At 40.4% G+C, this 259,103-nt stretch overlaps 2 protein-coding genes across 15 annotated transcripts; both read left to right on the top strand.

The window, feature by feature from the left end:
* Positions 1-7,666: 7,666 nt before the first annotated feature.
* Positions 7,667-46,682, top strand: TNFRSF1B (TNF receptor superfamily member 1B). 4 transcript variants are annotated; one of them, XM_030537758.1, is made up of 10 exons: positions 7,667-7,730; positions 27,969-28,071; positions 34,103-34,231; positions 36,891-37,043; positions 40,320-40,413; positions 40,512-40,702; positions 41,541-41,618; positions 42,480-42,490; positions 42,977-43,223; positions 45,200-46,682. In XM_030537758.1, the coding sequence occupies exons 1-10, from the start codon at positions 7,668-7,670 to the stop codon at positions 45,499-45,501; spliced, it is 1,371 nt and encodes a 456-aa protein (XP_030393618.1). In that variant the 5' UTR covers position 7,667; the 3' UTR covers positions 45,502-46,682. The 4 variants fall into 4 exon arrangements, with proteins under 4 accessions (XP_030393618.1, XP_030393617.1, XP_030393620.1 ...); XM_030537757.1 differs by having other exon boundaries at positions 42,959-43,223; XM_030537759.1 differs by lacking the exon at positions 7,667-7,730 and adding an exon at positions 27,047-27,127 and having other exon boundaries at positions 42,959-43,223.
* Positions 46,683-50,152: 3,470 nt separating this feature from the next.
* On the top strand, positions 50,153-241,168 carry VPS13D (vacuolar protein sorting 13 homolog D). Of its 11 annotated transcripts, none has more exons than XM_030537965.1 (70): positions 50,153-50,235; positions 54,660-54,822; positions 56,533-56,610; positions 56,938-57,128; positions 59,477-59,557; positions 61,613-61,729; positions 62,049-62,153; positions 63,234-63,404; positions 63,588-63,688; positions 64,325-64,493; positions 66,496-66,591; positions 67,419-67,629; positions 68,399-68,578; positions 69,299-69,429; positions 70,276-70,348; positions 71,245-71,415; positions 72,400-72,530; positions 72,995-73,127; positions 74,293-76,518; positions 77,021-77,172; positions 78,866-79,900; positions 81,761-81,851; positions 82,898-83,024; positions 84,101-84,281; positions 86,229-86,411; positions 89,360-89,591; positions 90,729-90,939; positions 92,338-92,509; positions 93,391-93,503; positions 94,304-94,513; positions 97,331-97,596; positions 97,806-97,939; positions 99,484-99,639; positions 100,371-100,599; positions 101,457-101,531; positions 103,905-104,111; positions 108,339-108,428; positions 109,463-109,603; positions 111,793-111,912; positions 113,724-113,798; positions 117,102-117,207; positions 117,722-117,874; positions 118,554-118,689; positions 119,797-119,844; positions 124,481-124,631; positions 126,155-126,365; positions 128,077-128,324; positions 130,672-130,863; positions 131,576-131,702; positions 133,652-133,794; positions 138,113-138,243; positions 138,824-138,999; positions 139,658-139,781; positions 140,782-141,017; positions 142,578-142,686; positions 144,148-144,311; positions 145,044-145,152; positions 148,278-148,457; positions 148,787-148,903; positions 149,233-149,382; positions 150,679-150,828; positions 151,950-152,046; positions 155,446-155,597; positions 162,770-162,904; positions 163,479-163,646; positions 190,064-190,196; positions 192,162-192,357; positions 229,511-229,642; positions 238,323-238,563; positions 239,757-241,168. In XM_030537965.1, exons 2-70 carry the CDS (start codon positions 54,726-54,728, stop codon positions 239,886-239,888), a joined length of 13,209 nt encoding a protein of 4,402 aa, XP_030393825.1. In that variant the 5' UTR covers positions 50,153-50,235; positions 54,660-54,725; the 3' UTR covers positions 239,889-241,168. The 11 variants fall into 11 exon arrangements, with proteins under 11 accessions (XP_030393825.1, XP_030393831.1, XP_030393830.1 ...); XM_030537971.1 differs by having other exon boundaries at positions 50,160-50,239; positions 66,499-66,591; positions 89,363-89,591; positions 155,449-155,597; XM_030537970.1 differs by having other exon boundaries at positions 50,160-50,239; positions 66,499-66,591; positions 89,363-89,591.
* Positions 241,169-259,103: the final 17,935 nt, after the last annotated feature.

Here is a 259,103-nt window from a genome sequence, read left to right as displayed (position 1 = left end):
TTGAATCACCACACCGAAAGGAGTGTTACCTTCCCCCTCACCCAGAAGCCATACAGATTCAAGCTGCGTGAATCTAACACAAAGAGAAAATTTATCCTTCCCTTCTCCCCACCAATTCCCTTGGACCTTAACTAGGAGGAAAAAATCAAACAGGTCTTAAAAAGCAATACTTTTAATAAAAAAGGAAGAAAAAAGTAAAAGGTTTATCTCTGCACTTTAGATGGTAAAAGGTTACAGGGTCTTTCAACTTATAAACAATAGAAAGAAACTTTCTCCAACAGAAACACAATTTAAGCTACTTCCAGCAAGTACGCATATGCAAATGGAAAAAAAAACAAATTAAAAGACTATAACCACCTTTTCTTACTTACAATTTTGAATAGATAAAAGACTGTAGCAGGGAGATTGGCAGAAACCTGGTTGCACCTCTAGCCCCATCCAGGACCCAGAGAGAACAAAGCCAAACCCAAACCCCACAAACAAAGGCTTCCCTCCATGAGATTTGAAAGTATCTTGTCTCCTGATTGGTCCTCTGGTCAGGTGTTTGCAGGTCACTGTTTGTTAACCCTTTATAGGTGAAAGAGACATTAACCCTTAGCTATCTGTTTATGACAGATGTCTTACAGAGCAGCTCTTGAAGACTAAAGCTACAGAGATGCCCATTGTGCTAGTGATATCCAGTGCATTGGGGAGCCCTGAATGCCTTATTGTCTCAGATGCTGGAAGGATGGTTGGGGGTCATGGGAGCACTTTGGTACAAGGTGTCAGAGAATTGATTTCATCCAGGAAACAAGAGAATCGTCAGTAGCAACAAGAAGAACTTACACTTATGGATCACATCAAATATTTCTCTCCACTCCTCCTCCCCACATCCAGTTACCGATGGGACTGAATCAAAACCCCAGGTTTGAACACTCCAAAACTCTGAGGACTTTTTGGATCCTGATCCAAACCCCACAGTTGCCTCATCTTCATAACTGAATGGAATAAATCAATTGTGAAAATTCAAGTCAGGATCCAAAGAGTGAAGTTTGGGGCCTATCTCTTAATCATCTATTTGTAGTTGTGTTCTTCCTATCATTGTTGCCAACTCTTGGGATTTTATTGCTATTCTCACAACATTTTTTTTCTGACAGTCCCAGCTCCTGGAGTCATGTGATCACATGGGAGTCTCAGCTCATTTTTTTTCCTTTTAAATAAAAGTTTCTAGACCTGACAGTAGTGAAGAAAAGCTTGGAAACATGACCTAAGTGTGTCCTCAAAGCACAGAAACTAGAGTGTAAATAAAACAAACCTAACATTTATTCATGATTTTTTTTAAGACAATCTCATGAATAGTTTGAAACTGGACTCAAGGTGGATTTCCGTGATTAACTTTTTGATTTTGATAAAGAAAACAGATAATGAAAAGTACAAAAAGGTAAATGACTTACAGTATTTTCCAGTACTGCATGCTTCACAGGATCGCCAATGCAATTACGCTGTTTCAGAACCTGTCAAAGCTGCAAGCCCGGACAATAGAGAAACAGGCATTGCTAGATAGACATAACATGCTAGAAATAAAATAGGAGAAGACATCCGTGAATACGGAGAAGAGGGAAGAGGAATGGGAAAAGAATGGAGGTCTCTCTACATCTGTTTTATCCAAATGTATCTAAAAAAGGGGTCCACGTTTCTTTCAATTCAGACTCCAGGGTTTTGACGTTTGGGATTGGCAATGCTGCTACATCATGGCCTTCTACAATACAAGCCAAAGGATTTTGAATATTTAGATGTACAGAAAGTGAACTTTGCCTCTGAGTCTGAATTAAGCAGGCCTGGTGAATACGGATATGGTCGTATAAGGAAAACAAAGGATATCCCAAAACAAATTGTGTGTGTGTGTGTGTGTGTAAAAACATTGCTGGTCTCCTAAAACCATGTCAGTTTCTGCTGCTCTTGGAAGAAGTGCAGGTGGTGATCTGGGAAGCGCTTATTTACATATTGGTTTTGTGATCAAATTACGCAAGATGCTAATCTCTCATGCTGCCAAGTCTATAACTCTAAATTTAATGCATCAGTGCTGACTCTGCTTTCACATGATCATGGAAAATGAGCTACATGACAAAGTGTTTCTTGATAGGTTTAACAAAAGAAAAAAGGAGGAACCACAGAATTACTACCAGCTCAGTAGTTTTTATATTGGACAGAATACAGTGATGGATAATTGTGCTTCTCTAGTGCATTCATAAGAACAGTCATACTGCATCATACTAATGGTCCAGCTAGCCCAGCGTCCTGTCTCAGACAGTGGCCAGTGCCAGATGCTTTAGAAGAACAGAACAGGGTAATTTCAAGTGATCCATCCCCTGTCATCCAGTCCCAGCTTCTGGAAGTTGGAAGTTTAGGGATACCCAGAGTTTGGGGTTGCATCCCTGACCATCTTGACTAATGACCATGTATGGACCTATCCTCCGTGAATGTACCCAGTTCTTTTTTGAACTCAGTTATACTTTTGGCCTTCACAACATCCCCCCGCAATGCATTCCCCAGGCTGGCTGTGCATTGCATGGAAAAGCACTTCCTTATGCAGGGCTTAATCTGTGCCAGGGCTGAGCCCCGACACCTCTGGGCTTGGCAGTTCAGAGCCCCGACACCTCTGGATTTGGCATGTCAGTTACCTCTTTCATTACAAATTAAGCACTGTCCTTATGTTAGTTTTCAGCCTGCCTTTTATCTGAGACTCAGAGCACTTTACAAACATTGGTTAAGCCTCGTGCGACCCATATGATGGAGGGAAGAACTATGTTATGGTTGGGACTGGAGGCACAAAGAGTGTGACTTTCTGTGGATGCAGTAAGGCAGAGCAAACCAGAAAATCCCAGCATCTTGACTCGCTGCCTCTAATTCATTTGCAAAACGGCGCTAGGTCCCAACATGAGCAGCTCCTTCACTCATTTCTTCTTGAATTCTCCTTTCCTCTCCATAAAGCTTCTGAGCTGTTCAGCGCCAGTTTTTGTTGCTGCTGCATGAGTCTTCGGCTCCTCTGCAGAGTTAAAGAAACCTCTGGTGCATGCCTTCTCTGTCATACTTGTTTGTTACATGCAGAAAACATGCTGCTCCTAAAACCAAAAGGCAACAGTCTGGGTCTCTCTTGTTCTCAGTACTCATCTTCCATGGAAGTTGCACGTAGTGGTGAAGATGGAAGCAAATTGAAATAACATTTCTCACTAAAACTTCTTGATATTGTGCAGCAGAAGGTCAGCTCACCAAATATTGTCGTTAAACTAAGACGCAAGAAGGAAGTGAAACCACAGAGGACAAATTTGCCCAGACTTTCTTCATTTTAACCACAGGTGCCTCATTGTTTCCCAGGGCTCAGCATGGGTTATGGAGAAATGACTCTTCTTTCAGTTAAGAACACCGACGTGGTTCTGAATAACAGTGCTCATGTGACTGTGATTGTAAGGGTTTTCCACAATAATGGAATTAGTTATAGCAGTGTATGCCCTGTGCCTATGTTAATCTTGTTAATACAACAGTTTTTTCTAGGGGGATCAAATGCATTTTCTTGGTAGATCTAGTGTAGTGGGTTAAAATGACAATTTTGCTAAACTTTTGTAATGAAAAAAATTAAATGCGGTTTCGCCGGTGGGCACGCTTTGCTTTTGATATTCTTGATGAAGTGCCCTGTATTTATGCAAGTGTTAAAGAATCAGATGGGTCCCAGGAAAATGAAAGGGTGGTTCCCCCGCCCCCTCCCCCCATTTCAAAGACCAAACAATTTTAACCTTTAAGAAAGCAGTTTGGCAGCTGCAGATTCCCTCGTCACCAGGGAATGCAATTCACAATCCAAAGGGTCGGATTCTCATTCCCATTAAGCAGGGGTGAAAGTAACTTAAAAGACTTACTGGTACTCTGGAGTCCTGAGTGGGAGGAAGGGGGGAACTTCAATTGGAAGAGGCAGGGCCTTTAAATCCCCGGGCCCTTTAAATCTTGATTTAAGGGGCCCGGGGTTCCAGCCGTGGTAGCAGCAGGGAGCCCCAGACCCTTTAAATCACCCCTGGAGCTACCAACTGCAGAGGCGGCTGGGAGCCCTGGGGCGATTTAAAGGGCCTGGGGCTCCAGCTGCTGCTACTGCAGCAGAGCCCAAGGCCCTTTAAATCACTGCCTGAGCCCCACTGCTGGAGCCCCTGGGGTAACCGCAGCGGCCCAAGGCTCCGGCAGTGATTTAAAGGCCCTTTAAATTGCTGCCTCCGACACCCAGGGCCACTGCCGGGAGCCCCAGGCCCTTTAAATCGCTGGCCTGGGGAAGCTGGTATGGTCTGGCACGGCGTATCGGCTTACTTTCACCTCTGCCATTAAGGCTTATTTACACCATTTGGGCAACGTGGAAAGAAGCCTTCATCTGAGTTTCAATAAACTTCAGTGTCAATTAAATTCAGGCTCAGAACGGAAAGTTCCCTTTTCTAATTAGAACAGAAGAGTGGATATATCCATAGAGATCGCACACGTGCTCAAATGTATTGCTTGCTCCAGAGGTGATGTGTAAAATATAGCTACAGCGTTGTGACTGGAGGGGGGAAATGTAAAGTTCAGACATCACAATCATCTTCTTCACAAGGGCTGAGATATTAGATTGAGGGAAATTACTTATTTCCTCCCCAACCCCCAAGTTCAAACCTGTGTGTACGCCTAAGAAAAAATAGAGCAAAGCTGGGCACAGAACAGAGAGAGTGAGGCTGGCCCTGGGTTAATGCTGTGGTTTATTTTAATTAGGGCAAGATGGAGAAAGGACAAAGGCCACTGCAGTCACTGGGAGTCTTTCTATTGGCTGCGCTCGGCTTTGGATAAGGCCCAAAAAATTTGCTTTAAGTCCTGTCTTAGTTGATCTTGGTAGAGGTTGGCACGCTTATTCGCTTTGGCAGGCCAAGTGTATCACATACAGCAGGGCCTCCCTCCATTCCCTTCACCAAGTTCCCTCGGCACCACTCTCCCATTCCCCTCTATTTCAGGGACTCTCTGAAACTCCCCACAATCTCCACCTGCTAGTGGCTCTTTGGGCACACCCATTCCTTCTTCCCCCTTCCCTGTGGCAGGCGTTTATATAACATCTGTTCTCTCCTTCCCCTAGAGCAGGGTCCCTCGTTCTAGCCCCATGGCAGGTGCTTCATTTTCCCCCTTGTCCACCAAGCCAGCAGTCCCCTTTCCCCCCATATGGGGATTCCCCCAATATACCTCCTTGTCAGTGGCTGTGCACCCCCCACCCCTGCCCCGAGATAGGAGTACTGGATTGAAGAGTTGCAGCCTGAAGCCCAGATGCTCAAATGAGTGCTGAAGTGTGAAACAAATTGAGCCTTCATGGAGTATGAGATTACATCATAGGTTAAGATGTTCAGTCTGCACCTTGACTGCACTGGAATGTCTGGAGGACAGGGCTGACTAATAGCTGATGTATTACTCTACATGCAAGCACTGGAGCAATTTCACAGATGTTTGTATGGTGACTGTGTGGGTTGCTTAGAGTGTGATGCCCATCCCCCCAACATCACAAGTTTAGAAAGTGTATTTGGTGGAGGATGAAGCTGTAGAAGGGATTGGAAAAAGGCTGGAGTGTTAAGAGAGGCAAAATAGCAGATCAGAGAAATAAATGAAGGGGAAACAGAAAAGGGACCAATGAGCTGGGGAAATTCCCGCTGAGACTTCACTTCCCATCCCCACTCCACCCTGCTGTATAGTTCCTGTCTTCCCCTGCTCCCCCTAATCTGAGCCCCACCTTCTCTCCCTTCCCAAGAGGTGACTTGAAGCCAGTGGGAATATTCCTATGAGTCTTTGCTACAGAGTAAACTCAGACAGGGAAACGTTTATTTATACTCATCGGCTGTGTCTACAATGGGAAAATGTATCTTGATGTTAAATATGACAGGGGCTTGTGTAGAGCAGGACAAAGCATGTGTAAAAACTAATTAGCTGGTCATGGTTTTCCCCATTCCCACCCAGGGATCGTGTTACTCAGTCACGGTTAACTCTGAAGAGGACCGGGGCATTAATCACAATCAGCTAACATGTTTTTAAATAGGCCGTGTCCCTGTCTACACTAGGTGCTAAGCCATGTTTAATATCAGGTTTTAAAGCCACTTAGCTGGTCATAGTTAACCTTGGAAAGGTACCCTAGGATTAATCACAAGTAGCAGACCTGTTCTTAAACACAATTCTCTTTGTCTGCACTAAAGACAAAATCATGCTTGGTAGCTAGGTAACGTGTTTTCTATCATGAGTCACTTCCCCAGTGTACACAAGGCCTCAGGGATTAGATTCCAATCAGACAGGTGCAGCTGATTGTACTGCAGTTCATGGGTGGAGCGCCAGAAGGGAAAAATGTGTCATCTGCCCTGGAGGAATCTGTCTAATCCATCATACGCAGGGGATCTGCCCCGCCAGGCAGTAATGACGCTAGTGACAAAGGGCTTGTCTACACTTACAGGACAGCAGCTGCACCACTGTAGTGCTTAGTGAAGATCCTATGTACTCCCACGGGGGAACGTCTCCCATTAGCATAGTTCAGGGGTTCTCAAACTGGGGGTTGGGACCCCTCAGGGGGTTGCAAGGTTATTACATGGGGGGGGTCACGAGTTGTCATCCTCCACTTCAAACCCTGCTTTGTCTCCTGCATTTATAATGGTGTTAAATATATCTAAGTGTTTTTAATTTATAAGGGAGGGTTGGGGGTCGCATTCAGAGGCTTGCTATGTGAAAGGGGTCACCAGTACAAAGTTTGAGAACCACTGGCATAGTTAATCCACCTCCCTGAGAGGTGGTAGCTATATTAATGGGAGAAGGCTTCTTGTCGACACAGCTCTGTCTACACCAGGAGCTTGGTCCACCCGGGATAACTGCGTTGCTGAGCAAACTGGAGTTATACCCACACGTCTGCAGTGTAGACAGGGTTTGTAAGCCATTTCTTAGGGGCCCAGCAGGTGGAAGGGGCCTCACTTTAGTATTGCCCCCTGAAATCCCATTCATCCCATTTAATGAGGACTTTTTACCCCCTGTATTAGTGCAGGTTGGGGCGGGATATTTTTGGTTTGTGGAAACAATGCAAGGCAAGAAGTAGCCCTTAGCGGGCAGCAAAAATATTCTTGCTTTGGCTAGTGCTGGCCCTGAGCTGGCCCAAGCCTCTGGCGAGCCCCATTTGCCCTGCCCCAAGCCGAAGGCACCTGTGATCCACCCTGTGCCATGCAGAGACGGGACTGGCTTTTGGGAGACCGGATCACCCTCCTGCAACTTGTCTTATTCCCTTGGATCCCGGAAGCCCCCTCGGATATTTGTGGACCTCCCCAAGTACTTCTCACCCTGCAGGGCCACAGCTGCCCCCACTCCAGGTGAAGCTGGGGGGTAGGATGACCAGACAGCAAGTGTGAAAAATCAGGATGGGGTGAGGGTGGGGTAATAGGCACCTATAGAAGAAAAAGCCTCAAATATCGGGTCTGTCCCTATCAAATCAGGACATCTGGTCACCCTGGGGGGCCGCTTTTCCTAGCAGCCCCCACTGCTTAGCCCGGGAAGGAGGGTCAGAGGCTTCCGCTCAGCCCTGCCGCGGGGGGCTGTCCCAGAGCCGGCACCGCCCCGCTCCACCCCTGGCTGGCTCCCGGCGGCGGCTTTCAGTCGCGGCGCGGCGGGGCTGCGGGATGGGGCCCGGCTGGCTGGTGGGCGCGCTGCTGCTGCACGTGGGGGGCTCGCTGCCCGGCAAGGTGGGTGAGCGCGGCCCGGACCCCGGCCTGGCTCTGGCCCTTTCCCGGAGAGGCGCCCATTGACCCAGAGCGGGCGGCTGCTGGGAACCCATAGGTGGGGGGGAGCGGGCTGGGCGCCCCTGCTCGGATCAGCGCAGCCCGCCGAGTCCTAAGTCCTCCCCCATGTGTGGGGCAGGCCCCTCTGCCCCGATTGCTTCTGTTACTCCTCGCCCTAGGGCGACATTCATTTCACCGCACGAGCCCAGTGTCCCGACGTGGGGAGACCTTACGAGGAAGCCCAGGTTCCGCAGTTGGGTGCCCCAATCCGTGGCGCACAAGCGCCCTCCCCCCTTTTCAGTGCACCGAGCTTTGGGTGCATCCTGCTAATTCTGCTTCTGCTGACTGTGTGCATTGCGCTGTGGCTCAAAGGGCCTCTCTGAGGTTGCGTGCTGTGCAGAGCCAGTCTGCTGCCCCCGGGAGATGATCACATCTGGGGGCTGGCGCGTCTGCTCTGAACCAAAGCGATTGCTCATTGCTTTACTGTTATGACTGCTTGCAATTCTCAAACGGCCGCTGCTTGTGCTCTTCGAGCTCTGCAGCCCCTCAAATCCCAGCCAAGTGTTAACCCTTTTTACAGCGTTGCAAATGTCACTGCTTTTTAAAAAACATTGTTACAGTCGGTGGCTTGCTTGTTTGGGGAATCCGCTTTGGCACTATATCCGCTTCCTTAGGCTGTTTGCTTATTTTGCACAGACTAAGTGTGCCCTGGCAGGTGCAGAATAAAAATCTGCACATTATTTACTGTGTGCATTAAACAGGAACCTTTGGTTGTATTTGATAAGACTTTAAAATCTGGCCTTATATACATGAAAAGTCCTTTGATTTAGATCTACAGCCTGACTTGAACCTACAGCTGGGACTCTTCCACTGTGACCTATGCTTCTGTCTGACAGAGCACATAACTTTTCAAGTAAGAAACCTTGGAAAGGCCATTTTGACTTTGAACGTTGTGTTGACACACTATATTGATTTATTCCTGGAGTGGATTTTGGCAAGGATAAATACAATGAAGGTGGTGGTGTACTCAGATACTGTGCAAAGGAGACAATATAAATACTTTAGATCTGGCATACTCAAACCGCAATGGTTCAGGAGTGAAATTAGCAATCAGCATTACCCAAAAGAGCTGTAGCGGTGTGAATTCATTGTTGCATTTACTATAGTACTATTCATAGTTAAACAGTATGATAAGGGAAATACTTGTGTTTTTATTTTTATATATATATACACACAATTCTCACAGCAAACATGTTGTTAATTTAACTTAATTGGTTAATAACATGCTAAAAGCATCCTGATCGGTTTCTGATTTAATTAAATTAATATAGGCGCTGCAAAGAGCTGCAGGAGACACATTCAAGAACCGCTTGTGGCTCTTGAGCTTCAGTCTGAGCATCGCTGCTTCAAAGAGAGAGCTTCCGTGAAGCTTTGTATGGACCTGGTCTCGCGTTCCTTGCACACCTCGATCTCCCATAGCCTGGGGTGCGCAGAAAATCCAAGATTTGGCTCTCTGATGCTTATTTATAGCAAATGTAGAAGTCTGGAGACCAGAATGGTGTTAGTGAACAGGACTAGGAATCTGGAGAAAAGAGCACCAGAAAAATTGAGATATTCAAAGAGCTGAAAATAGCTTCCAAGCAAATGTAGGTATTAGGGGAGGGACCTGGATAACAGGACCACAGTGAAGGTGAGATAGTCAGCAGTGAGCCGCAGGACCTTGACACCAATCTGCATGCACAGTACAGTAATGAGGGATCTGAGGTGTCATTTGCCTTTCTGATATTTAGGAAGAAGTGGTTTTGTAATAGTTTTAGTGACCTCTGGTTCACATATTTAAAATATCTGTACAGTCTAACAAACACTTTATATAGGCTAAGACATCTTGGCTGATGTTCTCTGAATAGGTACAGAATTGAACAGTCATAATTTCCCTCCATCATGCTGATATGTATGTTTGTCTTATTTGTTTCAAGATCTAAAATATTTCCCATGTAGGGGAAGTTTTGATAGGATGTGCAATTTATTTATGTATTTCTTTATATTAATTTGGGGTTTATAGGATGAAAAGCTTAAGTGACCAGACGATGAGGATATGTGTGTGTGTGTATATATACACACACATGGAGTTACACAACGGTATCTTATATATATTACACCTGGAGTAATACAGTAGTATTTTAGAGGGACCGGATTTTGGTGGATTGGGAACAGTTTAGCAAGCTTTTCAGCTATCGTCTTCCAGTTTTTGAATCTAGCCCAGGTAAGCAGTGACTGAAAGCTGTTAGCATTTGGTTGCCAGTTTGTCTGCTTTGTGTCTTAGTCTTGTGGTGCGTCTCATCACCAAAATCCTCACAATTAGCCCTGCTTGTACCCCTTGCTGGCAGCTTCAGCGAGGCCAAAGATTGACTGGGTAATGGACAGTGAACTCCTTTTTCACTCCTACGCATGGTCCCACATTGGTGGCAGAGAATTGGGGAAGCTTTCACCATCACTACCCATGCTGTACCCATTCTGTTGACATATAGGGTATGTGGTCTTTTTGGGGCTGTGAATCTTGCACCTTTCACCAGCAAAAAAAAAAAAAAAAAAAAAAAAAAAAAAAAATCGCATGCAGATTTGGAGGGGGAAAAAAAGGTCATTTCAGAAACATTGCAGCCACCATAATGATGTGGAAAAAGAGATCTTCTGCCCAATATTGCAAAATGTGATCAGTTCAAAGAACCGGTGCTTAGTGGGGCTAATGAAAGCTCAGCATTTTATTTGCTGGCAGGAGGGTTCAGTCAGGGGAAGCTAACAAAGCAAATAGCTCTTGAATGACACACTTTTTCTTGGTTTGTTTTTCTCATTCAGTCTGAGTTACTTGAAAGATTCTTGTCAAAGTCGGCACTTACCCACAGGAACTGAGCCTAAATCTTGCCATTTAGAACATTTCAGTCAACCAGAATATTTTGGTGTTTTTAATAGAAGTGGTTTCAGCAGCCACAAGGGCACATGTCTTTCACTCGCAAGCTGAGTGTCTTTGGTCTCTCCCCGGTGACCCATCCTGTAAGTGATAACTGGTTTCTGAGGAATTTCCATTTAGATCTTGGCAAGATGAGTGATGACCAATATGATACAAGGCCTGGGCAGCTGAGGGAGGGGAATGGGGGAGAGGTTGTTAAAAACCCAAAGCATGAGGCTCAGGATAACCATGCTGATTTCCCCATCTTGTCTCACTATTAGGTCTAAGGGCTATGTGCCAGTGCTAGCTGGTGGTTGCACACATTTTCATTTGTACTGCAACAATGAAGGAGTTCTGTGGCTAAGAGACTGTAAACAGAGCTGTGCAAAGCCATTAGGGAAAACAGGAGGATCATGCTAGAGGGCAGGACAAGAGGCAATGGGTTCAAACTGCAGCATAGCAAATTTAGATTGAATCTCAGGAAAAACCTCCTTACTGTAAGAATAGCTGGAGAATGGAACAGACACCTAGGGAGGTCGTGGAAGTTCCTTCACTGGAGGTTTTCAAAAGAAGGCTGGAGAGCCACCTGTCTTGGGTGGTTTAGCCACAACAAATCCTGCATCTTGGCAAGGGGTTAGACTGACCCTTGTGGTCTCTCTTCTAACCCTGTGATTCTGTGTTCAACATACTGGCAAAAAATGTCACTCTAATGTTTGCAGTTTGTTTGATCCATAGTCATTTTTTTCCAGTGACAGGTATGGGAATGTTGAGACTACCAGGCCTGCTGTTAGTTAGGTTCTTCTTACGGCATCATTTTCGGAATTCTTTGTATTTAGAGATGGGCCCAAGTTGCCAAGTTTGGAGCCATCTCTGAATTTTCCCAAGGGCCATGGATACAGGGTTTGGGTTTGGCTGGGAAGGTTATGTCCAGATTACAATTAAAAACCTGTGGCTGGCAGGGACCCCTCCAGGCCCTAGCACGCCAAGCGCGTGCTTGGGGTGGCAAGCTACTGGGGGCGCTCTGCCAGTCTTTGTGAGGGCGGCAGGCAGGCTGCCTGCCTTTGGCGGCTTGCCTGCGGAGGGTCCGCTGGTTGCACGGCTTCGGTGGACCATCCGCAGGCAAGCCGCGGAAGGCAGCCCGCCTGTCGTGCTTGGGGCGGCAAAATACCTAGAGCCGCCTCTGGTGGCTGGCCCATGCCATCTGACTCAGGCTTATGAGGCTTGGGCTAATCATCATGATATTCCTATTACGCCTCTGACATTTAGGGCAGTGACGAAGCTCCTCCACTCCTGTCTGTTTCTGGCAAGTCTTTCAGTGGCTCCCCAGCTGAGCCCCACGTTTTTCAGCTCGGCTTCCACAGCTTTTCGCCATGTTCTTTTCGGGCAGCCTTGTCTTCACTTGCCTTCAGGTGTCCATCTTATTGCTATTCTGGTGATAGAATCAGCTTCCATCCGAAGCACATGACCGATCCATCTTCAGTGCCTCCTGGCAATGATGGTGCTCAGATCCTCTTGGCTGCACTGTGTCAATAGATCTTGGTTTGAGATTGTGCTGGGCCAAATGATACGGAGGATTTTTCTGAGGTTGTATGGTATGAAGACAGTTTGGACATGTCATACTTTCTCATTCTCCAGCATTCTGCACTATGATGTAGTGTTAAAATTACGCAGCTCTGATAAATCTTGAGTTTGGTTTTGGTGGTGTATTTTGATGATTTCCAGACTGTATTTAAGGTCCTGAAGGTGTTCGTGGCTTTACTGATTCTGGTCCGGGTGTCCTAGCTTGTTCCACTGTCCTGGCTGATGGTGCTGTCCAAGTATGAGAATGTTTCTACATTGGTGAGAACATAATCCTCTATCCGTACTGGTGATGGTGAGGCAATATTAAAGGTCATGATACCTGTCTTATTGAGGTTGATTTTCAGTCTAATTTGCTGGCTGAATGCTTTGAGTCGAGTTGTTTTTTCTTGTATATGGTGTTGGGTATATGATAGGAGAGCGACATCATCTGTGAAGTCCAGGTCTTCAAGGGATGAGAAGAGTGTCCATTTAATGCCTCTTGGCATCTCTTCTGTTGTACTCTGCATTACCCAGTCAATGACAGTGTTGAAGAGGACTGCAGACGTGACACACCCTGATGTACTCCTGTTTTGACTTCAGAACAGCTTTCTGTGATCAACACTGCATGTAAAGTTGAAATAGAAGCTTTTGATGATGTTGCTTATACGGAAAGGAATTCCATATGCCTGCAGAATGCGCCATGGACTGGTCCTGTGAACGCTATTAAAAGCCTTCTTAAAGTCTATGAAATTCATGTAGAGTTGCCATTGCCATTCTGAGCACTGTTCTATTATGTTTCATAGAGTGACAATCTGGTCTGTGCATCCACTCCCATTCTGAAAACCAGCTTGCTCTCTTCTGAGAATGCTATCAACTGCCTCCGATATAAACTGGACTATGATCTTACACAGTACTTTGCCTGGCACAGATAAAAGTGTGATACCATGCTAGTTATTACAATCACCGAGAGTTCCTTTCTTTGGTTTCTTCACTATACCCCTCTGGTCCACTCATCTGGCACTTTTTCCTATTCCCAGACTGATGTAAATAGAGCAGCCAGGATAGATGCTGGCTGCTAATTTAGGATTTACCTTGAACATTTCTGCATTCATGTTATCCTTGCCAGGAGCTTTCCCATTTTTTAGGCGTGTTGGCTCCGTGTGGAGTCCAGGCTGTAGGATTCTGCGTGGTGGGAGGGTCCCAGAGCTCAGGCTCCAGCCTGAGCCCAAATCTCTATGTTACAATTAAACAGCCCCCTTAGTTCGAACAGCTGGCACAGGCCAGCTGAGGTTGTCTAATTGCAGTGTAGACATACCCTTGGAGAGAACCAGCTGCAAAATTCAGGTCCAGATCCCGTTTTCCCCCAAGGACGGGACTATTAAGATCTGGGTTTTACCTTTGGCCCATCTCTTCTTGTATTATTTCCTCTTTGTTTCCCTGGTTGGCGTCAGGGGTGTGGGTATTATGCAGAGAAATTGGAGTCTCAAAGAAGCACAGTGCATTATATGCAAGAGGAAGGAGACCAGAATAATGTGCTAATGCCCTTTGTATGATTCACAGTTCAAGTTATATTAAGCAAGAGTTAAGGTTGTAAGGGAGAAAATCTAAATAGGACATTGTAGTTTAAAATACACAAACACTGCAGAGCCAGGAAATTCTATATTAAAAATTCCCCAAATGCCACATTACAAGAAGCCTTTATGAATGTTTCCCCTTAATTTTATATAACCAGAACTTCTCCTTTTACGCCCTCTCTCTGGGTGATCTCGTCTCCTCACATGATTTCATCTGCTGTCTTTACGCTGGTGACTTGCCTGTTGTCTTCTCCACTCCCACTGTGCCCTTCTCCATCTAATCTTACATCTCCGCCTGTCTCAGATACCTCTTCCTGGATGTCTCACCATCAATTTATACTTAATATGGGCAAATCTGCTTCCTTCTTTTTTTCCCTCTGCAACTTTCTCCGACCCTCTTCCCTGCCAGTGTTGACACCAGCATTCTCCATGTGCTTCAGGCCTTTTGATCTGGTGGTCATCTCTGATTCCTCCCTCTTCCTTACTCTGTACAAAATGGCAACTGTGTGTAATATCTACCTTCTTTTTCTCATGACTCTTCTCATCTTACGTTGTAAGATTTTAGGATTAGGGACCATGTCTTCATATTTGTTTGTACAGCTCCTGTCATCTCGGGTTCCAGATCTTTATACACGCCTCTGGACACTTGGGACTTGTCCACACTTAGAGTGCTGCTGTTGGGCTTAGTGAAGACGCTACCTATGCCAATGAGAGAGCTTCTCCCATTGGCATAGGTACTCTGCCAACGCGAGAGGCGGTAGCTATGTCGCAGGAGAAGCCCTCCTGTTGACGCAGCGCTTCCTACACTGCGAGTTCGATTGGCATAACTGCGTCATTCAGGGGTGTGGATTTTCCATAGTTATACCAGCATGAGTTTGTAGTGTAGACCAGGGCCTAGTCAGTGAAATTGAGTGTTATATCAGCACGTACACAGATATAGGCCCATCGGAGAGTAGTGAAACTTTAAGGTGCTTGCCAGTATCAGAATTACAGGAAAAATAATACAGTTTCATAACTGTTCTTATAAAATTCTACATAGGTGTTGTTAACATTTACTGTGAGCCTGCGTGTACAAACTTTTTGTGTCTGTATGTCCCAGAGCACTATGTCTTACTTAATATACACCAATGATGGTTAGTTAGCAGAGCAAGATCATAGAAAACGAACAGGATATGTGACTAAAATCTCAGAAGTATGATTCTCACCTTCAACATATTGTTGAATGTTGGTATTAGAAGATGTTTCATCAAAAGTAAACCAAAGTTAATTATCAGCAACAAATCAGAAAGCCACTGACAGCTGTGGTCTCTTAAGCATCTGTCTCTGGATCTGATATTACAGACTAGATCAAGATACAGTATTATAGACAAAGACCAGTAAAGAAAATCAGGTGGCTTGTAGGATTTGTTAAGTATTGTTGACTGGATTCTGATTTTGTCTATGTCAGACTAGCTCTGCCCCTTGGGGTTATACCAGGTTTACATCGGTATGACAGCGATCAGATTCTGGCCCTGCATCTTCAAGCCAGACTGTGGGCCAGATATTTTTGGACACTTATGTTGTTTTTGTGGATTGTAAATGAGTTCCATGCATAATAAAGTTTTCTGCTTTCCTAGTTTATGATGGGAAAAATGTGCTCGGATACTATGGTGATAAGATAAGCTAGAAAAAGAAAATCCATAGTCGTAAGAAAGGTAATAGAGATGTTTTTGGGGTTTTGGGGGCTAATGATCAGGGAAGGAGAGTTGTACTGTCCATTGCTATCAGAATATGCCAAACTCCTAGTTTATAGGGTGAAATTCACCCTTGTGCAGAGACCCCACACTAAATAGTTCACAGGCCTTGTTCTGGCCCTCTTTACTCCTGGAGAGTACAGGATGGGTGAACTGTTCATACAATGGGCCCAAAAACTTGTCTTAGAGCAGGGGTGGGCAAACTACGGCCCTGGGCCATATCCGACCCTTTAGATGTTTTAATCTGTCCCTCGAGCTCCCGTTGGTGAGTGGGGTTGGGGGCTTGCCCTACTCCGTGTATGCTGTGGCTTTGCACAGCTCCTGGAAGCAGCATGTCCCCCCTCTGGCTCCTACAAACTGGGGGCAGCAAGGGGGCTCTGCATGCTGCCATCACCCCAAGCACTGCCCCCGGGAGCCACGGCCAATGGGAGCTGCAGCGGTGGCACCTGCATATGGGGCAGCTTGCAGAGCTGCCTGGCTTTGCCTCCACATAGGAGCCAGAGCGGGGACATGCCGCTGCTTTTGGGAGCTGCTTGAGGTAAGTGCCACCCGGAGCCTGCTCTATGACCCCCTTCCGTGCCGCAACCCCCTGCCCCACCCTTGATCCCCCTCCCACCCTCCAAGCCCCTTGGTCCCAGCCCAGAGCTCCATCCTACAGCCCCAGCCCCGCCCTAGAGCACATACCTCCAGCTGGAGCCCTCACCTCCCTTCCGCACCCCAACCCCCCTGTCCCAGCCCAGAGTCCCTCCCTCACCCTGAACTCCTGATTTCTGGTCTCACGGAGAGCCTGCACCTCCCACCCCATCCCCAATTTCATGAGGATTCATGGCCCGCCATACAATTTCCATACCCGGATGTGGCCCTTGGGCCAAAACATTTGCCCACCCCTGTCTTAGAGCAGTGATGGCACTACGTGATTTTGAAGAGCCCTAACCATTAGCCCCCAAAACCTCAAAAGTGTAAGTCTTAGGGCCTGGTTCTGATCTCAGTTACACAGGCGTAGCACCCCTTGACTTCAGTGAGAGTTGCCACCATCTGAAGGCAGGATTTGGCCCTGACAGTATTTGTCCTCCGAATTACCGGCTCAGTTATTTTAAATCAAGCTCTATATTTTCCCCTCTTGCTGCTGAACAGACTGCGTCTCTGAACCACAGTCTTTTCCATAGCAACAGGTTCTGATGTTAGAGTGTTAGATGACTTCATTGTGGTTAACCTACAGGCAGCAGTTCCTGTTTAATATCCTCCACTTGACTCCTTGAATTTGGAGACACATTTTAGTGAAGTGTTACCAATTTGTGCTGTGTAGTAACAGCCAGGGCTGAAATGGAGACGTTTCTGGCTAGCAGCAGAGCCTGAGGTCTAGAGTTTAGAGAAAGTCAGCATCATACTAATACCTAGCACCTGCGAAGTGCTTCACATTGTGTCAGCGCGGTGCGAACCTGGGAGTGGCCTGGGGGCAAATCCCCCTGAATGTTGGGGAGGACCCTTCTGTGAACTTCTGAGCTGATCAGTCCTCCCTGTTACATGGAGCCTACTCAGTGCTTCCGTCCCAAGCCCCTCACGCTTTGGGGAAGGGTGACTCCCAATCTGGATTTGAACTTTCCAACCCAGGTCCACCTCTAATACTAACGTTAGGGTCTGGATTGTGGTTGGGTGTGTGAGGAGGGTGAGCCTCCTCCCATCGGGCCCAGCAGAGAGGCCAGGCACCGTTGCAGTCCCTGGGGTGCTAATCCCCCAAAGAGGGGCAGGGAGGAGATGGCTCAGCTCCATTCTGGGAATCTTTGAGCTCAGGTGTGTTGTAAATATGTGTTTTGATGAGCTACCAGCTGTGGCCCTGGTTGTTACAGAAGCTGCTGCTAGGTCCCTCATAAGCCTATGGTAGGTTAGAGCAGGGGTGGCCAACTTGAGTCTGAGAAGGAGCCAGAACTTATCAATGTACATTGCCAAAGAGCCACAGTAATACGTCAGCAGCCTCCCATCAGCTCCCCCACCCCACTCCCAGTGCCTCCACCCACCGGCAGCCCCGCTGATCAGCACCTCCCCGCCCGCCCCGACCAGCTGAAACATGTGCAGGAGGCTCTGGTGGGGAGGGGGGAGAGCGAGGGCATGGCCAGCTCAGGGGAAGGGTTGGAGTGGGGGCAGGGCCTCAGGCAGAGCAGGGGTTGAGCAGTGAGCAGCCCCTGGCACATTGGAAAGTTGGCACCTGTAGCTCCAGCCCTGGAGTCGGTGCCTATGCAAGGAGCCGCATATTAACTTCTGAAGAGCCGCAGATTGGCCACCCGTGGGTTAGACCATCAGGTTGCTGGGAATCTATAATACACCCTGCAGAGTGGAATGCGCTGTAAGCATTTGTGTTTTTAACTCCATAGGGACAGAGTCCTGGGTCTCTGACTTTTTGCATGTAACCTCTTGTGCTCTACCTAATGTCCTGGGCATTGCCTACTGTACCGTACTTCCCCTCCCTGTGTACTCGGCTTGTCCCCGTTTGTCCTGCCGATATTCTGGCACTGTAGCAACATGCCAACTTTTGTTCAGCTCATGTACAGAGGTGGCAGTAGAAAACAGTTATGAAAGGGTGAATCAAAATCTCTGGTGTAAGTGTCTCTGCCTGCTCTTGGGAAATGAGTTTTGCTTCCATTGACGACATTCAGATGTTTCCATTCTGTTTGTACGAATCTCTAAAAAGTCTTTCCTCCTCACATGCTACTGTCTAGTCTGAGCAACTCTAAAGTTGACCCTAAGTATTCAACGCAAGGTTCTTCTCAAACTTGTTTCGTGCCAAATTGTTACTCTGGATTATGATTAACTTTAATCTGGGATCAGATTTTATTCCTGAGTGATGGTATGAGTCACATCAGCCCATGAAAGGGTTTCAGATTTACAGTATTCTTTTTCAAGTGAAGAGTTTATTTTCATAATACAAGGTAGGTGCTGTAATTAGAGGTACAAATTAGAGCAGAGGGAGAGATGACTTGCACAAAAATTGGGTGGAATTGAAAAATTTTAGGCCAGACCCTGGCCCCTTCTGCACCTGTGTTCTGTCACTATCCAGTGTAGAGCCACCATAAAGCCAGTGGATCTGAGGATTTACCTGGCATAACAGCTTCTACACTCATCCTCTTCTGGTCCCTGGCATAGTGGGCAAGGGTGGGAAAAGGGGAATCATCCTGTGGCCAAGTAACATAGCTTTAGGACAGCTAAACATCAAATGAGAGGCCTAATTTTGTCCTTGCACAGCAGATCTGACTGAGTGTTCTTGACTGTGCCCTTGCTTACGCCAGAGTAAATAAGAATTAATTCCACAGAAGTTTTAACAGTGAGATTAGAACTCAGCCCATTGTATTCTGCCAAGAAGTCAAGTCCAAAGTGATAAGATTCTTTTTAGTTTAGTTCAGGATTAATTGACAATTTCTTAACAGTTAGTCAGCAACAGCCACCACTAATCAGATAAACTTTGTGTGATCGTATCAGTCAATAGATGAACCGTGTCAAGCAAAATTTCTGAAAGGCGGATGTGAACCCATCGAGCAACAGGTTTTTCTGTCTCTCCAACGCTTCCAGGGCAGTATTGCAACATCTAAAAGACAGTGCAGAAAACGAGACAAGACCGTGTCTTGCCGGGAAGCCTCACCAGCAGGATAATTTATGATGTGGTTTGTTTTATTTCTCTCTCTCTCTCTCTCTCTCTCTCTCTGTTTTTGAAGTGAAAGTTTAAGATTTAAAAAGTTCCTTAGGTGTGTTTGACTTAATACTGTTCACCATGACCTGACCGGAGAACTGCAGCTACTGCACTCGATTGGCCTCCTCTTATTAAACAAGGAAAGAGTTTCAGCTAAAATACTGTGGCCAGCAGCGAAGCCTTCAGAAACTATTTTTTTTGCTAGCTTTTGCAGCAGAAGTGCTGTCAGCTCACATTTGCAAATGGGGTGGTTTCTCTATTACTTGTTACTCTTCCTGTGAGACTACTATAGCAAGCCCAGCATTAACAATGAGCACTGAACCGAGACGTTTTTGAAAATATTTTTTTCCTTTTTATATAAATGAGAGTAATAAGAATGAATCAAGCCTCCTGCTGGTGAAAAGGGGCTGCATTGCCTGCCTCAGAATCCCCAGCCCTTGACTGTAGCTCAGTAAAGGGAATGTTCTCACAGCTTTTGGGAGCCTATTATAGCGGGAATGTGGCTCCTTTAAAACTGGCTTTGTTCCCACACTACAAAACTTGAAAAATATTCTGTGCCCCCAGCAGCCAGGTCTGACCAAACCTATCGTCCAGGAACTATGAGAGATGAAGTGCGGGGGCAATATCCTAGTGAAAAACTCAGCTGTCAGGAAGGTAGGATACCTACCAAGGTGCCTCTCAGCAACTTCACTTTTGTATCCGTCTCTAGGGTGTAGGGATCTAATACATTTGAAGACCTTCTGTGGCTACTGAAAGGAAGAAGGGGCTTCCTGTCTGCCTTCTCCACTCCATCCTGGAACCTCATGAATGTTGAGGGGTCTGTGCTATTCTACGGTTTCCCCTAGAAGCCTGTCTGCTGTAAGCTATATTTGTGTGTGATTGGGTGCTGGTATGGAGGTGAGGACTCTGCTACTCTATTCATCCTTCAGCCTCTGGTTTGGGATCCCCCCTGCTCCCAGTGAATGTGTACATTGGTTCAAAGATGTCTCAAATAGCTGCAGATTGAAAGTGTCCTTATTCAGGTCAGTTTCTCAGCCACCCACAAGGTCTACAGTATTTTGAAGAGCTGTTGTGAAACTGACCAGAGTCCTGTCAATGTTGCTTTGCGACAGATGCAGGAAGGCAGTGTGCTAGTGCTTTACATTCACTAGATTTTCTTCATAACCACCATAAGTAAGGCTATGATTTAGTCATGGATATTTTTGTAAAAGTCTTGGACAGATCATGGGCAGTAACCAAAAATTCACGGCCCGTGACCTGTCCATGACTTGTACTATATACCTCTGACTAAATCTTAGCTGGGGGGCAGGGCAGGGGCACATACTCACGGGGAGGCCTGCAGGGTCAGCTGCCAGGAGCGCTCCCAGGGCCGTCCAGATGCTGTTGCTCCCGTCGCCCCCAGGGCTGCTGCTCATGTGGTCCCAGGGCCAGCCACACTAGCGACTGCTCTGGTGGTCCTGGAGGCCTGCTACCCGGGGCCGTCCAAGCAGCGGCCGGTGCAGCTGGTTGTGGAGCCATTCCATCAGCCCTGTGGCAGCTGCTTGGGCGGCCCTGGGGTCAGCCACACCGGCCACTGCAGAAGTCGTGGAGGTCACGGAAAGTCACAGAATCTGTGACCGACACGGAGTCCTAACCAGAAGTATTAGAAACCCTTTTTTCTTGAAGTGAAAGCTTATGTTTGACAGAAAGGGAGGGCTCAGCCTCACCTTCACTTGACAGGGAAAGTTCTTCCAGTGGCTCACATAGTCCCACTTAGGGATATTGCACTGTCTAATGGTGCTGAACTGTCTCCAAACAGCGTCTGAGGGTGGAGCTATATAAGGGGGCGCAAGTGCCCTCTACACCTCAGTTCCTTCCAACTGCTCTGCCAGATGGAAGCGAACCGCTCCAGTCTGTTCGGATCCGGGGTGTTCTCCATTCCTGGGGTTTGTTTGTGTGTGTGTGTGTGTGTGTGAATGCAAAGCTTGTTGCACTGTGTCTGGTAAAGTTCTGGAGGTGAGCTGCACCAATAGCATGCACGTGGAACTCCTGTTTCTCAGTTTGCGTCATGTGTCTGCTCAGTGGTGGCTTGTTGTGCACCAAAGGGGTTGCCTTCTCAGAGGGTGAGGTCCTTTGCTTCACTGCACAGCGCTGGCCCTCCTGGGATTGTTTTTGCTATGAATTGTAGGAAGCCAGGGGGCTTCAGATTTTTGAGAAATCCCATGTCTCCACCATCGTGTGCCGGCTTGCACCATTTTTGAATTGTTGTCAGCCAGCATGGACCCGACAATGCTCTGCTCTGCTGTGGTGGTAGCTGTGATCACACGGAGTCTGCCTGGGGTGTATTTCAGCACTCAAAGCTGGACCAATTCGACTTTGGAGACCACCTGTCACATCGCCAAACCAATGATGTGGCGGCAGCAGCGGGAGATTCAGCAGCGATGGAAGCAGGATGGGAGCGTGGAGGAAGAGAACACCAAAGAGTTAGTGCTAGAGGACTGGCACCTGGATCAGCTACACACAATGCAGTGCCATTTCTGGGCTCTGGAGACCAGTGTGGATTGGTGCGAAATAATTGTTCTGCGGACCTGGGATGACCAGCACTGGCGAGAGAATTTCAGGATGGGATTTTTTTTTTGTTTGTAAGTGATGTGTCTGCAGAGTTGAAGAGGCAGCATACCAACCTGTGCTTCCCCATACCTGGGTCATCATTGTCATCTGGAAGCTAGCCACTCCAGAGTGCCACCAGTATGTGGCCAACCAATTTGGTGTGGGGAGATCGACTGCTGAGGCAGCTGTCATAGGGATGTGTCATGCCTTGGAAAAGATACTGTTGCACCAGATTATAAAGCTGGGTAATGCCCAGAAAATTATTGAGGTTTTGCACCAGTGGGGTTCCCAAACTATATTAGGCACATGGGTGCCATCAATTGCCCCCCGTACTAGGGCACAGAAAGGGGAATTTCCGAAATGGTGTTCCAAGGGCTGGCTGACTACCGTGGCAGGTGTGCAAACATAAATGTAGGGTGGCCGGGAAGGGGCTGTGGTGATACAGCTGAGCTCTGAGAAATAGGATATTTATCCACAGAAACCCTATGGACATTAATGGTGGAGAGGTTTCTTTGGTTATACCCTGGCTTATCCTCTGCTTCCCTGGTTAAAGACACCATTCATAGGCCTCTTGGACAAAAGGAAGGAATCTGCCGAACGGAAGTGGAGAGTGCAGTTGACCTGTGGGAAGGGAGATGGCGCTGTTTGTGGAATAGGTTCAAAAGCCACTGAAAAAAAAACTGTGCTGCCCATTTATAGCAGCACATTGCATTCTGCGCGATATTTGTGGGACTAAGGGAGAAACCCTGCAAGATGAGTGGGAGTCCGAGGTGCAGACATTTGCTCGGCACTTTGAGCAGCCACCGAAAATAGAAAATGCAAACACCCAGGGGATGTTATTAGGGATGCCTGTCTTTCTTGAGTCTCATGCCTGAAAATGTGCAGCTTTGCATCCAGCTGTTAGCCCTTGGAGGGAGGTGTTTGGGTCGACGGTGAGCTGTGTGGTGCAGCTTATGCGTGCTGGAAGTCTGACCCTGCCTGCGACTTTCCCCCTTCGTGTGAAGGGGCTTTTGGCTTCAGAGCAGCGATGAGTTATAATGGATGAATTTTAAACTGGTTTCATTAAGAGCCAACCAACAGTAATGTAACAAATCAAAATGAAGTTTTTAATTGAACCAGTATTAAAACAACTGTTACTTAAAAATACATTTAACAGGCCAAGCTACCAGCTGCGAACTGTGGAAAAAACATTAAATATAGTGCAGCCAAAACTGAATGTGCAGGGTTTGGCAGAACGGCTAAGGGGGGTTAGAGTCCGAGGCAGGTATATGCCTTCGCTTTTCCTCTTCTTGTCTGCAGGGCTTCTGGGGTGGAGAGTCACCAGCCAGTTAGCAGAGCCAGGGGTCAAGCCAGAGTCAGAACCAAGAATTGAAATGAAGGGTCAGAGCTGAGGTCAGATGCCAAAGGCCAAGCCAGAGTCAGGGTTGTAAGTTGGAGGCTGGGGCCAGAGAAGGGTCTGGCCACTGAGGATTGGAGGTGAAGTGTAAGGGCAGGAGGTGGGGCAAAGATCATGGTGGGAAGAGGAACAAAGGCCGGGCTGAGGCAGGAGCCAGCGGCAGAGCAGGAATCAGGAAGCAGCCACAACAGAATACCACCTGGTTGCTTGGACAAACTTCCTGTGTCTTCTTCTGGCTTAAACAGCGTGGTTGGACCAATTGGTGGAGCTGGGCGATCCTCCAATCAGAGCTCCCGTGGGTGGCGCCTTGGCTGGGGCTATAGTCCTAGTCATTTCTCAGCCCACCAGATATCAGTAGGCTTTGGGTGATGGCCAGGATGTAGCAGCTATCTTGAGACTCCTAAGCCTGGGTTCAAGACCAGGGATGTCACATAGTGGACGTCTGCTTTGCAATGTCTACAAACAGGTCTTTAAGCTGGTGGCAGGCCACAAGAGCTTTAAAAGTTTATTAGAGAATATTTAAATAAAGATGATACAAAGAGTTTGAAGCGTCAGTTATTGGTCATTGGGGGTAACATACAGAGTATAGGGGGACGCTGGTATTTGGAAATTGGTTAGCACATAATATATACAGTTTGTAATGTCCCCAATGCGGGGTGTACGGTGGGTGGGATCAAGAAGCAGTAAGGAAGCAGTGAGGGTACATTGCTCATACAGTGGGTTACACGCAGTCATGGGTATAAGTAAGCGGGCTGGGTAATGGGGACAGGATGACCCTCGCATGGTGGAATCCAGTTCGGTGGGTTTAGGGCTCAGGGGATATGGTTCAGTAGGGGGGGGTTTATAGGCCTCCTCCCCCCCGTGGGTGCACAGAGCCACGCCGGCTCACTCCTGGTATTGGCGGTGGCCAGTGATGTGCTCTGTGTAAATGTCCCTAGACCACCGGATAGTGTCCGAGACCATCAAACGTCTCATGAGCCGTGCATAGCGACGGCCCACCCCACAGGCCCTAAGTACACGTTCATTACAGGGGTCGCAGGCACCCAGCGCCACGATGATCAGGGCGTCGGTGGAAACCTCATAGCCCTTTGCCCGCAGGGTGTCAGCCAAGGGGGCATATTTTTCATTACTTCTTCCTAGATGGCAATGAGCTCCAGAATCTTAGCACCGCTCCAAGCATCAGCACCAGGTGTGTCGTGGGGGTTGTGGAGTAGGATTGCTGTAGTGTCACAAGAATGCTGATACACTGGATTCCAGGAGCAAATGGCCAAAATCTGGCTCCGTGCCAGCTTTTAAATGGAAGAAGAGTTTGTCTTGGGAACTTGAAACCAGGGCAGGGAAGGGCAGAGGATATGACCAGGTCAGTAATGTGGGATAACTATTGGAGGCATGCAGTGATGCCAGCTCTTGCTTGCACACAAACAATAGTGCAAATTAATTCAGTTCTCCACAAACTTAGTCCACTTCGCAAGAGGAGGTCAGATTTCTGGTGAAGTGCAGAGTTAATGCGCTGTGATGCACTGCATCATTGGTAGGGCTCGTGTTTTAGAAGCGGATTAACTCTATTTGTATGGTTCAAAAGCCCCATGTAGACAAGCCCTTAGTGTCTTGATAATGGTTTAGTGTAGTTACAGTTGAGTGATCCGTACAGGTAGTTAAGTGAGGTAGTTAACTCGGTTCCACGTTGTGGTGGCGGTGAAGAAAAAGAAGAAGCCGAGAGATGTGCTTTATGTACGTTAGGTGCCTGAAGTGCTTGGGATAAGGCCACTCTTCTTCTGGATGTTCTATCTGCTGGACTTTCACGCCCAGAGCTCCTGAGGAGAGGCAGAACGGATTGCAGGTGCTTCTCCTTAAGAGAGGCCCTTGAGACTAAATCCACCCGGTTCTGGGCACAGGCTGGAATCAAGGTCCAAGAAGCCAGTCTTGCTGGTGATTGCCACGGGCTGAGTGAATTTTCTGAGCCCTGTTCTCAAACACTGCTAAAAATAAGGGCAAAGCATTTCTACTAGCTAGAAGAAAAACAGTGGAGTTCCCTTTAAATGAAAGTGGGAAGTGGATATCTCTGTCAGACCCCGAAGAGGAGACACAGTGGAATATGAACGCTGTTGTTGTTTTTTTTGTTTTTTGGTTTTTTTTTGGCAAGGAGGAAGGATATTCTTATTGCCGGTCTCCAAACAGACTTGTTCCTGCTTTGATTTCTCTTTTTATCCATGTTTTAAGGCACGTCTCCAAGTTTATCTAAATCTTACAATAACAATTGGGTTAATGAGATTTCTGAGTCTGACGGAGTGGTCTTCTTACTCTTCATTGAATTAGTGACTATTAAGTGCTTTCCGAGCTGTGCCCTTTTAATGTATCAGGAAACGCCTACACTTTTGCTGCCCAACAAAAAGCTTTCCTTGATTATTATTTTTAAAGGCACAGTGAACTTTTTGTGATTGCTTTGAGAATAAAGGGCCAGTTTTTCAGACATTTGTCCATTGAAGTAACTGACTATGCCAATTTATGCCAGCTGAAGATCTGGTCCAAAGTGTTTTATGATTGTTCTGTATTCATCTGACCTGCCGTGTGTGTGTGTATGTATGTATATATGTGTGTATATATATATAAAAATTTTATTTTGATCGGGTTTTAAACAAAGAGGTTTCTGAAGTCCGCAGTGGTATCAGAAAGTACTGACAATGATAAAACCACTTCCCGCTTTCATCTGGTGGGCTGGGTTTGATGGCACCAGTTCTTTGCTAGTAGGGACAGAGTCTCTTGCCTGCACTGGTGTTGCTTGGATGTAATTAAGGGCTGCAGAGAAGAGGAATTTAGGGTCTCATCCAATGTCTGTTGAAATCAATGGAAAGATTTTTGTCCATTTCAGTGGTGCTGGAGCAGTTCCACAGTTAATTCTGTTGATGATGTGTGGGCAAAAACATAATCCATCTCCCTCTCCCCACGCAGTGATGGCTCACAAAGCCTGGTAGGCGTAAAAAGTTGTAAAATTGTACCTTTTATTTTAAAAAAAAAATGAAATTGAGAGGTACGACTCTGAATGCGCGCAGGGAGCAGGACTGCAGAGTAAGAAGGTGCTATTGTCATGTATTCACTTTTAAACACTAGAACCATGTGTCAAGCGGTGCTTAGGGCCTGCTGCTTGGGGCTGGATTTTATTTTGATCACAGCTGATTTTGATGGACTGTAGATTTTTGACCAGGAGTGTTGATGATCAGATTGTTTTGTTTTATTTGTTCGTGCTATGAAATTACAAGGAAAAAATTGCAGAGCAGTGGTTTACAAGCTGCACAATTTATTTTTGTGTGTAGTGATTTGTCATTAGAAAGTAAACAATCCACAATCTGCAGGTCTAGTTAAATGCAAAGTCATCATGAAAATGAAGGAAGAAGGCCCAGTTCCTTCCATCTATAAATGTACTGTGGTTTTGTTGTGCGTCCTAACATTTTCATCACCAGAGTGGTGTTGAAAAAGTTAAAACTGTAACGTGATGCAAAACACATTCTCCTTCTGATTATGCAGCATTGCCAACGCTTACGATTTTTATCGCCAGTCCTGTAATATTTGGTGTTTTTTGTTGAAACCTGAGGTACTGGACTCAGGAGACTGCATGTGAATCTCAGATCTCATTTTTTTAAAGAATTATGTTTCTAGCCTTAGATACGGAGGTAGTTCAATAATACGAAGCAAGTGCAGCCTAAAGGCTTAGAAATCAGAAAGCAATTGAAAAGAACTCCCAAAATTATATTTTGTAAAAAATCTTTTGATTTGTATCTTGTGATTTTTTCGGTGCTTGACTCCTGATTTTTGAATGCTTGCAATTGGTAATACGGATTGTTAAACAGAAGAGATGGGGTCAAACTCTAAAGTCTGGACCTGGATTCAGGTTAGATCTCAAACTTTCCCAGTGTTTGTGCTAGTTTAATATTTTTGTTTCTGATTTGTGGCGGTACCGAGATAGTCCTGACTTGTGATGTTTGGATTCCCTGAATCTGAACTTTCCCGAAATCTAGGATGGGAGGTGTGGATGTTTGCAGCCTTTTGCTGTAACATGGAGGGTGAAAACATTGATGTTAATGGGGCCAGGATTTCACCAGGAAATTTCAGTGGCATTTGGAGTGTCTTTTGCAAAGGTTTTGAGGTTTATTGAGGAAAAAATCTCTCTCTCTCTCTTTTAAAAATAGCCTCTACTGTAATATTACTTTTTATCAACCCGTAAGAGAAAGCAAGTTATTAATATACGCAAGGATAAGGGATAATGAGGATATAGAGATAAGATACTTAAACATGCCTGAAATGACTGGATTTAACTTCTCTTCAAGAACTACAGCAGGCATCTGCTAGAACATAGGACAAGCTTCTGCCCTGGCTGCAACTCAGTGGGTTGTAAGTTAGGACAAAGTCTGGCCCGTGCTGCTCCACAGACAGAGCTGGCCTCAGCTTCCTCTGTCTGCTGGGTCATGTACTCAACAGCAGATTGGAAAGAAAGCTGACTGCAAATACATTGATTCTCTAGCGCTGTATCTTCAATTTCTGCTTTATTGTTTATTTGTATTGAGCTTGCAGCTAGAAGCCCCAGTTAGGGGTCTGTACAAACATACAACGAAATGACATTCCCTGTCTCAAATGGCTGTTAACCTTTTAGTTTTCCTTTATTAAAAACACACCAACAACATGAAGGGTCATAATATGCTTGCCTCTGACAACTTTTCCTTTCTTTTTCCTAGAACTATTCATTGCCTTATATGTGGCAGACCCCGGAGTGCAAAGACCCAGACTCTGAATACTTTCAAGAAAACATTAATAAATGTTGCAGCAAATGCTCTCCAGGTAATGGATTTAGGTTATTTATGACTATTACTTTGCAAGACTAAATTCATCTGATTTCTGGATAAATGTGGTGCGCCTGCATCATTGAGAGAGCCAGAGGAGCTGCTGATTTTTTGCTGCTTTAATATACTCCCAGCCATAAGACCTTGTATTGTTGATCCTGAGACCGTAAGAAACGTACTGCAGGGCCTGGAGCCAGTTGCCTGAATTACTTCTGGCCAGGGTTTACCAAAGGGTTCATCCGGTTGGCTGAACCTTTGAATGAGTCTGGCGCCAAAGTGTTATCTTGCATGATTTGGGTCCTATGCCAGCTGCAGTGTGGCAGATTCAACTGTTTCATGGTGAGGCGTGGGGTTTCTTGGGAATTTGCTAGGTTCTTAAAAGTGAACAGATGTTGTTTCCCCTGCCAATTTTTTGAGAATAATCTTTTTATTAAAATATTTGTAAAAATGTATTTTCATACAAGGAAAATAACATATAAAACTAATTAAACCACTGGCACCGAATCGTCGCTCCCAATTTAACATTATTGGCCAATGTCAGCCCGAGTACAGTAATAGCAAATACACTGTTAAACCCTGTGTGGGGTACGATTTCGTATTTGTACAATATTATTAGGTACCATCTAGCTCTGGATAGATTCAGTTATTCTATAATTGTTCATTATGGAGTTAGGTGCCTTTTTCCTGTGAAGCATCTAGTGCTGATCACTTTTGAAGACAGACCACAGGGACCACTGATCTGATTTGCCGTGGCTTTTCCTATTGTTCCCAATTACGCCTACTAAGAAATGAGGCAAGTTACTAATGTCAAGCTAGGCCTCCACCTATACTCCAATGATATTTAGTAGTGACATCATCTTGGTAAGTATTTATTCAGCATAGAAAGCTTTCTTTTGATTGCAGGTGAAGACATTTTAGTTGCTGGTTGTTGTAATTGCCCATCATGTATTTAAAGTCCAGGGAGAGCTCAGAACGTTGGTGGGTATGTTGTCGTTAAAGAGTCGAGCCATCAGAGTTATTCTTACTCCCCTGGCATTTACCTCACAACATGCTGAGCAAATGTTCTTTGTCTCTGTAAGTGCAGAGTTCCTGTCAAAGAGATTTGGATGATTAAGCAGGAAACAAGCATGTGCTGAAGCAGCCTAAGTGGCTCGAATTGACCAAAAATGTCAAGAACTAACGTCTGGGTTTCCTGTGTTAGAAATGCAATGGAGGAAAATGTCATGATTCATAATTAAACCTTCACACTCTGGCAGTAAATAGCGATCAAGCTCCGGTGGCACCCTCTCCCCTTTTTAATAATATTTTGCAATAACAAGCCCAGGATTTGGGGCAATGCATAGGAAACTGAAAGTCTCTGTAGTTGTCGATATTTGTGAAGTTGAATGGAAGGATTTTTCATGTTGATTTTTATTTAAAAAAAAAAAAAGCCCAGATTTTTAAAGGTATTTACTCATTTTTGCCGTCAGCATTGCAAAGCCTACGTGATTTAGGAGCCTAAGCCACATTTTAAAGAAGGGACTTAAGCACTTTGGAGCCTAAATCCCATGAATTGTCAATGAGATTGAGGCTCCTAAATCAGTAAGATGTTACAATGCTGAGCACAGTGCTGCCTCTAAATGCCTTTTAAAAATCGGGGCCTAAGAACCTAAATCATTAACAGGATACGTGGAGCCAAATTAGAAATTGTAGATAAAATATTTGAAAACCAAATATTTGGAAATCATTTCCTGTGTTACTGAACTGCCAGGGCCTGGCTTCATGATTCCCGGCAACTCCAGTACATCACTAATCCCTAAAATGGAGATTCTCAAAGGAAGGGCCAAAACAAGCTATGAAGGCATTCTTGGCAACGCCTCATTGCTCCTCTCATTGAGCAAGCATGTCCTCCAGCGTGTTCCTGTATGCCGTGCTCCTGTACCAGATATGGACTGGTTACAGTGCTTCCCTGTGAGCAATACACACCAAATGTGTTCAGTGTAAAATCCTTCAGGGCGCAGCCTGTATGGCTGAGTTTAGCTGAAATCAGGTACAGTAGAGCTCGAACTGACCCGTCAACCACACCCCTCATATGGAACCGGAAGTACGCAGTCAGGCAGCAGCGGAGACAACAAAGCAAATACAGCACAGTACAGTGTTAAACGTAAATTACTGAAAAAAAAAAGGGGGGGAGAGTTTAAAAGAGAAATTTGACAAGGTTAGGAAACTTTGTGCTTGTTTCATTTAAATTAAGATGGTTAAAAGCAGCATTTTTCTTCTGCATAAACAACGAGGCGTCCGTGTGGCACCTTAGAGACTAACACATTTATTTAGGCGTAAGCTTTCGTGGGCTAGAACCCACTTCATCAGAGGCATGGAGTGAAAAATCAAGTTTCAAAGCTGCTGAGTTTTACCACCTCCATTCCTGAGGTGCTGGTAAGCTGAGGTTCTACTGTATGCCACACACAGCGCCACCTAGTGGCTGGCTAATATACAATTTAGCATTTCATTGCATCTCCCTTCAAGTTTTACATTCCTACCATTTTACAAAATTTACGCTATCCCACTGTTTCTGAAGTTCAGTATGGAACAATCTGTTAAGTGTCTCTGAGTTGTTTTGGTTTTCTAATTACATGTTCTGAATGCAGAGCAACTTCGTCATCTGGCATTCATTAGCTGCAATGACTGGTTGTGGTCTGTTTCGAATCCTTGAGTCTTCTTGTTCTGCATCTGCCATCTGTAGAGTTGGCTCTGTTGATTGTTCTTTCAGAGGAACAGACTGTAGATGTCAACAGTTTCTGTTGAACTCTCCGCTGTTGGACAGTCTTGATTACATATGATCTGACCTGATTTTTTTTTCCCCTCAACAGCTGGAGTTGTCCATTTTCCCTGCCCCTCCTCCATCCCCCCAGATTGAGAGGAACGCGGTCACCAGATTCTGGACTTGGCAGTTCTCTAATGAGTGACATCTGTTGTAAAAGTGTTTGCAAGCTCTCTTAGCCTTTTGTATCCAATTTTGCCACCTCTTCACATCGGGCCACTTTGGAGATCGATTTTTTCCCAAAGTTGGAACAGTAGTTTTGAGCTGTCGTCTCATCAGGAGTTGTGCCGGACTATATCGAGTAGCAGCTCTTGGTGTTGATCTGTAGCTCAGAAAAACAAAGAGTTAATCTTCCCGCTGTAGGATTTTATTGGCTGTCTGTACAGCTCTCTCAGCCTCTCCGTTTGCTTGTGGGTAATGTGGGCTGCTAGTAATATGATCAAAATCATATTTTGTTTCGAATGACTCACATTCTGCTGCAGTGAATTGTGATCCGTTTCCCATGACAAGTTGTTCTGGAATACTGAAGTGAGCAAAAGTGCACTTTAGTTTTCTCAGCAGCACTGCAACATGTTATGTCTTTCAAGTACGTTATTTCTGTTGGAAAAATAGTCCACGACTACCAGGTAATGATGTCCTCTGAATTCGCATAAATCTGTGGCTAGTCTCTTCCAATGTCTCTCTGGTAGAGGTGTTGTTGTTAAAGGTTCTTCGTGTTGTGTTGGTGTGTTAGTTCTGCAATGTTTTCATGGACATATTTCGTACTTTGTCCTTGCTGATGCCCAGCCACTGTACCGTCTGGTTGGCCATTCACAGTATTTAGTTAATCCTTAATGACCTTCGTGGATGAGGTTTAGGATTTCTCCTTTCATTTCATTTAGAATTATGATGCAGTTGTCTTTATTCATGTGTCCATTTGACTTGCTTAATTGTCTACGCCAGGGGTAGGCAACCTATGGCATGCGTGCCGCCTTCGGCACGTGAGCTGATTTTTCAGTGGCACTCACACTGCCTGGGTCCTGGCCACCAGTCTGGGGGGGCTCTGCGTTTTAATATAATTTTAAATGAAGTTTCTTAAACATTTAAAAAACCTTATTTACCTTACATACCACAATAGTTCAGTTATATATCATAGACTTATAGAAAGAGACCTTCTAAAAAACATTAAAATGTATGACTGGCACGTGAAGCTTTAAATTAGAGTGAATAAATGAAGACTCGGCACAGCGCTTCTGAAAGGTTGCCGACCCCTGGTCTAAGCACTGCAGAGTAGACTCTTTGTCATTTCCTTAGCATCCTTTAGATACTTGGCCAAGCCAGTTCTAATGTAACTTAGAACTTCCTAAACTTGCATGTCTGCCAAGGCTGCTTTTTGTAGCTGGTGTAGTCTCTTTTCTCACATTGGATCTGTATGCGTCCACAGCTTCCATGTACGCCGTTACAGCATCTTTGAACTCATGAGTAGTTGAGTGCAAAGCTGCGCTCCATGACAAAGAGTCCTGCAACGACCAGATTTTCCCCCAGAACTTATTAGCAATTGGGTTAAATCTCCTTAACCTTATCGATAGACGTTACCGCCTTAATGATGGTCCTTGATCCAGGATTTTTCCACTGATGAGGGTTACAGCAGTTTGTGGTGTGTTGTCAGTGTAAATGAATCCAATCCACACAGATAGCTGTAAAATTTCTCCCGTGTCCATACGGTTGCCAGGCACTCCTTTTCAGTTGGTGCGTCGTCTTTTTTGCTTCTGTAAGTGTGCAAAATGCAAATGGCTTCCACTCAGAGCTGTGTTGTTGCAACAGTGCTGCATGTAGGCCATTGCTGCCTGCATTGTCACTGACCCCCATTGTGGGTTTTATACCCTCGTAGTACTTGAGAAGTGGAGCTGTTGAGATCATTTCTCTTACCCTATTGAAGGCAATGTCTTGATTTCCCTTTTCCCCCCTCGGCACCAAGATGTGTTGGACTTTAACAGTTCATTCCATAGTTTTGTCACTGTAGAAAGGTCTTGCAGGTTTCAGCTAAGGTAATTTACCGTGCCCAGTACATGTTTCTGTTCTGGTATGTTCACTGGTGCATTCAGTTCTTGAATTGTTTTTCTTTCTCAGGACTGGTTCCATCTTTGTTTATTGTCTGTCCCAGAAACTCCATTTAGGGTAGGTGGAAAACGCACTTTTCCATGTTTTGTTTGTGTCCAGAATGACTTATTAGCCCTCAGGACTTTGTTGATGGTTTTGTTATATTCCTCCATCAAAGAGCCATAGATTGAAATATCATCCGTGAAAACTACAACTCCATTTGTGTTCATTAACAGTTCTGCCATCTTTCTTTGGATATGTTCTCTCACAACTGCTTCATTAAGTCTTATAAGTTCCACACATTTGTATTCTTCCATTTTTCTTTATAACTGGTACCACTGGGGCACACCTCTTGGGCTGAGAGAGATTGGCATAATGGAGACAATCTGCTGCATTCTCATTAACTCAGTTTCCACTTTAGGAAGTAATGGGCTAGGAATCCTGTGAGGTGTATGTACGCTGTATGGTTCAGCATTGTCTTTTAAGGTTATTTGTACTGAATCTCAGAAGTCCAGTATCACCAAATATTCCATCAAGTTCTTCCACCTCTCTCAAATGGCTGCCATGCTGTGGCTGAGACGGCGGTTGCTCTGTGATCCTTTTGATCACATGCACCCTGAATGCAAAGCTTTTGTCTTGGCTCAAATTCTTTGCTAAATCAGTGCCTTCATATTTGTAAGGTGCTTTGAGATCCTTGAAAGGTACCAGATAGTTGTATTAGATGTCACAGATCATCAAACTCTGCCCTTGAGTAAATGTTTGCAACTCCTGCTTAAATCAATGGGACGTGAGTATATATATATCTGTGGTAATTCTAAGATATCTATCAGCTTGGTATCCAAGTGCCATACAAAAACAAGAAGTATCTTAGGTCAGAATTTGGTACAATATATATTGCAATATTTAGGAACAAGAGGATGATGAGTTGAGGTTGCTGTGGCATTTCTTCGCTTGTATCCTTTAATGTCTCAGTCTCACCATTATTTTAACATCTATGTTGTGGTTATCTAAACTTCTTCATGTTTCTTTTAATCAACGAGCAAACAGGATGATGATGAAGGGAAATCGGTGCCACAGCTATGAACGAAACTTACCAGTGCAATTCCTACTGAGTCATTCCAAGCAGACTTTTTCATTGTTTATTTTGCAGGTTACCGTATGCTTCACAGCTGCAGTAGCAGTGCTGACACAGAATGTACACCGTGCGATGAAAACATGTATACAGCGCTCTGGAACAGAGCTCGGCGTTGTCTTGGCTGCTCATCCTCCTGCAATACGGGTATGCTGAAGTCATTGCCTGGGATGCTTATCCCTTTTCCAGCTCTGTTTTGTTTTAGGGATGCTGAGAATGAAAAGATAGATCTAAATGATACTGTAGAGGTGAAACTCACTTTGGTGTTGAGAGCCTACACAAAGATGCCTGTGCACCATTTAAGTCTCACTTCAGCTCTGTGTTGAAGGCAGGAGTGGTGCGTAGGCTTTGCATTGGGCATCTGCTCAGAGGTGAAGTTCATTCTAGATGAATAGCACAATCCAGAAGGAATTTACTGCCTGGAAATGGTACTAGTGGTCTGCTTCTAGGTTTGGTTTGGTTTAACCTGATTTTCTATCTTCTACATAATTTGGGGGGGGGGGGGGCGTTGTCTTTCTGTCACCTGGCTATTCCAGTGCAAATTTTCATTATACAACAATTTAAATATAAATAATATCCTAGAAATCAAAGAGGGAAAAGATTTCGCCATCACTTATCCATCCCCGTCACAGGTTTGTTTATTCTGAATAATTTGGCATCAGACTGATATTCCTGGAGACTGAACTTCTCTGTTAGTCACAAAATTGGTACCACATGTTCAGTTTCTCCTTACACTCTTCAGCCAATATTGCTAGAACCCTGACTTGAAGGGGCTGCCTGAGCAATGAGGGGAAACTTCAAGGGGGAGGGATAGCTCAGTGGTTTGAGCATTGGCCTGCAAAACCCTGGGTTGTGAGTTCAATCCTTGAGGGGGCCATTTAGAGAACAGGGGTAAAAATGTGTCTGGGGATTGGTCATGCTTTGAGCAGGGGGTTGGACTAGATGACTTCTTGAGGTCCCTTCCAACCCTAATCTTGTATGTATGATATAGGTCCCGTGGTCCATTCACTTCTTGGCCTCCAATAATTAACACCAGCTGTGAGGGTGACTTGTGATGTTCTTGTATTGGTTTTGTTTTTCATTTGCTCTGCAGTTCAGGCAGCAGAAGGATATTGGCTCAGTCCATCACAGGGTGCACAATGTAATCGCTGGTGACTGTAGGTTGGAACAACAGTCTGTTCTCCCATTGTATGCAACTCCTAGTGGGGGTAGTGAGGGGGAAAGTAATGCTCTCATTCACTTCACTAGCAATTAGGAGGGAGGGGAAGCAGCATAAAGACGAAGGGGCCTGGTGCAAATCTTGTTGTGGCAATGGGAGTCATTGTTGTCCGTGAGCTTTGGGTTAGGCCTAAAGGGAGCAGGCAAATGTGACAAAACTGGCTAATTGCAGATGTCTACAGTGTGATCTGTAGTGCTCCATGTCCCAGCATTGCTCTCAGATACCGTAGTGATGGGCAGGTAGATAGAGACAGACGGGATGCTGTGCTGCTTTGCGAGCCACCTGGATGCAGATGAAGCATTGTGTTTTAGGAGCTACAGCCTGCATAGGCCTCATCTCCATAATAAAAAATGAGGGCATTTGCATTTTGCTCCATATTATGCGAATGAGGTGCAGCCCTTTGATCCCTGGCAAGTGGCCAACATGACCCTTGGGCAAAGTGTGGGCAGCCCCAGGCCTGATCCAGCGTCCATTGGACCAAAGCACCGGTGGTGCCCGCAGCCGTATGCACATTACACACAGCACATACCATTGGCAGGGGTGCCCAGGGCTTGGGCTGCTGGAAGTATGGCGAGGCCGGTCTGCTCTCCGAGGGAAAGCCCCGATGCTGCACTAGGGTCATCTGAGCGGCGTCTCGGGCTCCCTCCTGAATAGCACTGTGACCCCCCAATGCCACAGGTTGCAAGACCCCTCACTCAGTTTTCCGCCCCCCCTGCTCCCCCCTCCCACACTCGGCAGTGCTGAGGAGCAGCAGCACCGCCCATTCAGGTTTGGCTCCATGGCCCCTTCATCATGGTGGGTGAGGTCAAAACAGAGTGAGTGGCATTGCCACCTGGTGCACAGGTGTCCCAGTGCTGACAGGAGGGGATGTGGGGCCACGTGCCTCCTCCCAACCTGAGTGGGCCATGGAGCAGCTGGCACTTCTCCTCCTTGCCGCTACTGTGAGGCCAGCTCGTACACCAGCGCTCCTCCCAAGGGGTCTGCCCAGCCTCATCCCACTGCCCACAACTGCTGAGCCCTCAGGACTCGCTCAGTGACAACCTCAAGACGGCTGCAACTATAGGGAACCGTGATGATGTCCCATGCAGGGGAGCCAGCCAGGAGAGAGATGGTGGGGAGCCCTGATGAGGGTGCGGGGAGGACAAGAGGGGGCTCAGCTGTGTGTACTATGTGAAAAATGTCTGGGCGACCCCTTCAAAGCACTGTATTAAATGCTATGTTTTCCTCTCACTTTGAGGTATATTTTCAGCTGTTCTGGGCCCTGTCCTCTCTTTGTATTGAAAAGTGGGTAATGAGAGGCACAAGAGCTTAGATTTATGGCTGCCGTTCAACTGTGGGTATCCACTTCTAAGTGTAAATTTTGCAAATGCAAATTGCGCCTGTACAAGAGAGGTCACTCTTTAGAAAATGTGCACACAACGGCAAAACTCATTGCAAAATCTTCCTTTGAAGAGGAATCTAAGCTTGCTAGTACCCTGCTGCAAAATAATTGACCTTCACTTCCATTATGTACTAACAGTTAGTGAGGACTGTCACTTTAATTCTTCCTTATATCATCACAATTTGCGTTATTGTTTTTGGAATTAGGATTAATGCAGACTCAAGAATGCACAAGGACCCATGACAGAATCTGCAGCTGCCCAGCTAACACCTACTGTGCTTCAAAACAAAGTCACGGTCGCTGCCTGCTTTGTAAAGCACACAAGACGTGTAGAAAAGGCTATGGCGTTTCCAAACCAGGTAAATTAACTTTGAGTGAGCAGTTTCCATGTACAAAGAATTATTGGATGAAGCGTGAGTGTTTTTGCTACTTGTCTGCCCATAAAAATAATTGCTGATCCACCCTGAACACTATACATTACAGAAATATTTTCCTTTGATCGTCTAAATTATTTTCTTAGGTATTTCTAGCGCATCCATCATAACAGTATCTATGCACCACATACAGCATTAGGAATCACAATAGAGTTGTCTGGGCAGGGGTAGGATATATGGTTCCCTCTTCTCACAGCTGCATGTTTCAGCAAAGCTCTCCCTATCTCTCTCCACTCTTTGCTTTATTATATTGCTCTGTTTTGCGATTTGCTCCATGTGTGTGACTCGTAGAACCGTAGAACTGGAAGGGACCTTGAGAGGTCATCTAGCCCAGTCCCCTGCACTCAAGGCAGAAATATGTATTATCTAGACCATCCCTGACAGGTGTTTGTCTAACCTGCTCTTAAAAATCTCCAATGATGGAGATTCCACAACTTCCCTGGGCAATTTATTCCAGTGGTTAACCACCCTGACAGTTAGGAAGTTTTTCCTAATGTCCAACCTAAACCTCCCTTGCTGCAATTTAAGCCCATTGCTTCTTGTCCTATCCTCAGAGGTTAAGAAAAACAATTTTTCTCCCTCCTCCTTGTAACAACCTTTTATCATGTCCCCTGTGTCTTCTTTTCCATACTAAACACGCCCAATTTTTTCAATCTTCCCTCCTAGGTCATGTTTATTAGACCTTTAATCATTTTTGTTGCTCTTCTCTGGACTTTCTCCAATTTGTCCACATCCTCACCGAAATGTGGCATCCAGAACTGGACGCAATACTTCCGGAGTAAAGCGGAAGATTTACTTCTCGTGTCTTGCTTACTACACTCCTGCTAATACAGCCCAGAATGATGTTGGCTTTTTTTGCAACAGCGTCACACTGTTGACTCATATTTAGCTTGTGATCCACTCTGACCCCCAGATGCCTTTCCACATTGCTTCTTCTTGGCAGTCATTTCCCATTGTATATGTGTGCAACTAGTTGTTCCTTCCGAAATGGAGTACTTTGCATTTGTCCTTATTGAATTTCATCCTGTTTAGTTCAGACCATTTCTCCAGTTTGTCCAGATCATTTTGCATTTTAATCCTATCCTCCAAAGCATTTGCAGCCCGCCCCGGTTTAATATGATCTGCAGACTTTGTAAATGTACTCTCTATGCCATTCTCTAAGTCACTGATGAAGATATTGAACAGAACCTGACCCAGAACCGATCCCTGCAGGACACCACTCGTTATGCCCTTCCAGCATGACTGTGAATCGCTGATTATTACTCTCTGGGAATAGTTTTCCAACCAGTGCCACCTTATAGTAGCTCCATCTAGGTTGCATTTCCCTAGTTTGTTTATGAGAAGGTCATGCGAGACAATATCAGAAGTTTTACTAAAGTCAAGATTTACCATGTTTAGATTATAGAAGATCTCCTGGTTAAGCCAGGCTGGTCTCTTGCCATACTTCCGATCTTTCCTACGCAGTGGGATAGTTTGCTCTTGTGCCTTTAATAATGTCTCCTTGAAAAACTGCCAACTCGCTTCTATTGTTTTTCCCCTTAGACTTGCGTCCCATGGGACCTTATCTACCAGCTCCCTGAGTTTGCTAAAGTCTGCCTGTTAGCATTAGGCCTGTATGCTGCTCAAATCCCACTTATGATCTCAAAATAGGGCGTAGGGTTGATTTAGGTGAAGAATAAACTTTGTGGTGGCCCACTGCACAGTGTACACGAGTGAATTTCACCCTGCTGTAGATGGTTCTGCATTTTCCTAGGCTCCTATGACAGTGTAGCTGTCTCAAGATGGCTTAAGAATCTCAGAACAGGTGGATTTATTTCTGCAATCCTGTTTTCAGTAGGAGTTCTTCCTGAGTCAGGAGGGAGTAAAAATGACAATATTGTAGTTTCCACACAGGTATCATGTCACCCATCAGTAAAACGTAGCCACATCTTGGGTGGAAGACGGCAGTCACAACTGTTGTTACATTGATTTATAAAGTGCATATTGCCATGGGTATCTGCAAAGCAACACTACCCTATGATTCAGGACAAAAAGTGAAGAATATCTAACATGATAAAACATTCAGGGGAAATTTTAGATGAGTCAGCTGGATTTACTAAGAAGAAGTCATGTGGCCAGGACTCTGAGGCTAACACACTTATCTTGTCAAAGCTTCCGTGGGATGTTTAATGAACCCAACCTGAGAGATGGCACTTCCAGCAGCACAGTGCCCCTAAAACTATATTGAATATTTTAATATTCTTTTAGGACGAAAGTCATCCCTGTGCAGAGGGCCAGCCCAAGGCCCATGAATTACTTAAGCTCTGTTTTGAATGATTAAGTGATATGTGAGCCTTGTGCTGTCTCTGCACAGGGAAGAAATTTCATTCTTAACAATCGAAATGTTAATGTTTGTAGAATGGAGACAGTCATTATTTTTAATAGTGACTTGCACTATAGTGCCTTCCCTCTTTGCTGCCTATTGCTGTGAGCTGTATTGTTTTAAGTGGCACTGAAGTGTGACTGTGGGATGTAGTACATGACTCTCAAACCGTACGTTTCCCAGCAGCTTCATATTGCAGAGCTTTCGTTTCATTCTGCAATCTTCCTTCCTCATGCCAGGCAGCGGCAAGGGCTTGTTGTTATGATCCTGTCTCCACTTGCGAAATATGCGTCCTCCGTTTCGGTCGTTCCTGCTTACAGAACATTATTTGGATTGCATCAAGGCTTAGATGGTATTTTAAATTTTGTGCCTACCTTGATTGGCCCCAGAATGGTGGTGAATATACTGATGGGAAGAAAAAGCATCATACCCAGAGGCTGCTAGGGAGTGGGGGCTAATTTTTTATGGTTGCCAACCGCTGCAGTCCTTACTCAAGTAAAACTCCATTGACTGGATTAGGAGTTTTGTATGATTAAGGATTGGCAAAGACTGCAGGGTTTGGCTTTTAATGCCATGTTTTAAGTGTTCCAGTTGATTCCAAGTAACTCTTTGAAAAATATCGTAGCCCTCAAGGTCATAGAGATAACAGCCCAATTAATCTTTCCTTCTGTAACTGGGCAGCTTTTGGGATGCTTGGCTGAGAGGCTGTCAAAGCTAGCGCTTTTGTTTACTGTCTCCTTAAGATTTCCAGGATCTGTATGACCCACCTAAAACTTTGATTCACTTGGCGTTTCTCAACAAGTGACTAACTGGCAACTTTTGGAAATATTTGTTTAAAGGAACAAACATTACGAATACAGAGTGTTTCCCCTGCCCTCCCGGCACTTTTTCAGATGAAGAATCCTCAACTGCCTCCTGCAAACTGCACAGAGTGTAAGTCCCCGATTTGCCCTTTCTGATTTAGCAAGACATCAGCCTGTAATTGTGTCCAGGGGTGGTTTTGTTTTTAAACCCTCTCTTGTTTCTTGCAGCTGTCAGTCAGTGTCTGTTGCAGGAAGCAACACAAGTGACACAGTCTGCAGTGACTCCGAGGTAGATGTTGCTGTCATAGCCACATCTCCTCACACTACCACACGCAGCACTGGCCTGCCTATAGCAGCAAGCTCCATAAAAACCGAGGCCGTCCAGCAAGGCCTTTCTTCTGATGTCTCTCAGACCATTGGTGAGCTATTGATTTAAGTTCATGTTTTTTCCGTTCAGGAAGTGAGGTGATGCATAGGTGTTTCTTTGCTGATCACTTATGAAATCATTTGCAAATGCAAACTTGCAATGCCTGCGTTCCGTTGGAGGAGTTCAAAAGGGCTTGCTTAGACTGGTTTGTACATTTTTTTTCCAAAATATTTACCCAGCTGTAGTACACTGCAGCTCTCTTGTGACTTGGCAAATTTCCTCCGGGGCCCAGTGTCAGGTTATGTGCTGTGTCTCCTGAGAGATGCAGCCCAGGAGGAGCAAGTGCAAAGGTGTAATGCCTAGAGTCTGGGCTGCTATAGGGGCCGAAATCATCTCTGGCTTAACAAGCTGCCTGGGAGTCATTCTGACGTATGGCAGTCTTACCCAGATGCCTATGACCAGCTTAGACTCTCCGTAGTATTGAACACCGTGGGGATGCTCTCTCCTACTGGCATATCTTTTACGCTGAGGCCTCTGTGTGTATAAGGGCCAACGTAGGGCTGCTTATGTCAGCCCTATGCCTCTACTGCACCTGAGGAAGTCTCCTAGCCCATTGTGGCTCCCTGATGGGTGGTGTGTGGGCCAGAACCCATCCCTCACTTTTCAAGATTATGGGAAAGTCCAAATTTAATGAGCCAAGTGAGATCAAAATAAGATATTTTGTATCTATCAGCCAAAACCAGTGCTCTCGGTTAAACTTAGATGCACAACTGATGTGTGTGATATTTAACTCTTATAGTAAAGGAGAACCAAAAAAAAATTAAAAATCACCAGTTTTTACCAGTACTGCTTAGATCTGTCCGCCAAATTACTTTTCTTGTTTTCTGTAGGTATAATAGTAGGACTGACGTCTCTAGTACTCATAGTAGTTGCAGGGGTTGCCTGTTGCATTGTTTCTAGAAAAAGAGGTAAGATTAATGGAATGGAAAAAAAAAATTAAAAAATTGGAGATATACCTATCTCCTAGAACTGGAAGAGACCCCGAAAGGTCATTGAGTCCAGCCCCCTGCCTTCACTAGCAGGACCAAGTACTGATTTTTGCCCAGATCGTGCCCTCAAGGATTGGGCTCACAACCCTGGGTTTAGCTGGCCAGTGCTCAAACCACTGAGCCCTCACTTGGCAGCATCTGTAAGCTTAGATATATAAATGCTAGTCTCGTATCCACAATATTCAGTATGTATTTGGGGTGAAATTCTTCCCTGCATGGAAGGCTGGCATGAGACCTGTGCACTGCTGAAGCCTCATATAATCCCTCGTGTCTGGGATACAGGCCTGTAAGCCTCCAGTGTTCCCATGAAATCCAGCACTTGTGCAGCAAAAACACTGCCACTGCAGTTTGTGAAGTATTTTATGCTGCAAAATATAATTACACGACATTATTAATTGTTGTTTTACTTAATTATTAAGGCCATGATTTTGATTGTGATCAGCACTCTTTGTTCTTTCCGCTGGAGAGTGCTGATTATTTAATCCCACTGATTTTTTTGAGAATCCACTTTGTCTACTGCACCTGTCCCAGACTCTAGGCCCATTGCAGAGTGAATAGAAAGCAAATGTTTGATAACATTTTAAAGCAGGGTACACAATCAGGTCTGCTCCACCCACAGATGATACAAGAACAAAATAAAATGCAGACCTCTTGCAGGCACCATATCCCCGTTTAGTTGAAGTGCAGCTCTTTTGTAATTGATAGTACTTGGTGTTTTTGTTTTTAATTTTAACTTTCTTTTCTCACTTGCAACCTGATTTGGTTCTTGTCCAAATGAAGCTCCTGATTTGGTGAGTATCAGTTCATTCCTTCTTCCCTGCTGCCCCTTTTCATTAATTCATGTTTTATAAATTCATGCAAAACCAATATCTGTTAAAAATATAATACAAATGAATAGCTGAAAAATATAGCTGGAGAGGTAAGGGGAGTGGGTTGCCCCGTGAACAAGTTAGAGCCTCAGATGCACCAGTTTGCAGTGGCTTTGTGGTGGTCAATATGCCAGTGGGATCACCAAGGGGTCACTAAAGTTTTCTTCAGGCCCCTAAGAACAGACCTAGGACCTAAGGGGTCAGACCATCACCTGGTGTAAGTTGTTGTGGCACCATTGATGTCAGTGAAACTATGCCAATTGACAACAGCTAAGGATCTGACCCAACCAGTGAAATAAAGCCCTGTTCTTTATTTCAACCTACTATCTTCTTTTCTTGTTAAAAGTTTCACAAAATATGACCTTTTGCCATTTTCTGTAACCGTCCCAGCCCTTCGTGTGTCCTCAGAAGCAGCCTGACAAAAGGCCACGAGATACAGGAGCACAGAGCGCCAGTGGTCCTAAGCAGGAGGAGCAGCATCTCTTAGAAACTCCTGGGTCAAGCAGCAGCTCTTTGGACAACACAGCTTCAGGAATCAGTATAATAAGTATTAAGAACACAGAAAAGAAAGAAACCGAGAGAACGCAGCAGAGACGTACGACCTCAGAAGGTTGTAATCATCACAGTGGAGCCAGACCCAGCTCTGCAAGCTCAGGTAAGAGTCTATCGAAAGGTGAACATCAGAGCCCTCTGGTATTTTATTATCATTCTTTTTGAACATAGAGAGTGCTGCAAATGGAAATAGAATTTTAAGATACAAGACAAGAGGTGGGAGTGTATGGAGACGGTTGATGAGAAGGAGGGAGGAGTGACTGCTTGAAGAAATAGGATTGGGAGACTAGAGATGCTGGACGGGTGTGAACAGAATGTTATAGGCTGTTGCTTCTTTGGCCTGAGCAGTTAGCCAATATCTGAGGCCCTTGCAGGTTTGTTTTTGGTAGGAAGAGAAATTGATGATATGAGTCAGCGTTTTCTTGGATGCAATCCTGTTTGTTGAGGAAGAATGTACACTAAGTCCTGTCTCCCTGAACACACTAGGATCAAACGATAGGCAGTTTCCTTGTTCACCATTTTCAAGTCTGCCCCTTCAGCCATTTCCGTGGCTAACAAGTTCTGTCCCTGTTCCCTCTCAGGGCCATGCTCACAGCCGCCTCCCTCACTGTCTGCTGGCGTTCTCCTAAAAACACCCACCCCCACACCCACCTACCTTCAATCAGTATTCTAGCAGGGAACCCCTCAGATCACATGGCTTAGCTAATCAGGCTTCGCCATGTGGCCTAGTGCCTTGGGTAGTAGCCTCCTTTTGTTTCCAGCTATCATTACATAAAGGGACATTTAATCGCTCCTTCCATTTAGCCTGAAAGAAGGGGGCCTGTTAGCTTTTAACCATGTCCTTGGTTGTGTATATATCAAAGTATGGCTTGTTGGCAGCCGTTAACATCTTCCAGAAAAAACACAGACAAAGGGGGCAGCATAACTGTAGGTATTAAACTGAGAGTGGGAAAAGGAGACAAGGGGGCAATAAAGCAAGAAGACTGGGAAGAGTGTAGGGAATGAGATGGGGAGTAGGGAAAAAAATTCAACAAATATCCAGGGTGTCAAAAATGATCCAATGACTCTGAATATTTTTTGTTGCCCCAATATCTTTACGGATTATATCCAAAGAATTAGTGTTAAAAGAACAGGAGTACTTGTGGCACTTTAGAGACTAACAAATTTATTTAAGCATAAGGTTTCGTGGGCTACCGCCCACTTCATTGGATGCATGCAGTGGAAAATACAGTAGGCACACACACACACACACACACACACAATGAAACAAAGGGTGTTACCATACACATTCTAACGAGAATGATCGGTTAAGGTGCCGCAAGTACTCCTGTTCTTTTTGCGGATACAGACTAACACGGCTGCTACTCTGAAACCTGTTAAAAGAACATTAAGGTTGCAAGGGCAAGCACTTAGTAGTTAGGAAATTCCAGAATTAAGGTTGCTTGTGCAGAATTAAGGTTTCCCTAACCTAATTATTGAAAACAGCTGAAGTATTTTAGCTGAAATTTTCCCCAAAAATTCAGCCTGGGGCAGACACCTGGCATGAAAATTTTAGTCCAAACAGTTAAAGGTTGGCAAAGCTATAAGCCACTGAAAACAGGACCTTGTAATGGAAAGTGTTTTGGTAACCTTAACTCTAGGGGTGTGTCTACACAGCAAACAAACATCCACGGCTGATCTGTGTCAGCTGACTTGGGCTTGGGAACTGTTTAATTGCTATGTAGCTGTGCAGGCTGGGGCTGCAGCCCGGGCTCTAGGACCCTGCAAAATGGGAAGGTCCCAGAGCTCTGGTCAAGCCTGAACATCTACACTGCAGTTAAGCAGACTCTTCACCTGAGCCCTGCGAGTCTAATTCAACTGGCTTGGGGCAGCCTCGGGTATTTAATTGCAGTGTAGACGTACCCTAGGTGGTGCTACCAACTCTGCCTATAGTAAGAGAAGGAAAGAGATTCAATCTACGTAGTCTGTTTTAAAACTTATAACTTTTTCTTAAGTCATTAAACTGGATAAAGAATCTTCTTATCCTGCTGTAGGTTTCACTTTTCCACTTTTAATTTTTGTTTTCTGTTTGTTTCACAGAGCATTCTGCTAGTGGAGGAACGCAGGTGAACGTAACTTGTATTGTTAACTTGTGTAATTCAAACCACAGCCCACAATTTGCAGAGCCGACCACTTCAGCCACCACGGGTCATGAAAATGTTCCCTACTGCACTCCAACAGAGGAAGAAATTCCCCTTTCTAAAGAAGAAAACCCTTTGAAAAGAGAATCTGAAATTCAAATCTCAGTGGAAGCTGCAGATAGTTTACCTCCAAGCTTACCGTTTCCAGAAGTAAAGCCATTTCCTCTGAGTGTTCAAGATGCAGGGATGAAAAATAGCTAAAGAAGATGACAGATCAGATATTGATCAATAAAACTCTAAGCAGCTTCTGATCTGCTAAAATAAACAATGCGTTAAGAATAGCATTCTTACGGAGACTTAAAATCAAAAATGTATAAAGATATGGAGAGATGCTGAGCCTTTTAAAAATGTTTTAGCCTTCTGATATGTAATGGCTTTAAAAGTTGAAGGAAGATCTGTGCAGAAGTCACTGTTATTTTTAAAAGCGTTCTTTTTCTTTTCAATTTTATTAGTTTGTTTATCCATTGAATTGTCACGTGTAAGCTTCCTTCTGTCGTGCCTTTACCACGTGTCTTGATCCTGGCCTAGAGGGATCTCCTCTGCAGCTGAAAAGGAAGTATATTCAGTCTTTGTGCTTGTTCAGTCACTGACCTATCTGCTGAGTCTGCCTCCAGGATGCCATTTAGGGATAATGATGGGATTTTTCATTCACACATCCCATTGGCTAAGAACAGGACTAAGACCAGCATTCCATGAGAAATGAGTTGGTGACCAACTGTCCAATGCTGTTGATTTAGTCACATGTTTTTATGGCATCAGATTATACCATTTCCCATCTGATCTACCCACCTCTCAAAATATTCACTTTTTTTTTTTAAGGGATGTATGCTTCAGATATTTCCTTCTGTCCTTGATACTTTTTGCTGCTGTTTTTTCTTTCTCTCTCATACGGTGGAGGCATATCTGTTCTCTAAGATTTATGTGTACTGGAGGGTAAAAATCTTTTACATTAGCTTTTATATTAGACTACAACTATTCTATTCAACAATAGCAAAAATGCACTTATTTTTGTGTCAGCTGTACATATTTAATATATTTTTTTAAAAAGAAAATATGTATTAAGTAGAACTTGTAACATCAAAGTAAGTAATTGTCAATCAAAGGGCTGTCATGTTTGTGCCATGGTTGATTTCATGCTGTTAGCTGGCTGACTCTTGAGGTTTGTCAGAGAGAATGGTGTGTGCCAAATATTTTCCTCTACATTTCAATTAATAATGGTGAAGACCCAGGCAAATACATATTTCATACAACTCATCCTGGTTGACCCCAGGAAACGGTGAAAGGCTGAATGGAACCTCAGAACCACAAAATCAGCTGTTTGTGATTATGTCGTCCTCTAGCAGCTGATCTGCAAGGAGATGGTACTCCTTACTGACAACTAATGGAGACTTTTCTTTAGCGCCAGTGGCAGAAGTCTGCGCTTTTGTTTTGGGATTGTACTTCCCATAATCATGTTGCACATGTGTGGGTTAACCAGCAACTGTGATGTCTGCATTCAAACATAAATTTGTTACAAAGTGTGAGAGTCAGATTCCGGCTAAGTCAAACTGGGGTATGAATTCTGTCCTTTATATTAAAACACCTGCAAATCCTATTGGAGCTACTCAAGAGTAACAGAATGCAAAATTTATTCCAGAGGCTTTAGGCTGAAGAAGAATGTCTTTACGTAGCTTTCATTCAACAGCTGTGCTGAAGAGCAAGTGTGCTTTTACACTTCCACCTAAACTTTCAGGATTATCCTCTGTGGCTGTGGAGGTTTAGAGGTGAAACGTGCTGAACTATATTTTAACTTGCATTTGAGAGTATGCTCTGAAATGACTTAGCATATGGAAACACTGAAATTAATCCAAAACCACAGAATTTACGCTTACATAGGACTTGATTGCACAGCTGGATGTTTCCAGCAATGTGCTGAATATCTGTATCTGTTGCTCATTACTTCCAAGAATTGGGTCTGTATTGAAACAGCAGCCCAAAGGAAAAATCGGGTTCAGCCATTGCAGTTAATTTTATATTATGCAGCTGCATGGTGGCATAAAAATCCTATGTATTCATGTAAATATTATCAAAGAAATTTGTTTACTTAGTCATTAGCTATGTATAAAAAAGTAAAAATCTGTTTTTCATTTTTATAATTTATGTATAACTTGAATTCTCCTGTCCTGTTCTTTCTAGTAAACAAAGTGCCTTTATGTTTTCTTTTGTTTTTAAAAAATTAAAAAACTTACTATTTGTTGATTTCATTTGTATCCAAAACATTACTTTTGGCTCTTTTTTTTTTTATCATTATTGCCTAAGTAAAGCAGGTTTGATCAAGTTCAGTCTCATCTACCACTTTCTAAATGTTGGTACTAGTTTGAAATTAAGTAGGATGTAGTAAAAAGCCATTCATCTTGAATTTCAGAGAAGATAAGTGAAGCCGCGATCCTGCAATCTGTTCTGTGCCCTATTCCCACCCAAACTCCCATTGACTGCAGTGGTAAATGTGTGTAGCTGTGTGGAACTCATTGCAGGATGAGGGGCCTTAGTGATTATATCAGAAGACACAGTGTATGGAATGGTGCACAAAAATCCCAATGTCCTATACTGTATGTAAACAGGCCTGTATAAATATTTATTACAACCAACCCCTGATGATTGACCTACAAAGAGGCTGGAAATCGGTATGCTACTGCCACCTGGTGGAGAATCTCCTTTTATCTCCTGTTGGAGAGGTCTGTGCTTTTACAGGGTGAAGAACCAGAATTCTATTTCCGGCTTCTCACAGTGCTGATATACAGAAAGTTGTCCCTGTGTATGTGGCCACAACAAATTGTTACAAAGGGTCACTGCCCCATAAAACTGATTTTACATATAAGTTACTTAGGAGTGTCATAAAAAGTGACTGTATTTTATCTGAAATTTATTTACAGGAGTTACCAGTTGTGCTATGGGTTACTCTTTTAAGATTCAGTCCTGCAAAGTGCTGAGCAATATGGGCTGATTCCAGAAAGTACATGTTTAACTATAGGCTCCTGAGCAGTCTCACTGAAAGTAGTGGGAGTCTCTTGTCTTCAGCAGGCATTGAATAATGCCCTTAGTGTCTGTTTGGGGGATGATGGAGGGAATATCCTTTCAACATGAAGCCATGCTAGAGATGGGTTTCCGACATTATCAGATACTAACTTTTTGTTTCACTTGTTTCCTTGAGGAAACATTTATTGTGTCTAAAACATGTTCCTTATGTGGCATCTCTTGGCTCATGACCATTATCAAATCAAGTGCTATTAAGGAACATTTGATCATACTGAAAATGTTTTGAAGCAAAAAATGTAGTTTCACACACTTTTGAAATTGTATCACATTGTGTGGTGGCCTCCCTTACAAATAAAATGTACCTTGCATTTTCCATAGCTATCCTTTGTCCTTGAAATGTAGGTGGTTCCACTGGTGCACTCATTGATGAACATCTCTGTTACACACACAGTGGTATACAACTCACGTGATATGGATATATGCCTCTGGTACACACTTAGTGGTTGCACTGGGTGAGTTCCTATTGTGTGGGTGCGCACTTACTGGTGGAGTTGCTGCCTCTTGTGATTTAATCACAAGTCTTGCAATATTTATTATTTTTCTCTAATGTGCTAGCTGCTGGAGTCATAGAACTGGAAGAGACCTGGAGAGGTAATCTAATCCAGTCTCCTGCACTCAAGGCAGGACTAAGTATTATCTAGACTGTCCCTGACAGGTGTTTGTCCCACCTGCTCTTAAAAATCCCCAGTGATGGAGATTCCACAACCTCCCTAGGCAATTTATTCCAGGGTTTAACCACCCTGACAATTTGGAAGTTTTTCCTAATGTCCAGCCTAAACTACCCTTGCTGCAATTTAAGCCCATTGCTTCTTGTCTGTCCTCAGAGATTAAGAACAGTTTTTCTCTCTCCTCCTTCTAACAACCTTTTATGTACTTGAAAACTGTTATCATGTTCCCTGTCTTCTCTTCTCCAGACTAAACAAATCCAATTTTTTTCAGTCTTCCCTCCTAGGTCATGTTTTCTAGACTTTTAATCATTTTTATTCTCTGGACTTTCTCCAATTTGTCCACACCTTTCCTGAAATGTGGTGCCCAGAACTGGACACAATATTCCAGTCGAGGCCTAATCAGCATGGAGTAGAGCAGAAGAATTACTTCTTGTCTTGCTTACAATACGCCTGCTATTACATCCCCGAATGATGTTTTGCAAAAGCGTCACACTACTGACTGATAATTAGCTTGTGATTCACTGTGACCCCCAGATCCCTTTCTGCTGTACTCCTTCCTAGGCAGTCATTTCCCATTTTCATGTGATCACATCAGAATCTTGAGCTTTCAGTGAAAAATAAGAATACTGTTACCCTCATGGTTGGGAGACAAGCTTGAAAATAGGAAACAGTAGGGCTCAAAGACCAGAGAGAAAATAAGTCAACAACCCACGCTATTGTGTTTTAAAATCTCATATTTAAGCCAGTGGTGGTGATGATGGGGCTGGGGAGGTACGCTGACTCTATGATGTCTGCATGCTTGGTGGTGCTGGTGGCACTGTAGCAGGTGCACACCTGTGGGCAGCACACCCCCTTGCTGCAATGCATGGCAGTGTACGGCCAGGGTGAGGCAGGAGGCTGCAGCTGCAGGGCGATGGCTGATGCCGAGGGCACCGCAAGGGACCTCTCGCTAACTCCTAGGCCCCAGGGCTCACTGGAAAGCAGGGCTGCAGGGGGCAGGTGTTTCCTTACATGGGCCCAGCTGGCCTCAAAGTTCTACCAGGCCCGGTGGGGGGCGGGGACGAGGAGCGATTGCTCGGCACTCTACAGGCAGGCGGCCCCATCCGTTAGCTGCGGCTCGATTGGCGCAGGCTCCGGCTCACTCACTGGCAGGCCCTGCTCCGAGAGCGCCATTGAGGGGACAGGGAGCGAGGCAGGTACCTGCGGGGGGAGGCGCCGCTAACGGCTCCGGGGAGCGGGCCGCGGGGGGAGGCTGTCTGGGCTCCTGGCCCTGTGAGTGACCCCCCCACCCCGGGGCTCCGCCCTCAGAGTGATCCCCCCCGGCGCCTGGTCTTCAGAGAGTGACCCCCCCACCCCGGGGCGCCGCCCTCAGAGTGACCCCCCCCCGGCGCCTGGTCTTCAGAGAGTGACCCCCCCACCCCGGGGCTCCGCCCTCAGAGTGACCCCCCCGGCGCCTGGTCTTCAGAGAGTGACCCCCCACCCCGGGGCTCCGCCCTCAGAGTGACCCCCCCCGGCGCCTGGTCTTCAGAGAGTGACCCCCCCAGCCCGAGGTTCCGCCCTCAGAGTGACCCCCCCCGGCGCCTGGTCTTCAGAGAGTGACCCCCCCACCCCGGGGCTCCGCCCTCAGAGTGACCCCCCCCCGGCGCCTGGTCTTCAGAGAGTGACCCCCCACCTCGGGGCTCCGCCCTCAGAGTGACCCCCCCCGGCGCCTGGTCTTCAGAGAGTGACCCCCCCACCCCGGGGCTCCGCCCTCAGAGTGACCCCCCACCTCGGACCCCCCCTTAGCTCCTCGGGGGCCTAGGCCCCCCGGATAGCGACCCCCCCCCTTAGCTCCTCGGGGGCCTAGGCCCCCCGGATAGCGCCCCCCCCCTTAGCTCCTCGGGGGCCTGGCCCCCGGACAGCGCCCCCCCCCTTTAGCTCCTCGGGGGCCTGGCCCCCGGACAGCGCCCTCCCCTTAGCTCGCCGGGGCCTCCCCGGGGTCTGGCTCTGGCTGTGATTCTCTGGCTCCCTTGCTAGGGCCCTGGCACCACTGCCCCCGCCCCCCGTTACACCCTCCCTCCAGCTGCCTGGCTCCAGCAGCCCCCCCGCGCCCTCATAGGGACCCTGTCACCCCAGCCTCCTGGGGCAGCCCCTGCTGCGCTCTGAGCAAGGTGACCTTTCCCTGCCTCATGCCAGTAGCACCTACCTTTTCCTAGGAGTTTACTGCTGTCTGATCCCCAAACAGTGACCCCCCCTCGGACTGTATAGCCAGAGTCCAGCAGGGTATTCAGCCCCCAATGACCCCTTACACTGACCGGCACTAAGACCGCCCTTCCCGTGGGCCTGCCTTTACCAGGGGGCAGGCTCTGCCAGCCCACTCACCCCAGTAATCATATCCCGCAGGGCCTGTGCCACTGGTTTAAAAGTTCCCTTCCCTCCAAAGAGTCATCATGAGGTTTCTGAGATTTCTTGACGCATCATCCCATCCTTTCTTAATACAGTCCCCACTCCTCCAGCCCTTTCTGATAAATGTTTACTCACTTTTGTTTAGTATTTTCCAAATAAGATTGTATATATCCCATGGTTAATTTAAACTAAGGTCAGAATTTACTGGAGTTTAACTCAAGTGTGATGACTTGCAGAAATGTGTCATCCTTTTTTTTTAATAACATATCCAGTCTATCCTAACACTGTCTCAAGGTTTTCATCTTGATTTTGCATCTACAATTCTCTCTGAAGAGTGGAGTGGGAAGGATAGGGATATTGCTTGGAAGTTGGTTAAAACTTTTACTTTGTTAGTCATAGCTGCAATTTGAATCTCAACTAAAAGTGAAAGGTGAATGGCAGTATCGGCTGTGTGAAAGACAAGACTTTAGTTTGTGGAGTGTAGCTAGCATTGCCTATGGAAACTATTAAAGGCACTTTAAATCAAAAGATCTGATAATTTCAATTAATGAGCTCCTTGACTTTTAATATTTTTGGTTTTAATCGTTTAAGTTACTTTGCATTATTTTAAGCTGTTTTGTGTTTAACTTTTAGTTCTAGTCAATTTCACTTTTGTTTGGGTTTTTAATGCTCAAGAGAAATTGAATGTTAGAGGGTGGGGTTTAATAGAAGAAAGGTCTCACTGATATTTTAAAAAATGTGAACATTCATATTGCAGCCATCAGTCAAGTAAAACTCATATTAGCGATGGAAAAACCCTGAATTTTAATATAAAAATTAAAATATGGTCCTCAAATTAATTATTTCCCTTTAGTGTCCTGCTTTTTTATATAAAGTATCTTTTTCACTTTCCACCAGCTGCAACTCCATGTTGTAAAAAATTGGTTCATGTTGCCTTGGGGAAAATGATGTACCCCTAGACACTCAGTTAATAAAGCAGGGGTATGTATAGTATTTTTCCACCTCATACCGTGTATTCACCCTTTGTTTACCAATGCTTAGGTAAGCTCTTGGTCCTGCTCCTATTGACGTTAATGATAGTTCTGCAGTTGACTTCGATGACAGCACTGTGAGGCAGAAATTACAATGTGCCTTTTTATTTTCTCACAACAGCAGGGGTTGAAATAGAAATGTTTTGGTAAAGATTGTGAGGGTAAAAAATTGGAAGTGTGAACATTGTCAAAGTATGTGTACTTTATCTTTAGAATCTTGACAGTATCCCTTTAAAAATTGTAAGATCATGATAGCTGTCAGTATTATCTGAGTTTACTGAACCTGAGCTAAATAACTTGTTTTGCAAGTATATATAAGAGTGCCACAAAGAAATAGAATTAAAGGCCTGTACTGGAAGCTGATCTACACAGGTAGATCTCTAGTGGTTCATTGTACCCATTGACTTCACTGGGTGTGAAGATCCTCCGATATTAATCAACTTGTTGAATTGGTGCCTTTGTTAGCAAAAGTTGAGTTGAGCTTTCCATGCATACACACTACTCTTTCAGTTCACGTCCACTGAGGCAAGATTAATGGCACTAGATTCTTTTCAGCAATGGGTTCTGGCATCCCAGCATGATCAAGTGGCTTCTTTTATGAACATGATTATATGTTGGTCAGAAAGCTTAAAAGACTAACTGAATAAATACAACATAAATATTTCAGACTGAAACTACTAAAGGTGTATAATGTATCACTGAGGGTATAAATATGTAGTGTATAGAAGTGTGCTGAAAGAAGGCACATGCTTATTTGCGTCCTGTGCAGAGAGCTAAGTAAAAGTTAGGATGAAATTACCCATTTTTTTCCCGTTCTAGGGCCAGATTGCCTTCTACAAAAGTAACTGCTTTTTAGGGGACAGGAAATTCATCAATTTTCATTTATGGAGTTTCTGGTGCACTCTTCTTTCAGGGAGTTAGGGTTTCACTCTTCCTATAATGGAAAGGGCTGGAAGTTTGGCTCACTTATTTTCTCAGAAAACCTGATCTGTAGAGTCCCTGAGATCCACAGAACATGGGCATTGGCTCCTCTCAATCATTTCCAGAGCAGTGCTGCAAGGATTTCCCCCTGCTAGCTGCTGCTCCTGGGAATCTTGTTCAGGGGTTTTACACAGAATGGAGTGGGGATAGCAAATAATATTGGCCAGATCAGCATTAATGTGAACTAAAATAAGTTTTGGGGTGGGTATGTTCGTGTGTACTCAGATAGCAGTGATAGACATGGTATGAAGCCGTACATAAAAACTGGGGAGAGAACACTGTCACATTGTGTGGCTACCCTCCAGTCCAGACCATAATTTGCAAAGTTGGAGAGCCCTGACCTAATGGAGTACCAGTAGAGGGGTTTCCTGTGGGATTTGAAGGACAGGTACAAGGCTACAGAGACAGCACATTAACCTGCATCCAGAACTGCTTATTTTTGGTCTCCTTCCTGAAGACAGAGAGGGCAATGTGGTATCTGTCTTGTCTTTTATTGCTTCAAAATAGGACAGTACTGCAATATGAAAGATGCAAAGATTAATTTTTGTATGATGATTCTATGAGTAGAGGTTATATAAGATCATATTATGTAAGTATAATGCTTTGATTAGTAGATTTCAAAGTGCTTTATGAGACAGGTCAGTATCATTATCCCCATTTCACAGATGGGAAAGCTAAGGCACTGAGAAATGAAGTGGTTTGCTCAAGGTCACCCAGCAGGCTAGTGGCAGAGATCGGAATAGAACTCAGGTCTCCTGAGCTGTGGTCCAGTGCTCTATTCACTAGGTCACTCTGCTTGGTGTTTTTAATCACTAAAGCACTACAAATCTCAGTGTGGAAAAGGTTTAAAAAACTTAGCGCAGTCTACCACAATAAAGATTGCAGCAGGTGAGGTGGTGATATGGGAGTTCATACAGTCTAATATTGTATAAATAAAATGAGTACAACTAGTAACTTCATTGCACTGTGCTCTGACCTAGGATTAACAGAGTAATTAAAAGTAGCTGTACATAGCAAAATTCTTACATTTTTTTTAAAGCAGCTGCTCTAGGAAAACATCTTGCACTTAGTATTCATTTTCCAGTGCCTTTGGGATGGGATTATTAAAGTGAAAATTGTTTGCAATTGTGTCACAATTTCTCTGTGTAGGAGTGTGAGAAATGGTTTGAGAGCCCATAGTATATCTCTTAGACATGTTTCCGTTTTGCATTTAAAACAGAATACAACTGAACTATGGAACAGAGCGTGACAACAGAGTCTTAGCCACCCCTCCCAGGATACAATCATGTTGGAAGGACTGGTAGCCTGGGTCCTCAACACCTATTTGGGCAAATATGTCAATAACCTGAACACAGACCAACTCTCAGTAGCTCTTCTGAAAGGTAAGGGTTATTAGCATTGTTTGATGTATCTTTGTTTTATATTTTAAGAATTATATTGGTAGAGTGATTTTGAATTCACTGAAAGCTGGAAAACATATATTGAATATATTTTACATTTGTCTTACTGATTAACACTTACGTCCTTGTTTTTATATTGTAGTAATAAATTGACATAAATAAGAATATAAAATTAAAACAAAAATAGTGAGTAAATCTTCCTGCTTTCCCAGAGTGCCAGCTTGATTTTTTTTAGATAGACTAATGAAAAAAATGATTTTCTGATAACACACACTATTAGGGTGTACTGAGGGTTTGTTTTTGAAATCAGTAACAATCTATATGGGTTTTCTGTTCTACTCTACTCTTCATGTTTTGAAGGGTCTTCTGGGAACACTCAAGAGCAACAACTCCAAATGTGCTCAGGCATACCTTTTTCTATGTTCACACACACTTGTCTGCTGCCTCTTGTTTCATTTTCAGTTTTGCTGCTGCTGTTATTAGTAAGAAACCTCTTTCAGAGCCTTGCAAATGTTATGCACCATCCATGAACAGTGAAAGTGACTATGCACTTGACCACTGTGCGTGTGTCAAGTAAAGAAATTGACAAAATAGATTTTAAAAACATTATTTCCTTCTATTTGTTACAGTAATCATAGGGGTTGCTTGCAACAGTAGTAGATTCAACATCTTTTAATGGAAATCTGATTTTTTTAAAACTGGAATTCCTTTAAATATCAAGTGACAATAGCAAGTGTTCAGGAAATCATTGTATTTCAAGATATTTAGTATAATATTTAAAGTATTTTTGCACAACATATATCAAAGAGCACACGAGTCCAGCCGATGATATGGGTTATTCATGTAATTTTTGAAAACCAGTAAAGCAAACAGTGGCATGTCATCTATATCTGGAGTGCTCTATGGAACAGGGATTTCAGGAGAATTTTGAAGGTGAGAAATAGTGCTTAGCAAATGTTAATTGGAAAGTTGTATCAAGCAGATAGGGATGCTTTTGATAGCGTATTCAGGGTGAATGGGGAGAGATTTGGAGAGAAGTTTGTATGGAAAATAGGCAGCTTAACAGTTGCTTTAGTTTTCAATATGTAGTTGCAATGATAGTTTGTGTGTGCATGTTTTGAAATTTCTTCTCGCACTATAGAATGTACATAACAGGTAATGATGAGAACTTATTTGAATACTCACTGACTTGGGAAGGGTGGAGTAGTAATTCATGATTTTTTTAAAAAAAGTCTTGACTGAGTTACGTAATGTAGTCCCTCACCTTCACTTGTTTTAAGAAGACATTTTTTTACACTGCAAGGTGCCAGTTTTGACTGTTGGTTACTTAAAGAAATAATTCTAGGATGGAATTTTGGCTGTCAAAAACAAAAAAAATTGTTTTCCTGATGCTTTGCTGTTGATGGAGAAGTTCAGATTAAGCACCTTGAAATAATATGCGGTAACCATATCAAATAACTCTGGCAGATGGCATTTGAAAATATTACAAAATATTAAATATCACATCTAACTGCCTCATTCTTTAAAATGATAGATTTGCTTTGCTCGTTAAATCGAATTTTTATCCTACTTCATTTATTTTTATTAGTTTTAAAGAAGAAACTTCTTATTGGTATTAAATTCATAATCCTCAGCCAGGCAGTCTTTAACTGAATTTTGCTCAACAGATTGCTGTTTCTCTTCCTCCTGCAGGTGCTGTTGAATTGGAAAACCTACCATTAAAGAAAGATGCCTTGAAGGAACTGGAGTTGCCATTTGAAGTAAAAGCAGGTATGTATTTGTGCTTGTGTGTGTGACAGGTGTTCTCTACAGGAATTATTCATTTTGTTAGTTCCTGCTACAAGTATGAAGCATTTCATACACTGGTGATTCTTTTAAGAGATCTTTTAGTAATAAGTCATAGCTGGAACTGACCTTAAAATAAGAATTAGAAGCTCAGTGTCAGATTCTTGGACAAATAATGTAATCTGAATTTATGGCCATCAGATTCTGTTTTAACATTGCAACGATGACGTCTTTTTTCCTTTCTCACTTTATGTAGAGTATAACAGTGTAACTCTGTAGGATTCTAACAGTGTTTCATCTTATTGATTCTAGGTTTCATTGGCAAAATAACGCTCCAGATACCTTTTTATCGCCCACATGTGGATCCCTGGGTGATATCTATCTCAAAGCTTCACTTAATTGGTGCACCAGAAAAGCAAGGAGATTTTGATGAAGAAAGGGAGAAGTTGCTGGAAAGAGAACACAAGAAAGCTCTTCTTTTAGCACTGGAAGAAAAATGGAAAGTGAGTAACATAGGACTTATTTTTTAAAATAAAGGAGTTGATTTTGTTTTGCTGTTATGAAAGATTGATCACATGTAAACCTTCTACCAAATGTAAGTCTCTTTTTGAGTGAATTTCCAGGAAACCAAGTTATGATTTGATCTGCAAGTGATAAGGCATCTTGGTCTTTGGCTTCCTCAGTAGACTGAGGAGACCCGATCTATTTTATCATCACTTCAGATCACAGCAATTTCACTGTCACTGTACTGCTACCTGGCCAGTGTTTCTGAGTTGATTAAAGATACCGGTTAAAGCTCAACCCAGATCAGATGAAGTATTAATGGTGGGCTGGGGATATCTGGAGAATCTCCCGTGATCATTTAATGTGGTTTACCCTAGGAAGTTTGGTAAGCATAGCAACTTAGGTGTACATTTAAAAAAAAAAAAATTTTTTTTTATTTTGAGCTGTATGTGGTAGCGTATGGTTTTTGTTTTTTTTCCCCCCCCTCTCTCCAAGATACTCACAAGTTTCCTTTTCTTTTGGACCCAGACTGCTCCACAATGATCCATACTTTGACTAAGTTACAAATATGCTTTTTGTTTGGTATTTCCATGGAGAGCCACTTTTGGTAGTTGCAACCTGCATGATATAGCTGCACAACCTCAAGGGCCCTTATCTACACGTGTTGATTACTTCCATGCTTTAGGAACTGTGCTGATTACTTGTTGTTCCACAAATGTGCTTTGAGAGATGACTGCTAAGATGGAAAATCTTAAATGTAGGACCAATTTACTGGAGGAACTGACTGCTGTCCAGTTTCCTGTGATTGGCATATTCTCAAGGAGATGGGAGGCAGGCAGTGCTCCACTAAGAGCCTGCAACTCTGGAATGCTATCTTTCTAGATAAGGAAAGAATAAATGTGTAGCTCAAACCTTTGTTTCTAGTTTTATTTGGTAGGAAGATGACGTGGGTGTTATGAAATCACACTCTGATTATTACTGGCCCATGTTGTAATTTTGAGTGTGGAGATGTATTTTTTTTATAGCACTTTTGAAAATTCCACCTTTTTAATATATACTTATTTTCACACGTAATGTTAGGAACTTGGGGCCCTTTGACCATAACACGTTAATTATTGTGAATTACTGATAGAGTTCCATTAACCCATGCTTATGTTGATCTGAACTATAACCACAGATGCTGTTCTTTCTAAGAACATGTACTATGTTGGTGATTGATGCTGTCATTACAGATGCTTTGGAGTGTACTATGGGCTGCTGAATAGATTTCCCCCCCCCATTTATAAACTACAATAGATGACTCCAGTCTGAAGTAAGATACACATGTACAGCAGTAGAAAAGTCAAGAGACTAAAGGAAGACAATATGTTACGAAAAGAGAGATTTTAATAAAACAAAACAAAGGAAAGAGCTTGCTGGGGATTATGTGCTTTACGTTTCTACTAAAATCCTAGCTTCTTAGTAGTTGGCAAGTGGTCTGTGTAGGGGGATATTTCAGAATATCAAAATAGAGGTTAACCCCCTCTGCCACATTAACCCCAAAATAATAGTAAATCATATAAATAGTAGCTAACTATAAATATTTTCTAATACATTTCTTGCTAACAATATTTTAGCTTGATATCATTACTACTGATAGTTTGATATTAAGTACAGTTTCTAACCTAATACTCATAGACAATTTGTAATTGTCCTGGTACAGAAAAGCATCTGTTACCTATCCTCCTCCTTGTGTGATGTGTAAATTACATTATAATTTTGTCTTAATACACCCGTTTTATAACATTAACAAACTACCTCGTATTGAATATATTTTTGACTTGCAATAAATACTTCTTCTAATGCTCTTCCATCTTCCAAGAGATTGTCGTGTAGTTCGTGCCCCAAATTGTGGTTTTTAAAAAATATTACCAAAGCTAATAGTAATAGTTTTAAAATGTCCTGAAAATGGACTATTTCAATGAAAATAGTCTTTTATGTAGAAGTAAACATTCCCTACCAGTGTTTGCAATGCAAACATAGTGCTAATGGAACAGAACCAAAACGTGAAGCTAACTAGCTTCCTTTGTGTGCTTCATTTAACATAGCCTTTGAAAATAAAAGGCGTAAATGGTAAAAAAGTAAAGTGCCATTTAAAAATTCTTTATTATAATCTAAACTTTTAGTAAAACAAGTAAGTCATTGTTTATTAAATAGGAGTTTTAAGATGACAATCCCGTTCTAATATAGTGTCCGACTAGCAATCTCCTGCATTATTTAGATTTTTTCCTCTGGCTTTGTAAGCATTAATATTTTTATTTTCCAGACTTTAAATATAAAGAAAATAGCTGTTCTCTGTCTCTTTCAGAAAGAACGACAGCAGAAAGGAGAATCTTACTGGTATTCAGTTACTGCATCTGCAGTCACAAGAATTGTAGAGAACATTGAAGTAAGTCTAATGGGACCCACAATCTTTCATTCTATTTATTAGAGAATACTTAGTTTGTATATAATGTGCTTCTTGTTTATTTTCAGGGGACTCAATGTGTGTAAAATGGAGGTGGATACTTAGTAGTGAGAGACCCCTTTCCATGCTAGAATCTCTTTTCCTCTGAACCAAACCAGAATTGGCAAAGTGAGGGGTTTATGGGAAGGAAGGAATCTTTTTCACTCTCCTGAGCCTTCGAGAAGTGTCATTCGTCCTTGCTTTGTAGGGGTCGTTGGACAATAGATCCATATAAAAGCTGTCTAGCTTTATGGTTCTCCTTACTATAATATTGGAGTTCCTTCCAAGTTAATACTTATATTATGACTTTTAAAATTGGATTACACACAGGCTTATGTATAATGTTTTGAGTGTGACAAGTTTGGTGAGGTAATATCTTGCACTGGACCAACGTCTGTGTTTTGTTCTTCGCATCTGCTTGGGAAGTAGATGTCGCTGTTAAGTTTGACTTCCTTCTTAATGTTGTGAAGTTTCCATTTTAAATGGCAAAATTCATTATCTTCCATTGTTGCTTGCAGTGTTGGTGTTGCTATGTGTGTGAGTCCTAAGATGTGAGAGTAGCATTAAAATATATAAAGAAGAAAATGTAAATACACTTCTGAGATTCTAGTACTTTGACTTTTGCTTAATTTTGCTTATTTCTGGTGCATGAAGCTTGATGCTGTCTGATAGATTGTTTAACATACACAAATAAAATGTATATGCAGTCTTCATCTAGCAGTATTGGCTAGGCACACAGCAAAACCCTTTTCTCCTTAGTTGCAAGCTGAAAATTCTAGAGCCTGGGCTCTTTTACTTTTCACTTTTAAAGCCATAATAAAACTAATGGTATTTTCACATTCATTTATTCTTAGCTATATGTTTGCTAATTAAAATCTAGAAGAACATCTGTATTATCAAAAAACTTGTCTAAAGAAACCAAAAAAAAAAAAAGTATCAGAGGGATTGCCTTGTTAGTCTGGATTTGTAAAAAGCAGCAAAGAGTCCTGTGGCACCTTAAAGAATAACAGATGTATTGGAGCGTAAGCTTTAGTGGGTGAATACCTGCTTCATCAGATGCATGTAATGGAAATTTCCAGAGGCAGGTATAAATATGCAGGCAAGAATCAGTCTGGAGATAATGAGGTTAGTTCAGTCAGGGAGAATCAGGCCCTCTTCTAGCAGTTGAGGTGTGAACACCAAGGGAGGAGGAACTGCTTTTGTAGTTGGCTAGCCATTCACAGTCTTTGTTTAATCCTGATCTGATGCAACTCTCCCTGTAATATCTTCTAAAATCTATTTATGCTAGCTGCCGTGTAATGAATTTGTCCCCTTCCTTCACTTATATGTAGAGGATATAGTCTGTGCTAACTCTTTATTGAGGGATCACTTCCATGTACTGATGCTTATCACATAACAGAAAACTGAGGTAACAGTCAGTTGTAAACGGCTGTCATTAACAATAACTAGAAATAACTGGGGCCTTCCAGGGATAATATAGCATATAGTGATGACACAAGTCAGATATTCTGGATGTGAAAGCTTGGGCCGAGTATTGTACAGTAAAGCATGAAACAGCAAAATTGATTTAGTTCCATGACCATTATGAGATTTTGCCACTTGTAAAATTAATTCAGGTCACCACTTTTATGTTCTGCTAATGAGCACTAGTTTTTATTCTAGTCTGTATTTGAGCAACATAAATTTCTGTATGACTACAGCAACTGTGGCCTGCAAGCAAGGGTAGTAGTAAAACAGCAGAGAAAAATAGCCTGTTTTGTGAAAATGGCAAATGCTGTAGCTGTTGTTTTTTAACATCTGGGGAGATGGGTAGACCAGAGAGAACAGAGGATGAAATATGGAATGGAGCCCGTGGGAGTGCAGTCAGGAAATAGCAGAAGGGTCCCATCAAAGAATAACCATTTAAATAAATCTTGTTTGTTTCTTGGAGGTTCACTAAATCTGTTTCAAGCATAACACAATCTTTTTGTTCTGTGCCACTTCTTTCTCTCTCCTCAGTTAAAAATTCAAGATGTCCATTTGAGGTTTGAGGATGGCATCACAAATCCTTCACAGCCATTTGCCTTTGGAGTGTGCATCAAAAATGTATCAATGCAAAATGCTGTAAATGAGCCTGTGAGTATAGGTCAAAGTTAACACTGCGTGAAGAAACGATACTCGCTAAGATGTGATGTGTCATTTTTCTATGAGAATAATATAACTTTTTCCTGTTTTTAAAATGCAATGCAATGGTTGCTATTAAATTACTGCAAATATTGTTTTATAATATAACAATCTTATCCTTAAGAAATACTGTGGATACCATGATAAAGTCAAAAAACAGCTGCATGTTACACACTGAATATTTAATGGTGATCACAATACAGTTAGATTTAAAATAATTTGTCACATTTTGTTTGATGCATTGTGACCGAATTCAAATTTTTCACTTAAGGTAGAGAAGTTGATGCGGAAAAAGCAGTTGGATGTTGCTGACTTCAGTATTTATTGGGATACTTGTTGTACTTTATTGGGAGACCTGCCTCTTGGTGAGCTACAGGTATGAGATGAACATTTGGAAGGAATAGTGTTTACTTGCATGTGTAGGGAGAAATCAAGACTTTCACGTTCTTCTACTGGGTTGTAATACAATGTAAAATAAATTTTATAGTGGATTTAGGTCTAGGAATATTTGGAGCAACTGAAGCTATGTGGATTCATGAGGTCATGGAAAGACTAGTATGGGACCAAGTAAAAACTGAACTATGAACTACCTGACATTACCTGTTTAAATTATGTTCTTTAAAAGCCCTCCTTTAAAACATACTGCTTCCATGAGACCTGTCAATGGTGCTACAAATGCAGACTGTAAAATAGTAATTCAGCCTATAAATATTAAACCCTGATATTCTATATGCTATCAACATGATTACCTTCTCCTAAGAGCAGTTTTCCTCTCTTTGTATTTACTGGTCTCTTTGTTCCACCTCTTGATTTGTAATGCTGTGTTCTTGGTCTAATTTAGGCCTCAGTGTGGCTATTAGATCTTATATCTGTGTCGAGTTGCACTGAATTCAATGGGAGTCCATTCAGGATTCAAGAGTATACCTGTGTGGATCGTACTGCTTTAGATTGTGGGTGCCAAAGGACAGAGGCTGGGTTTTTCTTTTCAGTTACTATGCAAAATATGGTTTTGTGGCTAAAAATGGCACCAGCATTTCCCCCAACTTCTGTATAATCTTTTTTGGTAAATCATTTCATCTTTTTATGCCCCAGTGTATTTATCTATGCAGTAGGGATATTATTTTCTTACCTCCATAGGAGTGTTGTTATACTAAATTCATTCATTTTTATAAAGTGCCTTGAGAACCTCTGAAGACACTATAGAAATGCAAAGTATTATCCTTTGTGAAGTACCTTGCACAGCTATGGTACTCTATAAATAATTTCCCCAAATATTTAAACAAGATTACCTTCTTGATAAGAATGATTTCATGAGGAGGTAAAACCTGGTTAAAGGAGATGAAATTCCAGTAGTGTAATACACCTAGTAGAATCCTTATTAGCAAATCGTCATTTAAGTAAATTGCGTATGTGTGTTCTATGCAGTGACCGATTTGAATTTGCTTGTAACTCACAGGAAGCAATGGACAAAAGTATGGAGAGCCGTGATCATAATTACATCATGGAGCCTGTATGTACTTCAGCTCTCCTCAAGAGAAACTGTTCTAAGGAACCTTTAAGATCACGACATACACCACGGCTTGAATGTGATATCCAGCTTGAGACAATACCATTAAAACTTTCACAGGTAAAATGATTTCTCAGTGAATCACTTCTCCAGATCAGGCTTTAGATGTTGTTTATTTTCAGTTGACACACACAACATAAAATTGAGATTTAATTGTTGTGCCGATAAATTATCAGAGTGGCTTATAATTTAACAGAATACATTAACACTGACAAATTGATCTATATGCTGTTTAATTAAAAGATGCAGTATCAGCAAATCATGGGGTTCTTAAAGGAACTGGATCGAAAAGAGCGACAGCAAAAATTCAGGAAATGGAAACCAAAGGTTACGATAGCTGACAAGTAAGTGTTTTTTTTTTTTCCTATTGATATTTTTATGTAATGATGTAAAATACCCTTTTATGCAGTCTTATGTTTATTTTACACTTATCTGAACAACACTGTTTTAGTCTAAAGTTAGGGCAAAAGTCACAAAGGTGGTAGCTAGTGATTATGTGGTGCATAGAATTTAGGATATATTGAAATTGTAGTTCTAATATTCTGTGCTCTACCAGGTGAATTATTGCTTTTATATTTAATTTAATTTGCATTTATACGTAAAATAAAAGTTGCACTTGTCCAAAGTTGTTAAGTGCTTCTGTCATAAGTTTAATAAGAATGAAATGATGAAACAATGAAAATTGCATAGGAGTTTTGCCCCTCTTCCCTTCGGAATGAGTTGGCTTTTTTTTCGTTGAAGAAGATGAGGAATCCCACATGCTCAGTTCACGGATCTGTATTAAGAGTAAAGGTCACAGGAGCTGATGAAATGAAGGTAGCGCTCCTTACTGTAGTAGTAGGACATGCTGGGTTGATGTGCCTTTGAGGCTGTGGTGCCTGTTTATTTCCTGGCTAGTGACCCTCTATTTTTCTCACCCAGCCTTTCCTCTGGATTGAGAATCAAATTAACTGGAAATGTATTCATTTGACATATTTTAGCTGCCGAGAATGGTGGATCTTTGCTTTGAACGCTAATCTTTCAGAAATCAGAGAACAGAGGCAACATTCTACCTGGGACTTCGCCTTACATCGGGCCCAAGATGCAGTATCTTACACAGATATGTATTACAATCAGTTAAAAGGCATCCCGCTGTCTGTTGCGGAACAGGTATTGAAATTTGCAAGTACTCTACAGTATAGATAACATCTCAATAAGTGATCCTAGCATCTTTTTGAAATGAAACTAAATTTGTTTTGCCTATGTTCTTGTTTTAAAATTTACCTCAAATTTAACTGTAGAGTTATTTTAAATTTGCTAAGCAATATTTTGTATGGCAGCAAATTTGTTTTTAGCACGTACAGAATCTCTTTGTATTGTAAAAGATAATTTTTCCTTGAGCTGTTACTTGTTTTTTGCAATTGTCAGTGGTGCTTCTTCACTCATATTCATGCTGGTCTTTTTATAGATGAAGAAGGAAACTTCTACTTGAAGTCTTTCAAAATGAAAAACTAGATAGTGTGCCAAACCTTCCATACTGGGGGGTGGGAAGCATAGGAAAAGTAAATTTCTATGTTTTAAGGTAGTTCTTTCAAGATTTGGCTTTCAAATGAAAGACAGAATTGCTATTTAGTTTTCCTGCAATTTGCAGGGTTATTTAGCTATTTCATTCAGATTTAGCTGAGCTGTGAACTTTGGGAAATTGCCATTTGCCTTTTCAATTGCAGCATGTCAAAGTAACTGTACACAAACATTTTAAAGAGCCAGGCCCATGCTGCTGCTGAAACAGGAGCAGCACACACTGTATTGGAAACACTTCAGAGCTTCCAGAGCTGTTGAGGTGAGAGGAGCAGAGTGAGAGAGCTGACCTGGGCTCCCTTTTGACCACCACCTGGCATGAGGCCCCAGTGGCCCATCTTCCCCCATGAGGCACGCATTCCCCTAGCTTCTGGGAGATGGGGAGAGACCTGGTTGTGCTCTCTCCACCCACCTGATCAAACCCAGCACATGCCCCAGTAGTTCATCTCCACTTCATTCCCTCCTTCTCCCTTTCCGTCATCCCCAGGATTATATCCTCCTATAGCCAGCTAATGTTGTTAGGCCTTAGCTCAAGCTTTGCTGCAGGGCTGAAGGTTCAGGGCTAAAACCTTGCTGATGATGCATGATAGGTGGGTTGTTAAGTGTACATAAGAATGTCTGTCTGTCTGTCTTTTTTTTTAAAAAATTCTTTAAAAAAAACTACACACCTAGAAACTTTCATACAAAAATCCATGTTAAAGGAACATTATTTAGATTGCAAAATAAAGCACTTGAAGTTAATGAATGTCAAATATATGGTTGCCAACTGATGCAGCCTATGCAGTCTGATACTCTCTTAATTCCTTTATAACATTGTTTCTGTAGACCACTACCTCATTCAGTGCATAGAGAGGGCTTCACTTTGTAACCTAAATAACTTTTTAATTTAGTTTTTTAAAATGTATATTTCATTAGTTTTGTAAATTTTTACTTAGTATGATATCAAATTGTTTTCTTTTGAAATTGGATTTGGGCACCTATATACCCGGTCATAAATTTTGGAAACACTACTTAATAGGCAAGTCTTTTTCTGGGACTGAAAACAATCTTTGGTTTTGTATATATTTTTGCTGTTAGTAAGATCCCTCAAGCATCCAAGAAACAGTTGTTCTAGGATTGCAAGTCACCTCCCACCATCACATACACACTTGGTGTTGTAGACAATCCAAGTCCTCACTTATCATGCAAGAGTTGGAACAAGACTACCAAGTACGCTGTCGCTGATGCATCTGGCCTCAAGGAATGAATTCTCTTCACAGAAAGTAGTTTCATAGCTTTCCTTGTCCATTTTCGTTAATTCAATTCCCATTTTGGCTCTTATGTGCCTTCAGCATAGATGCACTCAGTTTAATTGTATATCAAATGAACTAATTGGCTTTGATTCTCATTATATGTCTGTGTTCCAGTATCTTCTATGGAGATTTTCAAATTCACCTGTGGGATTTAGGAGCACATGTCCCAGTGAAAATCTGTGCACTTGTGCTGCTAAATCCCTTAGATGCTTGAAAGAATCTCCCCTTCGGAGTGTGTTTTTTTTGAAGAGTATAAAACTTTAATTGCCTGTGAACCAGCACAAACATACCTTTTTGCCCAGCAGGAAGAAATGCATCGTATTGAAGAAGAGCAGACATTTGAGGAGTTGAAGATTTTACGTGAGATTGTTTATGACAAATTCCATGATGTAGCAGAGGTGAGTGACTTTCTGTACACTGGATAATATTGAGAACCTAAAGGTGCAGTATTACAGGAAATTGTATTTTCCTAATTGTAAAAGGTATTGTAGCACATACAGTATATTCATGCTGAGCAGTGTGATGCCAGTGCTAAAACCACAATCATGCTCAGATTCTTCAGTTGTGATATGCTGAGTGCTATTATTAGGGTGCTTGGGCAGCAAGCCCCCTCCCCAGCCATATGCTGACGGTCGGTGACGATAACATTGCGCTCCATACTAGCAACACTCTTGCTCTTTAATATTAAAAGAGAGAACTAAGACTTGAAACCTATAATGGAATTTTCCTGAAATAAATAGTGCAGAGTTGGTCCTTCTATAAATGTACAAACATTGACCCTTTAAGGCTCATTTCATAAGATGTAATGTTGACTACTGATTGTAAGCCTGAGTGAGAGTTCTATTAAAAGTAAATGCTTATTGATTGAGCTATGGTTAGGGTGCATTACAAATGATTCTAGCAACTGTTAAGAAAAATTAAGAAACCGATCTGGATAAGTCCAGAAATTTTAACTCATCCATATGCTTTTAAATACGCAGTAGCTAACGATGGTAATGATAAGTTTACAATGTGTAAAACAAGATTCTGATGATAGTTCACTTAGACAACACAGCAATGTATTTGACAAGTGAAAACAGCATTGTATGGTATTTATGCTTAGGAATGTTCAGTAAATAAATAGTAGATGGAATCATAGTAGGAAATAGTATTCTGTATTTTTAAGACAAAGTTTCTTTTCTTTTCTTTATCCTAATGTGTGTGTGATTTTGTTTATTTGGAACAGAGTGTTAAAGAGCCTTTGTCTGAGTCCCCTGGAGTTTCTCCTACTGCAGACTCTGAATGCAGCAGTAGCAGAGGGATGCTGCAGTATCTTCAGTCTTGGTTTCCTGGGTGGGGGGGCTGGTATGGATATGCTCAGCAAACATACGAAGGTGAACCTTTTGAGGGACTGCTACCAGAAACACAAGAACAATGGAATCCAGAAGAAATACTGGGTATAGTAATATTTTATATCCAGATTATCACCTTAGGGAATGTGTATACTGAGGGGGCGGGAAAAAAGTGTCGGTGAGTTTCAGAGCCTGAGTCAACTAACTTGGGCTTGTGCTACGGGGTTAAAAACAGTAGTATAAACTGCTTGGGTTGGATCCTGGTCTCTGAGACCCATGCCCCTCACTGGGTTTTAGAGGCTAGGTTCCAACCCAAATGGGAACATCTATATTGCTATTTTTAGCCCTGTAGTGCAAACCGCACAAGCCCAAGTCAGTTGACCCAGGCTCTGAGGCTTGCTTTTTTTTTTTCACTGTAGATGTACCCTCAGTTATATACTTGTTCAAGATGAACTGAAACGATTTTTAAAATTCATATCATTAAAAGGAGAGAGATGTAGACTTAAATTTCTAAATAAATATGTATAAAGGAGAAACATTTAAAAATATATGTTTTTCTTAATCATCGACTAACACTAAATTAAAAGTTCTGTGGGTTTTTTGTTAGTTGATGAGATGGCTAATTTCTAAAGCAGCATAAAGATTGCAGCTGTCTGCACTGTTTTAATTGTTTGTAGTGATAACTATTCCATAGGAAGTATAGACTGCTGAGCTCTGATTGAGCCAGTAATAAGCTGTTGTCTACTTGTTCATTCCTCCCACCCTTGTAGTTAGGCCATCTTTGTATTTCATCAAAAATGAAATCTCAAGTTTTACTCACTAGCTGTCATGTAACTTGTTTGTTAAACTCACCTTGTTCTCCTTTTTAAATTAGGTGCTGATGAATTTTTTGATCCAGCTGCAGATGCCTCCAGTATGAACACATTTACAAAGAGAGATCATGTGTTTGCTAAATTAAATCTCCAGTTGCACGGTGGCACTGTCACCTTGTTGCATAAAGAGAAGAGGGCTCCCTGTATAAATGAAAGTGCTTTCATGCAGCTGGAATTTTCAGGTAACATATTTCAAATTTTGATAGTTGTCGTACCTAAAATAGGACGAGAGCTTCTGCTTTATAAACAATGCAGCCACTCATGACTGAGCTAATGTCATGGAACAGTACTGAAACAATTCAAGTTCAGATCTCACTTCCCTTGGTAAGCCTGTGTTTTGTTAGTTTGTACATTTACCGTTTTAATTATTTTAGGATTGAAGCAGGTAATTGAGATTGTGAATACGAAAGTGATTTATTGAACTTTCATTTAAGTTTTATTATGTAGAAAGTGGTAATAAATCTTTTTACTTTGACATCTGATTACTGTGAAACTGTTCAAATTTTATAACTTGATTTTTTTTTCTGGTATTTAGTCCTGAGTTGAGATAATAAATTTCTGGAAATAAATATGCAACAAATGCTGTTAGTAATCTATTCCAAAATGCATTTTTCAACATTTTGATGCAAATATTTGCAGACACTTCTAATCACATTACTTGCAATAAATAAATAAATCCCCTTATGTTACAAGAGCTTTAATTCTTAAATTTGAAGAAACGCTTAGCAATGAGAAACTGATGGTTTAAAAGGCTGTCAGTGAAGCATAACTGTCCAGTCTTAGCTCTTGTCTTGTTTCTTAGCTTGCTTGTGAATATGTCAGATGACACTTGTATCTCTCATCCATAAATAAATTTATTTTCTCTAGAATGCAATATAGCCACTTATGTCTTTATTTTTCAGGTGTAAAGATCTTAGCAGAATCCCTTCCCCGCAGAAATTCTTCCCTTCTCACAGTTCAACTGGGTGGCCTTTTTCTGCGAGATTTAGCAACAGAAGGAACCATATTTCCTGTTCTTGTCTTCCCGAATCCTGTATGTAGAAGAATGCAATTACATCTTGATATAGTACTGTTGCCATTATAGGATTGGTATTTAAATAAAAAAAAGTAGCAAAACATGAATATAAAAATACTGATGTTAATCTTCATATGTATGAGGCATTAACATCATAAGCACAGAAGAAAATCTATAAACTGGAAAATGTCTGAATGATGTTTGACTTTTTTTCTCTGCAAGGATCCCCCATAGAGCTCCTTCCATTTTTTAATCTTTGGGACTGCTGTTCTGGATATTTATTATTCAGAGCCAGTTGTTGGACTGCTGCTTAGTTAGCTAGAGAGTTGTTTGGTTTTGCATTATTTACCAGCTCTCTCCCCCGCTGCCCCCTCGAAAAACCTTTGTTCCCATGGAAAACTTGCTTCAGTTGCATCTAGTTCTAGACCACAAACCTAGGATCCAGAAACTTTTCTTCTAGTATTGTCACTGAAGAATTGAAGTGTTTCTACCAGAGTTGGATGAAAGATTTGATTTTGCTTTAGCCTTGAAGACTTGACGTCTATTAACTATAATTAGTAGAAATGTGATTTCCACTTGCAATTTTTATTCAGACATCAGCTTGTTGACTAAGAAGGATAGCTTTTCCTTCTTATATGTTGCCATGCAAATTGTTTTTCCTTTCTTTCATTATTGGTTATATGAAGAAAAAATACATGGTATAATGGCATTATAATAATAATTATAAATCACATAGCATTGTAAAATTGGCAACAAATATAATAAGGAAAAACACAACTTAAATTTGGGTATGTACATTAAATGGCTTATTTTTATGTTCAGTTTGATGGTCTTCAATTTTGTTGTTGTTGTTGTTCTAATTAGCAAAAAGAGGTTGGCTGCGTCTCTTCCTTTGGTCTCCAAACTTCATCTGCGGAAACGACTAATCAGAGCACTGGTAATATTTTCATTTTGATGCCTGATCTGAGCATGCAACCAGATTATGCATTTGAAAAACGTATTAGTGAAATACTTAGGCTAAAAAATTTCAAACATTGGTGCCTAACGTTAGGCTCCTATTTCCATATTTAGGCTCTGAACATGCATAGAGAAACTTGCAGGGTATCTTCCACACTGAAGTCAATGGGGCTTTGCATGGGCTCAGAGATCCACCTTTGCAAAGCAAATTTGCAAGATTGGGTTGTTATGCTCCTAAATAAATGGCTTGATTTTGATAAATTGAACTCAGGAGGAACTGCAGATACTCAGCATCTTTGCAAATGAGGCTTCTGCTTGAGTTAGGAACCTAACTTTTAGGTACCCCGTTTTGAAAATTTTAGTTGTTTAATTGTAGACAAATACTAATTGCCATATTTGGGGTCAGGAAGGAAATTCCCCCATGTCAGATTGGCAGAGACCTTAGGGGATTTTTGCCTTCCTCTGCAGCACAGGGAATGGGTCACGTGCTGGTTTCAACTAGAGTGGATTGTCTGTAACTTGAAGTCTTTAAATCATGATTTGAGGACTTCACTAACTCAGCCAGAGGTTAGGGGTATATTACAGGAATGGGCGAGTGAGGTTCTGGGGCCTGCGGTATGCAGGAGGTCAGAAAAGATGATCACGATAGTCTCTTCTGACCTTAAAGTCTACGAATGTTTGTTTATTTTTAAATTGAGCTGCTTTTGTTGTACCAACATGGCCATATCTATTGTAATTTAAAAATTTTAAATACTAAAGTATGAGTGATCATCAGATGTTAATCACCCGCATGCAAATTAAAAATTTATTTTTATACCCTCCATAGTGCTATTTTAGACAGAATTTCTTTTAGATTCTTTTGTTATCTTGATTCAGATGCAGACCCCAATGCACCAGTATTTGAGATGCTGTATGAGAGAAACCCAGCCCACAGCAATTTTGAGAGACGCCTGGAAGTCAGTACCAGACCTCTAAATGTTATTTACAATCCACAAGCCATTAAGAAAGTAGCTGATTTCTTCTACAAGGGAAGGGTTCATACCTCAGGTTAATCTTTTTTTGTTTTATATTTTTTTCATGCCCTATTTCTTCTCTCAAATTTGATTGATTTCTCATATTTACTATGGTAAAGCAGCAATAAGAGTTTCTATTGTAAATTCAACTCAAGAAATAGTGCAGGGCTTCTCTTGATTTCTGAAGTAGAAAGGATATGCCTTCAGGATATCTCCCTACACTTCCACATTTAATTTACTACTCTTGTAGATGCCACATTATCACAATCTGTCCCTCTCTCAAGTCTATCGTTGCCACTCTTGGATTTTGTCAGAGGGAGTCTCTTCCTTTTTACAGTTGCTGTGTGTCTTCTGTAAGGATAGAGCTTCCCTGAACTAATCCTTGCTTGTCCTGGGGACTTAAGACCTGAGCTCGAACTTTGTCAGCTGCTTTAGAACTTCAGCTCTGTATGTTTGCTTCTGAGGGCTGAAAGGGTGAGAATAAGGAGCAATGAATGATTCTTTTTGAGTCCTTAGTGTTTGAATACTAATGGTTTGATAGCAGCAAGATATGGGACAGGCCTAGTATAGAAATAAGTTTTCCTTCCTTTTCACAAGATCAGAATGTTCCTCAAGGGATATGGATACAATTAGGAAGGATTTTGGCTGCCTCATAGCCTGCCCTTAAATTCCTGTGAGTATATTTAGTCAGATTTTGTTCAGGAAATTAAAATGGAAGGTGTGACCCGCAGTAATGATCAGACAAGGATTTAAAAAATCCTTTGTTTGCTTAAAAGCTCTGTTTTTGCCAAATAATCATTTGTAATACAGTTAGTGTTTAGGGCTGTTATTGGGAATGGTCACTCCAGGCTATAGATGCAATTTTTGGCTGTCTGTTATGCACTTTCCTGGAAAAAATAACAACTTAGTTTACATTTTTAACATTTTTATAAATCACAGTAAATAAATTCTCACTTCTTCCTGATTCAGCAATATGTGAACAAAATTATACATAGTTAGATTTGTATCTTTCATACAGGTTTTGGATATCAGTCTGAGCTAGAGCTGAGAGTGGCTGAAGCGGCTAGAAGACAGTATAACAAACTAAAAATGCAGACAAAAGCTGAAATCAGACAAACGATTGATCGTTTACTAGTGGGAGATTTCATTGTAAGTTTTTTCTCAGAAATGTGTTTTTATTACCTTGCCTTTTATATTAGTTCTGAAACATGGAAGGGAGCCTCAAAGTTTCCCAAATTTCAAGTTTCCATTGAAATCAATAGAAGCTGTTGGGTGTTAAGTGTTTTTGGAAAAATTCTCTCCAAGTATGTAGTAATCATCTTTCAGCTGCTCTTGGAAACTACTTTGCCCTTCCTAAAAATTGAAGGGTAACTGTATTAGTAATGTGTATGTCATAAGTAGCTATTATAACAAGAGAAAAAATTAAAAGATCTTTTCTTTGAGAAGAAAATATTTGGGCTCTGATACTTTTTCATAAAACTGTCAAATGCATGTTATGCTTATACAGGTATCTTAGTATCAGTGGAGATTTGCTATTTGAGCTTCATAATTTGGAGAGGATTGACTCTTGCATTTGTTTTGTGAATGGGGAAAAAATATTATTTTATTTTCAGGAAAACAGCAAACGTTGGACAGTGTGCCTCGATATTTCCGCCCCTCAGGTGATCTTTCCTGATGACTTCAAATTTGTGGACCCAGTGTTAGTAGTATTGGACCTGGGGAGAATATTACTTACCAATTCTCAAGGTATGACCTGAAAATAAACTGTAGCTGTTTATATGTATAAGGTAGAAACACACTTTTTTCTACTGTAGCATTCTTCTATTTGCCTGGGCACACATATAGTTTTAGTAATATTAATACCATATTTATTGGGGAAGGTTGGGAGGGGGTAAACTTTAGTCCAGGGCTGGCCTTACCTCTGCAGGACCTAGTATGAAATCTGAAGTCTGCCTGTGGCAATTTACATCTGTAACCTGAGTTCCGGAGTCGATGAGGAGGGCGTTCGGGGATCGATATGTCGCGTCTCATCGATACCCGGTATGGCGGGTAGTCTGGACGTACTTTAATGTCTCCTCAGTGGAAAATAGTATGATGCTGATAAACTCTACTGTCCAAGGTAAAATCCTGATCCCACTGAATTCAATGGGAGTTTTGCCAGGATTTCACCCTCAAGGTCCTTAGACATACCATTCTACCTCTTTCTAGCATATCGGGAAAAAACAATTTCTGCAAGGTCTTCACAGCTTTTTTTAGTAACTGCTGCATTATGGATTGAACTGGGCAAACTCTGAGTAAACTATTTTCACAACATCCATTTGGGTTCCTGAGTAAGGTTTAAAGAGGAATTAGATTCTTTTGAGTGACATGATTTTTCTCTCCTCTCGTGCTGCTTTTAAATCTCACAGAAACATAAGTGGAAATTGCAAGATTAGTCTTTTACTGATTCTCTTCTATGGACAGTAAAGTTGGTTAGACACAAGGGTTGATCCCATTGAAGTCAATTTAGTGTGAATTAGCTCACGTCAGTGGTCCTTGAATCAGGCCCAAAGTGTTGTCAAATGCATCACATCAACATAGGAAAAAATATTTTCCTGTAATTTCCTTCAGTAATACTAGTAATATATTTTAATAATAGATTAACAAATTCACAAGTGCAATTTAAAAATTTTTTTTTTAAATGTTTCTGTCACTTTTGCACCACGTGCAAGAAATATAGTGGTTACTTTTCTTTTTGCATTCTTACTGTTATCAAATCTAGCGATAAAAGATCGGGGACTACATGAGTATTGCACTTGACAATTTCTTGACCATTGTTTAAAATCAAAACATACAACAAGGTCAATATTTTAGAAGTATCCAAAGGAAAACAATGTATGATTTTGATGAGTCCCTCCTTTTTAATCTACAGATGAGTCTAAAAAGAAGAGTGCAGGTGGTTTGTCATCAGAGGTCAATGAACTGAGTGATAATGAATATAAAACACCTCTTGCAACTCCTCCCAATACCCCACCTTCTGAGGCCACCACAAGTAGTGGAATCAAAACATCTGAATTGACTGGAGTAGAAATCAGTGAAGAGCAATTACAGGCACACTTAATGAGTAAAAAAATGTATGAGAGATACACGTTGTCATTTATGGATCTTCAGATCATGGTTGGACGAGTGAAAGATAACTGGAAACATGTTCAGGATAGCGATGTGGGTCCAACTCACGTGGTAGAAAAATTCAATGTTCATTTGCAGTTGGAGCGTAGATTGATATACACATCTGATCCAAAATACCCAGGAGCTGTCCTATCTGGGAATTTACCAGACTTGAAAATACATATCAATGAGGATAAAATATCAGCTTTGAAGAATTGTTTTGCAAGGCTGAGTACATCTGAAACTAAGTCCCCAGATGCTTTACACATAGGGAAAGAGAAGATTTTCACAGACGTCGATCAACGTGGAAGTTTGCATGATTCTGTAATGAATTTAACACAGAGTGTTATGATGGTTGAACAACATACTAGGGAGGTTCTTGTAGAGTCTCAACTTCTTTTAGCTGAATTTAAAGTTAACTGTATGCAGCTAGGTGTTGAAAGCAGTGGGCGATATATCTCTGTACTCAAGGTTTTTGGCACCAATGCCCATTTTGTGAAGAGGCCTTATGATGCAGAAGTGTCACTAACTGTTCATGGCTTGTTACTGGTTGACACTATGCAAACATATGGCTCCGATTTTGATCTTTTGATGGCTTCTCACAAGAATCTTAGTTTTGATGTTCCGACAGGAAGACTTCAAGATAGTAGGGCACAGTCTCCTATTTATGGACCAAATGAAGCCTATCCAATTGATGTGGCCAGTTTGACAGAGAAATGTGCAGCAGCCTCAAATATTTCATCTGGTAATTATGCAAAGGATCAAGAATCTTTGATTAAATTGGAATATCAATTTGTGAGTGCAGAATGCCCATCAATGAATTTGGACAGCACGCTCCAAGTGATATCCGTGCAAGTGAACAACTTGGATATCATTCTTAACCCAGAGACAATTGTTGAGCTGATTGGGTTTCTCCAGAAATCCTTCCCAAAGGAAAAAGAAGATTCTAGCCCTCAACCTTTAATGATTGACTTGGAAAGAAATTTCAGGGAGCAAGAAACCTTTCAGTCTACCCATGCACGAAATATAGAAGTAGCAGTGGATATTCACTGGTTAAATATACTCCTCCTTAGGACAGTTGGAATGACAAATGGAGAAAAATATGGCAGAAAAATTGCGACAGCGAGCATTGGTGGCACCAAAGTTAATGTCTCCATGTGTAACAAGTTGGATGTAAATGGCTCTCTTGGCTGCTTGCACCTTATGGATCTGACACAAGATAACGTTAAGAACCAGTATGTTGTCAGCATAGGGAATACAGTAAGGTATGAAAATCTCATCAATGATATTGGCTACTTTGAATCTCTATTTGTCAGGCTTCATGAGGAAAGTAGCCTCCCAGATGCTTTGAGCTTCAATTTTGTAGAGCAGTCAAAAGAAGAATGCTCCCTGAACCTCAAAATGGCTTCTTTACATTACAACCACTCAGCTAAATTTTTGAAAGAACTAACTTTATCCATGGATGAATTGGAAGAGAATTTCTGCAGCATGCTGAAGACAGCAGCAACAAAAGTTACCTCTGTCCTGGCAACTAAAACTGCTGAATACAGTGAAATGGTTTCTCTGTTTGATACAACACCACGATCAAGAGACCCTTTCAATTTAGAAGATAATGAAGAAGATGGGTTTGGACCATCATCTCTCAAAACTGATACCATTAAGCTTATCTTAAACGTAAATGTTGAGTCACCAATTGTATCAATACCTCGCAAGCCAGGTAGCCCTGAACTGCTTGTAGGACATCTAGGACAAATATGTATTCAGAATTTTGTGCCAGGAGAAGATGAGTCTAGAAGTGACAGACTGCAAGTTGAAATTAAAGATATTAAAATGTATTCTTTAAATAGCAACCAGTTTATGGTCAGGAAAGAGTCTGCAAGTGAGATGACTCAGGGGTTACACCCTCCTTCAAGTACTCCCAGTGTTACTAGCCAGGAGGAAGCCAACTTTACTCGTCATGATTTTTTTGAATCATTACATAAAGGTCATGGTAAGTAACATGAAAAACTCTGGCTTCTTTCTTTTGACTAGCAAGTAGCGTTAAAACCTGAGTGTATTTAAATATCTGTTTAAAAAGAGGCTCTTCATAAAATGTGCTGCTTGGGAATTTAATTACAATGTGAACAAATTCACATTTATTTGTATCCAGATTTTGCACTCCTAATCTGAAAACTGAATAGTTGCCTCCATGCACAGCTTTGCTAAAATATAATCAGAACTACAGTTAAAAAAAAAAAGTTTTTAGAGCAACTGAAAGATTCAGAATTAGATCAGCAAAAGCAGACTTATGTTGTCCTTTCTGGGCTGTTCTTATTCAGTCCCATATCAAAAAAGAGCCACTGTCAGTCTCCAGGTAATAATAATATTCCATGGTGATGTAATTTTTGTCTTTATTTTAATTTGACAGTTACGTTTCAGTATGATGTGATTTAGTATTTAATACTGTTGATGTTGGGAATAAAAATGTAAGTATGTATATCTTTTAATAACAGCTTTCCACATTCTGAACAATACCACTATCCAGTTTAAATTGGAAAAGATCCCAATAAACAGAGATTTAGATTTGATGTTCCCTTTGAGTAATGAAGACATTGGAATATCAGGCATTATGAGAATCGAGGGGAAATTTGTCAACCCTCTTCAGGTATAATAATTTAATATTTACCAGTATTAATATAGATGTTTTACTCCACAGTTGAATATAACAATTTTTTTATTAAAGGGCCTTTTTTGGCGATCTAGAAGAATAATGTCAGGGACAGGGTTGTTTAGGGAACTGGAAAATGGAATATAGAATTCTACCTCTATATTGCCAGTTCAAATCTAACCCAGGGCAATGTCCAGAAGTTAGTACCATAAGGCATTTTGGTAGTCTGCTTGAAATGAGTTGATGGTTTTTCATTGCTAGTCATCCTCCGTCCACAGCACCAAGAACCCACCCTACCATTGTCCTAATTGGCATACTTGTTAGGAATCTCAACAAAGATCAAGGATTCAATAATGTAACAGGGTTCATGTCCTGCCCCTCTTCCCTGGGTCCGCTTTCTACCCCCAATAAGCCTCAGACAGGCTTCAGGATTGTGCAACACCTGTGTCTTTATTTACTTCAAGTTATCCCACCACCAATGTCTGTCTATCTACAAACTTTACAGGATTATCACCTCCTTTACAGGCAGAGTCAGCCTTCAGCTAGGAGACCTCCAGTTCCCTCCCTGACTGACTTCTCCCTGGCTGCCCCCCTGCCTTCTGGCTCCCTCCCAGCCTTTATAGCCGTTGGCTTGTCAGGCCAGCAGTTGTTGCCAATCCTCAGGCCAGCATCAGGCCTTTTCCATCAGCCCCAATCTGTTTCTCCTAATTGGAGCTAACTGGGCAGGGGCTAATTAGGTGCTTTTGCACCAGCACTCTGCTACAGACAACAATAGAAAGTTGGCTTTCCTCTCATCCCAGAAGTGTTTCCTCAAGGTCAAGTTGTTTGGGCTGGTGTTGGGAAGCTTATACTGTTTCTGCCCATGCTGTACTTGTTCTGTCGATTTAAGCAGAAGAATTAACTCTTCAGCGCTGTCATTCTGGTAACTTTCACCAGCATTAATTTTAAAAAATCCAATTCCTGCAAAAACTATGGCATGAAGTGGCGTTTAGAAGATCAAATTGTTTCTGTAATTGAACACAAAGTTATCATTGATCAAAAAATTATATTTTTCTCTTTGGATTGAATCCCCTGATTTTTAGTTTGGTGTTTCCAACACAAGCTTTATGCTACTGCAGATGTTGAAATGTTGAATTTGTTGAACTGTTCAATTTGTGTACCAGTTTCTGTGCTGTAGGCAGGATCTCTCTAGTCAGGCCTATGCTGGCTTCAATCTGAAACAGAATGTAGTGTATTTCAAACATTCCCCATGAATTGACCCCCGCGTTGTTTTTAAAAAGGCTAATCCTCTGCCAGTGACATTGATTAATTGTTGTGGAAATTATGATGGTGTGACACGGAGGATTATGACTTCATGTGAAGAAGCAGCTGTAGAACAGATAAAATGTTAAGCATGTAAATGCCTTTTTCATATGAATGTTCTTAAAATCAAGTAACAGTGGTGGAGGTGGTGAATGGATTGAAGCAAAGTAGATGCACCTAAGCAATATTGATTCTGAGTAGAATGTTTTTTAAGATTTGCTACATGTTGTTTTCAGAACTTTAATACAAGTTGATTGTTGGGGCCTAACATACTTGAAACAATGATATTTTAACATTAAGAAAATGTGGAGATGTTTTTTACACATTTGCTGAGCTTGGAAAATATTAATAGATACTAGACTTATGACTGTTTGTTTTTTAAATGCAGGTGGTGTTAGCAAAACATGTATATGAGCAAGTTTTGCAAACCCTTGACAATTTAATTTACAATGAAGATTTGAATAAGTTTGCATCCAGTTCTACATCTTCAACTTGTCCTAGTTCTCCTTCAGTATCGCTTCGCAGTGTAGGCTCAGAGTTCTCAAATGAACGGAAGGAGAATGGATTGTTCAGCCATTCCAGCTTTTCTGCTGCTCCAAACAAGTCAGTGCCTGTTAGGGAAACAAAATCTTTTACCCAGATTCAAGCAAACTTTTGTATTTCAGAACTCCAGGTTCAATTATGTGGAGATCTTACACTTGGAGCACAAGGTCTGGTTAGCTTGAAGTTTCAGGATTTTGATGTTGAATTTGCTAAGGATCATCCGCATACTTTATCTGTTCAGATTACCTTGCGTTCTTTGCTGATGGAAGACCTGTTGGAAAAATGTCCAGACTCTATGCATAAGAACCTCATGGTGTCCCGTGGAGCACCCAAACCATCCAGTTTAATGCACAAGGAATATCTTTCCCAGTCTTGCCCTTCAATATCCCATGTGGAGTATCCAGACATGCCACGTTCCCTCCCCTCCCACATGGAAGAAGCACCAAATGTCTTTCAGTTGTACCAAAGACCAACTTGTGCCTCCCGTAAAGCACACAAAGAAGATGCTGATTCTGAGTATCCTTTGACTCCCCCACCTTCTCCGACATTAAACAAATCCAAGGTGCCTTCTGGAAAAAATAACTTTGATGATTCATTGGTTCATATCAATATATTCCTAGTGGACAAGAAACATTGTGAATTTTCTTCTCGCTATAACAAAATTAACCGTAGTGTGGATGTTGACTTCAACTGTCTAGACGTTTTAATAACTTTGCAAACCTGGGTGGTGATATTGGATTTTTTTGGGATTGGATCCACTGCTGATAACCATGCTATGAAGCTGCAGCCTGAGGATATTCAGCAGATGGTGAAGTCGGAAGCAAGTATTCTATCAACTTCTGAAGTTCAGGATCCTGTGAACACCAAGCTGAACCTTAAGGTACTGGAAATACAGATGCTGGATGTTGACCATGTTTGTCTCCATAATACATTGCTTTATGCAAATTTTAGTTGTATTTTAATTCAAGTTAACATTTTATATTTACAGCGGAGATCATTCATATGTATCCTATGCACAATATATCTAAAACCCATGTGGTAACTCCCAATTATACAAAAGTTTTTGGAAGGAAATACAAAATCTTTGCAAAATAGGGGATTAATAATAATGAATTTGCATTTTATGTCAATTTAGGATAAGGGAACAGATTTGATTGTTAGAGAAAAGAGTTTTGGATATCCAGTGTTTGGAATACTGGAGTTTGCCTGTTCTGTGGTAATCAGAGTAAGAGAGACTGTCAACTGTTCTGTAGTAGGAGAGTAGTCAGAGCCCCAGTCCCACTCTCACCTCTGCAAGCCTTATGGGACACATCAGGAAGGCTTCCTACTCCCGGCTAACCTTATCTGGCTGACTGGACCCCCAATAACTCATCACCCCCCAGCCATCCCAGATAGCTTATTATGCTCGGCAGAATTTGATGAATACCTAAATAGGGTCATCCGCCCGTGTCACGGATGAACAAGCCTCATAAGGGGAGAGGTTGGCTTTGCTGGGTCCTCAAAGAGCATCTCAAGAGTCACTGATGGCACCATGACCCCCTTGAGGCTTGTATGTTCCACTCAAGTGGGCAGGTCTGAGGGCCCCTGCCAAGCCTTAGGACGCTTGCCCGGGTTACGAATTAAGAAGGCCTAATGAGTCTCCTTAAAAATTTGTGAAGGATGAGTGTTTGGGAGACCTCTGAAGAATCCTCCTAAGGAAGATTGGGGGTTAAGCAATGGTCCTCAAGGCTTAGTGGAGCCTACAATCCTAGAGCTAATGTGGGTGGTTGATTGAAAATCTTAAGATCCCTAAGGTGCAGCAGGTGCTCAGCCAGCTCCCTAAGACTTGCACTCAATGGGAGTTGAGAGGCTCCCAATGAATCTCATAAGACTAATCAGGTGGTTGTTGTACCCGTTTAGGTCACAAAGGCCCCAGTCAAAATTGGAGCTTCATTATGCTAGGTACTGTATAGACACATAGGAATACAGTTCTTTCTCCAAGGTTCTTGCAGTCTAATTGTGACAAGGCACAAACATTAAGAGGGAAGGGGAAGGAGGACGAAGGTAATCATAATATATCCTTGTGGTTACATAGGATAACTGAGTGTACAACTTGAGGAGTTCCAAATCATTTGAATATTTGTTTCTTTAATGTAAATAAATGTCTACTAAAAAAGATGACACCCACGTTCCAACCTACCCATTGTTAGTGCTTTGATTTCATTTAGGAGTTACAGTAGAAATGTGTCTTGAAAAGGCATATGGAGCAGGATAGGGTAGTGAACTTAGAGGCTAGTTCAGTTGGACGTTCCACGTATATTTGGTACTTGGAGGAAAGTGCAAAGGCAGCTGTGGGAGAAATGGAAAAATGGGTGGTTCAGACTGTTATTGGAAGAGTGGACAATGCAGCAAGAGACTAGCAGATGTGGAAGGATGGGCAGAGTTGTGAAGAACCTTGAGAGTAAGGACAAAAACCTTGAACTTTATGCAATGGAGAAATGAATGACGATGAGAGATTCCAAAAAGGGGGTTCAGATCGTCAGAAAGGCAGGCAAGGAAGATAGTCTCGTTGTGTGGAGGCTGTGAAGGGGACGATATGGGTGTTAAAGGCAAATGTTCTCACTCTTAAAATTGAATTTTTGTTTTCAATAACAGAGAGAAAGAGGGCTTTTGCCTCCCCTTTCTTTAGATCAGTTCAAAGTTGGTTCCAGTTATGTGATCATATTACATACTACTAATCTGTTTCTTTTTCCTTGACCAGGTTCATTCCCTATCCTTAGTGTTGAATCAGACGACCAGTGAGCTAGCTAAAGCTAATGTGTCAAAACTCGTCACATATCTGGAAATGATTGGTGAGTATAGGTGGTAGTTAACATTTTAAAAAATGCATACAATTTAGAATGAAAGAAATCATTGCATTGGAATAGTGTCTTGTACTGGTTTTCCTTTACTGGGAGCTTGTTTTTGCTTGTCAGATCAGGCAAATTTTACTGCAGACTTTCAGTGGTTAACTGGTATTGATTAAATCGCTACATCAGGTAGCTCGCAGTGTTCTTTCACAAATGACTTGTCCTGTATCACAGGGTGTTCGCTGCAAACGCTGAAATAGGAATACCCTCTTAAGAGTGAAAACTACAGGACTTAGTTTCAAATCAAGGAGTTTAGAGATTAAGTAACTCCCAGTAGTTGGAGGTTCCACAAGTGAATAGAACCAGTTCATTTCCTGTAAATGACAATTTATATCCTGCCAGTCTAGTTTTTATAAATGAAAGATGGTTGTTGTGCACAGCTGTTCTATTTAAACAGTCTTGCAGCTATTCTTTTCCAGTCTTCTAAATTAACCTCATCCAGACATGTGTATTGTCATGTTTTAAAGTTAATTTCCAGCGTGTTGTGCATAATAGGGTGCTAAGTTTGGAAGATTAATCTCACAGCAACCTCTTTTTGGAACTTTTGCATCACTTGTAGCACGCTGAACACTTAATTCTTGGTGCTGAGATCAGCTAGGATTTAAATCCATTTAGTTTTTGAAACCTCTTTTGTTCTGTTTTATAAAAAGTGACATTGATTTTTGTTTAGTTTTCAGAATGTATACATCTCAATTTTTAGGCATAGGGTTGAAATGTAATGATTACACTACATATGCAAACCTTATTTTTGGCAACATAAATTGTTTAGATTAGTACAATCTTTTTATTTTACTTGTAGGAGTGATTTGCTTTGATTTTTGGAATGTGAGATTTTGTGTTTTCCCATCTCTTTTGTTCAATAGTCTGTTAAAGGTCTAGGTTATCCTAGGTAACCCCGTTGTACAGTAACAAGGGATTTACTACAGAAAGTTATTTAATATTAATATTCCCAAAGGTAGATAATAAATAGTCTTTCTTTTGCTTTTTAGATGGAGATTTAGCCCTACAGGGAAGCATTGGAAGCCTGTCCCTAAGTGATCTTACCTCTCATGGAGAGCTTTACAGAGAACGTTTCACTACAAGTGGTGAAGAGGCACTCATTTTCCAAACTTACAGGTGTGAAATGGAACATTTTCTTGTTGCACAATGTTTAGCAGGTTCTTAAAACAAAATATCAGAAAACATTAGAATGTTCAGCTTATAAAGTGCTCTATCTTGAAAGCCTGTGATGTTAAAAATTTACTCTTGTGTTTGTTATAAACTCTTTTTAGAGGTTTGACTGGTAATTTTAATTGATGTCCTCTAAAGGATGGAATATTTTTGTAGTGGCAGGCAACAGAGCATATATAAATGAGGAAGTGAGAAAGGAAGATATGTGGTGGTGGAGAGGGGATCTCCTTCAGTGTCACAATTCCAGCAGCCCTTGACCCTTCAGGTGGATCAACTAGTGTTATGATGAAAATCTGAACTATTATAATCACATTTGGGTTTTTGTGTGTCCTCAAAACTTCCCATTCATTATAAATTATACCTCTGGTACCATTTATGAACTGCAACTGATCTCACTTACATTTTACACTTTACATTTAGACTTAGGCTCTTTCAGCATTATGTACTTCCTAAAGCTTTTTGTGCTCAGTGTAAATGCCATATTGTGCTATCTTGTCTTCATATTCTGTCATTAGAAAATAAGTAGATTTAAAAATTGTTCAGACAGCATTAAGATTAACTTAAATCAACAGTACACTGAAATTCAGAGTTGAACGTTCTTCTCTTTTTTTACCATCACGTATGACCTAAGTATTGTAATACATAGTACAGCAGTTGAGAGACAAAATATCACGGTTCTGGATATCTCGATATATGACCTACTAAGTTAAAGTTAAAGATAAAGTAGCAGTCAAAACTCAGAATTTCATTTTTTTTCTGCTAGCTTAATTTAATCACAGTGGTATTTATACATGCGTGGATTTAATTAAGAATTTATTCTTTCAAAATGTGCTCTAATTTCAGTTTTTAATTGTGCAAGTGTAAGGTATTGTTAAAGTTAAAATTGTCACTTTTCATTGAAACAGAATTTTTACAAATGTTGCTGCTCAATTGTCAGTGAATTTAAAAATGTAGGAGTTTTTAATTTTTTTATTATCTTCAATATTTTTTTATTATCTTCAATATTTTATTTTTTATCACAGATATGGGCGACCTGACCCTTTGCTACAAAGAGAATGTGATATTCGTGTCAGCTTGCGGATGGCATCAGTTCAGTATGTGCATACTCAGCGCTTTCAGGCGGAGGTGGTGTCTTTCATCCAACATTTCACTCAGCTTCAGGATGTCCTAGGGCGCCAGAGAGCAGCAATTGAAGGACAAACAGTATGTTGTTGTGGTTTTTTTTAACATTTCTTTTTACAATGTAGACATTCCTGGCTGTAGAAATACAGCATGCACTTTGTTTTACCACATCATCTCATAGTAACTTGAGAAGTATTAGGCTGTAATGAGGTTTGATTTCCCAGTATTGCAGGAGATGCATAACACTGTTAACATTTAATGTTATGAGGGATCTTATTTACTGGAAACCATTTCTGATTTTTTTCCCCAAAAAATTACATTTTAAATGGGCATGTCAGTGTATACTAATCCCTGTGATATGATGGCATATAACCTTTTGAAATCTTGACCCATGTTATATGACTGGGGCCAAGAAATGAAGATCAGTCAGTCTGCTACCAGCTATCCTGTGGGTCACACTTGAATACTTGGGGGAGGGATAGCTCAGTGGTTTGACTATTGGCCTGCTGAACCTAGGGTTGTGAGTTCAATCCTTCAGGGGGCCATTTGGGGAACTGGGGTAAAAATCTGGGAACTGGTCCTGCTTTGAGCAGGGGGTTGGACTAGATGACTTCCTGACATCCCTTCCAACCCTGATATTCTATGATTATGATAAATTAAAATCATCAATCTCATGTGGAAGTTCTAGTTGGTGAATTTATCAGGAAAATGTATCCCAGCTTTGCAGGGGAATGGATTTGATGGTCTACTTGATCTTTTCCGTTTGTAACATATGAAATCCTAAATTGTTCTCACTCTAACAATGAAAGTTAATCCTTACTCTGTCTCGGTCTTATTTATTAGGTGGCTGAATATTTTAGTAATATAAATATTTTTTCAGAAATGTAATGGACTAATACTCTGAAAATATGCAAACTTCTTGGAATTCTCTTGGAAGGAACAGCCATTTTCATAGCACATCTTCTTTTGATTATGACAAATACATGAGAATTTTGGATTTTGTATAAAGAATTTCTCATGACTTCTTATTTGGCACATTTATACATGTATTTGTGGAGCTTATTTGTGTCAGGAAATGGAGAGATTACCTATGGTTAATTTGTTTTTCACTGGCTTCTGGGAGGAAGGGAATTGATTTATATTGTGACTTTATCTGACTGTAAGGGTAAGCTCTGAAGGTGAAACAGTAAATGCTGGCTCAAATTCCCTGTTTTCTGAATTTAGATTGGTACTTCTCTGTGTTGCAAAGAATGCCTGATTCTTTCTGGAATTCTTAATCCTTGTTGGTTTAATTAGGCTGATTTGAAGTAGATGGGTAAAAACTCTTTCATTTGCTGATCAAATTTCAGCCTAATCTGTTTTCACTAATAAAGAGCTGATGAAAAGTGTTGTCAGCTGTAATGATTTACAGATGTGATTATTTACTTCCTTTCAATCTGGGACGACTGTAAATAACAATTTGTAGGTAAACTGAAGTTTAGATTTTTTTTATATAGTTCAATTTTACTTCAGTGTACCATATTAATACATACTTGAGTTTGGCTGGGACAGTAAAATGTTTAATGCTTTACTCTTCTTGTCTTCCACATGACCTCTGGCTTGTTTTCACAGTCTTTGTCGCAGCCCTTTCTTTCCAGACCAGTCATGTGTTTCTTTATAGTTTAAAAAGAATTCACAGTTGTAGGTTGGGAGAAAATTTAGAATTTCTCAGATTTCTGTCCATCTATATATAGTTATTTGGTCTTTATATTAATTTATCAGCATTTGTCAGTAAATTAGCCAATTTTTAATTGGAATGCCTCTGAATGTATTTTAATAATATAATGGTCAAGAGCCATAACAGGAGGAAGCTATTTCATATTAGATGTTAGAAGCAGTAGAAATAAATTTTACCTTTAAAAATTTATATAAGGAGAGAGTAGAAAAATGACCAGTGGTATTACAGGATTACCAGAAATGGTTACATCCTGGTAAATTATTCTGTGGCACTTCAAAGTATCTTTTAAATTGTTTTGTTTATTCCACCAGGTGAGAGATCAGGCACAGCGAACCTCCCGAGTTTTTCTTGACATTGAAGCTGGTGCTCCTGTCCTGCTTATCCCTGAAAGCTCCAAGTCTAACAATCTTATTGTGGCTAATCTTGGTAAACTAAAAGTCAAGAACAGGTTTCTCTTTGCAGGCAGCCCAGGTACCTTCTCATTAAAAGACAAGGTAAGAACAATTTTGTATATTATTTTTCTGAATTGAAAGAATATCTCCTATTGATGTTGTGTATATTGTTTTGCTGCTAATAAAATTGTGTCAGAATATTGAATGAGATGTAGAAGTCCTTCAATTCCTTTGTGCAGCAGCCAGTCCTCTTCCAATAATTAGTCATTAATGTCAGGATCTGAGCCAGCTGTCATAAGTCAGACAAAATTCCCATTGGGTCAGTAGAGACAAGTTGGGCTAGATCTCCAAGAATAACTGGAACATCCTTGATAAGCCAGGAGTTCAAGAGCAGAAGTAGTGTGATGTATTTTCTCCTTCCTCCCCATCCCCTTTAACAAAGCCAAGCATATATTCTTTGGTGGGGAGCAAAATTAAGCGAGACTGATATTAAGTGCAGCAATGTAATTTGTGTAAGGGAATGTATGTGGAACCCTCCTATTCCGTCTCCACCTCCGAAGTAGGTTGTTTGGGATCAGTTACTTATAGAAAAAAGCATTTGGCAGTAGAAATGGAAAAGGGCTGACAGACTGAGATTGCAGCTCAAAAATTAACTGGTGTCAAATGCTGTTCCCTCTTCTACTGATGTTCAGAAATGTTGTTCCACTGGTTTGGACAGTGGCCTAGTAGCAAACTGAGATCGATCCCTTGCTTTCGGGATGATCTTTTATCCTCATTTCTTCCCCAAACTGTGGCTGAGATGGCCATCAGGCAATGTGAGATGTGTCTACTACAAGGTGATAATGAAATTCTAATGGAGAATTGACAGGCTGCAATGTTGCTGCATGAACAGATTAAAATGGGATTTACATTAATATTTGGGGATTAGGGAGAAGCTGTGTGAATGTCAATCACTAACTTTTTGCATAAGCAGTTGTATTACTAAATGTTGAATAATAGAAGATAGGTGTATCATTTGGGGCCTTCAACTGAATTTTTTCCCTCCTGCCCATCATTTATTTTTGAGGATTTGATTTTGCAAAGCAGTGCATACGAGGATCCCATTTTATGTGAGGTATTAATACATCTTTGCAGAGGTATTAGGTGCTCATTTAAAGAAAAAAGATCATTGTGGAATTCAGGACTTATTCACATAATATAAAAAAATTAGTTTATATATTAAAAAAAGGTGCATTTTTTTGTTGCAGTGATTTTGTAGAATTCCACAAGGGTTGGATTTGTGTTTATTTTGCAGTGTTCTTACTTATTTCTCCTTTAAGTTTTTCACACGTCTGAAGATGACCATGTTTGGATTTTTGCATAACTTTGTGGATTCATGGGTGTTATGATATGATTTTTGGGTTGCATGTTCTTTCTTTAACTTTTTTTATTAATTAGGAATATGATGAAAGTTGCATATAAAGAATCCTGTCCAAAAATGCCTTAAACTTTACAGCTAGAAAAATTCCTAATTTAAAGCTAAAAGGAAGATTTTGAGGGAAAACTTAAAGATATGGAGATTACTCAATGGCTTATGAGAGGGGGTGGCATTCTGTAACATCTCAAATACAGCACAAAAGTGAAAGAGCAAATTTTAGTAGTACCACTGTAGGGGCAGGAAAGTGAGAAATCCAAGACTACTGAAGCAAATGGGGAAAATAGGTGGCAATTAACTCAGGCAGGTGAAATGTTAAATCTAAGAGTTGTGTTTAAAAAAAACAAAGACAAATCCCCAAGCCCACAAGGATAACTTTGAATTGGATTTGGGGTATACAGAAGGTGTGTAACCCCAGTAGTGTTCAGTGAGAAGTATACAAGCATTAAAGGGGGGAAATAGACCCTATAACATTAACATGTTTTTAGTTCATTTCCCTCTGTTCAGAAAACCCAGACAAATTAAAAAACAACCAACCAACCTTTCATGTAGGTTTGAACTAGTAGGTACCTTGCAACCCTCGGATGTTAGATGCTGTCTTTTGAAGATGGAAAGCTTTAGTGCATGAAACTTTTACAATCTGAGTGAAGAAAAGGTATAATACCAAACACAAACATAAACAAAGCTCCTCTTCGTTCTGGGGAATTGTAATTGTAAAGATGAGAAATTTAGTCTGAGGCAAAGAGATTTGGGTTTTTAAGGTGTTTACTAGTGGGGAAAAACAGCAAAAAGTCCTGTGGCACCTTATAGACTAACAGAAGTTTTGGAGCATGAGCTTTCATGGGTGAACACCCACTTTGTCATTCGCTGCTTTTACAAATCCAGACTAATACGGCTACCCCTCTGATACTAGTGGGGAGTTATCTTAAATTGTTTTGCTGCACTTAGGATGCATTTTTATGTCATGTCAAAGGTGCTTAGAGCATATAGAAAGGCACCATTTTTAACATTTCTATAAATGAATGAATACATTGTGATTTTTGTAGTAATTTGCTGTTCACAGTATTCCTCATCTGAGGAATATGATTATGAAGAGTAGTTACTATGCTTTTTAAAAAAAATTTTTTTTTAATCTATAGCAGTTGTCATTTTACCCAAGTGAGCAAAGGCCTGAAAATAATTAGCACAAAACTGATCATAAAATGTATACAGTCTGACACTTCCAGCTATATTAGAAATATCCAAAATACAACCCCCTTAAAAATAATTTTTAAATAAATATTTTTCTGAAACCTTAAATTAATATCTGTGTAGATTTTTCACTATTTTTCTAAATGTATTGTACTGTAAATCTTATTGTAGTGAAAAATTAAGAGATTTTTTTTTATGAGTAAGGGCAAAGAACTCATGTGTGATCATATGACTTCATTTTGGAACTGTTATATTGAAGGTGGGCCACAATTTTGAGTACCTTTTTTTTTCCCAAATAGATGACTTTGTTTATGGTTAGTGGTTATATCACAGCTCCTACCCTTTATACTTTTTAGAAAATTACTTCATGAATATTCTATGTATTAATCTGTTTTAAAATTAGAAGTCCAGTCTCTATTGTAAATGACTGTGTTCTTTTCCTTAGCAGGGTTCTGTTCCATTTTCTTCACCACTGGGAACCCCAAAACACAGCACAAAGAAAACAACAAGTGCAGATGAATCTAAGGGGGTTATAAGCCTGAAAGAAGGGTTATTCATGAAATCATCCTCTGGAACAAATATTACGAATCTGAAAAGTGAGTCTGGACTGAGTACATTGACTAAGCAGCAAGGACAACCACCAAAATCACCTGTTGCACAAACCTCTGACAGTCCAGGTACATGAGAGATAATAGAACAGCCTACTTAACTTTTCTTCCTTTTAATGTCAATTATTCATTTTAGACTAGGAGATACCTTATATGGCATGGTTACTTCATGGTTTTAGGGTTGACCTTTCTGTCTGTCACTGTTCATGTGAAGGGTGTAGGAATATCTGTCCTTCCTTTTTGTACAGTTTATAGTTAAATTTCATTTCACTGTACCATAATACCATTGATAACAGAAGCCTAGGAACAGAAAGGCTTTTGAGTGCCATGATGGAAAAAACCTAGATAGATTTCCCTGTCCACTGCGTGCCCACAGAGTTGTACTTCAAAATCTAAAGTTTTATTTAAGTTTTTAAGAGATATTTTAATGAAATATGAAAACTAAAAATGTTTCCAGTACATTAGGTCCTATGTTGTTGGTTTTGATAGTCAATTTATTGTAAGCTCTCCCATATTTTCAGGCCACAGGTTTTTGTATTGACAGGACATAACCGCATAATAGAGGAAAGATGAAGCTGAAGGTTTGGGGGGCAGAGTAGTGGACATTTGGGATTTTGGTTTCTGGGAATGAATTAGTTAATGGTGTTCAATCCAACTCCCATTGAAGTCAGTGGAAGTATTTCTGTTGTCTTCAGTGGGAATTAGGTTGAGCTTTAAATGATCAGCAGTGATATAATTAACAATGTTGTGATTTGTACATTTATTTTTAGGTTTCAGAATTAACAGCTCATTGAGAAGAGTGGGGAAGTTTACAAGGTGGCTCTTCCCCCCACACTTTGTCTGGAAACTCCAGAAAGATGTTACTACACGATTTGTGTTTTTAAGGTTATGTTTGCAATCACAAGGATTAGAAACATAACTTTTGCCTAAACATGAAAGTTTAATTCTGATGCACAATTTTGCTGCATGAGATGATTCCATGACACATTCTGCACCCACATAATTAAGGAATTCATGGTATAATACCTATGAGTTAATGCTTATGTGCATCAAATGCCACGGTGTTGGATGCAGCAGCATAAAAACATAAACAGAAAAGAATTATTTCAATAATAAAGTCAACTTTCTTCTGCAATGAAGTCGGTGGTTTCATTAGTTCAGAATGTTTAATCTTGCTTGATATATGGATCTTGTGTATTCTTACAGAGGATCATATCTGCCTGTTAGACTGCATTGTGGTTGATCTGCAGAACATGGACATCTTTGCTGCAGAGAGATACTCTAGGGAGTATTCTAAGGCTATGGAGGACACCAGTGCAGATCTGACCTTCCCTTCCTACTTTGTCAGGCAGACAGGAGGAAGTCTCTTAACAGAACCTTTTGGATTGAAGCTGCAAGTAGAGAGAAACTTAGACAAGTGAGTTTTAGTTATCTGGATAATTTCATACTCTATACTATGGTTTAATGTATATTGTTAACTCCACAACAGATTATACAGTTTAGATTCCCACTCTATTTTTACTGATATTTTGAAATATTGTTACCCATCTTACGCAGTCCAGCAGTTTGTAAGAAAATATAAGGAGCACTTCACACTATAGTTTTTGACATGCATTTGAAAATAAGGACAAAAAAAATCAAATTTAGGTGCCTAGGATTAAATACTTAAATCCATATTGAGGCACCTAAGTATGTACCTTGATTTTCAGAAGTGCGGAGTACCTGCATTTGGCATTGACTTCATTTGGAATGATTGAATGCTTAGCATCTCTGAAAAACAGGCCACTTATCACAAAAGCCTCCATACTCCACTGAAGAGCTCTGAGGCTGAGTATGCTGTCTTTCACTGAAGTTTCTAACTTGCCCAATAAACCCTTCTCCGAATCCTCTCCTGTTCCCCCCCCCCCCCCCCGCTTTTCTCATCAGCAGAAACCCCACTTCTCTCTTACTCTTACCCTCTCTACTAACTTTCCTTCCTACTGCAGAAGTGGTTTTAATTACCCTTTCCCTCCACTGGTTCCACTCTGACCTCCTATTTGTTTTTCCGGCCTGTTCTTCCAATGCACTCTGCTTTCCATCAACTGGTTCTAAGCCTGAGTGGAAGGAGTTAGAGGGTATTTCAAGAAAGCTCTCAGCAGTGCAGAGGCAGGGCCAATTAGGAATTATTCCAAACAAGAATCCTCGCTCAGCCCCAATCATCCGATGGTCAGAAACCCATTCATACAGGCACAAGGCCCTTAGTAAATCCCACCCCCCAAACCATGAAGGTGGGAGCAGTGTGCAAAGTACTAAACTCTTGAAGCGGGGGTGGTATTAAGCATTAGCGTTTTGGGTTTTTTAATAAGTGTTTTTTAAAAAAGCTTTAAGCATTTTCTTTAACGTCTGCAATTCTTATAATGATTTTATATTTATATAGAAAGTAGTCAAGAATTTTGGTAATTTTTAGGCTTAAAGTAAAATTTTCAAAAGCTCTTAAGTGACTTAGGTGCTTCAGTCATATCCATTGACTTTCAATGAGACTTCAGCACTTAAGTCCTTTAGGTGCTTCTGCAAATTTTACCTTAAAACACTTAAACACAATAATGCGTCTATGATTTGTCACTTAAATTGGTGATGTGTCTTGGATGGAAGAAAATCTGCCATCTTCTTAGATACCATTGAAACCCATATCTGGATGAGAGATGCTGCAGTTCAGTCAGGGAAGTGGAACTCTTTCTATGAAACTGTTTTCTGTTAGATAATTTGTTGTTTGTTTTCCCGGCCAATAGGCATTGCAATTGAAGGTTTTATGGCATAGATTCTTTCTCTTTTGTAGGGAGATGAGTCATGCAGTTCCAGACATATCAATTCATGGCAATCTGTCATCAGTCCATTGCTCTTTGGATCTGAGTAAATATAAACTGATTCGAGGACTATTGGAGAATAATCTTGGGGAACCTATGGAAGAGTTTATGCGACCTTATGATCTGCAGGATCCAAGAATTCATGTGAGAGAAACTTTGAGTTCTATTAGGTTAAAAACATGTGCAAAAAAAATCCTGTCTAGAGTTTATTAAAAGATATTGTTTCACTGGTAGGTAAAAGTTCTAGTGGAAGAACAATGGTGGTTGTGAAGTTCTCTGTCTGAATGTGTTTGGGAATTCTCTGTTGTCCCAGGAGCAATTAGAGGAATAAAGGGGAGCATGTGAGTTATTTCTGTCACAACCTGCAATTGTCACTGCTTGTTTCAGAGCTGTTTTGAAAAGAGGTTATGAACAGTAGTAATTGTCCATGGATGGTGGTAGCATTTAAACAGGCTTGCTGATTTAAAAGAAAAAAAAAAGGGTGTTCGATATTATAACAAACATGAAAACTGTGAGTTTCAGTGAAAACTCTAGTGTGGTCTTTCTTAGATGCCTTGTAGCAGAGTCCTGAATGTCCCCTACTCATTAGGCACAGCATCAAATACCATCCTTCCAGGGAAGGGGATTAATTGGAATTGAAAATGTAGTTGGGTTGCTGTTTCCTTTTGGGGCTTTGGTGAAAAGCCTGGCATGGAGAGTACTTTATTTAAAATAAATAAATAATTTTGTTGCCTGTGAAACAATTTCATTTATGTTCATTATAGAAGGAATTAAAAATGCTTTTTTATAAAACCAATAGAGCAGGTTAGTGGACATTACTGTGGAGCTGAATTGCATTTGTTCTAGTTTGTGGTTACAGTTCTAAATTTGAATTTTCCTGAAGTATGTTAATCAAGTTTAGCTGAGAAAACACTGTCTATGGCCTCATAAATATTTGCTTATTTTGCTCATTAGAAAATTCTTAAATCAAGGATCTGAAATAACCAAGGTGTTTTATAGGGAATCTTGGTGTTTTCCGTTTTCAGACTGTGTTGAGTGGAGAAGTATATACCTGTATGTCTTTCCTTATTGACATGGTTAATGTGAGTCTGGAACTGGTTGAACCTAAAGGAAAGGATGGACTCAGCTCATTAGCCAGGTATGGCTTTGATTGCTGCTTTTAGTCTGAATTAATGCTTATTAAGTATAATAATTTTCTTAACATTGTGATATGAAGGAAATAAAGTGTGCTGATTTATTATACAAATTGATACTTAAATATTTGTACAGAATGCATAAGCTAGATGGAGTCTGAATTAGATGGTTTGATGGGAAAGTACTGTATTACTCTCAACCTCTTAATTTCCTTGCCTCTCCCAAGTTCTGTTTTGGAATAAGAACAGTCACCTAATATTTGAGCTTTGCGAGAAAAACACAAGGGTTTAAATTCCAGGTGGGTTGACTCAGCCCTTTATCCTTCCAAGACAGATGGGATTCCATGCAGTTTGGGAGTTGAAGGACTTTCAGGTTAATCCTTAAAAACAAAAGTCACGTCTGCATTTCATAGGGCTGGTCCACACTACAGGGGGGAAATCGATCTTAGATACGCAACTTCAGCTACGTGAATAACGTAGCAGAAGTCGAATATCTAAGATCGGATTACTCACCCTTCCACACCGCGCGGGATCGATGTTCGCGGCTCTCCCTGTCGATTCCGGAACTCCGTTGGGGTTGATGGAGTTCCGGAATCGATATAAGCGCGCTCGGGGATCGATATATCGTGTCTAGATTAGATGCGATATATCGATCCCCGAGCAATCGATTTTAACCCGCTGATACGGCGGGTAGTCTGGATGTGGCCATAGACACTTGAGATTCCATGGCTCTTCTTTTTTGTAGGAGTATATGTAGAAAGAGTCTTAACAATTAATTATTTTTCTTTTCATTTAAATCTGCCAGATTTGACTTTAAGAAATCCAAGTTGCTTTTTGAGAGTTTTTCAAATCAAACAAAATCTATTAACTTGGTTTCACATTCTATGATGGCATTTGACACTCGTTATGCTGGGCAGAAGACCACCCTAGGCGTGCCCAATGTGTTCAACTGCATCTTTCAGTCATCAAAGAACAGTAGTAATAAAGGAGCAATACAGATTGAGTTGCATTTCAGGTAGGTGAATCCAGGAGCTCTTTTCTTTATATCCATATTGGTGTATGAATGCAGATATACAAAAAAGTATTCAGCGTTATTGTAGTGATGTCAGTCAACAAGAGAGACAAGGTGGGTGAGGTAATATCTTTTATTGGACCAACTTCTGTTGGTGAGAGAGACAAGCTTTTGAGCTTACACCAAACTCTACTTCAAGTCTAGGAAACTTACTCAGAGTGTCACAGCTAAAGACAAGATGGAACAAATTTTTTAGTGTAAGTAGTTAACACATTTCAAGGGACAATTCAAGGTGAAGTGGCTTTTATAATCGGAGAACATCAATATTTCTTCTTCATCATAAACTCTTCTTTACCCTTACATTTTTTAATTTTTTCAAAAATTACCTGCCTACAAATGAAGTCCTTATTACATATGTACATATATACATATGATATGTATTTAAATTATTGAATTTTTATTCAAAGGGATTATGTACCTGCAGTTAAAATAACTTTCCAGTAGATGTCGCTCTTTCCTCTTTTGGAGAGTTAAATAAATCCAGAAATGGCACCTCATCTACATAACATATTTCAACAATAAATACCCAGGCTCCCTCATGTAAGTGGGCATTTAGAAGTTTGAGTTTTGTCCAGTTCTAATTATATGTTGTTTGAAATGGAAGGTACCTCGTGATAATGTAACCATGTAAGAAAAATGCATGTATTTTGTACATGGCAACATTTAGAGTTCTAAATGTAACATCTTTTTATTAGCGGGTGTGTGTTGTCTCATTGGTTAAAGGAAAGGAAAGGGGAGTAAGACTGGTGATGTATTCCAAATCCTGGCACAGATTCACTGACTGAACTGAGACCGGTCATTTGACCTCTAACTCTTTCACACTTCATAAAATTAGTGTGATACCTCATAGTGGTCTTGTGCAGCTCAATTAATGTTTTTGTAAAATGCTTTGAGCTCTTCTTATGAAAGTCACTAGAGAACGCAAACTGATACCAGTTTTTGTAGTATATTGCATTAACAGTTCATGATACATAAGCTTTTTGAAGGCCTGTATCTTATAAGACTGTAACAGGTACCTGTGTAAATATCAATATTTGTTACATAGGTTCAAGGAATATATTGTACTGTAACTGTGTAGAATAAAGTGGATCAGGAACATGTGATGGCTTTGTCTATTTCATTAGCTCTCAATCTTTCCAAATGACTGTACCCCTTTCAGGAGTCTAATTTGTCTTGCGTACCCCCAAGTTTCACCTTACTTAAAAACTATTTGCTTACAAAATGAGATATAAAAATATAAAAGTGTCCCAGCACACTTGTTTACTGAAAAATTGCTTACTTTCTTGTTTTTACCATGTAATTATAAAATAAATCAATTGGAATATAAATATTGTTCATTTCAGTGTATAGTATACAGAGCATTATAAACTAGTCGTCTTATTAAATTTTAGTTTGTACTGACTTCACTAGTGCTTTTTATGTAGCTTGTTGTAAAATTAGTCAAATATCTAGATGCTTTGATGTACCCCCAGTACACCTCTGCTTCTCCCAGGGGTACACTGGTCTATTTGAACTAACTTAGAATAGCTACAGATGTTTAGCAAGAACAATTATTATGGTTATACTGGAGATTTTCAAATGTAGTGCTTCATATAATCCTATGAAATGGTTGTGGCTGACCCTAGTATTTGTCTAAAAGGGGTATTACTTTGAACATTAAAGATTTAGCTTTGTTGAGATCACATCATATGAAATATAGTGCAAATGATTCGTAACTATCTATATACTATCTATTTTATATTTTTTCATTGCTGAGTATCTTCTTGGCACTAGATAAAAGTTTTTGCAGAGTTAAATGATAGTCTTACCCTGGCTCTTGCCTTAGGAAATAACCGAAAGAACCAGTGAGGGTGAAAGGATTTTACTGTTAAAGGCTGAGAATGTATGTCACTTCTCACAAAAGAATTATGGTTCTTTAGGGACTGTACAGTTCAGTGTGTGTGTGTCAGAAAATAGATTCATGGGTATTGAAATACTTGAAATATTTTCCATTTAACATGACCAGACATAATTGACGTTCCATATAATTAAGTCAAACTTTTTGTCCCTCCAAAAGGGATATTCAAAATGTAGTGCTAAAAAGTTCAGTTAGGGTAGCATTTTTTTTTGAATGACAAAGAAGCTGCCTTTGCTACAAAAAGGAGACATATTGTATTTCTATTCTTTCTAAGAGGCATTGAGCCAGGTTTAAATTTCACACACACCACATCAGAAGTGACACTGAACAGACTTTTTAAAAATCTCTAATAGATCCCAGAAAACTACATGTAAGCAGATTACATTCACATAAAATCCACTATATTACCTGTTAGACTCATAGACTTTAAGGTCAGAAGGGACCATTACGATCATCTAGTCTGACCTCTGGACAATGCAGGCCACAGAATCTCACCCACCCACTCCTGTATCAAACCCCTAACCTATGTCTGAGTTACTGAAGTCCTCAAATCGTGGTTGGAAGACCTGCAGATACAGAGAATCCTCCAGCAAGTGACCCGTGCCCCATGCTGCAGAGGAAGGCGAAAAACCTCCAGGGCTTCTGCCAATCTGCCCTGGAGGAAATTCCTTCCCAACCCCAAATATGGTGATCAGTTAAACCCTGAGCATGTGGGCAAAAACCCTGAGCATGTGGGCACTTGATACATAGATCATTAATATCAAAATTAATTCCAAGATGGAAAGTCACATGCTAGAACTAAAGAACACATTTTACCGCATGTGAAATTATATGATACAAGCTCTTCTTATTTTTTTTATTAGATCTACGAAGGATTCCTCCTGTTTCACAGTTGTTCTGAACAACCTTCGTGTATTTTTAATATTTGACTGGTTGCTGCTTGTTCATGACTTTCTATGTACTCCCAGTGATGTTAAAAAACAAGATAATCTGACTTCTTCCCGACAACGCAGTTCTAGCTGTGAAACAACTGTCGTTCCAAAAACTGTGAAGAGTGGAGTAGTTACAAAACGTTCTTCTCTCCAGGTGACTACTGAAAAACAACTGGAAGTCAAGATTAATGTAACGGGTAAATACATATTGTTTTATGCTTACACAAATGAAAATAGACTGTTTGCCTTTAGGAGCTGTCAAATTTACATTGTTCAGAATAATGCTGAAGCAGAGTAAAGTCAGGTGCCTGGTGGATGGATAATGAAAATTTAGAGGATTCTTAAAAACGGTGTAAATGAAGTTTTCAAGTTTCACAATTAAGTGTTTTTCATTTATTTTGGTCAGGTACTGAATTTGTGGTAGTTGAAGATATGTCTTGTTTTGATACCAATGCAATTATTCTGAAAGGAACCACTGTCCTCACGTACAAGCCCAAATTGGTGGATCGTCCTTTTTCCGGTAGTTTGTTTGGCATTGAGGTAAGGTGAAACTTTTTGGATTTTCTAAGCATTTATTCTAATGTTGGATTAACGAGTAAAATGCTCTATTATTAAACCTTTGATTGAAATGCAGTGACAAATAGAATATATTAAAAACTGTCTCTGGAGTGCTTTGTTACCATAGCCTGTTAATTTCCTTATCAAACATTCTCAACCTATTGCAGTATAAAGGCCATTTCTGCTCTGTTCCTGCCACAGTGTTAGAGTACTTGGCTGGAAACTCACCAAACTGTCAGTCAGGTATATCTTCTCAATAGGCTAACCTTTAAACTTGAATTTGCAAAGAATTGTTGTCTGCAATGGTATTGCTTAGATATTTTTTTTCAGGTGTTGAGTGATTACGTATGTCTTTGATTTTTATGTAAGCTTTGTTAATACATACCTGTGGAAATCTCGCTTCTGAACATCTTTATAAAGTATGAAGTGGAGAACTCTTGGATCTTTAATTTGTATATATTTAGTTTGCATACTAGCTTTGGAGAGGTTGGGGGATGTTGCTAACCTTGCAATAGCACTGATTCCAACTGTTTACCACGGAGTAAAATATAACCTTTGGATTTGAAGCTAGTTGATCTGAGTTTTGATTCCCCAGATAGATGAGGGTTATAGATGTGTGATTCCTCTTTAAAAATATTATATATAAAATTCCTGTATATAAGACCTAGAAATGCTAGCTGATAAAATATTTGAGATTCCTTTTAGACTTGGGATTTGGAAAGTTTTGCCAATCTAATAGTTTCTTTTGTCATAATGATACTGTGATTGAAACACTTTTACTAAACTTTTGGGTGGATATAAGAGCCTTTCTCATCTAGGTCACCAGTTCAAATCCAGGTCACGTGAGGAGTGACGGTTAGTTCGGAAGAAGTGAGGCTTTTTACCTACGAAAGCTTATGCCCAAATAAATCTGTTAGTTTTTAAGGTGCCACCGGACTCCTTGTTGGTTAATTATCTGATGGCTATTGGTGGCATACTTGAAATTGTTTGGTTTCAGTCTACTCTGCAGTAAGTAAAAGTCCATGTGAAAAAAATCACCACTACGATTGACACTAATTGCCCACTTTGTTGATATTTTCAGCAGAGACCAAGAATTGAATAGGCCATGAAGACTGAGCCAGTTTCTTGCCTACTGCCCCCCCCACCCCCTTACCCGAAGTGGCTCCTATAGATCCAGCATTTTGGTGGGGGTATTGGGGGAGAAGCTTGCCTTGCCATTGTCTTTGTCATGTTTTGTGGGTGACATAGATTATTTCTGTGGCTAGAGGACCTTAATTCAGCCCCCTTTCATAAACCCTAAATTCAGACAAAAATCTTTAAAATAATAATCCTCTTGAGCTCTTACTTTTACATAGTTTCTGTATGAAATGGTGTCAACAAATTTAAAAATTAAATTAAAAGGGAAAGATTTCATTAAAAATAGATTTTATAAAATCTGTCTGCTCCCTCTCCACAGATAGCATAACTCCTAAAAAGGGGAGTTGAGAGACCTTCAGTTTGATTTGCACTCATTTCAATCATTTTAGGTTTTTTCATGCCGACTGGGAAATGAACAGGACACAGCACTGTCCATCATTGATCCTGTACATATTCAAATGGAACTTGTAGGGAATTCGTCTTACCCTAGTGGCTCAGGACTGTTGGATGCATTCAATAGTGAAGATTTCCCACCCATTCTAGAGGTAAGATCAAAGAAAGTGACTGAAACAAATTTTATGTGCATTGTCATAATATAGAATACTTTATACTGGTATGTCACATTTGGGAATTCAGAATAATGCTTTGTCATATACATAAGAAAAGAATAAGACAAAATCATTTTTCAAAAGAAAATGAGGAGGCAGACAACCCGGAAACATATTTTTAGTGGTAAGGATAGTGATTTCTGGTGGTATTTTTAGGGGTATTAGATACATTAATTTCAGAGATCAGTAGGAAAAAAATAACTTGTGACAAATAGCAAGAGATGTCCCAATGTAGCTTCTGGGTCTTGGCCATATGTTTAGTAAGAGAAGAACTTTATTTTTCTGTAGATCTTCTTTTATTAACATTTGCTTGTAGGAAATACGTGTAGAGTTCCCCTCACCCCCTTTAAATCCAAACAAAAATACCTCTCTTGATTTGGGGATTTTGATTAATCCCTTTCTGGACAGGAACATACTAATATCTAGGGTTCTTCAGCATGTTCAGATGGTTTATCTTGTAGTTGGATATTTAAAATTACTACATTATTGGTTAATGACAGAAACTTGGCATTTTTAGTATGAAGGCTTTGAAACCAGTATAAGCACCTGATTTTGATATGGTTATTCTTACCTTCATCCTGGCAGTGTGTTGCTACAATATATAACATGCAAAAGGGAAATGTCAGTTTAAAAGGTTTAATCATATTGGATTTCTAAATTTCATTTAGATTCAGTTACAAGCACTGGACATCAGACTATCCTATAATGATGTTCAGCTGTTTTTGGCCATTGCAAAGTCCATCCCTGGGCAGACCAGTGCTGCCGTGCCTGAGTCCTGTGTCTTGGATACCGACACTGCTGCTAAGAATCTTTCCAATTCATCTTCGGAAAATGAGAGCTCATCATCAACATCTGAAAACAGAGACATATCTAAACATGTATTGGATCCTGTTCTTGGTATGCGTTCAACTATTAGACTAAAGCCATTTTCCATGCCTTAAGGAGGCTTCTGCAGAGTAAAGCCAGATGTAATTTTTAACAAAACAGATGGTTGTAGCTTGATTATATAAAATTTGATATGGTGATGGATGCCATCAAGTAGAGATGAAACTTTCTTTCTGCTTATAATGTGAAAATAGAATAGTCAATGTTAGTCTTCAGTCAATTTTAATCAGTATTTGCCTTCCTACTTCAGCAGAATGCGGTAATGCTTAGGTTGCAATCACTGCAGGGGAATACTGTCTTTTTAAATTGTTTCTATTGAGAATTAAAAATAATCATAACCAGCTTCTCCTTCCCCGCTAGCAACATTTCACTATTGTTAAGCTTTGTTAAAGTTTGTTTCTAAAATTTGAGTGTAGTTAGGAGTATAACTCAACACAATCAAGGAAATACACAGGAGTGAAATAGGCTCCGTCTTCTCTGCTACAGTACTTAGGCATTATGGGGGAGATGTGGAAGTAGATAAGGAATGCCCCACAGCATAGAAGGATTGGATGTATGGACTAAAGAATCATTAGTACAGCATAAAAATTAAGTGCATACGCTAAAATTATCCTACTGGAATTGAGATCTAGCTTGTGCTCTAACATACAAACATTAAACAAAATATAATGTTTGGCCTAAAAACATCCCTGAATCCTAATGCTTTGTTGTTGTTTAAGTAGAAATCTTTGATATTTTCAGAATTGATCCACTGGTAGAGGGAAACTAATTTTTGAACAATAATGCATTTCATTTTAATTAAAAAAATAAGAAAAGCAATTAATTCATATTGGGGACAAATGTTTGGCTAGATGTTTCTTTAATTACAGAGGTACAGCTGGCTCGACTTCAGGAACTTGGATTTGGTATGGATGATTGTCGTAAAGCTCTTTTGATTTGCCAAGGTAATTCCAAATAATCTTTCTATTACTTGCAATTATAGTTTTGGTAAATTAGAGCTTGGTTCTTAATACATAAAAACAGACAAATTAGCAGTCACTTGATATATAGACAAAATAGAAAGTGGCTATCTTCCATCCTGCAGTCATCAAAAAATAGTCTTCTTAACTAGATCCTTTAAATATTCTCATTCTCTTACTGCTGGTTCTTCCCTGTCTCCTAAATATTCTTCTCTTTTGAGTTTGTCTCTGAATGACATATCTTAATTTAAATATATTACCATAGTGTCTTTTATTCAAGTTACCATTTAGCATGATTGCAATTTCCCTGAATGAATGAAGTATATTTTTTCCCACCACATCCTAAAATTGTTTTTTTTAATCTAGAAATTCTCATCAGTTTCTACATTGCACGTATTTCTCACTTGCACCTACTACTTTCCACTGATCTTCATGCTCTTCATTTCTTCTTGTTAAATGGTTTGCTTTCTTTACTTATTTTTACACACAAAACCTGGAAAAGAAATTAAAGCTTAAGGCACAAAATTCTCTTTTGGTTTGTTTCTTCAAGATTGTCATTCTCCTTCTCATTTATAATCAGTCACATTTTGTTGCTTCTCAGTATGACACCTTAAAAGATCACTTTGTATTGATAAAAAAGAATGCCATTATATTTCGTAACCTTAATCTCCCTTCAACCTCTCTAACCACTCAGTGACAGACTTGAAGGTGGCAATTTTTCCAACAAAAAAACTTCAAAAACAGCCTCCAAAGAGAGACTGCTGAACTCGAATTAATATGCAAATTAGATAAATTAACTCAGGCCTAAACTGAGGCCATGTCTACATCTAAAATTTTGCAGCGCTGGTTGTTACAGCTGTATTAGTACAGCTGTATAGGGCCAGCGCTGCAGAGTGGCCACACTTACAGCAACCAGCGCTGCAAGTGGTGTTAGATGTGGCCACACTGCAGCGCTGTTGGGCGGCTTCAAGGGGGGTTCCCGGACGAGAGAGCAAACCGGGAAAGGAAACCAGCTTCCCCGCGGTTTGCTCTCTCGGTCCCGGAGCCAGCCAGCAAACCGCAGGGAAGGAGACCTGCTTGCTCGGGGTTCCGGGACCGAGAGAGCAAACCGGGAACGCCGCGGTTTGCTCTCTCGGTCCCGGAGCCAGCCAGCAAACCGCAGGGAAGGAGACCTGCTTGCTCGGGGTTCCGGGACCGAGAGAGCAAACCGGGAACGCCGCGGTTTGCTCTCGCGTTCCCGGAGCCAGCCAGCAAACCGCAGGGAAGGAGACCTGCTTGCTCGGGGTTCCGGGACCGAGAGAGCAAACCGCGGCGTTCCCGGTTTGCTCTCTCGGTCCCGGAACCCCGAGCAAGCAGGTCTCCTTCCCTGCGGTTTGCTGGCTGGCTCCGGGACCGAGAGAGCAAACCGCGGCGTTCCCGGTTTGCTCTCTCGGTCCCGGAACCCCGAGCAAGCAGGTCTCCTTCCCTGCGGTTTGCTGGCTGGCTCCGGGACCGAGAGAGCAAACCGCGGCGTTCCCGGTTTGCTCTCTCGGTCCCGGAACCCCGAGCAAGCAGGTCTCCTTCCCTGCGGTTTGCTGGCTGGCTCCGGGACCGAGAGAGCAAACCGGGAAAGGAAACCAGCTTGATTACCAGAGGCTTCCTCCTTCCACGGAGGTCAAGAAAAGCGCTGGTAACTGTCTACATTGGATTACCAGCGCTGGATCACCAGCGCTGGATCCTCTACACCCGAGACAAAACGGGAGTACGGCCAGCGCTGCAAACAGGGAGTTGCAGCGCTGGTGGTGCCCTGCAGATGTGTACACCTTCAAAGTTGCAGCGCTGTAACTCCCTCACCAGCGCTGCAACTTTCTGATGTAGACAAGCCCTGAGACTGGTAACGGTTGGGTCATTACACTAATTGAATCTATTTCCCTATGTTAAGTTCTCCTCACACCTATGGGTCATCTTAATTATCACTTCAAAAGTTTTTTTTCTCCTGCTGATGATAGCTTATCTCAATTGATTAGACTCTTCCTGGTTGGTATGCATACTTCCACCTTTTCATGTTCTCTGTATGTATAAATATCTCCTGTCTGTGTGTTCCATTCTGTGCATCCGAAGAAGTGAGCTGTAGCTCATGAAAGCTCATGCTGAAATAAATTTGTTAGTCTCTAAGGTGCCACAAGTACTCCTGTTCTTTTTAATCTCCCTTGTTTTCCTTAAATGAAACAAAAAATATACAACTTCTACATTTTCCTATAAGTTTTTGGTTTTGTTGGGAATTCATTTGATTCCTTTTCAGAGTAATTTTGTATGAATATGTTTTATTGAAATAGTGTGCATAGCAAATGGCTTGGGTGTTTGCTTATTTCTTTTAAGGCCAGTTGAAAAAAGCAGCAAGTTGGTTGTTTAAGAATGCCGAACCTTTGAAATCCCTTTCGCTAGCCTCTGGACGTCGAGATAGCCAGGGGTCTGTGCCGATTCAATTGATCTCTGGGGTGGAGATTAAAGCAGAAAGCATGTGCATTTGTTTCATTGATGACTGCATGGACTGTGATGTTCCCCTAGCTGAGTTGACCTTTTCACGTGAGTATTTTTCTTAATTGTCCTCTAATCACTTCCCTAATTTGAAGAATTCCTCTTGCCTACCTACTACTTGTGTCCATAGCTTGGATTTCCCTTTGTTAGGGCCAGATAAGATACAGAAACAGTTTCAAATATATGATTTCCACGAAGGAATATGTGTGAGCAAATGTGTGTCAGTGCACTGCACAAAAATAAGGTGTTACTGATCAAATTATTTTAAAATTGCATAGCGGTGGTGATGCTGTTTATTTGTATTGTGGTAGTGCTTAAAAGCACTAATTTAGATCAGTGCTCTGCTTAAAGTACTGAACAAAATCATAGGAAGATGCTGCACCCATCCCCTTACTTGGAAGTAAGCAGAGAGCCCATAGGGAGTGGAAAAAAGGGTTGATCAGCAAAGAAAGCTACATCATGAAGGTGAGAAAATGTCAGAATAAAGAGACTTTTAAAAAATCAAGCTGAATTAGGTCTTGTCAAGGAAATTAAAATACAATGAGGTTTTTTAGTTCTATAAATAGAGAATAAGGAAGGATAAGGTGGAGCCACTCTGCAGTGTGGATGGAAAAGAGATTAAAGATAATCTAGGTATGACCTCAAAACTAAATGAAGACTTTGTTTCAGCTTTCACCAGGCATGATGGAACAGGTGCACGAAGGCAGTAGAGCTGATAGAAACGAGTGTCTAGAAATGGAAATAAACACATCTGAGGTGGAAGAAAAACTTAGAGTTTAGTGCCCTCAGATAGGTGGACCGGATGATTTCCATCTAAGAATACTGAAAGAACTGGCTCATGAGATTGCTAGTCTGGTAGCAAGGTAGTATCATATGATTGGAGAATAGTGAATGTTGTACCTATGTTTTAGAAAGGGGAAAAAGTGATCCTGGCAATTTCAAACTTCTCAGTCTGACCTCAGTAGTACACAAGGCTTTAGAACAAATTGTGAAGGAAAGGATAATTAAATGGTAAGGGATATTTAATGCAAAATGGGTCTACCGAAGGTAGATTGTAATCTAACCTGATTTCCTTCTTTGAGAAAATAACTGATATTTTTAGATAAGGGAAGTTTAGTGATTTAATATATTTGGACTTCAGTAAAGAATTTGAAAAGGTACCACGTGGGAAATTATTAGTTAAATTACGGATCAGTACAAAAGCTGTAAGATGGATAAGGACTTGACTAAAGGGGAGAAGGCAGTAGTTCGTGCTGAAGGATAAACTATCAAACTGGAGGGTGGTTACTAGTAAGTTTCTCAAGGATCGGTCTTGAGATCATTCTTATTCAATATCTTTATTAATGACCTTGGCACAAAAAATAGGTATGTTAATGAAATTTGCTTCTGATATAAAGTTTGGTGGCATCGTCAATACAGAGGAGGATCAGAATATTATACAGGAAGATCTGGATGACTCTGAAGACCAAGTGACATAAATTGGATGCAATTCAATTGTACAGAGTGCAAGGTCATGCATTTAGAGTCTAATAATAAGAATTTCTGTTACAAGCTGTGGACTCATAATTTGGCAGCGAGAGAAGAGGAAAACTCAGTGTGTTGGTAATTGTCCTGTGATTGATTGAGTTACCAATGTGATGTGGCTATGGAAAAAGCAAATGCAATCCTAGGATGTGTGAGACGAAGCATTATCAGTTGCAATATAGACGTGTTAATGCCTTTGTACAAGGCACCAGTAGAACCTCGTTTGGAATACTGTGTGCAGTTCTGATTGCTCATGTTCACGTAAGATGAACTTAAACAGGAACAGATGCAGAGAAGAGCTACGAGGATGGTCAGGGGAATGGAGGTCCTCTCTTATGAGAAGACACTGGAAGAGCTTGGTTCGTTTAGCCGAAAGAAGGCTGAGAAGGGATGTGATTGTTCTCTAGAAATACATGAGGGTAATTAAATACCAGCAATGATGAGGGGCTATTTAAGTTAAAGGACAATGTTGGCACAAGAACAAATGGGGATAAACTGGCTGTGAATAAATTAAGTCCAGTAGGAGTTGTGTGGGGCTAATCAACTTAATTTGTTTTAAGAAAGAGCTGGATAAATTTGAGTGGGATTGTATGACAGAGTTACTTGTGATGGATAGTTGCGGGCAGGGCCCTCAGCAGCCCTGGGGCTCACTTCCAGTTTATGTCACATGTTCCGAAAAGCTCATGCTTCAGGGTTTCAGCTAGCCAGCTGCAGATCTCAGGACGGGATTCCCCTCCCCACTATAGGTTCTGTTATTTTGTAAATCTGTATCCCTCTGAAGTATCAGGGATGGCCATGTCTGGAGATGGGATAATGGATGGGGTGGGTCAGGGCTCTGAGCTGGCACTGAACGTTTTCTCTGACAGGTTCCTGGCTGGCTGGTTCTTGCTCACATTCTCAGGGTCTAACTGATTGCCGTATGTGGGGGTTGGGAAAGAATTTTCCCCCAGGTCAGATTGCCGATGACGTTGTTTTATATATATATGCCTGCCTGCCTTTGCCGCATAGGGGCGCTGGTCACTTGCCAGGATTAACTGGATATATCTCACTTAATCATTTTCCTGCTGCTGCTGTGGCCTCAGGCACTGGTGCCCATCAGTCTGTCCTATTCTATACCAGTGCAAATAATAGTCTAGTCTCCTGTGGGCTGTGATGCTTTGGTCTAATTTCAGTGGTTGGGTTTAGTGTGCGGGTTCTTGGGGGTAGTGGTAGAGGCCTATGATATAGAGAAGATCAGACTAGATGAACCAATGTACCCGTCTGGCTTTAGTCTCTGACTTCTGATTTCAAAATGCCTTCTTTGTGATAGAATAGATTCTTTTTTCACTAAAGAGAGCCTACTTTTCTTTAATCAAAAGTAATCAGAATGGCTTAAGTATGGAGTTTTCTCTTGCATCCTTGCTATTTTTCCTTTTATTTTACTGTGTACCCTGGGCTGTAAAATCTGACTGAAGGTTGTGGGAGACTGTGTTCCATTAAGAAGTAGATAATTAAGCCTTTTATTAAGGAAGGAAGCTAAATAACTGTCTGTCTTGACCTCTGGCAAAAGTGACTCAAAGTGTTTTTTGCATAGATATCACATACAGGAAAAGAAAGGAACATTTCCTCTATTAAAGTAACCTATAATTATGTCTTTTGGCAGATTACCTTGCAGGGCTCATAATGTTTGCTTCTTTTTTTTGGATCACTAGTCCAGGACAAAGCTTGGGAAGTTTATTGGTCCTGGTAGTATTTGTACTAGTCTCTTGGAGTGTTCAGCTCTTGAAGTTTAGAGTTATTGGACCTCAAAATTCTGTCATGCTGGCTACATTTTACTGTTTTCCCCACCTCAGTAGCAACAGGATTCCAGTGCCAACTGTCTCACAGGTTGCTAAAGACCGAGATGAATGGTTTATGCTATTTTTTAAATCTTGTATTCCTAGACACTTGCAGATATTGTTTAGTAATGGCGTTTAGTTTTAATAGCTGTCAAGATACCAGCTGCTAACTTCATGTTAACTGAAATGTGAAGCAAAAAGATGGTAATCAGATGTACACTATTTTTTTAAAAACTAAGAATTTTTTTTGGGGGGGCAATTTGTGAATGCTACCAATCATTCACAGTTTACCAGTTGTATGCAGCATTTATTTCTAGTCTTGTTAGTTCTCAAGATACTAAACTTTAGGACCGTCCGTTAAGCCCTCAAAGTTAGCTGTGCTGTTTGGCATTGATTCAGAACCTGGGTTACAATACTGTAGTGGGTTTTGTTTTGGTGCCTTCTGCCATATTATATTTGGAGAAGTGACCATTGTACTTTTTTGTTTAATCTGACAAACAAATAATTGCCAATCTGTGAAAATTTGAGGAGTCTCTCAATAATATTCAGTGGAGCAGCCTACTGTGTTAGAGTAGATTAAATATATTTGAGAAACTATGACAATCATGAGGGTTTCATTCTGGTACTGGGATGGAAGGCGGTGGTATTAGAGGCAGATTACAAGCTGTAGGGCTGGGACTGTGTCCACCTCAGTTTGTACAGCACCTAGCACAGTAGGGCCCCTGTCCTGATATGGGTCCTTGGGTGTGGTAACACTATAATCCTTAATTATCTGTACATCACATTGTTTGATTAAAAGAAAATTGTCAATTGTGTTGCTTTGTTTGTACTGTTTAGTATTTTTTATAAAATTCTTCATCGCTTAAGGCAACTTTAAATTAAGGACTTAGTCATATTTTTTCTTGTATTAGTACAATGTTTACTTTCGTTACAGGTTTGAATTTTCTCCAACATGTGAGAGCCAGCCCCGAAGGCTATGCTCATTTTACACTCTCTGGAGATTACTATAACCGTGAGCTTTCGGGTAAATATAAAATGCATACATTGTTGTAGGAGTTGGAAAGCAGTCTTGCATGCTTTAGCAGTCTGGAGTTCACTCAACATAAATTTTATGGAAGGGGTGGGGTGGGCTGCTGTTTCAGCAAGTCTGCAAATGGAACAAAGGGGTTTCGTTAAATACACCATGATGGAAAAGAAATGTATAGACACAGTGTCAACATTAAAATCAAATATATTTTTAAAATCCTTACTTGTATTATTAGTCCCATTTCTTGTTATTTTATACTCGCTTTCCTTTTTGGTATTTCATTCTCTTGTTCCAGGCTACTTAACCTTGCTTATAATACAAGAACTGTAAAGACATCCAATTAAAATTTAAATCTAACGTATTCAGAGCCGATAAAAGGCAAATAGGATTAGACATTTGTATGGACAATGAGAACATCACAATTCCTTTAGATATGATTTTTGAAAAAGTGTACAACTCTCATAGCTCAGGGTTTAAATCAAACACTAAGCGAGGGAGGAACAACTACATTTTTCACAATGTTTCTACAATTTTTATATAAAAAACTCCAATGAAGACATCTTCAGGAATAATCTGTCAGTGATGAAGTAATTAGCTACACTAGCTAGACAGAATGAGTAATTTATTTCCTGGTTTTGGGATGTGTTTCATGATATCATGTAGTAGACATCGATTCACAGCCAAATTCTCTGCAATTGTGTGAAATTCTGCTTATTTATACAAGGAGAGAATTTGGTACTCAGTCATACCACTAATTAGTATTCATTTGAGGCTGTAGTTTCTTCTAAAACCTGCCATAACTAGATAAGAATATCAGGGTATATTTGGCATGGTTCCTATTTGAACAACTTCATACGATCTGGAAATTTGCTTGACCGTTGAATATAAAAGTTCATCTTGAACAGTGTTTGAAAGTAGGAGGCCTTTTCACCATAGTTTGTCTTTACTGAACATTTATGTGTGTAAACAGCTTTCCAGCATGAACTTAAGATGTTTGTCTAATGGAGGTAATATTTCCTGTGTTCTCTCAGGTTGGGAGCCATTTATTGAGCCATGGCCATGCTCGGTATCCTGGCAACAACAGGCAGCCAGCCGCCTTCACCCTTCCCGTCTGAAGCTGGAAGCAAAGGCTAAACATCGTCTGGATATCAATATTACCTCTGTGTTAACTGGTGTGTATGAGAACATGCGTAGAACATTATCTAGTCTAGCACACGATACTGACATTAAACATTGCTAACTGAGTCCCATCAGTGTCCCTTGACGTAAGCCTTGTTATAAGTTTCTTTAGATTCTTAAGGTGGTGGTTGTAGGGAAGTGCTGGTTCAGGCATTCTGTATTTTATCAGCATTGGTAAAAGTGTGAAGAATTTAACTACATCTTTTTCAGCATAGTAGGCATTCTTATTTTAGTCATCTGAATTATCTTAATTCAGATGCTAGCGGTAATTTATCTTTAATGAAAAGCAGGCTTTCATTAAAAACTTCCCACATTCAAGAATTTGAAAATATTTTAGTATGCTTTTCAGTTTTCAGCAAGCTGATATATAACGACTGCTCATTTAGTTCAGTAATGATATGCATCAATGTTTTTATGGGAAGACTGAGTCACGAAGCTCTCACTTTTGATTCCACTTTAAAATCTCACAGTGACTCTTGGCTTAAATAATAAAAAGTGCCATGTTTCACCATCAGCTGACACTTGAGATATGGGTTCTCCTAGACAAACAGAACGTTTTTGTCTTAGGGCTTGTCTACATCACAAAGTTGCAGCGCTGGTGAGGGGGTTACAGCGCTGCAACTTAGGAGGTGTACACATCTGCAGGGCATCACCAGCGCTGCAACTCCCTGTTTGCAGCGCTGGCCGTACTCCCGTTTTGTCTCGGGTGTAGAGGATCCAGCGCTGGTGATCCAGCGCTGGTAATCAAGTGTAGACACTTACCAGCGCTTTTCTTGACCTCCGTGGAATAAGCAGGTATCCCAGCATACCTGAGGAAGCCTCTGATAATCAAGCAGGTCTCCTTCCCCGGTTGGGAGGTCTCCTTCCCTGCGGTTTGCAGGTGGGTTCGGGGAACGCGAGAGCAAACCACGGCGAAGCTGGTCTCCTTCCCCGGTTTGCTCTCGCGTTCCCCGAACCCCTGTGCAAGCAGGTCTCCTTCCCTGCGGTTTGCTCTCGCGTTCCCCGAATCCCCGAGCAAGCAGGTCTCCTTCCCTGCGGTTTGCAGGGGGGTTCGGGGAACGCGAGAGCAAACCGCGGCGAAGCTGGTCTCCTTCCCCGGTTTGCTCTCACGTTCCCCGAACCCCCCTTGAAGCCGCCCAACAGCGCTGCAGTGTGGCCACATCTAACACCACATGCAGCGCTGGTTGCTGTAAGTGTGGCCACTCTGCAGCGCTGGCCCTATACAGCTGTACTAATACAGCTGTAACAACCAGCGCTGCAAAATTGTAGATGTAGACATACCCTTAGTCTTTTTCTGCATCGATAATGGAGAGGTGGCTATAATATGCATTTCCTGTTCTGATTGAAGTTCCAGGTGTCCATGGTACAGCAGTACAAGAGTAAACTACAAAGAAAAAAACCAGCAGTTTGCATTTAACTGTCCTTATTCATGAGTTTATTGAGCCAGCTAAGGATCTTTGGTTTACTCTAGGCTTGATCGCAATGAAGAAGAAGGCTTATTGTCTCCTTCAAATGCCACCTCAGGGATTAAAGTATTTCTTAAATTGTCCTGCTCCAAGTGGTGCTGGCAGAGCAGAGGGAGCCAACGTGGGAGCTGGAGTAGAGGAGTGGAATCATCTTAGTCCACACTCTCTCTTTTCCTGGGCACTCTATTAAAACTTGTGAGTGCCAGCAAACTGATTAATGTTACATTGATTATTCTTCCCTGGGCATGTTTATATAATATGAAAGAGTGGCATAATCTTGTGTGGTACTTTCAAAACCATTACAAACTGTGTCTGAAGCTGATACAGTAAATAAGACGAATTTTCCCTTTAAATTGTGATATTACCCCCTCCAAGAACATTTTTAAGAAAATAAATGGTAGGAATGTTATCAAAGTACCACAACAACAATTATAGGAAGATAATATAAATAAGCTCAGTACATGACTGTAGCTGAGGGTGGTGGTTTTGAGCAAACCGCTGAGACTTGAAATTAACCTATAAAAGTGGCCTATTGCAATTAGCAGCTAAAATAACTGAGATAAATTATTAGTCAATTAAATATGGAAGAGTAATTTTAATCCTATGACTTTAACATCCATTTCATGTAGTTGGCTGGTACTTTATTCAGCTGTCGTCTCAGCTGACATTTAGCATTTGTCCTTATTCTTATGAGCTTTTTGTTTATATCCCTCTAGAACAGTACACGAGTACCAAGCAGTCATGGATGGCAGATTACTGTAAACAGGAGAAAGTGGACACAGTCAAATCAGAAGATTGGATGGGATCTTCTGTGGACCCACCATCCTTCGGACAGAGTATGACTTTCGTTAATCATGTATTTCTTTATCTGGAAGTCCTGACGTGCAACCGTTTCACTCATAACGTTGCAAGTTTAAAGTTTGGTATTTATCAGCACACAGTGCATTTTAAGGAATTCAGGGCAAGAAGAATTTAGTTTCTGTTGTACTGCAATAATCCCTCTAAGAGCATTTTCTGTTTTAGGATGCTTGGCTTTGAATTAAGAATATGCACTGCTAATTTTACGTCCTTATATCTGTCAGTTTGCCATTCACTAAGAGCATCTATCTTATAATACTATCATATAAAAGAACAAATAAGCTGAGTATAATGGTGGTAGTACATTCAACCCTGGAGAGGTTTTGTGCCTCATGTTGCTCAGTACTCTTTTGCTTGCTATGAGATAGTGTTAATGATCTCCAAAATAAGATCACTTCAGTCTTCTTTGTACCAAGTCTTATTTCTCTGAGGCCATTGAGAACTGGCGAACTCTTTGCTGGACAGCTGACTTGCTTCTAGTTGTCACATGACTTAATGTGATTTTTTTTTTTAAAGTTCTAGAAGTCTTAGCAGTTTTTCTAGTTTCTTTGGAGAATTCAGGTATTGTCTTGAGCTTCAGAAATGTGTCCTCCATTCAGTAAACATTTCATTGCCAAATAAAAAGCTCTTTACACCTAAAATTTCTCTCCTCCTAGTGCCCAAAGTTACTCTGTTCATTTGGCATTTACAACTAAAAAAAGAGAATAAGGAAATAAGAAGAAACGACAAAAAGCATCTATTTTGTATTTTTTTTTTGGCTCCTCTTCCATAGGATTATGAGATTATTTTAGGAGTCAATTTTAAAAAGAAAAACGCTGGTCTGTCCCACTCTCACAGGGCTGCACTAATTCACCTATGAGGTATCTTTTGCCCAATAATACAGAAGATAAGTTCCCCTCCTCAATGAACAGACCATAAAGTTTCAGAAAGTTCTGAAATCCTTGGACGATGTCAGTTCTGAGTTGTAGTCCTGCAAGGCAAATGGTTAGTTTGGCAATCCAAATGCCACTTAATTGCTATACAGTCAGCTTCTGCAGAAACATGACTTTTCAGAACAATACTTCTCCTGGTCTAATAAAGGAAATACAGGCCTCTTTTGTTTTATTGACATTTTTCTTGGTATGGTAGCAAATTTAATCCTGGGACTTTTTCTGTATCAGTGTCAGCTTTCACAGTGAAACTGTAATAGCAGTGATCTTCCCAGCATGACGAGCCAATGAATTTAATATCCCAGCAGGGTTTTCAGTATTGTTACAGTAACTGTAATTTGGCCTGACTCTATTAGTTTTACTTACCAGTACGCATTGAACATGAACAATAAAATATCCCCATCAAAGAGAAAATATGATCCTCGTGATCTGTTTTTTGTTTTTTTTTTAAATCAGTTGAGAAATAAACATTGAAGCTTTCCCTAATTTAATTCCATGTTTCTCAGATCAGCCAGGAGATATTAAGGTTAACCAGTTTGACAGCTGAATTTGAATGAAACTCTATTAAATCTGGCCAAACATTTTGCTTTGAATATTCACCTTAATTCTAAGAGAGCATTGCATGTAGATGTTCTAGACTTGCCCTTCTCCCCCATGTAGCATTTGGAACTTTTTTCCAGAAGGAATAGAAATTCTCAAATTCTAGTTTAGTACTAGGAAATGGATAGTACCCATTTACTGATTGCATGATGCTGACCGTCTGTGTGATTCTCCTTATACTTGTATGCATAATACAGAAGCATCTGCCTGTATATCTGCATTTTTTCTTACCTGCTAACTTTGTCTTTCCTGTCTGCCAGGCCTTCCCCTTGTCTACCTTAGAACTAGGAGTACAGCCAGTCTGACTAACCTAGAACATCAGATCTATACTAGAGGTACTGTACTTCAGAGAGAGAGCGAATGCTTTGTTTTTTCTAAGAAATGTCTGGTTCAACAAATACTGCGCTGCATAAGTGACTTGCCTATAAATCAAACCTCTAATTCCTATATATAAAAGGTAACAAGTACCATATATATGAGTTGTTCATCCCTGTCGTGCACCCTGTCTATCCCTCTGTGTATTTTCTGGGTCTGTCGGCAGGGAGGAAGGATTCGCTGCTCAACTTATCTAGGAAAGCTATCATGAAAGCGGAATCATATCCTGCTCTGAGTCCATTTCCTAGGCAATAGGGTAGAAGTTTTGTGGAAATTCCTCAGTGTGTAGACAAGTGCTGTAAACACTTTCTTAAATGCCAAGATCTCATAATCTGTTGAATACCCCTGCTGTATTCAGTGTATTCAAAATTAGGATGATTTGAAAAGCATATTTATCTGTTTTCAGTGAGCATCAGAAAGTAAAACATTTTAAATAAATGAAATGTTAATTTATGTGCTGTGTGTTTAACTTCTACTGTCTTTGACAGTTTTTCTGTTTAAAATAACAGGTTATTTTCAGTTTGAGTCATGGAAAAGTAAATAACAAGTTTGACGTAAGTCATTTCCCATGTAAAAAGGTTAACAAATGGTTGGGGGAAAAGCCTGAAATAAAACTACATTTGAAGTCTTTTTATATCACACTTCATAAATGTTTTACTCTTGGTGCACAGATAATTCATATATTTTAAACTTGTTTTTGATTCTAAGAGCTATATGCAGATTTAATTTTTTGAGGAGTAATGTATTTTGCTTAGACCCTTTAATGAGTTTTTGTACTAAAATGATACGCACACAGATACATTCAGAATATGGTATGTAAAAGTGAAAACCTTGCGTAAGAGAGAACTTCTGTGTTCATCCAAAATTTAATTACTGGAAGGCTAAATTATAATCTTTTACACTTTTACGATCGACTTTAATGAGAGTTGAAACAAAAGAAAATAACTCGTGCAAAAAAATCACTTAGTTCTGATTTCTTATATTTTTGAATCAGCAGTTTGAGAAGCTGCAATCTGGACAGCATGTTTTATTTCGAAAATCATCATACCATAACATTATTGACACAATCCAAAAAATTTTTTTGTAATTGCTCTTGAAAATATAAATCAGCAATTGATTAAGAGCTAGATTAAAAGTATGCTTTTCTGCTCTGTAATCCTATATAACTGGAGGCAGCTATATTTTACTAAATCTAGCCCATTGTCAGAAAGATGATTGCGAATCTGTGAGTGGCAGAAGACAAAATTTTGATCTGGAAGAACTTGATCTTCCTGTTTTTGAAATTGATGGCAAAATTTCTAGCAATTTCAGTGGAATCACTATTAAGTCGTAACTAACCTTATTTAGAATATAGACATCCTTTTTCATTCACTGTTGAATTTGATGTTCAGTAACATATTAAAGGATGGACTGTTTTGGCAACTTGTCAGTATGTGTATGAAGAAAGACATATTAAGGTGCTCTATTATGTTTTGTAGACCTAGACTGCTGTAGGGTTTTTACTGTTGGTAGGCACTCCTGACCACTTTGTTCAGAAGCTTTGTAATTATTCCTTAAATTTGCACTTTTTAAGTGCTTTTACTGCTAATTCTACATACTTTCAAAATTTATATTGCCACAAGAACATATAAAAGTGTCAAAATAAATAAGGTAATGAACATGTATTTTATTTGTGTGAGGTAAGCAGTTGAACAAACTATGCAGGACTAAACCCTTGGCAGCGATTGTATATATCTGTTATCCACTAATAAATTCCTGTATTTCGTGGGACAGATTCCCAGAAGCTGTAAATTGTCATAGCATTGAAGTCATAGGAGCAATGACAACTTACACCTGCTGAGGGTCTGCCCCAGTAGATATAGAAAACTAGAGACATGCTTCCTGCTGAACTCAGTAACTACTGCCTTTATGTCGTGGTGGGAGTATAAATCCTCAGAATATGAGAAATACTGAATTATGCAAGTACCTATATTTATATGGCTTTTCATCGTAAAGGCAATGATTAAGCATTAGAAACAATCATTTATATTTGAAAATAGATAAATGATTGTCAATTATTATAATATTTAATTTCTGTGCTGCCTTTTCGTGAATCCATTCACCGCCGGAGGGCAGTGAAAGGCAATAGTTAAAATATTGTGCTCTTTTTCTGACTTTCAGAAAAATGTATGCTGAGCCATGTATTAGGCTTCATTCCTTTATATTTTTTTAAAACCGTTTTGTTCTAGTGATGTTTTCCTAATGATTAAATCTAGTGAGCAGCCACTTTTTTTTTTTAAGAAACGTTGACCATTTGTTTTTGTCAGTCAGAAACAATATCCCGTTATGACAATAGCCTTAGTTGACAGAATGCAATGTAATAGGAAATAGCAGGGTAGTCTCTGCTCTTGTTAATAAAACAGTCTTAACATACACACTCTTTATTACATGAAAAAGGTCAGCTATGATAGATGAACTTCATTATTCAATGTTTGTGTAGCCTTTTGTTCTACATTTTAACAGTTCCAGTCTTTTCTTTGGATGCATTCAGGTTGATTTTGTTTTTGTTTACTTTATGATCTAAAATGACCTTAAGCTGTACAGACAACATATTTCTGCCTTGCTGTCATTGTTAATGATTAAATATAACTTTTAAGTGGATACTGGATGGCTCAGTGATCTGTAGTGAGTAATGCAGAGCTTTTCTTCTTTAGTTGATGGCTTAAGTCCAACCCAGGTTAGTAGTAACTGTGTGTGGTTACCATCTCATGAGTGTTTGGGCATATATGAAATGTGTTGGAGATCTCAGTCCAGTTCCTAGTTGGACAGCTGTCAACATAATAATCACCGCCACTGTGGAGATACTTGTTTGCCATTCTTGGTAGAGGCACCAAAGAATGAATGAACATGGTGAATGAACTGACTTTTCATTCCTAATGGGAGAGCCTCTGATCTGGGGCTGATGCAGATTGGTGAGACTGTGCAGAGAAAGCTTCCTTTGCTCACTGTATACCTGTTCTGTGAATATAGGACTTCAGTTTTCAGTGATGACAGTTTGACACAAGGTGTGTGTGTGTGTGTGTGTGTGTGTGTGTGTGTGTGTAAATGCTTTTATATTTCTAGTATTCTATTTATTTCTACTTTTTTCTCTTTCACTTTGTTCCAGTTTTGGTTCTCTAGACTTTCTGATTTATTATAACTGTGAAATCTCCACCAAGTTTTGTCAGTACCTAACATGTTTCTGTGAGATACATTTAATAAAGCCCTCTTTTATTCTTTTATAGCTGAAATGAAGACCCCAAAACGCAGACAGCCCTTTGTACCATTTGCGTTGCGGAATCACACCGGATGCACTCTATGGTTTGCTACCCTAACTACTACCCCTACCCGGTAAAGAACTGTTATGGTATCATTGTGACAATATTGGTCATGCCTTTCTGTGATGCAGGTGCTGTGGGAAAGGAGAAGAAAATAGATTTGTTTTCTGTTGATGTATCTTGCCCTTCTTGGCAACTTTTTTTTTTAATTCAAAATTTTTTAAAATAAAGCTGTGAGAAAGCATAGTGACATTTGCAATAAATTAAAAAAAATCACTTTCTTTCATATTGGATCTAAATTTTTTAAAACAAGCTAAAATCTCTAATCATGATGATCCTTTAATCACTTTGAAGCATTCCCAAAGTTACCAGTACAATGTTTGATTTTCTTTTTAAATCTTTTAAAAACCATCTCTGATAGACAGTTCTTTTTTTTTTTTTTTTTTTGCAGCACTGTTAGTTTTCTCTTGTAAGACAGGTTTTACCATATTGTGATGCTAAGTTGCCTTTTTGTTCAGAAATACGTACAAATTAAGAACAACTACTTATACCACAGAAGTTTTAGTCTGGTGTTGTTCTGATTACAGTGCTGCACTATCTCACAGTGGGAGTCCAGGTGTCGTTCCTGAGGAAAATGGAACGTTTCTTGATGATGCACACAATGTCAGTGAGTGGCGAGAAGTTCTCACTAGTGGGGAGATTCCGTTCGAATTTGAAGCCAGAGGGAAACTAAGACACAGGTGAAGGAGAAAACCATCAGTTTTCCTTTGGAATTTATTCACATGTTGACAGGAACACACATTTATATACTCATTCACGAGAATATACTTTTTGGAATGTTGTCCAGTAGATTTTTATTTTTTTTTAATATTTGGCAATTTCTTAATCTTTCCTTAATTTTTTACATACTTGAAAATATATAATATCTGTGGCTAAATTCTGCCATTAGACATGCAACCAATTCACATTGATGTCAATGGGAGTTGTGTATAAATGATTTTTCTCATTTTAATTTTGTAAAAGTGGTATTTCCTGTATTTCTAGAGAAACTGGTGGGGAAAACATTGTTCCTTTACTTAACTGAATGTCTGCACGCTCTGTGAAGAATATGTGTTGGCTAGCAGTTGAATTTAAAACCAGAGGATACTAACAAATATTTAACAAGTTTATTTTTTGTTTTGCATGTAGTGCATACGGGCTGTAGTTTTATTTGTGTAATTTGTATTAGCTGACCTTGGATAAAAGCACATTTTAAAATCCTTAGAATAGACAACTGTATTTTTACATTTGAATAGTCAAGAATTAATCTTCTGTTAATACAACAGATAAATCCAGACATATATTGGTTCTAATTATTGTCTTGGCTTTCCTTTGTGAGATGATGGTTTAGTCATAATTTGATTTTATCTGAACTGACAGGCACACACATGATCTAAGAATTCATCAACTGCAAGTGCGAGTAAATGGCTGGGAACAAGTCAGTCCGGTGTCAGTAGACAAAGTTGGAACCTTTTTCCGATATGCAGCACCTGACAAGAGCACATCATCTTCTACTGTAAGTTCTGATTCTGAGTATGTTTCAATGATATCTTTTCACTAAGTTTACTTTGGTAGTAATCTTCTCTTCAAAATTTTATTTCTAAAGCAGTGACTGTTCGCTGATAGGACCTTCCTTCTCTTCAGTCAGCTCAAAATGAGTGTTTAATGATCATGGGTCAGTTACCAGTTTTACACATTGCAAAAATAACATACATTCGGTAGTCATCAAAGTTAGTCTGTGCTCAGCAGAGCATCGAGGCTTAGAATGACAGAAATATTGCATTAGTGAAGGTGTCATGGATCCATTGATTAAAATTAGGAATCCCACCAACATTGCTCCCATGTCCTGTTCCTCTATTGCAGGCTTATTAGGTCTGCCTTCCATCGTTAACTGATTGATTGAAAATAAACCATCTTGACAATTTCTGTGTAATTCTGGGGCTGTTGTATTGAGGTGTCGTTGCTTTGACAAAAATCTGTTTTGTGAATGAAAACATTTAATTAGACCAGCCCACAGGTTTGCATTCGTGGTTGAGCCTACTGACAAAGCAGTCCTGTAGTCATAAGGAGTAGATAATGAAACTGAAGGGCAACAGGCTGCAAGTTGCTGAATCCCCAGGGAAATTTAAACTTGATGGTCTCTTGGCATCAGGCAGGCCTTGGCTCTAATTTTATAAAATTATTCAAAGGGCAAATCACTATTCAGCAGGACTTTTGGGTGTGGAGGACCTATTACATATTTTCAGTAGTCTTGACAGTTGCATATTATAGCAAGCATAGTATCATCTCAATTGCCTTGCCATATATATATTTAAGATCTGTTTTTGCTTATGTCCGCAAGGTGATGTGGTAAAGAACTACTCTGCATATATCTCTAGTACTGGCACATTTTCCAGCACCTCCCCTCTCTTCGTTGTTACAGAACTACAAAGTACAGGAAAGAATAACATTTTACTTTTTTGAACTAATCTTCCTGACACACCTCTAGAGCCATGGAGAACATCAGGAAGACTATGGACTACAGTTTAGCTTTGCTTCTCACAAAGCAATTAGGTACTTTAGAAGGGACATTAGCAGTTTACAGTGTGCTCTGATTGGTAAGTTTTACTTTATTCTTGTCTAGGTTGGGAGCCCTATCAGTAGAACAAATATAATACATCCCCACGTCTATGTGAGTACATTTTTTCATTATTCCTTTAGACATGCGTTAATTAAAGTAGAATAATTCTATGAATAGAGTGATTATTATTCTCTCTTTATAAACAGTTTGACAGACTTGGTACGGATTGTACCCATGCAATGATACTGTGACTTCCGCAATCAGATAATTGTTACTCCTGCGGGAATTCTGTTCCAAAAAAATAAAAATTCTGCGCACAATATTTTAAAATTCAGCAAATTTTATTTGTCAGTAAATACATGTGGAGGCTCCAGCATGGCAATGGGGAGTACAGGCCACTGGCTGCATTGAGGTGGGAGATCACCCTGAAGCCCACTCCCTCCCTCCATTCTTCCCTGGGGACAGGGACTCGCTGGTGAGGCTGCACCTGACCCTGACACAGCACAAGGGCTGAGCCTGCCCCAGAAACACCCGGGGCCCTTCTCCTCTGCACCAAATGTGGGCAGGCAGGCTCAGCCCAGCAGGATCCAAGTATGGAGGAACTTAGTGTGTTTGTAAGGCCCTGCTTGACGACAAAGCCTTGGCTGAGATGATTTAGTTGGTGTTGGTCCTGCTTTGAGCAGTGGATTGGACTAGATGACCTCCTGAGGTCTATTCCAACCCTAATAATCTGTGATTCTATGATACCCCTGCTCAGTCCCATCCGCGCTCCTTCCCCACTGCCTCTTCCCCCACTCCACCATCCTGACCCCTTTGCCCTGCCCCACCACAGGCACTCACCTACAGAAAACAGGATGGCTCCCAGCACACACAGAAGGGGAGGACAACTGGCACTAGGACCCAAGAGGCAGTGTCCAGCTGCAGAGTCAGCTAGCCTGAATGGCACCATCTCTCACCCAGACACCTCTGGCGCATGACCATTCTTGCGGCCTCCTTTGCTTCTCCATCATTTTCTGCAGGGAAGCAAAGATGTTTATGTGGGACATGAGTTCTGTGCACATGCAGTGACACAGAATTCCCCCAGCAGTACAATATATTTATTTGACATCTGATTTAATCACTCCTATTTCCTTGAACCTGTTGTATGGCTACTTCCATTCTTCCATTATTTCCTTTGCAAGGAAAGTTGTTATTTTTTGAGGCAGAATGGAAAGAAAATAAGACATCCCCCAAGGAATAACAACTTATTTCGTCCTTGCAAGACACCCTGCATAACACCAACGACGCTTACTCTTCTGTGTGACTTACCTCATTTCATACTAATTTTCCAACAGCATGACACGTTGCTGCTTCTCTATCATCTCCAGCAACACTGGGTGGAACTGATCTCTTAGCACACTAGATTATTTATAAATAATCTAATTTCTGAAGGACTAGGGTTTCTACACAGCAATAATAGTTATGTAGTAATAATTCAGGAGACCAAACAAAGCTGTTCATCATTCTTCATCATTCAAATGGAGAGTCACCAACATCAGCTCTCCCACATACCACAAGTGTGGATGGTTGTTTGTATAACTTTAACTTATGTCCTTTTTCATGTTGATAGAGTCCACTAAGCTAGTAAAACAGCATTTTTGTGGTTAGGGAGCATCTTGAACATCACTCCAATATTTCAAACAGTTCTCAAGAAACCCAGACAATATACACCTTCGTGTATATGTGAAATGAGTCCAGACTTTGTTGGGAGCTCTTGTCTAGGTTTTCACCTTCTTTGATTCTGGTTTCATATCCTGTTGATCCTGTTCCTTTCAGCCTTCTTCCTCTTTCATTTTCCTTTTTGACCCAGAAATATTCTCCTTTCTTTCAATGCAGATATCCCCGTGTCCTCTTGTTTGCTGCTTTGTTCTGACTATGCTCAATGCTAACTCATCCTCCAGATGTTATTTCGTAAGGATGTACACTTTAATAGGGAGACACCATAGACCTCACTCTCTAGTGCCTTGGATCATCGGTTACATATTTGTGAGGCGAATATAAAACCCTACCAAATCAGAATGTTAACACTTAACACCACTGGTCATTCTACCCAAGACGTAAATGATTGCATAAGGTGCAAGGCTTTTGGAGAATAAGACCACAGTAGTTTCCAGGATGACTGAGCACTCGTTAAATGTGACTGTCCAGAACTGTAACTAGTTCGCTCTGGCACTGACTTTGTTAAATATGGAAGAGGATCTGCAGACTTTTAGGTCAGCTAAGAGAAAAAAAGAATAATGGGAGCATCTGGTAGAGTTTTCTTGGAATAGATTTCTAGGCATTGATATGGTACCTGAAAAGGTAGAAGGGATAGGTGAGTGGGGAGTTATTTACATTTCTGTATGTTTTAATGTGAATCTTTTTGAGAACTGACCACTCATAGAGTTTAAGGTCAGAAAGGACCATCATGATCATCTAGTCTGACCTCCTGCACGTTGCAGGCCACAGAACCTCACTCACCCAGTCATGTAATAGATCCCTAGCCTCTGGCTAAGTTAGTGACGTTCTCAAATCATGATTTAAAGACTTCATGTTACAGAGAATCCACAGTTTACACTAGTTTAAACTTGCAAGTGACCTGTGCCCCATGCTGCAGAGGAAGGCGAAAACTTCTCAGGGTCTTTGACAATCTGACTTGGGAGAAAATTCCTTCCCAACCCCAAATATGGCAATCAGACGCTGAGCAGGTGTGCAAGACCCACTAGTTAGACACATGGGAAAGAATTTTCCGAGCCCTCCCCATCTAGTGTCTCATCATCAGCCATTGAAGATATTTGCTGCTAGCAGTCACTGATCGGCTACATGCCATTGTACACAGTCTCATCATATCATCCCCTCCATAAACTTACAAAGCCAGTTAGGGTTTTTGCCGCCAGTGCTCCCCTTGGAGCTGTTCCAGAACTGCCACTAATCACGAAAAGGCTTTATGAAGCATTGCTGTTTGTTTTCTCTGCTCTGTTCTCATCTACTTTGACTCCCTAATCCGCAGCAAACAAAAGAGGAAAATAAATCTTTTCCAAGCTGGCACTGCTTGACATGTTAACCCCTATGCAAAAGAAGCATAAGAAGAAAAGGCTGCTTGCTATGGCACATCACTCTTTCTCTACCTCTAACCTATGTATTTGTATTGTGGTACCACCTAAAGGCCCCAACCTTGGATTGTTCTAGGTACTGCATACACATAACACTGGTAAAAGCAAGCACCATAACCACAAAAGGCCCACACTGGCCAGATGATCAAAATATCAGTCTGCACAAATAGCAGAATGACAAACTCTATTTTTGATAGAACAGTCTTGTCTCCTCAAACACTATCATTGAATGACTCTTGGACAGAGTCACTAATTCCAGGAAAAAGAAGTGTTAGTTGCTCCCTTCCAGAATTTTTGTTTATTATTGAATCAGTTTTAAAACAACAATCCTAAATGATGAAGCTAAGAGATCTTGGCACTGCTCATCTGCTGCTGCTGTTGTCATCCACAGTGCTGGGAGCACGTTAAATGCAGAACTATTGGTCTTCCACCTGAACTGGATTCAGAGTTCACCAGAAATATTTAAGAGCAAAACTTGAAGAATTAAATAAAATATACTATAGCATAACATGATAGCAAGATTATATTTGTTCTACTGCTCTTCAAAATCTTTAGAGTTCTTCTTTAAGGACATAATATTTTGAAATAGAAAATCTCATGTAAATTACTAACCCCATAACTAAGGTTAGTATTGTGAGTTGCTTTCATTGGATGGTGAGTTTAGTTGAGGTGTCTCAGTTGTTTTATTTAAAATCTTCTTGTGAACTTTGTACCGAGAACTGGGGCTGTGTTTAAAAAAATAAAATACTTCTCTGTTTTTCCTTATGATCTTAGACTTGCTGAATGTGCTGCTGGCAAGTGTCAGCAAAACTATGTACATTTCATTGTATTATATTTGGGTTTTTTTACATTGTTTTAATAAAGTTTTTGGCAGTTCAAAATCCTGGACTGACTGTCCGTTCTTTCTCAAATACAAGAACATTTTCAGCATGTTCTGGGCACAGGCTCTTAAAACAATAGTTACTGTAGCAATTTTTCTTTGGGTCCATATACCGTATGGATTTTTATGTTTCTGTAGTGTGAAGGGAAAGATAAATTGTTTTAAAGTTTATAATGTCACTAAGGATTTTGTGGTGATGCATTGTGTGTATAAACTATTTGTTAATCTAGATATCTGAGGATATTTTTCTGACTGTATATGCAGAAGGGCAGTGACTGAAAATGAGAATGAACAGAACCTTGATTTATTACAGGCTGTTTTGAAATTTTTTGAAAACATGAAACATACTAATAAAAATGTTTAGCATAAATAATGCTCTTAACATTCTAGCTCAGGAATGCCTGTTTGCTACCATATATAGGGAGTTGCAGTTCATAAAGAGCAATGATTGTAGCAGGCCAAATCTGCTCTTCTTTTCTAGTGGGTTCGTTGTGTTTTTATTTTCATTCCATTTTTCCTGGAAGTTGACAAGCCCAAATAATGAGCTCATGTTTATCAAACATGATATAAGCACAAGTAAAAGCTATGGGTATTTTAAAACAATATGTGAAATGTGTAAATTAGGTGTGGCCCTTGGGTTACTGGCAAGCTGCAGCTACTACAAGGATTGCGTGTTCCTTTGCTAGATATCATCATTGCATTTTCTTATACCTAAACTTTTTAAATGGCTTTGCAGTTTTCTTCATTGCCTCCGGTTCGTGTGGTATTTGAAGTTACCATGGAAGGTAGCGCTCGGAAGGTGATTACAGTGCGCTCTGCGTTGATTGTGAAAAACAGGCTGGAAACACCAATGGAATTAAGGCTGGATAGCCCTTCAGCTCCTGACAGTAAGTCTCAGAAAGCTATTGCTACATTGCCCTGCTACATATCAGTGAGGAAAACCTTGCTGTCAGAACCATTTATGATGGCTCCAGTTTTGGTTGTCTCAAAATTTTTCTTGTCCTGTTCTCTAGTAAAAAATGAATGTCTAGAAGAGGCCATCAAAAGGTTCGAAGTATAAAAGCACATAAGACTTCCCTAAAAATCTTATGTAGAGTTTTTTTCCTGTGGATAGAGTATGAAATCTCAAGCAACAACAAGAATTTTGTGTTATGCTATTGTCAAGTTAGTGTGACATTCCTGTCCCCAGCTTTTCAAAGCAGAAGAAAGGAATGCTTAAAGTATTGTGCTTTGTTTACTTCTCTTCAGTTTAGAAGAGTCAGACTTCTTTTATTTCCTTGCCTTAAGTCAAAGTTACATAAGCTTGTTTTCGACAATAGATTCTTTACCCAATGTCTAGGATTTTCATCATCTTAGTCAAACAACTTGAGAGCTCTATAAACAAGTGCGTTTGAAAGACTTTACAGTATATTTGTGTCATATGCGAGAGGGCTTGCTTCTTTTTCTTGAACTGCAGCTATGTGACAGTCATCTTTCACCTGAGCAAGGAAAACGCTAGTACTGGCAAAGAAATGAATTCTGGACGTTGGAGTATTTCAGTGCATATCTGAGGCACTGGGATATAGTGGTCTCACATCCACACTCTTGAACGGTTTTTAACCCAAATTATCTTGTGTATCCACCATAATGGCAGAAGAACCAATTACCCCAATGAAGTTTGATTCCTGGAACTGAAGTTCTGAAAAACACCTGAATTTGTTTTTTCTTGGAGGGGGTAGGTGGACTGAGGAGAAGAGGTGGAGGTGAAGGTGGGAACCTTACAGATTTCAACACTATACTTGTGCTGACAAAAAATAGCCCTAACTTCGGGGGGAAATGGTCAACAAGCTAAATTGAAGGAACCAAAGGGAGTTTTAATTTGCTGCTTAGGTGAGTTGGAGGAGATGAGAATGCAAGAGGGCCACACCTCCTTATGAGTCCATGTCTAGAACATGCCACAGATGAGATGAAGTCCTTGTGTTCTTCAACAGTCAGAATTTGGCAGAGGGTTTCGGTCTTCGGCGCTGTGTGCAGATGTAATTCAAGAGTGTGGATCTATTTTGGCAATTGATTTGAACTCTAGTAATAGATGAGTAACTTTTCTTTCCACACCCACTTAAAATGGTACTTTTAACCAAGGCAACCAGAGAAACAAAGTTCGAACTCCAGCTAATTTTTTTAATCCGTTCCCAATTTATTGAATAACAGCCCACTGGTTCTATAAGCTGGACTTTCTTGCTGTTTGACTCAATATTAGGGGCACTTTAAACAACGGTTTGGTATTTGGACCAGATGAGCTTCGTATAATGGGAAATGTACTGCTTCCTTCATTAAAAGCATTGTCCAGAGTTTATAACTGAAGAAATTATTTATAGTTTGACCGAAGGACGCAACCTGAAGCATGTGTTTTTTCTTTCTGATTTGGTTGCAGAACCTGTACTACTTCCAGCAGTAATGCCAGGGGATTCCTTTGCTATTCCATTACATCTTACATCTTGGCGATTGCAGGCCAGGCCAAAAGGAATGGGAGTCTTTTTCTGTAAGACTCCCATTCATTGGACTAATGTGCAGAAAGCAGCAGAGGTATGTAGCAGCAAACGAGAGTGTCATTCGATGGAGTCTGAAAACAGCCGATTTTTCAGGTAATTTTGACCTAATAAGGGTAAATATTTTGTTATAACTTACCCGTTATTGATAGATTAATTAATGTGAAAGTAAGTAGTACTAGAAAAAGCAAAAGTGGAATGGGAAAGGTTTTTCAGAGAAATCTTTGTAGAATTTTGTTTTTGTTTGACACCTTAAGTATAATATGAGGTGTTTAAGTATGACAACACTGTAATTACACAAGGAGGAGTAGATGGGATATGAGGTCATATCCATCAGGGTATTTAAAAATAGAAAATGGGCCCTGCTATGATGGCTGGAAGGAAGAATATTATGTCTCCATCCCAATGCCAGAAGCTGTGGCTGGATGTACCAGGGTAGGGAACCACAAATCACTCTCCCAACTTCCTTTGATAAACAGCCACTACAGGTTCAGGAAGCAGAAATTGGCATTAGCTTGGCTGTGACACTTTCTTCTTTGCTGAAATCAGAAATGTACAGAATCTTCTTAGGAACCAGGAAACAGTTAGTAAAACATTAGAAGCTTTTTAAAAGCTTCTCTCATAAGACGAAAATGGTTCTTATACCCATTCTTGACAATACCTATAGCAAAAGTGTAAAATTACAAAACAACCACTCTATTAACCTTTAATGTAATAAAATCAAATAATAGATATTAGAGATGGGAATTAAGTTACTTAATCTGTCTTTCTGCCAATGCAGGATTGTTGTTTATGGTCCAAGTGCATTGTCCAAAATATTAAGTACTCTGTTTTAATCCCCATAATGTCAACACATAATGAACACTACATGGTATCTCATAATTCCTTAGTTTGATACAGATATGGATGCCATCAACTTGTTTGGCCTTTCCCAGACCTGAAGAAGAGCTCTGCGTGGCTCAAAAGCTGCTCTCTCTCATCATCAGAAGTTGGTCCACTAAAAGATACTATATCACCCACCTTGTCTCTTGAGGCTTTATATATGATGTTCCTAAAAATAGTTGAAGGAAATGACCTTTACTTAGTGAATAGTTATTTCATAAAGCCAACACTTTATAGTTCAGATTTAAAAAAAAATATGCTGTTTTGAAGTCATTTCTGTAGGATGCTAAACAATTTTTATAAGATGAACATGTTACCTGAAGAAATGTTGTTGTTTTACTACTTCATTTGATTGTCTAATTTCAGTCCCAAAAGATGGTATAGTCTAGTGGTTAGAGCAGGGAGGACAAAAAATCCCGAAAATACAGTTGCATTATAGAACGTAATTTTAATTTATTTTGGCAAGTACAATTTAGTTTTAAATACTCAGTATTTTGCAGTGTACCAATAAATGTACTGTAATTTTCTGTAAAAGTAAAAGTTTAGTATTCTGAGACTACTTTGCTATTAAGTATGTGTTAAGACATGCAATAGGACTTTTTTTGTGGGAATAATCAGTCTGTAGATTAAGGAAGATTCTACTATAATTATGTGTGGTAGTTCACAGACTTGTTATGAGGTGTAATTGTTTGTAAACTGTGTTGAGAGTATCAGATGAGTCAATATAAGTGCAAAATATTTGGAGTATTTGACAATTAAGTTTAAAATGTTTATTATGGAGAATTAATTCTAAATGCTGTATGGGTTTTGAATCGTGTAAATTGCACTGTGTCGTGAGATTCAATCTAGTGCTTGCGAAGCTAAAGTACAACTATTCCATTCAGTCCACTGCTCTTTTTTCACACACATCTGTCTTTCTTCATAGGTTTTGTGTGGCTATAAAGAAGGAGAATTATCCAGATTACATGCCCTCAGACATATTTTCTGACAGTGCTAAACAGATTTTCAGACAGCCTGGGCATACCATTTATCTCCTGCCAACTGTGGTAATCTGTAACTTGCTACCTTGTGAGCTTGAATTTTATGTTAAAGGGATGCCAATTAATGGGACATTAAAACCTGGCAAAGAGGCAGCATTGCATACGGCTGATACATCTCAGAACATTGAGCTTGGTAAGATATTACAGAGGTATTGTTATTTGCTGTTACTACAAGAGCAGCTCAGAATGACTGCATCTTTTGTTATACAAACAACTATGGCACCAAAAAGAAAAATAAGCTTTTTAATACGATGTAATGTTTTCATTGGGTTGCAGCATTTCATATGAAATTTGTTCATCACACACACACACGCACCCACCCAACCCCCAATTAGGGGAAAAAAGCAAATAATCTGAAAATCTGATAGAAATCTGAGTTGTACCTCTTCCCTCCCCCCTTCGTTCCCATACACAGAGAAAATAATGCCAAAAAAAAGCCAAACAAGAGTCTCTAGTGGCTTGAGTTTGGTGTAGTTTAATTTCAGTCAGAGATTCAAAATGGTATCTTGTCATGGACAAGCCTAGGTGTTATCAAGCACAATGTAAAACATCTGTGGGCTTCCTTGTAGCCTCCATGCAACATCTTGGAGTGTTAGGCTATGTCTACACAGCAGTTAGACACCCACAGCTGGCCTGTGCCAGACGACTTGGGCTCAGGGCTGTTGCATTGCTGTGTAGACTTACAGGATTGGGCTGGAGCCTGGGCTCTAGCACCCTGTGAGGTGGGAGGGTCCCAGAGCCTGGGCTCCAGCCCAAGTCTGAAGGCTGCATAGCAATGAAACACCCCTGCAGCCCTAGCCCCACGAGCCCAAGTCAGCTGGCACAGGCCAGCTGTTGGTGTCTAGTTGCTGTGTAGACATATTTTTAAAGGCTCTGTCAAATGAGTGGGTGATGTCAGTTTGTGGGCACTTGTTACCAGGGGGATTTGATAGGGTTTGAGTAGCTGGGATGATTAGTGTACTTCTCACTGGTAGGGGTTGGAAGACTTTCAGAGCAGGGGAAGCATTAGTAGAGAGTCATCTGGTCCCCTCATTAGTCTTGCAAGGTGGAAGTAATTGTTTCAGGCCAACAAACTGTGGAGGTCTTGGAGAAATACTAAGAGTAAGAGGAAACTGATGCTGACATTTTCAGAGATGCTGTATAGATTTCATTTGATGTATCTATAAGCTCTGCTCTGATCTTGAGATACTACAATTGAAAGAAATTGTGTGTCTTTAATGTGAGTCAGTAACTTCTCCTTGTCCAGTGTTTGCATAAAAATATGATTGTCTTTCTCTACACTCAAGTTTTAACCTGTATTATTGAACTCTAAACTGAAAAGAAAAATGCATCTCTCTTATTAGATATCCTGTACAGAATTCAGTCAGAAAGGGGCCTTGTCATGGCTAACCATGGAATGCTGTGAAAGACCAGCAATGTGAAGTGCAATATGTACATACATACATTCCCCAACCATTCTGTTTCTCATATTAGCAGAATAAACGTTCAAAAATCATGAGCCAGGCCCACCCAAAATCAGGAAATTGGCTTTAAAATCATGATTTTTTTTAAAAATTAGTAATTATTTTGGGTTCTTTTTCTTTACTTTCTGGTTTGAGCCTTTATGGTACACTCGAGTCACATTTTCAAGACTTTTTCAATGCAACCATCGGGTCTGGAAGCTTATTTCTCCCGCCTCCCCGCTTCCTCCCTTAATTAAAGCCGAGAGTTTCACAAAATCACTTAATTCCAGGAGGTGGGTCTTAAAGAAAAATACCTAATGTTGCAAAACTTGCAGTAAAATCACAGGATGGCAACACTGTATTTGTAATATGTTAAATTTCCAAGTGAGGCCAGTTTCAGATTTTAGAGTACTGAGAGGGCTTGGCTGTACAAAAACTTAGTTCACAGCAAGCTGGGGTATATATCTTCCTCATGCTAGTCTGCTGCGCCTTAACTATCTGGGTGGACCTCATGCCTGTGCATTAAAAGATTCAGTAGTGTGCTTTGATCAAGGTACACTAGGGAATTCTCAGTGCACAGCTGCAGCAGCCACACAGAGAATTCATGTGCATCAGGCTAGTATGAGCTAGTTCTTCTCTGAGTAGCGTCCGTTTGAGTGCTCCACATCAGGCGCACATGTTGATGTGAAATTTCTCATCAGCTAATTTTATTGCCACAAGAGATTACCTTATTTTAAAAAATAACTATCAAAAACATTCTAGTTAGTTTGAAATTAAGATATTCTGTTCCCATATATTACTGGAAAGAGTACATTAGAAATACTGATATTGAAGGAAGATAGTTAGATTATTTTTTTCAACACTGACCGAGCTGTGAATATTCTCAACAGATGAAATTTGCCATTGTGCAGGTAGTTTTAAAAGTTTTAAAAGGAAGTGCAATCAGAGAAAGCTGTACAAAATATTCCAGGAAGCCTTGACTCTTTCTCAGAACTGTCAGTAGAATATGTTTTTTGTGTGTGTGTGTTTGTTTTTTAGGAGTGTCCTTGGAAAATTTTCCACTGTGCAAGGAGTTGTTGATTCCTCCTGGGACACAAAACTATATGGTCCGAATGCGATTGTATGATGTCAACAAGCGACAGCTAAACCTAACCATAAGGATTGTATGTCGAGCTGAAGGGTCTCTCAAAATATTCATTTCTGCTCCATACTGGCTAATTAACAAAACAGGTATGTTTAACTTGGCCATTCATAACTACTACTGAAAGTCACTCATCTGGAAATGAAGATGATATTTAGTATTGATTTGCTGTGCAGCCAGGCACGACTTTTGAAAATGGATTAAAGAAAATGAAATTGCAGAAAATAGGCTGCATCAAATAGCAAATATCCATTCTCATTGTGAAGGTCTTGTAAACAATTAAATAACTGAGTTGTTGCAATGAACATTTTAAAACTTGGTACTTATGTATTTTTAAATGTAATAAGGTGCCTAAGTTAGAGCCTTGGTTAGGCTCTGTATACATCAAAATAAACTAATAGAATTTGTTTTTCAAACATTGAAGAACCTTCATCAAGTAACAGAAGTCTAAATTAATAATTGTATTGTGATAGTGCCATCTTGGCGATATACAGGGGTTATGAAGTAGAGAACTCTAGAGCTGAAAGCATCAGACTCTGCAGCTTGAACTAAAAAGCCAGGCTGTGTAGCTTGGAGTTGTAAAAATCTCATATCCTGTGTGGATCAGACACAGAGTGGAATATGCTGACCAGTGGGTTACATATTACATAAAAAAATTAAATTGTTCTTAAACTTTATAATTACTATTATTGTTCCCATTTTCACAACTAATAATATAATACCTGGTCCTGAATGAAGTATATTTTTGTTTTAAATTTCAGTGTAAATTAAAATTTAATTTACGAGTATTTTTACTTAAAGGGTTACCACTGATCTTCAGACAGGACAATGCAAAGACAGATGCTGCAGGTCAGTTTGAAGAACATGAGCTTGCTAGAAGCCTGAGTCCGCTTCTCTTCTGTTATGCTGACAAAGAACAGGCAAACTTGTAAGTAATGTTGATGGGAAGGAAAAATGCTTACAAAGAATGAAAATTAATTAGTGAAAGGATCTGGTGCTGATATTTAAGTATGAATATGCTGTAGGAAAAATCCTTCATTGACAGGATGATGTGGTAAGGTGTTTAGTTTGAGATATTGAAATAAGCTTATTTGCTATTTAGACTTTTGATACTGAAAACTAACCATTTGGTTGGCTAGTATGGAAATCATGCTTCTTTTCATACCTTGGTAAAGCAGAAAATCCGAAGTCTCTTTTCCCTGAGGAAATTTACCAGACTGCTCACTCTGATAATGTCCTTACTGCAACTAAAATAATTTGACTAGCGTAAAAAGACATAAAATAATAGGCACGTTGGATAAATATCAAACAATTACTAAAAAAGTCTACCTTTTGTGTTTGAATTTAACAAATTAATTGACTGAACTTGTCAAAAACCAGGGACAGTTTTAAATTATATACATATGTGCACGCACGCATGCGCGCGCGCACACACACACACAAATACAAATTTAAATATATTGAAAATATCTAACAGCAGAAAAGGAAAATTGAGGAGTCTTTGTAATTTGTAGTGGCTTATTACTGCTTCAGTGACTTATAGTTCAGTTCTTTGCTGATTTTTCCCCACCTATTTTGACATATTATTGTGAACATATCCATCAGCCTCAAAAACTGCCCCAAACTACCCATTTCATATATGAGTTAGCTACTACCTGCAGCAGAACTGCCATGATTCTGCAGCACAAGGGAATGGCAGGATTTTGGAGCTGTTAAACTTCATGACGCATCAGGGTTAATCTCAGCACAGGCTTCCTGCCTAGCTATACGCAATTGTTCTTAGGGAGAGTCTGCTACTACATGGATCCGCTGATCATCGATCCCCGTGTATAGTTGTTGCAGTTAGTCAGGAGATTTCTTAACAGATTGCCCTCTGGAAACATGATTTACTCTTTAATGACCATTCTTAATCATTGGTGAAAATGTATATTAAAAAAAAAATTAATAAATTCCAGTTTGGTAAATAAAAAAGTCTCTCCAAGCCTATTTTAATTTCTCCACCCGTTTGTTGAGATTGTCAGAAAGATAATGGATACTGCCAATTGTGATGGTGATTTTTGTGATGTGGTCTGAAAAATAGGACTTCTCTAATATTAAGTTGAACCTAATCTGAGGAAGAAAAATTTGCACGTTTTATTGAGCACATCACAGCTTGTTTAAGTGCTTTGAGTTCTGCTAATGAACAGTGCTATATAAAGAGCAGGAGTACTTGTGGCACCTTAGAGACTAACAAATTTATTTCAGCATGAGCTTTCGTGAGCTACAGCTCACTTCTTCGGATGCTGAAATAAATTTTAGTCTCTAAGGTGCCACAAGTACTCCTGTTATTTTTGCGGATATAGACTTAACGGCTGCTACTCTGAAACCAGTGCTATATAAGACCTTGGTAGTTGTTGTGATGATTATTATTATTGAAAGGAAACATAGATTTGTTGGTTATTAAGAGGTTTAACTGGTCTGCCATGAAAAAAGAATTAAAAACAGAAGGTAAAAATACAAAGTTGGTTGCTAATTTTAGGAAAATGTGATTTGAAATTTGTTTAGTCACATAAATATTTTATTTCTAAACAAAAAAATTATTCAAATCTTTGAGCCGCTCCTTGCCTCAGTTTACCCACCTGAAAAATAGTGTTAATAATGCCTACCTCCTATGGCCATTTAAGGTTTTCAAGATGCTTAAAGAATTTCATATAAAAATGCTAAAATATGTAATGTCTTATTACTAGGCAGGAGATTTTGCTTGTAGTTTGTAATAGTTTTGTTAGTAAACACAGTCTGAATACATCTAGGTTCAGTAGAAAAAACACCAAAGTATTGTTCTGATACTCAACCCTTTATTTTGATGAGTAAATCAGCATGTTCTTTCATTACCCATAGTTGTACAATGCGAATTGGGAAAGGAATCCATCCCAGAGGTATGCCTGGCTGGTGTCAGGGATTCTCACTGGATGGAGGCAGCGGTGTCCGAGCCCTTAAAGTGATCCAGCAGGGAAACCGACCTGGCCTGATTTATAACATTGGTATGTAATCACGGCTCAATTTGTTAAATATTACAGAAATGGTGCAGCCACCATTTACTTCCGTATAACAGTAAGAAATAAATTTTCTACCTCTACCTCTCCGAACAAACCACATATACATAGTCTTGGTCTCTCAAATACTGCAATGACTATAAAGAGTTTTGGGGAGCAAGCTTCCCTGCGCTTAACTTTTATCTATAACTTCATTATTCAGTGAAAAAGGACTTCCTGATGTGAATTATGTCAAGATTGTTTCCAATGAATTATGCAGTGCTCTTGTGATGGAGACAGATTTAGGCTCCATTTTTCTTCATAGTCTCTTTTCTAATACTTCTGATCTAACCTATCTAAAAAACATCCATGTATGTCTTAAAACATATAAGTATGTGCTTCGTTAGTTAATTTGTAAAAATCTGTTTTGAACAAAATTTAAACTGCTTACATTTGTCAGAGGAATAAGTGAATTTTATAGATATATTAATTGAAATACCAATGTAAAAAAAGTCTAAAAAAAAACCCTGAAGGAAATGCATCCATCTTTCCTTTCCTTCAGCAGTCTAGGGATGCTTTCATAGAATCATAGAATATCAGGGTTTGAAGGGACCCCAGGAGGTCATCCAGTCCAACCCCCTGCCCAGAGCGGGACCAATTCCCAATTAAATCATCCCAGCCAGGGCTCTGTCAAGCCTGATCTTAAAAACCTCTAAGGAAGGAGATTCCACCACCTCCCTAGGTAACCCATTCCAGTGCTTCACCACTCGCTGAGTGAAAAAGTTTTTTTTCCTAATATCCAACCTAAACCTCCGCCTCTGCAATTTGAGACCATTACTCCTGGGGGGGAGGGATAGCTCAGTGGTTTGAGTATTGGCCTGCTAAACCCAGGGTTGTGAGTTCAGTCCTTGAGGGGGCCATTTAGGGAACTGGGGTAAAAAATCCTTCTGGGGATTGGTCCTGCTTTGAGTGGTGGGTTGGACTGGATGACCTACTGAGGTCCCTTCCAACCTTGATATTCTATGATTCTCCTTGTTCTGTCATCAGGTACCACTGAGAACAGTCTAAATCCATCCTCTTTGCCAACCCCCTTTCAGGTAGTTGAAAGCAGCTATCAAATCCCCCCTCATACTTCTCTTCTGCAGACTAAACAATCCCAGTTCCCTCAGCCTCTCCTCATAAGTTCTGTGCTCCAGCCCCCCCAATCATTTTTGTTGCCCTTCTCTGGACTGTTTCCAATTTTTCCACATCCTTCTTGTAGTGTGGGGCCCAAAACTGGACACAGTACTCCAGATGAGGCCTCACCAATGTTGAATTGAGGGGAATGATCACATCCCTTGATCTGATGGCATAGGACTGAAGAGAAATTTGATTTATCTCTTTCTCTAGGCCTAAGGTGCCTGCTCCATTATTTTAACTTTAGTGGAAATTTTTGCTTTTCTTGATTTTTCTGTAAATATAATTTCTGACTAGCCTCTTTCTAAACATCACAGTCCCAGCAACTTCATTGTAATCATTTCTGCTAATAAATGTTCCATGGGAAGATGCCAGATCTTACCAAAGAAAGCTCAGCTTCTGACCTTTTGTTAAGAATGTAGAACTAGAGTAATGTCTTTTGGGTCTGATCCTCGGCCCCTGTGGCATATGAGACAGAAATCTCCATTAACACTTCAAGGTTTCTAGTATGAACAGACAGCAGTACAACTGAAATGCAATCTGAGCGGCCACATAAACGTTGTTGACATTGTGTGTGTAATAGAAAGTAATCCATCTTGATCTGACCCTAAAATATGGGGGGTGTCAGTTTTTCCTTTTCATTAAAAGATATTTGCCCCACCCTCTGAATAGAGAGGTTTTTCTCTCCGAGGCCATGTTCCAGGTTCAGAACTTCATTTGTTGCAGCATATGAAGCAAGACAGCACAGGTCATATTTTAACAAGGCGAGGCTGTTCAGGAATATTATTTCAGCTAATGGAAAACATAACAGGCTGGTACATTTCCCAAAGCAGGTGTCTTTAAAAGATCATTGAGCAAAACTGTGGTGGTAGTTTTGCATTGCAAAGAGCATATCTTTTGAAGTATAAATCGTATGTTACTTGGACCTTTTTCTCCTGATGCATTGTAGGAATCTTGCTGCAATGTTAACTATTAAGGTATGAGACAAACGACCCATTCCTTGGTGTCAAAACAAGTTGTCAAAAATTATAGTTGATATAAGTTTACCACAGTCAATTTTACACATTTAGTCTAATAAACAGAGAGGAAAAGTAAATAGCTAAAATTTTGGCTTCATTGGACTTTTGGGTCCTTAATACAAAAACAGGCTTTGTCACTATGTAAGTTTTTTTTTGCTAGTGTGTTAAAGTGACTTGGAACTTTCATATGAATGTTGCAGTTAACCTTATCTATGTATGCTGTCAAATTGAGAGAGAGAATATAGATTAAATTAGTCCATATTTCAAATTTTTAGTACATTATTTGCTTGCATCAGGTTTGTTGATTTTAGCCTGAGGAACTGCACCACTGGCTAGGTTTTCTGGTTCAGTGTACATGAAGGATTTTCAGAGAAGCATGTTAGCACATGCTGCTATTGATAGTGATAGAAACTGAAATCCTAAAGAAAACAAAGGAAGCAAAAGTTCTTAGTTTTTTGGGGTGTAGCGGAAAAGAACTGAATAAAGTAGTATTGAAAGGAAGTTCATTAGGAATACTTGATTTATTTGGAATAGCAACTATAGTAATTAAAATGTGTTCTCCAAGCACTGACCGTGTGAGTTATCTGAGCTATTTTTTATTTTGTCTTTCCTCAGTGCTCTTTTGAGTTTCTATGAACTGTGTTTGCAGACTGTCCTTTCAGGCTCCTTATGTTTACATATTTACACTTATGCAGTAGTTTTCAAAGCACCATTTTGACTCTCTCTACAGGCACTGTTGCATACTTCCTGAATTTCTTTTGAATGTCTCTCCTGTAGCTTCTATGCCATATACTGCCTGGGTGTTTTTCATATTGGGTATTTATAGGTGCTTTTGTTTCCAGATCCCTCTCTTGTCTCCTTTTTTTTTTTTTTTTTTTTCCTTTTCGTTTTACTCCATGTCTGTTTCCAGAGTGTCAGGTATCAGAGGAGTAGCTGTGTTAGCCTGAATCTGTAAAAGCAGCAGAGTCCTGTGGCACCTTATAGACTAACAGACATATTGGAGCATGAGCTTTCGTGGGTGAATACATCCGACGAAGTGAGTAGTCACCCACGAAAGCTCATGCTCCAAAACGTCTGTTAGTCTATAAGGTGCCACAGGACTCTTTGCTGTGTTTCCAGGATGTTTCTCCTTTCTCATGGTGTTCATATAATTTTTTGCTTTTTCCTAAAGGCATTTTTACCTTCTGGAATCAGGAGGGAGGAATATTGGATGGAAGAGAAAAGCCACTAAAGCAGCTGTTTGAAATAAAAGTTCATTGGGGGGCGTGGGGGATGACACAGATAATTCACTAAAGGCAGGGAGGCCCAAAGGGTGTTAGAGCTCAGTAATAAGCAATTTGGATATAATGCTTCATGTTTTTGGTGCCTAAGGGCCAAGCAACCCACTGAATTTTATGGGATGAAAATTTTATTTTGACAATTTGTTGTTAGGCTCTGCCTTGACTCACGGTCCTTCACTTATATCCTTTAATACCTTGTTCAAACTCGGTGAGCCAGAATCATGTTTAAACTGCAGTGTAGGCCCATTTTACCCATCTATTGTTGCACAGCAACCTAGGTAAGCCTATAAAAGGACTGGGAGAGCATGACTACTCACTTCTGTCAGTGCCTCAAGGACATAATTATTCCTCCTCCTTCAGAACTCCATCATTCATTGAAACCTCAGGCTGAATTTTCACAATGAAGTGCTTTTCCCCAAAGTGTTTTGAGGAACTTCTGGGGTGTTCTGTAGTATTGGTATTTGCCTATTAGTGTTCATATACCTGGTTTTCATGATTCGAGGAGCTCATGGTGACTTACTTCACACCCCTAAGACTCCAACTGAAGATGGTTTGGACCCTTCTTTTGAAGAGGAAAATAAACATAACTTCTGAAAATGACCCCAAACTATTCTTGTGCCATCTATAATGTTGACAGGACTAAACTACTATATTCCACTTTATAGACCATAAAAAGTATAGCAGATGACATTATATAAACCAGATTTTGTTTACTATTTCTGTTTAAAATATGTGCAAACTGTAGAACATATGCATTGCATCGGAGAAACATTATTTTAAAAGTCTACGTTTCTTATACAAAAGTTTTTTTCAGACTGTAGATATTTTTAACAGACTATTTCTTCTTATTAGGTATTGATGTTAAGAAGGGCAGAGGTCGTTATATTGACACTTGCATGGTAACATTTGCACCTCGTTACCTATTAGATAATAAATCATCACACAAACTTGCCTTTGCTCAACGGGAATTTGCCAGAGGTCAGGTAAGACTACCTCTCTACTAGCAAATATTTCGTATTCTTTAATAGCGTAAACATATTTCATAGAAGATTATCTTTAAAGGAGGGGAATTTAATTATCATAAGGTAAAATCCCAATAGTGTTGATTCTGCCATTCAGAATTAGATATATCTGAGTTTATTGTCGGGTTGTTGGCTCAGACCTTGAAAAATGAGCCCCTATATAATTTGTATGTACATTAAAGAAATTGTGATTCTTTTTAAAGAAATAGAGGTTTGTACGTGTGTTCTTTCCCAAAATATCCATGTGCAACACATTCTGTGACAGTAGGTTCTGGTCCCCTCCATTCAAGAAGTGATGCCATTGCAGTGTTGCTATATATAATGGTACATTATTTGGAGATGCTTCAAGATGAAAGTTGGTGTGAAAATATAAACTACTATTAATACTTGGTTATGAGAATATATTTTCCTGTATATCCAATTGCTACCATTCATTTCATGAAAAAATTGCTTCTTTCAAATTTCACGGTCTGTATAGATTGTTTGTAGTGTATTGTTTTTAAGGTGGTGGTGATGTTACTGCCTGTCTTTCTGTTATTAGGGTACCTCAAATCCTGATGGCTATATCTCCACTCTTCCTGGTTCCAGCGTTGTGTTTCACTGGCCGCGTAATGATTATGATCAATTATTATGCGTACGGCTAATGGAGGTTCCACACTGTGTTTGGTCTGGGGGTTTTGAAGTCAACAAAAATAGCTCTTTCCATATCAATATGAGGTAGTTACTGTACATGGATGATATATATTTAAAGTTGTCTTCTGTGTCTGATAGAGGCAAATGTCTAAACTTGTGACTACAATAACAAGTCAGATGTCTGCTTCTCTTGTGTTGGACCTGTTTTTTGTTGGTTTAATGTGAAAAGCAGATACTTTCTAACTGGTGGACTGTTAAGTATCTTAATTAAAAGAGCTGTGAATGCTTGTGTACGTTTGTTATTTGCTGTGAAATAGTTTACTCTGTGTGTGTGTGTGTGTGTGTGTGTGTGTGTGTGTGTGTGTGTGTGTGTGTGTGTGTGAGAGAGAGATAAATGTACTACAGTGTTTAAGTCCAAGGATTTTATCAGCATGGAGATGATTCAGTTTACTTGTATCGTGGTGATGAGCACAATTTAATAATCCAAACAGAATTACATAAAAGAAATAATGAATGATTGCACTTACCTTGGGGAAGTCCTGCCCAAGCAAGTTGTTTAGCTGGAGGATTAGATTACATTATTTTTGTACTGTACCTTTTTTAATATATACCTAAACTGTTCCAGAAATTGTTTTACTAATTGATGCAGCATTGATTACACAATGCTGACCTACATACTAGTTTATAGCTCCAGTTTATGAATGCTTTAAATGTATTATGGTGTTTTGTTAATGTTCTGCAGAGACACGCTTGGAAAATGTTACTTTTTACGAGTTGAAATTACCCTTCGAGGAGCCACATACCGCATCTCATTTGGTGACACTGATCAGTTACCACCTCCTTTTCGCATAGACAATTTTTCCAAGGTAAAGAGCTATAGAGCCATTGAAAAGTAAGAACAATTTTGATTGTGTGTACTTGATGTGTTCTCAACTATTCTGTAAAAGAGCTGCATCAGTTTATCCAGTGAAGTGATCGGAAAGGTCACATAGTGCAAAGCATTTGTATATTTCAGCATTCAAATCTTTTAAGTTTTTAGAACAAGTTCGTGTTACTGAGCTTCTTACTAGAAAGCATCATCATACTGAATTATTATTAATCATTTATTATTATAATCTATACCTGAAAAACACACACACTGTTTTTCATGTATATATCTCAGAGCTCTTTTACAAAGGGGGGTCGGTATCGTTACCCTCACAGATGGGGAAACTGAGGTGTAGTTGGTTTTTAACTTGTTCTGTCATACAGCACATTAATAGCATAACTGGGAATAGAGTCCATGCCTCCTGATTCTCAGTCCTACACCCTGTTCACTGGAGATGCCTAAAGTGAGGCATTATTTAAGTTCCATGCTAGCAATTGTAAAAACAAGTTCTTTCTTATTTTTATCCTACAAGGAAGTGTGTCTTGTGTTTAGAATAGGAGACTGAGATTCAGGGCGACCCAGTTCTATTTCAGGCTTTGATGCTGAATTGTTGTATGACCCTGGGCAAGTCATCTAACTTAGCTAGACCTCAGCTTGTTTATATATAAAATAATATCTCCCAGAGGATCAAAGGCATTGGGAGCTTTGGATGAAAGATATTCTATAAGTGGAAATTATATTAACATTCATCATCAGACAAACTTTAATATTGAGACGTGTGAAGAAATAAAATTTCTTAAACCATACGAAGGAAGCAAAAATTGAAATGGTGTGGAATAAATTTTAGTCATTTCAGGGAAATAACATATGATATATAGAATGCACCTAACTTGCTGGAAAAACTAAAAAATCACAACCCGGAACTACGCTGGTAATAGCAGCTGACTCCTGAATCACTTACACATACCATTTTCTAAAGTCTTCTTTCATTATTACAGGTCCCAGTTGTTTTTACTCAACATGGTGTTGCAGAGCCCAGACTCTGCACTGAAGTGAAGCCAATGACTTCTTTGGATTATGCATGGGATGAACCCACCCTACCACCTTTTATCATGCTAACAGTTAAAGGGGCAGGCTCCTCAGAAATTACCTGCAGCATGAATGACTTTCAAGACAGCAAACAGCTTTATTATGAAAATTTCATTTATATTGCTGCTACGTATACTTTCTCAGGGTAACTCTTTTTCATATTATATTGAAACTAGCCTTTAAAAGCAAATGGTGACTATTCAGCCATCAATTAAAGCTGTTCTTTTTAAAAACTGTTGCTGTTATACAGTGCTTATCTGTGTAAGGATGTCACATATTGATAAACTTAAGCTGGCTACGGGATCAGCAAGAGGAGCCTATTAGTTACAAAAGACGACTGGGAGTCAGGATTCCAGTGTTGTATTTCTTGTTCTAAATTTGGTAATATGATGCTTATCTCACATGGTCTTGTGATACTTAACTTTTTTATGTATTGCCAAACAAATTAATACTCACAGCACATACATTTAAAGAGTAGCTGGTGTACTGCATGAAGTATGCTGCTTACATGATGAAATTTTTCTTACAGAATGAATCTCTACTTTTAATTAGTACTGGTCTTTCAGTTCTTTTAACCTCAAGCTGTCATTGATATTAGAGCATTGAGTCTTTTCTGGTATTGCAAAGACAGAGTTGTAGTACTTTCAGCCACGGAAGCAGCAGTGGAAGAAAGAAAGATCTGGTTCCATACCAGATTAGATCATGGTGGAAAACGTGGGTGGGAGGTAGATTAGTAATGGTATCCAATGGAAGTTAGAGGTGGAGAACTGATTTCTGAGAAAAGTGAGATGAGGACCTGGTGTCTTGAGCTGATATCTGCTCTTTGTGATGTCTCCAGTTGAATTGAGTATCACTGAATATCTCAAATAGAGGGGAATTGATCTTTGAGTGAGGCCTTCTTATAACATCTTTGTTACTATAGATTATAATGGAAGATGTCACTACATGTATATGTTGCTTGTTATCATGATTGAGCCAAGATTAGTTAAAATGTGAATTAAATATTAAATGGACTTTAGGGTGTTCATATGTACAAAGCACATTGTCCACCAGTTCTTCTGGATATGATTTCTTTTGATCAATATCTCCTCTCTCTGTCTAACTGTTGAAAGATGAAGAGCTTGGCATTATTCATTTCCTGTAGTGTCCCCTTGAGGATTTAACTTAATGTATCCACAGTTACCCCAATATCTGCCATCCAAGGGAATGAACGATTAGGACATGTATCCAAAACTTGATGTTACCCATGGTGGTTCAGAGCACTGCCACAGGGCAGCTCTTGCTTGTAACTTACTAATTGCGTTTCAGTCCAGATACGCCTGTGTAACTGAGTTATAGAGCACTGAAGATGGCTTTTGATGAAAATATTGATTCTGCCTTACCAATATTGATGTAAGCAGTGAAAACATTAATCTGTCTGTCAAATTGAACTCTGAGTTGGACATTTAGCTCCCATTACTAATTCCAGACTCAACATTTTTAATAAGGTAAATACCATATGTTTATGGTTTACCCTAATAATTCCAAAAATGAGGGGAAATAGTGTAATGGGTAACCTGACTTAAATTTACATAATGTGTAGTGAAGAACAAGCATAAGTTGTCCTGTTAATAGTTAGGTATGGTTCTGACTCAGTATTCAGAAGAGACAGAAACTTTGTATAGGAATGTATCTGAATGCATGTTGGATTTTCTTGCAATTCTAGTTTGCAAGAGGGAACTGGAAGGCCGGTTGCTTCAAATAAAGATGTTGCTTGTGCAGAGCTTGTCCTGGATGTGTCTCCAAAGACACAGAGAGTCATACTAAAGAAAAAGGTATGAGATTCAGAAAATAGTATTTCACTAAGGACGTTGTTGCTGTATGATCCTGGTAGCACAGACACTTTAGAACCCTGCTCTAAATATTACCCAATTATACTTTGTTTTAGTTGTGTATTTAGTATTGCAAGATATTTTATATTCTGTTAAAAAAGAATGCAACGTCCATAATATAATAGACTGACTATAAAAGAGTGAGATGGGGTAGGTGCTGAAGGGAGTTGGGAAAAGGAAACAGAGGAAATGTGGTGTTTTAGGTTTGGATTTGTAAAGGTTAGTAGCCTCTGTAAGATGGAGAACAGAGAGAATCTATTATAGGCAAAATAAGTAATTAAAGATCCTTTCATTATGATCATAATAATACTTAACTCTTTTATAGCACTTATTAATTATTTAATAGCGAAGAAGGAAGAGATCAGAGTAGGTCAGACCTAGCAGAATAAAAGGTACCACTGAGGGGAGTGGAGGGGGTGTAGTGTGTGTTGGGTCCAGAGAGTGAGTGGAGCCAAAGCTGTGGAAAGATTTGAAAATAGTTGGTTGACATGAAGTTTGTATTCATTGGGAGAAGGGAATTGATACAGGTCAATAAAGATCACTAAGTGAGGTGATCTTGCTTATACGCTGTAGGAATGATAATCTGGAGAGGAGATGGTTGGATGCCAACAGTACAGTAGTTGCAATGGTCCAATGAGGAGTTTAAGGGAAAAGATGGTAGACTGAGATCAAAAGAAGAATGAAGTGTATAGTGACAGATTTGGATATGGGTCTTGCAGATATTTTTGCTCTGAGAAAAGCATAGAAGAGCAGAGGTTTCTGGGAAGCCAGGTATGGAAATTAAGGGAGTGGACAGAGGAGAAAAATTGGTGAATGTATTTGAGGAAAAGAAACTAGAAATCTTCTGTTGAAGCAAGTTCAAGTACCTTCATGCACTGATGAGGGAGAGATATAAAGGTCAAAGATAGAGAAAGAGAAGGGAGTAATCAGAATAAAAGTAGTAAGAAACATTACATTTAGAGATGAGATGCCTTTTGGCTTATAGTGAAATGTAAAGGTGGTTATGAAGTTAGAGGTGGTGATGAAGTTGCGGACAAGAAGTCCTTTTGTTGTAAAAGAAGATGGCAATGCGAGTAAGCCAATTATTTCTTAACAAAACTTTTTTAAGAAATGAAGAAATGTATGTAAATATAGCACGTGTTTTGACAATAGAAGCATTATTGGACAGTATTTCAGATTTACCAATATGTGTGGGATTTATGCACATTTGATATCAATGTTTTGATACTTGCAGTAGACTTTAATATGTACTATTAGCACCTAATTTTAAATCAGGGCTGTGAACATGGATATGGAAGTCATTCCAAATGTCATCACTTAACGAATACAGTAATTAAATATAAATATATATTATTTGCTCTGCATTATTTATGATCAACTTAATCTTTTATGCATATGCTACAGGAGCCAGGGAAGCGATCTCAACTTTGGAGAATGACTGGCACCGGCATGCTTTGCCATGAAGGTTCCTCAGTTCCTCATAACCCCAATAAGCCTTCTTCTCCTCGATCCGTTGATTCTTCCATGATTTTAGATATTGCTGGCCTGGCTGCAGTCACAGATAACAGGTTCTCTGGATAGGATTTCTATTTAATTGTTACAGATTTAAAAATAAAAGAGTGTACAACTGTAAAAAGTTACAAAAGTTAAATAGTCTAAGATGTTTAAAATACCCACATTAGATAATTGGATGACTTGAGGGATCAGTAATTGTGTTCATAGCCTGTCACTGCTATACCACCAGTTTGAATCCAGCCAGAGCTGGTAAAACCCAGAAGTTACCATCTTGGAAGTGTTTTGTCACGGAACAATTCCTTGAGAACGAGTCACCACATCACCAAAACTACCACCACCACAAGTGGCACTGACTGACTGCCCTTGAGCAGCAAAGGCTAAATATTAAAAGGGCACATGGATTGAATTATCCCACCCCACTCCCAAAATTGCTCTTTTCCAGCCATGATGGAGATACATCTAACATTGCTTGGGCTATCTGTCCCTTTGGATAAATAGAGTACTTCACTCTTAAAGACTGTCAGCCTTACTGATGCACTAAATACTGCTTGTCTTCATGTGTGTATTGTATCTCTTTTGTGTTTCACGCATATTATTGGTTGCCTTTGCCCTTAAATAAATGGACAGTTCATGCAATGCAGCAGGAGCAAACTGAAATAATACTTTCAAGAGCTAAGGGTGAGGAAGCCAGAATAGAACAAAATAGGGATGCATGACTAATTAAAAACTCCCCAACAATGGAATCTGAAAGTAGAAATTTTTGGTCTGTTGCTTGGTTTTTTCAGGTATGAGCCCCTGATGCTGAGAAAGCCAGATCGAAGGCGCAGTACTACTCAGACGTGGAGTTTTCGAGATGGCAAGTTAACCTGTGGTATGCATGGCCTCGTTGTACAGGTCAGTATTAATTATTCTACATCTAACTTCTTTTGACTGCTGGCTGAGGTGATTGATGTCCAAATCAGGTGGGCTAGTGGTATTACAAGCTTTGTTTAAAAGACCAACCCTTGAAAGAGGTGGGGAAAAAACCCAAAGATTCCAGTAGCAAATCACATGATGTAAATTTAAGAAACACCTTTAATTGTCTTCACATATTGTTATTGGTAAAAATTCATTAAACATGAGAACAGCAACAAAGAGTCCTGTGGCACCTTATAGACTAACAGATGTATTGGAGCATAAGCTTTCGTGGGTGAATACCCACGTTGTCAGATGCATGCCATGCGTCTGACGAAGTGGGTATTCACTCACGAAAGCTTATGCTCCATTACATCGGTTAGTCTATAAGGTGCCACAGGACTCTTTGTTGCTTTTTACAGATCCAGACTAACATGGCTTCCCCTCTCATATTAAACATGAGGCAACCTATCTTTATGGATTTGCAAATAACAAATTGGAAAACTGGAACCAGAGTTTTCAGTCTTGGGTACCACAGTTAGACACTTAAATCCACTAAAAGTTAATATAAGCCAGAATTGCACATCACTGCTAAAATAGGGTTTTAGGTGTCAAACTTAAGGCACTCAAATCTGAAAATTTTGGCCTAAGGGCCTGATTTTCAGAGATGCAGAGCACCCACAACCCACTGATGTCAGTTGGAGTTGTGTGTGACTTTCATACCTCAACCTTGTTTCCAGTCATGCATGCTTTATTAAGTTCTGTATGGCATTTGTACATGTACTTTTCAAACAACTAACACATACATTTGCATCTGATAAATTCTGATACCTGTATGCAGGGTGCATGCTCAGAAATGTGAGACGTTGTTTTGAAATTCTGGCTGTGAAAGGTAAAGAATGTTGAAATTTATGATCTGTTGTAGCTGTTACTGTGTGTTTTGTATCTTTCTGTTTTACTCATATTTATCTATATCTTGTTTACAAAGTTTTTAGAAGGTATATTCTGTGTACGTATACTACCTCTTGCAGTAGAAAACGGTTTGATTTTTGTGATAAATATGATTGTGCTAAGTTGATATTTTATAATAAAATGATGTTCAAAGACAATGTTGTGCAAGCTATAACAATAGAAATCAACCCTGACTTAGTGTAAAGAGGGAGTATGATATTTGCTATGTGAGCCCTTTAATCAAAGACTGACTATTATATTATGCATCTGGAATGAATTTGTAAGTTATAGGATAATAGCATCACTATTCAGAATTCCGTGATTAAAGGGACACTGTCAAGATTTGTGAGCCCTATATTTGACCTGACTTTTTTTTCTTGTTTCTAAATTCCATGTAATTTTATGTGCTGTTTTTTCCAAAACAATTGCTTCAGTTATATTTATTCATTCAAAACAAAACACCAGCATCTCTGCCATGCAGATGACTAATCCTATAATAACAAAACAGCATGTGCATGCAATGGAGGAGGAAATATTCCGTCAAGATCCAGTTTCAAGCTTGAAACAAATCTCTTTTGTTACAAGCAGAGAGGATAAAAATTATGGAAAATATTATTGTGTTTCACAATGGCCTTTTAAGACTGTCTGCAATTCTGTTCTGGTGAAGCTTATGTGAATGCTATGCTTGTCAAAGGTGCAAGATTGAGAATCTTGGAGATTGAAGTCCTCTGTCTCTAGGAAAGAGAGAGAAAAAGGACAACAGCGGTGAAACACTCCCACATTGCCCCTGCCAATGTGTTTCAATCTTGATCTTAAGAGATTTTTCTTGAGATGAAAGTGTAATTCAGTCTCGGTGTTCATTCACTTCTTAGCCTCTCGGCTGAGACCACCAACAAGGATGCCAATCTGTGTCAATCTGATGTATTTATTATGTGGATGTGTGTCCTTTGGGAACTAGACTGAGAGCATCAAATTGATTTCACTTTGGCCATCAAGCAGTTTGTGATAAATTCCAGCCACTATTAATCTATCTTTCATAGGAAGGCTCTACAGACCATAGTCAGTTCCCTTTGCCATCCATTTTCCTGGCACTTTCCTTATGAACAAAACTTGGGTAGCCAAGTTTTCATTGTGTTGAAACTTGTGCAAGTTTGCAATCCAAGAGCACATATTCAAAACCATTTTTTAAACAGGAGAAATCTTTTTTTAAAACCATATAAATTAAGCCTGTGTTTGCAGGTTTCTGGACTTCCTTGTTTTTATGACTCCACTGACTTTGTTTAATAACAAAAAAAAAAAAAAATGTAGTGAGCAGTTAATCCTCAGTATGGTCTAATTACTTTTTTGGCTTCTTGAGGGGAAAAAATACATACAATCTGTCAAGATACTAAATTGCAAAATGTAATTTCCACAATGTTATATTGGCTTTCTATGTGTACTATAGCGTGCTTGTAATATATACATGCAAGTTGTATACATCCTACATGTGGTGTATTTATGCAGTACATTGGAATTGCTTTGATGTAACATCTGTGTCTACTGTGGAAACTGAGAAGCTAGGACATCCCTCTTATAGTGGACAATCCAACCTTAGCTGCATATTGGTGGTGGTAGCGTGTTCCTCTATTGTCAGTTTGAAGCAGCCAAAGAGATAGAGGTTCCACTATTAAGGACTTAACTCTGGATCTGTTATAAAAGATTAGAAAACAGATGCAAGAAATTTTCTGTCCCTTTGCAGAACACCTTTTAAGAAGAACCTTCATTCACCTTGAGCAGGGCTTTGATCCCATTCTCAGTTCTGAAAATGCAAGGGGAACGTTTAATCATGGACCCAGACTATTTTTTTTAACCTTCCAAATTGCTTAAGTTCACTTACCAGAAACTTTAGTAACATAAAATACAGCGTCTGTTGCAGCCTTCATCTCTTACACCTCTGCTGTCTAAATAGTACAGTTGGCTTAACTGCCCATCTGCTCAAATCAGGTGTGGATTCTTTTCTCCAGCTGCATAAATAGAGAGAAAAAAAATTACCTTTTCAGTCGCTTGAAATAACTTGAGCTATAGAAGAGAAGTGATTTTGAACTACATTTTAAAATTATTCACACACCATTATCTGTGCACTTCTGTACCATTTCAGTGTTTCTACTTGATGCTTTTAATATTTTTTTTTCTAGGCAAAAGGAGGAATATCAGGTTTGTTTGATGGGGCTGAAGTGGTTCTTGGTCCTGATATGTCTCTAGAGCTTTTGGGGCCCATTCCACCTGAACAGCAGTTTATAAACCAGAAGATGAGGCCTGGGTCAGGAGTACTGGCAGTCAGAGTTGTCCCAGATGGGCCAACTCGAGTTCTTCAGGTAAAAGTTATTCATAAATTCTGGACACAGTGTCATCATTAATTTTTTTTTCTGCTGTTTCGCTAATGTATGGAATATTTTTGATGATATAACAATGTAGCTGTAAATTCTTATGCAAAAGAGAGGTGGTAGAGCATTGTATTAATTTGTAATAACATGAAGGGGAAAAATCTCATGTAATATAGAATTAGTTTCAGATTTGATCAGAAATGTTGCCATTGTATTTTTTAGTGTAAAGCTTATGTCCTACCATAGATAGATAGCATATACTTGATTTCTCTTCTTATACATAAATAAGAAAAAGTTCTTAGTAGTTCATTTTGTTTTAGATAACAGATTTTAACCAACGTAGAAATGATCGTTTATCATGTGAAGGAGGTGAACTTCCAGTTACGGAACAAGATCTGCGCAAGTTAAAAAATCCAGACACAGATCAAGAATTGGAAGTAAGATGATAAAACTGATAGGGCTTTATTTTTTACCATAAAGGAGGGGTGTGTACAATATTGTCCTTTATAAATCTTCATCACTATTCAGACCTCTTACTCTGTTTTTCATTGTCACAACCCCAAACTCTAAACTGAATTTCAGCAGTGAAAGTAGCAGGTCATTCAGCTTGTCACACAAGCTTGTTGTATAGTGTAGGACCTCTATATGTATTTGAAGACTTGGCTAGCAATGAGTATATTTTTAAAACAGTTAAATAAATGTACTAGCCAACTGTGTGTGTGTGCATGGCATCTAGAATTTTTTTTAATTGTTTTTGTGTTTTCAGGTGTTAGTGAAATTAGAAGGTGGAATAGGATTATCTTTAGTTAACAAAGTCCCTGAAGAGCTGGTGTTTGCAAGCCTCACTGGAATTAATGTTCACTACACACAGTTATCAACCAGTCAGGTGCTTGAGCTCAGTATACAGGATGTACAGGTAACTTATTTTTGGAACAAATTTGTGCATTTTCATAATTTATGTAAAATGCAATGGATGTTTGTGTGTCCATACGTAATAAAGTACTGATTTGTTGTGCAGTTTACAATGCTTAGGGTCAGGTGATGTGTTTCAGATGAAACAATAAAAACCCAGGTCTGGTCTGCAGCATATCGACATTAAAGGTGTCATAGTCACCTTCTTATAAGAGCAGAATTTTGCTCTAATATCCTGGTCAATATGTCTGTTCACTACCCTAAATCAGGTAAAACATTAGGATTCAGTCTATTCTTTCCTCTTTTTGTTTGCTCACAGATCCAGTGGTAATGTTTTGCACCTGTGCTTTTTCATTGTCCTCTGTCATATACCAGTAGTTGAGACACTAATATATTTATTGCTTTAGTCTTTCCATTCCTTTTTAATTTTATCTGTTGTATGAGTCAGGATCTTTGTAACGTGCATAAACTTTGCAAAAAACTTTTCTCCCCGTGCTGTTCACTATTATACAAAAATCATCAGGTGCTGTAGCTGAAAAATGAGAAATCAACTTCTGAAGGTGGTAGCAGTGGTATGTATAGTACCATATATAGGTCAAAGTAGGACAGAAGCTTAAGAGACATTCTTGCAGTTTTTATTCAGATGGTGTTTGTCTGAGAGAGGAGAATTTAGATCTTGGCCTTTAGGGGGTGCCACTTTACTCCTCTTCCATTGTAGTGTTTCATATTCACGGCTCAGGAACCAATTTGTCCAATTTGGCCTCATTTTTGAGAAAATAAAACACTTCCACGTATTTCTAAGCCCATTTGTAATATTTAAGTTCTGTTAATGACAGCTGTGTGTGTTTATAGAATACCATGTGTAAATTGAAACAGGGTGGTTATCGTAAGCAGACTTAAAACTGGGAAGCAGTTTAATTCTGTGTATCTTTTGTCAATAAATGCTTTATGATTTATGCCTTTAAAAATTCAGATCCAACTTGCTGAGCTTATTAAGGATCTATTTTCTGCTACCTAATGGTGTCTAGCATTTCAAGATACTCATGCACATTTGTATATGTTGCTAGTTGTAACAACATTGGCACAGGAGAGGTATTTCTGAACACTTGTGGAAGGATTTTAGTGATGAATAAGAAAAATGAAATGTGCATAGTGTGTTCTGTGTGTCTGCTGTTTGCAAGATACAAACAACCCCACCCCTTTTGCAAACGTTTATCTTTCAATTTGAAAAGAGAGCTTAGATTTCATTATGTATGCTGAGGAGCTGTCACAGTCTTCTGCTTTCTTATTAATTCTGCAGGTGGATAATCAGCTCATTGGTACCACACAGCCTTTCATGCTCTTTCTGACACCCCAAATCAATGAAAATGAAGCAATTGAGACAGGCCCTGCAGTGCAATTAAATGCAATGAAATTTCCCAGTAAGAATGCACTAACTGATATATACAAGGTAATCCAGTTTTATTGTAGCATTCAAATGATGGTGTGTTTATTAAGAGTGTTTACCTATTCCTAGTTTTTAAACTGTAAGTAGTCTAAATTCAATCAAATGTGCAGATGTACTAGTTTTTTGTGGCTGAAAGGACCTCTCTCATTCATACCTTTTAATGCTCTAAGTATCCTAAAGTACATTGCAGTTGATGAGTTGATAACAGTGCAGTGACTTTGTGGGCAAATGTGGGAGCCATTTAACTTTCTTTAATAGCTCTCCCTTAAATTTTAGAACCTGGTTTATTAAGGGAGAGAATATTGGCCAGGACCCTAGGGTCATCTTCTGCTCTTCTCCCAAAAAAGTTAATATCTTTAAATTCCACTCCAACACCATCAAGAATGACAGTAAAGTCCTGAGTTTAATTAGTCATCTGAAGAATATTACATATAACAGTACATGGAATTGCAGAAGTTGCCAAATTAGACCAGACCTTGAGTGCTTCAAATCTAGAATCTAGCCTTCAAGCCACTAACTGATGCCTCAGAGAACTGAGAGACCCCCCCTCCACGCCACTTACCATAATGAATAGGCAGGATCAGCTGTGTTATGCTTTACATGATGTATATAATGTGAAATTTTTTCCCCTGGTCCTTGTGATGAACAGCTGCCACCTTGTAGCATCAGCCCTCATTTAAAAGCATAACTACAAATGTTAATAGTTTATATATAACATTATTTACTAATCCTAGCCTTCACAGCAGTAACAAAATTCGGTTGGTTCTTAAGGCCTACTATGAAACTTAAACCTTCAAAGTAAGCCTGTATTAATTTTGATATATTTCAAAAATAGCTGATTGCAATGTCAGAGTCCCTTGGATGGTAATAACTTTGCAATTTTAACATTTAGTAATTAAGCACAGATAGTTACAAGAACTAACCAAATACAATTCGCTGCAGATTTCTTTTAACTGTGGGGGGGGGAAAAGGGCCCAAGATATTTTGACAGTAGGAATCTTATTATGAAACCCTATGAATAAAAGAACTGTGTCAAGTTACAATAGATTTTCATTGTTAATGAGGGTAGATGGAGAATAGTTCTGTTGTTCACAATGTCAGTTGAGATATATTTGTCTCTTTAGCATCTCATGGTCACAGCTCGGAGGTTCACAGTCCAAATTGAGGAGAAACTACTCCTGAAACTATTGAGTTTCTTTGGCTACGATCAGTCAGAATCAGGTACAGTATAAAGTTACAAGGTCAGTTCCACAGTATGCAGATTTCATTGTATCCCTGTTGTCTGCATACAAAATTAGTTCAAAATGCCTGGTAATTTCCACTGTTAACTTGAAAGCCTTTGACAGCCTGGAAACTTCCATTGTAAAAAGCTGGAAAGCTAAGATCTGTCAATAGCAGCTTACATACTGTACAGTGTTCATTCCAAGATTTGGGGAATGACTCATAGAACATTTTATTGTCCAGTGCACAGTTGAGCTGAGTCCCTATGGGAAGAAGTTTAATATTCCTCTTCAGTTCCTGTGTCTGGATTCAGCTGAACTAGGATGAAAGAAATGTTGTTGTTTAGCCAACCACTTTGTTCAGCAATTTTGTTTATTAAACAAACTCAAGGCTAGAGATTGGATCTCTATTCATTTGTTTCTGGGACACTTCCTCTTGGTTAATTCAGAAGGCTTTTTGGCTGTCCCTGACCTCTTAACTTGTGACATCCATACCCTTGGCTTCAAGAGTAATAAAAAGGTTTCTTGCTCTTAGTTGAAGCAAAACAGACCTTGGAATGTTTTAATCTCATAAAAGGATTAGAGAGGCATCTATCTATTTGGAGGCTTATCAACATTTGGAAATTTGCTGAAATAGCAGTTCTGGAATAATTACTTTGGTATAATTATTCTGAAATAATTAATTTGGCATAAATCCCTGTGTGGATACTCTTATACAAACATATCAAAACAACTTTTCCAGAATAGCTATTTCTGTAAATTTCCAAGTGTAGACAAGCCCATTCTAGTAGCTAAGTGCTTCACAATCTTGAATGTAGTTCTACCTGTGAGGTAGGGCAATGCTATTATCCCCTGTTTAAAGATGGGGAACTGAGGCACAAAAAGGCTGAGTGAATTTGCCGTGTGTCACACTGGAAGCCTCAGGTAGAGCAGTGAATTAAAACTTGGTCTGCCAGCTCTCAAGCTCGTACCCTAACAACCGGACTATCCTTCCTCTCAGTTTACTGTATTGCTTTTGCTCTCTTGTTTCCTTGTTTCTCATTGGTTCTTTGCTGTAAAGAGATCACACTGTGTGTACAAACTAGACCTTGCTTAAAAGATTCTCACATGTCATCAACGGTGCAGACAAAATATGGCTAAACTTAGTAAGTGCTTAAATGTATATGACAAAACAATTAGAAATGCGTTATGATTTATAAAGATGGCCTCATCAGCTCTAGAAAGAAAGAAGCAGCTTGGATCATTTGTATTTGAAATGCTGGAAATTGTTCGCTTTTCTGGAGGCCCCAACAAGATCTTTAGAGGTTTAATAGTCACATGAGGCGGTAACCTGAACTGTTTCTCACCTCTTGTCTTCCCCAAACTGAAGTGAGGGAGGCGAAGAAGGAAATTGTATCCTTTCCCCCTTCAGTTTGAGGGTGGGAGAAAGAGGATTGAAGCTAAGGTTACTGCCTCATTTTATACCACAGTTGAGGTCCTCCAAACAACTTGTTTGTGCTCTTCAGAAATAAGAGGGAAAAGAGAACCTTTTACTTCAGATGTGAAGTACTATTTCTGTTGGTAAAAATAAAAATCTTTGAGGTCATCTTGTTTCATTGTAAGGAATCCATAAAGGGGAACACTTCATTTTTCAGCCTGCTTGGTATTTACATATTGCATTTGTCAACGTGCTGTAGAAATTTCTTCCAGAGCAAGAAGGAGATTCTCTTTCCAAAGTAACAAAATTTCACAACAATCTGTCCCAGAATTCCTCATTTAGACAATCAGTGTAACTGAGATCAGGAGCGAGATTCACAACTTTGGAAAAGAAACCTATTTCTTGCTGGAGATACTTAAATTATTTTTGTTGGTTGGCAGACTAATAATTTGTCTTCCTTAGTTCTAGTAGTCTTCCTTTGTTATTTTGGGAATCTTTTTCTTGTATAATGCTTTAAACAAGATGTGTAATATTTGTGGAAGCTCAATGAGTCTCACTGACTTTGCTAATCATTTGAATCAGTTGGCATATATTCTCCGGGGTTTTGATTTATTTTCATTTTCCCACATGATCCATTTAACACATCTCTGCCTGAGGGCTTATCTACACTGGCAAGTTTCTGCGCAGTAAAGCAGCTTTTTATGCTTAAGCTGCAGATGTGTACACACTGCCAAGCCACTTTGAGCACAGAAACTCCTCAGTTGCAGAGCTGCAAAAAAAACCCCACCTCGACAAGAGTCGTAAGGCTATTTGTGCAGAGGCTCCAGGACTTTATTGCTGGTGTAGACACTGGATTGCTTTCTGTGCTGTAATTGGCCTCCGGAGCTGTCCCATAATGCCTCAAGTGACTGCTCTGCTCATTGTTTTGAACTCGGCTGCCCTGAAGACACATGCCCCTCCCCTGTCAAAGCATTGTTTCTGACAGTCTTTGCGTGCTGGGCTGATCTGCTCTGGGACAGAATGTGAACCATTAATGTGGAAAGCTTGTGCTGTTGAACACAGAGGCAAGGGTGTGTGTGTGTGTGTGTGTGTGTGTGTGTGTGAGAGAGAGAGAGAGAGACTGCTGTGCAGATAGCCCAGGGAGGGAGTCGGGGGCTGTCGTCAGGGTTCCGCTCCCCCCCCCCCCCATCCTTAGGACTGATTATATCAGCCTGTAGCTACCACTGTCTGTTCCCCAGTATTTTCACATAAGGGGCTTTTTAAATAGCAAACTATTTCTTTGTCCCCTCACGATACTCTGGTAATAGCTATTCTTTTGACAGAACCGGACAAGGTGCTATTTGTAACAGGTTTTAATTCTTTTCATAGAGATTTTATCAATTTCCATTTTAGTTGGGGCAAGAAGCCTAAAGTCATTATCAATGTCAAGTACTTAATACATTATTTCGATATATAAGAAAGTCTGAAGGAAGCAAAAAGAGAACGGATTTATTTGACTGCCAAACTTCATATTTACTTTCCTAAATGTAGCTCCTTTAAGAGACTCTCTCTCAAAACTGGGGAAGGTTGTGTAGTTATAAGATATTTGTGTACTACTTTGTCTGTCTGCCTCAGTACACACAAACCAGAAGTGAAAGCAAACTGCTGATTCAAGACTAAGGTATAAGGTCACAAGTTAGGTGTCTGGGTGCCATCATTTGTATTAACTAGCTACAAGTAAGGAGTCAAGGTTTGAGGTGAAAGCACTAAACTATGAGGTTTCTCTCACATCAGAGGCAGATGTATTGAGTAGAGATGCGTCCAAATGAACACTCTAGGTTGAAATGCCAACAAGCCTGGGAAAGTCTTGATTCATACATTACAAGCGGAATCCCTTTATAATCTTCAGCGAAGGAAGCTCATAACTATTTATAAAATACACATTCATAGCTTTGCGTACTTTCATATTTACCTGATTTTTATTCCTATGTTATGCTTTGATAGCAGAGGTTGAAAAGTATGATGAAAACCTCCACGAAAAGACCGTTGATCAAAATGGGGCTCAGAAGCGATACTACTTTGAAAATCTTAAAATCAACGTTCCACAGATCAAGTTGAGTGTCTTCACTTCCAACAAACTGCCTCTAGACCTCAAGGTAAGTCAGTGCACACAACACCTCATTAGATCTACTATCTTTCTAACTAGATAGATTTACTTTGGGAGAAAAAGATGTGTACATTTTAACTTGCTGCTCTCTGTTTCTGCTTATGCAGCCTCTTCCTAAATTGCAACATCTTGTACAAGCTTTCTTAGAGCAGTAGACTCAGAGGCTCATTGTTCCAATACCGCATATTAACTTCTTGATGCAACAGCCTAAAGCCTGGAGGTTTAAAGCTCACTGGTTATAGTAAGGAGCATAGGCGTGCCTTCACTATATTATCAATAGAAAAATACATATTGCACAAATTTAAATGCATTGTTCTCATCAGTAGGTAAAACAAGACATATGTACTTAGGGATCAAGTCGTAGCAACTGGATGCAACTGGGGTTGCATGAATAACGTCTGCTTAGTGAAATGCTTTGTAATACTAATATTATTAACAGGAGCGTGTGTTATCCATGAAATTCTTTCACACACTCACACACACACACATTCAAAAACTAAAAAGCAATAATACAGGGTAACTAAAAATGGATAAATCCTAGCCTTAGATTGAACACCAACACAAGAAAGACCAGCATACACTGGAATTTAAAGCTAGTGCCTTTATTTCACAGAAGTTGATTTATAAAGGTACATTCAATTGCAATAAATAGCACAATTACATCTCAGAGGATTTTGAAGCAGTTTCCTCTCTTTCCTGGATGCCTATGACATGCTGGTCCATAAAACCATTGGATTCTTCTAGAGATAAGGTGTACAACCAATGCAAGTTATATGCAGTCCGACACACAAAGATTTTAGTACAAACTAGTTTAACATCTGTATGAGTCATGATGCTTTAATACGTTTTTGGAACATCACTAGGAAATGCCAGTTCACCAATAGGAATAGGAATTCACCAGTAAATGGGATTTCAGATCTCTTCTCCTCTTTCAGGCTTTTCCCCCACACACTTTCTGCAGGTTTAAAGGAGAACAAGTGACTAATATTGCTCAGAATTTCTTTTCATGCAGTTCTTCATTAGCAAAGAACTTACCAAATCCAGCTAATTGAATTCCAGAGAAGTTGTAGTGTCACAGTTTTAGGAATCACTTACATAGTAATCTCACAGTCTGGGATCTCAAACCACTCTGAAGTTCTTGCCATACAGTCTGCCCTTAAATTCTTTAAAGGCCTGAGGAAAATCATTAAATGAGCAGAGGATCTTTGTGTGTAGCTATTAGTGCATCCATTTTACCATCTATGTAAAATGTCTGTACCTAAAACTGAGAGTTGTACGAAGCTCTGAAATAGTTTCTTGTAGCTCATCTTTTGCTTACTGCAGTGATTAGATCTGTGAGCTTCTTTAATTCAGAGTCAGGTAGCAGCCCCAGTATGAGGCAGGCCACAAGGTCACCTGGCTCATATTGCTCTGGAGGTATCTTGAACTGGAAAAAAAAATGCTGTTGCCAGTTGTGCCTTTTTCCTGCTACACATTTTGCAGTGTCTACTTCAAGAGACTTGTATAACTCTTGCTAGCACAGAAGGCAGAAAATTTCCAGCAGAAGGGCAAGTAAACCTGCAGGAGCTCAACTGTGTCTGTGAGCTGCTCGATTCTCAGAGCTGAATTCAGCTCTGTTACACAGATGGGAGGGACCCCATTGTCTTTAATTATAGAATCAAAGTTAAATGTGGTAACATAGCACCTAACTAACTGAAGGCGTCTTTAATTCAGAATGGCCTCTTAATGATTTATAGAGAATGTCAAGCTAATGTCATACTCTAAAGAGATGGCAAGAAAGGAATAATCTGTGTCTGGAGGGAATGGGAATTATAGAACGAACAAGGCAAGCTCCTCAACTGTAGAGAGCAGCACGTGGATAAGAAGAGGAGGACCACAGGAGAGGGACTGTAATATGAGAATTCAGAGAGATGTTAGAGAACTGGTTGCTGGTGGTGGTCATACACTTTTTGCCGTGTGTGTCAAAAACTGCCATTTTGTCACCCAAAACATGTAGGGAAAACAAAAAGATGTTGATGGAAAGATTTCACAGGTTCAGGATGGACGAGAGAGAGAGAGAGAGATTGAAAACCCAACTCTTTGCTCTGAAAACAGACATTTTATCACAGTTTGTTTTGCAAAAACCGGTGCACAATGAAAACAAATTTCCAAACCTTGAAAATTGTCATGAAACAGAAGTGTCATTCCCTAACCAGCTTTACTGGCCACCTGAAATGATAGGGAAGGCTAACCTTTCCACCGTTAACCCTTTTTGTGTACGTCGTCATAAAATTAAAGCAAGGGGAAGGGAGTTCATACCATCTGATTAAACCAAAAAAACCTGACACCATTTCTGGTAGAAAGGCCAACAGTGTGCAGAAAATAAATTAATAGTGCTTTGAAAATAATATCAATAACAAATGAATTTAAATGGACACAAAGTAAAATTAAATAATAAAAATAAAAGATGGGAAAACCTGTTTAGATCATTTACTGTTTTCTCCCCACTAATACAAACGCTGCAAAAAACGACACATTTTAAAAATGTTTCTTTTGTGGCATGTGAGGTGTTACTATGGAATCTTGTGGAAAACTCAGTCATGGGAAATAAAATGAGATTCATCCCCACACACAGGCTGTTTTTAACAGTGGTTCCGTGAACAAGGGCAAGTCAAGAAGAGGTTATCGGCACTCTTTGTGGTTTAATACGGGATGTAAAATGTGTAAGATGTTTTTGTTTTGTTTTTTGTATTGGCACAAGAGAATGCTCTTCATCCAGATCTTCTTGAGGGTGAGGAAGAGGAGGGAAGTGGTAGTGTGTGTAGGACTGCGTGGCAGGCCAGGCAGTTTTGTAAGACAAGTTGTTTTAGAGACATGCACTTATCAAACAATGACGGCATTTAGCATTAGCAAGAACACTAAAGGTATTTTCACAGATCTTTAATACTTTTGCTGGAATGTTTTTGGCCCTACTACAGTCTCTCTTGCCTTTTTTTTTTTTTTTTCTTTTAAAGAAAGAAACAGGTATTGTTAACGGTGGAAAAAAGATACGTCCCAGCAGCTGCCAGCATTGTCTCAAGAGAAAACTGGGCATATAAACTTTTTTCTTATAAAAACAATCAGTGGCTATGTAACATGTTTGAAATTTTCAGAGAAGGGAGTTCCAGTCCTGTTGGGTACAGAATAGTTTGGGAGAAAATGAGAGAATTTACTGTACAGTTTTATATCTAAGTTATTTTTTATACTATTGATAGATATTTTCCCTACCTCCTAAAATGTTTTTAAGCCTTGGGCACTAATTTTTATCAAAGTCAGTGCAGACGGATTATTATTTTTATTAGTTACCTGTATCAACAGACCTGCTTTATGGAACATCTAACGATCATGGGCAGGAAACTGCTTGCGACTTGTGCAAATAAGTGACAGGTTTGTACACTATTGCATTTGTTTAGTTATTCAGTTGCTACATGAATAGTTCCTAGTTTATCCTGCCCCCAACACCTATGCCAGCTGTGTAACATAATTTAGTGGCCTGCAGATGGCAGAATAACTCACTTTACCTAATTTAACTTTACATTTTAACATGGGTGTAACAATGATTAATGTAGAAAGATATAACACAAATGCCAAAGATTTCTTGATACCTTAGAGTCTCAATGAATTAGGTATTTGGTGTGAATTTTGAAGTTAGTAAATGCTTCAACAGCTAATGCCACCTAGGAACTGAAATAAAAGTTAATTTTAATCTTCATTCCCTTTCTACAATTTCTTGTTAAAAGGAAATAAAAGGTAAACAGTTCCTCAGATGCTTTTCATCTCATTTTCTGTTGTATCTGATGCCATACCTCAGTTCTGTGATATTAAAATATATTTTAATTTAAAAAATGCCCACCTCCAAAAGATCGAAAATACTGTTTTCAAATATACAACTAAGGTTTTTCAATCTCAATGTTATCGCCATTTCATTTTTTCTCTTTTCATTTCTTTTCCTGAATTCTCTTGTCCAAAATTATTATGCTTATATTAAATAATATAAGACAGGAGACCATAACATGCTTGTCTCTTGGGCAACCTTCACTTTTGGAGACAAGTGACACTGGCTTCATGGATCCCCACTCTTTTCTAGATATAACATGTAGTGACACTGATAGCAGTAACATCACGGATGCAATTGCTCATTTCAGTCATAAATCATCTAAAGTTGCAGTTCATGAATAGAAAAAGTTCTGCCAAAGATGGTTTCTGTTCACAGGTAGGAAAGGTTCTGCTAAAGCTTGACTTCATCTAAGAGTAAGTTTCAGAATCAGTGCTATGAATCAAACAGAAATTTGGTGTTAGTTCGAAGGTGAGAAAAATATTTCAGGTATATCACTTTTCCAATATATTTTCATAGTGTCAAATAGCCACAGCTGAAGATTCCGAAGTCTGTATCTTCTTTGTGCTAGTCTTAGTGAATGATCCAATAGATACACTTCATAAAGAGAATTGTCCATTTCAAACTTACTTTATTGCTGACCTTATCTAAGATGAAGATGAGCAGTGCTGCCCTAAAGTAATTTTTGTGTATGTGCAAGCATCACCTAGGGTGTTCGTTTCTTCAGTCATCTTCCTCCCAGTGCTCAGATTTCCCCCATAAAGCTCCTTCCACTTAGACCTCTTCTATCTTCATCCTAGTTAAAAAATAAAAACTTGCTTTCTTCTACTGCTCCCACATCCGTCACTTTGGTTGCAGATGGGAAAACACAAACATCCTTGCTTTTGTTGTATCCTTAAAACAAGCTCTGAAAATTAGTTTACGGAAGATGAGCTGTATGAGGCAGGCTGTTGTAGGATCAAAAATGTATTAAAACTACTCGACGAAGGCAAAGGCAAATTCTGACTAAAATGTTTTATTAGATTTGTAATTGGTTTTAGGCATAATTTTGTAATGCTAGAACTACAAATTAGATGTTTTTATTTGCTGCAAGTTTTTTTTTGTTTGTTTTTTTTAGTTAGTCTGAGGGCTCCTCAGCTTCCCAACCAACCTGTGAATGGATAGACCATTAGACTATATTTTATTTTTTAAATATGAGCTTAGGCCATGTTTGCACTATCACTTATGTGTGCAAAATGTATGCCACTTGGGTGTGAAAAAACACTACATTTCACCAGCATAAGCAGTAGTGTGCACACTGTGTCAGTGAGAGCGCTTTTCCCATCAGCATAGAGCAACTCCATGAGAGATCTTACAGCGGCGCAACGGTACAGCTGTGTCGCGGTAAGGTCTCTAGTGTAGCTGTAGCCTTAGATACAGCGTGTTTACCTTAAATATCCTTTTAACATACATACCAAACAAAACCCAGATGTGGCCTGTATTCATTGCTGGCATAATTCCCTTCCTTCACAATGTTGTTTGCAGTGTCCCAATAATAGTTGTCTGGGTAAAACCAGACACTCACTCTATTGTTGAATGAACTCACACAGAAAGATAAGAGACAAAAAACACCCTGTCACCTATGGGCAAACACTTTCCACAAAGCAATTGTCCCATATCTGACCTATGAGTCCTCTTCCTCAAGGGAACCGGCTAACCACCTTCAAAAGAGGAGCTTGGGAACTTCAGTTAATAACTCTGCTAGACGCTAGAAATCATGGTCTCAACAGAGACGCTGATTTTATGGCTCATTACAACAATTTTTAATCATCTAAGCCTCCTTTATCATATGACTGTAAAGGTGATAATTGCCTACTTGATTTTAAGTGGTTTCTTGCAACATGTGTTATGCCTTACACTTAACAATCTGCCCCGCCTTGTATTTAACTATGACACTCTTCCTTTTCTGGACCTGAAGAAGAGCTTTGAAGCTCGAAAGCTTGTCTCTTCCTCCAACAGAAGTTGGGCCAATAAAAGAGATTACCTCACCCACCTCATTTCCTTCACAATGTTAATTTAAAGGCAGTTGTAAGTGAATCACACTGAACACAGATAATGATGAGAGATGAGACTGAGGTACATTAATGCCTGTGGCCTCCAGGACATTGTTTGTGTAGGTAAAATATCACTTCATCCAAACACATCCAGAAGAGTGGAAAACCTCCTAATGTGCCATCCAATATGTATGGAGGGAAAATTCCCAAACTTCGGGTTCTGTTTAATTTTGTGTATTTGAACAAGTATCAGAATAATTAAGTAACGGATACAAAATTAAGTACAGGATCTTAGAAATAAGTTTATAAAATGTGTTCTTTTAAAACTAAAATCCTGTCAAGTTTTTGGAAGATTTGTTATATCAGGAGGTGTACTTAATTGCTTTCTAGCCAGTGGACAAATAGGATTCAAACAATTTATCAATTATCAGTATATTGGCGATGTCCAAAATTATTGCCATAATTACAAAATGATTAATGTATGCTCCCAATTATCCAAATAAGGTTGGGGATTCAGATTTTATTTGAATAATCAGGAATTTTGATAGCTGAGAGCGCAGGAGTCATTCAACAGCAGGGTGCCTCCCCAAGTCCCCACCCGTGCACCGGGGGGCTCATCCTTCCCTGGCCTGGACTGCAAAGAGGAGGAAGTCTGTGCTCTGCCCTGTTCACTCCGGGGCTGCAGAGGGCTCTTTGCACTGTCCCTAGGGTCACAGACACCCGATCCCTGCAAATGCAAGTTGCTGGAGTGAGGCTGCAGTCCTAGCGGGGCAGAACAGGGACTCATGGCCAGTACTCTACTCTGCCCTGCCGGGATTGCAGCCTTCCCTGCACCTTGTTCCTGCAGAGATCTGCTGTCACCAGCCCTCTGCAGCTCCCCTGTCATGCCCCACTAGCTCGCTGACTCCTTTGACAGCAGGGCTGCAGAGGGCTCCCTGCACTGCTGCACGAGCCATTCAGTAGCAGGGTGGCCTCCCCCTTAGGGGACTTGTCGTCATCCTTTCTCACAGCTGTGTTTGAGGATCTCTGCTTTGTTATCCAAACCTTCTCATTATCCAAGTACCTTCTTGGTTCCCCAGCAATGAAGGGATTCGGATAATGCGGAGGTTCAGATAATAGGGTTTGGGATAAATGCGAATATACTGTATCGGGAAAAAGTTGTTATAGTTGCTAGATAAATTTTGTTTGTTGCCTTCTTAGAAATCAGTTAATTCAGATATCATGGAGAAGTACAGATTAACGTAAAAGTCGTAATTCCAGTTTTTATTTAATTAGGCACTGAAAAGCACACTGGGATTTCCTCTAATCCGATTTGAAGATGCAGTGATTAACCTGGATCCATTCACTAGGGTCCACCCATATGAGACAAAGGAGTTTATCATTAATGACATCCTTAAGCATTTTCAAGAGGTGAGTGTCAGATAAATCATATTGTGACATCCACTAAAAGTCTAAAACTTGTCTGTTTTGGTAGCTCTTTATCAAATATTATAAAATATTAAATTCCTTTCCCTGTTTTAATGAGTAAATATGTTACGCTTAATCATTTTATGTGTTTATATAAATAGTCTTTAATCATACTGAATGTTAGACTCCAGTGGAGTATCTGGCCCCTATCAATGTAGCTCTGCTGAAATCATTAACCTCGGGCTCCTCCATCTTTAATGTTCTGATATACTTTTTACTCTGAGGGGAATTAGTTTCTCCAGAGCTAAATAGTTAAACTGTGTTCCCATTTTTAAATTGATCAACAGAGACAGACTGGTAGGCAGATATCATATTAGATAGTTTTACCAATCAGAACATTATACAAAGTACAAATGTTGTTGACCATGTCTCTTACGATAATGTTTTGACTTTCGCATCTTTTTGTTCTTTCCAGGAGTCAAATTTAACATGTTGTAGTTTATTAAAATACTATTAACCTTGCAGACCATGAAATCTGATGTGTAGATGATGTTTTTCATTTAACTGTGTTTCATAGGAGCTGCTTAGTCAGGCAGCAAGGATTTTGGGCTCAGTGGATTTCCTTGGCAACCCTATGGGTCTCCTCAATGATGTTTCAGAAGGTGTCACAGGGCTAATAAAATATGGAAATGTTGGTGGCCTTATAAGAAATGTCACACATGGAGTATCAAACTCTGCTGCAAAGGTAATTGTTACATGAAATAATCTGTAGATAACGTACAAGTTAACCCACTAAAAAGACAAGTTGCATATTTATAGGTACACTAGAACTCATTAGTTAATAACTAAGATATAATTATAAACAGATTGTCCTTGAATTTTAATTTCCATAGGTCTTGTTGCGGAATAAAAACTGTGTTTGGGGTGCAGGCCTAGCAAACACTTATGCACATAGTTAACTGTAGGCAATGGAATTACTCAAGTGCTTAGAGTTACTCATTTGCATAAGTGTTTGCAGGTTCAGGGCCCCAGTTAGTAAAGAAGTAGTTCTCCATCATGGTTAAAACATGAGTCTTCCTGTGTACACTAACAGACTGTATATTAACTCTGTTATTGAAACCTGCTGAAATTCTTGGGCTTTTGGATGTTCAGGAAACTTCACTTGGAATTTAATCAGTTAATATGATGTGAATGTAAAGATTATTGTGATCCTGGAGTTGAAGGATTTGCCAGCGCTGCCCTGAATGCTACCTTTTCTATGCCACATAGTAGCAAGTTTTATTTTACTAGGTTTTAAAGTTGTTTTCCTTGTTTTGAAAATGTCATTTATTCAAAAAAAGTCTTTGATACTATCTGTGTACAGCTTTCCAGCTTTGTGCCTTTTTGATACACCTACAAAACAAGAGTGTTTGATTTGAACTCAGCTAATAAATAATTCTATGCTATGGTGAAAACGCTTTTGTCCTTCTGAGGAAAGTGAAGTTAAGTTGATTGGAGGCTCTAGTGCACTAGTACTAACTGTTTCTAAAATCTTATTAATTATTTTGTACCTGAGAAAAAGGCCTGGTTTGAGCACAGGAACCCCTTCAATTATTTTATTTATTATTTGTATTGCGGTAGCTCCTAAGAACCCCAATCATAAACCAATAGCCCATTGTACTAGGCACTGTACAAACACATCTTGGTTTTGGCACTGACTCAGTTTGTGGTATTGGGCAAATTTCTTAACCTCTCTTGCTCAGGTTCTTTATATGTAAAGTTGGAATAATACCTTCCTCACATGAGGACTTTTTGATGGAGAAGGGGAGCTCTATTTAAGAACTTACTATATTATTATGAAAACGTATTTCCATCCTAGATCATGATGGATCCTAAAGATGTGTTCTATCAACTTGGAAACAAGAGAGTCTGAAATAGAATTGAAAGTGCATCATAGTTACATGGGAATTTGGATGATAGAGAAAGTAATATACATAATGGTTTTAACAATCTGAATATCAGTGCTTTTGGGAGTTCCATAATGTTGCTCTTTTGTCCTTGTGGGTGGATGCAGTTAAGGCATCTACAGATGAACAAACCCAGTTGTAAAAGGGTTATCCCACGGTGAAGAGCAGTTATTTGTTCAAGGTTTAAGATTTCTGGAACAGATTGTTTTTGGGTTGGGGAGGTATAGGCGAGAGAGAGAGATTGGACAAGTGATACACTTCTGTTTGTGGGAAAGAAAGTATTCTCATATTGGTAATCTCTGGTAGATTGGGCCTTGCACCTTGTCCTCTAGTTCTGGAAGCTTGCTTTCTTCATTGGAGGCATGCGGAAGTTAGGCAATCGGTTTACACTGGAGAGCAAGTGTAGTCAATAGGCAGACTGCAGGCCAAACCTGGAACTGCCATCCGCTTTTGAACAGACCCTGAAATATTTGTATTTACTTATTATCATGATTATTATTTCTATTATTTCCTCTGGAGTCTGGACCTTGACTATACCTTGAGCAAGGAATTTGGACTTGACCAAAAAACAGATTGACAGCCCCTGCTGGAGAGGCTGTAGTTACTGCCACAGCCCAGCTTCATGGAGCACATATGTACAGAGCATCTTTCTGAGGGGACTATACTCTCAGAATTGTTTTTTTCCTTGGGAAAATCCCAAACATGGTCCGTCTGTGATAGGATGATGATAACTTAGAGTGGCAGAAAAGATGTAAGGAGAGCGATCAGCAGGGCTCTGAACCAAGAAATATTGCAGCTGCTATCCAGGAATCTGTTATCCGCAGGTGCAGATGTTCCCATCCAGTAGGAATTTTAAAAGAAGGCTGCGCTTCACTAGGGAAACAGACAAGAGGTCAATAGGAGCGGCGGCTGTGACCCAAACATGGCCAAATCTACTTTTAAACACTTTTCCCTTTCTCCCACTAATAGGAAGAGCAATTCAGAAGGTCAAAAGGTAGTAATATTGGGCATTCTCCTAACCCCAGATAAGCCAAGACCAGGGTTTTCATACTTAGCAGATCTGCCACAAAGCTCTTCAATAGATCTTCCCAGTAAACAGAATTTTCAAAGTTCGCGGCTGTATCCTAACCCAAGTTATTGGAGTTTTAAACACCTTATCTTTTGAGCAGCAGCAAGTCTTAACCAAGATCGCATGATGCTTCTCAAAAGTCATAAATACCCCACTTGCTCCCAGCAAGCTTTCCACCATTTGGTCCTATGCAAAAGTACGAGCCAGATCTCATACTGGTGTCAAGATGGGAGTATCAGCACCAGTATACGCAGTGTTCCATCTCCTTTAGGTTTCTTACAGGCAATCTAAACCTGCAGCTGAGATCTCCCATCCTATCATCTGTCTCAGCGCTACTAATGTCACAAATATAGGACTAATACAGGATATCCCTGTATTTGTGACGGTGGTGGTGGTGGTAGATCACTTAATGATATGGAGCTTCCTTAGAGCTGTACATTTGTCCAAACAAACACTTATCCCCATGTTCTGTGTGTACAGTGCTGCGTGCTCTCATGATCCATCTGTTCCAACCATTGATATCTATTTCTTTTGTATTTCCTTTCCATACAGATTTGTTTCCTGGTTGCAATCACATCTGCAGTAAGAGTCTCATAAATCTCTGCCTTTAAATCTCTGCCTTTAAAGGCACAAGCCTTACTGCATTTTCCACAAGGGCAAGGTCATTCTTTGAACTTCAGAGTCATTTGTAACTAAGGTTTCTGTTGGGTAGATTTTCAAAGACACAGGGCAGTTAGATGCCAAACTCCCATTGAACTGAATGCAAGTTGAGCAATCAACAGTCTCCTTCCCAAAAAGGACTTCTCTCAGCAGAGTGGTAATCCCCCTGCTTATGGGATAGGGGTGAGCAAGACACTTGTAATTGAGGTGAAGGCTCCTTCCCAACTAATTGTACTGTTTTTGGACAACTAGGTTTAACCCTGCAATGCCAATATAACTCAAAACTGATATGGCATTTCACAAGTTTATATTTGAAATAACTGCGGCGGTGAATAAAATTAATTAAAACCTGCTTTCTCTTTTATATATAGATATACATATTAAAAAAAAACTGTGTGTCACATAGGTACCATTTTAATTTTTAAGTATAAGAAGAAAAAACTCAAATCTGACCATAACTGCAACAGAAAACATGACCTGGCCAATAGATCATGTTCATGTTGCTCCACCAGTGCTGTCTGTAGAGACAGTATGATTAATTAGTGTCTGCTCTTGCTACAAAGGGTTTCACCTGATTCAGCGGTGCCAGAAATTGTCCCTTTTCATCAATGCAACCAATTCTGTGAAGCTGGCAATGTTGCCAAAACTTGATGAACTGTTCTCCATATCTAGTAATTACCAGCCACAGACTGGAAAATTTTTCACAAATCTTATTTGTTTTTCAGTTTCCTGGTGTCTAAGATCCTTTAATAAAATTTATATTAGATTTTAAGGTGAGTTGGAGGCTGCAAATAAGACGAGATCTGTTCTGTTCATACAACCATGTCAGGCTAAACTTTAATCATCACTTTAAAAGAAATATACACAAAGTGCCTGCATGAACTGAAAAGTAAGTTGTTTGTAAGTTGTATCTGTTTTTGTCATTTTATGGCTTTTCTATTTTACAGTGCTATTGATTATTCCTGTAATGACTTCTCCATGCATCTCAGAGCATGCAGTGGGTACATGCCTTCTTTCAAGTGGGAGACCTTCAGTGTATTTTAGTTGGCACAAAACCTTAGGTTAAATAAAGTTCATTTCAGACAGTTTTGTAGTTTTTATCCCTTGGAGGTTACAAGTTTTGTATTTTTAAAAGTGCTTTGATCCTAAATATAGGCACCTGAGGGAATTTGATTCCCTTCTGCGTGGAGGCTCCTACACTGGCCATATGTACAGAAATGGCTCAAATTCTTGGCATGCAAACTTTTTTCTTTTTTGTTTTCCACCTTAGGCATGATACCACTAAAACCTAAAATTATTGCTCTTTCAGAGACTTCTCAGTCAGAAATGCGTGTTAGATGCTGAGCTAAATACCAAAATAAATTAAAGCCCTGTATTGACTCTGTGCTCTCTTCTGACTTGAAGTCTTTGTTTCATTGTACCCAGTACTAGTAAATAGATATTGTGCCAAGATAATGCAACTCCTGGTACAAAATGATTTAAAAGTTTAATATACTATATAATTGCTTTGTGCTGTTTTATATGAGAATCAACTTTTCAGATACTCTACGTGATTTGTCTAAGATTTGCAATCCCTATAGGAATCCATTACAGCCACTGGTGTGAATAGCAGCTCATGTAGATGTGAGCAGCACAAGCCCTGATCACCCTATATACCTTCTTGCTTGTGCAACCAATGCTGAAGTCCGTGCCACTCTCCTTACTTTTCTTTATGGCAAGCTAGCTACAGTACAGCTAGTGCCAGTACATCTACCCGGGCTGCCATTCATCCATTTACATGCCTGGCTTCTGTGTAATGTATCTTAAATCATTGGTATGTGATGGAAAAGCCACACTCCATTTCTGCATATAAATATTTGATGGAAAAATGTGTTTTAAAAAATAAAAGCAACACTGGAAACAAAACAATATATTATAAAGCTTTCTGACCTTGAAAATTCCACTAGATAGCTTTGCCAACACACCTTAGTCCTCACTTGCAATTTCCCTGGTTTTCAGATTCTAGGTCACTCTTGAACCATGAATGCCAATTGTAGCAAATTACTTGCGGACATGAACAGACAGGAACTAGTATGAATCCATTACAGCCATTTTTACATCAGTTAAATAAGGAGGTGTGTCACGGTATAATTCCCCATTCTGAACCTTAGGGTCCAAAAGACGGGGCACCAGCATGAATTCCTCTAAGCTCAATTACCAGCTCAGTACTCGTAGTGCTGCCACTAACCAGGAATTCCAGTGCCTGGTACACTCTGGTCCCCCCAAAACCTTGCCCGAGGACCCCCAAGACCCAGTCCCTCTGGATCTTAACACAAGGAAAGTAAACCCTTTCCCTCACCATTGCCTCTCCCAGGCTTCCCCTCCCTGGGTTACCCTGGAAGATCACTGTGATTCAAACACCTTGAATCTCAAAACAGAGGAAAATCCACCTTCCCTCCCTCCTTCTCTCTCCCACTCCCAGACTCTCCCTGAGAGAGAAAGTAATCCTAACACAGAGAGAAAATAACCTTTCTCTCCCCCTTCCCTCCTTTCTCCCCACCAATTCCTGGTGGATCCAGACCCAGTCCCCTGGAGTCTCACCAGAATAAAAAAACAATCAGGTTCTTAAACAAGAAAAGCTTTTAATTAAAGAGGGAAAAACAGTAAAAATTATCTTTGTAAATTTAAGATGGAATATATTACAGGGTCTTTCAGCTGTAGACACTCGGAATACCCTCCCAGCCTAAGTATACAAGTACAAATAAAAATCCTTTCAGCAAAATACAAATTTGAACTCATTCCAGCCAAATACACATTTACAAATAAAGAAAACAACCATAAGCCTAACTCGCCTTATCTACCTAGTACTCACTATTTTGAACTTATAAGAGCCTGTATCAGAGAGATTGGAGAGAAACCTGGTTGCACGTCCAGTCTCTCTGAGCCCCCAGAGTGAACAACAACCAAACACTAACAGCACACACACAAAACTTCCCTCCCTCAAGATTGAAAGTATCCTGTCCCCTAATTGGTCCTCTGGTCAGGTGACAGCCAGGCTCACTGATTTTGTTAACCCTTTACAGTCAAAAGAGGCATGAAGTACTCCTGTCCTATTAACTCTTACTTATCTGTTTATGACAAGGTGAAAGGCTTGAGTCCTGAGTCTAGTGTGCCTTACATTCAGCCAAACCGGAAAAGGGCCTGTCCGGGACTGTCTGCATTACAAATACAACCATGACAAGTCCCAATTATAACAGGACTGCTCTTTAACCGATTACAAATCTGTAGAGCAGACAATGTTTTAATGTGACCTGTAATCTGCCTAAAGACCTGGTCATGTCCCAGGCTTTAGTCTGCTTATGGCATGAGGTTAAGATCTTAGCTTTACTTCAAATGATAACTAGGTCCGTTGACATGATTCCTTTTGTAGTAGAAAGAAGTCTCTTATTTTGTAACTATCTGTCAATATAATACTAAAAATATTTAAATCAAAAGAAGAAAATCGTAAGTTTTTGCAAAGGGATAATAAAGATTCTGAAAGCTATAAATATAAGCGACATAAAAGGATAAACCTCATTGTAAAAGAGAGCTCAGATTTTTCTAGTAAAGTTAGATGTTTTCTGAAGGAGGTTTTATTTTGCTTCCTTAAGCAGTTGCCAGCTGGTGGCTGGCTTTTTGTAAGTGTACTTTTTGCATTAGCTCTTAGGCCACGTCTACACTACAGCATAAAATTGAAATTATTAAAACCGGTTTTATAAAACTGGTTTTATAAAATCGATTTTACACGTCCACACTAGGGCACATTAATTCGGTGGTGTGCGTCCATGGTCCTAGGCTACCATCGATTTCCGGAGCGGTACACTCTGGGTAGCTCAGTAAAAGAATGAGACCAATAACTTCGATTTCCGTCCACACTAACCCTAAATCAATATAGTAATATCGATTTGAGGGTTACTCCTCTCGTTGGGGAGGAGTACATAAATCGATTTTAAGAGCCCTTAAAATCGATTTAAAGTGCCTTGTAGTGTGGACGGGTACAGGGTTAAATTGATTTAACGCTGTTTAAATCAATTTAACGCTGTAGTGTGGACCAGGCCTCAGTTTCCCAACACTGGAGTAAAAGAGAGAAACAAAATCCAGGTAAAGGAGAATCTCTTTCATATAAAATCAGGGAGATACCAGAGGTGTGACAAAGCAGTTTATAAACTGACAGACTTTTAGTTGCTTCCTGTGCAAACTAAATATAAACAAAATTGATTAGTGGCATTTGACCTATCATTTATGCAATGTCTATGAAGCAGATTAAAGCTGTAGAACATTTCATTGTGTGAACAGTTGACAGTGATTACTTATGAACTATTTGCTAATAGCTTTCTTCCTTTAAATGTGTATATAAAAAGGCAATTTACTTCCTGAACTTTGCTACTTAAAGAATCTATAACCAATCAGGATGTCACTTTTTAAATAATATTTGGTTTTCAGCACAGAGCACAGCTGGGAGATGCATATTTTAAAAAACACATTAACATAACATAAGGACGGGTTCTGTCATATATCGTTGATCCCTTATGACGCATCACCCATCCATTGTTCTGCGCAAGAGAGTTGTTATCTCTACATTTTTACCGGATTTGCTTTTCTTACTGAATTGTCAATGCAACATTTTTAGATTTGTCAAATAGGTCTTGGTAGGGTTTAAATCAGTGATCCTTAGACTGAAGCTCCAGAGCTGCAAGTGGCTCTTTAATGTGTTCTGCAGCTCTTTGCAGCACATGATATTAAAACACTGTGATTAATTATTAACCAATCAGGATGCCCTTGCTATATATATAGAAATATGTAAATGAAACAGTGAATTCACACTGCTATGGCTCTTTTGGGTAATGTTGATCGCTAATTTGGCTCCTGAACCACGGAGATCTGAGTATTACTGATTTAAATAAACATTTTAAAAAAACTTTAATATGGCATTTCAGTGCATGAATAAGTATTTTATTTTCAGTGAACTGTTTTCTTTAGTTTTCAAATTCTTTCTGACATTCCTACTTCACTAGTATAGTGAGTCTGCATTGTTGAAGAGAGGATCCTCTTTTATTTTAGATATCTATATATATCCATTGTTTTGCCTTGTAGTTTTCGACCATGGAAGAAACTAACTTCTCTGATCCTTGATGTTCCTCATCCCCATTGTGGTTGAGCAATACTGCTAGTTGGTTGACAGTTTTGTTAGTCTTGTGCCACTCCATGAATCTTGTTTGATGGTATTTCAGAAGAACACTGGCTGCACAGCCAACAAAGGCAAGACATGGAAAAAACATGTATATATTAGGACTTCCTTTGTTGTTTATCTGATGCTTTAAATCATTCTTTTAGGGCAGATGTCTGGAAACATTCATTGGGATATGTTCATACTGCACAAGATACCTTCGTTGAGCCAGAGGCTCAGCCCATTGTTTCAGAGCTCATCATAATTGTGTGTTAAGTTTTAGAGCACCAGAGGTTTGCATGGATCTTTTTAGAGAGAATAAATACTGTCTTGAGGCTCTTACTAGCTGTGTTAGATACGATACAATAGCATGCAAAGAAAATTGACACCATGCAAGGCAGATGGAAGGAGGTTAATTCAAATAAGGATAGTGTGTTTCTAGTATGGTATGCATAATGTTAGTTCCAACTTCTAAAACTTGAATGTTGCTGTAGGAGTGTGAGTCATTGTTAGAGGTGTGGAAAGAGGTGGGATTTTGAAGCCAGGTTAAGGAGGCTGCATTATAATACAGGTATGGAAGGATATTCCAGGAATTTGGAGGACATGCGGACATTTGTGGGAAGGGGAAGCAAAGACAACAAGGGCAGTAGAATTGGCAGAGCACACGATCCTAATAGGAGACTGACAGGAAACAAGAGATGAGATGTAGGCAGTGGCAGGGCTATGACAAGGGGATATGAATTTGAATTGGAAAGTGATTGGGAGTAATGGAGGCTGCCAAAAGGGTGTAAGGTGGACAAGTATTGGCAGAGGAAGATGAGTTTGTCAGTTCCATTTGAGTCAGGCTGGAGCGATGTAAGGAGTCATGTACTCCAGAAAGAAGATGGTGGCCATAAGCTAAGCAAATTACTACCAAGGTGTGGGTAGCTGTCTGTAAAATAAACAACAAGTTAAATTTTTGCATCCCTTGACTTATACAGTCAGCCATTCTCATTTAAGATACTTCTGTTCAGAAGCTAAGACAAGTAATGCACGTCCATCATTGGAAATGTTTTGTCTGAGCAACTCCAGGATCATTTTGACAGAATGGAATTGTAAATAGCTGAAATGAGTCATCCTATGGTAAATTTTATTCAGTAGTGCTGGGAAATTGCTCATCATCAAGCATCTTCACACACGAAGTTTAGAAGAGGTAACTTTTGTCACCATTCTTCTTTTGTGTATATGTGAAGCCAACTAGACCACTGATGATGTGGTATGATCTTCATTGTCATTGGTTCATTATATTGTTGTGTCTAGGTTGTGGTACTTTCATCTTGGCACCACTCTGCTGTCTGACCAAGACTGATGAGTGGATGTGACAGCAGGTTTAGGTTCGAACTAGGCAAAATCAGAAAAGGCTACAGACACCTGATTGATTGAGTTTGAGTTTGAGTTTTGGCCAGGCAAATTGTTAGGTGTCCTTTTAGATAGTGAGCTGAATATGGAAGTACAGGTTTCAATGTTCATTACCTTGAGTGGGTTTTTTCATTTCCAGAATTTTAACATTATGTTGGTACAGGCTTATATGCAAGAAGCCTTCTGTCTTCTTAACTGTGTGCCTACAAGGGAGCCAGTGTGGCCTTCTGTGCTGTAATAATTTTCTGCCTTTAAGTAGTAATCTCCTCTTAGTTTCAGTGATTGAGTTTTTGAAGATTTTCCATATAAACATGATTTATGACATCTGTTAAACTGGATTAAAGAGTAGATCCTGCTGACCGTGGCTGCCTCTTGTCAGTTGAGTTTGCATTTTAGCATAAAGGGATGTGACAGCACATTTGCTTTTGCTGCATCAGAAATCAACAGAAATTGGAACTGAGGACAATGATAGGAGATATTCCACTTGCTGTAAGGACAAATGTAAAATTATAGACCAACTGTCTGGCCAAATTATTAATCAGAATTGGTGATGTAGTACTGTGCAGACAAACAAGATGTATAGTCAGGTTGCTTTATGCGCTAGTGAAGGGTGGTCAGAGACAATGGTGATGAATGCAGTATACGAATCTAGAGAGAGAGATACAGAATATTCAGGAAACCTGGTTTAGTTTTCAATCTCTTGCTCCCCCAACTGGGTGGGGAAAGGCTGTAGAAGCAGACCACTCAGATCCTTGGGGGCAGCATAAAAGGGAAGTGCCTCCTTTTAGTAGACAGTGATCCACTGACTAATGGGGTGATAATCACAAGCCATGAAAAATGTCACCCCTCCTTCATATATTCAGAAAGATCTGGCATCCATGACCACTATATCTTGAGAGAGATTGGTATTAATCTGTGCAAAGATAAGGCAAGTCTGAGTTTTAAAGGATCATTGAATCTTTGTTTCTTCCCATATTCCCTACCTGCACCACCGTAATCTTCATGTTTTATTAAAGAAAATTAATAGTCCCTTGCAGTCCCTATGATTCTGTTGTGGCCACAATCATAGCTGAGGGAAAATAGCATTACACAAGAGTGTGTGTTTTGTTTAAACAGCTACATAAAAACTGGTATCCTGTTTTATCTTGCCTGTGAGTCCAAATGAAATTGATGTGCTCCGTTGAAAGAACTGTTTGATCTGGTCTTGGTGTCTCTTTTTTAATAAGTACGCATTCAGAAGCAAACTAACATGTGTTTGGCAGCTTTTTCCAAGCAAAATTATGTGGTAGGCAAAAGTATGATGTGTAAGTTGCTGGTGTTCTTTTTCAACAAACAGTGATCTGTGTTCAGAGTTCTCATTTTTAGTCTTTGATAGGTGAAAAGGGTAGAGTCTCAATTGTTTGTGAGTTGGTATTAGTCAGTTTTTAGTGATTTCGTGTCAGCCTAAACAGGCCTCCCAACTATAATTTGGATACAGACCATATAGAAAGCTTTGTGGAAAATTTAAAATTGATATATACAAAGCATTAATGAGAATGAAATCTGTTGGCTAATAAAATGTGTTTTATTTTTGAAGATAAGGTGAATACATGGGTTTATTTGTTTTTAAAGAACACTACAAGATAGTTTTGGCCACACATTTAGGTTTCGTTTTAAACTTTAAAGCACTACAGAAAGTACAAGTGTCTTTGTTCATTAAAACAAAAACAAGAACGAAAAAGAAAATTCTTTGTTTTAAACATTCTCCAGGACTATAGAGTCTATAATACATGCCATTACACTATGTTAAAAAAAAAAAAGTAGAGAAGATTTGAAAGAGTTAATATTTTTTCGTTCTGAAAGTTATCTGTTAAGAGTATTAGTTGTTGAATAAAGCATAGCTGCCCTCCAGATGAACCCGCTAGTGACTCTGCAGTTGGGGTCATTCCAAGTTCATGCTGTGGACTTTTGACTGCCTTCTGTGTATGTGAAAACAGCTGGCAGTTCCTGCAGGGATCACTCATTCAGCCCTGTAACACAAAACTATTGCCAATGGGCACCTGCTGGTGCAGCTTCACAGGAGATCCTTGGGGGAAGCTACCCAACTCATCAGGCATCTGTGGAGATAAAAACAGCGGGGGCTCCCCTGGGATACCCAGCTAATCAGGCATCCATACAGACAACTCATCAGGGGGCTTCACAGATTACCCAGCCAACATGCCGTTGTCAGAATGTATTACGAAGCTTAGTTAAGGATGGGATGTGAGCTAATTAAAGGTCCTTTACTTGGATTCTGTGACATAAGTGGGGGTGGGGAAAATGTCTCCGGAATCTCCAAAAAGGTATCATGTGAGTTCAGTGTTGAATGCAGCTGGCTTCTTTTTTGTTCTTCTGTTGATCGATAACTAAGGGCAGAAAGGAGTCAAAGAGTCCATATGCATTTTGTATATCACACCACCCTGATTTCCACATTTGTAGAAATTCAGTATAATACTACCTAATTCAAGCTTAAATCAATTCTGTCACTATATTTAATGTTCTGTCAATATTTCCATTATAAATCACTGTCTTCAGAGGATTGTAACTTGGTCATAAATATTTTGTTCTTGGCTTAAACTTTCTCATACATTTTCTCTGCTGGGCCCACTTGTTTTTTAAAAAAATCAGTCTCTTATATTTTATGCTTTCTAAGAGAATATATATGAACAGATTTTTAGAAACTCTCATGTTTGAACAAGGGAGCTATAGTGGGTTTTTGGGCGGGGTTAATGACAAGTATATGATCTTGTCATTCAAATGCTTTGCGAATCAATTTTAAATGGCTCCAGCTTTTAATTTGGAAAAGTAGCTCCTGCTGCACATGCACAATCAGTTTTCAACGGCCACAAGTATTTTTGTTGTTCACATTTCAGGCCCAGGGTAATACACAGTTGACAAATGTGTATTTGTAAGTGGGGAAAATGACTTATTGCCTTTCTGTTAAATAATGTATGTTTTTTTTTTAAATTCTTGAAATATGTAGTATTTATACAATCCATCTAAACAATGCATATTTTTTAAAAAGCTAGGTAAATGTGCATTTGCACAGTAAAGAGGTTGGTATTTTGTGTGAGTAATTTCTAGTACATTTCCTTTAGAGGGTTTTTTATGCTTTAGCAAGAGACACAGAAATGCATTAAACGTTAACCGGTGACACCACAACAAAAGCAAGGAAATCTTTAGTAAAGGGTTGGCCACACATTAATTCACTCATTGTGCCTGGGTGTTATGTAGATATCTCATAACTCTGCTTGATCTTCCTTGTTGTATGTGCTTATAATAGCTTAGTACAACTGCATGAGTTGAGGATAGATTGCCAGTGTTAATTCCGAGTTTCCTTGCTTTTCACTGACATAGTCCGTTCTTGGTGCATGTCATTGTGCTTAGTTATAGCAGCATGTTCATTGAGTAAGATCATGGAGTGTGTTGAAGTTTAGGGAACAGCTACACACAGTGAAATAAATGAATGATGCTTTTATTTTGCATTTTTTGCATTTTGATGCGAGAGGTTTAATTAGTGTAAAGTCTTTTTAACCAACTAAACTGGAGATTTTCTTTTGTAGTGAATCCTATAACTAACCAGTGAAAACACTCAACGAACTGATTGTGGAAATAGCTTGATAAAATCAAGGCAAATAACTTGAGGGGACTAAAACATATTGACTTCTGTTAATGGAAACCTATTGCATTATCCATTACATTAATGTCTATTAGAGACTTGGCCAAACAATATTATTAAAACATACATATTCAATGGTAAACTTGTAAAAACTGGTTCAAAGTGTTATGAATGTGACTCTTTTAGTACAGTATATATTATAAATACAAATCTTATGGACATGGTTCTTACAAACAGGATCTCATAGCACAGGTGCTGACTTTTCAAAGTGCTGGGGGGTGCTCGACTCCGGCTCCACCCCAGGCCCCACCCCCACTTCACCTTTTCCCCCAAGTCCCCGCCCTGCCTCTTCCCAGCCCCATTTCACCTCCAACCACCGCCACTTCCTGCCCTGTTCTGCCCCCTTCCCCAAGCACGCCATGTCCTTGCTCCTCCGCCCTTCCTCCCAGCCTCCTGCATGCAGCAAAACAGCTGTTCGCGTCAGGCGAGAAGTACTGATCCACGCGGGGGAGGATAGAGAGAGTGGATGGGGGCCTGCTGGTGGGTGCTCAGCACCTACCATTTTCCCCCAGTGGGTGCTCCCAGTCACGAAGTCGGCACCTATGACTCTACTTTTTTTTCTAATTCTTTAGTCTTCTATAGCTTTCATGAAAGTGATAAAGAAACTTTTCTCATTTGTATGAAGAAGTTTAAGATACATTTGGGCGATGATAACGGATAACTTGGTCAGATTTTGTACTACACAGGCTAAAAGAATACACTTCTCAGTAACATTTTTCTAAGTTTCTCAAATTATTTTTATATATATATATGTGTGTGTGTGTGTGTATATATGTATAATTGTGTGTGTGTGTATATATATGCGCACACACACACACACACACACACACACACACACACACACACACATACATGTTTGAACCTTTGGTTCCCATGACAAACACAGCTGAGGTACTAGGTCATTTCAAGCCCAAGCTTTGTGTGGATGAGAGTTTTAACTTTGTCAATAATACTTAAAGGAAGTAAACGTTAAGATAGCAGCAGAAAAAAGAGTTTTCAAACCCTGCATTCCTGGTTAGGACAGCCTTCTTTGCTTCTATGATAAGGAACGGGTGCATTTGACAAAAGCTCTGGAAATCTTAACACTAACTGTGCCTGTTCATGATTTTCCTATCCCTCTGTTTGCTGCTCATGGAGGCCTTGCTTCCTGTAACGAACAACTGTCCTTCTGCGTCTAGATACGAAGGATTCTGTTTAGGATTTGCTGTTGTGATGTCAGAATGACTCTCTAGACATTGTGATCTGGGATTTTCCTGTTGCAAAATCCACAAGTGTGAGAGTCAGAGATAACGTGAGAGACTTAGTTCACACTAGATTTTTCCAACTCCTAACTTTGTTTAGTTGGCACTTAAATTATTCCTGGCTGTGTCATTGAATTTGCATGCTTGTAAGTTCTCTCCCTTCTAGTCCTTAAAACCCTACTTTTTTAATCTGAGACAAAATTCTGAACATCACAGAGGTGGTGATAAGAGTTTGAGAAGAAAAAGTTGCAAGGGCAGCAATTTAGAGTATTATGCATGACCAACAACATACAGTGTTGGGGAGGCTGTAAATCCTCTTGATTGCAAGACTGCTTTGGGTTTGCAGTATCCTCACTAGGTTTGAAACATCATGTTCATAATAATAGTATCCATCTTAAACACAGTTGTTTCTAACATAGTGTCTGTAGCCAGTGTGGACAGAGATTAATTAAAAAAAAAAATTAAAAATTGATATAGATTGACTGGGAAGCCAGTCAGTATCAGATATTCTGTATTGTTATTTTTGGGAAAGAAATCCCTGCCCAGGCTCACTTCTACCAAAGCAGTGGATAAAGCCTAGATTAGTGAAAAACAAAAATTTTCCAGATCTTGGGTTTAAGTTTTGATTTATATAACAGTGTTTGTTGCCAAACATGATGGGAGAACCTAATGCCTTTCAAAGGTGCACTGCAAAACAAATTTAAAAAGTGAGTTACGCTGAGTCTTTGTCCACACTGGCACTTCATCAGCAAAACTTTTATTATTCAGGGGTGTTAAAAAAAGAAAAAAACGCTTCCGAACGGCACAAGGTTTATCGATGACAAGCGCTGGTGGGCACAGCCCTGTGTCGACAGGAGCACTCTCTTGCTGACAAAGCTGCTGCCACCCGTGGAGGGTAGAATTTTTTTGTCAGCGGGAGAACTCTCTCCTGCCGACAAACAGCAGCTACACTGCACCGCTTTTAGCGGCACAGTGGTGGCAGCACAGCCGTGTCGCTAAAAGCACCGTAGTGTAGCCATATGAAATATTCTCACCAGCAGGGATCTGTGTGCGTGATGAAGGTGAGGGAGCATTCACAAAGAATAAGTTATAACTGACCTTTATTTAATTCGCGCGCACACACCCCCAAATCCATCTTGTCATGGCTTGGTTTGCTAAATTACACTCCTGAATGTATTATTCTGTAACATTCCATGCAGTGGGTGGATTACAATGAGTTTTAGGTATGTGATGTCTGTCTGTGACATCTTCAGTGAACCAGGACGTACCAAAAGGATTTACAGAGGATAAAAGGACATATTTTTAAACGTTAGTTAAAACTGATTCCTGTGCTGAATGCCTCACACAGTCTGATTAGTGGGAACATTCAGTACAGAAATTTGGGCTTAACTCCCTTTTCATTTGCTTTGCAGTTCCTTCCGTGTCAGATAAGCTTATTATTTGGCATGAACTTTGATTTACAAAGAAACTGTGTGTGGTTTTGATTTTTACAGGACTGGAGTTGCTCTGGATGCATAATTTCCGTGGGATAACCAGGTTAATGTCTTAAATAAGAATAGTGCCTTTCTTCCCAAAAAATCCTGAAGAAATTAACAAATTATACAAAAACAATGAGGAGTCCTTGTGGCACCTTAGAGACTAACAAATTTATTTGGGCATACGCTTTCGTGGGCTAAAACCCACTTCATGAGATGCATGGTTCCACAAGGACTCCTTGTGTTTGCTGATACAGACTAACATGGGTACCACTCTGAATCCTCTCACAAATTATACAGCTGTTGTATCAGTCACTTCTGCAATGTAAACGGTTTATATTTAACTATGCATGGCAACATTGCATACATTTAAGATGGGAAAGAACTAATACTCTGCATGAAACTCTAGAAAATGTAGATAGGTAGAGTGTAATTACCCAAATGGAAGTTTGGCTAGGACACAGCAGCCAGCACACACCTAGTCTTGCAAAAAAAAATACCATGAAATCTTTAAGGATCACAAGTGCTCAGAGTACTTTTACATCTCATCTAAAAGATGTCATCTCTAGCAACACAGTGCTCACTAACATTGAATCCAATTAAAAGGGAAGTGTGCAAGCCACTGATTTAAAATCTCCAAAGTGGACAATCAAAGTACAGCAAGTTAGATGCTGATTTCAGCTGATAAAGGAAAATGCAGAGCAGTTTAGTTTTTAGAGATATTAATTAACTGATTGCTAAACTCAAAGGAGGTTTTAAGACATGATTCGTGGGATACCGACCTAGGCTGTGTCTTCACTGGGAAAAAAATTTGTGTTAAGAACGCTCCCTATTTTTCTGCTTGCCTCAGGAAGGAGGCCTCATGTCATGGAGAGCTGGTGTGGAATCATGGGCTGGACTTTGATTTCACACCACTTGACCAATGTAACTCCATTGATTTCAGTGAATCACATCATTTGTTTATGACAGTGTAAATGAGGTCAGAATCTGGGCTCAAGTGTCTCTGGAGTGGAGAATCAGAGAGAAGTTCATTGCCCATTCATGGATAAGGGAATTGGAAGGTATAGTCTATTTGGAAGGAAGATCAAAGAACACAGGAGACAATTGGGAGGAAGAATGTGTGAGGATGTTTTTTTGTTGGTTTTCTTTTTTCTCTCCAGAGCTTCCAAAATATTTAATTCATGCTGCTTCTGTCCAGGCATGGGGAAAAAGCAAAACATCAGATGTTATATTCTCAAATATGCTTGAACATTTTTTTCAGTCATTTGAATGACGTCTGTGGCTCCATTTCTGTTCAAGATCTTCATCAGTGATTTAGATTATGGCATATACAGTTTACTTATAAAGTATGCAGACAATACCAAGCTGGGAGAGGTTGCAAGTGCTTTGGAGGACAGAGTTTAAAATTCAAAATGATCTGGACAAACTGGAGAAATGGTTTGAAGTAAATAGGATTAAAATAAAAAAGGACAAAGGCAAAGTCCTCCACTTTGGAAGGAATAATCAGTTACACACACATGAAATGGGAAATGACTACCTGGGAAGGAGTATTGCATAAAGGGATCTGGAGGTTATAGTGGATTTTGCAAGTTAAATATGAGTTAACAGTGTAACACTGTTGCAAAAAAATCCAAGCATCATTCAGGGTTGTATTAGCAGAAGTGTTGTAACCAAGACATGAAAAGTAATTCTTCTGCTGTACTCCATGCTATACACTGCTGGCGTATTGTGTCCAGTTCTGGGCACCACATTTCAGGAAAGATGTGGACAAATTGGAGCAAGTCCAGAGGAGAGGAACAAAAATTATTAAAGATCTAGAAAACATGACCTATGAGGAAAGATTGAAAAATGTGTTTTATTTAGTCTGGAGAAGAGAAGACTGTGGAGGGGACATAAGTTTTTAGTACATGAAAGGTTGTTACAAGGAGGAGGGAGAAAAATTATTCTCATTAACCTCTGAGGATCTGACAAAAAGCAATGGGCTTAAATTGCAGCAAGGGAGGTTTAGATGGGACATTAGGAAAAGCTTTCTAACTGTCAGGGTATGCACTGGAATAAGGGCCTCTCCACACTGGCAATTCACAGCACTGCAACATTCTCGCTCAGGGGGTGCAAAAAAAATCCCCCTGAACGCAGAAAGTTGCAGCGCTGTAAAGCGCCAGTGTGTAAACAGTGCCCCGGCATTGGGAGCTACGCCCCTCGTGGAGGTGGGTTTCTTAGAGCCCTGGGAGAGCTCTCTCCCAGCACTGCGCCACAACCATACAAGGCACGTTAAAGCACTGCCGCTGCAGCGCTTTAGCATTGCCAGTGTACACTAGCCCTAAATTGCCGACAGAATCTCTCACTGGAAATTTTTAAGACCAGGTTAGACAATTACCTGTCAGGAATGGTCTAGATAATACTTAATCTTGTTTTGAGTGCAGGGGACTGGACTAGATGACCTCTCGAGGTCCCTTCCAGTCCTATGATTCTGTGACATCTAACTAGCAATCTGGGAGATCCAAACGTTATCTTGGAGTTAGGCTTCCAGTTCTTAGATCTATGCGAAGCTAGGCATTTTGAGTCTGTAGCAGTAAGTTGCAGCCTTCTTCATTCAACAGCATGCCTGTTAATTATCAAGTGACAGAGTCCTGTGGCACCTTATAGACTAATACGTCTGTTAGTCTGTAAGGTGCCACAGGACTCTTTGTTGCTTTTTACAGATCCAGAGTAACACAGCTGTCCCTCTGATACTTGTTAATTATTAGTTGCCAAAGAAGGCATGTGACCACTCTGAGCAGGAGTTGAGGTGCCATGTTACAAGTCACTGTAGCAAAAGGGAAGTTTGGGAAATATAAAGAACATATCAAGGATAAAAGGCTGGAGTAATACTTCCTTTTTGGTAAGGTGTAGGCAAAGAACCTATTCTGGAAAATTTAAGGATGGAAGGGATCAAGTTTTGTTCTAAGAAGTGCCTTGATTCAAGCTGCATGTTTGTTTATTCCTTAGATTTCCGTACTCAGTAACATTAGCATTTAAATGGTCCTAACTATGCTTTGAAGTTAACACCTCTTTGAGGAAAATAAGGGGGTAGGGCTGGATCATGCTTTTGTTGCCATTGTTGTTTAGCTGTAGGCTGTTTACTGCATGACTAGATAGAAAAGTGCAATAAGCCATGGATTATATTGTGACTGCTGTTTCACGAGGGAAGGGCCAGATACCGTCACTTTAAAAAGTGAGGCGCCCAGGTTTTCTCTTTGTGTGATTTCCTTGGAGTTCCCTTTGCCATACTCTTCTTAAGCCACGCACAAATCTGGGTGAATTTCTTGTGGTCTCCTGTCTACTCAGAAAAATTCTCTGGTGCTGAAATGATTTTAAAGATCTGTTCTAAAAAATACATTTCAGTAACATGGTTGTACTGGTCTGAGTGGATGGGGCATAGTGTGGTTTATTGGAAACCTTTTTATTTTGTTTTCTGCTTTTTTTTGCTCATGGGGCAGGTGCACCGTGTTACCTGAGACTATTGAAAACCATTTCAGAGTTGAGTATTTGGGGGTTTTATGAGAGAAGGTTGGAGGGAAAAGGAGTTAAAAGTACCAGTGGTCCTGACCTTATTTCATTTTTGTTATTAGGCCTTATCTATCCTACATCCATGAGAACCAGGGGATCTCATTGGCTCATGGTGTCCATATAACCTGGACTGTTCAAGGTATTAATCAAGTTATGGACACGGTTGGGTCTATACTACACCTTCTAAGCATTTTGTAATTAAGGCCTTATCTTCATTGCAAAAAAAGAGGAGTGTTGCTAACTTGAGATAAAATCCTAGTGAAGACAAGGCAGTTTGTAGGTTTCACACAAGTTAACTGGTCCTGTAAAAAGCCTGTGAGGGAGTTTAGGCTTTAACTCAAACTGCTAACTCCTGTGAAAATGACAAACTGCCTGTCTTCACTAGGATTTTACCTCAAGTTAGCTAACTCTAGTGAACAACACCCTTTTTTTTTTTTTTTTTTTTTTTTTTTTCCCTAGTGAAGGCAACAGATAAGTTTGGGTTTGACTACGCTGTCACTAAATCTCCTGGTTTGGTTACAGTTATGCTGTAGTATATGGCTATTGTGATGTGCAGGTTGAAAAGATGTGCATCAATTTCACTATGAAATGTTTCAGTTCATATTAAGAATACTGTCGTCATAAGAACATTAAGATTGCTATACTTCAAAATAAAGGAGTACAGTTCTCTGGTCTACTCTTATTCACTCAGATTAATATTTGCCACACCCAATCCATGACCCCCCACCATTCCCACCCACAAGCAGAACCGTGTTTGAAGACTTTTCCCTACGCCCCATAAACTGAAATAGTTTTCAAAGCTTTAGGTTTTTTCTACACAAGCACTTAGCTTGTGGCAAGTGGGCGTTGGAATTCACCCTGCACTAGCCTGCTGCACACTAGCTGTCCGTGTGAGCCCTGCAGACATACACTAACACTTCCTTGGTGTGCTTTGAAACAGAAGTAGATTACAGACACTAGGGAATCATTAGTGCTTGGCAGCAGAGTCCACAGTAAGTGTGCAGCAGGTTAGCATGGGGTAGATTTACACCCCATCTTGCCATGAACTGTTGATGTAGACATGCCCTAAGATATCTTCAGTAGAGAAATACATTTTGTGTCTTATCTAAATATTCATTTTGTTTTCCCATACATTTGTTCTTACAAAACATATCAAGGAAATTTACATGCCAGTGGAAAACAACAGGTGACTGGAAATGCATACCACAAATAATATATGCTGATGTTTGTGTAAGTGGTGACGCTGCTGTTGCAGATCATTTTAGCATCTACCTGCCAAAAGCCTTCGGGAATGTAGTCATAGGAGAAGTGTTGGATTGGCAGACATGAAAATCAAAGTCCTCTATGTATCTGGAAAACTGACTACATCTTTGAGTAACGGTACTGCACTGCTCATGTGCCCTCAACTCTAATCTGTGCTAGTGATGGGCATTCAGCTTCAATACTCAGCTAGTCCATGGCACCTCTGAATTGTTGTGGCCTAGACACACTGGGAACTGGACTGACATTGTCAACTCATTTTACATAGATCAGTTGTCAGCTTGCAACCATTTTTGGTGGCCCATCCACGTAAGTGCTCAAATAACATGGTAATGGATGCTGTATAAAAGCCCAGAAAGACAGATATGTTACCAAAAACAAGAAGGTGCCATCTATTTATTCACTAGGAAAAATGGATGCCTGCAACATCTTTTCTGTGATAACTTATTCTTTTCTAGTAACCTCTTGTGGATTGTCACGTGGTTAAATAATACAATAAAGCAAATACTGGTAGCGACATTCAACATTAAAATGTAGTGTTTTGTGGTTAAAAATCTGAAGAATTTGGATTATGTCACTTGAGGCAGGATATCAGGGAAAAAACATTTCTTAGTGCATTAAAATCCTTATGGTCTAACTATGAATCAAATGTCTGTCTTTGGGCACTTGGTGCTATTTGCTACAACACGCAAATCAAAGTGTCCCTGTTTAACCTTGGTTTTTTTCTTCTTCATGGACAGAGTATTAAAATTGCCATGTGATGACAAGATGAACTTTTAACTGGTACATTTATGAATTTCTCCTCTTTCGGCTTTACTAAGAAAACAATTCTCATATCGAGGCATTAAAACAGGAATTGCGATTGACTAATACAGATGGTGGACTCCTTTTCATCAGAGGAGGAAAATGTGAGGAGAGAACACACAAGCCTTATTTATTCAGGAAAATTTGGTTGTTGTGCTGGCCAGTCTGGACTGGGCAAAAACCTTTCTCCAGACAGCTGTTATGAAAGCCCAGTCATTTCATTAATAATAATTTATAATTTGTCCTATTTACACTGGCTGGCACCAACCATCACAACCAAGCTAACTACTTTGGTATTCGAGGTCAGTTCTTGACAACTGTTTCAGGACATGGCACTTTTTTCAGTGTGGGCTGAAAATCTAGAGCTAGCAGAAAATCTGCCTGCTCCCATCTATATACACATTTCATGTGTGAGCATTTAATCTTTATGGTACTGCTTCTAATCTCTGTAAAAACAAGTTATTACCCTTTAGAGAGAACAACACCAGGTTATGGGATAGTTTCAATTCAATTTGTATTTCTAGACTAATCAAAAATAGCATCTAAATTAAGTTCAGAAAGGGGTTAAAAATAATTCAGCCAATGAACTGTGCGCTCTGTTTTGTGTCCATATGGTTAAGTCACAAGAACGGTCATGGGATTTAATTTTCATTCATATGATTAAAATCTGCTTGTTGAGATAATGGAACATGCTTTGAATAGTTTGCATTTCTTAGCAAGAAAGGAGGAGCTACGGCCCAGTAATCATACAGCTAGCAAAAAATTGCACAGCCTTTAAAAACATTGGAGGTGTAAGTAGAAGAAGAAAAAATTGCATCAGACACATCATATGACTAAATGTTGTTTCTTATTCTGAGTTTTTGCCTTATAACAAGCATCTCAGGCATATTTCCAAACTACAATTTACAAAATAAGTGCATGCTCTTTGGGGTCACTTTTTATATTGATACAAATTATGTATACATAGATGCTATTTAATTCCTAGAATTGGAGGGCTGAAGGAGACATGGAATTGATGCTCTTGCCCTATTGATGGCTGCTGATCAAAACACCTTGAGGAAAGGTCATTTTTGAAAAAGAAACTTTTGACATCTTTGTCATCCATCAATGTGATTGAATATTGTTATACTTTCAATTCCTGCTAAACTTGATACAGATTTCCTTTTTAATATAGTCAGTGGATAATACTGGAATATCTGGCAATTCTGAATGATCTGGTTATAACATGAAAATGTTCATCTAAATGAGGATTGTTGTACTGTATTTGCATCTGTGCAAAGGCCCAATCCTGAAGCCGTTACAATGAATAATCCTTATGTTAGGTTTATCCTTGTATAGATGGCTTTTGTGGCAAGGGCATGTAGACTGGGGCCTGACCTTATAAATTAAGGATATGTAAGATTATTCTCTCTGATACATACACACTTCGCTCCACATCAGTTTTCTGTGTCTAAGGCACAACAGGGTGTTGAAGTTTCTACTTTTCTGAGTTATAGGATGGAGCAAAGGCATCAAAGGAAACTTCCATGAAAGAATTACCAATGAAGGAATCACCAAGAGGGAATTCAAACCTAGAATCTTGTTACGCTGGCAGGGAGCCATTCATGTCACATGTAGGACAGATGAGAATTCTAAACTATTCAGGAAAGAGAATTTTTAGGCTCTCTTGTTTCTCCTCATCAGTGCAAGGTTTCATGAAGCATCTCTAGGCGTTTTACAAAGGCTTGGTCTACGCTACAAAGTAAGGATGACTAGCTGCCTTGTGTCAACCTAGCTGTACATGTGTCTACTCTTAAATTTGTGTCCCAGAGATGTAAGTGCCCCGTTACAGTGATGCAGTAACGCCGCCTTCCTGAATGGGCTTGAGCCATGGTGGGTGTAGGGACATCGGTGCAGCACAAATGCAGGCACTGCCTTACTTATGTCCACCTTAACAGTTGTCCAGCTGCTGTCCCACAGTGCCTGATGCTGACAGCTCTGGTCACAATTGTGAACTCCAGTGCCCAGGGATCACGGAGACGACAAGGCCTCCTTCCTCTTTAAAGCCCCGCAAATTTTTGAAATGCCTTTTCCTGATTGTCCAGTTCGTCAAGCACACCTAACAGCTCTCCACTGTTGTGTGCAACTGCCCAGCTGACCATGCCAGCTCCAGTTTCACTCCAGCTTGGAGTAGATGGGAGATGTTGGATATCCTGGGCCTGTGGGGAGAAGAGGCTGTGCAAGATCAACTACAGACCAAAAGCGCAAACAACTGTCATTCTGCATCTGCCAGTCTGATAATTGAATCTTTCTTTGGTGCTGTCGAGGCCAGTGTATGGCTTCATGAGCAAGGAGTAGGCTGGGTCCCCCACAATCATTACTGGCATTCCAACATCACCAATGGTAATCTGCCGGTCGGAAGGGAAAGTCCTAGCTTGTAGCTTTTTGAACACTCTTGTGTTCTTACAGATGCATGTGTCATGTACCTTCACTGACCAGCCGGCACTGATGTTGGTGATTCACCAATGCTTGCCTAACCATAGAAAAGTCACCCTTTCTGTTGATGTACTCTGTGGCCAGGTGATCTGGTGCCAAAATAAGGATATGTGTGCTATCACTCCACTGCAGTTCAGGAACCCATTGCTGCAAATCCATCCACCATGTCCTGTACAGTGCCCAGAGTCACAGTCCTGCATTGCAGGACATGATTAAAGGCCCTGCACACTTGCATGACAGTGGTCCCCACGCTGAATTTCCAAAATGATTTCCCATTGACTGGTGATAGTCCGGCATTACACATTTCCATGCAGTGATCACCATGCTCTTCTCCATTGTCAGTGCAGCTCTCATTTTGGGGTCCCTGCACTGGAAGGCAGGGGTTTGCTCTGCGCACAGATCCAGGAATATGGCCTTGCTCATCTGAAAGTTGTGCCGGCACTGCTAGTTATCCCACACCTGCATTATGATGCAATCCCGCCAGCCAGTGCTCATTTCTCTGGCCCAGAAGTGGTGCTGCACCATCTGCAGCTGCTCTATGAATTGCAGGGTCTTATTAGGCATCCTTTTCAGTACTGATAACTGTGCTCAATTAGAGGTAAGGGTGCTGGATTGAGTTGTTTTGTGTTTGTCTTAATTTTGAGATGTGATCTCACCTAAGTGGCTAAAGAATTAATGGAGCACCGGGACTGACCTACCCTTCACTCTAGCTGGTGTTTTCTCAGTATCTTCATTCAGTAATGGCCAGTGTTCTCATAATTCCTGCTCAGATTATATATGTCTTAATCTTTCACCTATATCATAAAAGGTACACATTTAGAAAAGAGGTCAATACTTTTATAAAGGTTCTGCACATGTCTTCATTACAGTCATTGAGATTTCCCTTACATTAATTCAAATCTTTGTCCTGTGCGCAGCACTCGTGTCTGTCAACATAGCCATTTACCTCTGGATCATCCTGCACCTTTCCCTAAACATGGCGTTGCTACACCACCAGCTGTAGAATACATCCACTTTAAAACCCCGTTACTGAAATGTATTTAAATAGCTTCTTAACTTGCTACAAAATGTAAAGTACACTAGCACAAACATGTTTCTGGGAATGTTTGTCTTGAAGGTTTTCACATATCTCTGCAGAAGGATAGCTGTATGTCTAAATAACATTCCAGTGAGTTTTCTGAAAGGTTAAACTAGGGTCACTGGCATTTACCTACTTGTTTTGGGAGAGGTTTCACTAGAAAGTTAATTATATTTAGCAGTTTTCATTTGTTCACTTGACTGCTATAGTTCAGCATAGATGTGATTTCTTATTTACTGTCACTCTTGAACTTTGTATAATGATAGAACACAGATAAATGTTCTTTCTCAATCCTTTTCTGATAAAACGTCTATAGTGAGAGTTCATGCTTATAAATAAGATCCTCTCCGGATTTGTACCAGCAAACATACTTTAACTTCATTTGATCAGAATATAAATTGGCAATGTATTGTTGAATGTTTTTTTGATTGAAATGATTAATTTACTTTATATGCTATACAGCTCGTGGTATGTATAAAGCCAAGTTGAGTTAGTATCTTTGGCAGGGAAAAATAGGTTGACCTATTTTGCTGCCTATGTAAAAAGGTAATGTAAACATAGCGATTGGATTCAACCGTGCGCCTGCTGAAGTCAGTGGCAAAACTCTGTTGACTTTACACAAGCAAGATTGGACCCTAAATCATTTAGCATTCCAAAGGAGACAACTGCATGACTTCTGCAGATATTTATTTTTTAAAAGTGCCAAGACACTGAAACACTTAACAAAATCGAATATTTGTAGAAATGTGTATAGTTGATGCAAATTATCATTGTACTACTTAAAAAATGTCCCCTAAATCCAGACCAGACACTTTTCTTGAATCTTCCCACCGTTGTGCTGCCATTGGTGCAGATCCACAGATGGTTGCAATGAGTGAAACTCTGGTGTAGACTAGCCAATGATGTTTTAACCAACATGGGCTAAATAACACTGTTAAGCTACAAGTGGCTGTCCGAATACTGATACTGCTTTCAGTGGAATGATAGCTGTGGGGCAATCTTAAGGAAAATACTAATGCAGACAAGGCTTTTCTGAATATAAGAAATAGTGATTATGGGATTAGACTGTAGATGCATACCTTCAAACGACGAAAAATTCTCTTTTCATGCTGCTATGTAAGTGTGACATGCAGATATTGAGAACTGCACAAATTCTGGTCTTTAGCACTATAGTAATATTTAAAGTAAAGTAATAAAAAGGAGAATTGCATAAATCAGTGTTTAAAAATTAAACACAGAGCTTGTTTCAACAAATCTTGATAATTTAGAAGTCTGTTCTTTTTTTTTTTTTTTTTTTAAATTTCCCATTGTTTCTCTTACTGTAGTTTGCTGGGACTTTATCAGATGGTTTGGGAAAGACAATGGATAACCGACATCAAACTGAAAGAGAGTACATTCGATACCATGGTGCAACCAGTGGAGAACATCTCATCGCTGGGATCCATGGACTTGCTCATGGTAATTTGTGCATCAATAGATTATACTACTGTAATATCAGTTGCTTTATTATTTCTGTCACTGTGGTTTCAAAGTGAAAGGATTCAGAAAAACAATGCAGTTCAATTTAAACTACTCCACACTGGTTAGTAACGTGTGGCTTAAGATAATGGAGCAGTTGCTGGCTTACCTTTTAATTTAATTGTGTTTTTAATTTTGGCAAAGGCACCTGGATTTGAGAATAGGTCCTATTTAAGTGTACTGTTGGATATCAAAACTAAATTTAGGAAAGAGATCAGCCAAAATTTCTAATTTCCATATAGGTTCATAAATATGCATACAATCTCTTTGTAAATGACAATAATAAAATAATATTCAGGCAGTGGTACAAACGAATGAATAAATGTATCACACTTATCTTCCCCTGCTTTCACTCAGTTCCCGCAGATTCTAGTTTTCTTGCACAATCTGGCCCTTAGCCTGGCTGTGTTCCAAGTTGCATCTGTTTAACTTTCAGCTGTCTTAAAAAAACCAAAACTTTATTTAAACTGGTGCAAAAGACAGTGTGGATACTCTTAATTTGATTGAAGACAGGCTTAGGTCAATTTAGCTTGAGTCGATTCTCTGCTGAATTAAGCTAAATCGATATAAGCCAGATTTAAATCATTTGAATGTTTACACTGTATTTTGTATCAGTTTCATTAAATTTGTTTGAAATTGCAGCTTTAGTTAAACTGGTGAAATTTCAAATGCAGTCTGTATGATTATCAAAAAGTCTTGTATTTAAGAAATGTAAAATTAGGGGGAAATTGTTTATTCAGTCTCCGGTATTAGACTGAACTAGTTTTCTAGGTATTTGAAGTCCCATCACTTGAGATAGGTGATGGGCCAAAAATGGAAAAGATTCATTTCTGTAAGTTGTTTCCATGTCTAACTCTTGTAGTTCACTTAAGTGCAGGAATAAAAAAATTTCTATGCAGAAGATAGCAGTGAAGTTCTAAATGGATCATGTTAGACTTTCCTGTGAATGCAAAGCATTTTGGTTGTTCCAGTTACAGAACATTAGGTGTGTTCTAAAATCAGGTATAAATTATGTTGCTAGCGACATGTGAAATCTGAAATACGATTGTTTAATGAAGAGTCAATTAGAAACATTCATTAGCCGATTAGCTTCTTTGACTTGAATTTTTGTTGTTGTTTTTTTAGTTTTTTAATGTTTCCAATTTCCATTTCTTCAAAGAAGGAGTTGACTGTTAAATTCTGTCTGCTGAACTGTAGTTTTCCCAAATACTCCACCGTATGGCAAAGTTACCCAAATGAAACAATTAAACATAGCATATGCTATATGCTTCTCTACTCCAGAACTTATATACCAACAATACTGTTCGTACCACCAACATCACAGTGTTTACTGTCTTTTGGCTGTGATGTAAAATCTGTAGTGCAGTCAAAGAAGTCAGTGAAGCTAAGTCAGTTGATACCAGCTGAGGATCTGCCTTTTAAGTTCCTAAGCCCTTGTAAGCCCTCAAGTTCTCATGGACATTAACATTTTGTTAGAATGAGCTGCCGATCCCCAGTGTCCTGGTCAAAATTCCACTTCGCCTGCTTAAATTTCTCTTTGTATTTCCAACTGAGCACCATATTTTTTATTTCCTGTCCTAAGCTGTTGTGTAATATTTTGTGTTCTGTTAAATCTTTGTCACACTGTTGGAGGTGGCCTCACTTCAGCAGTAGACACAATACTTTTATGTATATATAGCATCAGGATAAAATGCCCTATACAAATATAAGACTATGTTATTAGATTAATTTTAAAAATCCATTCATAATTCAAACTTTTCATGTACTGCATTAAGTGGGTAGCATGCTTTTCCACTACCAGGAACGTTCAAAAAAGTAAATCATTTAACATTGTCAACATTGTCAATTTTTTATTTTTAGTGGCAAAGCAGTTGGTCCACTTACAGTTTTTGTTGTCTTTGCTAGGTATCATTGGTGGATTAACAAGTGTAATAACCTCAACAGTAGAAGGTGTCAAAACTGAAGGAGGAGTCAGTGGTTTCATATCAGGCCTTGGGAAAGGGCTGGTTGGCACAGTAACCAAACCAATGGCTGGTGCCCTTGATTTTGCCTCTGAAACAGCACAGGCAGTGAGAGACACTGCAACTCTTAGTGGCCCCAGGTCAGTGAACACTTTTCTTTTCTAATCATAATAAAGTGTTTTCAAAACCATATTGCAATACCTTCTGCAATTTTGTAATGGATTTTGTTTCCTAGCCCAAAGGAACTGTAATTTTGTAATTATTATTTTGTATTATTAGTTTTGCCTCTAGTTTATTTAATTACCTCCTTTCTTAAATACTGCATTTGTAGTCTTACTAATGTGGCCGTGTGTACTAGTAAAATTGGTACAGAAAAGCTACAGTGTAATGTATGAGATTCTCATTACTAAGAACATAAGAACGACCATACTGAGTCAGACCAAAGGTCCATCTAGCCCAGTATCCTGTCTTCCGACAGTGGCCAATGCCAGGTACCTCAGAGGGAATGAACAGATCAAGTGATCCATCCCCCATCGCCCATTCCCAGCTTCTGGCAGACGAAGGCTAGAGACACCATCCCTGTCTATCCTGGTTAATAGCCATTGATGGACCTATCCTCCATGAACTTATCTAGTTTTTTTAACCCTACTATAGTCTTGGCTTTCACAACATCCTCTGGCAAGGAGTTCCACAGACTGACTGTGCGTTTTGTGAAAAAATACTTCCCTTTGTTTATTTTTAACCTGCTGCCTATTAATTTCATTTGGAGACCCCTATTTCTTGTGTTATGAGAAGGAGTAAATAACACCTTATTTACTTTCTGCATGCCACTCATGATTTTATATACCTCTTTCATATCCCCCCTTAATCTTCTCTTTTCCAAGCTGAAGAGACCTAGCCTCTTTAATCTTTCCTCATATGGAAGCTGTACTATACCCCTAATAATTTTTGTGTCCCTTTTCTAAACCTTTTCCAATTCCAATATATCTGTTTTGAGATGGCACGACCATATCTGCATGCAGTATTACTACATCATATTATAATAAATCAGGAAAAAGTCTGAAGAGCTTAAATATGATAAAGAAATTGCCAGCGTGGCATCCTGATGCAGAATTGAACTAAAAATGTTCTTTTTTAGGCTTCCATTAAGAATTAATAGGAAAACAGATGTTTTAAAGAAGTTGAAGAGTTCTGAAGATAATGTAATAGCCACATCCCTTCTATTTTTCTTTTGCAAAATCAGTTTTTACCAAGAATATGTATATATGTGTGATTGTGCATGTGCACACGTTACTCCTGGGGGAATTCTGTGCCAAAAAAATTAAAAATTCCATGCACAATATTTTAGTTCTGCAAAATTATGTATATTTTATTTGTTAAAATAACCCAATATAATCAAGCTAGTTTCTGTTATTTTGGTAATTTATTCCAAAATACCTGTCAACAAGTATGTCTGTAGCAATGTAGATGGCAATAAAGATTCCCCCAGGAGTAGAGAGTTAAAGAAACCTCTACGACAAGCCAGTTCCTGTTTCTCTGTTATGCTTTTACTGGGCGCCTCAGTCTAGGTGTGTCACATGTGCTGGCTGGGAAAACTCTGCCTTTCTGGTCTCAGACACCTGCCTTTCACCCCTGAGCCCAGACATCCACATCCCCTAACCCCAGAGCCCATCTGTGGGGCAACTCCAAGCCCAGATACTCTTACCCCCAGAATCCAGCTGCATGTACCCCCCATTTATTTCTCTTCCCATATCAGGATCCTCCATTCTCCCCATGTGCCAGCAGTTCTGTCTGCCCTTCCCCGTGCCCTCTATTCCTCCCTAAGCCAGGGACTCGGTGTGCACCCTGATTCCCATCTCCCCCCAAACCAAGGGTTCTCTGCCCCCTCCCCATTTTTACCTTCCTACCAAAGCAAGGGTTCTGTGTTTCTGTGTGCCACCTCTCTGCCCCCCCCTCCAGGATCCACCTTTTGCTCCTTTGGCAGGGACTCTGTATGCCTTCTGTTGGGCAGACACTATGCCTTTCTCTGTGTGTTCAGTGGCTTGCATGTTGTGGGCACTACCAGAAATAAATAATATTTAATTATATTAAACATATTTAAGATAAATGTTGTACAAAACTGATACAAATAATAATGGCAAAATAAATGAGGGAAAGGGGAAAGAATAGGAGAGTTCCAGAGAGTTGGATCTACAAGAATAAACGTTTTATTTCCAGTGGTTAAGTGGCATTCAGTTCCTGTATGTTGATGCTCTGTTGTGTTACTTCATGCCTTAGGAACTCTGTCTGTTGTATAAGATCCTGCACAGCAAGGGGGTTAAAAAATCCAGGTATATTTATTTTGTGATTTTCAGAATGGTGGTTTTGGGTTTTTTTTTAAGTCTTTCCATTTGGTTTTTCCATTTCCTGCATTTTATTATGCCACACTCAGAATCCTGATGCGTCTGCCATCACTATTTCAGTAAAGAACAATAAGCTTGATGAAGTGTGAGTGAGGTGCAGGAAACTCGTAAGAATGCAAACCTAGATGTACTTTGTTGTGGAAGTAGGAAGTGTTCCAAATGCACCAGCCTTTTTAACTGCCAATGAATGTATTACATGTAAAAAGAATTAATGTTAAGATTCATAAGGTTCAATTAGCCCATCTGCTGTTGGTAATGATGAATTTTTGTATAATAGGGCCCCACACTTTACCTGCATCAAACGTAACAGTAAATTTGAGCAGCGACTAAATGAGCAGGTTGGGGGCTGGGAAGGGAATAGGAGCAGCTAGCATATAGTTATATGCACTTGGGACTTAGTTTAATTTGTAGAATTGAAATGCCAGGGATCATAGTTTGGGTAAGTAAATAGGGATTTAGAGAAAAAACCCATATAGAGTATGATTAGAAATGTTATATCTCAGACAGTAGAAGGTTGGGACACATTCAAACAAAATAACTGATGTGTTAACCTAAGCAGTCTCAGAGTTCATTTAAAAAAAACAATTATACTCTTTTTTTTAAATAAATGATTATGAAGGTTGTACTATGTTCTATTAAAATGCGTATATCATGATGTGCACATGCATACAATATCTGCATTCATGAATTTCCAACCTATTTGCAATATTACTAGTGATGAGGTTGCATGACAGATGAGAAACTAGACTTCAGGCAAGAGCTAGCTTTGTCCACCTGCTATCTGCCTTTGTAGCACAATGCCCTCCTGATGGTGGCTGACTGAGTACAGATTAGGAAATTTCTATGATTTGAACCAGAGCTGAGCTTCCACTGAATTTATAATAAGTTTTGTTTGTCATGGACCTACAGCAGCATGAGGTGAAGTTCATCATCATGCAATTTTCAATCCTTTGCAAATTAACAAATTTCCAGTTTAGTTGGATGGTAAATGAATATCAGAAACCATACAAGACATCTAAATATAATGAGTAGAGGACAAAAATGTGTCCAGTACACAGAAATCTTATATTGTTGCAACTGTCCTTTGAAAATCCATTGACCTATAAACCTTTCTTAAAGCAAAAAAAATTCTAGTAATTAATTTAGGAAGCCTCTTTACACAGGTGTGACTGTATTTGTTTTTCATAAAAAGATTTTAATCACAGATGTATGGATCTTATAAATTAAAATACACTCAACTCCACTTATGTTGCAAAAGTTCATAAAAGAATCCCACACCCACTTTTCTCTGTGATTCTCTCATATATTCAAGCCACTAAATTGTTCTTTGGACGACAGGGAGAACAACAACAAAGGATTTTGACTTGTTTCGACTGTTGTGTACCAATAGCCCCCTGTTGCATTTGTTAACTGTTCAGCTATGTGTGGTTTGGAATCAAAATAAAATGCTGTTCCAAACTGAATCAGTGGCTCAGGGTTGCACTTGCTGCTCTACATGTGCTGGGCCATGACTGTTCCGAGTTAAGAAGTATACAGAAATAAATGCGCCAGCTGATCTGAGTAGTGTTGCTTAACCTTGCAAAGTATGAATTAAAGTAAGTTTACTGTCATGGATGGACTCAAAGTCTGTGGTTGACACTATTCCAGTGCTGAGATCTCATTCTGATCTCAGATACAGGCGGGCACACGTGGCCAGATACCTAGAAAAATCCGCTGTATAATTTCAATAGCTGATTTCAAGTATATAAGACAAATTATTGTTATGGGTAAAGGAGCATTTTTCTAGAACCTCCATCTGTTGTCGTTTTTATGATGTAGGAGTGGGGAGTTATGTCTTCAGTATGCTATTAGTGCAATGGGGAATTTTCTGTTAAGTATCTCTGACAGTAAATGAGGTTGTAGTTGGTACAAGCCGTGCATGTTCCGGAATCAAGCATTCTTGTTTTTGTGATGTCTAAAAGTTGGAACTGTTTGTTCTTCTTCAAGCGATTGCTCATATCGATTCCAATTAGGTGTGTGCACGCCCCGTGCACAGTCATCAGAAAGTTTTTCCCCTAGCAGCACCTGTCGGGTTGGCTGTGGAGTCCCCCTGGAGTGGCGCCTCCTCAGTGCTCTATATATGATCCTGCTAACCCGGCGCCTCCTCAGTTCCTTCTTGCCACCAGTGACAGTCATTGGAACTGTGGTGTCTTGCTCAGCAAGCTCTCCAAGTTTCCCTAGCTTCATCTGCTTTAGTGTTTGTCTTCCCTGGTTAGTTATTAATTAGTGTAGTATTAATAATTCACTGTTGGGAATGGGGAGTTCCCCTCCAACCCGACTGCACTCTCCCTGGGGACTGCCTAAGTCCCAGGGGTTCAAATCCTGCAACAAGCCTATGCCAATGGGCAACCCCCATGACACTTACTTAAAGTGTCTGGGGGAAACGGATCAGGTGGATACATGCAGATTTGTGAAGGGTTTAGCCCAATAACGAAAAATGAGCCGAACTTTAGACAGAAGCAGCTCCTTATGGAGGCAGCACTTAGACCACAAACAGCATCGGCAGGAGTGCATTGGTGCTTAGTGCCCCGGCAATGGTAACAGAGAGGGCTTTGCAGTGCGGAAACAGTCGGAGACAACTCGGCACCAGTCCCATTCCTCGGGGCAGAAGTGGCACTGGAAACAAGAGAGGAGTTGTTCCCTGACTTTGGGCTCACCCCCTCGGAACAGGCCAATAGGTGCTTCCCAGGGAGGAGTCCCCAGTGCCGAAAACTTTGGAGCCTGCACTGTTGACTTTGGTCCTGCAAGGGGGTCCGTTGAGTCCGGTGCAATTGGACTCACCATGTGAGGTGGTGGAGGAGGTGCAACTTCCTTCCACCCCAGACACATTTGATGCCACAAGAGACCTCATAGATATGACAGCACTGCAGTCACTGGCCCTTCGTGCCAAGTCTCTGATGCCACAGTGTGTGGCACTGTTCCGTGGAAAACCAGCAGTGCTCTGCCCCTCAGTGCCACCACCTGAAGCAAGATACCACTAGGAGTCCCAGTGCCACTCGGAGTCCCAACGCTGATCACACTCTAGGACATGGTTAAACTCGTGGCACTGTTCCAGGTCCTGCCAGCACTCCAGTTCAAGGCATTGAATGCCAGCACAGTCCATCTCAGTGCCTTTCCATGTCATCGTGCAGACCCTGCTCAAAGTACCACTCCAGGTTGTGGTACCACCCTCTAGCCTTGCTGCACTGCTCCCCGCTGGCCCTCGTGGTCTAGGTCCCTTCCGAGACGGGGTTTAAACATTTAGAGCAGGCCCAATGCAAGTCAGCACTGGGCAGACCCAGCCCAGTGAAAGCGAGTGAGGGTGGAGGAGAGCCAGCCACACGGGGAGGTGGAGAGGCCTTGGAGGAAGAGTGGGGCAAGTATGTTTGTGTGATTAGACAGTTGGCAACTCTAAAATCAGAAATATATGGAGATGTATCTATCTCATGGAACTGGAAGGGACCTTGAAAGGTGATCGGGTCCAGCCCTCTGCCTTCACTAGCAGGACCACGCACTGATTTTGCTCCAGATTCCTAAGAGGCCCTGTCAAGGATAGAACTCACAACCCTGGGTTTAACAGGCTAGTGCTCAAACCACTGAGCTATACCTCACCCCCAGCATGGCCCTGAGCTAGATTCCTAAGTCTATATTCCATATGGGGTCTGCTGAGCCTCATAGGCTGCCAACAGGAAATGGGCAAATGCCTGTCACCAGTTGCCACCATCGCTCTAGGCCTCTCTTTCTTCCCCCAAGCAGACTTGCTAAGTGACTGCTGTAGTAGTAGGGATCTTTTGCTGCTGGCCTTCTGTGGCTCACAGGGGTGTGAGGACTGAAGAGACTGAGGGACAATTTCTTTGCCACCGCAGAGTCTGTGTAGCAGACGTGGATGGAATGCATCACCTCCCCCCCTCACTTCACAATACTAAATTAGCTTCTCAAAAAAAAACAAAAACTGACTTGTGCTTTAAAATGCTAAATGTATGTAAAAGTACAATCTTTTTTATTCCGTGTTCTAGAAAGTACAGTAAATGATGATTTATCTATCTACTGCTCATCAACATTATTACTATGGGCTATAAAAAGTTATTAAAATTGTTTTTGGACTCTTCTTCGGGTGTCATTCATGTCCAACTGAACTCCAATTTGGCAGAAAAATCTAACTAAGCTACAAACTTAACCCCCCAGTTTTAAGATAGATGTTCCTTTGTCTGCAGATTTAAGAGAAGGAACCAAAATAAAACTACTTATAATAGAAATTCAGTCACCTCCTACACAAAGTGGGAGCTAGATGGCTGGCTAATGATTGCTGCTTATGGTCACAAAATATTCCGAAAAGCAACTGAAACATCACTGCCTCCCTCTTAAGTATAGCTGTCTCCACCAAAGGACCAAAATTGTCTTTTAAGTGATGTCTTTTTTCCTTCTGTTTGGCTGAACTCTAAATAGTCCCTAATACTCAGCAGCCTAAAACAAAACATTGCTCATTATAATGCAGCTTATGTAAGGCTCTTACCAGTTCCTGAGAAATTGTTTAAAAAAAAAGTTATTTGAATAAAGTTGTGAAAGTGCAAGATTCGTGTTCTATTAGATTGTCTGATGGAAAAAAATATCCATTTCTTGGTCATGGTAGTTTAATATCATTGCTAGAAATGAGGCATATTTTTCCTTTTACCATTTTGGTTCTAAGTTACCTTGATTGATTCAATGGAAACTGCTAGATATCAGGTGCACACCTTGGAAAAATAGAAAGCTTGGAAACGAACCAAGTATTGTGAAGGCACTTATTTTACATTTCCAGTTCTGCCATTTGTGGATAGAACTATTGCAAATCTGACATTTTTTTTAATGTGTGCATTTGTGTGCTTAATATACGTTTTAAAAATAAAAGTAGAGATCAAAATTAATAGCCTTAGAATTCATTCATCCTCAAACTCAGTGGTATAAAAGACCCCTAGGTAAACAGAGCCTGATTCTGTTTTGCGGGACAGTCACGCTTCCAGCTGAGTTGCATACTTATTTTTGAAGTTCCACGATATGTGAAACATTCCACATTTTGGTCTAAAGCAGAATGTTTATTCCACTTGTTAGAGAATAAGGAGCCAATTCTTTTTCCATATGGATGCATTTAAATGTTTAGATGGTTGTGTTAGGGAATATATTTAACATTTTTCTGTCTGCATTATACTCTAGTATAAAATATTTTCTTCTGAAAAATTACTCACCTTGCCCTAGGGTTGGAAATTTCTACCCTTTTCAGTACAATTTAATGATGCAAGACTCTAGTAGATTAGAGAGCCGAGAAGCGTACTTGCTTAGCTGAATTCACCAAAACTTATTGCTTTATTATAAACTTATGTGCTCAGAAATTTCTATAACGTTTTAATGTTCCCTTTCGTGTCATAAGTAATTTTTATGCTGGTTGAGCTATTCCGAGCACATGCAGACCCAGAAATCTGGAGTTCTGCTGACCTTTCACAACCCCGTGGTCTTGGACATGTTACTTAAAATTCTGTCTTGGTTTCCTCATTTGCAGAATTGGGAGTACAATACCTAGATCACCAAGATGTGGTGTGGATTAGAAAATGGAAAGCACTATAGTATTTATAGAATTCTAGATTGTTGAGTCTGTTAACATGCATACAGTCACAGTGCAACCACAAGTTGGAACTTTGAGTTTTTTTAATTGTTATTTTGTGGTTAAGTATTTACAATCTTCTCAAAAGAACTAGGTTCTTGTCCTGGGGCGCATCTGATCTATTCTTTTAGTTTTCCAGTTGCATAGGTGGCTGTTGCATGCTTTAATTACTATTTTTCTTTTTGTCAGCATTAAGAATAATAAATACACTCATTATACCCTGGTGCTGACAAGTGTCATGCAGACACATTTAGAAGCCCTGTCATGCCTGCTTCATAGGTCAGCCTGAATCTCACACATTTGGCAGAACTGTGGGCAGGAGTTGCAGTTTACCTTACAGCCACTGAAGAATGTGGCACCAGAGCCCCACAGAGGAGGAGTAATAAAGAAATTTAGTTCCAAAGACTGCAGGATATCTGAGGAAAGTGAATCTTTGGATTGGCTAAAGAGGATGGGGCTGGAAAGGGATGAGGGTAGAATGGGGACGGCTGATGGGGAGCATAGGAGAAAAGGGGGGATCTTGTCTCATTTCAAATCCTCATTAACTCCCAGGCTCCCACTACCCCTCTGTGCCTAGAAGTTGCCTCCTTTCTCCCCATCCCAAGGTCAGGGGTGCCATGTTGGCAAGGCAGTGTGTGTGCACCAAGTTAGCCCTGCTGCTGGCCTATAGAAGAACACATTGTTCTATTCACCAGAGCTGTCAAATAGACCGCCTTCATCAACACCAAATCCATACAGTTTATTAAGGTAAAATATATGGTTATATGCCAATTAGCTCATTAAACATTTTTGCATAAAATATCACACACGGAGCTATACAAAACTTGGAAGCTATGGGAGTCAGTTTTTTAATAGTTGCAAGTGTCTTTGGGAGAATCATAAAATCCTGGATGCTAACAAAGTGTAGTAATGCTAGCTAATCTGGATGGAGACAAGTGTAATGAATTAATTAACATTAAGTGTAGTTTTGAACAACATATTTATTGGCCAGCATGGTCACAGTACATCATTTGTGAGAAGTATCACTTTTAAGGCAGGAATTTCCTGTAGTGATCTTAATGTCATCCCAACATGCCTGTAAGTCAGTTGGGTGTTGGGAGTGAGTTGAGTGGGTCAGGCATTACATTTCCTCCTCTCTTAAAAGTGACACGTGATACATCACAATAAATCACTAAAAGTTCCTTTGCAAAAGATCTGTGCAAAATGAACTGAATCTACCAAATATTAAGGATGGGAAGACATTCCATTTCAGAACCCCTAAGCAGTGATACTTAGACTTTTTAATGTGTGTCTCTTTGCAGCACACTACTAAAACACTGTGTGATTTAATTATTAAGCAGTCGGGATGCTTTTGCTATGTTATCACCAATTGTAGTTGATAAAAATAATAATACTTGGGCAGTCATTTTTGCTGTGAGAATTATATAGTAAATAAAACAATGAATTCACACTACTGTGGCTCTTTTGGGTTATGCTGATTGCTAATTTGACTCCTGAATCACTGAGGTCTGAGCATCACTACCCTAAAGTAATGCTGGCTTTTTCTGTTCCTCTCTGACACCATAGCATGCACCATAGAGGGATGATGTACTAGAAGGGCTGTTTAATCTAGCATATAAAATCCAGTAGCTAGAAGTTGAAGCTAAAATATTCAAACTGAAAATAAGGTGCACATTTTTAATAGAGTAGGTAATTAACCATTAGAGCAGTTTACCACTGGATGTGGTAGATTCATCACTCAGTCTTTAATCAAGATTGCAGGCCTCTCAAAAAAACAAACTCTAGTTCCAGCACAAGTTACTGAGCTCCAAGCAGAAATTACTGGATAAATTTCTATGGTTGTGTTATGCAGGTGGTCAGACTTAACTGATCATAATGGGTCCCTTCTGGCTTTAAAATCCATTAATCTATGTTGCGACACACCCAGCTAGCACAAACTGTGGTTGGAGCATGGAGCCAAACCATGGAGGCTGGGATAAGTGGTGGTTTTATAGCATATGGTGCCAGTTTAAAAACGTTTCATGTACTTTTAACAGGTTGTATTTTAAAAGCCTGACCTCCTGATGAACTTCTTCAGAAGAAAGAAATCCTATAATTGCATAAGCTGTCTGAACTTCTGAAGCATAAACTCATTTAATTTGTGAAGAAAAACAAACTTAATATTGTTTTGTCGGAGATAAACTTAACATTAGTTCTGTTCTTTATGAAACAAGAAAGGACAGCTGGCTTAATTTTTTTTAATGTCAGGGCATTGGGAAGATATTAAAAGAAAATCTGTCTTGACAGTGCAGCATACATTTAATTTATTAGCAACTAATGTGTATGATTTGATATTTTATTTTGAATGAGTTTTATATTTTCTTCTAAGTACTGCAGTGTCACATACAGCGGTTCTGATTATTTCCACATTTGTGTTGCATACTGGCAAAAAGCTCAATCCAAAACCAGAAAACTCTCCTGTCGTTGAATAGATATATTCAGAAAGCTGTCTTCGAAAAATCTGCTTTAATGCATGCTACAGTACTTTTGTTAAGAAAACACGCATTAAAACTTTTTCTTGTAATTCACAAGGTAGTAAAAGGAATTTTCTGATATTACCCTTTAGTAATCTTGGATACATGCCTGTGGGCTTTTGGAGAGCCTTATTTGAAATCCTTTTTTATACCACAATCACATTCAATACAGGAAATTGCCATTATGGCTTTCACTCAGACTTCTGCCAAAGCAGCTTAACTCTGACCAGAGACTTTTCCTTAGTTATTATTGAACTATGTTGTTTTTTTTTAATATCAGCAACATGAGATTGAAAAATCAAGAATTCACTTTCTGAAATGTCAGTAGAAGCAAAGGATCAGACGGGTAGCCGTGTTAGTCTGGATCTGTAAAAGCAGCAAAGAATCCTGTGGCACCTTATAGACTAACAGACGTTTTGGAGCATGAGCTTTCGTGAGTGAATACCCACTTCGTCAGATGCATGTCTGCAAGTGGGTATTCATTCACGAAAGCTCATGCTCCAAAACGTCTGTTAGTCTATAAGGTGCCACAGGATTCTTTGCTGCTTTTATAGAAGCAAAGGATTACTTCATGGGATTAGCCAGTTCTAACAGGTTTGTTGGACCATGTTAAATTAGGAGCACTTTATTTAGGGCTAGCCTTAATGCGTAGTAGAAAATTCTCCTATGCATATGTACTGGGTCTTAAAAATGTACTTCTATCCAGAAGAGAGGCCATGTAGCTGTGCAGTAAGATCTTGGTTCTTGGACAATGTCAGTGAGTGACCAAATGGCTTTTAAAATAAAAAAAAAAATTGTATGTCTTTGCCTCCTCTGCTACCCCTTTTCGTGTCAGCAAATAGGATTGTAGCATTCAAACTGATGATAAAGAGACATAGGAAGATAAAAGGGAGTCTCTGATGCGTCAATTTCATTGTTCAGCCCTGGAATTCTTCATAATGCAACAGCAGCAGAACTAAGAGTGCCTGGGAGTAGAAATAGAAGTTAAGAGGAAGAGTATGCACATAATACCACATAGAGTATAAAGTCTGTGGGAAGGGGAGAGCTCATTTAAGATTCTATCAGGAGTGTCCCTACTTGCCCCTTGTTTTAATCTAAAGTTGTAATGCTTGTTTTCACCAGTTTACCCATCTTGCGAGTTAATTAATATTCAGAGTCCTCCCTTACTAGGGCACTTGTCCCTGAAACAAGTCATGATTGGCATTCTGCCTGTGTCCTGACTGAGCAGGGGATAAACTTGTTTACCGATACACCTATCTAACTCCCCGCCTCTTAATGATTTCTTTTATGTTGACCTTTATGCTTGGAAATCCTTCCCTAACCCAGGGCCTGCCTGATTCAAAGCCCATTGAAATCAACAACAATTTTTCCATTGATTTCAGTGGGCTTTGGATCAGGTCCCTTTATGAGACTTTATCTGTCCTCAGCTCTTTTAACCCCTCCCAAAAATTCACCTAGAAACTAGAGGTGAAACAGATTTATCAGCTAATACCCAGTCTCGTGCCAATGCGGAACAGTTGGGGTTACAGTGTATTCCTGACTCTCTATCAGTGTGATTTGTAAATGACTCGGGCAATGGGGTTTCCTTCCTTTGGGTTCCCTTCAGGTTAATAGACCTTTGTTATGATATATTTTCTCATAATCAATCTAACTAGAAGGACACACACTTCATACCTTCTGTAGGCCAAGCACATTGCACACACCGGGTCTCTGGGCGTTCCCACATTCCATCCCCCACAAGCCCCAATCTGTGGCACCCTCCCATCTCACTATAGTTTAGGGACTCTGTATATCTTCCCCCAATCTCCCCGCTGCAGGGATTCTGTGTGCTCACCAGTCGCATTCCCCTCGTGGCAAGGGCTCTGTGTGCTCTCCTACCCCAATACCAGATTCCTCCAGTCTCTCCTACCAGGGTTCTGCCCCCAGCCCAATCCTCCTCCTCCTTCCCCCTGCTTCACAATCTTCCACTCTTCCTGCACGTGGGAAAGGCTCCGTGTGCACCATCATTCCCTTCTTCCCCTGTGTCAAGGGCATTATGGGTCCTCCTCCCCATATCAGGATCTGCCATTCTCCTCCCACACCCCCATTATTAGGGGCTGTGTGCATGCCTCCAGTGTCCCTTCTTCCCATGCCTCCATATTTGTCCCCCCTACAAACACCATTATCTATGTGGGAAGTAAATCATTCAGTGTATTAACATGTTAAACTCTGTTGGGAGGATGGTCAGGGATATTGTTATGCTGGAATGCATTAATGCAATGGTCCCCAAACTGTGGGGCTTGCCCCCTAGGGGAGCACAGAGGAGTATTCAAGGGGGCATAGTGGGGCCAGGCCAGCCCCTTCCCTCCCCCCTGGGGGAAGAGGGAAGTGCCACCCAGCTGCGGTCCGCCAGCCAGCCACAGCTCTGGCCTTGGCCTCAGCATCCAGCTCCACTCCTGGCCAGGGCCCTGACTGCGGTCTTGCTCCCAGCCCTGACCATGGCCCCTCTTCCAGTCCTGGCTCCTGACCACAGCTCAGGGATGTGTGACCAAAAAAGTGTGGGGACCACTGCATTAATGGGTGCCATAACCAAATTGATAGTTGCAGAGTTGAAGTGTGTGATCAGAGACATCATTCAAAAGTTAATGCATTAGAGACAGACAAACACAGAAATGTCATCAAGTTCAGTGTAGGGCCTTTGCCCAGTTAGCCAACTTTTCCTTTGTGCAAGTTTGTTCCTGCTACTTCTTGTGAAACTCTGTTGGGCTGCTCAAAACAATTGCTGTTCCTCACTCATGTTCATGTCTCCCCTGCCTTCCATCATTGTTAGGCCAGATTTTGCAGGTTTGAACTCCTCTCCTGCGGTCAGCTATCCAAACTCCCTCATTTTTAGTGCTTATCTTTGAATTTCCTCTTCCTGAATAACCTGTCCCTGAATTGTAAGGAGCATCAGTACTGTGTGAAAACGGACCATCGTCTCCCTGCTCTGTCACATCATGCATTGCCTATGCAAGCAATCCAAAGTTGTATTGTCTAGTTTTGCTACCATATTTCATTGCAAACTCGTATCCAATTTTCTGTTTACTCTTATCCCTAGGGTTGGGGTGAGAGATTTGGCTTGACTGCTTTACAAATGTCTCCTTGTCAATAAATATCTGTGTTGTGGGTTATTTTTTCCCTAGATATATTGGGTTGCAGTTTTCCAGGTTGATTCTCATTTCATTTCCTGCCATATTTCTAACCTCTTTAAGTTCCTTAGTGTTTCCTCTTCTCACTGGTGTTTTAAACACTTCATAGTTTAATGTCATCTACAAGTGTACTTTCTGTGCCTTTTTTTTTACCAGATCCTTAAAATGAAGTTAAGTAAGCCAGAGTTCAGTTGCACTCCCTGAAGAACCCCTCCCCACACACCGTCCTCGCTAGCTCAGAGAACTGTTGTCCAGCAGATCTCCAAGGCTCTGGTCGGAAGGACTGAGGCAGTTGAGGCATCTCTCACGTTCCATGCCCGGCTCTATGCCCGCGTTCCTTTGAGACTTTCACCACTGGCATGCCCAGCGCCATGACAGGGCTGCACAGTACCCCCACTGGACAGTGCTTCCAGATGGTTTTGCCGTACTCCTGAGCCCTGGGCATGTCTTCCAGGTGTGTGAATGTGCAGAGACGCATTTCAAAGAAATTCAGTTACTCAGCAGTAACCTTCGTATTTCATGACTTTTATGTGAAATGCAAATTAAATATTGTATAGAAGTAACTGGATCCTCTCCTGGGATTTTGTTCCCTTTGAGATCCTGCAGCAGATAATAGATGTGGATGGTTTTTACCTACAGAATATGTTTTCTTCATGAAACACATTGGCTATAACACAGCTATAATACACAGGGGAGGGATAGCTCAGTGATTTGAGCATTTGCCTGCTAAACCCAGGGTTGAGTTCAATGCTTGAGGAGGCCACTTAGGGATCTGGGGCAAAAATCAGTACTTGGGCCTGCTAGTGAAGGCAGGGGGCTGGACTCGATGACCTTTCGAGGTCCCTTCCAGTTCTAGGAGATTGGTATCTCTCCAATTATTATTATTTATTATTATTAGCAACTGGAAGAGAGGCAAATTACACTAAGTTTTACTTTTTTTATGCCAGCTGTGACAGACTGGAGATCCCACAGTTTCTTCTTTTTTAAGACAAACAGCTGTGGCATGATTACTCAGAAGCTCAATCTATGTAAGTCCTTACAAAAAAACAGCGTTGGCTATTTCTGGTTGCAGAGGAAAAGCTTGACAAATGCAGTTTCTCTGACTTGACAGTAAAAAGATGAAGCTTGTAAAAATGCCAGTCACTTCTATTTTATTTGATTGTGGTGTCTAAAATTTTGCAGCCCCATGTGTAAATCCACTTCATGTCCAGAGATGAAAAATGCAATTTAAAAAAAATGTATCATTCATACTGATATTGTCCCGTTCCCTGATTGGACACTAAACAAAGCCTAAACAATTCAGAGATGGACTAAAGCCTATATAAGGTATCCATTTTATTTTCCACTTTGAAGGTATGAGTGAAGAGGGTCATGAATTCGGACGACCCATGAATTAGCAAAATCTAAACCACCATCTTTTTATGCATTTCTCCAGTGCTGCCAGTAATGTATGCCTAAGAGGGTGTTTACTAGATATTTGAATGTGCTCTGAAGGGAATACTTGTGAAAAGTCACAATAACCATTACAATTGATGGTGGCTTTGTGATTTCATTGGGAATTTACTTTCATTTGGTGACTGATGTCACTTTTAATCATGTGGAGGAAAAAGGGGGGGATTGTGTTTTTGCTTTGTGATGGACCTGACGCTGCTCTGTGATAAACTATGAATGCTGTATGGTAATCTGGTTATTAGGGAGTTTATGGTATTAGTATGTTGGTTTAGCTGTTTAATAGGCTATGGGGGACGGGAGGGAAGCAAGAAAATGTTAATCAATTACCTAGGAATGGCTTGAGATGTCCCCTCTATCGGACAGAACTTAGGGGGTGATGCAAGAGCCTTTTGCTTTGACGTACTGCCTCCAACCCCTTGTGGAACTCACCAAACTGGTTTTGGGCAACAAGGTCCAGGCTGGGGAGGCTGAGGAGAACAAAGACCCCAGCTAATTTAAAAGGACAGCGCCTCAAGCAGTGAGGAGACAGTTCGGGGAAGCAGACTGACAGACACCCACCGGTGTGTCTAAAGTTTGGCTTTCCTACGCTTCATCAGGGGAGTGGTAAGACAGACATTCATGTAGTCCCTTTGTTCTTCTAAAACCCTTTTTCTCTTCTGTTATGCTTTTTTCCTCTTGGTTTAAGAAGGCTGTTTGGGCACTGTATTCACCATATGTCATAGAGTTTCAAAGGGAGGAACTGCTGGAACAAACCCAGGAAGAATTGCTAGATAAGCATGGTCAGTAGACAGTGTACTTCAGCCTCTTCTCAGCTGGAGATTCCCAGGATTCCACTCCAGGAAAGGTAAAGGCACAAGTCCCGATATCTATGGGCAGGGTTCTCAGCGAGACCAGAGTGAGGTTTAAGGGGCATCTAGAGCCCATAACTGCAATTTGCACCTATATATTTTTGCAGAGCATTAAGTACTCAGGGCAGCTTTGGTAGCTCATGAAATAGAACTTGTATCTTTTCAATGGATATGACCCTGGATTCTTTGATCCTCTGATGTATATGTGCAAACACTGGTGGAGATTTTCTTCTGAATAAGAATGCTGCAAGTTGTTTCCTCTTATCAAGTAGATAATTTTTCTGTAGTTACTTTCTTTCCCTGGCAACATACTGCTAATAAAATCCTATTCTTCATGATCTCTTTACCTTCCTGGAGTGTAGAAAGTAAACTTATCGGTACCCATCTGAAAAACTAACCAGAATTTGAATCCTGTATGGCTTAGGAACTTGCTTTTTTAGAGGCCTCAGTTTTTAGGCCACATCCATTGTTGTTGGAATTTCACTTCTGTACTTGAGAAACATCAAAATGCCAATAAGCATCTCTTGTGCTTTGTATGGAAAATATATTTGTTTTGAAAACAGAAATCGTGTAGTTCTTCTAGCTCCTTCCATCAGTGCAAGTTTGTTCCTTGTGGTCTTGTTTTCCACTGCTTGTCCAGTCTAATTTTACATAACAAGTGAGGGCTTCCAGCACTTACTCTGGAAAGACTATTCCACAGTCGGATAGAACTCACCATTAGAAAGTTTCAAATAGCAGTGAAGACGGAAACATTTATTTATGGAGAACAGTTAAAAATTCTGAGGGGAAATTCACACTGAAGCCAGATTTGTTTGTTTTTGTTGTTTTGTTTAAAAAATTAGTTTCAGTTCCACCAGTAAACCACCCATATGTCACCTCTGATCTCACCTCTTTGTATAGTTTAAAGAAGCTTTTTGTAGATGGCTCTTGTCAATCCAAGACTGCAACATGAAAGAGGGAGCTTACGAACCATTAATGACGAGGTGCTGTCGCTACTACCACTTGGTTGAGTAAAAGAGATTTCAAGGGAGCCTTGAAATTCTTAGTACTGTTGTTCATTTTATAGCTTAGAACTAAGGTTGTTGAAAGTTTCCTTATCTTGACATTTGAGGGCAAGGAGCTCGGTCTTCACTACCTCATAACAAAAAGAGCAAGAACAGTGGAATTTAGCACTAAAATCTTAAATCCTTTACCAGTCCTGGAAAAAAATAATAAAGGAGAATGGTTGAATATAAATAGAAAAAATTAAAAACACTGGAAGGGATTTGGGGTGTGAAATTTGCAGTCATTCTCTATAATTCAGTTCCCCCTATTTATAGTATAGCTGCAATTAGTTTGGAAAAGATTAATCAATACAATATATAATTCTTACTGTGATTGTCCCCGCAAAAGCAAAATGTTGATATCTCAAGAGAAGGTTTAATTTAAATTATCATTGACTGGATGAAATGACATCAAACAAAACTCCTAAAATTCCCACGTTACACAAGAAGGTACCCAGGCCACTCCTGGGTTCTGAACAGGAACTGGATTAAGCTTAATATCATTGTGTACAAGAACTGAATTGAAAAAGGTGTGTGGGGACATGAACTCACTTTGAACCCTCTTGTCTAAAGCAGGTGATCAGAGCATTATTGTTAGTGTCTGTTGTAAGTGATATGCCTCTGGGTTCAAGCAGAGTTCAGCCAGGAGTCCCGCATCATATTGAAACCTGCCCTTGAACCAAGGTTTGCTGATAAAAGTGATGTGGCAAATGCCTTTAGGGGTCAGCATCTACAGTATGCAGGGGCAGTGGGGATTGAACAAATGACCGTTCAGTGACTGGAGCTACCCTAGTTCTTAGCTAAACCATCTGTCTCTGAATAAACAGCTTTTAGAGGCAGTGTCTTTGCTGAAAACGTTTATTAAAAATTGTTATATTTTCAAGAAGCATGACCGTTAATTATTCTTTTGATATGCAAGAATTGGGACTAGAGGAACAAGATTCATTGAGATATAGTAACCAAAATTTTAATCCATTCATATTAATATATTAGTAATACTACTATATAGGTCTGATACCGTCTATCAGAAAAAGTTAACCAATTACCTAAACAGTTTTGAAAAAGAGTCAGCACATCCCTTATCAGTTTTTATGGAGCCCATTACCTCATCAACTAAACTAGTTGTTATTGTGTGAATTCTTCATAATTCAAACTGTGTAATTTAAGATCACCAAATGAACTCTTATTAAAAAATAATTAAATGAACTTTCAAATTTAGAAATGGTATGCATAATTAATTATCTCAACTACAGTTCAGATGCCCAGTGTATATAGTAGAGTCCTATTTATGTTTAACCTATATCAGGATCTGAGCTCATTGGCTCTCAATGTATTAGCACAATAAACCGATTTTATATAGAATAAATACATTTACTATCACTATGCCAATACGTTCTCTTAGTAAGAAGAGGGAACTAATGATTAGGCCTGAGCAAAGTTTCTGCTTTTCCTTGTAATTATATTTATGGTGAAATTAACAAAAATATTTCACAACTATATTCAAAATTCACAATTGACACAAAGTATTTTAATGTGGACCTAAAAACAATGGCTTCACTTTACATGCTGAATCTATTGCATCACTCTGTAACTAAGGACTTGTCTATACATAAGTTATACCAGTTTAATTTGTTTCAGTTTAGTTAAACTGGTGCAACTTTTATGTGTGGAGTCGTACTGATTTGAAACTGGTTATATTTGACTCCTGTAAATTTACCAACAGCTATAAGCCAGGTTTAAACCAATAAGTGTCCACACACAAAGTTGTACTGGTTTAACTAATTTGGTATAAAATCACACCTTTATTTAAACCACTACAACTTTTTGTGTGTAGACCAGGCCTCTCTCAGATGACTTTTGTGTTCAGTATAAAGGATGACTAATCTCACTGTTCAGTACTGTATCCAGTATCCTTGCAATTCTGTAGTATTTAATGTGAAATTAATGTTAACATGGTGGAGATAATTCTAAGGCACACTTTAGCATGACACATAATTAACTGCAGTTTCAAACTGGTAGAATCAAGGCATTGCCAACAGAGTGCTAGAAAACTTATTTCCGCAATTAGGTGGACATGACGTACATTTTAAAACCCTTGGAAAACATATGGATATATAGATAATGCCTAGGGACGTGGATAATACACTATGCCTCATAACAGAAAAATGTATTCCTTTTAGACATACCTCATATGACCCTGATGTTAGAGTTCATCTAGCCAGTGAAACACTGCAGGGTCACTGTTACAGAATAAAGTTCTGTGCATTGCTATCTCTGTCTGTATTCTCAGATTAAAACTCTGGAGCTACTACTAAGAATGTAAAAGCAGCAAAGAATCCTGTGGCACTTTATAGACTAACAGACGTTTTGGAGCATGAGCTTTCGTGGGTGAATACCCACTTCCTCAGATGCATGTTTTGCATCTGAGGAAGTGGGTATTCACCCACGAAAGCTCATGCTCCAAAACGTCTGTTAGTCTATAAGGTGCCACAGGATTCTTTGCTGCTTTTACAGATCCAGACTAACACGGCTACCCTCTGATACTTGACTACTAAGAATATATATCAATAATGTAGGGTAAGAAAAGATTGTTGTAATTATCCCCCAAACCCCCACAAGTCTTTAACTCGGAGTTGAGGTTTAATTTAACAGAATTCCAAATTTGTTAAGCTATGGAAATGCAGAGTTAGGGTATCCAAGCAACCTTAACTCTGCCCTGTAGTGATGCCATGTAATAATTATATGATTGTGACTAGATGTTGTGGTACTGGATTAACTTAAAGTGTTTTTTAAAGACACAAACTTGATTGTTTTCCCTCCTCATGGTGTCAGCATAGGGCAGAGTTGAGGTTGTTTATGTGGGCATGTATAAAGTATCCAAAATTTCTCTTGTTTATTCCCCAATTTGATTGAGAGAGTGAGCATTTTGGGGCAGAGAGCATTATAACCAAAGCTTGGTTTTGCAATTTAAAATTTCTCATGGTCTTGGACCATAATTGGTCAAAAATTAGTCTTCACAGAACTGTAGATATACTGTTTAAAAATCTTCACAGAACTATTCTTATCTATGCAACATTACATGGGACGTAAACGTTGCAAGGCTTTGACACGTGGCTTTATTCCATCTGACACACATTACATTCCTAAGTGGCAGGCCTACCAGAAGAAGAACCAAGTTCATTCCCCAAATGAAACCCATATATGGGCTGCCCAGTTCAGTGTACTTCTGTGAACTGAATCCCCTTCTTATTTTATTTATTTAGATATGTATTAGTTAACCTAAAGTTACTGAATGGAATACAGTTGCCAGAGAATAAAGATAGATTTGCATATTTCTAAAATCTTGCATATTTTGTCCTCATTTTTTAATCAAATGTTTTTAGACACTAGAAAGTCTTAGAAAAGTAATACCTTATGCATCTCTCTCCTGGTGTTTATCTAAACATTACAATTCCTTTTTTATCCGTTTTTCCCATGGAAGTCCTTTAGCTTCATGATGTCACTCTTATGGTGTATCTAAATAATCTTGTTACAAAAATATTTACAAAAGGATGTAGATTTAAGTAGTCCAAGGGGATACAAATAATGAGGGAGAATTTTTCTCAGAAAGGTACAGTAGATAGTTTGGAATGGAAGCTATGTTAGCTCATACATTAACATCAGCAGAATAAACTGAAAAGTCAACAAGGATCATGGAATAAAGTATTCACAATTTCCATTCACAAATCTATTTATTACTTAGAATTAAACTGAATAACTTAAAGCATCTACATCCCAGGAATGAACAAAAGCTTTATTCAAAACAGACATCTGTTGGAATGTATCAGGAAAAATCATCGGACTGCATTAAACCAGTCGGACTGGATCTCCAGAAGTGAAAACATTTACTGCATATCCAGTGGTTTTTATAACTTTTGCCCCCCTGTCTAGTATTTTCAGTTATAAAAATCTTTGAAAAGATTTAACTAGTGTTGAATGCAACAGGAAAACAATTTAAAAAACGGATAAGAAAGTATAAAGGCAATCAACCACTTGCCAATGCAGTGGCTTTATGGCGTAATGTCCAGAAATATCTTCTTTCTGTGCCAAAGGGTTCAAGTCTGGTACAGTATGTCTAGGGTAACTTCTTGAAGTTAGCTTTACTAATCTTGTACCAGTAAAACTTTTTAAACAATTGTAGAAAATATGCGAGTAGCTTTCAAATTTATTGCATATAATTTAACTATGTAGATTATAGACTCTGATAGAGATAGGTAAAGTTTGTGGGACACACACAAGCCACTTTGAACTGTAGCAGTCTCCATAAGCCATAAAAAGGGATAGTCAGATGTCTAATAGTTTTTAGTCCTTCTGTTTTTCTTTCTTTTACATTTTTGCTTCTGTGAGAGCACTTGGAGCTACAGCTTCCACTTTTCTTTTCTGTTTACTTCCACGTGAATTATTTTGCTTGAGATTGGTTGTGAGCATCCTAGAGGCTTCTGCTTACCCTGCACCTCACGTCCCTTATCAGGAAGTGTCTTTTAACTCCAGCAATAATAAAGCTTTTACTTGAAAAAGCATCTGAGAGTATCCAGGCACGCTTTTCCTTTCTTTTTTGTTCTCCCCTGCTCAGTGACCAGAAGACCACTATAAATCTGTTGGAGCTCTGGAAATATTTAGCATATGGCAAAGCCAAGCCCCATTATCCTCTTGTAATCAGTATAGTAAGCCCCGTGTTTACTTTTTAGCCTTCATGTTCAGTGTACGTAGAAAGACTATAGCTATCGATTTAGATGCACTATCCATAGAACTTAGTGGCATATGTTTTCTATAACCTGATTTTATTTTGTAGTGTGTTGCTGTTGTTTTAGCTCTGCTATTTTCAACATGAAACTTGAAAATATATAAAAGGATGTTTTTAAATTGACTTTAAGCACTGGGCAGAGATTTCTCTGGTAAGGTTTGTAAAAATCAGAAAAGGTCTTAATGTTATCTTGGTTTGAACTTTTCCTGGTATTTCTGTAGTTGCACATATCTCCCAAATGTCTTGGCCCAGAATTTCCGTGTGTGTGTGTGTTAAATTGGACTTGCTGAAAGGAGGAGTGTATTCACTTTGTTTTTCTTTGGGGGTGAAGAGAAGGAAGGCAGAGCTGTGTTTGTGTATAAAGAGCAGTGTTTAAGCCACTACTACAATGGGTGTACATGGACTTTCATAATACAAACTGACCATCATCCAACTCCAGGCTTTGCTGCAGCAGCTCCTGGCCTGGGCCAGAGATTAAGGGCTAAGAACCCAGGGGATATGTGATGAGCAAGAGTCCAATATGATGCGTGGAGAGGGGAATAGGACCAGGAAGGGACATGGAGTTTGGGAAGTGCAGGACTAGAACATGTGGAAGGATGGCATGCAGCAATGCTCCCTGGTCTCCGAATGAGGTGGTAAGAGGAGGAAGCACATGTCAGGTGAGCAAGACAATGGCAGGGTATGGAAGGGAATGAAAGAGGTGCCAGGGGTCCTGGGCACATGTATGGGAGCATGGACATAGAGCGAGTCCAGGGAATTAGTGTGTGGCGTAACGGGTGTGCGCTCAGGGAATCAGAAATGGAGTGTACCTGGGGGAGCATGGAAGGAGGTGCACAGCATTACAGAGCAGAAAGAGGACATGGATGGGGTTAGGGAACATGCAGACCGGGAACCCTGTCTGCCAATGTATATACAGCCCCTAGCACAAAGGGACCCAGATCTTGCTTGGAAACTTGGCATTCTAACATAATATAAATAAGAAAGGATTTTATGGCAGTCGAGACCTCACTGGATCCTTTAAACTGTTCATTTGCAGATATTGTACCAGCTTGGGGCAGCTTATAGGTTAGTTTTTTGTAAAGAAGATATATTATTGTTTTTGAGGTGTTAGCTGGAGTCCACTAAAACAATCTTTCAAGCTTAACTCTTGATAAAACTTAGTTTTTTGTATTGATCATGAAATTAAGATGAATGGAGTAAATGCAACTGAACAGAGCCCGAGTTCCCCACATTAGGAAAAAAATTCCCAAGTAACTCCCCTTTGCCATGTGGCAATTTCACATTTCTTTTGATTATTTCAAATGAATAAAGAGAGTAGGTGCCCTCTATTTGCCAGGCACGGGAAATAGTATTGCAAGTATTATCTCTGCAGAGATTGGCATAAAGATCATCATGTCAGGTTCTCTGGAGCTCTTCCATAGCTTTAAAACTGGTCATTTTAAAACTATTAAATGTGGTGTTAGCCAGGTGACAGTGTTTGCACTTCATAGGTTTCATGTTCATGTTTAAAAAAAGAAATGAGAGCAGTGCTTCTAAGATCATTTTTCATGCTAATTAGTACATTATGCTGAATTATTCAGATTCATTTATGTGCAGTGATATAGCTTGGGTTGAAGTGAAGTGACAGTTTGGCAAGATAGTGTGCTAACTTCCTGGTTAGTCTGTTTAGCAGTTACTAGAATAAGATTTTTTCCTTTTGTCATTAACAGCACATTTTTATGCTCTGTACTAGTCCAGAGTCTGTATATGGGATCCCAGAGCCTGCTGGGATAGGGTTTTACACTTGTGCTGTCCTTTTGCCCTTCCATTGAACTCTTTTCATTTCAGTCATGAGCAAACAGTCAGTGCCTGAACTAACAACCCTGCAATCCTCCAAAGCATGCCTTGCTTACAGTACCAAACAAAGGGAGGCCCGCGTGGGCCGGCCCAAGCCAAGGAATGCGGCTTTGGGGTTCTGCTCCATAAATTTAACCAGCACGACAAAAAGGAGATAATATGAGCCTTCGTGATGATCTGAAAGGGGGAGTTTTGTGTCCCATTGATTGCGGTCTGGCCCATTGCCAGGCCCCGAGCCTGACCGACAGTTGAACCATATCGTTAAGGCGTGTAATACAGCTCTAGTCTTGTACAGCAGCCAATGAGTACATATCCAGAGGGCAAAAGTTTATAAAGAGTTGAGGCTGTCCTATTTAACCCTCTCACACTGCTTGTAATATATACTGCTGCCATTCAAAGTAGTCATATTGCTATTAAAAATGTAAACCTTCAACTTTTTCTTTTTTTAAAAAAAAGGTGTCTCATCTCTAATACGCAGCAGATTTATAAAGTGATTTGAAAAAAAAATATGTAAAACTGATCCTTCAAAAAATTCCCAACCTACTCTCCCTTTTCAGTCATTCTTTATCCAAAGTAACTTTGAGAGTTTTTGTTTAGAGATATTTCCTGTTTTCTAAGTTGCCATGCAGGCTATTTTGTACAGACAGAGCTATTTCTTACCCTGATCTAACCTCATCTAGTAGAAGTGTTGGTATATTTTATAGGTAATTTTTCCACCTGATACTGCTGTTAACATGTAGAAGGCCCCTTATTGAATTGCATGTTCTTCCAGTTGATTTAAAGTGTTCCTTGCAACTGTAAATTTTAAAAGTCCCAATCAACGTATTTAACATCTTTGCCCTTTTCTGCTTGTGTATCTTAGAGTTTTGTATAGCATCCATTGCTGTATCATCTGTAGCAGATTTAAAAATATGTACACCAGGGTCTGGAGAAAAATACTGTTATAGCTTTATCAAGGAAATCCATTTTGTATGGCCTTTTAGTTGTATACAATTTAGTATTTAGCCCTGTGTTCTGGTTGTATGCCTGGTTAACTTACTTTCTCAATAGGTTCTGCTTTCCCAAAGTATGAAGCTGTACAACAAAATAGTTTTCTTCTTTAATGTAATTGAGTGATCACATGGTAGCTGTCATTACACAGTGGCAATTCTTGGTATATGCTAACTTTTTAATGATGAGCACTGTAACAATTGTCATACTACAGAAGGCTAATTCTCCATCTAGTCCCGCATCCCGCCTCTGAAGCAGTCAATTTTAGAAGCTTCAGGAGTAAGGTGCAGTATTCCCACATTGTACCTAATTGTGAAATACTGTGCTATGGAGTGAGATTTCTCTGGCTTCAGGTTATCAGCTTGTGCCCTGAAGCATAGGCCTTGTGATTTTTATCTTAGCTAAGGCAACCACTGCACATTTTATTCAGATAAGTTCTAATCCTTTTTTGAATGTTTGGAGTTAAAAGTAAAGCCTTATACTTGCATACAAGATAGCAATGAGTTATCTGACATTGTGACTCATCCTATTAAGAATTAGGGCTATGTGTGATTTGCTTTAACCAACATTTAAGAGTGAGACTGCAACTCTTTGCAGTCAAAGGTGGGAGAGGAGTAGTTTTCTCGGGCAGCAGAAATCAGTGATGTATTTGAATGAGGTAATTGTCAAAGTCTGTCTGCCTTTTTTTAAATGGGGGTGAGTGAAAGAGTTATTCAGCATCTTAAAAAATATCCTAATGAAACAACAACTGTGACATCAGCTATCCAGGCTGAAACTGGATGCTAATAAAGGCTATAGTATATTTTCCATTTATTAAGTTTTTTAAAATTTCAGATCTGTTTAAAATGATATTGTTACACGAATAGTATGGAACTAAATATTCAAACAGGGTGTGTATGCACGTACGTGAATAGGGTATGAATTAGGTAATTGCAACTGCATCCAGGCGGTTAGGCACCCAGTTATCCAGTTTGCAAATGCAAGTTTTAGTTAGATTGTACAAATATCAGTTCTGGTGTGGGTGCCGCAGGCACCTCCTTCCTGTGGGCAGACCTGTTGCTTTCCTATGTTGAAAATTTGGCCCTCAGGCTCTGCCTTAAATTTATAAAGGCAAAATTTAAGTGCATTCATAGATTCATAGACTCTAGGACTGGAAGGAACCTCGAGAGGTCATCGAGTCCAGTCCCCTGCCCTCATGGCAGGACCAAATACTGTCTAGACCATCCCTGATAGACATTTATCTAACCTACTCTTAAATATCTCCAGAGATGGAGATACCGCAACCTCCCTAGGCAATTTATTCCAGTTTTTAACTACCCTGACAGTTAGGAACTTTTTCCTAATGTCCAACCTAAATCTCCCTTGCTGCAGTTTAAGCCCATTGCTTCTTGTTCTATCATTAGAGGCTAAGGTGAACAAGTTTTCTCCATCCTCCTGATGACACCCTTTTAGATACCTGAAAACTGCTATCATGTCCCCTCTCAGTCTTCTCTTTTCCAAACTAAATAAACCCAATTCTTTCAGCCTTCCTTCATAGGTCATGTTCTCAAGACCTTTAATCATTCTTGTTGCTCTTCTCTGGACCCTCTCCAATTTCTCCACATCTTTCTTGAAATGCGGTGCCCAGAACTGGACACAATACTCCAGTTGAGGCTTAACCAGCGCAGAGTAAAGCGGAAGAATGACTTCTCGTGTCTTATTTACAACACACCTGTTAATGCATCCCAGAATCACGTTTGCTTTTTTTGCAACAGTATCACACTGTTGACTCATATTAAGCTTGTGGTCCACTGTGACCCCTAGATCTCTTTCTGCCCTACCCCTTCCTAGACAGTCTCTTCCCATTCTGTATGTGTGAAACTGATTGTTCCTTCCTAAGTGGAGTACTTTGCATTTGTCTTTATTGAACTTCATCCTGTTTACCTCAGACCATTTCTCCAATTTGTCCAGATCATTTTGAATTTTGACCCTGTCCTCCAAAGCAGTTACAATCCCTCCCAGTTTGGTATCGTCTGCAAACTTAATAGGCGTACTTTCTATGCCAACATCTAAGTCGTTGATGAAGATATTGAACAGAGCCGGTCCCAAAACAGACCCCTGCGGAACCCCACTTGTTATACCTTTCCAGCAGGATTGGGAGCCATTAATAACTACTCTCTGAGTACGGTTATCCAGCCAGTTATGCACCCACCTTATAGTAGCCCCATCTAAATTGTATTTGCCTAGTTTATCGATAAGGATATCATGTGAGACGGTATCAAATGCCTTACTAAAGTCTAGGTATACCGCATCCACCGTTTCTCCCTTATCCACAAGACTCGTTATCCTATCAAAGAAAGCTATCAGATTGGTTTGACACGATTTGTTCTTTACAAATCCATGCTGGCTATTCCCTATCACCTTACCACCTTCCAAGTGTTCGCAGATGATTCACCTGATGACCCTTATTCAGTCTATTTTAATGATCAAAGTCAGGAGGTTTTACCTGGTATTAAAACACACAGGGCTTGTTTCTGATCTGATCTCACATAAAAAATAAGTGGTGGAATGGCTACATCTTTGAGGAGCTGGCAAGAGCAGCCTCCATAATAAACAGTTGCTTCCCCAGGACACTACAGTCCTCCAAAAAGCATATTGAATCAGATAAAGGTCTTCCTCATCTGAGCTGGCAGAGTCCCCAGAGGAGGAGTGATTTGACAGTAAGTGGGAGGTTTTAGTCATCGGTGCTGTTTACCTGGCTTGTTTTTGCCTGAAACTAGCATATTGGGAGCACATTTCAGAAGTGCAATGTATTCCATGCATTCGCTGGAATAAACACCACATATGAATCTCCTTCAGTGCGTAGTCAGTAGAGAGCAGTCTGGCTGCATGTGATTTTACACGTTTTTTCAGTTCACTCATATTCTAATGCCAAATCCAGCATTGGATTTTATGTGCATTTGTAACACTCTTTAAAGGCATCTGTGACCCTGAACTGGTGAATGAGTTACATTGCAGAGCTGTGACAACTCATCAGTTTGTTTGCAGGAGTTCATATAATCATCTTATGTCCTCCTTGTTTGGGGTTTGCACCCCCTGATGCCAAAATTGGACAGGAGGCAGCTGCAACTGACCTTTAAACATTTAACACAAACTTCATCAGAACAGTCTCATCCAGCCAGGTGCATTAAATTAGAGTAAGCTTGCGTGAAGTTGGCCACAGTTGACAAGATATTGATTCTTTCCCTCTCTTTGAGTTTCTCTTCCCCTCACCCTCTCCAGTACAACATACACCCATTGCACTTCACTGGAACCTCGCTTGCCAAGGTCTTTAATGACCTTTTACTAGCTAAAAGCTTAGAACCTGTATACCATCTTCAATCTCATTAAGCAGTCAGCCGTCTGCGATACCATCAACCATGCTCTTCTTGAAATCTTACCCTTCCTTGGCTTCCATGACTCTGCCCTCTCCAGGTTCTTTTCCGACCTCTCCAATCCCTTCTTCAGTATGTCCTTCAGAGGATCCTTTTCTAACTTTCTGGGAGGGTTCCACAGGGCTTTGTCCTTGGTCCCTTTCTCTTCTGCCTCTGTCCCTCGTTTCTGGGTAATCTCACTCACAGACACAAATTCAGTGCTCCTAATCAAGGCTAAGCCCTCCGCAATACCTCCTTTCTTATTCACTGTGGGTAACACCACCATCCTGCCTGTCACTCCGACCTGTAACCTGGGTGTTACCTTTAGCTGGAACTTCTCTCTAGGCCCTCACATCCAGGCTATGTCTAAATGTTGCCAGTTCTTGTCTAGATGATGAGTTAGTGCAGAGCAAACTGTGTGTGTGTGTCAATCTACAGCACTCCAGCATGCTGCACGCTGCCAGCCCATGTAGACCCCTGTTGCTGCACAGCAAAAGATTCCTGGTGCACTTTGCTTACTGCTGTTTCAAACTGCAGTAGGTCAGCGCGCATTAGGGAACTTTGGGGGCACAGCAGCAGTGTGGGGGAGGGCATGTTGGAGCACAGTAGATTTACACCCCAGCTTGCAACACGCTAACTTGTCTTTTAGATGTGCCCTAGAATACAGCTTTTCTTATCCATCCACACAGCTAAAACTCTTGTCCAATTTCTCATCATCTCACATCTGAATTAAGCCCTGACGAACATTTTAACAAGTTGTTACTGCATATATAAAAGTTTTTTAGCAGCCAAACAATTCTAGCCTCCATCAGTTCAGCACTTTTCAGGGTGCTTTATACACTTCATTCATCCAGCACCCATCTGTGATGTAAGTAAGAAATTATCCCCATTTTATGTATAATGAAAATAAGAGACATGGCAGTAAAGTGACTTGCCCAAGGCTACTGATGGTGTTAGCATCACAGCTTTCAGTCTGGTGCTCAGCAGAGCCGACTTTATGACCCGCAGGGCCTGACTGGAATACTCGGCTGTGGTCCAGGGCTTCAGCAGCACTTCGGTGGCAGGGGGTCCGCTCCGGGTCTTCTGCGGCACCGAAGGACCCCCCGCTGCCGAAATGCCACCGAAGACCCCCCGGAGCGGGGCCCAATTCCGGGGAATCGGCGTAAAGCCAGCCCTGGTGCTCAGACCACTGTGCAGTATGCCTCTAGTCACTGCATATTTTAAGAGAAAAGTTGCAATAGTCTTCCTCCTCTTATCCTCAGAGATTCTGTGGCCTCTGTTTTTTAAACACAGTAAAACACCTTTAGAAAAAGTACTTAATATGTTACGTGCATCAAACTCTTTCCACAGTTAAGTAGATCAACAAATTTAGTGTTCTCTTTCTTCAAAATACCAGCAGTGATTTGAATTGTTTCATGGACAGATTACCTGCCAAATTTCCTTTTGTTTAAACTGATGTTGTTTCATAATTATTAAAAGGGAAAAAAGAATTGATCCCAGGCTGAAACTTTTCATGCCAAGTTACAGCCTGGAGCAGACTTCTTACAGATGAATTTTATACAAATGTGGAAAACAGGATTTACAATGGAAACATTGACAGGGCTTTAACTCTACTAGCACCAGTAAGTTACTGTTTTAATAGGGTACGGTGACTAGGCTGTTAGATTGGAAAACTGAAATACCTTTCTTAACACTGACATTGGTGACAGTTCCTTGCAATTGTGTTTTGGCAGCAAGGAATAGATCTGGCTGAGGAAATTTATTACTGGTGGGAGCGTCGAAGAACTTGATGACTTCAAAGAGATTTGTTTTTAGGTGTTTGTCTCTGATTTATGTAGAACTGTTTGTCAGATGGAAGGGAGCCGGGGTCTTGTTCTAGGTGTTGAGGAGAAGGGTTTGGTAATAGGGAGGATAGGTAGGGCTGAATAGGTTTAGTGGTATATCCATTCCTAACTTTCTGTAACTTCCAGAGCAATTTATCTAGATGGGTTTATGGCTAACTGCCCCTATGTGCTGGGTTTGGTGATGTGCCATCCTCTTCTGACTGTGGATGAAATTCTGCATACAGCAACATGTTCCAAGTCCTAGAGTGTCTCAGATCATGTTTGGGATTTGGAGGGCTCCAATCTGCATTACGTACTATTGCATGCACAATTCCATTAAGGGCCTGGCAGGTAAGGCACAAGTAGAGCCCAGCACAGAGGTGTCTGGGCTTTAAGCCACTTTATGATGAAGAGAAAGAGAAAGTATGTCTGGAAATCTGACTGGTAAGATTGAAAACAAGATAATCTGCCTCTTATTTTATCCCTTTCCGATATAAATTGGCAGAGGCAACCCCCCAAAACAGAAACAATCCTAGTGAATTTAATCTTTACATGGCTGCTACTCGGAAACATATAGTCCTTGTAAGCAACCATATTTGTTTATCCATTTATCTGTTGAGCTAACTGATTTTCACCTTAACTATTTTAATGCATTCATTTGAGAATTGCAGTGAAGTCCTCTGGAAATGTGTAAAATTGATATGTCCTCCAAGAGGAACTGTTGTCTTGAAAATACTTGAAAAGAAGATATGTCTTCTTGCAAAGGACTGGATGCAATAGCATCTTAAATACTGGACACAGTGCTTAAATATGCAGAATTTGTGTCACTGCAGACACTAAGTCGCAGATGTTAAGATCAGTGAAACTAGTAATCTGAGAACATTTTTTGGATCTCTTTAAATCATGCAAATAAATTTAGTTCCTGGGTTGTTCACTGAAATTCTTTTCAAACAAACAAACTATTGAACAGATCAGGATATTTCTGTATACCAAGGAAAAGCTTATGATCTGTTGATTTAAAAATGTGTTTAACTGCTTTTAAATGGGACAATATGTGACAAGAGTGGCGGCTTTCTTACCAGGAAGACAGTTTTAGAAGCTCTCAGGAGCTTTTGTTTCTTAGCAAGGCCACAACTTACAATGCAGTATTCTGTTTCCTTCTTAGAATGGAAAGAGATTGGGATTTGATTTTCTTACAACTACTATGATACTTCGAATAACAACTCTTGATTGGGTGATGAGGAAATGGAAAGGTGCAACCTATTAGTTATGCTGTAAACCAAGCAATGCTGTTTATCACCAAGTTCTTAAATAGCCCTCACGAGTGAGAGATGTGAGTGCCTTGATACAGTCACTGATCTGTTTGCTTACTAAACCTTTTTAAAAAAAGTGAAGCCATTTTGGCTGACTCGCCAAAAAAATGCAGATTATATAGCAGAAGACAACCAATTAACACAGCTACAATAATACAAGCCTTACAGTTTTTAAACATGTGTATAACAAATTGAAATAAGAATCTCAAGTGTCATGCTTTGTCTGAACAGTGAAGCACTGTACTGTGTGCCTCAACCTTCTGACACCATTCACAATCTCTCTGTGTCTCCATTGAGCAGCACTCTTTCCTGCCGTGACTAGTAGACATAAGGGCATTTCTCTCTTGTATTGCCTTTGTGTGCTTATTAAAAAAGAATCAGCAAATCTGTTGAGTGCATGTTTAATGTAACACAGATGTGAGGACACCACCGTTTATTCTGCTCTATAGATTTTTTGTATTTCATCATTGGTGCTTTTTATTTACAGAACGTAACTTGAGACAGCAGAACAAATTGTAGATTTAAAAAAACCCGACTCAAGTAGTGAGGAATGTTTTTAGCTGTCCAGACCAAGAAAACCAGTTTGCCCAGGGCTGATGGGCTAAGACAGTCAACACAATTGGTGTTAATATTAGTAGCACTTAATTAAAAGGCAGCTGACCTTATCACCAAGAGGAGAATTACCTTTTATCACCAGGTTGAACATGTTAGCACCAAAAAAGCAATGAGGAACAGTAAATAAATCAGCTTAGTAGACACACTGTACTCCTAATTTCTTCCAGACTAACTCATAAATTGCCAAGAGTCTTTCAGAAACACATTGCTATGCCTAGCAGTTTTCTTCTGTTTCTGTGACCTGCTCCTAGGCCGGATATTGGAAGCCAGCACTCTGTCCTGATTTCTGCAGAATAGTTGTGATTAGAAGGCCTATTTTTTCCATGTCCCACAGCATTCTCACATGCCACCTTTCAGATGCCTACAGACGCTGTGCTGCAGAAGAGAAGTTGACAAAATATGAGTAAAAATGACATGATCGAGTGTTGCTGGAAGAATATTTTATATTGAAAATTATTGGACACTTTGTTTGCCCATTCCAGGGCAGGTGAATTAATGATCCATTATTCATTTCACTTTCCTGAATGCATAAAGGAACAGTCTTTCATTGAAAAGTTAATTATTGACCTGTAACTTAAGTTTAAACCTTTTGTTAAGAGTAAACCAGTCACTCCTTAAATCTGTCACTACATAAGCATTTCTGAATCACTTGTCGCTGCAGTCTCTAGGTGCTGCAGAAAGATTTAAGAGCCAATGAGGGCTGCCAAGAAACAGTAATTTCTCTGTTGTTCTGCTCTTTTAAATGTGGGATATTCAGGCACCCTGCTTTTTCTTTGCGGAGTGTGTGTGACACAGAGGTGGGACAAACAGCAAGATGGAAAGATAGTGAGGGTGGGATTCTGCTTCCTATTGTGGAAGTATGTTCTATAGCCTTCAAACATTTTACATTTTCATTAAGAAAAACACACATTTTATTTAGTATTGCATTGTAATTGCAGAAATTGGTAGTGATTTGCACATCTCTCACACAGACTTCATCCACAGATCTAGAAGTACTTAACAATTAAGCCAACCATACCCCTATGAAGTTTTATTATTCCTGTTCTACCTATGGGAGAACCGAGGGACAGAAGTTAAGTGACATGGCCAAGATCACAGAGTGAGCCAGTAGCAGAGATGGGAATAGAACCCAGGATTCCTAGTGTCCTGTTCTCAGCACTTGATGGCAGTTCTTCCCTGTTCACTTCCTTCTACATTGTCTTAACTGTCCACATATGAGATACTTTTGAAATTCTCCACCCTCTCGTACTAGGCTTTTAAAGTAATTCTTCAGTAAATTAAAATATTTGTTTAAGCTGTTTAGATTGTGAATTCAATATGATCATTTAATACTCAGGCTACTCCAACTCAAGACAGATGTTGCTTCAAACATTTTATTTCACTCGTCTTAGTTTTCTGTAAATTTATATAAATAAATACGTGGTCGGACCTGCAGTAAATATCTTGTGCCGTACAGGCCTAAATCCTCACAGACCATTTCTGATTTAAATGTGCACATTAATATCATTTTTAGTGGAGATCTATATGAACTTAAACTGGCAAAAAGGTTCTTTTTCTATAGGTTCAGGGTGAAGTAAAGGTCATCACTCTGTCATATACTACTTTTCAACTTCTGAAGAACATAAGAATGGCCCTACTGGGTCAGACCCAGGGTCCAGCTAGCCCAGTGTCCTGTCTTCCGACAGTGGCCAATGCCAGGTGCCCCAGAGGAAATTAACAGAACAGGTAATCATCAAGTGATCCATCTGCTGTCGTTAATTCCCAGTTTCTGGCAAATAGAGGGATGGTTGGAATAATTAGCTCTTATATAGCATTTACATCTTAAAAATGCTCTACAATCAGCCCTCTGAAAGTTATGTAAGATATGTATGCATAGGTAGAAGTATCGCGTGTTCTCAGATGGGGAAACTAAGGCCTGGTCTACACGGGAGCGGGGAGGAATCAATCAAGTTATGCAATTTCAGCTGCGAGAATAGCGTAGCTGAAGTCGACGTATCTTAGATCAAATTTAAATTACTTACTTCATATCCTCACAGCACATCACGGTTACCCTGTCGACTTTGCTTCTGCCTCTCAGCGAGCTGGAGTTCAGCAGTCAACAGGAAAGCGATCGGGGATCGATTTATCGCATCTACACTACACGTGATAAATCGATCCCCGATAGATTGATCGCTGCCCGCCGATCTGGCAGGTAGTATAGACGTACCCTAAGACATGAAAGAGTGTCTACAGTGTGCTTGGTCCAAGATCACACAGTGAGTTTGTGGCAGAGCCAAGATTAAATCTTAGGTGTTGCCTCCTAGGTCCCTACTCAGTCCACTTGGTGATACTGCTTCTTAGTTTTTTATGTAGAGAAGTGACTTTTCATTTGCCAAAATCAAAAGCTGTGTGGCAACATGGCAGGAGAGGCTGAAAATCAAATTTTGTTGGTAGAGGGTATGTCTACACTAGAAACGCTACAGCAGCACAATTGCAGCAGTTCAGTGTAGACACTTGTGCCTGGTCTACACTAAAAAGTTAGCCTAGCTACATCACTCAAGGGTGTGAAAAATCCACTCCCCTGAGCAATGTAGTTAGACTGACCCCACCCGCCCCACCTCCAATATAGACAGTGCTAGGCAATGGAAGAATTCTCTTGTCAACCTAGCAACCAAACTCTCAGGGAGGTAGATTACTTTCGCTAACAGGAGAACTCCTCCCATCAGTGTTGGTCGTTTCTCTACACTGAAGTGCTACAGCGGTGCAGCTATACTGTTTCAAGGGTAGACAAGCCTTTACTACAGTGGTGGAAGAATTCTTCTCTCGACCTAGTGCTGTCTGCTTAGTGCTGTCTGGCTTAGGTTGGCTTAACTATTTTTAGGGCTGTGGATTCTTTTCTTGATCTGACTTTTTGCAGTTGTAAGTCCCTGGAAGGATAAGAGAGGTTGCACAAACTTGAGAAGCAGATAAAATAAGAAGACGACAACCAGTTTGTACCTGTTTTGTAATCTCCAATCCCTTCTTTCATATTCAGCAATTCATTTTGTTTTGTAAAGTTGTGAAAACTGCTGTAAGTGTGTGGGTGCAGGGTGGAAGAGTTGGGCCTTTAAAGCTGTCGAGAACGTGGTGGATGGAGAGAAGGAAAATTCACACAAGTAAGGTTCACAATTAAAATGTTCTGAGAAACTGAAGCAGTCGTGATTTCTGCTTTAACCTTTTATTTATATAAGTTCTTTGGTTACAAACTAGCCTTCTTCACAGTATATTTCAGCTGCCTGGAAATAGGAGCATGCAAGAATTTTGATAACTGGATTAAAGTGCTGTCCAGTTTTACTTCTAAGTACCTGTCTATCCCTTATGAAATGCTGTTTTATTACTTTACACCTTTGTAATTCATCCCTGCACCACCTCCAACAGCAGCACAAGGGGAGATATTTTATTTTTTTCTCCAATGCAAGAAAGACCACTACTGGGCACTAGTTATCTACAGGTTTCTAAACTACATACAGTACAGCAGTTCCTAGGTAAATTAGATAGATATAGCAATGTTTTTAGGAACCTACTAATAACAAAATTGTGGAAATGTCAGCTAGCTGTAGATGCAACACTGGAAATTTTTAAGAGTGATGGTTGTGGCTACATTACACATTTGAGGCATTTCAGGTTGACGTTTTGTAAGGTGATTCAGATGTTCGAATAGCACAGGGGTAGGCAACCTATCGGGTGCCGAAGGCACCACGCAAGCTGATTTTCAGCGGCACTTGCACTGCCCAGGTCCAGGCCACTGGTCCGGGGGGCTCTGCATTTTAATTTAATTTTAAATGAAGCTTCTTAAACATTTTAAAAACCTTATTTCCTTTACATACAGCAATAGTTTAGTTATATATTATAGACTTATAGAAAGAGACCTTTTAAAAACGTTAAAATTTATTGCCGGCATGCAAAACCTTAAATCAGAGTTAATAAATGAAGACTCGGCACACGGCTGCTGAAAGGTTGCCGACCCCTGGAATAGCATATCCTACAAATCTGACATCTGTCCTCTCTTTATTTACCTTATTCCTGCATTTCAGGTGTAGACTTAAACAAATAGATCAGAGGTAAAAATAAATAAACAAAGCCTTCTAAAAGAGCCAATGGCATTTATGATAGTAGCCTGTTCTCTGCTTTCCAAGGGATTGGGAAAGGGAGGTTTCCATTTCTTTCTTCCACTGAGCCAGCTGAATGATACCACGCCACAGAGGCTACAAGAAAATAAAGCCACAGGAAACAGCAATAGTCAAAGTGCTTAAAGTGAATTTAGTCACAATAAGTGACTCAGTAAGTAAACAGTTATGGCAAATAAAGCTCTGACTCAAGTTAAAGGCGGCACATGAGGGACTTATAGAAGGTGACTTTTACTAGTAGCTGTAGCCAAGAAGAGTAGAGGCGGTAAAAATATAGTTTGCCATGATTAGAGTTAGTAGGCAGGAATGCCAAAAACTCAGAGGAAAGCAGAGTTGAAAAGTGTGTGTGAGTATGTGTATATAGGGATAGGGTTGATGAAAAGGAAAAGCACTAAAGAAGTAACAAGACTCCAGAGAAAACATCTGCAACAAGCAAAACTTAGAGGGCAAGGACTCTTGTGTGCTGTTGCCAAGCAGCTTAAGACGTAAACTAATTGTTATGTGAGATTTTCCCCCTCGTTAGATCAAAAGGACAACAGCAGTTCATTCTGCAGTGTCTGTAGAGAACATTGAGGGGAAGTAGGGTTCAATAATCAGAAATATTGCATTCAGCTATAAGTAGCCTCTTGAAAAATTAATAGTACTAGCTTGAAAGAGAGATCTCAACAGCAGGCAGGAATCTCAAAGTGTTGGGATTGGGATGAAGCAAAGAATGAGGCAGGGGTGGGTATCCTGCAGCACAATTCTGCACATGTTGATAGTGTCTGAAATTTTAAAAGCATTCAGGATTTTTTTAAACTAAAGATACACTATAGTGCTGATGCAGATACCAGTGGGTAGAGCATTAACATGTGCAGAGTACTTGTGGGTGTGTTACTTTTCAGCCTATTGCCATCTTGTCCATCAACATGCAACCTTCTCCAACAAATACAATAACTGTCTGGATACACCACATATGGATTCCTGTTTCTGGAAAAAGGGGTAAAAACCTTTATGTATTAATACATGTTTTTATTAAAACTTTGCTGGCCATTGTGCTTCACAGTGCTTTTCCACATCAATTTCACTGCTTTCTTTTCAATTTCAGACCAGATTTCAATGGAAAATAGCAAAAAGAAGCATAAAGATCTGTCTACATGCGAGACCCCCAGATAAAATATTATTGTATTTCTATGAAGCAGATACCAACAGACATCTAAAAACTTAATGGCTTTTCCATGCCAGACCTTGCTTATAATATGACTTCTTATATTGAGTGAAGTTTCCAAGGGAATCTTAAAAGTTGCATTAAATCAGTTAATATGTGTTTTGTATATAGGACGCAGGCAGAGAGAGTGAGGAAGCCACGCTGTTGCAGAGGCCCTCAAGGACTATTGCCCCGGTATTCAGAAAGCCAGGCGGAAGGACAGGAGCAGCTATTCAAGCTGACAGACAACATCCAAGATGAGTTGTAAGTATTAACCCAGCAACTGCTGTGTTGCAATATAATCATTGTATGAAAATATATTGTCCCTTTGTGATAGCCACTAAAAGCTTTTCTTATCCACGTCATCTATTTCTCTTGTTTTTGATGTACTGGAGGATATTTTTGGTACTTGAGAACTTCCATTATCCCCTCCCTTCCAAGTGTGTTCATAGGTTTTACAAATATCATTTGATGTAGCCTGACAAAACCCTTGTAAGTTAGCTCATTGTCATCATCTCTGATTCACAGATAAGGAAAATTGAGGCAATAAAGATATTAAGTAATTAGTCCAAGGTGTCTCTCACAGGCTATTGCAGAGCCAAGATTAGAACCCATGTCTGTTGATGTTCAGTCTGAATTACATGGTCAGTCTCTCTCCCCACATTTGCAAAAGAAAGAATTTGAGCAGTTAGGTTTCTAAATGATGTAGCAGTCTTGTTTAACTGCATGTTATCAGTCTCATTACTCTCATTTTGCTTTGAAAGAATAAAACAGTTACATTTTCCAAGAAGGTGAGGTTACAGAGAAATTATTTCACTTGACATCTAGCCTTGTGCCTCAGTGTTTCTAATTTGGTGGCACCATGACCTTCCCTGCCCTCTCCATTTTTGCATTCTCCCTACTACTATTCAAGCTGGGGGTCTAAGAGATTTGACAGCTGCTCTCCAGCAGCTGTGCGCACACCAGGGTTTTCTTGTTGGTTGTGCACTAGTGATCACTTTGTCTCTCGTGGGAAGTTCTGTTGTTTCAGTGGCTCTGAAACACACACAGAGTGCGTGGACAGATTTTTCACTGTCAGGGGCCATAATCTGGCTTCTGCTGGGGGGAAATTGAGATAGATTTAGATTTTTCAAATAAGACTTTGATGAGCAAGGGAAGCGGGGGGTACGCGCGTGCTACTAAATGAGTAAGTACATTAGTGAAATTTACAAAAATGTCTAACACAATTTCAGCTGTTGTATTGTTCATTCACTGTGACTTTCACCAACAAAAATATCACTCAGCAAGAAAATGGTATCTCTCTTGTCATGGAAAACCAGTACAAAATTGTGCCTCTGACTTCTATTCTAGTGTTGTAATTAAAAACAGATTTAAAGACCTGATTATTTGCATATTTTCCTTCAAAGTTTAATCCATAAAAGAGGGGCTATAATACCTTGCTCTACTGTTCTAACTAAATGTTTCCACATTTTTTTCCAGTTAGGCTCACTGTTTCACTTCTGGAAAATATTGTGTAATTACTTCCTGATGTAGTTAAAGCCCCACGAATTCTCCAGAGATCTGGTTGCTTCTACTTTGTTCTACTGGATCTTGTTTCATTTAATTTTTCATTTTCTTTTATTAATTTGATTTTTTTAAATCACAGAAATGTAGGAATATAGAAAAAAAAACTAATGTCTTAGTGTTCGGCTCTTCTGTCGAAACTTTAAGCACAGAGGAGAGGATGTATGTTGTTGGCAAAAGAAAAATGAGTAATGATGTGTGACTCAAACTTAGAATGAAATGTAAGGTTTAACTACCAATTTGCTAAAATGTCAGTGCTTCACTAGGAAATCACTGCCCTGGGTTTTCATACCTCTGTTCCTCAAAATACATCCCTGACAGCTTGTAGAAAAATCTGTAAAGATTAAATCTGGCCTGTTCTAAAAAGCATCATAGAAATTAATCATCCGATTTTCTAAAGTGCTGGGCCTGAGAACATCAGTGAACTCAAGGAAGCTCCTTAAGCTGAGCACATCTGAAGATCGGGGCTTAAATATTCAGTAAACTATAGCAGGAAAAAATGATTTCCTTTTATTGTCTGTTTGCTTTTAGTTTAGACAATAGTCTTGCCATTTGGTGGAATTTTTTTCCCTCTTTAAAGTAATTTGATTTATGGAATGTGACTTTAATTGATCAAGAGAAACTGATAAAATTAAGTAAATCATTTCCTTCAAAGTTTAATCCAGTTAGAATATGGTATTAGCGTTCTATGTAATTGTGTAGCTTTCTATATATAGTAGAAACAATAATATAATAGTTTCTCATTGGATGGGCCGCATTTTAACAGAGGTTGTCCCATGATTATCTCCCCATGCCTTTACAATTACACAGACCACCTCCTTTCCCATCTGAAATTTCATAACTTCCTTGTGGCAATTTCTTACATAGAATAATAATACTATGAATTTTTGTGTTTGTTAGCTTCTTTTAATGCATTTGGCAGCTGGGAACAAGGAAAACCAGAACCATTTGGCCACTAAATTCTGTGTGAATCACCATTGATCTATGAACCACATTTTGGAAACGTCTGACTGAAGCCAGAGCACCTCAGTTTGCCTGTCTCTAAAATGGATATAAAACATAGTACCTGTTTTGTCACAGTGGTGTGAGGAGAAATTAAATGCCCATCACACTCCTGAAAAAATTATGTAACAACTCTACTGTCTTAGCTGTGATGTCTTCTTAAAAATGATACATGGTAAAGATTTAAACATGTAAGGCTGTGAGAGGAGCTGCTGTTGAACAGTATAGGCCCATGAGTGTAATCTGCTGGCGAGCCATGAGACAGTTTGTTTACATTGACCATCCGCAGGCACCCACCACTGGTATAGTAGTATAGCAGATAAATGAAAGTTGGGATTGTTAACTGGAAATAGTAAGTTAAACAAGCAACATATAACTGGGAACAGCAACATATAACTTGACAGTTTGTTCGTTTTATTTCATAACTGAATTGAGAGGCACTAGAACAAGGGAGCTGGTTGAATTAAAAAAAAAAAAGTTTGTCAAACAAAGAGTGCTGGGAATACAGTGGCCTGTGTACATAGAACTAAAACAGGATGGATTTAATGTGACAGTTTTTTATTAATGAGACTAGTTTCAAAGGTCTTTACCTATCTGCTAAATGGCACACCTGTAGTCTAAAGAGTAGAATAGATACATATGATGATTAATGCACTTAGTGTTTGAAACATTGACAGCTTTTAAATCATTAAAAAAAAAAGAAAAAGAAAAGCCCTAAAGACAAGGTGTGGTGATACTTCTCCTTAATCATATCATCTGTGTTTACAATGACAAGAGACTCTATGAATTGTCATGACTAGGAGATGCACAGGCATGAGGGGAAAAGACAAAGAGTTAAGTGTACAATACAGAAGAACCCTCCTGGAGTAAGCTAGTAATGGAAAGGATTTTCTGAAGATTATTGGCATGATTCTTTCAATCAGAAACCAATGGTGGTGGGATTTGTGTTACCATAGCAGTTTGGAGTCCCAGCCATTTTACTGAGGGGCGAGGAGAAATCTGATTAACTGACCCTGCTAGATGTTTTGATATTAAAATCCTCTTTGATAACCAGTGGTTCAGTCAGATGTAGATTACTATATTGTGCAAAGTGCTACTCAAATGGTGGAGCTGATGACAGTTTCGCAGCCAATAACTAAAACTGATTAGTAACTGGATTTTCTGTTCCATCAAAGATTTCACTTCATAGTAGGGAAAAAAAAATTCTCAAAATTTTTCCTGGAACAGCTGCCTGACTCCTTGGACATCAGGAGGTCATTGCTGGGGAGTCAGCCAGGCTGAGAATCAGCCACCTCGATCCCTGGCTGTTTGTGGCAGCCTGCCATGTGAGCGGCTAAGGAGCCAGAGTTTGCCACGCAGCCTACCCCAGAGTCAGGGACCATGGAAGCCCTGGGAGCTCAGGCTGCCAGCAAGCTTGGGTGCCAAGGACTTCCAGGCTTCTAGCTCCTTGTCAGTCCAAGTTGACAAGGAGCTGGGAGTTCTGGTTCCCCCGCAGGCTGCTGAGGTACCAGCAACCAGGTTTCAAAACCTGAGTAGCAGGTGGGGTTCCATAAGAAACTTGTCTGGTTTCTACTCGAATGTCATCTAAATCGACATGTTCCTGCAGAACGTTTCAATTTCAATGAACTGGCATTTTCTGTACAAAAATTTCCACCCAGTTCTACCGATAACATTTATCAGAAATTCAGAAACTCCTTCCACTGGCTGTGCCCTACAACCCCTTTGGTATTTCTCTCCATACACTGAAGAATGTGTGAAAGAAGAACTTCCAAGAATATGTGACAGTGAGTTTCTCTGCATCTTCCTGCTGCTGCCAGTAATGGCAAGAGGTGCTTATTTGCTGGATCCTGTCCTGCAATGAATTGAGAACTGGTTAAAATACAGGGAACAAAAGGTAGGAATAAATGGTGAATTTTCAGAATGGAGAGGGGTAACTACTGGTGTTCTCCAGTGGTCAGTCCTCGGACCAATCCTATTCAACTTATTCATAAATGATCTGGAGAAAGGGGTAAACAGTGAGGTGGCAAAGTTTGCAGACGATAGTAAACTGTTCAAGATAGTTAAAACCAAAGCAGACTGTGAAGAACTTCAAAAAGATCTCACAAAACTAAATGATTGGGCAACAAAATGGCAAATGAAATTTAATGTGGATAAATGTAAAGTAACACGCATTGGAAGAAATAACTCCAACTATACATACAATATGATGGTGGATAGTTTAGCTACAACTAATCAGGAAAGAGCTCTTAGAGTCATCGTGGATAGTTCTCTGAAGAGGTCCATGCAGTGTGCAGCGGCAGTCAAAAAAGCAAACAGGATGTTAGGAATCATTCAAAAAGGGATAGAGAGTAAGACGGAGAATATCTTATTGCCCTTGTATAAATCCATGGTACACCCACATCTTGAATACTGTGTACAGATAAGGTCTCCTTGTCTCAAAAAAGATATACTGACATTAGAAAAGGTTCAGAAAAGGGCAACGAAAATTATTAGGGGTTTGGAACAGATCCCATATGAGGAGAGATTAAAGAGTCTAGGACTTTTCAGCTTGGAAAAGAGGAGACTAAGGGGGGATAGGATAGAGGTCTATAAAATCATGAGTGATGTGGAGAAAGTGAATAAGGAAAAGTTATTTACTTGTTCCCATAATACAAGAACTAGGGGCCACCAAATGAAATTAATGGGCAGCAGGTTTAAAACAAATAAAAGGAAGTTCTTCCTCACACAGTGCACAGTCAGCCTGTGGAACTCCTTGCCTGAGGAGGTTGTGAAGGCAGGACTATAACAGAATTTAAAAGAGAACTAGATAAAATTGTGGATGTTAAGTCCATTAATGGCCATTAGCCAGGATGGGTAAGGAATGGTGTCCCTAGCCTCTGTTTGTCAGAGGGTGGAGATGGATGGCAGGAGAGAGATCGCTTGCTCATTGCCTGTTAGGTTAACTCCCTCTGGGGCATCTGGCATTGGCCACTGTTGGCAGACAGGATACTGGGCTGGATGGAGCTTTAGTATGGCCATTCTTATGTTCTTATCATCTGCTCATCTTTGAGACATCACATCATCAGGCTTATGCTGTGGTTGGCACACGCAGTGTGGATCTGCAGAAACAGTGCCTGCAGAGAACACTTAGGGCTTGTCTACATCACAAAGTTGCAGCGCTGGTGAGGGGGTTACAGCGCTGCAACTTAGGAGGTGTACACATCTGCAGGGCATCACCAGCGCTGCAACTCCCTGTTTGCAGCGCTGGCCGTACTCCCGTTTTGTCTCGGGTGTAGAGGATCCAGCGCTGGTGATCCAGCGCTGGTAATCAAGTGTAGACACTTACCAGCGCTTTTCTTGACCTCCGTGGAATAAGCAGGTATCCCAGCATACCTGAGGAAGCCTCTCTGGTAATCAAGCAGGTCTCCTTCCCCGGTTTGCTCTCGTGCTCCCCGAACCCCCGTGCAAGCAGGTCTCCTTCCCTGCGGTTTGCAGGGGGGTTCCGGGAACGCGACAGCAAACCGCGGGGAAGCTGGTCTCCTTCCCCAGTTTGCTCTCACGTTCCCCGAACCCCCGTGCAAGCAAGTCTCCTTCCCTGCGGTTTGCAGGGGGGTTCGGGGAACGCGAGAGCAAACCGCGGGGAAGCTGGTCTCCTTCCCCGGTTTGCTCTCGCGTTCCCTGAACCCCCGTGCAAGCAGGTCTCCTTCCCTGCAGTTTGCTCTCGCGTTCCCCGAACCCCCGAGCAAGCAGGTCTCCTTCCCTGCGGTTTGCAGGGGGGTTCGGGGAACGCGAGAGCAAACCGCGGGGAAGCTGGTCTCCTTCCCCGGTTTGCTCTCGTGTTCCCCGAGCAAGCAGGTCTCCTTCCCTGCGGTTTGCAGGGGGGTTCGGGGAACGCGAGAGCAAACCGCGGGGAAGCTGGTCTCCTTCCCTGGTTTGCTCTCGCGTTCCCCGAACCCCCGAGCAAGCAGGTCTCCTTCCCTGCGGTTTGCAGGGGGGTTCGGGGAACGCGAGAGCAAACCGCGGGGAAGCTGATCTCCTTCCCCGGTTTGCTCTCGCGTTCCCCGAACCCCCCTTGAAGCCGCCCAACAGCGCTGCAGTGTGGCCACATCTACCACTTGCAGTGCTGGTTGCTGTAAGTGTGGCCACTCTGCAGCGCTGGCTCTATACAGCTGTACTAATACAGCTGTAACAACCAGCGCTGCAAAATTGTAGATGTAGACATACCCTTAGTTGGTAAGGAGAATAGGACAGGTAACACATAGTTGTCAGTTTCATTTGAATAGGAACATCGTCTCTGAAAAATTGCAATAGGCCTCTCAAGCTGTAACCGTTTGGAAGAGGGAGATTTAAAAATAACAGAATGAGAATGTTAATTGTTGCTATGCACAATAAGTTTCAAACTGCCTAGTAATTGATCTAAGGGGGTAGAATCTCCTTCCTGCAGGCATGTTTCATACACTAGTGAATTACTGACGGTGCAGGAATAACACTCAAAATTCCATTTAGCACTCTCATTTAATAGTGTGAATAGAGAAACTCAATACATATTTAAATTTGTAAAATACCCCATTAGTGTTCAGGCTTGTTTGGTGACTCAAAATGTTGTGTATATATAAAATATTTCACTTTTGAGTTGTAATTGTTTTTACATTGATCTGTTCAGACAGTATAATTCTCTGAATCTTCTTCATTCCCCCTATACTCCCTCCCATATTCATCACTCAAGCTAACTAATCTCTCTGGGAAACCCTCCTGCTTGCTGCTTAACCTTTCACCCCCAATGTTAAACAGCTAATTTCTCTTCTCTAGCTACTGGTCAGGCAGCAGGTTAACATTGTTTTTGTTTTTTTGTTTGTTTTTTTTTTGAAGAAAGGAAAGTGAAGCACTGTAGTTTGTAATGTATCATGAGAGACAGTCGTGTGGTTTCATTAATACATTCCAACACACCTTCCATCAGAGTAGATTTACAAACAATTTTAATTTAAAGAAATTGTCAGCAATAAAATTGTCTTTAAACAAACAAACCAACCACCACCTCTCCATGGTGGGGAAATTTCTTGTGTGCTTTGAAAGGTAGGGCAGTGACTCAGTCGAACCCCTCCAACTGAACCATATTTATTAACAGAATGCTCCCAGCCACCTATGTCGTGGGGTGATTGCATCTCTACCCATTCCTCTCTTCTCTTATTCCCCTCCTACTGACATAAATATAAAAAAAATCGCACTCCTGACTGAAGGCAGTAAAACTTGGTATGCTATGTGCTCACCCAGTCTCACTGCCTGGCTTTCATAGAAGATTAGAGTTGAAAGGGACCTCAGTAGGTCATCTAGTCCAACCCTCTGCTCAAAGCAGGACCAATCCCCAGACAGATTTTTACCCCAGTTCACTAAATGGCCCCCTCAAGGATTGAACTCACAACCCTGGGTTTAGCAGGCCAATGCTCAAACCACTGAGCTGTCCCTCCCGCTGGGATAAGCTTTCTTATCCTTCTGTTCCATGTCACTTTTAACTCTACTTTCTTTGGTTTCTGAGTGAGACTATTGTATACCTGATGTTTTGTTTGATCTAGAGTTAACGCTGTAACTCTGCCTGTTTTGTAAAAGCAGCAAAGAGTCCTGTGGCACCTTATAGACTAACAGACGTTTTGGAGCATGAGCTTTCGTGGGTGAATACCCACATCGTCAGATGCACATAGTGGAAATTTCCAGGGGCAGGTATACATATGCAGACAAGCTAGACATAATGAGGTAGTTCAATCAGGGAGGATGAGGCCCTGTTCTAGCAGTTGAGGTGTGAAAACCAAGGGAGGAGAAACTGATTCTGTCATTGGCAAGCCATTCACAGTGTGTTTAATCCTGAGCTGATGGTGTCAAATTTGCAGATGAACTGAAGCTCAGCAGTTTCTCTTTGAAGTCTAGTCCTGACGTTTTTTTGCTGCAGGATGGCCACCTTAAGGTCTGCTATAGTGTGGCCAGGGAGGTTGAAGTGTTCTCCTACAGGTTGCAAGGCACTGCATTGAGCCGTATGGAGTGGAGATGCAAGGCACTGCATTTAGCCATATGGAGTGGAAATCTGTCAACCTCATGAAGAAACTTGCACAAATGCAAGGTCTGCCTATTTTGTAGCCCTCGTCTCCAAAGCTAGAAAGGCTACAAAACAGGCACTTTAATATTAATATTACGCTTATTGTGCCAGGGTGACCCTTAGGGGCATATTTATTTTTGATGAACTAATAAAAAACATTTGAATCCTAAGGTCACAGCACTCTCTCTGCTGCGGTTCATTTTCCTGGTAGATTTTCAGAGGTCACACAGGGAGTAGCAAGTACAAGAACAGAATAGTCTCCCTCCCAGCTCAGTGAGGTAAAACAACACTGACTTATCTTTCTGGTTTTTGCAGTTTCATAGCAGTGGAGAACACAGACAGCTATTGTGTTCTTATTTCATCCAAAGCTGTTTATTTCCTGAAGAGTGGGGATTATGTAGACAGAGAGGCCATCTTCTTGGAAGTCAAATACGATCATCTCTACCACTGCCTCATTTCAAAAGACCACGGGAAGGTCTATGTACAGCTGACAAAGAAAGCTGGGAATACAAGTAGCAGTGTAGCAATACCAGGCCCATCACAACAGAAACCGATGGTGAGGACCCAACACTTACTCTTCTGTTCATATTATGTTTTTTTGCTTTCTATATTGCAATAGTCAAATACTTTGTCATCATTGGTATATCATCTTCTATGCCATTGAATTATGAAAATGTCAGTCAACCGTCAGTGAAAGTAGACACTGACGTCTTTTTTTTTTTTATGGTGTTTCTGTGAGGGAGACCTGGGTGCAGAAGTGATCGTGGTAGTTTTGTTCTTTAAGATCAAGAGAAAGATCAAGGCAAATCCAGCAGCTCCCTCAATAAGAGAACGTATCACTGACAGATATGGAGACTGTTCCATTTCCTGAGGACAAGAAATCCAAGCAGAATGATAGGCGGGGCATTGCCCAAAATGATATTACTAGGAGCGGAATCTAATTTAAAAAAAAAAACAAAACCCAATTCAGAAGCCTGACCCAGTATTCCTTTGTTAAATGGAATATCCATCAGGCTGTTTTACAGTGTCTGCTCTTCCTCACCTTGTCGTAGCAAAATATTCTTTCCAATCTCATGATATTTATTCCATGTGTATAGTAAAAACTAATCTTTGTAATGCAGACAGATCAAAAATAGCAGAACTCTCAGTTCTAATCTAACTGGAGTTTGTACATTTACTGATGTAAGTATTACGGTAGCACCTAGAGAGTTGAGCATAGATCAGTGCCCCATAAAAGACTGACCCTGCCCCAAAGCACTGAATTTCTAAATAGAAAAGAGACAGTAAAGATAGGAGGGGTAAAACGACTGGCCCCAAAGTACTTGTACGGCCCATCTCTCTCTCCCTCCAGTGCAAATAGCATACCTAATGTCTCTAGTTATCTGTCTCTTTGAGCCAAGTTCCATGTCAGTAATTAAGATACTGTTGATCAGAGTATCTCAAACCCTTTTACAAACATTAATTCACTCAACTTCAGCACTGAGCTAGGTAAGGTCATCTCTACTTTAGAGAGAGGGAAAATGATGAGTAAGTGGTACACCTGGCAACAGAAACTGAGTCCCAGTTTCTAGTTTAACACTAGATAGGACTACCTCTTAAAGTAACCAGCCTGGTCATTGCAGTTAGATGACCGATTTGATAACTGCAGATAGTTACTTTAAGTTGATTTTTTTTTATCTTCACGGGGGTATTAAAATTTCCCACTACTTTAAACACTGCTGTATATATAATAAACTTTTATTTGTGCAGGTCCATGTCAAGTCTGAAGTTTTAGCAGTAAAGTTATCTCAAGAAATAAACTATGCAAAGAGCCTTTATTATGAGCAACAACTTATGCTAAGACTCAGTGAAAACCAAGAAGAATTGGAGCTGGACTCCTGAAACCATCCAACTTACTGCCAGACTGAATTTCCCTAACACCGTCGCAAGTACTAATCCAGGGGATAAGGGTATTCTGTCTCCAAAATAAAATGAAAGAACAAACATTGATTGGTGGAAAGTATATTCTGTAACTGGAGAACATAGTGCACTGGAAACAAATGAATGCAATTAGAGTATTTGCTGTATGGAATTATTTAGTTTATGAAAGAACAATAATTTTTTTAAGTGTTTATTACATAAGATGTTTGAAATGTTATGGGGGAAGTTCCGTATTTTGATAACATGTATATATGTACAACTGTGTTTGATGTAAATAAAGAAGTACAAAATAGTTTGTGGGTCTGTATAAAGGTCTGTTTACTGTTAACAAAAAAAAAATTTAAGAAAAGTTCTATTGAGTCATATTGCACTAATTGAAACTGTACATTCTCTCTAGAAAGCTATTCTTAAGAGTTAAGGAATGTAGTTGTAATATAAAGACATTCATTTGTCTTCTGTGGAGTTGTAGAGAGTGGAGTGGTTAAAGAATCTTATCATAAGGGTGCATTTTTTTTTTTTTAATTTCAGGACCCTGGGTGCAATTTAAAGCAGATGCATAAAATGCTCTGCCAGAAGTTCACTTCATTTTTTACACCAGATTCATAATGCTTTTGTGAATCTGTTTACTGGAGTAGAGTGATGTGGCTTACTGGTTCACATAGTTTAATGGCACTCTTCAGTATTAAAAACAGAGAGATCATTTTTTTGCAAAATGATTGCTTAGTTTTCAGGAAAATAACCAGACCCTGTTCAAAACTGTATTGTAGACAGATATAATCCAGTTGCTGGTGACATTGGCAAGATATTTTAAAAGGACAAAATTTGAAATCTTAATTTTCGGGTTTCACACACGCTTCCTCCACCACCCTTTGATTTAATAAGTGTGATTTAATAAATTAGTTTGTTATTGTAGGGTTACTCATAAGTGTTAGGCTGCTGGCACAGATGTGGGTTGATTTGAAAAATCACTGCATCATTTGTTTTGGAATCTTAAAACATACACCTCCTAATTAAACTTTTTGAATAGATACAGTATTGAGAGACAGAAGTACTTTACATCAAATGTTGGACTCATTACCCTTGACAGTGTTCCCTTACCAAAAGCAGAGTGTGATCTCATAGACTTGGAGGAAAGATGGTGGCTTGTCCTGTAACTCAAAGAAACTAGGAAAATTGACTTTATCTGTAATGGAGTTAAGTCATATTTTGTAAGTTTTTTCAATTAAAAAATATATAAGGAATATCTTGCTGTTTACTTTTTTTTTTTAATGGTGCTGTTGGGCTCTTTGTCTCTCTGAATGTGGTTTACAATTGCAATGACTTCCTGCCTGCAACATGGCATCTGCTCTGCAAGTTTCATCATGGGATATGCTATTGCCACAAAATTACGAGTAACATGTTGTGGATTTCAGCAGGTTTTCCCAACATGCATACTTTTTGTAAACTTTTGATTAAAAATAAGTAGTCCATTAAAGTTTTACTCTTGAATTCACTTATTTGTCAAGTTCTTAAATAAAGGCACATGGTAAGAATATTTTTAAATTTAAGGCTAGAGTAAAACAATTTGTAATATGTGAAATGCAGAGGTTCAGTGTGTACAGACAAGCTGTGATGATCAGTTGATGTGTGTGATCTAAGTGGTTAGAATTTAAAATCCATAAAGGTCCATTACACAAACTTAATTGAATGCTTCACTTTTGGAGTACATTTCTCTGCATATTGTATTTTTAAAGTAAGTTTTAGCTGTTCAGCCTGTGCATTGGCTCAATATTGCTTTAGGCTCACTACAGCTGTCCCATATAAAATTCATACTTGTTGCAGTGAACATCTAGCTATTCAAGCTGGAAGGTTTTTGGGGGGAAGCATCTAATCATATTGGATCACACACAATCTAAAATGAGAAATAAATGAGTCAGAGCCCATCTTCTTGCCAATTCAGTGACAAGAATCAAGTTGTTACCTGATAAATCGTATATGGTTGAGCAGATATGTATTGGTAATTAAAGCAAGACACACCAACAGCTAAAAAGGTTGGTTATGTACCCTGCATATACATGTTAGCCATAGCGGGTCCCTAGGCTCAAATAACTACTTCTGTTTTAGTTTCAGAAAGTATTTGCCTGTTTACCTGGTGACGACCATCCAGTAAGCAATGTCCATCGTTCAGATCTCAGAAGACTGTAACCCACCAACTGGACATGAATACAGTGCATTGTATGTGGCTTTAAACAATTCTAAGACCTGTAGCCCCACGTCCTTGAAACAGTGAAGAAAGTTCTTTACTAGGTCAAATTGTGTCCTTATGGGAGCATCCACCCTACTGTTTGCAAAGGGAATGACCCATGCATAACTGAAGGCAGTAATTTACCTCACTTAACAGTCTTGTGCTCAATGGGTTTGAACGTTGAATATGTATCTTAGATGGCTTTAAAAGACAGTGTGTGAGTGACATGAAGTTTTGTCACCAGAACCCAACCATTTTTGTATTATTTCAGTAAGAACTCTTGCGGTGTGCTTCCTATTGCTACCGGCACTCCTAACCTATTGCTAACGTAGCTTTCAAATTCCAAGAGCCATATTCAAAACTAATGTTCTGCAGAGGAGGAGAATAAGTGACGTTTTCTTCTTCGCTCTCCTGAGAAGATTCATAACGATTCAAACAAGCTGTAAGCAAACAAAGGACCAGTTGCTGCATTTCTTTAATGATCCAGTTAGTAAATGCGATCGCCAGAGCTTGGGCACCAAGGGGAAAATCTTGCGTTCCACCTAATGACAATTGAATATGAATATTTATCAACTACAGAGCAAATGGCTTAGCAGCTCCATCCTGCTGCTAGTGATGGCAGTAGGGGTACTGCAGCCTACGACAGTGAGAGCCGGCTCAGGCTTTAAATGATGGGCTTTGCCTGTAAATGTAGTTTAACGCCCACCTCCCTCACCCCAGACCCTTACTATTGTAAATAAATCTAATCGCTAGAGACTCTAACCTGTGAGAAACTCTAAAATTAGCTTGTGAAGAATACAGTAAGGGTGACACTGGGGTTTTCTTCCTTTCACGCTATTATCCTCAGAAAACATGATGCATACAAGTTTGATGAGCAAACCAACAATTGCTTCATGCTTAACATGAAATTGTTTATAACTGCCTTATGTATCCATCCACCTTTATTTGAAAATAAAAATAGCACATTTAACAGAGATGCAAACGCCATGTTGGTTTTAACAGTTGTATAAAAACAATAAGCCAACAGGTATCAGGGTAGCCATGTTAGTCTGTATCCACAAAAACAACATGGAGTCTGGTGGCACCTTAAAGACTAACAGATTTATTTGGGCATAAGTTTTTGTGAGTAAAAAAACCCACTTCAGATGCATGGAGTGAAAATTACAAATGCAGGTATTATTATACATGAAGAGAAGGGAATTACCTTACAAGTGGAGAGCCAAGTGTTGACAGGGCCAATTCAATCAGGGTGGATGTAGTCCATTCCCAATAACTGATGAGGACGTGTCAATACCAAGAGAAGGAAAGTTGCTTTTATACTGTTAAAGATGCTCTGGTTCTTGGTGTTTCTATTTTCTCTTCAGTTGAAAATCGTACAGCGTGTTCTCTGCCCATCTAGAACCACTTCATTTTCATTCTAGTTTGAGCAGCTAATGCTTCAGCAGTCGGAGGACATTTATAATACCAACTGGGAAAGGGTAAAGTTATTTCAAAATGATTCTGAGGATCTAAAATATTTGGTTCTACACTGTAAACAATGTGATCCTAAACCTTTTAAGGCACTATCTTGCCCTTTATTATGTTACTCCTATTGAACTATTCCTTCCGCCTGTGGAATAGAAATATTATCTGCCTTACAGAATCTGAGAGGGGTGAGGTGTGGAGCATGCCTCCAGAAGTCTTAAAAGAGTAACACTCTGATGCGGAAACTACAGAACCCGAACCACCACAAAAGAAAATCAATCTTCTGCTGGTGTTATCTGACTCAGTTGATGAAAATGAACTTGCTTCAGTCTGCTCTGCTTTGGATGGTTATCGAGTAGAATCTGTTATCAGCTTGGGCACATGTCCTCTGGAATGGTATTTGAAGCATGAAGGGACATACGAGTCTTTAGTGCATCTGGCACATAAATATCTTGCAATGTCGGCTACCAAGCGTGCCATCTGAACTCCTGTTCTCACTTTCAGGTGATATAAAAAAAGGGGCAGCATTATCTCCTGCAAATGTAAACAAACTTGTTTGAGCGATTGGCTGAACAAGAAGTAGGACTGAGTGGACTTGTAGGCTGTAAAGTTTTACATTTTTATTTTTGAATTTAGGTATTTTTTGTACATAATTCTACATTTGTAAGTTCAACTTTCATGATAAAGAGATTGCACTACAGTACTTATATTAGGTGAATTGAAAAATACTATTTTTTTTCTTTTTTACAGTGCACATATTTGTAATAAAAATAATATAAAATGAGCACTGTACATTTAGTATTAGGGGTTGTAATCAAAAACAATATATTTGAAAATGTAGAAAACACAAAAATATTTAAATAAATGGTATTCTATTATTGTTTAACCATGCGATTAATCACAATTAATTTTTTTAAGCTCTGTACAAAGATCCAGGAACATGGCCTTTCACATCTGGAAGTTCTGAAGCCACTACTCATAGTCCCAAACTCACATTACAATGTGATCCCACCAGTCAGCGCTCATTTCGCTGGCCTGGCAGTGCTGAGCCAGAACATGTGGTTGCTCAGTAAATGCCATCAGCAACCTGGCATATTCACTGTATCCATCATCATCCAGTCATTGTCCTTGAACATTTCCTCTTCCACAGCACACCACTGGTTGCAGCAGTTCTCACTGAAGTTCTGCACCTACAGGAGAATCCTATACTCTGTTTTAGCAATGGTCATCAGAATTTCACTGAGCTCTGTAGGGTCCATGCTTCTGCCAGCGAGAAGGCAGAGACCAAGAAGCAGCGCACAGGAGGATGGTGGGAATTTTTTAAACAGCATGAAAACTGTGCAATGGGCTAAGTGTAATGGAATGGAGAAAGTGGCATTGTGATAATTTGACCCCCTCCCCTAGATCCCAAAAATCCTTGGGTGAGTTGCGGGCATCCCACAAAGCATCATGAAAATGTCCCACAAGGGATTGCAGTGCAGGGCAGTTTGGGATACCTACCATGGGGCATCACATCTTTCCATCGCCACAGCCATTTGTGATGAGCAGTCAAGGGTGTATGTGCCCTAGCGGTCGGCAAAATCAGCAACTTAAGCCAATGTAATTTACAGCAACCAAACTTGGTAGTGTAGACACAGCTTATGATAAAATAAACAAACAAACAAAACAGCAGATCTGTAATGAACCATTGTTCTCTGTACCACGACTGGCTTTGCGTTCTGGTGGATAGCGACATAGTGTAGCATTAGTTATCGGAGAGGAGGCTTGGCAAAAACATTTGAGTAAGTAACTCATTAACAATTGCCGAGCACTGAATAATAATGTAGCCATTTTCCTCGGTGGAATTACAGCATGCTTATTAGTATAGAAGTAAAAATAATCTTGGAACTAGCTGTGCTTACATAAGAAATGCCTGTTCCATTATATAAATTTTATTAATGGCCTGTTATACACTTGTGTCCTTACCTAGTGCGCTTTGACTAGTATCAGACGGCCCCTTTTGGAAACTGACACACTACGGCCCAAGCCGTGTGCCCAGCACAAATAGTTCTCAGAGAGGATAAGAATAACCTTGTGCTTTTTCTGGTCTGATTCAAAAGTACTAAAAGGCCATGAGACAAGTAAACAGTTTTCATGTGCGTTTATCCTTTGGGTAAATGGATGGGTCACCCAAAGGACAAGGATTGTTTCCAGAGGCTGAGCACGCAGGGAAAAATGGCCCCCTGAACGTTGTGGCCACAAAGAGGCTGAGCACGCAGGGAAAAATGGCCCCCTGAACGTTGTGGCCACAAAGAGCTTTTTAGCCCTCCCCCTCCAAAAGAAAACCAAGACAACTATTTGTGGAAACCTCCCTTCCCTGCTGTCCCTGGAAGGCGGAGGCTACAGGAGTCTAATGTCTGATCTTTAATTGATTCCCTTTTATGCACTCTGCTGGCAGCTGCTGCGCAAGCCTCTCCCAAAAAGCTCAGGCACAAACGTTTGCTTTGACCATGGAGAGTCGCTCACCAGAGACTGTGCGTTATATCCAGGCTCTTCCTGAGCACTCGTGTTCCAGTGGTTCCAAACTACAGGTGGTAGGTTAATGACATTGCGGGGACTGCCCTGGCCCTGTAGTCCTGAGGGGGTGGGGGGCAGAAAACCCACAGTTCTGTTTACTTAGACTACCACCCCTAACCAAACTGGCTTAGACTTTGCTCCTGATCAGTGAGGCCCCACTGACACTTTTAAAGAGGCCTTGGAGAGCAAGCCACAGGTGACTTTTTCATTCCAATGGGCTCTGATACTTGCCAGGGGAATAGTCAGGTGTACCAAGGCAATCTGCCCCTTTTATAGCCTTGGTAGGGGGAGAGGCAGCAGCCAACCCTGCCCTGAAGAAAATCCAGCAGACAGCTGCTGGGAAGCAGCCGCTCAGCACCGTGGTTGGCCTGCACTCTCAGCTGGACAATAAAAAGGAGAACTCACCCCCATGATGAGTGGGGGAGACGGGAGATACTTTCTGCTCACCAGAGAGCAGATGCTGTGGAGCCCCCTGGGGCCGGAAAGGGCCTTTCCCAGTAGCTCCTGGAGGCCAGAGGACCCCAAACTGATTTCCCTAACCAGACTGTTGTTTGTATTACTTCCTGCAGAGTTTTCTTTCTTTGCAAAGAGAATAGAGCCCTGACAAAAGGGGCAGAAATAACCTGGTTGTGGCTGACTGTCTATCCCCAGCTGGTGACTATAGCTACCAGCATGCAATGTGCTTCTAGTTTATTTAGCAATCAAAGGGCTTGTGCCTTCCAGGAGCATTTGTAACCAGCCACATCAAAATTGTCAATTTCTTTCAGCCCAGAAATCACACTTTTTAATGCAACTACATGGGCAGACACCCGTCTGCATGGCTATGAACCTATGGAGGCATAGCTGTAAATATCCTGGCTGCCCAGCCCAGCTCTGAAAAATCCATTATTGTATCTCTAGAATATGTGCAGTAGGAGCAATTTCTAAACATTAAGAAAGCACTATAACATCCCTTCAGTATAAACCAGTATCATTACGCCCATTTTCAGATGGGTAAACTGAGAAACAGAAGATGGTTCAGTGTCTTGGTCAAGAGTTTATAGAATCACAGGCAACACCAGAAACCAGGCTCCTTCTCCCTTTTCTGTTTCTGGCCACTAGACTTCCTCAGTGTTATCTACAGAGCCTTAAACAGCAGCACTGAGGGAGGACGAAGTGAAAGCAGCCAGGATGACCCAGTGTGTGATGTATGTGTATTGGCAGCTAGAGTTAGAACAAGAGGGTTTCTGTCTTTCCTCGGGGATCACAAGTCAGTGTATTCACTAGAAAGTTTAGTTTTTGCCAGCTTCTGCTGCTCACAACACTCACCCACTCCCTCGCTCCCTCTTCCACGAAAGAGGATGAAGGATCAGAATACACTGGCTGCAGTGTTTTCCTCCCAAAATAATGTTATCCGCTCCTCTTACTTTTCTAAGAAAATAGGGGAAAAGACAAATGCTTTAAATTTACTGAGTTCTTCTTGAAAAGGAAGGGGGGAAGGCTTTTTCTGAAAGCCAGTGCATTTTTCAATGGCTTTGCTGAATCAGCACAAGCTGCATTTGTTGCTAAAGAAATAGTTTAATTCTGAGTGCTTTGCAACTGAAACCCATCCTTGATGATTGATAGGGAAGAGAGATGCGGCGTTTCAGAACTAAAGCTGGTAGAATCAATAGACTGAGGAAAAGGACTTAGCTGAGCTTTGTTATACAAGGACCATATAATCTTTATTAACAAAGAAAAACAGATGTTTGAAGTACATTGATTTAAGAAGAAAAAACAAATCCTGAACTTTAGAGTAGGGTTGGATGAGCTACAAAAATGTGAACCTTGATCCAAATTTCTCAACTGGCTACCTAGGATGGGGATGACCCAAATTACTCCTCTTGGCGTAAGTTTCTTCACTTTGCAGTCACCTGTTCAAGCCAATTTGAACTAGTTTCCACAGTATGTTTGTGTGATTGACCATGAACTGTTTTATGAAAATTTAGATCTCTTGCTTCCCCTTCATCCGCTAATCTAGAAAACAATCGAGTCTCTTGCAAGATTTATTCCTTAGGTGTGTGAATGGTTACAAAATCCTCTGACTAGTAATTTTCCTATTTGTTCAGTTTGTTTTCTTGGGCTACAGAAGAGCCTTACTGGGACATAGTTGTCAGGATCACTCCTGTTTTTTTGTGTTTTTTAAGATTAATACCTAGTTTGCTTGTCTCTAATCTTCTAGTACCTTTTGATTGCCCCATGACTCAAAAAAATTCTTAATGAGCTACATTTTCTAGTACTCTTAACATCCTACGATACCTACCATCCAGGCTGCCTGATCTGCCTGGAGTATGTTCAAATTTTCATTCCCTTGCTCAATTTTTTTCTTCAGTTTGGCTCTCTCTTTCCAATTGTCCAGATTTCTTTTATTTTTCTTCTTAGTCACAGATTATAAAGCCAGATGTGACCATCTAGTCTGATCTCCCACATATTCAACTCCTCTGGCCTGTGTTATCTCAGCCATTATATAGTTCTTAATTTAATTTCCTGCATCATTTATTCAGACACCCCCTTGCCCCCAGCCTTCCCATGAGCTGTAAAAACCTCTCATTCGCTTAGTCCCTGGAAACTGGGTTGTTTTTTTTAAAGCTGTTTCCCACAATTTTTCCTTATAAGACCTGGTTTGGTTTGTAGTTCCAATATAGGAACCTTGGCTCGTTGAGCAGTTTCTTGGGAAGCCATCTGAGATAGTGTTTTGTTCTTGAGAGTTGGTCATAAAGAAATCATTTTGCCCTTATCACTAGCTTGCTTCATAGCCCAAATTTGTATTCCTGAAATCTCTTCTCTGTCTCCTGCTGAGGCTTGTGGCCCATTATATGACTTCCAAACAATAATAATAGGAGATATATCAATCTCCTAGAACTGGAAGGAACCTTGAAAGGTCATTGAGTCCAGCCCCTTGCCTTCACTAGCAGGACCAAGTACTGATTTTTGCCCCAGGTCCTTAAGTGGCACCCTCAAGGATTGAACTCACAGGATCTTAGCTAAACACTTGAACACTGATTTAAAACCAGGCCACTTCCACTTGGTTGGGTGGTGATATTTCATAGCTGTCTGGTCCTTACTTTTGAATTCAGGGTATGGCTACACTTGAAACTTCAAAGCGTTGCCGCGTGGTCGCAGCGCCAGCGCTAGGAGAGAGCTCTCCCAGCACTGCACGTACTCCACATCCTCATTTAGGGTTTAGCCAGCGCTGGGGCACTATTTACACTGGCACTTTACAGCGCTGTATCTTGCAGCGCTCAGGGGGGTGTTTTTTCACACCCCTGAGCGAGAAAGTTGCAGCGCTGTAAAGCACCAGTGTAGGCAAGGCCTCAGTCTTCCAGATTGTGGAGCATTTGACGTAATAACCTTTTCCCCTCACCCCCTTATATTAATTCACTTCAACTTATACAAAATTCAGGGTGGTATTCTGGAAAAAGTTACAGTAAAACCAAGTTTCCGAATTTCCTCTCTCAGGTCCCACCTCAGATTGCTGACATACCCCAGACAAACCTGATCAAAGGTTTATTCTCTCCCCTGTTCAAATGTCCCTAGCAGAAGAGACAAATAAAAAGCCTCACAGGCACAGAAGACTGACAGCATTGACAATACAGGACACTGTCCTACAAAGGGCTGAGAACTTCCTGACTTTGCCTCCTGGGCTCAGACACTCCAGCAGGAAGTTAGGCAGGTTCCTGCTGCACAAGTGAAGATCAGAGCGTTGGAGACCGGGGGCCACTGGAGAAAAAAGTCGGAAGGAAGTGGTGGCAACACACCCTTAGTGTAGACTTGGTCTTACTCTCTGGGTCAAGCACATCTTGGCCAGATTCATACAAAGAAGGCGTGTTCCCATTTTCACCCCATGTTTCCTGAAATCACATCCTTCAGACAGAGCTCTACAAGCTGCTGCTCTTCCTTGCCATACGATAAGAGAGTCAAAGAATGTCATCTGGCCGCAAAATTCTGGGGGCGCTTCTATTCTGAGTTTTATCACTCGGCGCTTCCATTCACCATTCTTCTGGCCAACCTCAGGTTTCTGAGGCCTTGCCAGGTTTGGGCTTGCCCAGGAAGCAGCTCAACTGGTTAAAGTTAAGACACTTGCACCAGGCTTGTACCCCAGGCCTCTATACGTGAATGTGGGGAAGAGCAGAATGCCTCCAAGCTCAGCAGCACGCTTCAAATATGGCCACCTCACTGCTACCCTTCAGTGAGAGGGAGGAATCCATTGCTCACTGCAATTGCTAATCAGTTTACGTCCTGAGGAATGGAGATTGTTACCCCTTGTACAGTTTTCCCCCTGCAGACTCTAACCATCAAATCCCTTTTTGACACATAACCTGTGATGGTAGGAAGGCATGAATTGTCCATAATGACACAGCGGGAAAAGCAACAACTCACATTTGCGCTGAGCAAGGGCTCATTCTCAAGGGTGAATGCTTATAACTAAAAGGTTAAACAGAAAACTCCCCTGGTTGGGGTTGTATGGCCCATGGATACTGCCCCTAAGCAACTGAAAGGCATTTTCCCTTTCTTGTGTCCCAAACAGCTGCTTAGAGCCCTTCCGCTGAGCACAAGGAGGTAGAAGTTGAGCTATGCCCAGCTCACTGGAGCCCTGTGAGGCACCACAGAAGCTGTGTTCCCACTAGGTTCTCCATCCACAGTCTCAGCAAGCAGCAGACTTAATTTTTCAGCCTTGCCCATTCACAGCCAGCCAGGCACATCCAGGTGGAGGCTGTCCAGTTATTGGGGCGGTTACGGCTACAGCTACCAGTGAGAAGTTCAGTACTGGGAGCGCGGCAGGGCTGTAGACATACCATTGGTTACAGAATGCAGTAATATTGTAAAGGTCTGGCATTTGCTGCAGGATCTAGTGGAAGTCGAAGGTGGCCAGGCTGAGCATACTGGACCTGCTTTTCACAGAGCAGTCATTCCAGAACTGTATTAAGGCCCTGGAGCCAGGGCAAAAAGCACTGGGAAAACATTGCCTGGCCTGATTTTTGCTCTCGATAAATTCTACGTGTTCCAGGCTGTGCAATGCAGTGTCTGTATCTTCCAAGGAGCCGAGGCCTGCCCGTTCGAACCCTTGTTCAGCCGCCATTTAGCAATGTCTCTTCCCAAACTGAATACTTTCACATGCTGCAGCAGCTAGTGGCAAAAGAGGCTTCCAGCACAAGCAAGGTACACGGACGCGACGTGACCCTTGTTTTTGGGGAGACAAGGCGAGGGGAGGTGGTTTTGGAAAATCTGAGTTGTCCCCAGACGAGACCTGTTTCCCTTGGCTTGTGAACTTTGCTCGGGCTGCAAGCAATAACACGCTGGAGAAGCCAGCTTTCCATCCCCCTGTTCCATTACTCTTTTTGATTGGCACTTTAATGAGGGCGCTAGGGGTCGACCCCCTGCCAGGGGGCTGGTTCATGCCCCGTTTATCTCACAGTCCATGTAAGACTAAAATAACACGCCAGGCTGCGTTTCACTGCCTTGTGATCCAACAGCCCACCATGATGGATTGAGTGACTGCGGCAAGTTGGCAGCTGAAGTGTGTTGTAACAGTATCTTTCTGTCAGCGCAACACAATGGATTTGCTGAGTCTCGGGTTTTCTCGGAGTTCTCTGTTGCCATCGGCTCAGGAGTTGCTAATGTTCATTTTCCAGGGGGCTGCAATGTGATTAAAACAAAAAAGAAAATGTTCCAAAGGTTACTTCAGGCTTTTCTTTGCCTCAACTGCCCTGCGGCTGATGAAGTAGGTGTTGCGGTGCCAACTTCACTCCCCACACAAAAGGTGCCATAAATTCCTGTTGCCTGTTTTTCCAGTGCTGCTTAAAGTTCAGAGACTCAAGGAGGCAGCCACGCCAGCGCTTTTCCTGTGTGCGCATTCTGCTGGGCCAACATATGGCTCTTCACCCCAAAATAAGCATTATCAGCCAGTGCAGAACTAAGTGGCTGGGTTGCTCTGTTCTATTTAAAATGTGATAATACAGACTAGCTGCGCTGTTAGCCTCAGCTAGAGTTTATAAAGTGAGGTCATGCAGTGAGCAAACTCTATCCTATGCGGCTATGCCACATAGCTGCACGGCTTAAAGTAAAACTACGCAGTGCTGTGTTTCAGCGAAGGGTCTCGGAGAATCACAACCTCTCTAAGGTATTACTGTTCCTCCCTCTGCCCCACCTCTAAGAGCCTCCCTGGTGGGGCAAACAGGCCCTGTGAAATTACATGACCTGCCTCCAATTGATGAGTCACTGGCAAGAGTAGGAATAGAACCCAAGTCTGATTGATTGGGATAAATAAGTGGTGTTACACCAGGGACTGCTCTGACCTTAGATTCCTTTCCTAAACATTACGCCCCATGCCCTCCCTCCATCAAATATCCTGAGCGCCAAAAAAGGGGCTGTTCATTTCCTAAAAAAGGTTTGGGCTGAAGATTCAGTGTGAAGGGGAAGAACTGGGTTTTTTTATTAGTCATCTGAGCAGGTTCTCCATCCCCTCTGCGATCCAAGGCCTTGCTGGCATTCCCGGCAATTCTTAGCGGCTCCCAAAAGTGAAAGCATTCTTTCCATGTTAAACCGAGCCCTGACCCTGAGTACTCGAGGCAATCGCTTATGTTCAGCTTTTGCCATCACCAGCATTATTCCAGGGTGGGACCTGCAAGCTGGTGGGATGAATCAGCTGGCTCCACAATCAAAGGGAGAGCTTTCAGAGAGCAGGTTTCCTCCCCAAGGATGAGAATTTTGGAGAGTAAAGATTTGAACAAGAGAAACTGGAACAAAATGATTTTATATAAAACCAGAAAAACAACCCAAACCCCAGGCTCTGTAACAACCAGCGGGTGTGGAGGTCTCCCTTCTCTGCAATGAGACCCAACCTCAGCATTCTTCTGACACCTAAGTAGCTGTTTATATGGTTTCCTACCTCCTTAATCCTGTCTTGTGCAAGATCTAAGCAAGGGTATTGATACTTAACTTGCTGTAAAATACCCTGTCACGGGCATGAACCAGAACTACTGAACTGAGCCAGACCTCCAGATGGGGGGGGGGGGTATCCAGCTCTGTCTAGTCATGGCTGACCTCAGGTCGTACTCCAAGCATGTGCAGAAAAGTGCTAGGAGGGAGAGAGGATGGAGCCAGGGCAAGAGTCCTGGAAAGGAGAGAGAGAGGAGAAGAGGACAAGAGTGTGGAGAAGTCAATGGGGATGATGGAGACAGGAGAGGCACTTTAGGGAGCATAGGAAGGCAGCAGAGCAAGAAGATGCATGATGGAGAAAAGGCAGATGGTCACAAAGGAAAAGGAAGGGGGAGAAATGGCTGCCCTCAGCAGCACCTGTTTTCATCTTTTCAGTATGGGCCCCAGGAACCATGTGGTGCTAGAAAAATAGACCAACAGTATTTGTGAAGGGACAGCAACTGTTGTTCCTACAAGCTGGCATCGTGGCCACCCAGGGTTCTCTAGTGCCCCACGGCTTTGCGGGTTGGTACAGGATAAATTCAGCATCCCCCTTAGAGAGGCCAGTTACACAGGCCCCGTGCTGAAAGGCATAAATCTCACTTTTGAGAGCGCTACATATAGACAACTTGCCTGTAGCAAAACGGCAGGAGATAGCAAGTGTGCAGCCAGGAGGCAAGGACTGTGTCTGGGGCTGGAAGTGCATGGCAGAGTCCAGGGGTATCAGTGTAAGGACCTGGAAATCAGTACAAATTGGGCTGCATCCCAGTAAGTATTAGCTCTTCTCCAGTGTGAATCATCTCCCAAAATCCCATTATTTGAGTGAGTCACTTAACAGCAGCCTCAAGGAGATAGAGGGGAATAGGATATTGGGAACAGTCCTGTACAGGCAGATAACCCAATAGGTCTTCTCCAGCCCTTACTCCTAGAGCCTGGGTACTCTCACTGAAGTGTCCAAGATGGATGAATTCTTATGTAGGCCACAGGTCCTAACTGGTCAATTTGCCAAACAAATTGCATCTTTGGACAAGTCTAAGTAAGAAGTGCTATTCCAATAAGCAGTTGCTATTGTTAGTAACTGTGCCAGCAGGCTGGGAACCTGAGCTGCAGCCAGATTCTTATTCGCTCGCCTACCAAGTTACTAGGGGGTGTCTGCATTTTACCCACTCTTTGAATGCTGAAGCATGTTTCTTTTCAGGTTGCAAACGTGGGCTCTGAGCAGCCACTAGAAACGCCAGGTTTCTGTGTCCGGCCTATGGTCCTGGCTTCTCAGGCAGACAAGGGAGTAACACTTTAGGAATGAACCCGTGCTCAGAGGGAAGGGCGGCAACTGCATAATTGGGTGTTGGATACGAAGTGGGGAGCATCACATCTCTAAGCGGGCTCTCTCACGCTAAGCTTTCATCAAGACAATTTACACTGATTTAAATGAGATCAGAGGTAGGCCCTATATATACAGTTTAAACTAAAAGAAAATTAAATTTAATGGCTAACATACATGTAATGTTCTCTCTGCATCTGTCAGCAATTATTTGTATACTAGCCCTGACAATGGCAAATAAAGGTCGGTGAAGAAGAAACATCAGAATTCATTGGATTCCGATCAGAGCCTGGAATCTTCCCAGAAGGGATCCCCAAAAGCCCTTGTTTAACCATTGTCCCCACCTTTCATTGCCCTCTCCAGCGTGGAATGTCTTCCAAGTTCTAGTGGGATATGGCCAGAAGCAACGCAACCTCATTCTCCTCCCTGGCCATGCGCTGGTGAGACGCAGCAGTTCCTCCTTTGAAATTAGTGGGGCTTACCTCGCCGTGTGCCTGTAATGTTTCTTATATTTCAAAGAGCAGATCAAGCCCCTTTCAGCTCTGGCTCTGCTGGCCTCATCCCAGGCCCATGCCTGATGCTTGGGTAGCGGAAGGCAGTGGGCGTGAGCCCTATGCTCCACTGGAGTTGCTCTCCACCTGTGCGGGGTCGGGTGAGGAACAGGTTAGCTGGGTGAAAAGTTCACTGTGAGCTGAGCTGTCTGTTTCCCTTGCTTAATTTATCTGATATTTGGCTAACCTCGCTCTGAACCCAGCCCCCGGGACCCCCTTCCCAATCAGGCTCATGTCAGCCAAAGATCGCTCCTCCCCTTCTTTCTGGCCCTGCTGAAGAGAATGGGGCTTGGGACAGAAGGCCAGGCATTGGAGGAAGACCTTGTTGGACGGGAGAGAGAATTATTTATGGGCTGCACTTTGACAGCCGCTTCCTCAGGAACAAAAATAAAAGCTCTACCGTCAGCAACACTTGCCTTGTTACCGTGGTCAAGAAACTCAGCCTGCCCTAGGCTGGACAGCACCCATCCCCCGTCCTGTCCTCTCTCTGCCCTGTTCCTCTTCCAAGAAGGTGTCACTCTGCCAGGGCCAGCTCTAGGCACCAGCAAACCGAGCACGTGCTTGGGGCAGTACATTTTCAGGGGTGGCATTCCGGCCTTTTTTCTTTTTTGGACTCCAGTGGCAAAAGCTTGGAGCCGGCCCTGGCAGCAGCAGCGCATCATGCATGGAGAGGGGCTTCCTGGGGTCACTGCGGTTCGCGCCGCAGCAGAGCAGCGCCTACACCTTGTGGCTGGGCCAGGCAGGCTCCAAGCGGGGGACACCAGGGAAAGAATTTGCTCATCTCTGTAGGCTAAACAGTTCCCCTTCAAAGGGGAGTGGCTGGTCCCTTGCAACATGTAGGTGACATCCCAATATCACCCCCCACCCAGGACGCAGCCACAGAGCGTGACTCTCGCTTTCTGGGCAAACACCAGTGATGCTCCCCCCCCCGCCCAAGTCGGAGCCTTTCCAGCCAACTGGCACAAGCCATCAGAAACACTGTCCAAGACCATTCATCTTTATTATCATCAGTAAGCTCCGTACTGCGCTCAGAACCGCCACCAGCTCCCTTTGTGCAAGAGAGAATATTCCTGGGAGCCTGCCTGGGCACCAGACACACTGGTGGAAAAAGTACAAGCACAGAACTGCCCTGCTCTGCTGAGGACAGATGGTCTGGTCTACATTGGAACTTGGATTTTAAAGGAGTCATAAGAACGGCCATACCAGGTCAAACCAAAGGTCCATCCAGCCCAGTATCCTGTCTACCGACAGTGGCCAATGCCAGGTGCCCCAGAGGGAGTGAACCTAACAGGCAATGATCAAGTGATCTCTCTCCTGCCTTCCGTCCATCTCCACCCTCTGACAAACAGAGGCTAGGGACACCATTCCTTACCCAGCCTGGCTAATAGCCATTAATGGACTTAACCTCCATGAATTTATCCATCTCTCTTTTAAACCCTGTTATAGTCCTTCCTGTTGGAGTCAACATATTTCTTGTTTTTACTGCCATCTGGTAGCAATCTGACATGGCCCCTCACCCCCTGACATAAATGTGCATCTGTGGCCAGAAGCAAGCCCTAGAGTAGTGCCAGCAGAAGGCAATCCTGCTGCGATTGTGTGGGTTTTAACGTATTGCGCTGACTGCCTTGGTATTAGCCCTGGCCCCAAATTAAAAGTGATTGTCATCCCAAAACCACATATTCAGGCAGCCTGGGACAGTGTTTCTCAATCTGTTTTTTGATACTAGGGACTGGCTTGCTGCCTTCCTCAGTGGTGTCAGAGACTGGCGCTGGTCCACGGACTGGTCATTGAGAAACACTGGTCTGGGGGAATGCAGATGATTCATGTAGGCCTAACTCAGCTGTCAGCGTTCCAGCACGCTACAGTCTGCTATCCTGACAAAGGGCTTTCTAAGTTCTTCACCACTTCTTGATTCATGCTGGCGGCTTTAGCGCCAATGGCAACTAACAGACACTGAAGGAGAGAGACTGCAGGGTCTTTAAAATCGATTTTCTTGAAAGAAAAAAAAGTCAGACATCGGGGTGACAGCTGTATAGTAAATGGAAATTCCTTGTGGGCTAAGAAGATTGTTTAACTGGCTTCTAGGATCATCCCATGACCTGGCTGAGTGTGTCTGCAAGCACAGACTGAAGTAGCTCTGATGTGGTCACTCGCTTTGGTGACACCATCCGTTTCAAGCCTCATCACGCCATCTACGCACAGAAGCCACAACAGGCCTGTTTTATAATACCAGATTCCCCTCTATTTATGGAAGCCTGGGCAAATATCAGAGAACAAGCCTGCGTGCCTCCCACCTAACCCATTGCATAGCTTCAGGGCAGGAAAACTGCAAAGATGAGTTGAGTATGTTTGTGCCAAAAGGCAAAAGTTAAAAATGCAAGATTACAATGAGATCAGAGGACACTGACTAAAAATCTTAGCCTCTCTCACTATATATATATATATATATGTCAACATACATTTTTCCCAAGTATCAGTACCACGTATCATATGGGCAGCTGCTGATGGCTCCATCCTGTCGGGTACTTTAAATTTCCACTTACTGTAGCTTGTAGCCAGCTGCTCAATGCATATTAGTTAATCTTGCTCTTTGAAATGGGCATTATTAGAGCCATTTTACAGACCGGGGTGGGGGGGGGAGTCAACTGATGCCTGGGGAAGCTTAAGGGCCTGTCAAGGATAGCGATCAAACCAACGGCAGAACCCGAGTTTTGCCACGCATTCTCTGCTTCAACGACTACACCACAACTTCTGCAATAGCAAGGGTTGCCTTGGAAGATACCCCTGGAAAAATTAAAAGCAGGTTGAACGGGAATGCAAGGTAACAACTGACAGAGCGGGCCTTAAAAATGCCCCCCCCCCCCACCCCAAAGCGCTTCAGCTATGACCTAAACCTGCTCAGTCCTTTCCACCACACTATGGCTCCAGCACTAGGCAATAACAGGAAATAGTTTATGGAGGGCTAATGCTCAGGGGAGAAGGCTCCCTGCCTTGCGCATGCCAGACGCCCCTGCCTGCACTTTCAGCAAGCTAGCAAAGGCAGCATGGAGGAAGGTCACAGATAGGTCAGGCTCTAAACGAGACAGACAGCTCATTCACGGCCCAGCCAAGTTAGGGGATTTCACTTTTGCAGCAATACAAAAGTGATGGGATGATGAGCTCTGCATAACTCTCTCACATAGTCTGTTGAAACAGACTCCCCTCCCCCCCCCAAAGATATTAGGGAAAAGGGTCATTTCAGTCAATTAACAGATGAATAAAAGCAGCAAAGAGTCCTGTGGCACCTTATAGACTAACAGACGTATTGGAGCATGAGCTTTCGTGGCTGAGTACCCACTTCATCGGAGGCATGTGGTGGCATGAATCTGACGAAGTGGGTATTCATCACGAAAGCTCATGCTCCGATACGTCTGTTAGTCTATAAGGTGCCACAGGACTCTTTGCTGCTTTTACAGATCCAGACTAACAGGCTACTCCCCCGATACTTAACAGATGAATATGGGCCAAAAGGCTATGCACTCTTGTTCTGCTCTCTCCCCATGAAGCTGAATCTGCCAAGTGGACGCCTCCATCAGCTGACTTTGCAGCTTCGGGCACATAGCAGGAGAGTGAATTAAAAACCCTGTACCAAAGGAGCTAAGGATCTCTGCGGTGCTTCGACCCTGTGCTGGGAAGGCAGGGAGCGAGAAAAAAGTGTTTCTAGGCATAAGCAAGAGATCCCCAGCTGCTTAGCCGGGATTAGCCCTACAGGACTGTGATAAATAAAAAGAGAGGGGCAGCTCCCTTTGATGAACACTCAGCCAGTCAGTTAGCTGTAAAATCCCTCTTGATAGCTGTTCTTGGCATGCTGTGCCTGTAAAGGGTTAAAAAGTCCCCCAGGTAAAGAAAAAAAAGTGGGCACTTGACCAAAAGAGCCACTGGGAAGGCTGGAATGCTTTAAAATGGGGAAAGAACCATTCCCTTTGTCTGTGGGGCTCGCTGGGCTGCAGGGACACGGAGCAGCAATGCTGTGTAAGAGTTGAACCAGGTATGAAAAATGATTTTCTGTGCCTAGCAGGACTCGCTGGGATAGGGAATGTTTAGGTAGATGCGAGCAGGTTATGTCTTTATTTTGGCTTGTGGAT

This window comes from Gopherus evgoodei, chromosome 18, assembly GCF_007399415.2.
Source record: "Gopherus evgoodei ecotype Sinaloan lineage chromosome 18, rGopEvg1_v1.p, whole genome shotgun sequence".
In the NCBI taxonomy this organism is placed as follows: domain Eukaryota; kingdom Metazoa; phylum Chordata; order Testudines; family Testudinidae; genus Gopherus; species Gopherus evgoodei.
The sequence above is the reverse complement of the archived record's forward strand: the minus strand, read 5'-3'. Positions and strand labels throughout refer to the sequence as shown.

Excerpts from the sequence above, each read along its gene's own strand:
- VPS13D (XM_030537965.1), top strand. The coding sequence starts at position 54,726 with ATGTTGGAAGGACTGGTAGCCTGGGTCCTCAACACCTATTTGGGCAAA. Across the intron at positions 71,416-72,399 it reads GGGAAGGGTTCATACCTCAG|GTTTTGGATATCAGTCTGAG; the intron begins GTTAATCTTTTT and ends TCTTTCATACAG. Across the intron at positions 101,532-103,904 it reads AGCTCTTTTGATTTGCCAAG|GCCAGTTGAAAAAAGCAGCA; the intron begins GTAATTCCAAAT and ends ATTTCTTTTAAG.
- TNFRSF1B (XM_030537757.1), top strand. The coding sequence starts at position 7,668 with ATGGGGCCCGGCTGGCTGGTGGGCGCGCTGCTGCTGCACGTGGGGGGC. Across the intron at positions 7,731-27,968 it reads GGGGCTCGCTGCCCGGCAAG|AACTATTCATTGCCTTATAT; the intron begins GTGGGTGAGCGC and ends TCTTTTTCCTAG. Across the intron at positions 37,044-40,319 it reads CTATGGCGTTTCCAAACCAG|GAACAAACATTACGAATACA; the intron begins GTAAATTAACTT and ends ATTTGTTTAAAG.